General features: G+C 42.8%; 47 protein-coding genes across 94 annotated transcripts in view; 23 read left to right on the top strand and 24 right to left on the bottom strand.

Annotated features, from left to right (window-relative positions):
* The window catches only part of LOC6506248 (adenylate cyclase type 2), a 30,866-nt gene extending 25,135 nt beyond the window's left edge, over window positions 1-5,731 (bottom strand). For all 3 annotated transcript variants that reach the window (XM_014909208.2, XM_001958233.3, XM_014909207.2), the window contains exon 1: window positions 5,485-5,731. The gene's annotated coding sequence lies outside the window, so the exon portion shown is untranslated. The remainder of the gene's footprint in view (window positions 1-5,484) is intronic.
* Window positions 5,732-10,455: 4,724 nt separating this feature from the next.
* On the bottom strand, window positions 10,456-14,355 carry LOC6506247 (rho GDP-dissociation inhibitor 1). Of its 5 annotated transcripts, none has more exons than XM_032453896.1 (6): window positions 14,036-14,355; window positions 12,265-12,464; window positions 12,089-12,198; window positions 11,913-12,027; window positions 11,476-11,481; window positions 10,456-11,402 (listed from the first exon to the last, which is right to left on the bottom strand). In XM_032453896.1, exons 2-6 carry the CDS (start codon window positions 12,446-12,448, stop codon window positions 11,206-11,208), a joined length of 612 nt encoding a protein of 203 aa, XP_032309787.1. In that variant the 5' UTR covers window positions 12,449-12,464; window positions 14,036-14,355; the 3' UTR covers window positions 10,456-11,205. The 5 variants fall into 5 exon arrangements, with proteins under 5 accessions (XP_032309787.1, XP_032309789.1, XP_014764692.1 ...); XM_032453898.1 differs by having other exon boundaries at window positions 12,265-12,458; window positions 14,036-14,244; XM_014909206.2 differs by lacking the exon at window positions 11,476-11,481.
* LOC123257149 lies at window positions 11,488-11,906 on the bottom strand. Its single transcript, XM_044714989.1, has one exon. The coding sequence runs from the start codon at window positions 11,659-11,661 to the stop codon at window positions 11,557-11,559; it is 105 nt and encodes a 34-aa protein (XP_044570924.1). The 5' UTR covers window positions 11,662-11,906; the 3' UTR covers window positions 11,488-11,556.
* An 81-nt stretch (window positions 14,356-14,436) lies between the features above and the next one.
* LOC6493704 (metaxin-2) lies at window positions 14,437-15,455 on the top strand. The gene is made up of 2 exons (XM_001958235.4): window positions 14,437-14,614; window positions 14,674-15,455. The coding sequence occupies exons 1-2, from the start codon at window positions 14,531-14,533 to the stop codon at window positions 15,397-15,399; spliced, it is 810 nt and encodes a 269-aa protein (XP_001958271.1). The 5' UTR covers window positions 14,437-14,530; the 3' UTR covers window positions 15,400-15,455.
* Window positions 15,456-15,836: 381 nt separating this feature from the next.
* LOC116655762 lies at window positions 15,837-18,726 on the top strand. Its single transcript, XM_032453895.2, has 2 exons — window positions 15,837-16,090; window positions 16,159-18,726. The coding sequence occupies exon 2, from the start codon at window positions 16,235-16,237 to the stop codon at window positions 18,434-18,436; it is 2,202 nt and encodes a 733-aa protein (XP_032309786.1). The 5' UTR covers window positions 15,837-16,090; window positions 16,159-16,234; the 3' UTR covers window positions 18,437-18,726.
* Window positions 18,727-18,890: 164 nt separating this feature from the next.
* On the top strand, window positions 18,891-20,032 carry LOC6493705. Its single transcript, XM_001958236.4, has 3 exons — window positions 18,891-19,170; window positions 19,233-19,348; window positions 19,470-20,032. Exons 1-3 carry the CDS (start codon window positions 18,953-18,955, stop codon window positions 19,826-19,828), a joined length of 693 nt encoding a protein of 230 aa, XP_001958272.2. The 5' UTR covers window positions 18,891-18,952; the 3' UTR covers window positions 19,829-20,032.
* On the bottom strand, window positions 20,002-21,945 carry LOC6506246 (Golgi reassembly-stacking protein 2). Its single transcript, XM_001958237.4, has 2 exons — window positions 21,743-21,945; window positions 20,002-21,608 (listed from the first exon to the last, which is right to left on the bottom strand). Exons 1-2 carry the CDS (start codon window positions 21,786-21,788, stop codon window positions 20,170-20,172), a joined length of 1,485 nt encoding a protein of 494 aa, XP_001958273.1. The 5' UTR covers window positions 21,789-21,945; the 3' UTR covers window positions 20,002-20,169.
* A 719-nt stretch (window positions 21,946-22,664) lies between these two features.
* Window positions 22,665-23,543, bottom strand: LOC6506245 (probable prefoldin subunit 6). Its single transcript, XM_001958238.4, has 3 exons — window positions 23,299-23,543; window positions 23,011-23,236; window positions 22,665-22,870 (listed from the first exon to the last, which is right to left on the bottom strand). Exons 1-3 carry the CDS (start codon window positions 23,369-23,371, stop codon window positions 22,792-22,794), a joined length of 378 nt encoding a protein of 125 aa, XP_001958274.1. The 5' UTR covers window positions 23,372-23,543; the 3' UTR covers window positions 22,665-22,791.
* A 12-nt stretch (window positions 23,544-23,555) lies between these two features.
* Window positions 23,556-28,041, top strand: LOC6493706 (polycomb protein Su(z)12). 2 transcript variants are annotated; one of them, XM_014909013.3, is made up of 7 exons: window positions 23,556-24,202; window positions 24,272-24,318; window positions 24,381-24,867; window positions 24,927-25,770; window positions 25,836-26,686; window positions 27,173-27,361; window positions 27,443-27,582. In XM_014909013.3, the coding sequence occupies exons 1-6, from the start codon at window positions 24,007-24,009 to the stop codon at window positions 27,352-27,354; spliced, it is 2,607 nt and encodes an 868-aa protein (XP_014764499.1). In that variant the 5' UTR covers window positions 23,556-24,006; the 3' UTR covers window positions 27,355-27,361; window positions 27,443-27,582. The 2 variants fall into 2 exon arrangements, with proteins under 2 accessions (XP_014764499.1, XP_001958275.2); XM_001958239.4 differs by lacking the exon at window positions 27,173-27,361 and having other exon boundaries at window positions 23,557-24,202; window positions 27,443-28,041.
* A 589-nt stretch (window positions 28,042-28,630) lies between these two features.
* LOC6506242 (26S proteasome non-ATPase regulatory subunit 2) lies at window positions 28,631-31,904 on the bottom strand. The gene is made up of 2 exons (XM_001958241.4): window positions 29,660-31,904; window positions 28,631-29,601 (listed from the first exon to the last, which is right to left on the bottom strand). Exons 1-2 carry the CDS (start codon window positions 31,592-31,594, stop codon window positions 28,765-28,767), a joined length of 2,772 nt encoding a protein of 923 aa, XP_001958277.1. The 5' UTR covers window positions 31,595-31,904; the 3' UTR covers window positions 28,631-28,764.
* Window positions 31,905-32,185: 281 nt separating this feature from the next.
* LOC6493707 (exosome complex component MTR3) lies at window positions 32,186-33,347 on the top strand. Its single transcript, XM_001958242.4, has 2 exons — window positions 32,186-32,424; window positions 32,481-33,347. The coding sequence occupies exons 1-2, from the start codon at window positions 32,274-32,276 to the stop codon at window positions 33,305-33,307; spliced, it is 978 nt and encodes a 325-aa protein (XP_001958278.1). The 5' UTR covers window positions 32,186-32,273; the 3' UTR covers window positions 33,308-33,347.
* LOC6506241 (U4/U6 small nuclear ribonucleoprotein Prp3) lies at window positions 33,334-35,655 on the bottom strand. 2 transcript variants are annotated; one of them, XM_014909205.3, is made up of 3 exons: window positions 35,408-35,655; window positions 34,345-35,338; window positions 33,334-34,283 (listed from the first exon to the last, which is right to left on the bottom strand). In XM_014909205.3, exons 2-3 carry the CDS (start codon window positions 35,177-35,179, stop codon window positions 33,529-33,531), a joined length of 1,590 nt encoding a protein of 529 aa, XP_014764691.1. In that variant the 5' UTR covers window positions 35,180-35,338; window positions 35,408-35,655; the 3' UTR covers window positions 33,334-33,528. The 2 variants fall into 2 exon arrangements, with proteins under 2 accessions (XP_014764691.1, XP_001958279.1); XM_001958243.4 differs by having other exon boundaries at window positions 34,345-35,655.
* A 125-nt stretch (window positions 35,656-35,780) lies between these two features.
* LOC6493709 (chromodomain-helicase-DNA-binding protein Mi-2 homolog) lies at window positions 35,781-64,425 on the top strand. Its single transcript, XM_001958245.4, has 6 exons — window positions 35,781-35,990; window positions 57,796-57,872; window positions 57,988-58,231; window positions 58,294-62,699; window positions 62,758-63,790; window positions 63,855-64,425. Exons 1-6 carry the CDS (start codon window positions 35,954-35,956, stop codon window positions 63,992-63,994), a joined length of 5,937 nt encoding a protein of 1,978 aa, XP_001958281.2. The 5' UTR covers window positions 35,781-35,953; the 3' UTR covers window positions 63,995-64,425.
* LOC6493708 (RNA polymerase II elongation factor Ell) lies at window positions 36,412-56,929 on the top strand. 4 transcript variants are annotated; one of them, XM_032453768.2, is made up of 5 exons: window positions 36,412-36,803; window positions 48,472-48,590; window positions 48,664-49,020; window positions 49,081-49,157; window positions 51,258-56,929. In XM_032453768.2, exon 5 carries the CDS (start codon window positions 51,575-51,577, stop codon window positions 54,905-54,907), a length of 3,333 nt encoding a protein of 1,110 aa, XP_032309659.1. In that variant the 5' UTR covers window positions 36,412-36,803; window positions 48,472-48,590; window positions 48,664-49,020; window positions 49,081-49,157; window positions 51,258-51,574; the 3' UTR covers window positions 54,908-56,929. The 4 variants fall into 4 exon arrangements, with proteins under 4 accessions (XP_032309659.1, XP_014764501.1, XP_014764500.1 ...); XM_014909015.3 differs by having other exon boundaries at window positions 36,412-36,859; XM_014909014.3 differs by having other exon boundaries at window positions 36,412-36,859; window positions 48,650-49,020.
* A 5,836-nt stretch (window positions 64,426-70,261) lies between the features above and the next one.
* Window positions 70,262-81,008, bottom strand: LOC6506240 (ubiquitin carboxyl-terminal hydrolase 32). 2 transcript variants are annotated; one of them, XM_014909204.3, is made up of 14 exons: window positions 80,658-81,008; window positions 78,160-78,394; window positions 77,824-78,100; window positions 77,452-77,680; window positions 76,536-77,395; window positions 75,348-76,479; window positions 74,984-75,289; window positions 74,640-74,926; window positions 72,758-73,401; window positions 72,534-72,700; window positions 72,273-72,460; window positions 72,029-72,214; window positions 71,518-71,973; window positions 70,262-71,440 (listed from the first exon to the last, which is right to left on the bottom strand). In XM_014909204.3, exons 1-14 carry the CDS (start codon window positions 80,713-80,715, stop codon window positions 71,162-71,164), a joined length of 5,304 nt encoding a protein of 1,767 aa, XP_014764690.1. In that variant the 5' UTR covers window positions 80,716-81,008; the 3' UTR covers window positions 70,262-71,161. The 2 variants fall into 2 exon arrangements, with proteins under 2 accessions (XP_014764690.1, XP_001958282.1); XM_001958246.4 differs by having other exon boundaries at window positions 74,697-74,926.
* A 233-nt stretch (window positions 81,009-81,241) lies between these two features.
* LOC6493710 (ras-related protein Rab-8A) lies at window positions 81,242-84,515 on the top strand. The gene is made up of 5 exons (XM_001958247.4): window positions 81,242-81,869; window positions 82,633-82,693; window positions 82,753-82,957; window positions 83,149-83,289; window positions 83,373-84,515. The coding sequence occupies exons 1-5, from the start codon at window positions 81,746-81,748 to the stop codon at window positions 83,463-83,465; spliced, it is 624 nt and encodes a 207-aa protein (XP_001958283.1). The 5' UTR covers window positions 81,242-81,745; the 3' UTR covers window positions 83,466-84,515.
* LOC6506239 (bifunctional 3'-phosphoadenosine 5'-phosphosulfate synthase) lies at window positions 83,894-91,235 on the bottom strand. Of its 3 annotated transcripts, none has more exons than XM_001958248.4 (4): window positions 90,649-91,235; window positions 86,940-87,054; window positions 85,353-86,878; window positions 83,894-85,288 (listed from the first exon to the last, which is right to left on the bottom strand). In XM_001958248.4, the coding sequence occupies exons 1-4, from the start codon at window positions 90,688-90,690 to the stop codon at window positions 85,082-85,084; spliced, it is 1,890 nt and encodes a 629-aa protein (XP_001958284.1). In that variant the 5' UTR covers window positions 90,691-91,235; the 3' UTR covers window positions 83,894-85,081. The 3 variants fall into 3 exon arrangements, with proteins under 3 accessions (XP_001958284.1, XP_014764688.1, XP_014764689.1); XM_014909202.3 differs by lacking the exon at window positions 90,649-91,235 and adding an exon at window positions 88,555-88,912; XM_014909203.3 differs by lacking the exon at window positions 90,649-91,235 and adding an exon at window positions 87,709-87,987.
* Window positions 91,236-91,289: 54 nt separating this feature from the next.
* Window positions 91,290-99,749, bottom strand: LOC6506238 (mediator of RNA polymerase II transcription subunit 12). Of its 3 annotated transcripts, none has more exons than XM_032453879.2 (8): window positions 99,021-99,749; window positions 96,290-98,960; window positions 94,512-96,231; window positions 94,075-94,458; window positions 93,704-94,018; window positions 93,348-93,665; window positions 92,783-93,086; window positions 91,290-92,723 (listed from the first exon to the last, which is right to left on the bottom strand). In XM_032453879.2, the coding sequence occupies exons 1-8, from the start codon at window positions 99,631-99,633 to the stop codon at window positions 91,414-91,416; spliced, it is 7,635 nt and encodes a 2,544-aa protein (XP_032309770.1). In that variant the 5' UTR covers window positions 99,634-99,749; the 3' UTR covers window positions 91,290-91,413. The 3 variants fall into 3 exon arrangements, with proteins under 3 accessions (XP_032309770.1, XP_001958285.1, XP_014764687.1); XM_001958249.4 differs by having other exon boundaries at window positions 93,348-93,647; XM_014909201.3 differs by lacking the exons at window positions 93,348-93,665; window positions 93,704-94,018; window positions 94,075-94,458; ... (1 more) ...; window positions 96,290-98,960; window positions 99,021-99,749 and adding an exon at window positions 93,140-93,248.
* Window positions 99,750-99,910: 161 nt separating this feature from the next.
* Window positions 99,911-101,763, bottom strand: LOC6506237. The gene is made up of 3 exons (XM_001958250.4): window positions 101,151-101,763; window positions 100,401-101,092; window positions 99,911-100,340 (listed from the first exon to the last, which is right to left on the bottom strand). The coding sequence occupies exons 1-3, from the start codon at window positions 101,638-101,640 to the stop codon at window positions 100,224-100,226; spliced, it is 1,299 nt and encodes a 432-aa protein (XP_001958286.1). The 5' UTR covers window positions 101,641-101,763; the 3' UTR covers window positions 99,911-100,223.
* Window positions 101,764-101,952: 189 nt separating this feature from the next.
* LOC6493711 (serine/threonine-protein kinase tricornered) lies at window positions 101,953-105,492 on the top strand. Its single transcript, XM_001958251.4, has 5 exons — window positions 101,953-102,774; window positions 103,245-103,454; window positions 103,518-103,624; window positions 103,686-104,170; window positions 104,235-105,492. The coding sequence occupies exons 1-5, from the start codon at window positions 102,295-102,297 to the stop codon at window positions 104,327-104,329; spliced, it is 1,377 nt and encodes a 458-aa protein (XP_001958287.2). The 5' UTR covers window positions 101,953-102,294; the 3' UTR covers window positions 104,330-105,492.
* A 1,734-nt stretch (window positions 105,493-107,226) lies between these two features.
* On the bottom strand, window positions 107,227-110,303 carry LOC6506236 (deformed epidermal autoregulatory factor 1). Of its 2 annotated transcripts, none has more exons than XM_001958252.4 (4): window positions 109,793-110,303; window positions 108,408-109,227; window positions 107,534-108,159; window positions 107,227-107,464 (listed from the first exon to the last, which is right to left on the bottom strand). In XM_001958252.4, exons 1-4 carry the CDS (start codon window positions 109,925-109,927, stop codon window positions 107,294-107,296), a joined length of 1,752 nt encoding a protein of 583 aa, XP_001958288.1. In that variant the 5' UTR covers window positions 109,928-110,303; the 3' UTR covers window positions 107,227-107,293. The 2 variants fall into 2 exon arrangements, with proteins under 2 accessions (XP_001958288.1, XP_014764686.1); XM_014909200.3 differs by having other exon boundaries at window positions 108,399-109,227; window positions 109,793-110,302.
* LOC6493712 (acidic fibroblast growth factor intracellular-binding protein) lies at window positions 109,309-112,212 on the top strand. Its single transcript, XM_001958253.4, has 10 exons — window positions 109,309-109,365; window positions 110,560-110,565; window positions 110,621-110,699; window positions 110,752-111,070; window positions 111,134-111,241; window positions 111,297-111,429; window positions 111,482-111,582; window positions 111,639-111,707; window positions 111,762-111,947; window positions 112,004-112,212. The coding sequence occupies exons 1-10, from the start codon at window positions 109,324-109,326 to the stop codon at window positions 112,080-112,082; spliced, it is 1,122 nt and encodes a 373-aa protein (XP_001958289.3). The 5' UTR covers window positions 109,309-109,323; the 3' UTR covers window positions 112,083-112,212.
* A 98-nt stretch (window positions 112,213-112,310) lies between these two features.
* Window positions 112,311-115,037, top strand: LOC6493713 (protein cycle). The gene is made up of 5 exons (XM_001958254.4): window positions 112,311-112,469; window positions 112,723-112,797; window positions 113,028-113,482; window positions 113,541-113,967; window positions 114,047-115,037. The coding sequence occupies exons 1-5, from the start codon at window positions 112,450-112,452 to the stop codon at window positions 114,306-114,308; spliced, it is 1,239 nt and encodes a 412-aa protein (XP_001958290.1). The 5' UTR covers window positions 112,311-112,449; the 3' UTR covers window positions 114,309-115,037.
* LOC6493714 (probable cytochrome P450 305a1) lies at window positions 114,969-117,821 on the top strand. Its single transcript, XM_001958255.4, has 3 exons — window positions 114,969-115,121; window positions 116,066-116,103; window positions 116,208-117,821. The coding sequence occupies exons 1-3, from the start codon at window positions 115,028-115,030 to the stop codon at window positions 117,582-117,584; spliced, it is 1,509 nt and encodes a 502-aa protein (XP_001958291.1). The 5' UTR covers window positions 114,969-115,027; the 3' UTR covers window positions 117,585-117,821.
* Window positions 117,629-120,947, bottom strand: LOC6506235 (importin subunit alpha-7). 2 transcript variants are annotated; one of them, XM_014909199.3, is made up of 6 exons: window positions 120,819-120,947; window positions 119,900-120,120; window positions 119,340-119,839; window positions 119,014-119,277; window positions 118,452-118,951; window positions 117,629-118,395 (listed from the first exon to the last, which is right to left on the bottom strand). In XM_014909199.3, the coding sequence occupies exons 2-6, from the start codon at window positions 120,095-120,097 to the stop codon at window positions 118,214-118,216; spliced, it is 1,644 nt and encodes a 547-aa protein (XP_014764685.1). In that variant the 5' UTR covers window positions 120,098-120,120; window positions 120,819-120,947; the 3' UTR covers window positions 117,629-118,213. The 2 variants fall into 2 exon arrangements, with proteins under 2 accessions (XP_014764685.1, XP_001958292.1); XM_001958256.4 differs by having other exon boundaries at window positions 120,814-120,907.
* Window positions 120,948-120,993: 46 nt separating this feature from the next.
* LOC6493715 (DNA repair protein SWI5 homolog) lies at window positions 120,994-121,253 on the top strand. Its single transcript, XM_001958257.4, has one exon. The coding sequence runs from the start codon at window positions 120,994-120,996 to the stop codon at window positions 121,219-121,221; it is 228 nt and encodes a 75-aa protein (XP_001958293.1). The 3' UTR covers window positions 121,222-121,253.
* LOC6506234 (protein MIX23) lies at window positions 121,249-122,338 on the bottom strand. Its single transcript, XM_001958258.4, has 4 exons — window positions 122,189-122,338; window positions 121,983-122,129; window positions 121,793-121,915; window positions 121,249-121,729 (listed from the first exon to the last, which is right to left on the bottom strand). The coding sequence occupies exons 1-4, from the start codon at window positions 122,222-122,224 to the stop codon at window positions 121,625-121,627; spliced, it is 411 nt and encodes a 136-aa protein (XP_001958294.1). The 5' UTR covers window positions 122,225-122,338; the 3' UTR covers window positions 121,249-121,624.
* Window positions 122,339-122,346: 8 nt separating this feature from the next.
* LOC6493716 lies at window positions 122,347-123,251 on the top strand. Its single transcript, XM_001958259.4, has one exon. The coding sequence runs from the start codon at window positions 122,440-122,442 to the stop codon at window positions 123,091-123,093; it is 654 nt and encodes a 217-aa protein (XP_001958295.1). The 5' UTR covers window positions 122,347-122,439; the 3' UTR covers window positions 123,094-123,251.
* A 167-nt stretch (window positions 123,252-123,418) lies between these two features.
* LOC6493717 lies at window positions 123,419-124,658 on the top strand. Its single transcript, XM_001958260.4, has 3 exons — window positions 123,419-124,078; window positions 124,132-124,268; window positions 124,325-124,658. The coding sequence occupies exons 1-3, from the start codon at window positions 123,505-123,507 to the stop codon at window positions 124,556-124,558; spliced, it is 945 nt and encodes a 314-aa protein (XP_001958296.1). The 5' UTR covers window positions 123,419-123,504; the 3' UTR covers window positions 124,559-124,658.
* Window positions 124,655-128,649, bottom strand: LOC6506233. Its single transcript, XM_044715114.1, has 7 exons — window positions 128,281-128,649; window positions 126,445-126,610; window positions 126,116-126,384; window positions 125,936-126,059; window positions 125,771-125,879; window positions 125,208-125,712; window positions 124,655-125,146 (listed from the first exon to the last, which is right to left on the bottom strand). The coding sequence occupies exons 1-7, from the start codon at window positions 128,647-128,649 to the stop codon at window positions 124,655-124,657; spliced, it is 2,034 nt and encodes a 677-aa protein (XP_044571049.1).
* Window positions 126,677-128,289, top strand: LOC6493718. 3 transcript variants are annotated; one of them, XM_001958262.4, is made up of 3 exons: window positions 126,694-127,279; window positions 127,377-128,086; window positions 128,142-128,289. In XM_001958262.4, exons 1-3 carry the CDS (start codon window positions 126,784-126,786, stop codon window positions 128,250-128,252), a joined length of 1,317 nt encoding a protein of 438 aa, XP_001958298.1. In that variant the 5' UTR covers window positions 126,694-126,783; the 3' UTR covers window positions 128,253-128,289. The 3 variants fall into 3 exon arrangements, with proteins under 3 accessions (XP_032310205.1, XP_001958298.1, XP_014764502.1); XM_014909016.3 differs by having other exon boundaries at window positions 127,162-127,283; XM_032454314.2 differs by lacking the exon at window positions 128,142-128,289 and having other exon boundaries at window positions 126,677-127,283; window positions 127,377-127,491.
* A 217-nt stretch (window positions 128,650-128,866) lies between the features above and the next one.
* Window positions 128,867-133,839, bottom strand: LOC6506231 (sterol regulatory element-binding protein 1). The gene is made up of 7 exons (XM_001958263.3): window positions 133,583-133,839; window positions 131,490-132,931; window positions 130,630-131,432; window positions 130,178-130,572; window positions 129,997-130,123; window positions 129,576-129,743; window positions 128,867-129,516 (listed from the first exon to the last, which is right to left on the bottom strand). The coding sequence occupies exons 2-7, from the start codon at window positions 132,922-132,924 to the stop codon at window positions 129,151-129,153; spliced, it is 3,294 nt and encodes a 1,097-aa protein (XP_001958299.2). The 5' UTR covers window positions 132,925-132,931; window positions 133,583-133,839; the 3' UTR covers window positions 128,867-129,150.
* A 1,745-nt stretch (window positions 133,840-135,584) lies between these two features.
* Window positions 135,585-137,888, bottom strand: LOC6506230 (larval serum protein 2). Its single transcript, XM_001958264.4, has one exon. The coding sequence runs from the start codon at window positions 137,866-137,868 to the stop codon at window positions 135,766-135,768; it is 2,103 nt and encodes a 700-aa protein (XP_001958300.1). The 5' UTR covers window positions 137,869-137,888; the 3' UTR covers window positions 135,585-135,765.
* An 851-nt stretch (window positions 137,889-138,739) lies between these two features.
* Window positions 138,740-141,077, bottom strand: LOC6506229. Its single transcript, XM_001958265.4, has one exon. It carries the CDS (start codon window positions 141,038-141,040, stop codon window positions 139,151-139,153), a length of 1,890 nt encoding a protein of 629 aa, XP_001958301.2. The 5' UTR covers window positions 141,041-141,077; the 3' UTR covers window positions 138,740-139,150.
* Window positions 141,078-141,543: 466 nt separating this feature from the next.
* Window positions 141,544-144,527, top strand: LOC6493719 (Y-box factor homolog). The gene is made up of 4 exons (XM_001958266.4): window positions 141,544-142,033; window positions 142,724-143,455; window positions 143,521-143,612; window positions 144,128-144,527. Exons 1-4 carry the CDS (start codon window positions 141,862-141,864, stop codon window positions 144,173-144,175), a joined length of 1,044 nt encoding a protein of 347 aa, XP_001958302.1. The 5' UTR covers window positions 141,544-141,861; the 3' UTR covers window positions 144,176-144,527.
* Window positions 144,528-144,661: 134 nt separating this feature from the next.
* LOC6506228 lies at window positions 144,662-146,091 on the bottom strand. The gene is made up of 2 exons (XM_001958267.4): window positions 145,572-146,091; window positions 144,662-145,516 (listed from the first exon to the last, which is right to left on the bottom strand). The coding sequence occupies exons 1-2, from the start codon at window positions 146,082-146,084 to the stop codon at window positions 145,124-145,126; spliced, it is 906 nt and encodes a 301-aa protein (XP_001958303.2). The 5' UTR covers window positions 146,085-146,091; the 3' UTR covers window positions 144,662-145,123.
* Window positions 146,092-146,188: 97 nt separating this feature from the next.
* Window positions 146,189-147,455, bottom strand: LOC6502773. Its single transcript, XM_001958268.4, has 2 exons — window positions 146,827-147,455; window positions 146,189-146,762 (listed from the first exon to the last, which is right to left on the bottom strand). Exons 1-2 carry the CDS (start codon window positions 147,348-147,350, stop codon window positions 146,270-146,272), a joined length of 1,017 nt encoding a protein of 338 aa, XP_001958304.1. The 5' UTR covers window positions 147,351-147,455; the 3' UTR covers window positions 146,189-146,269.
* A 147-nt stretch (window positions 147,456-147,602) lies between these two features.
* Window positions 147,603-149,254, bottom strand: LOC6506227. Its single transcript, XM_001958269.4, has 4 exons — window positions 148,915-149,254; window positions 148,398-148,855; window positions 148,212-148,339; window positions 147,603-148,146 (listed from the first exon to the last, which is right to left on the bottom strand). Exons 1-4 carry the CDS (start codon window positions 149,128-149,130, stop codon window positions 147,692-147,694), a joined length of 1,257 nt encoding a protein of 418 aa, XP_001958305.1. The 5' UTR covers window positions 149,131-149,254; the 3' UTR covers window positions 147,603-147,691.
* A 274-nt stretch (window positions 149,255-149,528) lies between these two features.
* LOC6493720 (cytochrome c oxidase assembly protein COX18, mitochondrial) lies at window positions 149,529-150,836 on the top strand. The gene is made up of 2 exons (XM_001958270.4): window positions 149,529-150,087; window positions 150,147-150,836. Exons 1-2 carry the CDS (start codon window positions 149,620-149,622, stop codon window positions 150,735-150,737), a joined length of 1,059 nt encoding a protein of 352 aa, XP_001958306.1. The 5' UTR covers window positions 149,529-149,619; the 3' UTR covers window positions 150,738-150,836.
* Window positions 150,837-151,184: 348 nt separating this feature from the next.
* On the top strand, window positions 151,185-161,303 carry LOC6493721. 5 transcript variants are annotated; one of them, XM_001958271.4, is made up of 17 exons: window positions 151,227-151,428; window positions 151,719-152,256; window positions 152,308-152,499; window positions 152,679-152,924; window positions 152,979-153,461; window positions 153,529-154,071; window positions 154,204-154,449; window positions 154,510-154,977; window positions 155,036-156,463; window positions 156,525-156,992; window positions 157,052-159,133; window positions 159,190-159,581; window positions 159,651-159,806; window positions 159,865-160,633; window positions 160,694-160,786; window positions 160,906-160,989; window positions 161,057-161,303. In XM_001958271.4, exons 1-17 carry the CDS (start codon window positions 151,381-151,383, stop codon window positions 161,191-161,193), a joined length of 8,373 nt encoding a protein of 2,790 aa, XP_001958307.1. In that variant the 5' UTR covers window positions 151,227-151,380; the 3' UTR covers window positions 161,194-161,303. The 5 variants fall into 5 exon arrangements, with proteins under 5 accessions (XP_014764503.1, XP_001958307.1, XP_014764506.1 ...); XM_014909020.3 differs by having other exon boundaries at window positions 154,204-154,977; XM_014909021.3 differs by lacking the exons at window positions 152,679-152,924; window positions 152,979-153,461; window positions 153,529-154,071; window positions 154,204-154,449; window positions 154,510-154,977 and having other exon boundaries at window positions 151,229-151,428; window positions 152,308-152,465; window positions 155,086-156,463.
* An 806-nt stretch (window positions 161,304-162,109) lies between these two features.
* LOC6493722 lies at window positions 162,110-163,961 on the top strand. The gene is made up of 4 exons (XM_001958272.4): window positions 162,110-162,389; window positions 162,711-162,821; window positions 162,879-163,304; window positions 163,701-163,961. Exons 1-4 carry the CDS (start codon window positions 162,204-162,206, stop codon window positions 163,857-163,859), a joined length of 882 nt encoding a protein of 293 aa, XP_001958308.1. The 5' UTR covers window positions 162,110-162,203; the 3' UTR covers window positions 163,860-163,961.
* A 1,701-nt stretch (window positions 163,962-165,662) lies between these two features.
* LOC6493723 lies at window positions 165,663-166,588 on the top strand. Its single transcript, XM_001958273.4, has one exon. The coding sequence runs from the start codon at window positions 166,107-166,109 to the stop codon at window positions 166,323-166,325; it is 219 nt and encodes a 72-aa protein (XP_001958309.1). The 5' UTR covers window positions 165,663-166,106; the 3' UTR covers window positions 166,326-166,588.
* Window positions 166,589-170,959: 4,371 nt separating this feature from the next.
* On the bottom strand, window positions 170,960-196,823 carry LOC6506226 (protein boule). Of its 8 annotated transcripts, XM_044714757.1 has the most exons (9): window positions 192,224-192,473; window positions 190,771-190,909; window positions 182,119-182,576; window positions 181,907-182,060; window positions 177,612-177,671; window positions 177,431-177,548; window positions 177,080-177,171; window positions 176,981-177,014; window positions 173,803-176,165 (listed from the first exon to the last, which is right to left on the bottom strand). In XM_044714757.1, exons 3-9 carry the CDS (start codon window positions 182,238-182,240, stop codon window positions 176,149-176,151), a joined length of 597 nt encoding a protein of 198 aa, XP_044570692.1. In that variant the 5' UTR covers window positions 182,241-182,576; window positions 190,771-190,909; window positions 192,224-192,473; the 3' UTR covers window positions 173,803-176,148. The 8 variants fall into 8 exon arrangements, with proteins under 8 accessions (XP_032310696.1, XP_014764684.1, XP_044570692.1 ...); XM_032454805.2 differs by lacking the exons at window positions 173,803-176,165; window positions 190,771-190,909; window positions 192,224-192,473 and adding exons at window positions 170,960-172,382; window positions 196,388-196,818; XM_014909198.3 differs by lacking the exons at window positions 173,803-176,165; window positions 190,771-190,909; window positions 192,224-192,473 and adding exons at window positions 170,960-172,382; window positions 196,388-196,806 and having other exon boundaries at window positions 177,080-177,156.
* A 636-nt stretch (window positions 196,824-197,459) lies between these two features.
* On the top strand, window positions 197,460-198,567 carry LOC6493724 (dihydropteridine reductase). The gene is made up of 2 exons (XM_001958275.4): window positions 197,460-197,755; window positions 197,839-198,567. Exons 1-2 carry the CDS (start codon window positions 197,672-197,674, stop codon window positions 198,460-198,462), a joined length of 708 nt encoding a protein of 235 aa, XP_001958311.1. The 5' UTR covers window positions 197,460-197,671; the 3' UTR covers window positions 198,463-198,567.
* Window positions 198,484-199,860, bottom strand: LOC6506225 (vesicle transport protein USE1). Its single transcript, XM_001958276.4, has 3 exons — window positions 199,421-199,860; window positions 199,017-199,367; window positions 198,484-198,741 (listed from the first exon to the last, which is right to left on the bottom strand). The coding sequence occupies exons 1-3, from the start codon at window positions 199,761-199,763 to the stop codon at window positions 198,698-198,700; spliced, it is 738 nt and encodes a 245-aa protein (XP_001958312.1). The 5' UTR covers window positions 199,764-199,860; the 3' UTR covers window positions 198,484-198,697.
* A 601-nt stretch (window positions 199,861-200,461) lies between these two features.
* LOC6493725 (protein nervous wreck) lies at window positions 200,462-211,698 on the top strand. Of its 16 annotated transcripts, XM_032453874.2 has the most exons (13): window positions 200,462-200,599; window positions 201,138-201,261; window positions 201,335-201,564; window positions 201,626-202,153; window positions 202,532-203,441; window positions 203,497-203,665; window positions 203,735-204,154; window positions 205,126-205,182; window positions 206,695-206,720; window positions 207,013-207,154; window positions 207,230-207,418; window positions 207,485-207,828; window positions 207,939-211,698. In XM_032453874.2, exons 2-13 carry the CDS (start codon window positions 201,241-201,243, stop codon window positions 207,993-207,995), a joined length of 3,093 nt encoding a protein of 1,030 aa, XP_032309765.1. In that variant the 5' UTR covers window positions 200,462-200,599; window positions 201,138-201,240; the 3' UTR covers window positions 207,996-211,698. The 16 variants fall into 16 exon arrangements, 14 of the variants coding, with proteins under 14 accessions (XP_032309765.1, XP_014764516.1, XP_032309764.1 ...); XM_014909030.3 differs by having other exon boundaries at window positions 207,227-207,418; window positions 207,485-211,698; XM_032453873.2 differs by having other exon boundaries at window positions 207,013-207,418.
* A 2,709-nt stretch (window positions 211,699-214,407) lies between these two features.
* On the bottom strand, window positions 214,408-247,889 carry LOC6506224 (gamma-aminobutyric acid receptor subunit beta). 2 transcript variants are annotated; one of them, XM_044714857.1, is made up of 11 exons: window positions 244,780-244,869; window positions 242,537-244,343; window positions 235,914-236,011; window positions 235,567-235,634; window positions 227,756-227,982; window positions 226,273-226,355; window positions 224,393-224,530; window positions 219,562-219,846; window positions 215,648-215,958; window positions 215,318-215,560; window positions 214,408-215,162 (listed from the first exon to the last, which is right to left on the bottom strand). In XM_044714857.1, exons 2-11 carry the CDS (start codon window positions 242,677-242,679, stop codon window positions 215,001-215,003), a joined length of 1,758 nt encoding a protein of 585 aa, XP_044570792.1. In that variant the 5' UTR covers window positions 242,680-244,343; window positions 244,780-244,869; the 3' UTR covers window positions 214,408-215,000. The 2 variants fall into 2 exon arrangements, with proteins under 2 accessions (XP_044570792.1, XP_032309486.2); XM_032453595.2 differs by lacking the exons at window positions 214,408-215,162; window positions 215,318-215,560; window positions 215,648-215,958; window positions 224,393-224,530; window positions 244,780-244,869 and adding exons at window positions 222,443-222,580; window positions 247,750-247,889 and having other exon boundaries at window positions 216,124-219,846.
* Between the last annotated feature and the right edge of the window lie 18,486 nt (window positions 247,890-266,375).

Genomic DNA, 266,375 nt, shown 5'->3' with positions numbered 1-266,375 from the left:
CATCGTCTGTTTGTTAGCCTCAAGCATTTATCTTCAAAAATTCCCCATGTCCCCATCATTCTTGCTCGCAGCTACCACCATATGTTTGGGTTCTTTCTTGGTTTCATTTAATAAAAATTTTTATACAACAATAAGTATTTTCCCAGCGAACCTTGCATTCTTTTAGTGATGAGCTACCAAGCGTTTTGTGTTTGTTGTTTGAAATTGATTAAAGTAGCCCCCAGCCATCCATCCATCCATCTATCCAGTCATCCAGCTTTCCAGCCATCCAGCAATCCGACGCCTGTTCCCCAAACACTCGTACACTTGATTGAATAACCGCGAGTGCAAGTGTTTGTGTATATTTTTATTTCGTATCTGTATCTTTCAGTACGTATAGTACAAATATATATATGTGTGGTTGTGTGTCTGTTTTTTGTATCTTTGACTTTGATCGCGCATGATTAATGATTACGCCCGTGTTTATTGCCTTTGCCACTCCTAGAGGGTGATAAAAGTTTTCTTTTTGGCGCTTCAGGGGATTCTGGTTCCTGGCGTATTTCTCTCATATTTCAGCCTTAGCACCTCCACCCGGAGACTGGGGATTGGGAATGGAATTGCGTATGTAGTTTGTCATCATTCATATATAATTTGACAAACTTTCTGCATAATGTCCATCATATCGGAGATTAAGTTGTTAAGGTTTAATTCCTAAGATAAAGATATAATAGAGACCTATAATTAAAACAAGATATAACCCATTTAATATACATTTGCTATAACAGAGGTATTAATTTTAGCCAAAATCTAAACTGTTTATGCCACAAAATTATGAAAACAAAACTTGAAACAATCCCCCAAAAAACCATTTTATTAAATAGCTTTTCACTAAGCTTCACAAACATTATTTTAATTGCTTAAATAAAACATAAATATGCTTCAAAGAGTTTCAAAAAATTTCTGTGTTTTGTCAAAAGCAGAGAAATAAAATCCTAAAATGAAATAACGTTTAAAAGTCCACAGAAAAATACAGAAAGTGTGAATTAAAACTTGGGCACTTGGGTCAAAACTTTTATAATTGAATAGCCAAAACGAAAGGGTAAGAGATTTTGGTTTCAATGCAATTAGATGGAGTGCAGGCTCTTGCACTTTCCCACTTTTCGGATGCAATCAACGCCCAAGTGCCCTTTCAGAACGGCATTGAGTATACGCAACGTTGGACCGCAACAGGTTCGAGGGCTCTTCAATAGATGGCTAATTTTTGTTTCCTAAGCTCAAATTGCTGGCCAGAACCCCCCTGCCAAAAAACGAGAAAATTAAACCAAATGGGTGGAGGACTCCACTCCGGCTATTATGTATATTTCTGTTGCTCTTGGCAGGCCTCGGGCCCATGAATGCTGATTCATTAGCCAAACCTTCTCGGCCACATAGACATAGAGCCATTTAAATGCGAATTAGGGTAACCGCCCTTACGACTGTGTATGTGTTTGTGTGTGTGTGAAGGGGGCGTGGCTGTTGTGGTTGTGGGTGGGCCGAGGTCTGTGGTCTCGCCTTGGCACGTCCCTGCTCGCCTTGGATCGCAATTGCTCTCCGGATGCGTGACTCTTGTTGTTTCGCCTGATGGTGTTTAATTTGATTTGGCAGAGACTGCATAAACTACTTATGGGGCAAATAGGAATTAGTGTTTGAAATTTAGTTAAGCTAATTAAGAGGCTGTCCGAAGAAAGGGGAATAGGTGTAAGGGGGTACTACACCCTCAAAGTAACTCATTAGCCGCCAAATAAATTGCAAAAATTAATACCAATTTGAACTGGTTTCACCGGTTGATGCAATTCTTGGGAATATTTATTAGTAATTCCCATAAGCAAAAAGACCTTGATGTGACATTTCAATTAAATGTCTCCAGCACCCGCTCATCCAGCATAGGCGGCTGGCTGTCTTCCCCGGGAAGGCATTAAGATTGTTTTAATTGCTCATTTATGGATCCAAGAGAAATGTTTGAAACATGTGCTAAGCGATTTTATTAGCTAACGCCGGCCATAAAAGTCGTCGACATCAAAAGTCTAAAAATAATGTGGCCCAAACGGGGGGGGGAAAAAATTGAATTATCAAGGGAAACGTAACAACAACAAAATAAAAGGCAAAACGGGTGCAAAGCCAAAACAACAGGTAATTAGTAAAATAAATAAACAAATCATGAATTTGTTGAATTTGCAAAATGCGAAGAATCTCTTCCAGAGCTATAGCTACATAGTACTTGAGTGCAATTCTTCATTTTGGCTTAAATAGTTGTGTGTGTCAAAATGAAATATTTGTGCAATGTGCAAGACAAACTTGATTTGCCATAAAATTTAATTTTCGCGCCCATTTGGCGAGGACCGAGTGGACCACTGGCCCAACCCAAAGATTTGTGCAAATTCGCCAAACGTTCGACGTCAGCTGGTCAATATTTTTGTTGAAAAATGCAATTTTTGGCCGCTTAGCAAGGCCTCGTCGAATTGGCCAAAAGGCCTGGGCAAATAAATCAAATCGAAATCCGTTGAGCAAATGTTGCAAGATCGTTTGACATTCGCAAGTCCGACAAGTGTGAAACGAATTGCGTACAAATCTATGTGCAAGTACTTTCGACAAGTATGCTGCACTCTGAAATTAATGGCTATAATTGAAAGCTTAAAGATGAAATATTATTTGGAAGAAATCACTTACAAGTGTTAAAGTCTAAGCTGCCAATGAGGAAAGTCAACAAGGGGCAAGTCAACTTTAAGTACTCACATGAGAACAACTAACTCCATTGTTCTCTAAATAGTTTGAGCTGTAATAGACGCTTTCAAATAGTATTTCTTAAATCCGAACAAAATGGATAAAACCATTTCCTGTTTACTGATAAATGAAGCTCTCTGGAACACAATGTAAAATTTATTTATGTTCAGAAATTTGTTCTTCCCTGAAAACCTTTCAAATTGAAAGACAAACTTGGCAACAAAAAAAATCTTTAAGAGAAGAAAAATAGGTATTTTCCTATCTCCATTCGATGTGAATAATCTTCAACTTTCGTTATTAGTATTTCAACAATTTGCTTCTGTAATTTTGAAAAACTTTCTCACATTATTTTCCACTATTTAACGAGAGGGAGAGTGACTAGAAATTACGTTTATAATTGCATTTAATTAAAGCAAAACTCGTTTCTCGACAAACATTAAAATGGATTATCATGAGACTATTTTCCGCAACACAAGCCCCTGAGAATATTTGCATAAAATTCCCCTAATTCTAATTTTTTGTTGTTAAAGTGCTTTTCTGAACTCGTTCCCTGTCATTACACATGTTTATTATAAATTTTTGTTGCGGGTCTGTTTGCTCTTAGGGTTTGAAATTTGGCTACTGAAGCATTTTACTTTTTTTTCCTATTTTATATTTTGTTGCTGTTTGATTAGGCGTCTAGGTTGACACACACAGGCGAAATAACTAGATATACATACATGCGACGGACTGTCGGACAGATTGACGGACCGACCGACCAACTCACAGAGACGGACACCCATAGTCGCAAGTATTCGAGAGGCACATGTGGTGAAAATTTAACACAAATGTGCAAATTTAATTAAATTCAAACGAGAAATAAATATAAATATACGCTTCGTTCGCATACGTACGGATGATACTATATGGCGTTAGGGGAGATCTAGTGAAAATAAGAAGCAGTATGACCCAAGGAGAAATACAATATAACTTTGTTCATAAATTAGGGAAAATTCTTTATTAAAAGGTCTACAAAATACTTTGCCAAAATATTACAAATCGGCACATGTCAATCATAATATTTTTAAGGGAATGTGGCACTGAAAATTCCCTTTAATAGTGACTCAGACTAGCCCCAAAAATATAATCTCCAGAAATATTACTCATTTTTAGTTGAAATATTTACGCGATAAGTCAATCGTTTTAAAATTTGATCAAATTCGATTGGGAAAGGTAAAATATATTTGGCTGAAATTTGAAAATGCCATTTGTCTCATTGGGCTTACCGGCGGCTTCAATAAAGTATTTTATCGGCGCTATCGCCTTTCGTGATAATGGCACCGAAACCCCCAAAAATAAAATAAAGTCAATGTCCAAGTCGCTTCTTCATTTCGTTATCGGAGCAGCATATGCCGAGTGGCTTTGATTTGGTTTCTACTTTAACTTATTTTTAAATTTTCGTATATAGACAATGGCATAGCATGGCATTATTTTTATATAGAATCCTAACTCGCTGCTTGGCCATAAAGATAAAATTATAACTGGCAAAAAAATGAGGCACTCTGAGCAACGTGGGGGCGTTAATTTATCGTTGGGGAGCCGTGAGCCAAAACAAAATCTGCGACAACACTTTTATAACTTGATTTATTTACATTTTTAAAAACCAACAACAGTTGGCGAAAATTTCTAATTAAAAATATATATTCTGAATGGTGTTTTATAAGGAGGAAGAAGGACACTGGCTAAGGTCGTTTATCCCATTACTTATACATGAAATAGTTTCTGGAGGGTCTCGGATTCTCTCATCAAAGATTATTAATTATTGAGCCAAAAATGTATTAAAAGCTTTGCCACTAAAAATAATAATAATGCCAAAGTCAACACACAGACTCTTTGGTTGATAAATAAATATATATTTAAATATATGTATATTCCAACTCATATATATTTATATATTTTTTGTTGTATCACTTCTTTCATCAGACAGTCACACATCCACAATGATCATCAACTCGTTCTGTCGTTGAAACAAAAAATGGCAAATAAAACAATAACAACCAGAACTGACGCAGAAATCCGCTGCCAGCTGCCGAGTTGAAGGCAGCATTCATTTTCCTCAACCGTTTCATAGAATACATTTAATTTGGGGACACTTGTTGTTGGCCTTATTTAATTAATAATCCAAATCCAAATTCTAATGAAAATAAATATATTTTAAAGGCGAAAAAAAGTAGAAAAAACGAAACTGAAATCAGATACGATTAGCACTATCACTACACCAAACAGGCCACAACGAAAAAAAATCTAATAAAAAGTTAGCTGCGAATTTATTACGATCAGTCTCTACCCATTCTGATTCGTATGGTCGCGTTCTCGATTTTGTATTTTGTATTTTTGTATTTTTAGCTAATTTCCGTTGCTATTGAGCTTGGCAATTAGTTACACTTGATTATATGAAAGCAGGGCGTTAAACATTCTGCCGGTCGTCCCCCCATCGAAGTTCGTCATTCTGTGCGCTTTTTCTCCCATTTTAGATCACTTTTGAGGCACTAATTATTTCAGATAATTTATGAATGCCATAAACACAAAAAACTCAACCCAAATTATGTGAATTTCAAAGTTTATTAAAGCAATTTAAATAAAATCGCTTGATTTGTTCAAACACATTTATTGGTTTCGATCCAAACTGGTTTTAATTAGTATTTCAAGAATGGGTTTGAACACATTTCATGGTTCATGGCTTGAGGGGAAACCCTTGTACAATACCTATTTCAAAGATTTCACTCCTTCGTGTCGCCTATTTTGCAATCATTTATATCAATTTATATTTGTATATATTTGAGACATTGCCCAATGGCACATGTTGTTTAATAATTTCACATTCACACCAGAGCACACACACAGAGCCCGCGTAAGGCCAGGAAAAGCGCGAAAATCGCGTCCGACAATCGACGCCCGAAAACCGCCTGCGAACCGCTACTGAACCGCACCCGAACGCGTTCTAATCAGAACTGCGGAGCAGCCGAATGTCCAACAGGCGGAGGCCCCACTCAACATGTTGCCGACCTTGCCACCGAGCGAGCAAAAACAAATTCTTTTCAAGAGAACGAGAGCCGACGCCAATAGAGAGGGAGCGGTTGGGTCTGTTTGGGTTTTATTTTCTTTTTCTGAATCAAAGTATAATTAAAGATTATTATAAACACTTTTTAATCTTATTTGCCAAAATGAAATACAATTTTATTATTGCATATTTCACCCACACTGTAATAATGGAGACCTTTCTAAAATAGCCATTTCATCATGATTAATACTTAACTTTTAAAAGATATCATTGTTATGGAATAAATAAAAATAAAGATTACAATAAACAAACGAATATCTGTTAGATTAGACTGCACTTGTCACACATGGCGTATAAGTAATATTTTTAACAGTTCTACTTAGTGAATTTTACAGATCCTTGAACCAAATCCTATCTGTCTAATTTTTATGATTTTTTTCCCCCACTTGAAATGAGGACTAATTAATGAATCAATCACAATAAAACTCAAGGAGCCTTTATAACTCTAATCAAAAGTATACAATTTTTTTTTTGCCTCAGTAATCTTAAGATTAACGCCAGAATAAATGCCAGAAGACTAATCTAGTTTTTAATCTAAATGCCAATTAAGTATGAACAAGTATCATTTACAGAATTCCGAACAAGTATGGGATTATCAATTATCCGGAATTAGTTGAATCCAGGTTCCAGAGCTTCCAGGAATTAAAGAAAAATGCAATCGACACCAGCTTCATCGCCACTTCAACCTCAATTTCCTGAAATTAAATTGCTTACAAGCTGCCCGGCTCAGTTAATTTCAACTAAGCAGGATATTGTCGACAGTCGTTTCCATTCCGCCCCTTTGTATGGATGGGGTCAGAGGTATGGCTGGGGAAAATGTTTGAGGTGCACTGTTGACATACAAACACCTAAAGTTCTGCACTCCGGTTGCAGTGTGTTTGCTGACTTGTGCAATTTCCGTCCGACAACACGGGGCATATACGTAACGAGCTTTGACAGAGCCTTGGCAACAGTTGTCCGCAAATTTATCCATTACACTATACACCTGTAATTGAGTGCCCTTTTCTAAGGTTTCATCCATTTCCCACTTGACCATAGCCGTCTTCCATAATTATGTAAATAGAAATCTAATTATTTTGCGAGAAAATTATACGAAAAGCCAGAGGATAATCAATTACTGCTATATACTTTCAAGCCTTTTACTTTTTTACCAATAATGTAGAACATTTTCCGCCAATTCGTTATTGAATTCAATAAATATTTAAAGCCAATGTCCAATGCAAATGAGATTTCAATAAACAATCCTGAAAAATGTAAAGCCTCTTTAAACACCAACAGCCATTAAAATGTCATTTAGAGAGTGTTAGGCCGCCAAGGATCAAGGCAAATTAACTAATTGAAGGCTCAAGTAGGCTTTGCATATATTTCTGCTGAAAACGAAAAAGGTCTCCCGCCTGTCGATAGATTAAAGATGGTAAAACCGTTGGCCCCACAACGGCCAAGGTCATGGCCAGGACTCCATCTGCCCCTGTAGGTGGAATGCATAATATATTGGCCAGATCGAAATCAAAACATGTTTACCTTCGCACGCCGCACGCTGAAAAGTTAGTCCTGGCTTAAGGAAGGCCACTTCAGCAGGCGACAAGTAGCCAGGACGAATTTTTCAATCCTCCAACTGTTGCCGTGGGAGTTGATATACGTGGTATAGAATGTAGTATCTGTTTAGCTAACTTTAAGCTAACTACTAACTACTTTAACAAGTTATTTACTATATTTCGTATTTCCAAACAAGTTCTTTTGCAAGCTTGAACTAACCAAATATAGAAGTGAAAACTTACTATATCCTTCTATTCCTATGGGGTTAACCTTCTTTAGTGCCACAAAAGTAAACAAGTAAATGATACTTTAATGAACGACTATTAAATGTCATTCAAAGCAGAGGTCACAGTCAACGGTAGACAATAACCTTGTTGCATTTTTAATGGACTTGTGCTGAGTTATCCTTGAGGCTTGAGTTATTTTTTACTTACAATAGAATACCATTTAACAAAAATCGTATAATGTGTTTGTTAGTTTCTTGAATAAAAAACAGCAGCCTGGCCAACTGTCGCCAGGACATAAAGCCTTATTACGAAATGTTCTTTAATTAGTCCGCTCGACTTAATTACAAAACTGCAAAGTCAACAAAAGCAGCACCACCATTTCTAAAGCAAATTGTATACAATAACAAACTCTCGACTGCCCCGGGATCTGTGGCCTTTGGCTCACAATTAACCGACTGTGGCTCTGACTCTGGCTTGTATGGGTGTTTTGGTGGCAACAGCTTGTTGACATCCAACTTTAAAGTACTTTGTTCTTTAATAACTACGAGATTCCCTTGCAGGTCTTGGGAGAACTAAAATAATCAGGATTGAAATAAGGGTTAGGTGTTCCTTTCAGTATTCAAACCAAAAAAGTCTTAATTTTATATGAATATCATTACACCTGTAGTTGGGCTATTGCCCCTCGTTTCCTGCCTTACCCATTATCATTATTTCCATAAACAAAGGGAAAGCGAAATGAACAAAAACTTGGACATGGCTAATAGCAAAAATCAATGCCGACTCGCCCCAAAATGCAAATGAGCCACCCTGCTACCACGGCAGGACCATTTGAATAAATATATTCACAAATCATGCAATTTCCTGCCAGCTCTGGACGCCGAATCTTCAGAAAAACCAGAAAGCAACAAACAAAATGTCCAAAGAAAAAAACAAATTCAATATAAACGCAAATTATTTTTGCTGTCCGGTGGTGGCAATAACTGCAAAAATACGAAGAAACCACCCGGGATAGCGCAAAACTTTGGGAAAATGTATGGTGGGGTTTTGGTTTTTATGTCCTGCCGACCTGACATAAATCTGATGGCCAACACCATGGCCGGGTGACTTGTTCGACATGCCCCTTTAAGCTTTGTTTTTATGCCAAAAAAGTATTAAAGTTTTAAGAGATATTTTGGTCAAAATGGTCAATGAATAAGGTAAAAACTGAAAGATATTTGTTTCTCTAAAGATTATTAAGTATGTTATAGTCCCTATTTTGAAGTAGTACAAAATAAAAATGAAAAGAAAAAACAATAGGAGTTTTCCAACCATTAGTTATTTCTCTTCCAGGCCCCTACTCACCGAATGTGCGAAATTAAATTCATCATACGCCACGTAGTCGCTCCTGCCAGGAGATGGGTGGAAACTTTTGCACGTTGTTCCTGTGCTGACCCGCATACAAAATAGAAGACCAGCACAAACCAAAAAGTTTCAGAAATCTTTGGTAGATTTAATTATGTTTAAATAGGCTTAACCAAACTTAACACGGGATGAATAGAAAATCCAATAAAGGTGGGCACATGTGTCCTCCGATGATAAAGTGAAACTAATTGAAATTGTAGCATAGAAAACATATTAAATTTTGGCAGATGGCTTTATGATAAATTCGGCAAACAATAGCACAAGTTTTGTTATTTATTTATCAATATTTTCCATTAATATTTCATTAGTAAACTACCATGTTAAGCCTTTAATAGACAGAGGCGGACTAAAAAAATGGCCAAACCCATTAGCACTGTAAAATATATCCTGATATAGTGCAACAGCTGCCAATAAGCATATGTGGGAGTTAAAAGGTGACTCCCTTTTTCCGCCTGTTGCGCTATTCCCCCCTTGATATCATTCCGTTTCTACTTTATTACATCAATTTTTGTAGCTTTTGTTTCTCCACTCGTGAGGTTTTTTCTGCAATTTCCATCGAACCCTATGACCGGATGCAATGGACCATGAGAGAGGGCGGACAATCGGCAGCATCTGGTTAAAAGGATACAGTGTCACACAACCCGCTGTCAGGAGGAACAATACGACCTGACTTACATCCGACGGACTGTCTGCCAATCATAACCCAGAGATGGACAGAACAGATGGATGCAAAAATATTGGCATTTCGAAAAGCAAAGTTACCTTTATGGATCAGGGTGCAGATTCAAACTGTTAGTCAAATACGACTAAAATGTTAAAGAACCACCACTTCCTGATTAAAAAACCTGTAATTGTTTTTTTCCTAATGAAAACAATCAAGCCTGAAAATGAACAAATATAATATTGTTTCTCAGGACACTTACTTACGTTTTTCGGATAATATATCTCGTGATGTGGCAGGACCCGGATGCCCCAGGCTCTGTTGTTCTCCTGCTGTTGTTTTTCTTACATTACCAAACGCAATTCCCGACCAAGCATCTTATTTATTTATATGGTTATTCGCGTTTTTTAAGAAAAATGAGCTCTGAAATATTAAAGTGAGTTCCAGAACATGTTGATAAGCAATGGGGTGCAACAGGCCGCCATTGAACTTGGCAACATGTTGCGTGTGCCAAATGTAAACAGAGAACGCCAACCTCTTCTCCCACTTTCGGCCCGCTTTCGGCTTCCTCTCTGTGGTACCCCCTGAGAAAATGGTTAGTACTGGCTCACGTGGCGTATGAGTAATTCTTGGTTGGCCTTTTGCCTTCTACCAACAATTTATGACGTTTACCTCTTGGCAACGTCATGTGATAAGCTGTATTAAGTGTGAAATGTGTGAATTATCTGAATTATTTTTTTCCAAAAGGGGCACCTGGGCTGCCTCTGCAGATAAAACAACAATTGTAGATGTAAATATTTTGTATCCTTTATTGCTCTTCGGTTGCATTCAATCGGCATTCGCTTAAATTTTACACAAAAATACACAGAGATAGATCAGTAGTTAGAATAATGTTGACTTCAGTGTAGTTTTTACTTTTAGTTTTAATGCTTTACAGATATATCAAATGCACTTTTAAGTATCAGCTTTAGTTACGTTTAACAGTTTTGGATTGCTTGATTAGATGGCTGCGTACAGTAGAGGGGAAATCATCTTTGGGCGTTTGCCTCCCATTGTTTCGGGGTATTTAATCTTACATTTAACATAAAGTACTCCGTTCAGTAACGTTAAGTAAGTAGCGAAAATGCATACTCGGTATAATTCCGTTTGAAAATGTATGTTAAACATATATATGCAATGGCATTAAGAACGAATCGACTGACTGACTGACTGACTGACCTAGTGACTTGACTTGGTTCCGACTTGACTTGATCTCCTTATGAGGACTCTGGCGAGACTTGCTCTCTTTCTTCATCTTACACACATTCCATTAGCATTGGGTATCAAAAATACTTATCATGGCTTTACATTACACTTTAGTTACAAAAATATTTAAAATTTAATACCATTAACAAAAATACTTGACAATCAATTGGATTTTGGAAACTCTTGCTTACATTTTTGGAACGAAAATAAACTCATTTACAAGACATGGGGAGAAACAATAGGTGTATGTCGTGTGTGTGTGTGTTTATGAGTGTGTGCGGTGTGCCGTGGCGTGCTTAGTTCCAGTCCTTTTTAATCTCAAAGGTCCAGTCCCACTCCAGGTGTATATGCTTGTCGTCATCCGTGAAGACCGAGCTGACCGAGTACGTGCCGCGGGAGAATGTTCCGGAGGGCGCCTCCTCGGCGGGCGTCAAATAGAATTGAATTTCCTTTTTCGGGGGATAGGAGCCAACCATGTGCTTCATTTTATCAACTACAGAACGAAACAGAATGATTCAATCAGTCAATTGTTTACTCTCATTAAAGATTCAGAGATACAGTCTTACCCACAACTAAACCAATTGAAAATTAAATTATCCGAAATTAGGTTTGGCATTGAAGACAATAGGATAGGATACAAGTTATTCTCAGCACATGACTATGGTGAGTATTGCGAAAGTAATAAAAACGATGTAAACCACACTGCAGATTCCGCACAGCAGAGTGGTGCCATCAAAACTACTATTTCCCATTTTTACTTAGTGAGGCAACTGTTTAGGTAGAAAGCCAATAGCAGACTAATGCCTAAAAGCATCAATTTGTGGGCTCTTGGCCCAAAGAAGTCCCAAAAGTGCTACAGCTACATAATACCTCTAAAACCAATTGATAAATTCTGGATTTTAACTCTGCTTTACTAGCTTATAATGGAAGAGTTGGAAAATGTTGTGTTTGCTACTATGAAGCTACTATATCCCTCACAGAAAAGCCAATAAATCACACTCACCGTTCACACCCAACCGAGAAGTCTTTTGCACATACTTAAGGCCATGGACAATTTCGCGTTGCACGATAAAATCGATGCGCACCTTGTACTGAACACCTTCTTTGATCACAAATAGCTGTCGACCAAATGAGATAAGATTAACACTTGCATTTATGGTTTTAAAGAGAACTACTTACCTGCTTTTTAAGCTGACTAAGGTCACCGGTAAGATCCAACTCCATATCGTCGCGTCCCTCCACAACAAGTGCCAGTTTCTTGACAATCACCTTTCGGGGATCATTGGGTTCTAGTTAATAAAATAGAAAATTGCTTTAGTTTGCTTATTCTTACTATTTTTGAATTATTTTCTTACCAACAATGATCTTTTCGGTCTGGGCTGCACCGAGGAGGGCTTCCTTGTAACGTCGCAAGCTCTCGTCCTCCTGGTCAGCGGCCATAATCTCCTCGATTGTCTTCTCCGGCGGTGCCTGGTAGTTGGTGTCGTGCACATCCTCGTCATGGTGATCGGGATGCTGCTGCGTCTGTGTGTCGGCCATGGTTTTTAACCTAGAACTAGACCAAGTGAGTTTGTTTATAAATCAATCAATTACGTTTCAATGGGAAGTCTTTTCCCAATTGTTGTAGATTTTGTTTAGAACTGGGAGCGCTTTCTCTATCGCCAAGCGCTTCTGTTGTGTGGGTCATAGGCATATTTTTAGGGGTGTGATTAACACGCTGTTAGTAATAGTGTTTTTACTTTTTTTTAATATATATTTTATACAACCGAGTGTTTGAAAGCATGACAAATAATTTAAAATTAATATTCCTTCTATAACTGACTTCTATTACTTGTCTAGTCGGATGTTTGATGGGCAGCCCCCTTCCAAAATGGAACAAATGTTAACGCCTAAATTCAATTGAATAGCTGATTACCTTATCTTTTGGAGACTTTATTAATTTTGGCCAAAAAACAAACCACTTTTCTGTGGCAAGCAACTGTTTGCCACTTCATATGCACGTTCAATAATATTGATTAAATTCCAATTATTAACGCATTGATGGACTGCCATGGACGGGGAGGTTGGGAGGCGACTTGCAGCTGGCCCGTATAAAAAAAAAGCCAACCAAATACGGAGCCAAAGAGACAGATAAGGTCGGAGCGAGCATGCGATAGCGGGAGAGAGAAAGAGAGGGAGCGGATATCGGCATTGAATAATATTGACCAGAACCCGCCCCCCACCACTACTACCCTTCCTTTGGGGCGCCCAGCGACGCCTTTATTATTATCTTGCTTTGTTTTCCATTATCTAAATACACGTCGCTCGCTCTATGTCCATTTTCAACGAATGTTGGCCCAATAATAGTTCTCCACTTCCCCGATTTGGCCATATATGTGGGTATGTTCGAGTGTGGACGCTCCACCAGCACAAAATACATGAAATTGAAATGTTATTACTTGACATCGCGCTGCTGCTGTTGCCGCAGCAGCTAGATAATAAAATCGTATTTATATAACTAGGATATCCATATACCCACACATTCAGATACATTTTAGCAGAAATTCGCTGGATGAGTTGCCGAAAAAATAAACATTTCGGCCTTAACGTTTAGGCCATTAGATACAATCGAAACAATTAAGATCGAGTGGGCCAAAAAGGTAGTTTTTGAGAAGAATCTTGACCAAACAAAAATTCAAATTCCAAACAAACGGCGAGAAACCCACTGCCAGGAGAGAGAGAGAATCAGAATGTTAGAGGGAGAGAGTGGAGGAGTGGCGACCCCCCGTCAGAGTTTCCGATTGGTGTGGGGATATTTCAAGGAAATGTAGGAACCATGCCAGTTTTTGATAAAGAAAGAAGAATGTTAAGACCCCAGACGTATGAATCACACACACAAACACATGCACACACACACACACACACTCAACCCGGCACATGAGTCGTCATTGCTTTTTTTTTTATTGCAAGTACACTTTTTTGGGAGGAGCACCCCTAGCCCTAGGAGGAGTACACAAACGCTAGTTGAAAATATCTACTGATCATTACTGAAGTTTAAAATTAAATATATTTTTAATAGCTTGCATTGGAACGCAACACACACACACTCTCGCACCCGCACACAATTTGAAGGCGTCGCGCACTCACCTTTTTAAAGCCAAGTAAATAACTACCAAGTGACGTTTCTTGAAGAGTTCCCCGAAAGTTGCGTGCCCAGCAAGTTAAAATGAATTTTTTTACAATTTTTTTGGCTTTGATAGACAAATTTAGAAACAAAGCAAAATACAACGAAAAACACTCTGCGAAACAAGAAATAAAATCACATCAGATATCGGGCGCCCTCTAGTGGAGACAGTGCTGCCAACTCGGTATTTTCCAGCGCCTGGAATTTTGACTTATTTTGGCTATTTCACTAAATTAATTTTATATTTTTTAAGTCAATTACTAAAAATATTGTTCATGTTAAGTCATGTTCATGCATATCAAATGCGTAAGTCATAATCAATTTCATCTTTTCAACTATATTCGAATATTTTAACGTCTTTCACGCCTGCGTCCTAAAAAATAAATACGGTCTGGTCACACACATAAATATCAGCTGTTTATTACTTCATCGTTGAATTTTGCGTGGAAAATTGGAATATGACATCCCAGTACCTGAATCAGCTCCATACCGCAGATAAATTGGCCGCAGAGCCCTGGCCGGAGGATGCGACGCTCTACCAGGTAAGATATACATCCCTAGAACCAGGACAAAGTTGATAATAAACACAATTTCCATCCAGCCCTATGAGGCGGAGCAGATCTTGCTGCCGGAAAACGCAAGTTGTCTGGCGGTTAAGGCTTACCTGAAGATGTGCAACCTGCCGTTTGGAATTCGGTCATGTGCAAACGCCGAGCACATGTCGCCAGGCGGCCGGATGACAAAGCTGCCATTTATCCGCGCTGGAGCATTTATTTTTGCTGAGTTTGAACCGATCGTAAACTTTGTGGAGCAAAAGGATCTTGCCATTGGAAGTTGGCAAGATGAGGACGAGAAGGCCGACATGCGCACGTATGTGTCGCTTGTGGAGAACATATTTACCATGGCAGAGCTGTATATCAGCTTCCGTAATGAGCGCGTTTATAAGGAGGTCACGGCACCACGTAACGGAATCGTCTTTCCCTGGCCCCTTAGTGTCATGCAAAACTACAGTAAGCGCCGTAATGCCCTCCGCCTGCTAAAGGTATATCAGTGGGATGATCTGGACATAGACGCCGTCATTGACAAGGTGGCCAAGTGCTGCGAGACCCTCGAATACAAGCTCAAGGAGTCTCCCGATACGCCGTATTTCTACGGCGACCAACCCTGCGAGCTGGATGCCATCGCTTTCGGCCACCTCTTTAGTATCCTGACAACCACGCTGCCCAACATGGCGCTGGCCCAGACAGTGAAGAAATTCAAGCACCTAGTCGAGTTCTGTCGCTTCGTCGATGAGAAATACTTTCAGACCAGGTGCCTCCACGATTAGATTTATTGTTAGTTATTGTTTTGCTAAACGTGTCAAATTATAGTCGTTATCATTTATCTGCTGTTTTTCTGCATTGCCAAAAGAAACACCATAAATTATGTTATTGCTTTTATGTGAGCACAGCTTTTATGCATTTATGTTGCTCAACCACAAAACAATTTGCTTAAACTCTTCTTCTTAGCCTTGGTTTTTTTTTATATAAATTAAGGAAGCTTATAAATCTGTTAAAAGAGAATCCACAGAATTATATTAAATATAATTTAACGCAGTTTCGTTTAAATGTTACTTTGCGTACCTTTCTAATTTTAAGCCAAAAGTTGTTTAGTCATTTGTTCTAAGCATTTACTAATTCAATTTCTACTTCTGCAAAATTTATTTTCAGCAAATAAATAATTCAAACTTTCACAAGATCGGTTTTATTTATTACATATCGATATATCGATCGTTATATCACAATAACGATATGAATATTGAATCGATTAATGATTTTACACATATATACGTGTATAGTCCAGCTCTAAGCTTATTAAAGTTATTTCCAATTAGAAAAGTGAAAAAGAAAGAGCCGTTAGCAAATAAGCGCCAACAATATTTCATAAAACTGAAAGAATTACAAGAGTTTTACAACAAAGACAAACAACTTAATCATTATTAAGTTATTTCAATAAAAAAAACTATTTCACCAGTCCATGTAAGTGGGACTCTTTATTCTTCTTATCAGTGCAATATTTACTGGATGACAAACCTTTTATTTTTTAGTTCCGCAATAAAAAAAGTACCGCATTCCAATCTTCAAAAACTTTTTTAAATAAACACAAAAAATATAAATACTAGTATGTCAAACGATACTTTAAAGATCCTTTCATACAATATAAAGGGACTTCCAGGGAAGCACCAGGATGATGATTTTAACAAATATATTCGGAAATTTGATGTCTTCATTTTATTAGAAACTCATACCGATTCCGTAAAGCATTCAGATATATACAAAAAATTCACGGAGCTGCATTCTGACTTCGATTTAAATTTTGAAGATGCCATAAAAACACTGCGAAAAGGCCGTGGTAGCGGTGGCACTATAATAGGCATTCGGAAATCTCTCAAAGAAAACGGCGTCGAATACTCAACTGAAGATTTAGGCTTTTGTAAAATCATAAAATTACGCCTAAATTCAAGAGAAGTTAACATTATTCCACTTTATATTCGTCCGGATTCTTGGAAGAAAGCCAGCTTCTTCGAGAATTTTAAAAATCAAATTGAAGAACTTGAAGAAAATGTCCTGGAGAATTCCGTAATCATAGGAGATGTAAATATCCGTCTGGGAGAAATTACACAGGATGTTGTCGCGTTCCCTTGTATAGCTCCTTGTAATAAAAATGGGAGAAAATCCGAGGATAAAAAACATGACAAAAATGGGATAGCCTTCTGTGGCTTTTGCAACAAGCACAACATGCAAATATTAAACGGGCTGACCCGTGGAGATTGTATTGGTCGCTTCACTTTCATTAATGAAGTGGGTAAGTCAACAAACGATATAGCTGCAGTTAGCCGAAATATAATGGGATTAGTGAAGGACTTCGAAGTTGACAGCCCAGAAAGCGGGGAGACCCGACATGGTTCGGATCATTTGCCCATATGCCTGCAACTGCACCTGAATGATGAACTGGATTTCCAAACGGTTGCAGACCTGCCATTCAATGCAGTTTCGACATTTGATGCAAGCATAGTCCTAACTGAATCTTCATTGGATGCAGATATTACCGACGAGGAAGTGCGTTATGCCTGCAGAAATCGACATGCAGAATGTGCCGATGAAGTTTTTATAGCTGAAAAGAAAGTTCGTTGTAACAAGTTGTTCGGGATGTTCCATACATTTAATAACTATAATTATTATTTAAATATGGGTACAGAGGTGATGTCAGCAATGATGAAAGAGGATGATGCCCAAATTTTGCTCAGAATAATTTTAAAAAGACTTACTAATTGGTGCAATAAAAACAAAATTTTAAATGATTTTCAGCATTGCTTTGTTAATGGTTTATCTAACCTTGACATGATTTACAATTTGCATGCTGCAGTTCATATTAAATTGGGTGAAAAGAGCGGAAAAGTATACGCTTACTTTCTAAAAATTAAATATAACCCATTAAGCGATCATGGAATTCTATTCGAAAAATTGCAAAAGTTAGGGGTGTCTTCAAAGGTGATATTTTTATTGAGTTTCGCGTCGGAGGAACTTTGGAGAAATTCAAATTCACTTTTCATAAAACTGAAAACATTGATTTTTACACTTTTTTTAAATGATTTGCCGGAATACATAAATGGGGGCCTCGTCATTAAGAATCGTAGAGTAGGCCTACTAATGTGCGCTAACCACATTGTAATTCTTTCCGAAAGTATCCCTACTTTAAAGGATATGATAAATGAGTTAGAGGATTACTGTGATGAATGGGTCTTAAGGATCGACCCTGCAGAATCCAAAGTAATGGTTTTTTCCAGAGGTGGTGCGATTTCAGCTTCTGAAAGTTGTTCAATATATGGAAAAAGGATAGAATCTGTATTAAAAGTAGAATTCTTGGGTTTCTTTTTCACTTCAAAACTCTCATCTTTAAGCCATGTCCTGAACATGATTGAGAAGTCCAAAACATCGTTCCAAGACTTAAAAGCACTCAATGATTGGAAACAATTTATGAATCTTTATATGGCAAATGTGTGGGGATTTCGAGAATTTAAGGAAATTGATCAACTTCAAGCATTAATTTCCAAAAAGGGAAACGTACAGATCGCAAAGTCCTTAGCCCAGAAAAGTCTTAAAAGTCTTGCTAAAGATCTCTTTTTAGATTATGTAAAAAAAGTCATTTTTCTTTATGAAAATAACAATCTAAGTCGTTACCTTACTCTCATAGTAATTGAAAAAAATGTTTTTTGGGCTGAAACCTTGAATAATATGTGCAATACTAATACAATTAATTGGGAATATCATATTCAATCCCAAGCGAATTGGGATGAATTAGTTAATATCTTAAACCAAAATTAGGGATCGAGATTAGTCTTCCATTTTTTTATATATCTCTATTTTATTCTTTTTATTTTCATGTTTTAATCAATATTTACATTGTTATCATGTATTATTTTTTTATTATTATATTTTGTTGTTTATATTTTTATGTCTTATACTAATTGTTATATTTTTATTACTATTCATTTATTGTATTCTTTTTTAGTATTTTTTCATAGTTTGTAAACGTTTATTTAAAGTGATATTATTCTTATTATATGACTATATGAATTTTTGTATTTTTATATGTTTTTTAATAAAAAACTCAAAAAAAAATTGTATATAAAGATAACTTTGGGTGGAACGAAACACTTCTTATATCACCTTGCAGTTTAACGAGCTTTGTATATTGTAAGATACATATATACAAATATATACATATGGCAAGTATCGGTTATAGTTGTTCGATCCTTATGGGAATTTTAAATTCGGTAAACTGGTATAATTTGTACCACCATACCTGGTCACACTACCATAAGTATTGTTTTGATAAAAATGTCACGAAGAGGTAGACCCATGAAGAAGAGAAAATTCATGTGGAGCGACGCTGCCACCGATCGCCTGGTGAAAATGTGGGTGGACAAATCCGATCAGATTAAAGGCTATGGAAGACACACACTCATCCACCAGGAAATGGCCAAAGAGCTAAAAGACTATGGCCCAACTCCTACCGAAATAAAGGCCAAGCTTGACTGCATGAAGAAGAGATACCGGTAAGTATTTCTGATTCCCTAGAGATTATTCTCCCAAGATTGATTATAATCTTTATTTTTAGTCGCGAACTCGGCAGGATGGTTTCAATGCAGGACGTCAGCTCCGACTGGAGGTACTTCGACAGCTTGCATCACATTTTCAAACACGAACATGCAAGAGCAGCCTTCAGGAACAATGGTATGTAAAGCCTGGTGTTGTCAGGATTCCAGGATACCTTACCATTCGTTAAGGATATATAAGCGTATACCTTGAAAACAGCAAATTGGCATCACTATTAATTTTATCCGTAATCCTTTAGATTCCGTTCAAATCAAGAAAGAGGAGGACAGTTACGAGGACGAGGCTTCGGAGAATTCAATTGATTTCTTTTATCCTGGCATGGAAGCAGAAGAGGAAGCGGATATGGCAGCTGAAATGAAATCTGAAGCTGATACAGAAACGGGCACTGAACCCGAAATAGAGCATGAGGAGCATGAAGAACCGATCCCAAAACCAAAGTATTATAAACGCAAGAAGTCTTTAATTAGCCTTGAGAGAGAAAGGTTGGCTGTCCAGAAGGAAACCTTAAATGTAATGCGATCCATGGTTAGGGAAATGTCAAACTTTCATGCCTCGTTTTTAATTACATACAAAAAACAAAAAAAACGCTCCACATAATTAAGTTAAAACCTCGAATCCTACATTCAATACCTGATTGAATAAACTGTATACTTAATATTAGATTTAATTCACTTAGCACCTTATTCCTTCAAATGTTCTCAATGAATATTCCTTTTCATAAAAAAAATCCTTTATATTTGTAAAGATGCTATGTAAAGACCCTAAATATATGAAGTTTAATTTGTTTTATTATAAAGTTAATTTAGATTATTATTAATATGCAATGTACATAATTTGCATGCAGTTTGCCAACACTTCCTCATCACTATTGATTTTCATCAAATCATATGACAGGAACAAGCTTAACGACAGTTTGTCCAATCAGCTCAGTTAAAGTCTTAGTTGCTGGGCAGAGTAGCTCCCGCCACTGTTGGATCACCTCCTGCGATGCTGTTGCCGTTACCGCCCGCCGGTGCTGTCGTGGCCGAAGGGGCTGCTGCTGGTACTGGAGACGAAAACACATGTGCCATTTGTGGTGGCAGCGGCGTTGGCTGCGTTGGAAAGAGTCCTCCCATGGAGGGCTGAACCTGTGGATACGAGGGCACCGTCTGGGCGCCAGCGGGGTATGAGAGGGTTGCCGGAGCCGACATGTATGCCTGTTGCGGAGCCGAGAACATTGGCACTGCTGCTGGTGCTGCCGTGGCCTGTGGAAATGGCAGCTGAGCGGCGGGAATTCCTTCGAGTGTCACGTTCTGTTTTGTGCTGGGATCATAGACCCCGGGAATAAAAATGTTGGCTGGCGGCGGCAATGGCTGTGTTGGCGGCTGCAATGGTTGTATCGACTGCGGTAAAAGTGGTGCTGGAGCTGGAACTGAGGCCGGAACTTGTGGAACGGAGGCCACGTCAACAAGTGGCGGCGGTGCCACGGGTGCTACCGCTGCCGCTGGTACCGCAGAAGGTTCGGTAATGTTCGCCTGAGTCTCCAGCGCTGCAGTGAGAGCATCTGTAGCATCATCAGGATTAAAGTAGGTCTTGAATAGGCTCTGTGCTGGCGGATCTATGGTAGGTGGTCTTATCTCTGCATTGGTGGACCCAAAAGTGTTTGCAAGTGGTGGTATATAAGGCAACGTTGGTGAGACGACAGCGGATCCGGCAGCAGCCACAGGGGCAGAAGCCCCAGCTGCAACAGCCCCACCTCCGCTTAATAGCGGAACAGAAGCCTCCGATGCAACAGGAACTGACCCAGCACCTCCGGCAAGCGGTGCTGCTTGCACAGGAATGCGATGTAGGTAGCCGAAGCCAATGCCACATCCCAGTGCACCCTCTCCTCCCCAGGCAGTGTTGGGCTTGATGGTTACCTCGCGGCACGCGTCATCATCCAGATTGTAAACGTACATCTTTAGCGGCTGCTGCTCGTGAGTCTCGATCAAAGTAAAGAGGTCGTCGTTCTCGTGGCGGATAGCATCGGCACCGATCACATAGTCGCTATATGCCCTGAGGCCAGCCAACTCGGCCGGAGAATTAGGATGCACCTCCAGGATGTGCCAAACACTTTCGTTGGCGCCCTCGAACGAGCAGAAGCGGATGCTGACACCCAGCAATCCCTGTCCACCCCAACTATTGCTGGGCGTCAGGGTCAGTTCGCGGACAGTCTGCGTTTTGCTGGAGTAAACAGTGAGGCGCACCGGTTTGTCAACATTCTGACGCAGGAGCTCCTTCAGCATATCGTTGTCTTGATCCAGTCGAGTTCCGGCGATGGCCACAATAAAGTCGAAAAATGCCTCCAGGCCGGCCTTCTGCCCAGGCGAGTTGTCCTGCACCTTGAGGACGTGGTAGCCTGAAAAGTAATTCTGTTTACACTGCCAGTTCTAATGTTACGTGGGTGTGTGTGCGTTTATACTTGCGGTGTCTCTGATTGGACACTGCAAAGTTTACGTGGTCTCTCTGAGGAGAGTGGGTCGATTGGTTTACCTTCGGTGCCGCCTCCGGGGACATGAATGCTGTGACTCGAGCCCATCTTTAGCTAGCGTCAACCTCTGATGTACCAACTTGTGCAGCGTAGAAGTTCCGTCCTAAATTGTGGCAGCAAAAAAATTGTGTTCTTCGTGGCAATTCTAGTTGGAAGCTGGTAGTCAACAATTATCGATATATCGATATGTCGATATATACGTTCGACGTAATTTACAATGTATGTAAGAAACATTAATGTACTTATACTTATTCTTATACATTTCAAAATATAAGTTACCCGGTTCGTACTTGCATTACCAATTGCGAGGAATATATTTATATACAACATTTTGGATATTTTTAATGGTATATATAAACACCACATATTTTTAAAAATTCTTGAGTTCCATAACTTTGGAAATAATTATCGGATTCTAGAGCAGAATATCTTAAATGATTTTTAGATCGATTCTCCATCGTTCTGCATCAAATTCAAAGAACAAAATATTTTTTAGATTTTTTCTCAAATTTCCTGGGGCATCCCCTTTAAAAGTTAAGAAAACCGCTTGGGGGGCAATATGACCCCTGCGATGACTATATCTTGGCCAATTTCCGATTCATGAGCGGAATACCTTTATCGATTTGTGGATCGATTCTCCATTATTCTGCATCAAAATCTAAGAACAAAATATTTTTTAGCTATTTTTTGTGAAATTTCCTGGTGGGCCCCTTTCGAAATCAAGAAAAGTTAATGGAGCCACTATATGGCACCTCGCGATGGCTATATTTTGGCCATCCGATTCTTGAGCGGAATTATTCTAACGATTCGTTATAGATTCTCCCGTTATCTAAACTAAAATCAAATCTTGGACATTATCATGGAATAATAATTTAAGAGTAATAAAAATGGAAACCGCCATATCACTATTAAAGTATGAACCCGTAATTTGAATCAGGCTCCGCCTGAATAGCTTTATTTAATTGTTCTTTTAAGTTACTTTCCCTTTGTTTTGAAGCCGTGCCAAGGTGTTTATGATTTGGAGTTATAAATAAGTTATATCTTAAGAGCTTCACTTCATCGCCGCCGCGACCTGCCACTGCTGCTGGTACTTCGCCACAGCCTCGCGATGTTTCAGCATGTCCTTTTCCCTGTGGTAGAAAAAAAAAAACCATTATAATCATCATATGATTACACCATGAGGATACCAGCGCAGAAACACCGATTCGTGCAAGTGATTTTGCGGCTTTTCAATGTAGAACCACAATCACTGAGCTGCTGGAGTGCTTACATGTTTTCAAGTGTGTCGGTGGAACTCTTGAGCTCCTTTGAGATATATTCAATGCGCTTGCCCACGTTCTGGCGTGAGTCCTCCAGCTCCTGCTTGACCAGCACCGGGCCGAATAGCTTGTAGACCTTATTGTCCGGCCCCAAAAGATTCAGTTCGTCCAGCACGCATTTGTTTTCGTTCAGTTGGCTCTCCAGTAGGGCCCGCTGCTTGACCATCTTCACGCAGGCTGCCCGCAGAGTAAATTATTTAAAATTAAGGGAATTAAAGGAACAGATGGTTTTTTCTTACACTTTTGCAGGTTCTGGTATGACTCAACCTCGGCCTGCATCTTTTTGTACAAGGCAGCGCTGTTTTTATCCATTTTGATTGTTTGGCTCTAGCTAGAATTTGTAAATCTACAATTTTGTTCTTTCAAAACTGCAATTTTCCAAGTTTTTAATAAATGAAACAATATTAGGAGCTGAAAATGTGAGGTTTTGCAGTGTGACCGTGAGTTGAAAACTCACAGGGCTGCCACATGTGTTTATTTTTCCAGTGTTGGTAAATGGTTAATGTCTCCATGCTTGACGTTTGCTTATACACCTCCATATTTTTAGATGCATGATGAATTAACTGTTGTGAAAATGGAAATAAAAAAGTTTTATATAAATGTGCTCACAGATAAACATATTCTTTGCGTTCAAGCTATAGAATAATTCATTCTTTTATCAAACAACCAATATTGTTAATGCATCATGCAATCGTATCGTCTCACATACACCTATAATAACGCTGAGACAAAAGCAAAAGATTTCGCGCCGAAAAGGAAAACGGCAAAAACACACAAAGCGGTGCAAATATAAAAACAAAAAACGAAACTAAATGGTGAAAATGTTCTAAAAGACAGGCGCATTGTTTAGTGCGTGGAAACAGTGCGTGTTTTGGCAAGGCAGCTTGTGTTTGCGATACGTAGACTAATCTCCTCAACCCCGCCCCGCCTCCCCACTAAATCACACAATGGCTCCAGCGAAAAAACGCGAGAAAGACAGTAGCGTAGATGCTCCGGCTAATGGCATCAATGGCATGTCCTCCAACGGAGTGGTGGATGCCGCTAACCCAAGTGCTAGTGGCAGTACGGCAACGGGAAACGATACACATGCGAAACTCAATGGACACCAGCAGGAGCAGGAACTCTTTTTGCAGGCGTTCGAGAGTAAGTACAGCTGGTAATCCGGCACAATAAGCACCTTTGCATCTTTCCTATACCTTGAATCCTCTGCAGAGCCCACGCAGATCTATCGTTACCTACGCAATCGGCACGAGACAAATGTGAGTATGTCCATGACCCAGATGGACTAATACCTAATCTCTTTCCGTCGCTTCGCCCTTAGCCCATATTTTTGAACCGCACCCTGAGCTACATGAAGGAACGAATGTCGCGCAACAATAAAAAACGGGCCAGCTTCAAGGTCAACTCAATACTGGACAGCATTGTGCAAAAGTCGGAAGCCGTAACCCAAAACTACCTGCACGTCATCTACGATTCGCTGCACGAGAAGCTTAAAACAGCGTCCGATGCCACTGGAGAGGATCTGCTGGAAGAACAATTGCTTTGTGAAGCAGGGGAATCGATCTGTGTGGAGACAACGCTCTACAAGATCACTCGAAGCAAGCGCAAGGACAGTACGCTGGACTTTCAGGAGCTGCTGAGCAAGAGTTCGCAAATTGTTTATAATCCAAAGGAGCGCATTGGGGAGCACTCGGCACTGAGCATACCGCTGCAGTCGATGCGGCCGATGGGCGAGCAGCACACGCTTTACAAGCTGCTCTTCCGCATCAAGGTCCTGGCGTTGAGTTCTTGCAACGACGAGAATGCAGGTAAGGATATGAAAGTGGTATAGTTATAGGGCTTCAAATGAAATGCTTTCCATTTCCAGAAACTCCACCCATTAAGAGACCTCGTCGGAACGAGAAGATCTTCGGTTCGGAGCTGATCCTGTACGAGAAGTCGACTGGTTTCATTACCGAGGGCGAATACGAGGCCATGCTCCAGCCGCTCAATTCTTCGAGCATCAAGTCCTTCTCGCCAAAGAAATGCACCTGGGAAACGATGCCCGACAGCTACATTCCGCTCTCGGTGACCTACGACGTCTACCAGCAGAGTCCCATGCTCAAGTTCCATTTGACGCTCTCCAATGAGCCGCTTCCCGAGATTATATCGGCGGCGGAGCTGCAACGCTATGTCCAACATCTGGATGCGGTCGCCGGGTGTGAAATGAATCACAACAACAATAATTACAGCAATAACAACAACTGTAGCGGCTTGAAGAACGGTGGCATTGTTTGTAAATCATCGCCGGAGCACATACAGATCGTGTACAACTTTATGTACAGCAACAATACCCGCCAGCAGACCGAGTACACGCAGGAGTTGATTTGTCCCTGGTGCGGATTGGACTGCCTGCGACTGTACGCGCTGTTGAAGCACCTGAAACTCTGCCATGCCCGTTTCAACTTCACATATCAGCCGGCGGGCAGTGGGGCACGTATCGATGTGACCATCAATGATGCGTACGATGGCTCCTATGCCGGATCACCGTACGATCTGGCCGGGCCGTCTGGCTCGTCCTTTGCCCGGACTTGTGGTCCGGTTCGTCGCACTTCAGTTACCAGCCTGATGGTCTGCCGGCCGCGCCGTCAAAAGACTTGCCTGGACGAGTTCTTGGAGCTGGACGAGGACGACATCAGTAACCAGAGGTCCTACATAACCGGGCACAACAGGTGAGCGGGGTTTAATAGAATATCAAGGGAAAACTGAAGCTCTAATTATGTAACCGTCTTTACAGGCTTTACCATCATACCGAAACCTGCCTTCCTGTGCATCCCAAGGAGCTGGACATCGACTCGGAGGGGGAGAGCGATCCGTTGTGGTTGCGCCAGAAGACCATACAGATGATCGACGAGTTCTCCGACGTCAACGAAGGCGAGAAGGAGCTTATGAAGCTGTGGAACCTCCATGTCATGCGACACGGCTTCGTTGGGGACTGCCAACTGCCGCTGGCCTGCGAGATGTTCCTCGATGCCAAGGGTCATGAGATTGTACGCAAGAATCTCTACCGCAACTTTATTCTGCACATGTGCTCCCTTTTCGATTACGGCCTCATTGCGGCCGAAACTGTGTACAAGACGGTGCAGAAGCTCCAGGGAATGCTGAGCAAATACGGGGCTGGCCAGGAAATGATGCAGCGACAGCGCGAGGCTCAGCTTAAATTCTGGCTCGAGGTGGGAATGCACAAGAAGCAGGAGGATCCCAAGACTCTCAAGTCCCCCCAAAAGCCAGCACTGCCGGCTAATGCTGCCACTAACTCCTCAACCTCCACAAACGGTGCAGCGGCCAATTCCAGCGCCATGCAACCGCCCAAGCGGATGCCGGCCCACTTGAAGCGTTCTAGTGCCGCCTCCTCCTCCGGATCTGCCCAAGAAAACAGTGCTGGAAGTGGAAGCGGCACTGGCTCCAATAACAGCAAGAATGTGGCCAAGAAGAGTGCCGATCAGCCGCCCTCCAACATGGCCAGCACACGGGAGCGCCGTTCCGATCCTGGTCTGAAGCGCAGCAACAGCGGAACACGTCTATCCGCCGGGGCAGGGTCCGAATCTGGCCAGGGCCAAGCTTCTAAGCGAAAACTGAGCGCCAAAGGTATGTTCCGTTTCAGCCATGGATGTCATGGTCGAGCAACTCAGTCTCATACTCATCGTAGTCATATGGCTCACTGTCACGGCTTGGGGGTTTAATGCTGTAATCTGCAATCTGAGAGTAGTGTAATCTGAGGGCTTCCAGGGGAGTTCCATCATCGTATTTAATCGTATTAAATTATATTGTAAGATATTCATATATCCCCCTCATACTTCAAAACACTAAAAATATTCAAACTTGAGGGGCACTCCCAGCTCCTAGTAACCTTCGCCATAAGGATGGTGGACTGCAATTCATGTGTACATATGAACCACATTAACATCTCTCTCTCCATCGTCATAAGTTCACCACAAATGCCACAAACCAAAAAAATCAAATCTCAAAATTTCAATCAAAATTTATATGGCCGGATGTCCAATACTGGATGTTTCTCTTTCTCTTTACATTTTCATTTTGTTTCTTTTGGATTTTCACTGAATTCTTTCTAAGATGTGGATGATGTGGCCGATGTGGCTAATGTGGCGGATGTGGAGCCGTCGACGGCGGATGTGCCCGAGTTGGTGGCCTTCAGCGACAATGCTGTCGATGTTGGTATCGGTGATGACGATGATAGTCCTGTGGGAGTAAATGGAATTGCACTCCCAGTTGACGACAACTGCGTAGGCAATTAATAAAATAGTAAATAGTTTTTTTCCCCCCTCTATCATAACCTTTTCTAATCGCTTTTCTGTCCCCCCTCCATCACGATCCACCATTTAGATAATGCGGCGTTGACGAAGCGACAGCGATACAGCGACGGAAGCCCCAGGGCAGGATCAGGACCAGGAACTGGACAAGCCAACGGAGGCGGAGGGAGCCGCACCAACAAAAGCAATAACCACACACTGCCAGCAAATAGCAACACCAGCAGCAGCAGGAAGCGTCTAATCGCCCGTCGTCGCTCTACCTCGGAGAGGAGCAAGTCCAGCAACGGCAATGGATCGGCGGGAGGAGTCCGCACCAGGCTCTCGGTGCCGGCAAAGTACGAGAGGCGCTGACGCAAGCGACGTCCCTGCTGCTGCTGCTGCTCCTCCTCATCGTCCGCCTCGTTCACCTCCTCGTACTGACCATCGCAGGGCATAATTGTTTAATATTTTTGTCGCCAGGCCAGGCAATGTTTCCAATCCCTATGTTTACGGATCATTTATATTATGTTGTGTTATATTTTAATCGAACCTTGATGTTGGACCTTTTGTAAAGCCTTGTGTCGGATTCGAAATTGACCTCAAAACCAAGTGGGGGGCACTCGCTTTGTTTTTTTGTAATAAAATGCGCGCGGACCACTCCCAGTATAGTTTCAGTTGTACATCCAAATCGAAGCAATCGAAATGGTTTTTATTATAATTTTTATGCCAGTTACTTATTAATAACGATTAAATACAGATACAGGTCTTGGGGGCGGAGGCGGAGGCACCGCCACCGGCAGGATCATTTCAAAACCAATTTGAATGGCCTCGGAAATCGGTTTATTTATTTTGGATCGTGTTGAATAGCTTTTGTGACTAAGAATAAAACAAATTGAATGATTGTAATTAGTGCAGAGTGCAGATGCAAATATATTTACAGCAATAAGCTAACAAATCTATTTTTAAAATTGAAAATTGAAAACTTGACAAGCTAAGCATAATTCCAAAATTACACAGAAACAAAAACACAGCTACATTTAAACATACATATTTACACAAATAAAAACTCACTTCAAATGCAAACAAAAGTATACATACATATATTTAAAGAAAAAGTGCTGAATAAATTATGCATATATATTTTTACAGTGCATTTAAATATTTTTGTATTTTATTTAGGGGCTTGGCTCATATGTTCTTTAAATTTTGGCAAGATTTAAATTGAAATATATTTTTAACATGCTTCCCCCTTCTTCAGCCAAATTAAAACATCTTGTTTATATATTTTTTTATTTTTAAAGTAGTTATATTTTGTATTTAATGACATTTTGCCTTCGAAGCGAACAGACATTTTCTGGGAGTTAGTTACTGAACTTTAATTTCATTCTTAAATATTAGATGGTTGAATGCACTTCTCTATTTAACAAAGTTGGGATTCTTTTTCAATATGACGAATCCCTCCATGACCGGAGTGAGCGCCAAATACTCATCAGTGGCCAGCTCGGCGCGCTCGCCAATGGCCAGCAGGACGGGCGTGGTGTGCGTCTGGAAGCCGGTAATGGTCTTCGGTTTGCCAGCTTGGCCCACAACATCGATGGCGATGCCCACACGGACCGGGACCTGCAGCTGGTTGAGCTCCTCGTCGAAGGTGATCAGCATGCGAGCCTGCATGGCCGGGACAAGGGTGTAGAGCAGATAGTGCGATCGGTTCAGGATGAGGTTCTTCACATCCAGCAGTGAGACGAGGGTGGCCATCAGACCGGCAACGGCCATGGGATTCATGAGCTGGCGATCGCTGTGGTAGGGACTCAACGATAGCGTTCCCTTGCCCAGATGCGTCAAGCTCTGGGCGATGCGCACCATGAACAGATTGCTGGGGTCCTTCGAGTGGTACTGGGCCAGCTGGCGCAGCATCGAGGCTAGGCGGGCGTTGTTAGTGCCGGCGCCCACCAGACCCATGGCGAAGATGGCGTTGTGGGCCACCTCGGCGTCGCTGTCGTGCGAGAACTTGCTCAGCGTATCCAGGATGTTCAGCTTGGGGTTGGACGCGGATATCAGGCCTAGGGCCAAGGGCACAGCCCGACGGATGGCGGGTTCGCAGTAGCGCAGCAAGTTGCCAAAGGACCTGTATGCCATTTCCGCGCCAATATCCTCGCCCATGGCGATCAGGGCGATACCCAGCACTGCAATGGATTGTGTGGCCGAAAGGTCCTTCTCCCGCTCCTTCTCCTTTTCTTTCTCCTTCTCTTTGTCCTAAAAATCAGATATATTTTTGGTTAAAAAGTTAAGAAAAGTATTAATATTTCGGTACCTTCTCCTTGCTCTTGTCCTTTTTGCTCTTGTCCTTCTCGTCGTCGGCATTGGTGGTCTCGTAGTGATCGGAGCAGATGTGGAGCAGCTGCTGGATCTTAAGAACGTTGCCGGTGCCAGCATAGGCGCAAATGTCGACCATGGTGGTGGCCATGCTGCGGTGTGGTTCCTCCAGAACCTCCAGGGTCATCATGACAGCCTCGGTGGACTTCTGGCGACCCAGATAGAGCAGACCCAGGCCCAGAAACAGGAACCTCGTGTAGGTGTCCTTCAGATCAGACTTGGTCAGGCCCATGATGGTCTGCAGCAAGATTTCGGTGATCTCAGCGTTGCAGGAGCCCACACTGATCAGACCCAGGGACAGGGCAGTGATGCCCAGAATCTCCACGCTGGCGGAGCTCTTGTTGTTGCTGCCAAAGGAGAACACAGTCTTCAGAGTGTCGATGACAATGGACCGATTCGACCCGGCGTAGGCTATTCCCAGGCCAAGGATAGCACCCACGCGCATGCAAGTGTTCTGGTTGTCGATGTAGTCGGAGAGCAGGGCGTGGGCCGGATCAACCTCATTCCGAATGCCGCAGTTGACAATGCCACAGGCCAGCAGAGCTCCAGACTTGATGTTATCGTCTGTGGAGTACAGGTATTTATCGATCATGGTCAGACCCCCGTCGACATCCCACAACAGGATTAGGCCCAGAGAAGCGGTGGCCGAGAGCATGCCGTGCTCCTTGTTCTTGTACAGCCACTTGTTACCGTCTTCGGAAAGCAGCTTGTCCACACCAAAGCCGGCGTTGACAAAGCCATTGACGAAGCTGGCCGCCAAGTTCTGCTTTGCCGAATCCACCTGGATGGAAGCAAAGCGCGACCGCGAGTTGTCCAGATGCGACTTGTAGATGTCCTCTGGCGTCTTCGGCTCCATGATGTCCAGCTCACGGGCCAGGTTGAGGAAGTGCTTGTTCAAGTTAGCATTCGACATGATCTCCATCAGGTCGTCATAGTCCGGCACAGACTCGTCCAGCTCCAGACAGATCTGCTGCCGCGCCAGCATGAATGCAAGCTGCTTCTGCATGGCCGGCTCTTTGGGCTCCTTGAATATCTCGCCAATCTTGTCCATGTCGTTCAACATCAGGGCCAGTCGCATGGCCTGCGTGTGCTGGGTGAACTTACGCGACAGCTGCAGCGCCGTCTCCAGAATAATCGTGTTATCTGGTTCGGGGACGTAAGGATAGCACGACTGCAGATACAGGCATACTCTGGGGTAGGCCGACTCGTCCACATAGTCGCTCAACAAGTGCAAGTGATCGATCTCGATGAGCAAATCGCAGGCATCTGCCTCAGCGTTGTGCTCCATGTTGTAGGGAATGATCTGCTTGACCAGTTCGATTAGCTGGGTGCGAAAGTCGCCGGTGGTGTCGTGGTAGTGGGCGGAGATCTCTCCGGACAAGTGACGCACATACTCGTGTCCCCAGTCGCCGATGCGCTGCTTGCGGTCGCAGAGGAAACGATAGGCCAGGCAGTCCTTGCCGCTGCCCATCGTCATGGACAGCACCGAGATAATGTCAGCGCACAACTGGCGGGTCTGCTCGTCGGGCATCTGCTTGTACACTTTCTTCATGGTCTCGTAGTGCGGCCGCATGAACTTCAGCGGCTTCGGCACCGAGGTCATCGACGTGGTGGAGGCTCGTATCAGCTTGGCCATCATCTCCAGGGCCGGCTGGTAGAGCTTCTTGTCCGACTCCTGCAGGCGCTGGACCAGCAGCTCCAGCTCCTCCTGCAGCTGCTGGTCCTCATCGGACAGCTCGGGCTGCTCCTTGTCCTTCTCCTCTTTCTTGCCACCCTTCGCTCCGTCGGATGCTACCTGCTTCGCCTTCAAGTCCTTGGCATCGGTGGGAGCCGGCACCGGTTGCTTCTTCTCCTGCTTGGTCTCGCCAGTCATCTTTACGTTTTTCTGTGGCTTACAGTTCTATTTGAATGGAAAATGTATATTTGTTTCCGCTCTCCGTGGTAAATGGTTAGTTTTTGTTCCTCTTTTTTCGTTGTTTCGGAGCAGAATTACACAGCGATTTTTGGCGGTGTGACCGGATGGCGATGGTGTCAGCAATTTTTTCGAATATACCAAAAATAATTAATATGAATGAGACCATAAACTGTCGTGGCGCCGCTAATGGCGGAACATAGAACTAAATTTTTTACTAAGCTTTTTAAATTAGCTATTTAAATATTCGCTACCCGCTACCCGGCTAGTTAAAATTCTATTTTTACTTGGGCTTTCAAATTTTTCGACACTAATTTTTTGGTTTTTTCATACGAAAGACTTCTAAATCAGAGGGAGTTACATCTTTTGAATTTAAAAACAATTATTTGGTATAAATCAATCTTTCTGAACATCTAAATGGAAAAACAATCTGAATACAATTTAAAAACTATGATATTTAAGTAATTTTCCTAATTAGTTCCTTCTTTATACAATATATATAATTTTGTTATATTTAAATTACATTTTTCTTAAATTTTCTAGTATTTTTAAAATGATGAAGAATGGTCACACCCGGTCCATTTAGCGGCCCATGTTTTTGGCCCACATGTATATTTGATTTGTTTACGGTTAAGAAATTATGTTACGGGTGACACAGACCAAGAACAGCCTGCTCGATGGCGCCACCATTGCTGACAACCTATACACCACACCGCAGGACTGCGAGGAGTTCTTTGAAAGCCTGGAAAAGCCCTCCAAAGACCCCAAAAAGTTCACCCCACGAAAAACCTGTTGGTTCTTATAATTAACCAAAAACTTACAAAAACTCATACAATTTCCCCTTTAGTTATTCGCGCCGGAGTACTAACAACAGTCAGAGGCTCTGCTTACATGGAATATGGCAACACAAAGGTCCTGGCTATTGTCGCACCACCGCACGAGCTGATGCGAGCCAGTGCCCGGCGGATGAACATGGGAGTCATCAACTGCTATGTGAATTTCGCAGCCTTCGCCACCGGCGAGCTGGAATCCGTCCCAGAGCGGGAACGTCACTTGGGTAGCATGCTGACAAAGGCACTCGAGCCGGTCGTCTGCAGAACAGAGTTCCTCAACTTCCAGCTCGACATCCGAGTGCTGATCCTAGACGACGATGGTTGCCTGCTGAGCACGGCCATCAATTGCTGTGGCGTGGCCCTGGTTGAATGTGGCATTTCAACATATGATCTGATTACAGCCTCTACGGCGTGTATCTATCGCAATCACGTATTCCTGAATCCCAGCTCCAAGGTGGAGGAACTACTGTGGAAGCATCGCGGAGTCCAAATTGAAGCTGCGAGTGGGTCTGCTCCCGAGGAACATGGTTTGGTCATCACCGCCAGTATGGACACATTTGATCAGATCGCCCAGTGCCAGCAGTGCGGGTACCTCAGCCCGGAAACCTATGTTAAGCTGCTGGACTACACACTGGCTGTCAATAAGTCTTTGAGGCAGCTAATCCGTCAAGTGCTGACCACCCGGGTCAGGGAGCAGCACGAGCTGGATCTGCGCGAAAAGACAGAGAGCGCCTTGGAGGACAAGAGGCTAAAAGAGATCATTGAACGACTGCAGCAGAAGGGACTGGATGAGTTCATTCAGTCCAATATCAAAGAAGATCCTTATGTGAAGAGAATGTAAATAAACCAATTTCAAATTTGAACTAATTGGAATCCTGAAATTACTTTTATTTATAATTTTGCACTTCAAAAGTCTCCAAATGATTCCGATAAAGATAACAAATGCGTAGCGCTCCAAACGACAATAGAACTCAGACTTGTTTCGCCATCCAAAGTTAAGCTTTTGCTCAGTAAATTTTAGTCTTAAATTTCTAAAATGCTTTCGGTCACAACGGCTCGCCTCTACTGCTGGTCCGTAGAGGCTTCTAGTACGGCTCCGGAATATGCGAGGTCCCAGTAGTGTTCCACTTGATGCTTCTGAAAGAATTCGCGGGCCATCTTCTCCATGGGAAAGACCTTAAACTTGATCTCGCCGAAATGTCGACGCTGACTGGTGCCCTCCCAGACGAGCACGCAAGAGTTGGGCACGTCCTGGCCATCGTTACCCTTGGCTATATCCTCCTCCCACTTGATGCGGTGCAGCATGAGGCGGCGGTACTTTTTCTGCTGCTTGGGGCCGCCCTCCACAACGACAACGCAGCAGTCGCGGAACAGGGCCACACTCCCGGTCATCTGCAGCTGCTTGGCATTCGTCTCCACCTTGAACTTCTTGCTTTGGTTGTCCTGCAAATCGCGAATACGATACACGCTCACATGTACACCGCAGCTGGTGTCTTCGCGTAGCTTTCGTTGTTTCTTTTCGCTCTTCTGCTCGCTGGTCAGCTTCCGGGCATTGTTTGCGTCCTCGTGGGCTTTCTGCCGCTTGGCCATCTGCTCCCTCACATGCTGTTCCATCTTCGTTGGATCTTGAACGGCCTCTGAACCAAGCACTCGCATAAGATTGGATATGCGTAGCTTGGGCTCAGGCGGGGCCACCAGGCCCAATCGAATCTTTTCCTGCTCCTCCTTCCAGGCCTCACGACGGTTCTGGCGACGCAGCTTCTTCCGCTCCTTTTTGGTAAGGAATACCGGCAAGTAGACAGGCTTCAAGGGTTCATCTAGTGAAGAGGAAATGTTTATTTCATTGGAAAGATTTAAGAATCCTGTTTCTATACTCACTTGGCGGCTTCATCTGAGTGGGGTGCTCAATGAGGTTGCTAATGGCCGTCTGCCGTATGCTTATCTTACCGCTCGCATCATCTAGACTCTCAAGGTCCTGGGTTAATATAACCGAGTCCCACCACTCCATGGCGGGCACATCATCCGGCATATCCTGCTTGGGAGCAATTAGCGCCAACTTAGTGGCTGATGAGATTCCTGTCTTCCTGGCTATTTGCGAAATCTCATTCTGTAGCCTTTCCAGCTGGCTTTTCATGCGCATCCGCTCCGCCAGCTGCTGAAACTTGCCGGGCTCATGGAAGCGCAGCGTTCTCTTGGTGCGCACCGTTGGTTTCAGGGCGATCCTATCGTCGAAGTACTTGATTGCTTCATCTTGCGCCGAGCTGGTTGCCTCGCCACCACGCTCCCCAACGCCCGTCTGCCTCTGAAACACCTCCCGTTTCTTGGCTCGGATGTTGGCCTTCAGGGTAGGCGTTACAGTTGGTATATTAATGGCTCGCCCGCTCTTGTCCACCGTCCGACCTTCTTCGTCCAGGATCAGGGGCTTGGGTCGTTCCTGAGCTTGAGCCGCAGCGGCAGCTGCTGCCGCTACTGAGGGCTGGATGAGACTAGCTAGGTTGCCAGTTAGTTTGGCCCGAATCTGCGCCTGTAGTTCGGCTATCTTCCTGGCCTTTTCCGAATCCTCTGGGGTCGGCCTCTTGGCCAAAGCCTGGGTGGCGAGGGCCACGGGCATGCCGATCTGAGGCACGGACGCTAGGAGGGGGTCCTTGTCCCGCAGATTACTCAGTGCCCGCTTGCGCTCCTCGATCTCGCGCTGGGCGTTCACCATCATCATCTTGATCTCCTTCGAACTGAGTGAGGACGTGGCTGCAGTTGTGGTTTCATCGCTGCCATTCTTCTCCTTGACGTCGAAGCGGGATTTCTTGGTCGCTTCGACGACGCCTCCGTCGGCGGCGCGCTTTCTTGCCAATTTTTGGTCGTTGGCGTCGCCATCCTTGCGCGTTATAATAGACGACATAATTCGCAATTAAATGGGTCTGACTAAAAAGTAAGAGTTATTTACCGAAAACTTTGCACATTCCTCAAGCGATTTTATTGTATATTGTCCCGAATTGTCCCACAGGGTTTTGCAAATAAAACAATTCCTCCCCACAACGTTTTCAGTGAAAATTTCTTCCAGACAGGGTTGTCTGCCACAACGTCAGAGGCGCCGACTGATGGGGTTCCGACTGTAATCCCAAGCCATTAATTCTCCTGTAGTGCAAATATTTTCAATCTAAGATTAAATAAACACTCTTAGGATTCTCTACTTGAGCCAATGTGTGGCATTATACTTTGTAAATTGGAGAAAAATAGTTAAAAAGACCCCTTTTCACAAAGCGCCCCTGAAATTGAAGTTCAGTGTTACCAGCTGACTGCCAATTATCGGAGAGCAACCCTGCTCGTTGCTCATTTTCTCGTTTCTCAATATGGCGAACGTATTTGTTGAAGCCGCTTACAACTCGTCTATTTTTTTCTCGTCGTGTCTGTGTGTGCTTAATTATTTGTTGTGAAAATTAGACGATTTTCGTGTGCACAAACAGCGTAAAAGTTGCGTTAAACAGCAAGCATGGCATCAGAGGAAGAGAACGACGATAATTTTCAAGGTAAGTGCATTGTTTTAGTCGGCAAATTGTCGGCCTGAAAAATTCGGCTACCAGAATGCGAAGAACCGTGGTCATGTTCGAGAGAGTCGAGAGCGTCGATGCCGCGCAGCGTGTGCTGCTCGTCCCCCCTCTAGACCTCCGTTTCATTGTTTATTGTGATAAAATAGCCAATTGGAAGGTTCTTAAAAGAGTGACATCCATTTTTTGGGCTTTTATTTCTTATATTGTGAAATTTTTACTTGGTGGCGCGTTTTTCTGGGCTTTCGGTTCTCTTCCATTACACACAAGTTTATTATTGCATTTTGTGTTCTCCTGATTCGCAAATGCACGTCATATATCCGTCCTGCTCTCACACCAAAACATCTGTTTTTACTGTTGTTTTGGTCGCTACTTTTAAAGAGCTGGCCGGTAAATGTCATTTGTTGATAAATATTTTTAAGAATTTTGTAAGTTAATTAAGATTTCTAATTTAAGTAAACGTATTAAAACTGTCTAGGGGTAAAATTAGGAAATAGTTTTCCCCCCAAAATCGCGTAGTGTGGCCGCTCGCGGCAACAAGCAAAATCATCCCCAATGTGACCGGGTAATAAAGACAATGCGTTATGGGGATTGAAGCTAGAAAGCCCCAAGAAAGAAACTATCTGGGCACATTTCATTTTTCGTTTTGTTGCTTGGACGTGGCAGCCATGACGTGATTTCTGAGTTTTTGTTAAACCACTTACATTATTAACACTAGAAAAAACTGTAATTTAGGGGAATACGTGCATTACTCGTCATAGCGGCGGCTCCGTTTAGTGCAAAGAAAGAAATCCAGTGCGTAACCTGTCTGAGAAGTGTGTGCAAAAACCTGAATTTACCACAAATATTGTGTAAGAAAGAAGCAAAAAAAAAAAAGAAGGCTAATAGAAAAAAAGAAAAGAAAAATTGTGCATATGAAACAAAGATGCGTGGAATATGGAAAATCTTGTCGCACTTGCACTGACGCTCACACATATGTGATTTTTTTCCACTCCCCCTTTTTCCCCCGGCCGCGTACGGTGCGCTCTTGATTGATTTCTCCACTGTGTATATGTGTGCACACATGCCTCTGTGTGTGTGCGTGTTATGCACGCGCGTTTCGTCGGTCGCCCGTCTCAGTCGTTCCAATTGCGAACAAGGGAACTAAAAAAAAAAAAAACGACAAAAGCGAAAAAAAAAAAAAATTGGAAAAACTCGACTCGCCGTCGCCGTATTCACAATGCGATTTAATTAAATTTGTAATGAAATGGTAACAGCCCAGTCTCTCGTGTATACAATAATTTCAAAGTGTCTTCAAAAACCCCAAAAACCGACCAAAAAAAAAAAATTGCCTTTAAAGCACTTAACAAAAATATGCCAACACACAAGTAAGAAGAAGAAGCATTTAAGTGGGAGAGTGTAGAGAGAGAGAAAGAGAGAGTGTGCTCAGGATAGTTGAAAGAGTGGGGGCGCTGTGATGGGTGGATATGAAGGAGAAGGAGGGAGCCTGGCCTGGTCTGGTCTGGCCAGGAAATTGCTGGAATGTTGTAGTGGTAGTTGTAGAAAACCGATAAACAATATGCCGTATGCCGCGCGCATTATCAACCCCAATTTCGCGTACAATTTATGTTAATTTACTCGCAGCTGTTCCCGTTGTCTGCCGCTATTGCTCTTCTTCGTCGTCTTCTGTCCCTGCCCCCATTTTAACTTCTCTTTTTTTTTGTTCCGACGCTGTTGCACTGTGGGCGTGCGTCTATGTATGGTACCATGGTGGATGTAAGTGTGGTGGTGAGTGGGATGACAAGAGTGTGCGTGCGTATGTGTGGAAGTTATCCTAGAGAACGAACGTGGGAACGTGGGAACATGGGAACAGAGCACCAGAAACTTTAGGTGTCTAATTTTAACACTCTCGTGTCTCGTGTTTGTTGTCTCATCTGCTTGTTCTAATTGGATTTCTGCCTCTTTCTGCCATTATCCTTGTGCTTCTATTTTGTGACGTCAGCATATTTCATTAAAGAACATGATATTTCTTTTGGAATGCCACCGCCGACCTACCTACCTCTGATTTCACCACGATTAGTGCCAATTCTCACCCAAATACCTTTACCTTTTTTTTTCCTCTTCATGATGAAAATAAAAATAAATATGTTAATCAAATAACGAAAGTGTTTATTTTTGCACCCTTTTTGCCAATAAATGGCAGCTGGAATTTGCTTTTCATAATAATCCGAGTTACTCATAGTAGTTGCAAGTAAACAATCGAGTAATGCGACATTGCATAAATCACAAGAGCGCGAAAGAGACGGGCGGTGGTGTTGCGGTAGATGTAGTGCGACTATTTATGCAGTAATGCACAAATAAGGGAAGGGGGCGAGGGTGGCTAAGTCGGAGAGATAGCGAGAGACAAAGAGAGAGAGCGTCTAAGAACCAAGTTCTGAACTTGTTTTCTTTTTTAACTCAATCAGGTGTATCGAAATGGCTCTGTTGCCGAGGGCCTCCCTCCCGCTTGCATAAATATATGCCTAAAACCCCATATCCAACAACAACAACAACAATAAAGTGACGCTAGTAGAAATAAAAAATAAAATAAAAATTCAATACAAGAAGTGAAAGTATATTGTGTGTGTGTGTGAACTGCATTTGCTGTTGTATTGGTGACGATCTTACCTTGCTTTTGCGAACGCGAGCACGAAACTAATCAGGCCATCCCACTCGCACGCACTGCATTCAATCGAAGCAACAACAAGTGGTGCTTTTTTATATCCGCCATCTATAGTGTATGTGTGTGTGTGAGTGTGCTGGCATTTCGAAAAGTTTACTTGCGCTTAAAATCCACAAACTATGAAACACAAATAAGAAATGTAAATATTATCTTAGCTTTCAATACGTTGTTGTTGTTGTTCATTCGTTTCTGAAAATTGCTCTCCCAACTAGAACAACACTGAAGAGCAATTATTAGTGGGGCGATGGTTGTTGTTTTTGTTGATCTTTTTTCCATTTTGACATTTGACGCGTATCACCACTCTCTCGCTCCCCAACTCTCTGGCTCTCTTTCCGTGGGAGCGTGTGCCGCTCTTTCAAAGCTCCTTGTTTTTTTTTTTTTTGTCTTTCAGTTAGAGTGCCCCCTTCCCCTCCCCAGCCCAATCTACAACAACAGTTCGGCATTTGACATTGATTACCGTAATACCTTTGGCGTGTGTTTCTGTCTGTCTGTGTGTGTGTGTGCGAGGTTTTTAATATTTGTGCAACTGCTGGTTGTCTCTTGTTATTTTACCTATTTACAGTAATTGTGTTGTTGCTCGGAGAGAAGGCCGTGCTTCAGTTCGATTTGCTGCCTTTTTTTCTTGTTGTTGTTATTTGTTTTTTTGCCAGATTATTCGTCGCCCCACCAACACTCTCACGTAAACCACCTTACATACACTGCCACAAAGTTCAGACAGCAATTGATGATTTTTGTTTTGTGGAAGACGACGACGTGTGTACGAGTTAATTTATTTTTAAAGCGTTCCACTCTGTACTTGTATGGGAATTTTGTATAAAAAAAAATTAATCAACGCTTATCATCTATCCTCTCTGATCGATGGTTGCTCTTTGGTTGTTTGCTTGCTCTCTTATTTTGTTTTTTTTTTTTGGTCAGCCGCTCATCGGCTTGTCCCTTTTGCATTTAAATGCTCGGTGGGCACTGGCACTGGCACGGGAGGTGAAAGTGAAGGTCATTAATATTTGCATATGGAAATGTTTACGCAGCGAAAATGCCAAAACATAAATGGTCATATGGCAAATGCCGTTTCGTTTTGTGCCTCTCCGCCGTCTCCCTACCTCCCTGCCTCCCCCTTTGTTTTCGCTGTCAACGGTCGGTCGCCATTGTGGTTTCCGTTTCTGCCTCTCTTCGGCTCTCTTGCCATCAGCAGTGTTGCTAACTATTGATTAAAAATAAAAGCTCATTTAGGTGAAAAAATGGCTCAAAGGCTATATTATGACAGAAAAAATAATAGTTAATAAATAAGCAGATTTAAATTGTTTAAACTGCCATAAAATTAATAAATAGTTAAACTTTAAAACTAAATTATGGCTAAAAAAAACAAATAACAATACCCAACACTGGTGCTTAATAGCCTTAACTTAATTGGTTCAATAGTTTTGTAATTGTGAGCGGCTTCCGCTTCTGGCCTCTATTTGTGCTTCAATTGTCACCGAAAATAGGTTTATAGTAACAATTATGTTTGCTGTTGGCTGGGCGTGTTCGCCGCGTATCTATTTTGTGTGTCATACATCCCCATATCCAAGTTATAGCCAGCCATATGTGTGTCACCGGATTTGTTGTGGTGTTCCTGTCGCGGTTTTTGGTTTTCTGGTTTTTGGTTTTGGGTGGCACATGTAATCGAAATATGTAGCTTATAGTTAGTTGTCTAATTAGCCTAAGTTAGTTATCTAATTAGTTGCAAGCTGACTAGGTCCACCCTACAGTGGTGGACAAAATAATAGTTCACCAATCAGAGGCTTAAGAGAGCCAGCTCCGAACTTGTCTTGACACGTTTAGACATGTTTATTAGTGTAATTCGTCGTTAACTTTGGCACACATTCGTCGTAGATGAGAGAGAGGTCCGAATAACTGTTCGAATACTCGAATAATACAACAACAAACAGGAACAACAAAAAGCAAAAGTAGTTGACAGCCCTAGTAGTTGTTGTTGTTGTTGTTGCCACCCGACTTGTTACATATTACTTGTCTCTGTCTCTGTCTATCTCAGTCTCAGTCTTTGTGGTTGTTGTGGTAGTTATATGTACTTGAGTTTGTTTTTATTTTTTATTTATTTTTTTTTTTTGTTTTTGTGGCCTGCTGCGGTTGCTCAGCACTCACTACAAGCTATAATGTTTATATAATTTTTCGTATCTTATTTTTTTTTTATTTTTCACGCGAGGTTTTTTTATGGCTTGTTTGTGGGTTGGTTTTTGGGGTTTTTCGAGTAGAGACACTTACAAGGGGCGACTCTTGCTCTTGCAACTTAAAAGATAAGAAATAAATGACAACCCTGGCTTGGGATAAGTAGCTTGCTTTCTCACTAATTCTTCCAAGAATTCCATGAATAATAAACTGACTAACTTCGACACACAAATAAATTATTACTTAAAAGTCAATAAATAGATCAGACTTGTGATTCAACCTCGGCCTAATTGTGAAGGGTTATAGCGGCCTTGTGGGCTCTTACACTGTGATTCTTGTATCCGATTTTATTGTTAGGCTGAATAGTGAGTAGAATTGCAACAAAATGCCGGAAACTACTGCGCCACAGACAAGGCAAGGTGATGGCCAATGCTGACGCTCTTTTTTTTTAATTTTTTAAATTAATTTATTTGTGTGTGAGTGGCACAATAGGCTGACTGGCATGGAAGTGGAAGAAGAATTCTCCGGAAGTTCAATTAGCTATAAAGAGGAGGGGGTGTTTTTAGAGAAAGAGAGTTTAAAAGCCAATCCGATAAACTCTAATACTGAACATAAAAAATAAGCTAAAGCAGCCGTAAAATTAAAATTGGTTAATGAAATATTAAAAAGTTGATTGTACGCTCAATTTGAGTGACCTTCAGTAATTTTAAAGATATAGCCTCAGAGATACAATTTCAACGTGTGTGTGTGTGTGTGTGTAGTATATATAAAATGTATATTCATTTTTTTATAATGAAAGACGGACAGAAGCAACAATAACAACAAACATAACAAGCCAGGTCCACTGTGAGGGAAATACCAGTCGTCAGGTCGGAGACTCGCTCCGTTGCTGGTTGCTGTTGTTGTTGTTATTTTGGTTTCTTTCAAGTCCGTTTTTGTTTTTTTTTAGTCCAGTTCCAAATTGCCAACACTGTTGCTACTTGCTTTTGTTTTTGTTTTTTTTTTCTGTTTATCATACACTAACTAACAGTACATCAGCTGGAGGATGACAGAAAGAGAGAGGGAAGTGTATGTGAAGCTTAAGAGAGTCTATCTCTAAGAGAGTCTTTCTCTCTATTTGTATCTAGTATCTAGTATTTGCAGAGATTAATTAGTATTTTTAGAAGAGTATTCAACTATTCAGTATTTAATCTTTTATTTTTTTGAGTTTTTGGAGCTGTTGTCTTGCCGCTGCTCCAATAAGAAGAAGAAATCAAAACTGAATCTGGGAAGACAAGTTTTCGAAGCACCACCACACCGCCACCAAAGCACCACCACTCACTCTCGCCTCGAAACGAATCCAAATCCGAGTCTGTGTATGTCTTTCGCGGCTTCAGTGAAGCCTTCTAGCCAAGAGATCGACCAACCACCACCATCACTCCTCGCCCCACCTGGCCTGGCCGGCCGGATTTCGGTATCGGGTTTTCCATTCGGACTCTGGCTCTGGCTCTGGCTCTGGGTGTTGATTGTTGCTGCTTTCCGTTGATTAGCATGGCCGTGTAGTTGTGCCGAAGATATCGCTACTCACTACACTACTACTGCTGCTGGTGCTGCTGCTGCTGCTGCTTCGTTACGAAACCCCCCTCACATATAAAAAGTTTTTTATTCGAAATTTATTTATATTTTTTGTCTTTGGTTTTTTGTTTCTTTGGTCCGTCGGCTGGTCGGCTCGTCGGATCGGCTCTGTGCCAGTTCCAGAGTGCTTCATTTATTTTTCAAAATCAAAAAACGGCTTGGATTTTATTTAAATTGCAAAGAGTCGAGTGATTTTTAACAAAGACCACTAATTAGACCACTAATTTTGGGGGTTTTTTGATGAAAAAATATATGTGACTAAGGAGAGGAATAATGGGAAGTTTAGGGGATTAATTATTATAGTTTCTTAAAAATTAATCATTTATTTATTAAATTACAAACATCTAGTCTAGTCTAGATAGTCTAGACTTTAATGAGATTTAGCCCTAAATAGATATTGTTTTTGGCGAAAAAAAATACTTAACTAAGTGATAGATATGAAATAGGGTTTGAACGTTAGCGTTTTATGAAATAAAAATGTTGATTTTTATCTACTATTTCGAAATAATTATATATTTATGGAATGTGTAAGTTCATAAGACATGAAAACTATAATCAGTAATTTCCTTAAAAAAACCTAGATTTTCATATGATTAACTCTATAAAGCCTATTGTTTTTATAAAAAAATATAAGTATGGTATGAGATAGGATTAGAACTTAATTACTTTATGGAACTACAATTATATTTTTTATAAAAGTAAAAATTTGTTAATGAAACAAACTTAAAAGTAATGAAATAAATTATCAGAAAATTCCGAAAGTCTCTATAGTCTAGACTTTAATGAGAATAACTCCATATAGCCCTTGTTTTTTGGCAAAAATATATCTTAGATTATGATAAGTATGAGAAAGGATAAGAAACTCAGATCTTTATAGAATAAAAATATTTATAAATAAATAAACTTAAAAGATTTGAAAGCAATCATCAGTAAATTTCAAAAATACCTCAACTTTAAAATGGTTTTTGACAAAAATATATCTAAAGAATGATTGGGCCGAGATATAAAGTTCGAACTTCATTAAATTGTGGAATAATAATTATATTTCCCTGAAAAGCAATAATTATTTTTATAAAATAAGCTTTAAAGAAATAAAAGCAAGTTTAATAATTATTGGTAAAGTGATCAGTTCTGATAGCCCTTGTTTTTAATTAAATTTTAATTATATTTCGACTTATTTTTAAACGAAAAACCTCTTATCGAGAAACGTGTGCCGGTAGTTTGCTTTCCATATCCTATTATTGTATTTTGTTTTTTTTTTTATTTGTGGCTCGTTTTCTGATTAAATTTAAATAGGTTTTTATTGTCGTATTTGTTTTCGTCGTCGGCCGGCTTGCCCCTCGACCCAAAACCAGATTCTTTCAGAGACCGATCTGGGGGCCTGCTGCTTCTCAGAAAACACATTTAAAAGTTGTTTCTAGTTTCTGGATTTTCTTTGCGACTTCGAGACCAAACAGCTGCTGCTTCTGAAAGCTTTCTATATCCATCGATAATGTACCGCCTAGCCCCCTATCCTAGCCCCTAGTTCCTAAAAGAGAACTCGAAAGAGATAACAATGTCAAGTAAATAAGCCCGCACAAGTCCAAGTCCAGCAATCTAATCGGACTCTACTACCAGAATGTGTTGAAATTTCGATTATTTTTTTTTCTTTTCTGCCAATTCACGGTCAATGTTTTTTCCGATTCAGATCGAACTAGCCAGGGTGGCTTTTGGCATTTCCGGTTCGTACTACCAGGAGGTCTCTGGGTGGGAATACCCTATCCGATACCCTATAGAGTCTCCTTGTTGTTTTGTTCTCTCCAGAGTGGGACTTTGAACAGGCTACAAGTTCAATGTACGCACCTTTTTGCCGTTTTCTCCTCACTTTTATACATTTTTTTATTCTCCCCTCGATATAAATTTTTTTTACTCTGGTCGGTTGGGTTCAGTGCCCATTGCTGTTTCAGATAAGCTTAGAACGAAGTAGTTCCCTATTTCTGGGTGGAATTTAATGAAAAAACTGTTTAAAATTCATTATTTGTCACTAAATGGTGTTAAGTCTCATTTTCCTTTCAAATAACTTGATTATTTTGGAGGATTAACCTCCGGCACTGCCGATCTGAACACTTAACACCTTTATTTATACTTTTTATCGAGAAATACTTCCCACTTGACGCCTTCCCAGTGACTCACGACTCACCCGCCCAAGTGACTGCCAGAGAGATCGCATTCGCGGGTAGTGGGTGCCTGGTGCTGGTTCTCTGTCGCTTCTGGACTATAAATAGCTCTCTGGCGAAGATAAAATTTAAAATATTGCCATTTTATTATATAAAATAGATGTCTCTCTCTCTGGCTCTGACTCTTACTCTGACTCTGCCTGAAAATGCAACTAAATGGGGAAAAAACAAAACGAATTGTTTGCCGTACAATGTCCAAGGCGTTTGGGATTCCCGTGTGGGCAATTACCAATAAGGCGTGCGTCGCAATCCCCCTCTCCCTCCCCTTTGCTGCCCCTCTCTCTCTATATATTCGACCCCCAATTCGCAATCCCCAGTCGGCAGTCTACAGTCCCCAGTCCCCAGTCTGCTGCCATCATTATCGGCTTCTCCGTCAATTGATTATTCACTCCAGCACCACACACTCGCCAATACCTATATAGACTCTATAGACTATATAGACTCTACAGACTCTATAGAGTATAGCCCCCCAGTCTCTTGCTCCTCCCTCTTAGACGGAATCAGTTGCACTTGTCGCCTTTCTGTTTCTGTTTGCGTTTAAAAAGTGCAAAGTCTGTTAATTAGTAGGGGCTTTCAGTTAGTTTATGATATGATATGATGGTTCTTTCAAATCACAAGCTCTACAAAACTTTTTACAAAGGAATTCTATAAAAAAAACCAATTTTTTTATCAAAATATCCCTTCTTCAGACTCTTATTTTATTTATTTATATTATTTTTTGTTATTTTTCTTATATTGTGGGCCCTTTTACGCTCTAATTTCATAACAAACTCTGTTATTTACCAAACGATTGCCTGATAAGAGAAAACCACATTTCATTTCTTTCTGATAACGGCTTGCATTTTCTTCCTCTTCTATTTCTCTTTTCTTTTTTAACACACATATTAGACTCTCTTTGATGGTGGCAACTCTGGTGTTCTGCAATGATTTCTGAACACTGACTGACACACGCAACGGTACATATTCTCAAACATTTGATGGCTGAGAAAGAGAAAGAGAGAGAGAGAGAGAGAGAGAGAGAGGCCTGGCCCCATCTGAGGTTGCTGAGTTTCTGCCCCATTTCCTCATTGGACATTATTGCTATCACTGTTGTTGCTCTTGTTTCTTTGTTGTTGTAAAGAAGAAGCAACACAGCACAAAGAAAACTGCTCGTGCACAGCTGACAGCTGCAGCGTTTTAAAACAACAACAACTACAACTACTACAAGCGAGTGTGTCATCTATTTTTCACCCGTGAGATTATACATTTTTACATATGCCATGCACCTAGGGGATTGTACTGACTGTTGTTGGGTGTTGGGTGTAGTGGCGTGTGTTTTTCTTTTCTCTTTCGGCTTCTCGCCATCGGCATTCCATTGCACGCGTTGTTTTTCATCTTTTTTGAAAACGTTTCCATTTATTCCATACCCCGTAGGGAACAACAAGCGAAAGGGTGTGTGCGGTATTTGTGACGAAAAATACTGTGCATTTTATAATAATTGATTGTGATTAAGAAATTGTTGTCAAAATGTGACTTATGGGGAGTATTTAGTAAGTAACTTTACTTTAGTAACTTTACTTGAGGGAATCTGAAAGACAAACGGACAAGTCTAGTACTCTTTGTGACGAAAGAAACCAAGTCATTTTTAACATTAATTGATTATGAATAAGAAATACTTGGCATATAGTGAAAATAAAGCATCTGAAACTACCAGAATCTAACTTATTAGGCTCTAATCCGGTAGAGAACTCAAGGCGAAGGTGTATGTGGTATTTGTGACGAAAGATACTTAGCCTTTTATAACAATTGTTGGCAAAATGTGAGTTTTGGGGAGTAAATAAAATCTGAACTTTACTGAATTCCATTTATTAGAGCCCTAAGGTAATTAAAAGCTTGTCTTATGCTATTTGTGACGAAAGATACTGTGGCGTTTATAAAAATTGATTATGGATTATAGAATAGTTAGCATATAGTAAGAATAAAGCATCTGAAACTATCAGAATCTAACTTATTAGGCTCTAATCCCGTAGAGAACTCAGGGCAAGGGTGTTTGTCTTATTTGTGACGAAAGATACTTTGCCATTTTTAACAATTGATTCTGAATAAGAATGAAATAGACTTAGATATATAGCATCTGAACCTTCCTGAATATTAGTTGTTAGACCCTGTAGGTAACTTAATGGCATTCTTGTAGTATTTGTGACAAAAGATACTATTATTTTTATTCAAAATTGATTATAAATAAGAAGTAGTTTGAAAAAGGGTGCATATTGGAAGTATATAGCTACTAAAGCTATCAGAAACTACCAATCTATAAGACTCCTACTTCAAAAGACCTAAAAGCAGACATTATATAGCCTTTGTGACGAAAGAAACTAAACCATTTCAAACAATTGTTTATAAATAACAAATTATTCGGAAAATCCTGCAAGTTATGAATGTGTAGAATGTCTACCTGAGACTACCTGACTTCCTGTGGCACCTATTTTTTTTGTAAATTCTTAGCCTCTACCAGGTATTTAATAGTCGATCTTCGGAATGATGCTTCCTCCTTGATTTTTTTGGTGGTTGCTTGGCGGTTGACGACTTCTGTTGCCTGGGGCGGCCAGCTGTTGTCGGAATCCTCGCATTTCCTTTCGTCGTCCTTGCCCCTGTCCTGTCCTGCCTGTTCCTCATCCTTTGTTTGTTCTTCCTGTCCCTGTCTTCCCACCACTTGGCCCTGCCACTTTGTTGTATCAGTGCATTGGCCTTTCGGCGTTTGGCTCTCAATGCTATTGAAAACTTGAAATTGTGTTATTGTTGCTAGGTTGGTGGCTGTATTTCTTTGTTGCCTTATATATGCACAGTTGTACATATATTTAATTTTATCTAGCTATTTTTTAGCTATGTTTGAAGGAGATTTTGTTTGCTTCTTGAGGATAAAAAGTTTATTTTTTTCTTGAGAACTTTTTAATTAATTAATTTGCATAATTTGTCAACAAAAAAAAAACTTAATTGATGTGGTGCTTCACCCGTTTTTTATTAGGGCTTTTTTTTATGAAACAGTTTCTGACCAATGGTGTCTCTTTGCCTCTCTCCCTCCCTCCCACGAGCAGGTGTGTGCTCGCCCTTGACTGTCTTACCCACTCTGGCCAGCAGAGAGGTAGTTTTGGGAAAAAGAAGCACAGTTTCATTGTGGAATACTTTCGCACTCACTCACACACATACGATTAGTGTGTGTTTGTGGCTTAAATTCCTAGCAAAAAAACAAAAACAAACAGGGAAAAGATAAGCCAAAAGGCAGTTGTAGAAACTGTAGATAGAAAACAAAAAAAAAGGGATAACGAAAATTCAACACACAAAATCATAGTCTCACAGACGCACACACGCGGCCTCTTAGAAGATTCGCTGCTCTACGGTAAGGTAGATTACCTGAAAGCGGAAAATTTTCATATGCAAAAATGTCAAAAGTGAACAAACCAAAAACAACACATCCGAAATTATGACTGTGAGAGAGAGGCTGTCGCTGTCGCGTGCTCAACGCTCTTTCATCTTTGCGCTTATATTTTGTTTTTAAGAGAGCGTCTCCGTGATTCAGCGAGAAGCGCGATAACGAGTTAACCTACGTAGCCGACCGTCCTCCGCAACGTAAACACAAAACAGCTGTTCGGAATAAAACGTATGATCGCGAACGCGTCGTAATGCAAACAAAAAGATGTGCGGTTGCTAAAAAAAAAAGGGGGAGTGGAAAAAACGACATCAAGTGCAAGGCAAAACAAATGCTAAGTGTTCTCTTTTTATCACAATACAGTGTAGAGTGAAAATAGGATCAATAAGTAACATAACAATTACAAAAACGCAACGAAATTGGAACAAAAAACGGAGCAGCAATCACCGACAAGCAACAATTACCAACATCGCCTGAAACAAGTACGCAAATAACAAAAAAAAATGCATAAAACCAAAACGTGATTTTTGACTAAACATAGTCACACTTTTGTAGACAAATTGGACGCACACAGCAGCAGTGGAACCGCCGCAGCAGCTTACGTCCTAAATAAATATTATTCCACTGTTGCTTCCTCCTCATCGATTTTCCGATAACAAAGTTGGTGCTTTTCAACACTGCATCGCGAGCAGCGAGAGCTAGCTAGCGAGCCCAACAGCTGATTCACACTGTAATTGTGGTGGCGGCTCTAGCGAGACCAAGAGCGCAAAAAGAGAGAGAGAGAGCATCCAAAACTACTACGTGTGACGTGGTGGGGGCATACAGGTGGCAAAACAGCTGTTCCAACAGCAAAAGCAACACACAGGGGAAGCAACAAGAAAATCGTATTTACTAGAAAACTATCCACTATCCGTAAGTACGCCATGCTTCTTTCCTGGCAATTCACAATTAAGCTGAAAAATATTCTTCTAGAAACGGAAGCAGAGATTGAGAGAAAGAGAGAGGGAGAGAGTTAGATTAACAGACACATACAACACAATCAGGCAAAAGTAAGCAAGTTTTTTTTTTTCGTTTTTGTAACAATATTCTCTAAGACGTGCAGACAGTCAGCTTTGCATCCAGGCATATGAAAAATCTTACAACTGAGACACAATAAGAGAAATCTGTAACTAAGAGAGTGGCTAACGGATCGAGGCTGAGACCAGTGCCAAGTGCGCACATTATATTGCAAACTTGTTTTCATTTATTTCTGGCCCGCTTACAAAAACAACAACTAAATCGAGACCAAAAGACAGCAGTGATCCAAGGCACGTACTTGGTGGCAAAGCGGCGAGTCAAGAGGCCGCTTAAGAGAGCGAAGAGAGTGATCTGGTTGAGCGCATTCGCTCGGTGTAACGAACGAGTGCAGAGAGAGAGATCGAAGAGTAGTGGCTCTCAACAACAACTCTCGGGCAACCACTTGAAAGCAACTCGTTTCGATTTCATTTAGCAGATACCTTTTGTACGTTGATTAAGATACCTTGACAAGCGAAGTGCCACACAAAAGAAGATGCAGATAAATTGCAGCTAAAGCTAAACAATAATTAGAATCGATCGAAAGCAACGTGCCAGATCCGCGTAAATCGCAGCCCTAACAATTCCAGTGCCAAATTCCAAAAAAGACGAAAAATGTCTTGAGTAAAAGTGTCTTGAACGCGTTAAGCGTTTATAAGTACGTATTTGTGTGTGAGTTGAGAGTGTGTGTGTGTGTGTGTCAGTTGCACCCATACAACACAAGAGCAGCAGCAACCAAAAGTGGTTTAAAAAGGCATTAAAAATTAACAATATTTCAAGTGCTCTGAAACTGAACTCTGAATGCGAATGCGAATACGAATGTGTGCAAAGAAGCGTTATATGCGATGATGAGTGTGTTTGCTGGCTACCACGAACGCACACACCACAGCAGCAGCAACAGAAGTAGTAGGCGATAGATAGACGTACTTGTGTATCTATGTGCAACTAATATAGCTGTCGACAAAAAAAAATCAAATAAAATAAATATAATAAGCAGCAACAGTAAAATATATAAAAAATCAGTGTACGAACACAGATGATTTTTAGCAAAAAGCGAAAAGAAGAAAAAAAAAGATCGGCCAAGCAACAACAAAAGCAACAGAAAAGGGGGGTGGAGAAGCCAATCAAAACAGCAGTTGTCTCGCTTCAACGCGCTCCCTCTGATCGACGACAGTGTGACAGCAAGGCAAGGAGAGCGAGAGAGCAGCTGCTGTCACGGACGTGTGCGAGCAGCCAGCATTGATTTGATTCGAGCGAGCGCGAGCGCTCGCCTGCTTTTGCTTTGCGTTTGTCTTTGCGCTCTGTCTTTGATTTTGCTTATGGCTGACCTGAGAGCACCTCTTACATACATATACATATACATATTCATCATATGTGCGTGTATGTGAGCAGCTCACCCAACTCACACTCATAACTATTGGCACCTGGCACAGGATTTAACTTGCAACAAAAACAACAACAGCTACCTACCCTTCTACCCTCCTCACCTTCCGCTCAGCCTAAAGAGAAGAGACAACAAAAACAAAAATCTGATAAAAGAGGGACAGAGCCTACATGCCTACCTTAACCCAATTAAAATACCATATTATTTAACAAAAGAAATTGTGTTATTTGCGAGCACCCATTCGCCAAAAGAGGGCAAGCGAGCAAGCGAACGAGCGAGAGAGAGAGAGAGAGAGAAAGACTACAATTGGGAGTGCAAATATGTACCAGAAGACTTTTTGAAAGTAACCATACATATGTACATAAATACATACATATATATATATATATAAAAAAATAAAATATATATATTAAATTGTCTTCCATACGGAAGTGAAATTCTCAGATAAACGCTTCAAATACAAAGAGAGTGTGCGTGCATTTCAAATCCAAAAAAAAAAATTATTTTTTTTTTATCGACAAAACGAAAGCAGAGTTTACAGTCCAGCTTAAAAATTCAAAAAAAAAAAATCAAAAGAGAGCCATTGTAGATGTGTTAGTGTAAGAGAGAGAGAGAGAGGAGAGCAAAGCTGTACATGTGTGTCACGTCTTAGCAACAACGTAAATTTCATTTACGGTTACAACATACTAAACTATAGCATTATATTGTACAGAATCAACAACAACAACATAAATTCAAAAATCCAAAGAGAGCGCTAAAGAGAGAGCAAGAGAGAGAGAGAGAGAGATCCAGGCAGCTTCCTTCCGGACTTGAAACACTTCCAGGCCGTGTGCTTCCCCCCCCGTCCTTTTCCTTCCCAAAAAACCCCTTCCAGGCTATCCATAAACTGGCCACAACTAAAGAAGAAGAAGAAGAAGAAGAACATCCGTATAGATCCTTCCATCCAGATCATCAGTACGCTCCTCCTCCGCGGGTGTATCTATTGCGATCTGATCCTGATTGGCGGGGCTAGGCTGTTGCGAGCACGTTATGACCAATTCGATTGCGTCGACGAAATGCCTGCCCAATGCACTCTCGACCGGCAACTATGGTATGTCCCAGCGACACCGCTACACCGACGATAGCAAGGAGTATATCATTGTCAAGCTCACCGACTCGGCATTTCGTGCCATTGAGGAGTATCAGCGGGATGATCATGCCAAGCGACTACCGCCCGGTCAACGGGCTAAAATCCAATTTACCGGCAATGAAGGTGTCATCCAATTCCCTCGATCGTCATCAGATGCTAATGGCCACCACAACAACCCTAGTACTAATGGCAACGGTAACGGTAACGGCAACGGCAACTCTGGCAACGATCCAGGACGCAAGTTCCTTTTTACCATTAATAACATGGAGGGAACACTCGAATGCGTCCAACAACAACAACAGAATCTTGGTGTCCTTGGGGCAGTTACGTTCAGGATGCGGATACATGCGAACGATGATGTCTATGATACGACAAGGACAAAAATGGCCATTGCCGAGGAGACGGAGAAGAGCAAGTGTATTAGGGAGATTAAGCCGAATCAGTCGGATATTGGGCGTAAGGTGAAGAAGCCGCCATCCATGATGAGTAGTAGCAACAACAACAACAACAACAATAATGCCTCATCCTTTTCGTCCTTTAACTCTTCTTCTGCCAATTCTGGTTCGATGACGACGACGACGGCATTTCATCATCACAACAACAACAACAACAACAGTGGGATCAACAACAACAACAACAGCAGTAGCAATAGTTTTAATAACAACAACAACAACAACAACCATAGTCGTAAGTTAGCTTCATCGCCATTTAATGGTCTAGGCGTAGGAATGGGTGGTGGCTCCAACTCCGCCACCAACTCTGCCTCCTCCTCCATCAACTCCTCCTCGGCGGCGGCGGCGGCGTATTCATCGCGCTCCCCCAATCCCAGCATGCTGGGCGCCAGCGGCACAGTCAACGGCACTACTGGTGGTGGTGGTGGTCGATATCATCATCAATACCATGGTGGAGCTGGAGCAGGAGCAGCCTCTTCGCTGGCTTCCACCTTTGCCAGCGGGATATCCCAGGGATACAACATGAGCGGCAGCTCTCCGAGGGATTCGGCGCAAGGACAAATGAGTGGGGGGGCCAATGGACGCAGCAGGATGGCGAGCGGAGGAGGCAATGCAACCGGAGCATCGTCCAGGAGTGCCAACAACAAGTCCTCGGGCGGCAATAAGATGTCGGAGGTGTCGCGGCGGAACATTAGAGAGCGACTGGTCCATCTGCTGGCTTTGAAGGCCTTCAAGAAGCCGGAACTGTTCGCCCGGCTCAAGAACGAGGGGATACGCGACCGGGAACGCAACCAGATCACCAACATACTCATGGACATCAGTACCATGTCACACAACACGTACAATCTGCGCCGCCAGATGTGGAACGATGTCGACGAGAACTGGCCCTTCTTCAGCGAACAGGAGCTCCAGCAGCTGAAGCGCCGCAAGCCCCAGAACCTGACGCCGCCGATGAGCTCCGATGCCGGCAGCTCCACCTCCGGCCAGAGTCCCACATCGACGCACACGGGCAGTCCACCGCCACCCTCCTCGTCCAGCGGGGGCGGTGGCGTTGGTGGCGGTGGTGGTGGACCGGGTTCCGGCGCCGGCGGAGGAGCGGGAATGAAACGTACCAGTTTGGAGTATGACGAGACCATGTTCAGCACTGTCCAGCCCAAGAAGCAGCGCATCAGTCACTACAAGAAGGACACTCCGCCCTCGAGCACCTTCTACCCCGCCGTCTCATCCGGGCTGGGAGTCTCGAACTCCTCCCGGAATCGGTACACGCCTCCGCAACGGCAGCCAGGTCCGCTGGACGATCACAGTACCGGGGATCTCAGCTACAATGTGCTGGACAACATGGAGGAGTTCATGAGCTCCACGGCGGCAGCGGCCACCCAGGCGACCGAGCAGCACCAGCAGCAGCAGCAGCATCCGCCGCGGAGCAGCAGCAGTAGCGGCAGCAGCCGGCGGAGCAGCTCGTCGCTGGGGGGCAGCAGCAACAACGGGAGTGGGAACAAGGACAAGAGGAACTCCACGGGCAGCAACTCGAGCAGCTCCAGTGGCTATGAGACCCAACAGGAACGGCAAAGGACCACGACCGCCGCCCGGAACAGCAATTCCTCGCCACCGAAGCTGTCGTACAGCTTCGTTCCAGCCGCCGCTGCATCATCCTCCTCCTCCTCTTCCTCCTCCTCTGGCAAGCAGAGATCCTCCCAGGCGACGGGGCAGCACAACGAGCACAGTTCGTACAACAGTAGTAGTGGCAGTCATGTGGCCTCCAGCAGCAAGAAGCGGACGAGTAGCAGCAGTAGTCAGAGCAACGGAGTGAGTGGCCAGCGCCAGAAGAGTTCCAGTTACCAGCAGGTGCCGCCACCCTCCAGATCCGCCTCCCAGCATCAGCTACAACAACAGCAGCAACAACAACATCATCAGCAGCAGCAGCAACAGCAGCAACAACAACAACAACAAACGCATCAACAACCGGGACAACGGGAGCACCACCACTACCATCATCAGCAGCAGGCATCCAACAAGCATCCATCGCCGACACAACAGTTGGCGGCGGCGGCCCACGCCTACTCCCATGCCACATCGGAAGGGGACTCGGCCACGCCCCGGTACGACTTCAGCCAGTACGTGCCCATCCAGACGCTGGAGGTGCGGCGGCGCTACAAGACTGAGTTCGAGAGCGACTACACCGAGTACTGTAAGCTGTTGACGCGGGTGGAGACGGTGCGGAAGCGGTTCCAGGATCTGTCGGAGCGGCTGGAGGGCGCTCGGAGGCATGAGAACGGGTATGGGGACTATGACCACATCAAGCAGCAGATCGTGAGCGAGTACGAGAGGATCAACAGCGACCACACCATCCAAGACGACAAGCAGCGCTTCGACTACCTGCACGCCAAGCTGGCCCACATCAAGCAGCTGGTGATGGACTACGACAAGACTTTGATGAGTGCCACGAGTACCACGACGGGCACAGGAGCAGCGCCTCCAGTGGCAGCTCCAGCTCCAGCTCCAGAGCCGGTTCGGGAGCCAAAACCGATAGTGAAGCACCAGCAGCAGCAGCAGCAGCGGAGGCAGCATCATGCGGTGGAGACGATAGAACCCCAGCAGCGCCAGCATCCAGATCCGCCGCCACACTATCTGCCACAGAAGCAGGAGGAGCAGCAGCAGCAGCAGCAGGAGAGCGACTCGGACGACAGCTCGGATAGTTCGGACTCCAATGAGGAGGACTCCAACGACGAGGACTGCGAGGACTCGCACTCCAATAGCGATGAGGATGAGGAGCGCTACTGAGCTTGGACTGGAACTTGGACGACCCGCTGACACTCCCACGATGTAAAAAAAAAAAGGAAACCGGAAACCGGAAGTACGGAAGCAACAACAACAACAACAAAACTATGCTACAAAAAAGCCAACAAAAAAAAAAAACAACAAAATTGTACTACAAATTGCAAGCAAAATAAGAAAAATCCCTCAAAAAAATGTTGAAATTATGTATAAAAAAAAAACTAAAAAAAAAAAAACACAAAACAAAAACAAAAAATACAAACTTTTTCGCGTAAAAAATAAATAATTTTTTATTAAATTTAAATACGACTGCGGCTAACCGGCGGCTGCTATCAGAACTTCTAAAAAATAAAAAATATATTATACATTATGTATGTAAATATATAAAGATAAAAAATAAAAAATAAAAAACAAAAACTATAAACGAGGAGCCAGAGGAAGAGGAAGAGGAGTCACCAGACGAGGAAGAAAATTAATATTTTAAAAAACAAAAACAACCGAGAGATGGCATGAAAAAAATAAATAAATAAATAAATACAAAAAATAAAATAAAATGCGAAAAGAAAAAAAATTTATATACCAAGTTGTAGACTTAATTTTTTGTTGAGCATAAATAATAATTGTGCAGCTTAAAAAATAAAAAATAAATGAGCGCAGGCATAAGTAACTAAAAAAAAAACAACAAACAAACAAAAAAATTAAAACAAGAAACACATGTTTTTTTTCCTTGCGTTTTGTGTAATAATTATTACTATTATTATATTATTATCAATTTTTAAATATAGCATGTATGTTTTTCGTTTTTAATCTAGACTCTTCTTATTTTTATTCTTTTGATTTTTGTTAAAAAACAAAAATACAAAAAACGGCAAACACTCACACAGACACACACCAAACACACACACACACACACACACACACCACAACACTCATTGATTGCATTTTTGGGCAAAGCTTTTTGTTTTTTACATTTTTCTTTGTGTATAAAAAAATAATAATAATTAAAAACAATTAACAAAAAAAAAACAAAAAGAAATTAAAGAGAATGAGAGAGAGAGAGAGAGAATGAGAGATAGAACTGCACACGTGCCTAGGTCCTGAAGGCCCGTCCTGTGGGTGGCTTGGGAGTGGGTGCGGGGGTGGGTGGTAGTGTTAACTGATAACAGATAACAGATACTGATAACTGATAACTGATATTGAGCCAATGTTTGCCTAGGGCCTGGGCCTACGAAGACCACTGTTTTGAGATCACAACTAACAGAACAGACACAGATACTTGGGGGCTACTTTTTGGAGAGTATCTAGCAGATACTATATCCTAGTAGTCCTTAAATTATAATACTTGGATGGTGTGTTGCATGCGGGCGTGCCTCTAACAATAGACTGAAATTTTAAACGCGGCTTGTCTAGTAGATCCTTTTATTTTTATCCCGTTTTTTATCCACTTATCCATTAACTAGTTAATTTTTGTTGACTTTTAACTCTTGTTTGTCCTTCGTGTACTGTCTTTTTTGTGTGTTAGTCTTTTATTTTTTATTTTTTTGGATAAAAAAACAGATTTATTACAAGCTATATTGCTCAAAATTATATCAGATGGTTGTATCAGAGAGCTATATTGGTTTTTAGGCTTTTCTTATTTTTATTAAAATCAAGTGTTATATAATATAGATAAAAAGCAGCAGCTTCCTTGACAAAAAAATAAAAAAATAAAAACAAATCACAAAAGTCGCTTGAAAAAATTATTAAATAATTTGCTGAAACTCTAGTGTCCAAAAAATAAATAAATAATTACAAAAAAATATTAAAAAAATATAGTTCGAGAATAAGAATTAAACACGAAATTGATGAAGGAAATTAAGAAATTTTAGCTATTTCGTTGCAATATTTTTTATATACGATATTTAAGTAGAGGGGTGGGTGGGGTGAAGAGGGGAGGGGTAACCAAACGAAAGGGAAAATCAAATGGAACAATGAGATCAAGTTGCAAAAAATCAAGCGTTTAAAATCGATTCGTAGCAATTACAACAACAAAAAATAAGGAAAAAAAACAACAACAAATCATATACAATTTATATACAACAACAAAAGGAAAAGAAAACCACTAAAATATACACAAAATATATAAATAAAAACAAAAATATATATATATATATACAAACATTGACATTTGATAAGAAAAAAAAGTGAAAAAACTTGCTAGTTTTTATATAAATGCCACGCCCACACATACACACACACACACTCACAACTAACAACACACACATGAGCCCAGAATACTACTACACGCATACAATTATACACTGAGAGAAAGAGAAAGATGAAACTAACACAGCAATTGAAAGGAACTTATTAACGGTAAAACGCGATAACGGTATGAGTTGTAAGCCGATATGAATTAGAGAGATGGACGATAAAGAAGAAGAAGAAGAAGAAGAGTAAACCAGATCAAGAGACATGAGAAAAATATTATTATTATTATTATTATTATTATTGTAAAATTAAGAGCAAAACCGCTGACACGACCAGCAGAATGAAAAATCTTACAAAAAAAGAGATATTGTTATATACTAGTAATCTTAAGACAACAACAACAACAACAACCAACAACAGAAGGAGAAAAAAAAAAGCAGAGACGAAGAAGAAGAAAAGAAAACTTAACAAAAAAAAAAACAAAAAAAAAATAGAATCAAATAAAATATTGAATCGAAAAAAAAATGCATTTGTTTTTTATTTCACTTTTTTTTTTATTTTTCCCATAAAAATAGAATTAAATATTATGAGACCATCGAACTTCGAACATGACCAGCGGGTAGTACCTTCGCTTTTTAAAAGCGATCCTTTTTGAAGGACCTCCACTAATCCAGAAAATTACATAATTTTTTTTAACCATTTAGAAGAGGAAGAGGCTCAGGAGGACAATGCACAAGTGGCGGAGCTGTCCAATGATTCCGATGCGCCACTGAAACCGAATGTAAGTAGAGATCCTTGCAGAAGGTCCTTGGAAGTCAACTAACTAGACAGGTTCTCCATATTCTCTTATTTCCTGATGCTCCAATAAAATGCTCTAACTCTTGAATCCTCGATAGAATGACGAGGATGACGATTACGATCCCGAGGACAATCGCAAGAAGAAGAAGGGCAAGAAGCGCAAGACCCGCAAGGGCGAGGAGAAGGGCCGCAAGAAAAAGAAGCGCAAGAAGAACGAGAGCGAGGAGGACAGCGACTTTGTCCAGCACGATGAGGAGGTGGAGTACGCCAGCACCTCGAAGCGCGGACGCAAGCGCAAGGAGGAGAAGCAGGCCGCCAAGGAGAAGGAGTCGGCATCATCAGGTAAGCTAGTTACCCAACTACCAGGTGATCCTAACCCATGACACCTTCTATTTCCCCTTAAGGAATGCCATCTGTGGAGGATGTCTGCTCGGCCTTCAGTGTGTGCGACGTGGAGATCGAGTACAGTGAGGAGGAGCTGCAGAGCCTCACCACCTACAAGTCGTTCATGCAGCACGTGCGTCCTATTCTCCAGAAAGAGAATCCCAAGATCGCTGCCCCCAAGCTGATGATGCTGGTGGCGGCCAAGTGGCGCGAGTTCTGCGAGAGCAACCCGCACATCCAGCAAGAGGGAGGTGCTGCTGGATCCGGATCCGCGGGTCAGGCCGATCAGGAAGCGGAAGAGCCACGATCCTCGCGGTCGTCGCGAAACGAGAAGCCGGATGATATCTACGAGGAGGCTGCCGAGGAGGAGGAAGAGGAGGAGGAGGAGGAGAAGAAGCCGCGTCGAAAGCGAAGCAGTCGCGGCAAGAAGGGACGCCGACCCTCGGGCAAGGTGCCCACCCTGAAGATCAAGCTGGGCAAGCGGAAGCGCGATAGCTCCGACGATGAGCAGGATGCCAGCGGCGCCTCCGAACGGGACTCGGATCTGGAGTTTGAACGCATGTTGCAGAAGTCGGACGACAGTGCCGACGAGAAGGAGGCTCCCGCCAAGACGGAGGCCGCCGCTCCGGCTGCTCAGGACGACGGATCCGGGGCTCCGGTGGTGCGCAAGAAGGCCAAGACCAAGATCGGCAACAAGTTCAAGAAGAAGAACAAGCTAAAGAAGACGAAGAACTTCCCGGAGGGCGAGGACGGGGAGCACGAGCACCAGGACTACTGTGAGGTGTGCCAGCAGGGCGGCGAGATCATCTTGTGCGACACCTGTCCGCGGGCCTACCACTTGGTGTGCCTGGAGCCGGAACTGGACGAGCCGCCAGAGGGCAAGTGGTCCTGCCCGCACTGCGAGGCCGATGGCGGAGCTGCCGAGGAGGAGGACGATGACGAGCACCAGGAGTTCTGCCGCGTTTGCAAGGATGGCGGTGAGCTGCTCTGCTGCGACTCCTGCCCCTCGGCTTACCACACCTTCTGTCTCAATCCGCCGCTGGACACCATTCCGGACGGGGACTGGCGCTGCCCGCGCTGCAGCTGCCCGCCGCTGACCGGAAAGGCCGAGAAGATCATAACCTGGCGGTGGGCCGTGCGCACCGATGCCGACGGGCCCAGCACCTCGAAGGGATCCAAGAGCAGCAACACCCGGATCCGCGAATACTTCATCAAATGGCACAACATGTCCTACTGGCACTGCGAGTGGGTGTCCGAAGTCCAGCTGGATGTCCATCATCCGCTAATGATCCGCTCCTTCCAACGCAAGTACGACATGGAGGAGCCGCCCAAGTTCGAGGAGTCCCTCGACGAGGCCGACACTCGCTACAAGCGCATCCAGCGCCACAAGGACAAGGTGGGCATGAAGGCCGATGACGACGCCGACGATCTGGAGGAGCGCTTCTACAAGAACGGCGTCAAGCCGGAGTGGCTCATCGTCCAGCGGGTGATCAACCACCGGACGGCCCGGGATGGCAGCACCATGTATCTGGTGAAGTGGCGAGAGCTGCCCTACGACAAGTCCACTTGGGAAGAGGAGGGCGACGACATTCCCGGTCTGCGCCAGGCCATCGACTACTACCAGGACCTGCGCGCCGTGTGCACCTCGGAGAACACCCGGTCCAGCAGCAAGAAGAGCAAGAAGGGACGCCGCTCCAAGCTCAAGGCCGAGGACGACGAGGACCGGCCGGTGAAGCACTACACTCCGCCGCCGGAGAAGCCCACCACCGATCTGAAGAAGAAGTACGAGGGTCAGCCGGCCTTCCTGGAGGGAACTGGCATGCAGCTGCATCCCTACCAGATCGAGGGCATCAACTGGTTGCGCTACAGCTGGGGCCAGGGCATCGACACCATCCTGGCCGACGAGATGGGTCTGGGCAAGACCATCCAGACGGTCACCTTCCTCTATTCGCTCTACAAGGAGGGCCACTGCCGCGGACCATTCCTCGTGGCCGTGCCCCTGTCCACGCTGGTGAACTGGGAGCGTGAGTTCGAGCTATGGGCACCCGATTTCTACTGCATCACCTACATTGGCGACAAGGACTCCCGGGCGGTGATCCGCGAAAACGAACTGAGCTTCGAGGAGGGCGCCATCCGTGGCAGCAAAGTGTCCCGCCTGCGGACCACCCAGTACAAGTTCAATGTCCTCCTGACCAGCTACGAGCTCATTTCAATGGATGCCGCCTGCCTGGGCAGCATCGACTGGGCCGTGCTGGTGGTGGACGAGGCGCATCGTCTGAAGAGCAACCAGAGCAAGTTCTTCCGCATCCTGAACAGCTATGCCATCGCCTACAAGCTGCTCCTCACCGGCACCCCGCTACAGAACAACCTTGAGGAGTTGTTCCATCTCCTGAACTTCCTCAGTCGGGACAAGTTCAACGACCTTCAGGCCTTCCAGGGCGAGTTTGCGGACGTGTCCAAGGAGGAGCAGGTGAAGCGCCTGCATGAGATGCTCGGCCCTCACATGCTGCGTCGTCTCAAGACCGACGTTCTCAAGAACATGCCCTCCAAGTCGGAGTTCATTGTGCGTGTGGAGCTCTCGGCCATGCAGAAGAAGTTCTACAAGTTCATCCTCACCAAGAACTACGAGGCCCTGAACTCCAAGAGCGGCGGCGGCTCCTGCTCGCTGATCAACATCATGATGGACCTGAAGAAGTGCTGCAACCATCCGTACCTCTTCCCGTCGGCCGCCGAGGAGGCACCCACCTCTGCCGGTGGTCTCTACGAGATCAACTCCCTGACCAAGGCCGCCGGCAAGCTGGTCCTGCTCTCCAAGATGCTGAAGCAACTGAAGTCGCAGAACCACCGAGTGCTGATCTTCTCCCAGATGACCAAGATGCTGGACATCCTCGAGGACTTCCTCGAAGGCGAACAGTACAAGTACGAGCGCATAGATGGTGGCATCACCGGAACAGTGCGTCAGGAGGCTATCGATCGATTCAACGCTCCGGGAGCTCAACAGTTTGTCTTTCTGCTGTCCACCCGAGCCGGTGGTTTGGGCATTAACTTGGCCACCGCCGACACCGTCATCATCTATGACTCTGACTGGAATCCGCACAACGACATCCAGGCCTTCTCCCGCGCCCATCGTATCGGCCAGGCCAACAAGGTGATGATATACCGCTTCGTGACCAGGAACTCGGTGGAGGAGCGTGTCACCCAGGTGGCCAAGCGCAAAATGATGCTTACCCACTTGGTGGTGCGACCGGGAATGGGCGGCAAGGGTGCCAACTTCACCAAGCAGGAACTGGACGACATTCTGCGCTTCGGTACCGAGGATCTCTTCAAGGAGGACGACAAGGAGGAGGCCATTCACTACGACGACAAGGCAGTGGCCGAGCTCCTCGATCGTACCAATCGCGGTATCGAGGAGAAGGAGTCGTGGGCCAACGAGTATCTGTCCTCGTTCAAGGTGGCCTCCTACGCCACCAAGGAGGAGGAGGAGGAAGAGGAGACTGAGATCATAAAACAGGATGCCGAGAACTCGGATCCGGCCTACTGGGTGAAGTTGCTGCGCCACCACTACGAGCAGCACCAGGAGGATGTGGGTCGCAGTCTGGGCAAGGGCAAGCGTGTCCGCAAGCAGGTGAACTACACGGATGGCGGCGTTGTGGCCGCCGACACCACCCGCGATGACTCCAACTGGCAGGACAACGGCAGCGAGTACAACTCTGAGTACTCGGCTGGCTCTGACGAGGATGGCGGCGATGACGACTTCGACGACCAGAACGGTGGCGAACGGAAGGCCAAGCGCCGCTTGGAGCGCCGCGACGACCGCCCCCTTCCTCCCCTGTTGGCTCGCGTGGGTGGTAACATCGAGGTGCTGGGTTTCAATGCCCGCCAGCGCAAGAGCTTCCTCAACGCCATCATGCGGTACGGCATGCCGCCGCAGGATGCCTTCAATTCTCAGTGGCTGGTGCGAGATCTCCGCGGCAAGTCCGAGCGCAACTTCAAGGCCTACGTGTCCCTCTTCATGCGTCATCTGTGCGAACCCGGTGCCGATAATGCCGAGACCTTTGCCGACGGAGTTCCGCGCGAGGGACTGTCGCGCCAGCACGTTCTCACCCGGATTGGCGTCATGTCTCTCATTCGCAAGAAGGTGCAGGAGTTCGAGCACATCAACGGCTACTACAGTATGCCGGAGCTGATCCTAAAGCCCTGCGAGCCCGTGCGGGCCATGGCCAAGCAGGAGGCATCATCTCTGGAAGCAGCTCCGGCTGCGGGCAAGGCTGAAGTGGACAAGAGCGCCACCACTAGCAACAGTGCCACCCCGGCCACCAGCGCGGCACCCAGTCCGGCACCAGCTTCAGACAAGGGCGAGGATAAGGACAAGGACGAGAAGGAGAAGACCTCATCGGAAAAGAGCGATGTGAAGCAGGAGCAAGAGGTAGGAGTCAGTAAGATCCATGTATTGATTAAGTTACTTATTCCCATTCCATTTCTAGCAAGAGGCTGAGGAGGACAAGAAGCCAACGGACGTCAAGCAGGAGCAGTCTGCAGAGGATGCCGCTGTCGATACAAAGCCCAGCGAGGCAGAGGTCAAGGCCGAGGTGGCCAAAACAGAGCCCAAGGAGGAGGCCAAGGACACCGAGCTTAAGGACGAGCCCAAGGCCGAAGAGGACGACAAGGAAAAGGAGAAGGAAAAGCTCGAGGACAAGAAGCCCATACCCATTGACGATGACGATGACGACGTCATGATTGTCAAGGAGGACGGAGAATTGGAGAAGCCCAACGCCAGCTCCCCCAAGGATCACAAGGCTGCTGCCGCTGCCGCCGCCGCTGCTGCTGGTACCACCGGAGCAGCCGGCAAGGGAGTGGAGGACAGTCTCGAGGTGCTGAAGCGCAAGTTCATGTTCAACATCGCCGACGGCGGCTTCACCGAGCTGCACACCTTGTGGCTGAACGAGGAGAAGGCCGCGGTGCCTGGACGCGAATACGAAATCTGGCACCGGCGCCACGACTACTGGCTCTTGGCCGGCATTGTGACCCACGGATACGGGCGCTGGCAGGACATCCAGAACGACATCCGCTTCGCCATCATCAACGAGCCCTTCAAGATGGACGTGGGCAAGGGCAACTTCCTGGAGATAAAGAACAAATTCCTGGCCCGACGCTTCAAGCTCTTGGAGCAGGCCCTGGTCATCGAGGAGCAGCTGCGACGGGCGGCTTACTTGAATCTCGCCCAGGACCCAAGCCACCCGGCTATGTCGCTGAACGCTCGCTTCGCCGAGGTGGAGTGCCTGGCCGAGTCCCATCAACATCTCAGCAAGGAGTCGCTGGCGGGCAACAAGCCAGCCAACGCTGTGCTGCACAAGGTGCTGAACCAGCTGGAGGAGCTGCTGTCGGACATGAAGAGCGACGTCTCCCGGCTGCCTGCCACCCTCGCCCGCATCCCGCCCGTGGCCCAGCGTCTCCAAATGTCGGAGCGATCGATTCTCTCTCGCTTGGCGGCCACCGCCGGCAATGCCTCCAATGCAGGTGAGTTTAAATCTTACTTTTTTCATTTAAATATATATTAATTTTTGTAATTTTTATTTTGCAGCTCAATTAATGGCACAATTTCCGGCTGGATTCCAGGGCACGACACTGCCCGCATTCACCGGCGGACCGGCTGGCAACTTCGCCAGCTTCCGGCCACAGTTCTCGGTGCCCGGCCAGCTATCGAATAACGCCGGCGCCTAGGCACCTCCTCAATATCTATGATAAGCGCATTCGTATTCCATGCAAATATACTTTTACTCAAGTTAAGAATTTAAACTCTCACACGAAGACACCTGCACACCACACCCCCACCCACTCTCTAATATTTATCATAATCATTTGCAATGAAATCCCCTCCAGATAAAGAGAAACCATACCTCCATGGCGACATCGCGTTCACACAAATAACAACTTTCCAACACATATGACGCTTGGCGAACGGCAGGTCCTTGCTTCCCTTCCCGGAATTCTGCTTCTGCTATGGGGCACATCCCGGGGACTGAAGCAAGGAGCTCGCGGCCAACTAACAGACCTAAAATAATTCTTATTTACTTACCTATTTACTTATGTGATTACAAAATCTAGATACAATATATAAATGTATTGAATTCCATTGCAAAAAATGTGTAGAGTATTTAATGGGGCGTTTGGAAAGAGGCCTTCTTGGAAAAAAACTCCGATAAATGGGTCAGATGAGCCATTTTTTTATGTTTAATGGTAGTACTCGAAGTCTCGACTCGGTCTCAATTTTCATCTCGAAAATTGAATAATTGGAACAGCAGTTCCAGTATTTTCTTATTTGGTCAAAAAACAATAGTATAAACAATAATACACTTTTTAGTTTTTGGAGACCGATTTAAAATCTGGATACCATTTATGAATCGGTGATCCTTCTTCAAACTACATCAAAAGAAAAAATCACAAAAAAAAAGTGGCCAAAATCATGATGGTTAAAAAAATATCGAAAAATGGATCAAAATTTAGTTGGCCAGATTTTCGGGAGGTACAACATTCCTGGATCTGTCAAATATTGGCCGCACACTTTTCCATCAAGAAAGTTACAGAATTGAATCAAGATTTTCGATATTGTTTTTTTTGGCCAAACTCTTAGCTTTTGACCCACTTTTTAGTAAATATTGTAACTATCTGGTAACCGATTAAAAATCCAAATACGAACTATGAATCAGAGAACTTTTCCCCGTCGATCTGCATCAAATGATCGGGAAAACCGCACAAAAAAAATTTGTCCCATATTTTGGCCAAAATCATGATCATGACCCTTACAAAAATATCGAAAAATGGGTCAAAATTTAGTTGGGCAGATTTTGATTGAAAATGATGCTACTAGGAGTTCTATGCTCGGGAAGGTATAACATTCCAGGATCTGTCAAATATTGGCCGACTTATGCACACTTTTCCATCAAGGAAGATACAAAATTTGAACCACTTTTTGGTTTTATTTTTTTAGCCAAAATTTCATGTTTTGATAACCTATTCGCGATTTTTGCATTTGTTGCGCAACCGATACAAGAACGAATTACCTTTTATGAATAAAAAAACAAACAAATTTGTACATTTTTGGCCAAATTCATGATGATCTTCAATCGAAAAGGTTATACGTTATAATGTAATACGTTAAACGACAAATAGTCATTTAATATTTGCTAAAATATCCTCAGAATAAAACACATGGATATAAATATGCATTAAGTTTTTTTTTACAGGATTGGAGCAGTCTGCCTTGGCTGTCCTCGGGTTGTAGTTGCAGCCTTATTTCCTGCCACAGAAACAAGACGGCGTTCAATTGCAGACCCTTAAGGAAACGGATCCTTTGTGATGATGGATGCTGTTCTCCAGCAGTTTGAGGCTGAGTACCCGACGATGACCAGAACAACCAGAACGGAGGATCAGGAGGTATAGGACTTGCAAAGAAGCAGCGTACCGCGTGGCGTAGTTGAGATCCTTGGCCCAAGTCCGAGGATTACAGGATGAGTTAAATAAGTCATTACATTTAGGATTTTTTTATGTATTAGTTTAGATTAGATTAGTTAGCTATATTTGAATTTTTAATAAAATAACAAACAAAAAACGTTATGGTGTTTTGAATCGATTAAATTTGAATCTACAGGCGCGGGCGGGAAATTAATTTTTTGAATTTGAATTTAAATTTAACGTGTTGAATATCGATCCACAGGTTTGGGTCTTGGGTTCAATGGGTTCGTGTCTTGGGTCCGCATAGGTTCCACACATGATCCACATAGCCAGTTCCGTGACGTCACAGATATTAATGGCTGAAAATTTTGCAATTTTCGGGCGCTACCAGGCCCGAAGTACTAGGCGAACAGAAATGGCCAGTAGGTGGATTTCGATTTTTGAAAATGTTTTTTGTGTATATCTCGGCCATTTCGCATCCAATCCTGGATTGGATTGACTCAAAAAATGCGCAAAAAGAGTCTCCACCTGCCTGGCTAAAAAGTATTGGTTTTGGCCAAGTTAACACTGTGGGAAAAATGTTTTTGGCCCAATTTCTAATTTATGATTAGCTCCTTTGCTTATATCTCGGGCATTGCATAACCGATTTTGGAAAGAAATGTCTTTTCGGAGTCAGGACTTCAATGTCCTTCGAACTGCATAAAAAGTTTTTGCATCAAAGGACATTTCATCCTTGAAATCAAACAAAATAAAATTAATTTAAAATTGAATAATGTGACAATTTTTGTTCAAGGATACAAAGGATATTTTGGTAGAGGTTGAAGGATATTAATGTCCTGATCTCAGAATGGTACCCCGTTTTGAGATTGGTTGGGAAATGGCCGAGGTATACATAATCGAAAAAACGGGAACTTATTAAAATATTTGTTTTGGGCCAATTTTAACTTCCGCACGGTGTTAACTTGGCTAATACCAGATTGTGTTTTCCACTCGATGCGCCCTTTTTTTGCGCATTTTACGACCCATCGCGATCCTGGATTGGAATCGAAATGGCCGAGATATTCACAAAAAACTGTTTCAGAAAATAGAATCCACCTACTGACCATTTCTGTTCGCCTAGTACTCCGAGTCCGGTGGCGGCCCAAAATTGAAAAATTTTCAGCAACAAAAGTCAGTGACGTCACGGAATAGGCTGCGATCCGTGACGTCACCACTTGGTGGTTTCTTGGCCAGACCGGGTTGTGTCTTGGCTGAACGGATTAACCGCTTAAGTCGCCGGTTTACCGGTTGATATTTAAATTTCGCGGGGGCGGGCAACTATTTTAGAATTTGAAAATTTGAAAAAGCCCGGGTAGGCGCGGGCGGGATCTATTTTTGAATTTCAATTCAAATTTAACGAATCGAAATGTGGATCCTGTGTGGAACATATGTGGATCCTTCAGCCAAGACACCCCCCAGTGTGACGTCACATGTAGAGGTTCAATCCGTGACGTCACGAACTAAAGTGGCTGAAAATTTTGCAATTTTCGGGCGCTACCAGGCCCGAAGTACTAGGCGAACAGAAATGGCCAGTAGGTGGATTTCGATTTTTGAAAATGTTTTTTGTGAATATCTCGGCCATTTCGATTCCAATCCAGGATCGCGATGGGTCGTAAAATGCGCAAAAAAAGGGCGCATCGAGTGGAAAACACAATCTGGTATTAGCCAAGTTAACACCGTGCGGAAGTTAAAATTGGCCCAAAACAAATATTTTAATAAGTTCCCGTTTTTTCGATTATGTATACCTCGGCCATTTCCCAACCAATCTCAAAACGGGGTACCATTCTGAGATCAGGACATTAATATCCTTCAACCTCTACCAAAATATCCTTTGTATCCTTGAACAAAAATTGTCACATTATTCAATTTTAAATTAATTTTATTTTGTTTGATTTCAAGGATGAAATGTCCTTTGATGCAAAAACTTTTTATGCAGTTCGAAGGACATTGAAGTCCTGACTCCGAAAAGACATTTCTTTCCAAAATCGGTTATGCAATGCCCGAGATATAAGCAAAGGAGCTAATCATAAATTAGAAATTGGGCCAAAAACATTTTTCCCACAGTGTTAACTTGGCCAAAACCAATACTTTTTAGCCAGGCAGGTGGAGACTCTTTTTGCGCATTTTTTGAGTCAATCCAATCCAGGATTGGATGCGAAATGGCCGAGATATACACAAAAAACATTTTCAAAAATCGAAATCCACCTACTGGCCATTTCTGTTCGCCTAGTACTTCGGGCCTGGTAGCGCCCGAAAATTGCAAAATTTTCAGCCATTAATATCTGTGACGTCACGGAACTGGCTATGTGGATCATGTGTGGAACCTATGCGGACCCAAGACACGAACCCATTGAACCCAAGACCCAAACCTGTGGATCGATATTCAACACGTTAAATTTAAATTCAAATTCAAAAAATTAATTTCCCGCCCGCGCCTGTAGATTCAAATTTAATCGATTCAAAACACCATAACGTTTTTTGTTTGTTATTTTATTAAAAATTCAAATATAGCTAACTAATCTAATCTAAACTAATACATAAAAAAATCCTAAATGTAATGACTTATTTAACTCATCCTGTAATCCTCGGACTTGGGCCAAGGATCTCAACTACGCCACGCGGTACGCTGCTTCTTTGCAAGTCCTATACCTCCTGATCCTCCGTTCTGGTTGTTCTGGTCATCGTCGGGTACTCAGCCTCAAACTGCTGGAGAACAGCATCCATCATCACAAAGGATCCGTTTCCTTAAGGGTCTGCAATTGAACGCCGTCTTGTTTCTGTGGCAGGAAATAAGGCTGCAACTACAACCCGAGGACAGCCAAGGCAGACTGCTCCAATCCTGTAAAAAAAAACTTAATGCATATTTATATCCATGTGTTTTATTCTGAGGATATTTTAGCAAATATTAAATGACTATTTGTCGTTTAACGTATTACATTATAACGTATAACCTTTTCGATTGAAGATCATCATGAATTTGGCCAAAAATGTACAAATTTGTTTGTTTTTTTATTCATAAAAGGTAATTCGTTCTTGTATCGGTTGCGCAACAAATGCAAAAATCGCGAATAGGTTATCAAAACATGAAATTTTGGCTAAAAAAATAAAACCAAAAAGTGGTTCAAATTTTGTATCTTCCTTGATGGAAAAGTGTGCATAAGTCGGCCAATATTTGACAGATCCTGGAATGTTATACCTTCCCGAGCATAGAACTCCTAGTAGCATCATTTTCAATCAAAATCTGCCCAACTAAATTTTGACCCATTTTTCGATATTTTTGTAAGGGTCATGATCATGATTTTGGCCAAAAAATGGGACAAATTTTTTTGTTTGGTTGTCCCGATCATTTGATGCAGATCGACGGGGAAAAGTTCTCTGATTCATAGTTCGTATTTGGTTTTTTAATCGGTTATCAGATAGTTAAAATATTCCTTAACAAGAAAGGAAAGCTAACTTCGGGCGGAGCCCGGAGATGTCTCCTTCACTGCGTTGCACACATTTGACCAAAATTATAATACCCTCTGCAAGGGTATAAAAAGTGGGTCAAAAGCTTATATTTTGGCCAAAAAAAAAAAAATGTCGAAAACGTTCATACAATTTTTATACCCTTGCAGAGGGTATTATAATTTTGGTCAAAAGTGTGCAACGCAGTGAAGGAGACATCTCCGACCCTATAAAGTATATATATTCTTGATCAGGATCACCTCCTGAGTCGATATGAGCATGTCCGTCTGTCCGTCTGTCCGTCTGTCTGTCGGTTTTTACGCAAACTAGTCTCTCAGTTTTAGAGCTATCGAGTTGAAACTTTGCACACATCCTTCTTTTCCTTGCAGGTAGTATATAAGTCGGAACGGCCGGGATCGGTCACTATATCCTATAGCTGCCATATAACTGATTGATCGGAAATGCCATAACTTTGGTGTTTTTTAAGTTAGAGCGTTGGGACTTTCCACACATGCTATGTTTGACCAAAATATCTTATGTACAAAATTTCATAAGGATCGGCCGACTATATCCTATAGCTGTCATAGAACGATCGAAATCGGCATAGCTTTGGTGTTTTTTAAGTTAGAAAGATGGTATTTGGTACAGATTCTATTTTGGGAAAAACAATCTGATCTGCCAATTTTCATAAGGATCGGCCGACTATATACGATCCGCTATATATCTAATAAAATAAGATGCGTGGCGCCACCTAGCGGACTGCGACTGAACTGCAAGGGGATATCAACTTCGGCTCCGCCCGAAGTTAGCTTTCCTTTCTTGTTTTACTTTCTTGATGGAAAAGTGTGCTTAACTCGGCGAACACATGAATGTTAAACCTCCGCGAGCATAAAACTTCTGAATAAAGCTCTGATTTGTAAATGAAACTCATTTTTAAAATCGGTCTCGATAAGGCGAAAATATTGGCTAAAAAGTACCTGACATGATGCGTTATGGCCTATTCCATAACACTATTTCATTCAAACTTGTTTCTTAAATCAAAAACGACTGGGATTAAGCGATAAAAGTTGTTTTATTCATAGCTTCCGTTTCGAATATATCATCATGTTCATGTATATCAATATAAATTATTTAAGTTCTGTATGTATACATATCTGTGGGTGTATATATATATAATTTGTAAATATCAAATACATAATCATTAGACATATTGAAGTCATATCTGATAAGCGCAATACTAATTTCGAACCGAGTCAGCTCGGCGCGTTACACGAAGCCAATCTATCAATCAATCAATACATTTAAATACGTATGAGTGGAGCAACAATAGTCTGCGAGTTCTTGGGATGTGAAATTCGTAACATCTTGATATTGCTGATCAATGTTTAATATCAAAGTTTCGACAACATTTCGCCGTTTGGGGCTTACTTTCGTTTGCTATTTACATTAGAACCAATTACACATTACAAATTAGACATTACAAAGTAAATGGAATAGCCAAACGTGGTCTGGCATAAATAATTACAATCTGGCACACTGCGCGGGCCTAATACAAATACAAAATTTTAAAATTATATACAACGAGAACGAGCAAAAAAAAAACAAAAACCAACAATAAGAATGGTGAAAGGGATTGTTGAGCTAAACAAACATAACTAATTGGTCATCGACCAGGTAAACGCATAACTTAGAAGGTAAAACTTGAATATGTTACACAAATCTGTAGTATTAGTACACGGATTGAACCCGAAGAGCTCGGGCACAGCATGTAGAGATAGGCTTAGAAACTAACTAGGGCTAAACAACTGCACAAGTATCTGCACAAATCCAAATCAGCTTAAAATAGTAAATAACAAAATATACGACGCGGTTGGAAACAAAACACAAAACACTATTAAAGAACGGGTATAATAATAATAGACTCCCTCATAGCCATGACCAGAAAGACTTCAGTTAGGATATCGTGCACAGCTTCTTCAGCTCTCCCTCGGTCTCATCCACTTCAAGCGGGAGTCCAGTGGCATGTGGTAATACGCGGCCCTCGATATTGGGCAGATAGGGTTCATAGTCCAGGCCTTTGCGCTCGTAGAATAGCAGATAGGCAGCACTCGGATCTATCATTGGCTTCTGGGATATTTCGCGACAGGAACTGTCGTTGTAGCAGTACCAGGAACCACTTGCATTCGATGCGTAGGAAATGTAGTGGCCTCCGTTCAACATGCCAGAGTGGGACTTGAAAAAGAGTGGGAATAAAATAAAAATGTATCATGATATCTCAATTTTGGTTTCTCAACTTTGGAAATACTCACCACCACAGCATAGAGTCTGTACTTTGGGTCAAACTCATCCACCTCCTCCTTGAGCCTATGCTGGTGGTAGTCCTCAAACTCCCCATCTACTATGGGCGTCTTGGTGAGACTTGTGGAAATTAGGCGCTGCCTTCGGACAGTATTGATGCTTCTGTTCTGTCGCATAATGTTGGATGTGGTAACTGGAGATGCAGTAGCCGGCTTTGCCTCCTTTTCGTCGATATCCTGATTGCTGGCTGCATCCATCTCATCCAACTCGCTGACCACTTCGCTGCTGGCCATCGTAAACTCATTGTCTCTCTTTAGTTCCAATAGTTCTTTGTGACGCAGGATCGTCTCCTGGGGAACTGATGCCAAATACGGAGTAGGATCAAAGTCGTCGAAGGGAAAGTGTACCACCTTCTGGGACTTGACCCACTTGCCGTTGACGCAGTTAAATCTCTTCAGGTGAACAATCTAGAATGGAATTATTAATAGCTTTCAATTTGGGCCAATTACTTTATTGACATACTAATATCGGAGGCAACTTCCAGATTTGCAGCTTCTTGGTGGCGGGTTTCTTGCCCTTGCAGTGACTGCAGTGGTACCACTGCTCCAGCTTCTCTTCGGAGGTAAAGGCGCGCAGGCAATGGTTCAGGTCAACGGGCTCCACTTGCTCCCGTCGGCTTATGGCAATGGTTTCATGGTCCACCCACAGCTAAAATATAAATGGTTACTTTTCCATACGAAAGTAGTTTCGAAAAAGAGACTCTTACCCGCTCCAAGGTACTTTGGTAGCGCAAATGCAGGGCGGTCGGATCCCAATCAATGGCAATGGTAAAGTCTTCGAAATATTTCGTTGTCGGTGTATACGATAACGAGGCGGTGTACTCTGGCGTCCTTTTGACCTCCAAGTTTGGTAACGATGGGAATTTAGCATTCATTTTTGGTGTAGTTGTGTTGCCTGGAAAGTGAAAAGTAAGGATATTTTATAGATATAATTGTTTTCTTAAAAGACTCTCATTAAGAATACTTACTGGAAGCAGCATTAATCGGAGGCAGGGCTCCCTGGAGCACAAAGTCGTTGTTGCAACGAATCTCGCAGCCTCGACAGAAACTCGACCAGGGGCAGATGGCACAGGTGAGTCCATCCGCCTTAACGGCTCGCAGCGTGAAAGGAAAATCATAGCCCAGACTGTCATCACTGAAAATCAAAGATAATTATATAATTTAATAAAAAGAAAAGGATCTTAGTACTCACCAATCGGCAGCATGGTTCGCCTGATCCGTTGTCGCCGGCAAAGGACTAAGTAACCTGCTCACTTGCAGCCACACGGCACAATACAGATCCTTGTGCGTGCCACCCTCGCTGTTGGGGATCAGCAGAGGCACTCCAAACAGGCTGGGCCGTGTTTTGTGGTAGGATAGGAAGTAGCTGTCATGGCGGGTGATCTTCCGATGCACGGCTACTAGATACTTGCCGGCCTTGTGCGGCTGCGAGGAGCGACGGGAGTAGACGCCACTGCTGGTTTCCGGCTGCGAGGTGGTTATTTGCTGATCCGGCTCCTCTTCGTTACCCTCTTCCGCCTGCTCGTCCACATCCAGGCTGGCTCCCAGCGTGTGAGCTGTGCTCAGTCCACTGGATTCGTTGGGCGATGTTCGGCAGGAGCTGGCCGAGTCCTCACTGCCACTTCCGCTCACATGCGCTCCTCCCGCCAGCTCTGCCAGAGGGTTGGGCTCCGTCAACGAGCTCTCCATGGAGTTCTCGCCGGAGGGATTCGTGTAGGACATGGAGCTGGTGTTGCTTTCCGTGTGTAGCAGCTTGGCGGAGGAGACACGCTTCTGCTGAGCCGCCGCTCCGTGTATGAAATTGTTCTCGGGACTGGAGCTCAATGTGAGCGACTCCTGCACCAGGATTTCGTATTAGAAAGTAAATTCAGAGTCGGTGTGCGATTGGATGGGTTGTGTTTATGTCTCAATGGGTGTGTGTGCTAAAGCTTTGGGAACTCAATTAACCAAGGATCAATCTACTCGATAATGTACACAATACCTCTAAACGATAAACGCTCAACTTTAATGCTACTTACATAATGTATAAATTATTGCTTGTGATTAAAAATTAGCTTTGTTTTTTAATGGTTATTCTGTGAAATCGGTGGTAAGTGAAATCGTGGAAATTATAAATCATGAATTAAGTTTTCGAAAATCTTTTTAAATTGGAAGCAAGGCTTAGAAGTTTTAATCAAGGTTTTGGATAAAAAATATACACCATTACAATTAAATTTAAATAATTAATGGTTATCTAAACCACAAAATATAAATTTTAATTTGAAATATCTGTTTAACAGCTAATTTGAAACAATTTATCCTAATTTTAAATTCAAAACGAATTTTAAGAAAACGTACTACAAACAATACTATTTAGTTTTTAATATTTCAATCTCAAAATTTTTAAGAATATCTAATTCTAACAAAGCTCTGCAAAGAACAATTACTAAAAACTTAAAGCAAACTGTAAATCTATGTAAAGTTTTCATAAAACTTGCAATCCTCTAACCAACAACACGACATACTAAAGGATCAACAAAGATTCCAGAAAGGATAGCAAAAGGTGATTTGGTTTTTGATTTTTGATTTTTTTAAGCAAAAAATTTACAAAAGTTATATAGACAGAGAGAGTAAGGCCGGCAACAAAGGAAATGTGATTAGTACAGAAGGATATATAAATACGATACAAATAATTTAGATCGATTGGGTAAATCAGTGTGCGAATACGGAGAGTTGGGAGAATATACAGAGTATGCTAGTAGTTGAGTAGAGTTAAGAGGGAAGCCCACAAACCACGCAGCAGACGGCAACTGTTCATTTAACATATTCGGTATTTAATATATCTTTAGATTACACTCAAGACTCATAAGCAGACGGAGGCGGATTCTTGAACGGATTCTGATCATGGGATCTGATTCGCAATTGCGACGACCGAGACGGAGACGGAGATGAGGACACGATCTTTGTTCGCTGTGAGGAACGAGCTCTATCCTATGGCAAAGGAAGTTCTCAATTTAAGAATCGATCGACCCAATGACTGGGCATAAATCTATGATATTAAATACGTGTATGTTAATATAGTATAGAAGCCATACCTTGAAGCAGAATAGGCTGTGGGGCATGCACTCTCTCTTTCCAAAGCACCGGCTTACCTTTCCGGCCTCATCTGGCAGAAGTTCGTGCACCTGGTTGTCGCCGCTACCGTTTCCGCTGAAAATGTTGCCACTGTTGTTGTACCTAGTCACCTCTGACTCTGCCTCAGCCTCCGGCTCTATGTCTAGCCCTGATATATGGCCATTGCAAAGGACTCGAGACGAGGCACGGTGGCTGGAGGTTTGCAGAGTGCTCAAAGAGGAAAGGGAATCTTGGGCTGTAATTAGCGCTGCGGATTGGAATGGCTCATTATTTAAACTTTAATCAATGCAATCCATTAACTTACCTGAACTCCTTTGGATATCCTTGAGTCCCTGTTCTATATGCATGCTAAGCACCGAGTTGGAGCGCGTTCGCACATTGTTTTGTTCGGGCAGTTGGTAGATGTACAGATCCTTGGCACTCTGGGGCCGAAGCTTCTCCTCGTCGGCTAAAACTTGGCGTATTTGGGAGTTCCAAAGCTCGCAGATGAGCATCAGGCTGGGTTGGAGGTTACAAAGCGTGGCCAGTTTGTTCTTCAGATCTGCATACTTGCACTCAGAGTTGAGACGAAGGCCATACTTAATGGGTACACTGCCATCCAGGAGGATAACTAGGGGAATAAACAAATAAATAGTAAATGAAACGCAGAAATACTATATACTACTCACCCAAAACCTCTAGGTAGACATAGTTCTCCACGGGCAGAGGCAAACTGAGCAGACTGAAGGGGTCGAAGCGCACTGATTCGTGTCCGCAGCCCAGGCAACTGACCTTGGACTTCAGTTGTCCATAGAAGAGGTCTATAATGATCGATTGGTTGCGGGCGTGGTGCTGAGACCAAGCTTCGGCAGCGACGATCTTATCGGGCCGACCGTTGGAGTCCTTCAGCTCGCTGTATGGCTTCTCTGTGACACGGTTGAGGTCTTCATGGAGGGCGTCCAGCAGCCACTCGAGCAGCTCCTGGGAATCGTGCTGACCACCGCCTGCGAACTGGGGGGCATGCTTGTTGACGCAGAAGCGCAGCTTCAATGGAGCCACCGAGCGCGTCGTTGCGGTCCAGACTTCCTTAAGCAGCTCCGCATAGCGCATGGCCAACTGGCCTCTCGTTCCAAGCTTATTGGTGGCATTCAGCTCGAAGCGATGCATCTCGCGCTGAAAGTATTGGGCCAGTGGCTGGGTATTGAACAGAACCTGCAGGGCGGCGTTCATGAAACAGGTGTTGCCAAGATTGTGGAGTCCTGTAGCGCCAGGCGCATGCACGGACATAATGGAGCTGCGGGTGAGGCGACGGCGATCGCCCGGTGTTCCGGCTCCTTGACCACTCTGAGCGCTGGCCAAAGAGCCAAGCTCTTCCGGCCAGGTCAGGTCCTTGTTCCGGATCTCTAGCAGGAGCTGGTCATTGTCTCGTATTAACAGCTCCTTTAGGCACATGGCATCCTCCTCCAGCAATATGGCTCCAGTGTCCGGGTACGGCACGTGCCACAGCCGAATATCTTCCGATTTCAGACGCAGTTGTTCGCAGAGAAAATCTCCGACCTGACGAATGGTGGCCAGGCGGCTAAAAGCAGCTGTGTAGGCTAGGTACCGCTTGGGCGGCTGAAGGACACTGCTGGCGGCGATGGCCGCATATCCGCCACCCGAGGCAAGAACTCCATAGCCACCGCTCACCGTGGAGCCCCAACTGCCCAGCTGAGAACCTCCAGCAGCTCCGGTTTGTGAGGGCTGGGCCTGATGCAGCAGGATGCGCAGGTTGAGCGGGTATAGCTCCAGATCCACATCGGAGTTTGGAGGTTGTATGACCTGTAAATAAAGATTAATTACTAAAGTGGCAGCTTCACGCTATTACAACTATTTACCTGCCGGGGTAGTGGCAGATTATCGCCATACCACCGATTTAAAGCTTTCCAAAGCGATTTGGGAATCAACTCAAAGTCGTGATTCTGCGCTAGGGGTGTGTCCCGCTTAAGATGACCTCCTTCGCCCGTAAGAGTGCGCACATTTCTGTACGGATTCGCGGTGATCAGGTTGCTGTTGTCGATGGGTCCGGGCCGTGTTGGTCCACAGTGTCGGCCCGCAGAGATGCCACTGCTGGCTGAATTGGAGCCAGAGGCTGAGCCTGTGCCAGAACCCAGCGAGTAGCTATCATGCTGCTCAAGGCTATTAGTGTTAAAGCTTTCATCGCACACGAGTGCCTCATCCACGGCGGTTCGCTGGCTGGCGGTGCGCTTGCAATAGTCGCAGGTATGGGCCGTGTGCTGGGTATACTGCATCCATCCCAGCCACCAATCGTGGGCAATCAGATACCAGAACTGGCCGACGCGATACGGTCTTTGCTCCTCACGGCGCAGCCATCCCCGGACAATGTCGTTCTCCATGTGCTTGCACTGCGGCCACAAACCAAAGACTATGTGACAGAGCTCGAAGATCAGGTCAAGGAGGGGCTGCATCAGCCGCATATCGCACTGTACATTCCAGAGCATAAAGTCCTCGGCGGTAAGTGACACATTATCCCGAGTTAGTTTGCTGGGCGTGCCGTCTGGACTCCGGCGTTGTGCAAATTCCAGCAGATCACTGATTACATGCTGCATGGTGAGCTCCCGATAGTGTTCGGCATCACGGTTCTCCTTGGCCACCAGCAGCAAAACGTTTACCATTTGTAGTGTCTCCTCGTGGCACAAAACTCCGTCCCGATCCACATCAAAGATCTTGAAACAAACTAAAACAGGCAACGTTTAATAAAAATATTTCTAAGAATAGAATGGAGAAACTTACAGCGCGTCCTTTCCACTCCAGGTCCTCGGCAAGCCGCACTTACGCCGCAACACAGCTCCTTGAAATCGATGTGTCCATCACGGTTTTCATCGAATGCATTGAACAGTCCTGCCAGTGCATTTTTTGGTATTGGTGGGCTGATTAGGGGACCGAGGAACTGCAGATCGATTTGGCCATTTTGCGAGGTGTTTTTGAGGCGCCAAAACTCCTTCTCCAGATCACCAATGTCCTGTAATAAAGTGAGAGGTGTTAGCTCCTTATTGTTGCCTGTTCATCGACTAACTAAAGTAAGATCTTATGAAAACATAATACTATCTGGTTCTAAGTAGCATGTGACTGGAAAACAGTTGTATGATAGGCAGCCAGCTTTACCTTCTCCTCCAGATGAGTAACGCCAGCCAAGCTCTGATAAAACGTGGGGGTCTCCAGCTCCGAAGTGAGACTGACACAGTTGTCCGCCAGCAGCCATTTGGAAAGAACCGTGGCATTGCGATGCTTGACGATCCAGTCCTGGAACTGCTCGAAATTGACACGTTCGCTCTGGGCGAATAGGGAGACGCTCTCGAACGGAGCCAGGTTCACATTGCGCACGTAGTCCGTCTTGATGATGTAGGTGCCGGCATCATTACAGTAGAGGTTCCACAGAAATCTATAAAGAGATACCGATTAGATTTGTATTTATTTGCTTGGTTTCTATTAAAAACTCACTTTGTTTTCTCCTCCTGAGTGCCTCTGGTGATGAGGACTAAGCCGCAGAGCAGGTCCTTAAAGGAAATTCCACGCTGCGATCCACCGCAGGCTGCATACAGCATGTCCGTGATCTTCGGCGGCACTCCCTCGCACAGCACATCCTGCTGAAAAGCATTCCGGCTAAGGAACTGTCGTCCCACTCCCGCTGACTTCTTGAAGGCATCTTTCAGGCGCCGCAGCTCCGCGTCGCTGACTAGAAACATAAATTCAGAGGAGAAGTGGGTGAGTAATGGTCAGGCTGACGGGTTAATCCCAAGCACAAAAAGATTTATAAATAGCTGGTAAGTCTGTGGGATCCCCCGCATCATTTTCACACCAATCCTCAGTGAAACGTCACTTCGAAGTGAAGTTTAAGAAATATTAAATAAAAAGAATCATGATAACATTTATGACAACCATAAAAAACGAGTTCTGTAATTATTTATCTATCTGTTCAATTTTGAGATTAACTCTCCGAGTTACCTAATTGTCCCTTATCAGCGATTGAGTATTTTCCAAATGCTTGTGAATCATTCAATCGCCCCGGAATCACAAGTGCACATGCATATGTTTATAGCCACAAACACATCCATTCGGCGATAATTAAAAATCGTAGCACATTTCAGTTATAAAACTGGGCGCTGGGGAGAAAGGCAGAAGACTGCATTTCAAAAATAGTATTCTTTTGGAGATTAGAGATAAGAGATTACCAAAAACTGTCGAAAAAAGTGTTAAAGGTTTATCCTAAAATTTATTTAATATTTTTTATTCAAATAGCAAGGAATTAAAAAGACTCAATCTCTTTTTAAGAGTATCTTTAGATCAGAATGCTATCTTCAAATCTGGTATCTCTAATTTACATCAAAGGTATAATATCTTTTCTAACCACATTTATTACTTTTATGATTTATGAGTCTAAAAAGCTGTCACTAAACAAGCAATCAATAAAGCATTTAAATTTCAGTGATCAGGTTAAGTACTCCCGCGACTGATAAGCGCTAATTGGGCATAAGAATGCAGAGTAAATTGTGTCGCTAGCGACGTCACGGAAACGGAATTTTTGTGCTTAAATGCCAGTGCAGTGGCAGTGCTGGGCTAGCATGCAAGCACTCCGAGTATTTCCCCCATTCGCTGTTTCCTCGTCGGAGTTTATTGGAACCGGTCGTGGCGGCTAATAAGAGACTCACGCACCTGACCGCCGCCCCCCAGTCGAGGGAGTTGGGGGTGAGGCCTGGGCCTTATCAGCGACATTCGTTTTCTTTGCTCTCACTACTGCTTGGCCACAAATCAGCGGCCGCAGCCCCGGTCTCCGGATGATGATGATGAATGCCCGACCAAAATGAGGTTGGAATAAACGGCGCCAAAGCGATTTCAGCACAAAACGTCACCGGGAACAGGTGGGAACAGGTAGGGCTTCAATTGCTGAATTGGATAGTGGCGGTGGTTTTTATTTTGTATTTTTACCAAATGGCCAAAAGAATAATCTTAACTTTGCTAGATTACCAATTCATATGGAAAGTTCTTTCGATGAACCTTGAATACAGTAAACTGTCGGTAACTGAGAAACTAGAATTTATTGAAATAAAATATATCTATTAAATACTATTTGTTTATGGCTTAATCATTCTTTGTTTTAATAGAAAATCTCATTGGAAATGTTTTAAAAAGTGTATCTTTTTAGGATTGATTGGAAATAATCCAAATAATTATCATATTAATAATATATATAGAGTTACACCTGTAGATTGCCCAGTAAGTTCTCTATTAGTCCAAAAAAGATTGCACAGCTATCTGAAAAATGTACTTAAATGTGATTTTGATACTTTAATACATTTCACACCGTCCCAGGCACATACATAAATTAGAAGTGCAGTTGGGGGGATTCGGATGGGGGTAGCATGACATGCAGAACTCGAAGTTATCCGCAGTTGCGTTCACAATCGCCTTCGCATCCGCGCTTTTCATCAACCCTAAGCTTGCACTGCACTCGGCTGGCCATTAAACTGTTTAGTCGCTGCTTTGTTGTCTCCCAACCAGCCAGCCAGCCACCCATCTCCCACCCTACCACCCACTGTCCACATCCACCCTCTGCCTTCCTCCACCACCCCGTCGGATGAGCTTTTCTATTGTGACGTCACTGGCGGCGGAGACGCAAATACCTATGCACACAGTTGCACGCACACACTGACACACGGATGGGCCTTTAGAATCGGAAATTAAATGCAAAAAGACTGCCAAAATCCCGGAGGAAACAACGGCAGGGGTTTGGGAGTAGTTGGAACGAGTGGTGGCCACTGGTGTCAATTAGAATTTGTGGAAGCACAACAATGGAATCGATAAAGCGCAATCACACCTGTGTTGGTGTTCTGTGAGCATTGTTGTTGTTTTTATTGGTCAAGTTGCGTTGATTAGCAGTGACCCATTTCCACGGTCATTTTCACTTCCATCGACACTTGGTCTCCGTCCGGAGAGCTCACCTCGCTTAACGGCATCCTCGTAGCTGATGCAAGCGTGCTTGGACTCCTTGGTGCCCATGCTTTTGTGGGGGTACAAGTGCAAAATGCGTCGGATTCTTAGAATCCGATCCTGCTTCTGCTGCGTCTGCTACTCCTTCCCGTCGTCTGCTGCTGCTGATGCTGCTGCGTCCTCCTGCACTGACACTCTTCACATTTGTTTACGTTCGCTGTGCCGTCGCGGATAGGATCAAATTGGATGTTAAACGGATTAGGAGCAGCGGAAAGCGGGCCTGGAATAATAATATACAGTGTCGAACATGGACCTTGCCATTCTCACCGCTACGCCCGTACGCCCAGCTGATGTACGGCCAGAGTTGTCAAGCTCTTGGAGTTGTTAGCTCATGTAATTTCAAGTTTTTCAATCATCCAGAAGTATAATAAGCTGGATGTCACAAAAGTTAAATTAGGTTAGGTTATAATAAATAGCATTTTATGTTTCTTTGCATTCTTCATAAAGTTTTCTACGATTTAAAGATAATTGAACCCTGTTACCCCTTAACTGTGTTGATAAATCCAAAAAAAAATCGATAGGAAGTCGATAGACACACACCTTCAACCCTGGGCCAAATATATTCGTTAGCCAACACTAAAACCATATTTTTTTGTACGGGCGTAATTAGAAAGCAGCTAATAAACTTAATTTCCACGTCCTATCCACCACAACACTTAACACACTCGCCCGGTACCAAGCGCGGCCAATAAGTTTCCCACCGGAAAAGCCGCGCGCAATCCTCCCGACAAGCCCAGAAACTTATAAAACTACGTCGCCATTTAAACACGAAATCGAAAACACAAACACACACCCAAAAGTACCCCGAGAGCTGAGAAAAACGCCAAAGAGCGAGCGAACCGTAGTGTGGTGTGGTTACGTCTAGGAATAGTATATTATTAGCGTTATTAGTGGCCAATAAAGCGGAGCCGAGAACCCTTGATTTTCCACTGCACGCAGGAGACGACAACGACGACGTGTCCACCATTTCGTTACTTTATTATACGGAGTAGTGACGAACAACTGTGATCTCCATATCCCCCCTCCATTAAGCAGAACCATGGCCAAGACCTACGACTACCTGTTCAAGCTGCTGCTGATAGGCGACTCTGGTGTGGGCAAGACCTGCATCCTATTCCGCTTCTCCGAGGACGCCTTCAACACGACGTTTATATCCACGATAGGTGAGAAGCTAGGATGGCTAGGATGGCAGATGATACTATCAATCGGGATCAGTCATCATCTTCTGGTGGCTGGTCGAACTTCTGCTCGATTCCAGTCTGATTGAATTGATTCTGATGCCGCCGGGCTTTCTTGAACTTCGCTCAGTTGTGACTCATTGACACCGCTCCTCTTTTTAATAGTCCCTGTATTCGTCATAATTATTATTGTTGGTCAGGGTACGGGGATGCTATGATAGCAGACACCCTCTTAGTCTGACAAAGGTTTCCAAAAAACCAAAAAATATATATATGTATATGTTTGGCTGTATCTATTTTTAAACCCACATAATAATAATAACAACGGAAACAAATGGCTTTACGCCAAGATGTGGCAAGAGTCATTGTACTTTTTAAGCTCTTATCTCCTTGATACGATTTTCTTTGCCAGTCCGGCAAGAGCCCGGATTGGAAATCCGAGTTTCCGAGTCTCCCTCCCGACTCGTAGCTAATTGTTTATTTTTGTATTTGGCACGCGTTCACTTGCGCCAATTCCCCGTTTTGGGCTATTTACTTAACGACATTGTTTCAATCAATTGCGTGGTTTGTCGAATTCTGTGCGCTTCGCTCTTTGTCTCGGCGGCCGCCGCCTCTCTTCCGAGTGCTCTGCTACGTCACGAGTTCCGAGCAAACAGGTTCATTCGACTGCCAAATTATTCAAATTAATTACGTATGTTTGGCCTGGCCGACTCTCATCAGTTTTTTCCCCTCTTTTCTTTGGTCACAGGTATCGATTTTAAAATTAGAACAATTGAATTAGATAACAAAAAAATAAAGCTGCAAATATGGTAAGTAATTGCTCAGCTCTTTGGATTTCATATATTTTTAAAAAAATTGTACATTTTAGGGACACTGCCGGCCAGGAGCGTTTTCGCACAATCACCACGGCCTACTACAGAGGTGCCATGGGCATCATGCTGGTCTATGACATAACTCAGGAGAAGTCCTTCGAAAATATCAAGAACTGGATCAGGAACATTGAGGAGAACGCCTCCGCCGATGTCGAGAAAATGCTGCTGGGAAACAAGTGTGAACTGACCGATAAGCGACAGGTGAGAGAGCTTAGATGACCAATTGGCTTTATCAGTTTGAGGTTAATACATTCATAACCCTGCTGTGTTGATTATTAAGCCTAAAGGTTGAATCACTTGCTTCGATTAATTTATTTGAAGATTAAACACACCAGGACAATGAATTAAATGACTGTTAAACGACCACTTTAACACTTTAATTTTCATAATAGGTTTCAAAGGAGCGAGGCGAACAATTGGCTATCGAGTATGGCATCAAGTTTATGGAGACCTCCGCGAAAGCCAGCATCAACGTGGAAGAAGCCTTCCTCACCCTCGCCAGTGATATCAAAGCGAAAACGGAAAAGCGAATGGTGAGTGTGGGGGTGCAAACTTGAATGGGAAACAAAGAATCTTTTTCTACAATAATGTCTATATGTGTGTGTGTACTTTACAGGAGGCTAACAACCCACCCAAGGGCGGCCATCAGCTGAAACCCATGGACAGTCGGACGAAGGACAGTTGGCTGTCCAGATGCAGTCTGCTTTGACGTGGCAACGTGCGCTCGGCACTGATGCGGCATGGTGGAAACAACGATAGTGTATGTGGTAGTAGTTTTCTTAATTCCTGTTAGGTTCGGAAACCCTCCACACCGAGATCGAACACAGTGTGGACATCAAAGTCAACACGAACATCAACAGCCAGCTGCCCCCCCTCATAATGGAACAATAACACGTAAATGCATTATGAAAGAGTTATTAAATAAAAGTATATGACGGCAGTGCGTACGAAATATGAATAGGTATAAAATAATATATTGATATAAATATATACGTATATAACTCAAGTTTAAATGATCCAGCAAGAAAAGAAAAACAAAAGATAAAAGTGTGAAATGCAGCCAATCCAACCCGCCCGCGTCTTTCTCGAAGAGGTTTTTTAGTATTTACGGAGTTATGATTTTCTCTAGCAGCCATGGTTGTTGTCGATTTGTAAATTATTAATTGTAAAAGGAAAATATATATGTATATGTACGCATATGATTAGTTCCACCCATCCTTGTTTGCTCATTGCTCATTGCATATGTGTAATTTTTTGATCAATTTACGTTTAACGAGACCCTCCACCCTTTGCCATTTTGTTAGGAATAACGAGGATGTCCAGACGCACAATTACCCAACACATATGTACGCCTCGAATTCTGTGTCCCCCTCCCCCCAAGATCCATACAGCCGAAAATCTTATTAAAACTATATCATATATGTATGTGGTAGTTTCGCACTGCTGAGGGTGCTTATTATATTCTTAATCTTCACACACATTTCATTTTATAAGTTTGTACTGTATTTATTATGTTTTTTTGTCGCACACCTAACGACTATGTCCAATAATCATAATCGATCATTATCGAAGATTTGCGAACGAAACGAAATTGAAATTAAATTAAAAAGATATAAAAAAAAACACATACACAGCGCAGTAAAGTACATAGTGTGAAATTAAATGATAACTAATTGCATATTTGATATTAATTAATTACTTGTAATATTAATGATTAAACGTATACAATTTTATAAAAATAAATCATGTGCAAAACAAAGCTGGTTTTTAATAAAAGAGCATGAAGAAATTGGGTCTAAGATCATGTTTTAGGTGGAAAAATATTCATAGTTAAGATCTCTATATAGATATATATTTATTAAGTAGGGGAAACTGTTATATGCCTTTTTTCTTGATCCCCAAAAGTAGGCAATAATTACTTCGATCATGAATATCGTATTCTACGGACACTATTGATTTATTGGCCCATTAAAATAGCTTGAAATTTGTATATTAATTTGTATATTTTAAAAACTGTCCATGAAACGACTGGACGATCTTTAGCTTAAGATAAACAGAGGGTTGTCAAAAACTTAATTATAAATACAAGTAGATTGTACGATACGAGCACTTCGATAGCTGGAGAAGGGCCAGGAGTTTAAAACACACACATACACACACAGGGAAACAGGCTCGGATTGGGGGAAACGAAGTACACGAAAACATTGCGACACGAGGGACAGAAAGGGTAGCGGTGCGTGGCGGTAATCACATAGGAATATGATAAGCCCACAAGCTATAACTAGGAGGAATTGCACGTGGATGAATGACGGCGCCGGTGGCGGGTTACGCCTGCGGCAGGTTCTGGTAGTAGGTGGCCAGGATGCTCCAGGCCTCCGGCTCCATGAAACCGTCTGGCGGACTGGCGCCAGTCTTGGCCAGGGTGCGCATCTTGGTCCCCGAGATGAACTCGAACTCGTCCTTGCGCTTCGGCTCGAAGAAGGCCATCTTGCTGGCGCTTTTGTCGTAGGCAGCCACCCGGAACGGGAGGATCTGGTAGAAAATAATTCATTTATTATTATTCTATAATAATTAAGATTATAATATTCGAACTCACCTCCATGCTATCCAACCCTTGGGCCATTTTAAGCACCCTTGCTCCGTGCGTTGCATCGTAGAGGTTGCCGTCTGGATAGGCCTGCTTGTCGGGATGAGGCATACCGGCCGGATCACGGCCTACAATATAGAAGTTGGCGCCGGCGTTCATGCGCGCCTTAGCATGCCACTGTACCTCTGTGGGCCCGGCGTACATCATTGGCGAGGGAAAGATGGCCAAAACAGTGTCCTCCCGTCGCAGGACACCGGCATCGAGGACCGCTTGATGCTGTCGCATGCGCACATCGAGCGGAACGTCGTCGTCCTTGGTCCAGCCGCCCAAAGGATGAAGTAAGAGAACCGGCTGCTTGAAGCCCCGTTCAAGGAGTTGCCGCCGCGTGTCCTGCATGAGCAGAGCGTGTCCGTTATGAATGGGGTTGCGCAGCTGGAAGGCGAAGATGGCGTCGGCATTCAGTTCCTTGAACCTCTTTCGCAACTCATTGGGCGTCAGTCGGTACTGATCCAGGCCATCGTCCCAGCGGATGCGCTCGATGACGGCCAAGTCCCCACCGACCAAATACTCGCCGGACTCGTACACCTGTTTGCTGTACGGATGTTCCGGATTGCTAGTGCCAAACTGCCGGGCCAGGCGTTCCTCCTTGCGCTGGTAGTAGAACTCGGGGCGGCGAAGAATAGCCACTGCCTTGCCCTGGTACTTCAGGGTTAGTGAGGAGCTACCATCCAGCCGTTCCTTATCCGCAGCACTGGCACTGAGCACAATGGGCACCGAGTGGTTTTCCCGATAGGATCCGTCCATTCCACTCTGCAGCGTGTTGAAGTGCAGCGTCTGCAGGTACTCGTCCTCGCGCATAAATCCGCGCAGTGGATAGGCCCAACCCTCGGCCAGGACCTGCACCCACTGCAGCTCCACCGTGCTGATCTCCAGGGCCTGCAGCGACTCCGCCTCATGACGCAGTGCCTCCGTGGCAATGGCATCGCTGGGATACAGTTCCGGCAGTAGATCGACGTCGCGCAGCGAGCGCGGAATGATCCCTTCTTGCTCCAGTAGGGTAACTAGCTCCTGAGTGGACTCGCGCACCGTGTAGCCATGGGTATTGACCACCAGCTCCGGCTTCTGAGGACGCTCGTACTCCTGGGTGATGCCGGTGAAGCCTTTGATGACTCCTTCGCGCGCCTTTTTGTACAGACCCTTCACATCCCGCGTCTCGCACACATCCAGGGGGGTGTCCACGAAAATCTCGTAGAACTTGAGTCCCGCATCCTTGTGGATCTTGCGTGCCATCTCGCGGTCATCGGCGAACGGAGACACAAAGCTGCAGATGGCCACCACGCCGCTATCGGCGAATAGCTTAGCCACCTCGCCCACCCGCCGGATGTTCTCCTCGCGGTCGGCGGGCGTGAAGCCGAGGTTCTTGTTCAGTCCAGTCCGGATGTTGTCTCCATCGAGGCCGTAGGCGGGGATGCCCCTGGACACCAGGTAGGCTTCCAGTTCAAAGGCAATGGACGTCTTGCCAGCACCGCTAAGTCCTGCAGTGGAATAAAATAATAATTATCCGATCTCTTAGCTCTTAGGGTAGAGTGTCCTTACCAGTTAGCCAAACTGTGCATCCTCGGAATCCTCGGCACAGGCCGAGATTCTTGCCGCGCGTCTCCCTGGTGACATGGTGCTTCTGTTCGGTCACATTCGTCGCCACTTGAAGGCACTGCAAAAGAGCCAGAAGCGGAACATCAATAAATCGGGTTTAGCTTTCGAAATTATCATAAATTAATATTCATGCCGAGATGGGATGGCGAAGGTGCCTGAGGCCCATTGGCGGGTCGCTTTTTTGTCTTTCTGGCCACAAAGCCCGAGTAGAGGTTGAAGCCGGAGCCATGGCCGGAGCCAAAGGCAAAAGTCATCATCGAAATAGTTCGCTCTGACCCCGCGGCTATTGGTGCTGTAATTCTGCGTTCAGTTTGTTGACCTTCCGCCGAAGCTCGTGTTTGCAAAATCGAGTCGAGAATTATGCGATATTCCTACGTACATACATATATATGTATAACCCAGATGGTTCTCAATCTCTGAGTGCGGATTTTGCATGGTTGGGAAAAGGGGTTAAGGCTCTATGGAGTTCTCTATCAATAAAAAATCTATACTAAAGAAAAATATACAAATTTTTGAAGGAGGAGTATAGTAACGTAATCACTTCTGTGTACTACGTATGCTCGACTTTAAAGTGGGTCAGGGTTTCCTATTCCTTTCCACTTCCCCTTCAGATTTCATCCATTTCACGCCAATTGAACAACTTGATCATCATATTTAATTGTTTTGGATGACAAAGTTTCAGTTACGACTAGTTTATACCCAGAAGCCTTACCCTTCTCTTGATATGAGGATAAAATCCGATTGGGGGGTTCGGCATAGTTCTTTTGGAGATTACTGGATACTTGGGGGTACTATGATTTTTTCACTGTGTTTCTTGTATTATTTCTGATTCACATTGAACACTGATAACAGTGCAGATTCGATTCGGATTCAATGGCTATGAAATCGAAGTCGGATGCTGAATAACTTCCGTCATAGACACGCGGCGAGAGTCGAAAGCAGACTGAAAGTTTTCAATAATATTTACGGTATTATATGGCGTGCTCTGGCGTCCAGAGCTACGGAGAATGGTCTATAGATGGGAAGAGCGGGAAAGAGAGGCCGCTTTGAAGTCTTTCTCAGGCCCCTAGCTCATTTCCATTCTTCTACTCCATATGGAGAAAATGTTTGCACAGTCGGTATGGTCGGGTCGGGTCTGGTCTTTCTTCTGTTTGGTTCTGAGTCCCCTCTATGATTGCTTAATAATCTCTCGACCCTATGGGTCTTGGCTCAAAATTTGGCCAAAGTTCGGCTCTGAGTCTTAGAACCAACCTGAACCTGTTTCTAAAACTATTCAAAAAGTGTCTAAAGAAATTGCCAATTTATTGAAAGCCTAAGGCAACAAAACTTTAAATAGGAATGGGTTTAAAATACTTGACCTACACAGATCTAACAACATGATGTACAAATATTCTGCGGCTCTAATCTTATCTTCAATAGAGTATTAAGTAGTAAGGAATTAGAAGCTCACTTGAATGATTAATTTTTCAATTTTATTTTAACTGAGATCTCTTCCACTTTGTTAAATGGTTCGTATTCTTTTAAAATCCATGCTGATTTCAATGGAAATAAAACTTACCGCATCGCTTGATTTTCCATCATTTGGAAAGCAGCATTTCGGAGAAGCCTCAGCATAGAGGCTGTTATTGTTATTGTTATTGTTATGGTTGGGATAGTGGCCAAGCGAATTGGCACATCGGGTAAACATTTTTCCACAAACGCAAAGAAACAAAACTGTTGACAGGTGAAAAGAAAGCGGCAGACTGACAAAGTACTCTTTGATAATTAAACGAGCGAGAGTTTATGTATTTTCTTCCGAACAAGGTCCGAACCACACCACAGTTGAAACCGAAACTCAGCAACCGCCAAAAAAAAGCAACAAAACCCGTGAACTTTCTCGTCGAAGCTCAAAACTGCAACTGAAATTCCACAGGCTGCAGCAGAGACTATAATACAGTAGCGGCCACGTCGGCAGAGATCCACTATAGACGGTGCCAGGGGAGGCTGGTCCACATAAGAACTTGTTTATGACGCCATTTGGCCAATATACTTCTTCTAGTGAGAGTATAGTTTGCTCTCCTTGTTTTGTTTTGGTGTAAAGATAAACAATTTATAAAAAAAACAGCTAAGCACATAGCACTTATAACTGGATAATAAAGATATCTTTTTTTAATGAAAGAGTTAGTTAAAAATATCTCTAGGGGTTCTAGGCTCTAGGCCCTAAGATACTTAAGCTTTTAAAATATTATTAGTTAGATTGGCACTGCCATAAACATTTTTAAGACTTTGTTTATTAAAAGTTTTCAAGTTTTTGAATAAATTATTACTGAAAAATAATTTTAAAATATTTCTAGTTGCCAATGCCCTAAAAAATAATAATTAATTTACAATAGAAAGTTAGACAAAAATGGAATAAGCTTAATTTAAATAGTAATTACTTACAAACTACTGAAAAAGTGAATAAAACAACTTGAAGATACTGCGACAAGTTAACACCTCTGGTCATTCAACTTGACAACTGTGCCGGCCCGGCCTGTTGACCAAGTTTCAACTACTTGTGACCAGCCCCAAAAACATTGCCAAGTCGGGGGTTCATGTTCATCTTCGAGCACAAGTTGTTTACTTTTCGTAAAGCCGTCTCGTCTCGGAAGACTTTCTTTCTAATTTGAACCTGTTTTAGCCAAAGTAATAACACTCGGTGTGGTAACCAGTTGTTTGTAAGGAAATAGTGTTGCATGTTGCATAAGTTCCATTACATTTTAATGTCCCCTTACTTGCGATTGTCAATGACGGCGCCTTTCTCTGTGAGGGACTGTAAAATAACTTTAGCGTGATAAGCAATTTGAATTAAAATACTCTTTGGCTAAATATTGGTTATCGCCCATACATATATGTATATGCACATGCCATGTACATATGTGGTTTCTGTTAATGCCAGGCTATAACTTAAAATAAATGATTCAATGTGCTATTTAATCACATTTTCAAACACAGAAACATATGACGTCTGCAGTTAGTAGACTTAATCGAACTTTTTGCTGACTTGACATTTTAATAAAGAAAAGGCTTCATCGCTTAAACTCTATGATTATATAAAGCTTAATAGTTTAAGATTCTCTAAAACTGTAAAATCTAAATAAAAGTCTTCAAAGGCATATAAGTTTCAGACCAAGGCTACCCTATTAGAGTCTTTTTTAATTTTTTATTTGTATCTCATACTTTGTAAAGATGCTACTTATTAGAACCAAACCTAGGTACCAAACCAAAGTAGGTACTTTTCCTTCCTTATCAACTACGTGCATGTTTGATGCTATTTTGCAGTACATTTCAAGCAAAATTAGGTTATTCCTCCAAATAGATTAGATTAGGAATAGACAGCAGCGGTTTTTCGGGCTGTATTACGTGTCGGCCCTAACCATATGGGGGAGTTAGTCAGAAAGTACATAGAAAGCAAAGGTGAGGCCGAAGCAATGAATGGAAGATCTGGCCAGGTAGCGGCTGTGTAAACAAAGCTATTAATTCTTTTAACTTTTCTTTTATTCCACAGGCGACACCTGAGCAAGTGCTCCAAACTTTTTATAGACAATTGTTCAAACAAACCCACAACAGATACTCTGTGTAGCTTAGTAGGTTCCACGAATTTTTGGAGCCACGGCCACGTCTTCGAACTCACCGTCTTCTGACGCTTTTTGCTGCTCTCGGGCGCTTCACTCATTTCTGAACTGGAACTATTTGACCCACTAACACACGTCCTCTTGCCAAGAAACTGCAAGCGATACTGCGAAAAGTAGCACCTTTAGTGGGCTGAGCTCGATTTAGGTCGAATTTTGGCCGAATCGATGAATGAAGTTTGACACGGACGCGATTTGGGGGTAGTGAGTCGGTTTCTAGACAAACATCTGCCGCGGGTCAGGGGGACTATTGCACAAAATCACTTTCAACTTATTTACAAATGAATCAAACGGACAAACAAATTCACGAAAAATGTATAATTTCTAATTCACAAGCACACTAACACATACACACAACATAAATACACACGCCCACACATACCAGCGCAGCCATGGAAGACCAGCTGATTAGAGATGGGGCGAAAGGCGATAGTTCTACGATACAGAAAATGCAAGGGGTTAAATTTTTAAAAATAAAAATTATTTTATATTGAAAATTAATATATATTTTCACTTGTTGAATATTTAAATATATCTAAATATTTTAAACTTAAATTTTATTCAACCTGAAGCCCAAAACTTTTCACTTTTTGTTAGATTAAAAAATTTTTAGATTTTATCTTAGTTTAAATACATTTTTGAATATTTTTTAAAACACCGTATATTTTACGGCGTTCTAATCTGTTTTCTGTGTACTTTTATTGCAAATATGTACGTCTGATAAATAAATTATAAAATTAGATTTAAAAATATGGAGTGTCTAGAATCTAATAGGGCGGTGGCTGGTACTGCTGCTGCTGGCCCATCATGTTCTGCCTCTGCAGCTGGGCCACCAGATTGGGGGTCTGCTGCTGGTTCATGCTCTGCTGCTGCGGCACCATGCCACCCACACCAACGCCAACGCCTCCTCCGCCGCCACCAACGCCACCAGCGCCGCCTGCCTGCTGGGGGCCGGCTCCCATGCCCCCGCCGCCGCCACCACCCATGCCCTGCATCTGCATCATTTGCTGGTGGCGCAACTGCTGCTGTTGCTGCTGCTGGAACTGCTGCTGAGTATTAAGCACTCCTGGCTTGCCGCCGCCGGCCGCCTGCTGCCTGGCGTAGGGCGGCACCTGGCCTGGTCCCGGACCCATCATATTGGACATCGTTACATTCGGCGCTTGGTTCATGTACTGACCTCGATTGCCGGCCATCATACCGCCGGGGACGCCCCTCTGTTGCTGTTGTTGCTGCTGCTGGGCAACTGCCGCCGCAGTCATGAAGTCGGGATTGTTGCGGTTTGCCTGCTGCATCTGAGGATTGAAGTTGCCCATCATGTTGCCTTGCTGCTGCTGATTGGGCGCCATGCCCACGCCAACGCCAACACCGACTCCTGCGCCGCCTTGCTGCTGCATTCCCTGCTGCTGCTGCTGTTGCTGGTACTGGTTTTGGAAGTTCTGGAACTGCACTTGTTGCTGGGGCTGCTGCTGGGGTTGTTGCTGCATCATTCCCTGCTGCGACATGCCGCCCATGCCCATGTTGGGGTTGTTGCCACCAGCTCCCACGCCAACGCCGACTCCAACTCCGACTCCCACTCCAACGCCATTGCCTCCCTGGCCGCCACCCGTCTGCATCATCTGATTGCCGTTGGGATTGACCATACCAACCATGCCCTGCTGCATTTGCTGCTGCATCATCGGGTTTTGGGGCATGCCTTGGCCGCCCATGTTCATTTGGTTCATCTGGTTGGGCGTCATGCCGGGTCGCATGTTGCCACGCATGAACTGCTGCTGTTGTTGCTGGTTGGGGTTCATCTGTTGCTGCTGGGCGTTCTGCTGCTGCAGGGCATTGAAGGCGGCCAAGGCCTGTGGATTTTGTTGTGTGTTCATCTGTTGCTGGCGCATCTGGTTGGGATTCATCTGCTGCTGGGGACCAGGCTGTTGTTGCTGCGCTTGTGGTTGTTGCTGCATGGGATTGAAGCCGCCGGCCGGGCCCTGTTGCTGTTGCTGCTGCTGTTGGAAGGGATGACGCTGGCGCAGCATCTGGGATAGGGCCTGCTTGGAGTTGGCATTCAAAGGCGGTCGTTCAATGCGGTTGGCTAAAAAGAAGGATAATAAGTTTAAGTCACTATTCGTAAATCATTCGATGCCAACTTACATTGCATGTTCTGCTGGTGTGGTGCATACTGATTGTGGTATTGCTGCGGCGGCTGCTGCTGTTGCGGGTTATTGTGCCACTGCTGCGGCTGCTGTTGGCCCGGCATGCCTTGTGGAGCTCCACCACCGCCTCCAGGGCCCTGTTGCATGAAGTTCATCTGGGGATTCTGCTGCCCGTTGCCACCGCCCACGTTCAGTTGCTGCTGCAACGGGTTGCCACCCATCTGCTGCATCTGCTGTTGCTGCATCATCGCGTTCTGCTGCATCATGTTGTTAGCATTAGGCGCAAACTGTTGCATGTTCATCTGAAAATATATCAAATGAATGAAAAGTATTAATCCACAGCATCACTCTCTACCTAAATCAGGTCGAAAATATTTGGTCTGCAATTTAAAATTTTTTGACTTTTCGAACTATTATCGACAAAATTTGTTATTCAACTTTTTTTCGGTTGCTATGTTTTTTTAAATGACATATTTTATAAGGAGGGATCTCATTATTAGACCATACTTTTAAATAAAATAAACAACTTTTACCAATATTTAGCCTTTAAACAATTTACTTACCGGCATATTCATCGGCATTTGTCCCATCTGGTTCGGCTGCATCTGTTGCTGTTGCATGTGCTGCTGTTGTTGCTGCTGCTGCTGTTGCATCTGCTGCTGCTGCTGAACGTTTGGTGGCTGCTGGGGCTGTGGCGCCAGCTGAGGCTGTTGCGTTTGGTTGTTGACGGGCGGAGTCTTCGGGTTCTTGGGCTTGCGCTTCCGCGTCGTGGTTCCTTTTCCGCGACCACGTCCAGTGCCACCCACTGGGGCGCTGGGCGATTGGTCCACCGAAGAAGGTGTGTCGGCCTTCATCTCGTCCTTCTGCAGAGGGAATTGATTCTAATAAAGGCATATAGTGGGGAACCATCCAAACTTACTATCGAAATCTTTTCCTGCACCGGCTCAATGTCCTCAGGGGGCAGCGGCAATGGCTCATAATAGTAGCTGCTGGGCTTCACCAGGCTGTGCGTATGGTATTTGAGATTGCGATGGGCCTCCTCGTAAGTTAGGGGCTTCCTCTCGAACTTTACGGCCCCGAACCAGACCCACGAGAGTGGCGCTGGGTTCTTGTGGCCTTCCAGAATGTCCCACACGCTGATGCGCTGTTTATCTGAGATTCGCAGCTGCTTCTTGTCCATGTCGCAGATCTTGTTGCCCTTGGTGTCCACTCCGGCATGCTCACAGGCAATGACCTGTGAAGGAATTTTATTAGTTATGGGATCATGAAGTAACAATCCAAACGACTTACTTCCGTGGGCTGCTTGTACAGAGGCAGCAGCTGCCGGATGACTCTGATCGAAGCATTATTCTTCTCGCCGATTTCTTTCTTCAGCTTCTTCATCAGATTCAGGTAGTTCTTCTTGTCGTCCCGATCCGATTGGCTGTCTAACAGAGTCGAATGCACGAGGGTGGCCAGCATGTCCACTACGGTGGTGAAGAGTTCGCGGTTGCAGCTCAAGTCGACAACTCCCTGACACACCAGTTGGGCCAAGAGGATCGCCCAGTCGGTGGTGGGTGTGCTGTTCTTCTGGATTGCCTCAAACATCCCGCCCACCAGTGAGAAACGCAGCTGCAGGGCGTCCAGGATTTCTTCGCGGGCTTGTGGCTCGTCAATGCCTCCGATGGTGTCCAACTGAAAGTAAAGTTTTCAGTATATTTTTCAAGTCAAGAATGATATTAACTAACCTCAGAAAAGGACTGCAGGCACTGGGAGAGCTGGGCATAGAGACTGACCAGCAGATTCTCCTTATACTCGTCCTGGCCTTTCAGGCAGGTTAGGATAAGGCCCAGGAATGGTTGGTAGTTCAGCGGCATCTTTTTGTTGCGAGGAGCTGCCCCACCCAGTCCATAGCTGTTGCTGCTGTGGCAACTATTGCTCTTCTCCCTCTCGTCGCCGCTCCCAGAGCTATTGCAGTCTGACTTGGACACCTTGGAGAAGTAGTTCATGCTCTCTAGCACTTGACCCGCCACTCGCAAGATCCTCCCCTGCACCGCCGGCGTCAGTTTCGCGATTAAAGGCGCCACTAGCCAGGTGGAGGGTTTGGGTTTATGAGTTGCCTTCAAAGCTCCTGGAAGCACTACTTCCTCCATATGGAAAACGTCTATTGCCGCACGGGCCACCGTGTCCAGCCACACGTTGAGTTCCGCGTTGTTGCTAAGCGACTGGCGGTACATAAGCTGCAGGTCCAGCCATGAGATACGCAACGTCCACTGACCCAGGTTCTCGAGGATGCGAACAATCATTGCCTTTTGGTCCAACTCGGATATGATGTTGAATTCCGCCTCCGGGTAACAGATCATGTGCAGCACGCGCTGCGCCTGCTTAGCAGTCAGCATCTCGTCCATGATCATGTCGCACAATTGCTCCGCGTTCTTAAGGCACCTTTCCAGGACGTGCTCCTGGGCACAGATCTGCTTAAGCACCGCCTGCGCGAACTCCAACAGGGATATCTGTTCCAGTCCGCCGCCACTGGATGGTTGCTGCATTGTCTCCGGCTCACTGGTTAAGCTGCTGCCCATCTGGAGGTCACTGGTGCCCAGAATCTGGCTGAGATCAGCCGGCCTCTGCTCATTGCTCTTGGGCGTGCTGCCGGGGTGGACAGGCGTACTAAAGCCACTCCGACGGCCGCTTCCGAAGGCGCCGCCTAGACCACCCGAAGATGATCCTCCTGCCGTCAGTGGGGTTTTCAGTGCCGCGTTGTCCACAACTATAAGAATAGCTTTAAGCACCGCCAGCACTGCAGCAATGGGAATGGTCTTGTGGGCGCCTACTAGCAAGTGTCTGTCACAGCTTAGCCGGATACTGAAGTCGTTTCCCACAGCGTGCAGCGGGTTGGGGGAGGTGCTCACAGAGTACATTCCCGGCTGGGGAATCTCCAAGGTCTTGAATAGCTTTAGCACTAAGTGGCAAGTGAGCCGAGCTCCTGCCTCCGCATCTACGCTCAATTCGGCGCCCCCGGAGCTTACGGATCGCGCCAAGGTGGGCAGGGCAAACTTGCTGACGAAGTCCGCCAGGGAGAAACAGTGTCGGGCTACCAAAATGCACACAAACACGGCCAGGGCGTTATGCGTCTTGGTCTGCCCGATGTCCACCTGACCGCCCTGGCCGAGATGCGGGTACCGGGGACTCTTACTGCCGCTGCACAGGCTCTGCAAGGCGGCGATCCACTCCTCCGACAGCACGTTGCAGCTAGCAGTTAGTTCGGCGCAGGCCAAAGCCACATCGTTCAGCCGCTCGTTGTCCGTTTCCCGACAAACGGTGATGACAGCATTGGAAACAAAGCTGTACACGTTGGCCGGCGACTCGTGGAGAGTGCGCAGCCAATGGGGCTCCAGCTTGCCGCCCCGACGAGGCGCCACAAAAAGTTCCTGCAGCAGCTGCGGGTTGTAGCCTTGCGGAGGAAGACTAAAATGGAGAAATAAATTAATAGTTTATCCATTGATTCATCCATGAATGGACTTACCTTAGCTGTTCTGGTGTATTGAAGATGTCCTTGAAGCGCTTGATGCACTGCAATTGCTGATAGTATTCCGCCGACTGTTCCTTTCCTTGCAGCAACACACAGGACTCGTGCAGATCGCTCAAGTACGCCAGGATGCAACGTTCCGCCGAGGAGCACTCGCTCGGATTACTAACATGGCGGATGGTGCGACAAACGCCCTCAAACACGGACAGCGTTTGCTCCGGGGAGAGGAGCAGGCAACTGTGGTACCGTCGCAGGATGCTTATTATGTAGAGCGCTAACGAAGTGGTGTAACTGCGCACCAAGTTCGACTTCTTTAGCTGCAACTGATGCTCGACTTCGGGCAACTCCTTCAGCAGGCTGTCGCATAGTTCCAGGAGACTGTAGATGTTTAACGCCAGCTCCATGAGGTCGAATAGAAACGCCACATGCTCCTGCACCGGCAGATAGTTGTTGTTGCCCAGCGCGAATCCGTTGAGCTGCTCCAGCACATTCGCAGCACACTGCGCGGTGACCACATGCTGGTCGAAGTAGGCCATCTGCTGGCACTTCGCAGTGGTGGCCTCGAAGTTGAACTCGTTCCTCGAATGCTTCTTGACGTGCCCGGCAGCAGCAACATCGATGCTGAACTTCTTGGTAAAGAGCTTGCCAATCTCCTTGGCCATCTTCTTGACGGCATGCTTCTTCTCATCCCTCTCCTTGCCGACGCCAAACAGAAGAATATACCGCTGGTTGCTCTCACTGCTGTAGCTACTCATGCTGGGGTCATCCTGCGGAATGGGAAAGTGTTTGGTGTACACGTAGTGACGCGAGATAGTGCCAGTGCCTCCCGTACTGGTATCATTATCGCCTGGTGGTCCTATTTTCGGGCTATCGGGCGCCTCGTGCTGCTGGCCCTTCTCCTTGATATTCTGCACCAACTTGTCCAGGTCCTCATCCACGTTAGAGTCGTCGAATTCGTTGTGCTTGAAATCAATGCCTCCACCAAATCCATCGTCGTCGAAGCCGTGCGTCGTCGTTGGCGGCGGAGCCGGCGGTGGTGGCGATGTTTTCGTAGCTGTAGTCCCGGATTTGTTGACCAGGACGGACTCCAGTAAAAGATCCCCACGGGAGATGAGTGTGTGCATGTAGGCGTTGTGGGAGAACACGTCGTGCCTTATTAAAGCGCTGAACAGCTGAACGAGGTTGGTGAACTCTGTACGTTGCTGGGAGCTGCCCGAATGCTCATCCAACACTGGGGCGTCGTGGTCGAGGAAGTGCATCAGTACGTGCTGGAATACGGGCAGACCATCGATTAGACCGGCCCCAGAGGCCAGTGAGTCCTTGTCGTCTTTGTCGCTGGACTGTTGATCTGCTGGCGTACTGGTCACATCGATTTGACGTTTGTCCAGCAAACTGGCCACCACCATGGCCCGGTGCTCGCCCCATCGCTGCCCGGAAACGGCCCACTCGCAAAGGATTCTCACAGTGTCCTTGTCCTGTTTCGGCTCGTAAGCAGGACGAGGCTGTTGCTGCTGTTCCTGCTGATCTTCGTCGCGCCGCCGACTTGTGCTCGGGAAGATGTGTGCGTACAGTGTGTCTATGCTGTTTCCCTGATCCAGGCGGTCGAAGCAATGCGTGTCCAGGTGGTCCAACGTAGCTAATACTCCGGTGTACTGATTTTTTCCAGCGTTGAGCCACTTGGATGCGAACCAACGCTGCTCTGCGTGTTGCGTTCGGAGGACAATGTCCGCCTCAGCGGCTCTCAGTTGACGTCTGATTTCCAGATTGGTCCGCGGACACCGAGTGGGCATTGGCAGCACGGAGGGTGCTAGCGGCAGGTGGTCCAGCGGGCTACCCACTAGCACAGAGGTGGCCCGGTGGGCGGGGATGCCACTCCAGACCAGCGCCGTGGGGCATTCAATAGTAATTATCTGCAGAATACTGCTGAGATAAAGCACTACATCGCGGTGATGCGGGCAACTCATCTGTTCCTGCAGCGCCAGCTCATAGGGATCCTGCTGCATTCGGTGATCGTCCAGCTCCTTGATTCCCTGCTGCTCCACGGCCGTGTTCAGCAACTGGGCCAACTTTTTGGCCACTATGTAGGCCATCTTTCGGCACAAACGTTCCGACTGCACAAAGTCGTGCATATATTGCAGCGCGAAACTAAGAACCAACTTCTTAAGCGGCTCATCAAAGCTCGCCTGGGTGCGCATCTTGTCGAGGAGATCAAGGATCCAGTTGAGGAACTCTTGTCGGTCCAACAGAGACTCTTCGTACATGTACTTGCTCAGCTGGTGGCAGTACTTCCAATATTTTAACGCGTTTCGGCTATCCTCAAACTGGCTCCCGATGCCCGAGATACTGGAGCCAGGCGGCACAGCAGCACCAACACCAGCAGCTCCTCCAACCACTGAGGACCCGGGTGCAGATCCTCCCAGGCCAACGGTAGGCGGAAGTCCACTGCCGGACCCTACTCCCGGTCCTACCGAGCCCTGTTGCCCATTCGCCGGGCTGTGTATCGGTGGCAGCGGACTGGCCATGCTGGGTACGGGGATCACATTAGATGGAGCACTGGAGCTCGTGGTGGATCCTGGGCCACTGGAAGAGGTTCCGTTCGTTCCACCGACAGATCCTGGGGCAGTTATGCTGGGTTGATTGGAGCTATTTGAGTTATTCTTATCGTGGGCTACATGAAAATAGAAATGAATTAAAAAAAAGAATATGAGGAGTCACAGGAATTACTCACACTGTTGGTAATACTCCTGGAGTTTGGGCAATAGCTCCTTCATAAACTTGATCATGTTGCCTGTCCACTCTGCCGCTGGATCGTAGATGCTGCGCTTCTTATTTTTAGACTCGGTGAAACTGAGTGTGTAGGCGGCGCTCAGCTTGATGAACCAGGTGGCGCGCTGCATGTTCACCTGGTTCTCGCACAGTGTTATGAAGATCTCCTCCTTCTTGTTGAATGACGGCGCCCGTTTGGCCAGACTCAAAAGTGGTTTGTTGCCAGCCAGATCCTTGAACCAGGCGTCGACGGTGCATTTGCGCCGCGGGGAGACGGGCCAAAAGTTGTCCTTGCAGTTGATCTGCTGCTTCTTTCGACCAGTGTCCGGCAGGGTCATCAGCTCCTCCTTTTTGGCCAGAACGCCACTGAAGAAGGCGCTCACCTTTCCGGCGTTAACGTTCGAGTTGTGGGCTGTGCCAAACTCATCGGACAAAGGAGGGGTCGTGGTGAAGCCGTGTTTTACATTCGTGGGCGTCAGTTCGTCCTCGCGCTGTTTCGCGTCCTGCGGGTAGATGTCCGGTGGTCCTAAGCGAGTCCGCTTCAGCGGCCGCTTCTCCTGCAGCATGGACAGCATGTCGGCGGCCCTCTATTACGATTTCCTAAATATTTATTATGAATTTTCGCTGTTCGCTGCCAACAAACAAGACTGTAAATATTAGTGGTGGTGCGAAAAGAACGCGATAGGCGAATGCACCGATAGGTCGACGGCAGCCGCGGCTGAAGATTACCCATCACTAATGGCTTGGTCTGAAGGGGTATTCTGGTCTAAAAATTAAAAAAATAATAATATTATAATTTGAAAATCGCAAAATCTTTCCTTGGTGTTGAAGCTTTAAATAAAACTAACAAAATTTATATTTTGGTTCTTTTATATATTTCAGATTTGAATCAATTGTAATAAATTGAAAAATTGTTATAAAATTGATACAGTTTCTAGGAGACTATATTATATGTATAATATATATATTATTTAATCAGTATTTTTGTCACGAGTATTTAAAATATTTAAATAATTTTTTAAAGGAAAAAACAGCGCTGTGCAATAACAAAATAATACCACATATTGTGATAAAATCACGAATAAAGCTTTATAGTATTAGAAATAATTTGTTGGGATTTTTGGTAATGAATGAAGGAAATGTTTGTTTTATACTGAGGAAAGCCTCAAACAGCTTGACGATCGAACTCAGGTTCGTCGGCATAAAAGTGATCGTTGCTAGTTATTCCCTCGCTGCACTCAAAATTCAAACATAGCATTTTTAAGGGAAAATCTGCCGGTAGCTGAAAAACGAAATGAACTTTAAAAACCATAGACTAGAGAAGACTTTGTAATTTACTTACTCTTTCCATGATGTCGTGCCTGATGTCCGTAGCTGCGGCGTAAAGTTCCAACGGCTGCCAGGTTGGGCGCCTACTCAGACTCCCCAGGGAATCAAGGACAAAGGAGTCAGTGATTCCCAGACAGTAGCATATATTTAGATAACGCAGTCCAACGTTATTGGCCACCAGGCGTGTAAGCTCCGTCTCACCTATTTCTCTAGAAGCCTGAATGGAAAGGCACTCCAGCTGGTTTAGATCAGCAAGGTGGTTAACGCAACGATCGTCCCGTGGCTTGCACACAAGCCACTTTAACGACTTTAAGGCACTGATATACTGCGCCTGCTCCTCATTAATCCACCGCTTTCGGTGGAGGATGAGATATTCCAGCTGTTCACAGCAATGACTTTTCGCCAGTGTTTTAAAGAAGCGCGTCTTCAGCTCCTCCGGGCAGTGTATTTGAAGAAACCTCAGGTTCGAGAATTGCGGCAGTACTAGGAGATCGGCGTCGGCTTCGTTGAACGATAACTTCTCAAGTTGATGGCAACTAGAGACCAGGCTTTTGAGTGTACTGGTGGTCAGAAAACGCTTAGCGTTTCGCAGCTGTAAGCATCGTAGGTTTCTCATGGACCTAACAATTGTGACAAACTCGGAAGCTGTGACCTCGTCGTACAAGCCCAGTTCCTCCAACTCGTTGAAGCTCCTCACCTCTTGCACTGCAATAGGAATAAATTAGAATGGGTTCTATGAATCGTTTAGAAACAGAAATCTTACACTCCTTTCTATCAAAACTCTCCAGACTCAAGCTGGTGATGTGCGGCAGATGCCGACGTATTGCTTTTATAAGGTCCTTGCTGGTGCTCTTGTAGTTTCGTACGTGCACCTTGCGCAGCGAGGTGATCTTCAAGAGATAGGACTGCGTTTTAGCCACAGTCGCGTTGTTGATGGATATGCTTTCCAGTCGATAGCAGTGCCTGCTGATTAGTGGCCACAGTTGCAGCGGGTGGTCGTCGTCAAAGTATGACTCCAGACATCGAATTTTTCCGCCGCACAACCACAGGAACGTGTGCCAGTCCTCCAGGGTGCGTAGGTTCGTGTCCCTGTCGACTACCTTCCTGAAATGGTGGCGGTGCAGATGCAGGAAGGCGTCCCGGAATAGGCGGCAGCATCGGGCCAGATGCAATTGGTCCTCTAGTCCAAGACAATTGAATATTAGCAGTATGCACTTGGGATCCAGATCCAGAATGTTAGTGATGCGAGCCATTATCTTATGTCGTTGGTCCTCATAGCCCTGATCCTTAACTAAGTGATTAAGGCTCCAACTCTCCCCACCCGTTGTTTACAAATTAACTGTTAGTGGTGGTGGAGCTTCGATGGAAACTCCAAGACATCGATAAAATTTGGCCAATCCAGTTAGCAGCGCCATCAGTGGGAAAAATTTGAACTTGTCAATGCAAAACAAACAATTTCTAATTGAAAAGTAATAAGAAAACTATGGCCAAAAGATTGTTTTTATGATACAATAAATAAGTTATTATTACTTATTAACAATTAACAAAAGATTATGCTTCTTTAGGTCTCCCTAACATGGTAATAGTTTTGATTTACATCACTTGGCAACTCTGACCAAAATGCGAATGGCACTTGAAGAAGAAGCTGCGTCAGAGGGAGGAATTTCAACAAATTACCGAGGAAAAAGGCTAGCAACGGGAGAAAAAAGCAGTGTGTGTGCTCGGGCTAGTGCATAACTCCTCACCACACAGTGACACACAGCCGGGCAGGGAAGCGGGACAACGGAGAAATCACAAACAACTGGCCAGAGGAGCCCACAATACAGCTATAGAGCACAGCACAGGCACAGCGCAAAACAAACACAACGCAACACACACAACTCGAGGAGAGACCACAAGCAGCTTAGATGATGAGCAGCAGAACGGACACGGACGGGGCCTCGATCAGATTCAGTGACCACACTCTGGACAAGGCCACCAAGGCGAAGGTGACGCTGGAAAACTACTACAGCAACCTGGTGACGCAGTACGGTGAACGAAAGCAGCGCCTGGCCAAGCTAGAGGCCCAGTTGAAGGACGAAAGCCTGACAGAGTCGCAGCGCCAGGAGAAGCGGCTTCAGCATGCGCAAAAAGAGACGGAATACCTGCGCCTTAAGCGCCTCCGGCTGGGTGTCGAGGATTTCGAGGCGCTGAAAGTGATCGGACGAGGTGCCTTCGGTGAGGTGCGTCTTGTCCAAAAGAAGGACACAGGTCATGTTTATGCCATGAAGGTGCTACGCAAGGCCGACATGCTTGAAAAAGAGCAGGTGGCCCACGTTCGGGCAGAGCGCGATGTTTTGGTCGAGGCAGATCACCAATGGGTGGTCAAGATGTACTACAGTTTCCAGGTGAGTGACTCGTCAGCTGCACCACCAATATTACCACCAAAACCACAACATTAAGGGAAAATAAGTGTGAAAGGTTGACTCGAGGGGGCGGTGGGAGGGAAGGTGCAAAGCAGCGCGCATAACAAAAGAATTGTGTTAAACACGGAAAAAAATCAATAAACCAATACAAGTGCAAATGCCAAAAGCGCCTTGCCAATCATATGGTCACCTCTCTCCCTCTTTCTCTCGCTGTCTCTTTGCCTTTGTTGTTGCAGTTCCCTCGCTTCTTCTTCTTCTTGGTGAAAGTTCTTGCTACAGGCATACGTGCCTATAACGCACTAAAGGGTTGTTTTCAAGGCTTCCCGTCAGTTGACTATCATTTTGCGTATATTTAATATTTTTTGGTTCGGAGATAAATCTTCGCACTTAAATTAATAATTTCATTTGAAAATAATAAATAATAAATAAAATTTTATTTTAATCTCCCCCAGGACCAAGTCAATTTGTATTTGATAATGGAATTTTTGCCCGGTGGTGATATGATGACCCTACTCATGAAGAAGGACACTCTGTCCGAGGAGTGCACACAGTTCTATATCAGCGAGACGGCTTTGGCGATCGACTCGATACACAAGCTCGGTTTCATACACAGGGACATAAAGCCAGACAACTTGCTGCTCGATGCGCGGGGGCATTTAAAGGTGTGCTTTAATATCTATCACTCCAAAAATATAGATTAATGTAAGTTATTCTTGGAATTTTAGCTCTCAGATTTCGGACTATGCACCGGATTAAAGAAATCGCATAGAACAGACTTCTACCGAGACTTGTCGCAGGCGAAACCATCAGATTTCATTGGCACTTGTGCCAGGTGAGTGGCTTAGAAGTCTAATTAGAAAGTCACAAAACTTATCATTTTATTTTATTCACAGTCCCATGGATTCAAAGCGACGAGCTGAGTCGTGGAAAAGGAACCGACGTGCCCTCGCTTACAGTACGGTGGGTACGCCGGACTATATTGCGCCTGAAGTTTTCCTGCAGACTGGCTACGGACCCGCTTGCGACTGGTGGTCCCTTGGCGTCATTATGTATGAAATGCTAATGGGTTATCCGCCATTCTGTTCGGACAATCCGCAAGATACCTACCGCAAGGTAATGAATTGGCGCGAGACGCTGATTTTTCCCCCGGAAATCCCCATATCGGAGGAGGCCAAGGAGACGATCGTAAACTTTTGTTGCGAGGCAGACAGGCGGCTGGGATCGCAGCGCGGTCTCGAGGACCTTAAGTCGGTGCCTTTCTTCCGGGGCGTCGACTGGGAGCATATACGTGAGCGACCCGCGGCCATACCCGTCGAGGTGCGCTCCATTGATGATACTTCCAACTTCGACGAGTTTCCCGATGTGTCGCTGGAAATACGTAAGTCACTGGGATGTAATATAATGAATTATTGCAAATACATTATTTTTATTGAAAATTACAGCATCGGCGCCCATACCGCAGGGCGGTGAAATCGCAAAGGACTGGGTCTTTATTAACTATACGTACAAGCGGTTCGAGGTGCGAAATCTGGAGTGAAGCAGTAGCTGGAGCTTGGGCAGAGCTTGATTGGAGCAGAAGCAGCATGAAGTTTGCCGCACTTTGCCAACCATTTTATCACCACCACAGCCGTCGCAATCGTCTCTCTAACACCATCTCACCACCAAGAGCATTCTCCACGCTAAACGAAAACCCAATTTTCCTTTTTGAATGTCTTACCTACATGTGTATTTAAATACTAGCTAACATTTGTGATTCCAAACAAAAAGATGAAGAATACGAGTATGATAACGAGAACAAACGATGTATTGTATGTAAAAAGAAAACATTTTGCTTAAAGCGTCATCCGCGCCTCGAGTTAGGTTAAACGCTATATACTAATCCCCGCCCATGTCCCACGTCTCATGTCCTTCCACATTGGCTTTGTTTAACCCGTAATCTTAACCGTTTAAACGTTGTGTTTGTAAACCTAAATCCTGAACTAAGGACCCATTTGGCAATTTTTTATATATATAATATTGTTTACTTCATTGGGCAGCAGCAAATTACCCATAAATTTATTATTTAGCCAATTGAGAAATGTTATAAATTTTAGGCACGTTTATTGTACGGATATGTTTGTATCGATTAATTATAAAAAAAAAAAAAACATTATACATAATGAAATCCCTCAAGGTCTATCTCAAAACACGGATACAGATCGAAAATCTATCACACAAATTAGTTACTAACGCCAAACAGCAACAAACGCAATCTAAGACAGCGAAATAAACAAAACTATGTTTAAATATCGGTTTCGTTCTATGTACACCTACACCCCCCACCCACTCTCACGGATCTATATAAATATATAGTATATATATTTAATGCATTCTACTGTAGCTCTTCCCCCTGGAGTTTTGAGTTCCGAGTAATTGTAGTTTGAGCAAAAAAAAAAAAAGGAGAATTATTGAACAAGTTACCGAGTTACCGCTGGCAAGTATAAATCGAATTATATAGAAGACACTATCCCGAGCAGTTGCAAAATGCAAACTTAATTGATAACATACCTATAACTAAATTAAACGAGTAAACAAGTTTTAAGAAATTATTTTTGGTAATAGAATACAATAATAGTAAGCATACTGATAATTCGATAATAATGCAACACAGCAACATAAAATGCAATAATAAATGAAACATGTGCATAATAACTAACAAAAGTTTAAAAATGTCTTTTATTTTCTTGGGGTTTGAGTTAAGGACCTTGAGTAACTAGTCCTTGGGAAGGACCAAACCTATAAAAATCGATGAAGACCTCCCCACTTTTGGAAATTTCAAAACCACAATTTTTTTAAAAATCAAGTTCCTTGGATGATTTATTATATTTCAAATACCAAAAACAGATTCGTGTCATGTTTTAAGAAACGTAAACTGGCAATACTTCCCTTCTTTTCTACGCCTTGGTAGAAAATATGCATTTCCAAATAAAATTGAAAAATAATAAGTTTAAGGATACCAAAAAGGAACACCACATAACGTAGACTTTGTACATTTAAATGTATGTATATATTTCGTATCTTTTCATCTGAACTTCGCTCTGTATCTGCATTCCGTACTAGCGTGTTTTGATTTATGATCTGAATGCAATTGATATTTTGTGGCGGTGTAGTTGAACAGCGTTGTTTGGTTTTGAATTGAATGCAGCATCCGAAACCATTACAGACATTAAAATAAAGATTTCAAATTGTTGAACTTAGACGGGCGCCGGAAATTCAAATTCGAATTCGAAATTCAAATTTCAAATTTCGCATTTCAATTGCTCTGCATCAGGCGGTGTGTGTGTGTGTGTGTGTTGTGTGTGCGTGAACCGGAATATATAGCTAGTTGTTTAAAGATATCATTTTATATATATTCTACATAAATGAATGCATGTATTAGCATATGGGGGACTAAGACTATTAGAATTGTTACACCAACGGGACGACTCAGACGGTACGCAGAAGGCAAAAATCTTTACAAACTGGGACTGAAAGGGTTAAAAACCCTACGAGACACATATACACACAGCTAAATAATTGCAAATTGCTCTCCTTTTGCTATTTTTTCTCTTTGATTTAATGTTCTTTTATCATTTGTTTGTTTACATTTCGGTTCGATTACGGATATTTTCCCGTATCGGGGAGGTTGGAGGTTTTTTTGAGTGAATTGTGGTTTCAGTTTATCGCATACTGAAGTATATTTGTGGGTTTTGTTTTTGAAATCTTTATTGGATGCTTGTAACGGGCAGTAGAATCCGTAAAATTATAATGGTAAAATGTTAAAAGTTTAACTATGCGCTTAGAGTCTAATGAAAAATGTATACATAGACAAATATGTATGGTAATTTCAGAATTTTAAGTTTTCCTTTCGTTTCCATTACTGTGTGTTGTGTTGTGTTGTGTTTTGTTGGTTAGTGTAGGTTTTGGGTTCGTTTCGTGTGATGGAGTGCGGGGAAGAGGATGGGTGGAGGGTCTCTTGTCTTGTTAGTTATGCTATGCGCTTTGCAACTATTATTAATTTAATTTAATTTAATTTAAATTGAATTACAAGTAATCGCTTTAGGTTCTTTTACTTTCAAATCGTAGCTTAATTAATTATCTACGCCTTTGCACTTGCTTTGATTTTCGATTGCTACGTTTTACTCTTTTTTTTCTCTTCTCCTCAATTCGCTTATTTTTTGTATCTTTTTTTATTATTTTTTTTTTTTTTTGCTGGCTTGACCTACGTTCAATAGTAAAATGTATATATATTTATATAGTTATATGTAAGTTAAGAGTTACATTAATATAGAACATAATTCTAAGAGGATGCAGACTGCTCATGGGTATCTAAGGAGTGGAAGTGGGCTCAAGGCAGGGGTATTGGGTATTTAGGGATTCGGGGATTCGGGGTTGGCCTGGATCGTACAGTAAGGATTGAGGGGAACTTTATATAATCGTATTATTTAGTAGTAAAATTTGTATGTACAATTCGTTACGTTCCTTAGGACTGATCATCGATCAACAGCATAACCTGTTGCGTTGTCGTTTGTGGATTTCTTGTGCACTCCACCTGATGAGCATTCCAATCCTTGCGCTGGCAGAATTCTGAACAATACGGCGTCTTCCGGCACAGGGAGCATTCTGCCAGAGCTTCTCGATTACAGTTGGCGCACTATCGCAAAGAAATAATTGAAAACCATCTTAGAACGTTACTATTTCAGTTAAATATGATTAAACTCACCTTCTTTGCGGATATGATCTCGTTGCCATGCAGGGAGCCAGATATATTGGGATCGTCGATATCGGCGTGCACCTGGACACGCATCGCACTCACCGCTGCGTCGCGCTCCTTTTGCAGGACCTCTATGCGGCGCTCGTAGGTCTGTTTCATGTCGTTCAGCAGGCGCTTGAAGTCGTTGGTCGCCTTCACCATTGTGCAGTAGACGTGCTCAATGTTTTTCAACGATTGGCTAGTGTCCAGGACGGCGATGGAGGACCCGTCGTTAATGTTCACCACATACGTTTCGCGCTCGTAGGTATTCCCCATCTGCGACTGGTCGACCAGTTCGGTGGAGGTGCCCAGGCTGTCGTTCAATTCCGCCCACGGTTCGTCCTTTGACGTGATGTTCTCCTCCAGGAACATGTTATTCTCGTCCACAACATTGGCAGTTGCCGCTGCTACAGCAGCAGAAACGTCGACACTGTTGTTGGCGCCGCTTCCGCTCGTATTGTTGTTGTTAGTGTTGCTATTGTTGTTGTTGCTGTGATGGGTATTCCTCTTGCGTTTTGGTCCAGGCTCCATGTCGAGATCGGTTTGATTTCGCTTCCGTCGCTTGTAGGGCGTGAAGAGACGCACTGGACCGGATGCTAGAAAGGATTTTGGGGAATGGAAGTTAGGAAAGTAACTTATAAAAAGTGGCCGTACACAGTGAACTCAGCATAACCGGCATCAAAGAATTACAATAAGTGGAATTAGGGAACTGAAACTCTTATTTCATTTTCGGAAATCACTTATTGGCCATTTAAAGTTCACCAACAATATTCGGTTGTGCTCGAGTTCACTGTATTGTGTGGTCAGGTGTGAATAGTTGTTGATGTCGTCTCACCTGACTCACCTGCTTCGTCGTCACAGCAGACCGTGCAGCTGCAGTTGGTCGCGTGCGGCGTGAGCGTTCCCTCGTCTATGAGGGACTGAAGCGACTTCCCTCCGTACTTAATGGATCTCTTCCAATCCTTGCTAGAGCCCCGGCCGCATATATGCTCGAATTCACTGGGCGTGTGCCATTTATCCTTGTATTTAACGCACCGTCCACGACCGCCGGATCCCAGCTTGCTGCGGTAGAGCTCGGCGCAGGTGGTTTTGCATCGGATCTGGAAGACCTCCATGTGCTGGGTGGACGAGTTCTCTTGCCAGCCGGTGGAGCCTGTATTGCCGCCGCCGCCGCCTCCACCGGCCCCGCCATTACCTGCCCCAGTGTGCGTGTGCTCCAGTGTGGCAAGGCTGTCGTGGCTGTTGTTGCTCCCGGAGCCATCGTGATTGAGACCGATGGTATTGGTGGCGGTTGTGTTGGTGCCTGCACTGTTGGCGCCGCCGTTCCCGCCGCCACCAGCTCCACCACCGCCGGCACCGGGCTGCGTCTGCTGCTGGATAACGATCGTCTTGAGGTCGTTGCCCATACTGACTGTGCTGCCAGACAGGTAGCCATTGTTATCGACGCACAGCATCGGCTTAAAGTGGGGCAGCTGGTCGGGCGTGATCACATTAAAGGTGGTGCCGGTTATCATTGATCCGATGGGCAGTGAGACTGGAACAGATACAACGCCTCCGCCGCCTCCCGCAGTACCAGGACCGCCTGCTCCGCCGCCAGAAGCACCGCCGCCGCTGCCGCTGTTGTCGTTCGAGGAGGATGTGACCATGCGAACCTTTGAGTCCAACTGCATTACCATTGCGCACATATTCCCACGGTCGTCACATGTATTCGAAATAGTTTCCAGCGCCAATTGATTTTGTTTCCGATTTAATTTGACGCGATGCGTTGTGATTTATCAGGAGTCGATGAGGAAAATTCGAATGTAAGTAAACAACACAGCATGGGAAAAATGAAAATCGGTATACACAACAATTTGCGCCACAAAAGCAATGGGGTGAGGGTGGTGGGTGGCGTGTGGCGAGCGAGTGGCGGGCGAGTGGCGGGCTTCAGTGGGGGTTGGGCTAGCGATGGCCTAGTGGGTCGCATGGCATGGAGCTATGAAGAAGCAGTCAGTTCGTAGGGCGCAAGCACCGCGCGCATTTTTGTTGCGCCACCCACTCCGCCCCGATGATGCCCCCCCATCGCCATCGCCATCACCCCAACCACCCACTTTCCACAACTGCGCAGAGCAAAGCGGAGCACACTCCGATCCAGATCCAGCTCCAGCTCCATTACCGAAGCCTGGAACCAGAACCGCACTCGCATTCGTTCGCACAGTCACCCCGCCAATGCCAATGTTGTTTCCTTACCTGATGGTGATTGTGGTGATGGCCCGGACTCTCTAGTATCACCTCTTCCTTCACAACGTCGCGCACGTCGTCGGTCAGCGCGGCTAGATCTTTCCTATTCAGGTGCAGCTCGGTTGAGGAGTCGACCTGTTCCATATTATATCGCTGTGCCAGGCGCGCACTCTTTATCACTTTCACTTGTTTGGCTAACTAGTATTTGGGTTTTATGCTATAAGATGCATCTAGTTGCGAATGCAACTTGCAATTGGATACGATTTAACTGTGTTGTTGTTGTTGTTATTTCTGATGTTGCCGTTGCGGCGCGATCCGCTTTTTCCCGCGCACCCCGTTCACATGCGCAGTGCGTGTTGTGTACGTTTACGTTGCATTGCACTATTTACAGAGCTTAGTTCATTGCAATTTACATTTTTTAAGCTAAACTTTACAAAATTTCGTCTCCAAAAGTTGATATCCTCCTCTTCTTCCTCATGATAACTAGAGTTGCCGTGCGCGTTGCAGTTATCGATAGTGTGAATTATATAATCGATAGTTTAGTTTCGTATAATTCAGCTTTTGACTGTGTTCCATGGAACACAATTATTAACTATTTTAAAAAATTAAATGGTTTTCTAAGATTTTAAGATCATAAAATGTGATATTTTGAACAATTAACTGTATATGCAACAACATTTTAATTAATAACTATTTTTTTTCTTAATTTCATTCAATACTCCATGTCACATCTCTAATATTATCGTCCGTCTACTTACTATTGATGTAAACAACAGAAAATGGTAATCCACTTTAGTGTTTTCTCAAGGGTTTTTCATAAAACTATTAAACTTTCAGGCTGATGTGGATGTTTTTATTAGCAACTACACTCTTGTGGATCCAGAGATTTATCAGCTATGGATCGAGGGCTTCTCCTGTAAGTCATGCATGCAGTAATCTTTAACAATTTAACAAAAGTTCCCTATCAGCCAGCGAAGCAGTAACCTACCTGAAACAGAAGGGATTTGGACACTCTATGGGTGCACCAAGCGATCTCATTGCCTCCGATGTACTGGACCACTATCGCACCTACTCACTCATTGAGCTTTACTTAAACGCACCCACAAAATTAATGGAGCAGTCATGTTTCCAATTGGAGCCACATGTCCGTGATTTGATAACCGAAAAGTATTACTCCATTGACGATGTGGTGGCCCGCGAGATTCTTGGAAAGAAACTATCGTCTCGATACCGCAAGGATCTGGACGAGGTAGCTGAGAAGACGTGCGTGAAGCTGAAGTCAGTCCGGTAAGTGAATTTGTCAAGCGTTTTATTGTACATGGATTTACAATGAGTTTTTATTCTCGACAGGAGACAGTTCGATAATGTGAAGCGCATATTCAAGGCCGTTGAGGAGATGCCTGGCACATTGACTAACAACATAAAGCAGCACTTCTTCATATCCAACGATCTAGCCAAGTAGGTGTTGCCTAATTCCAAGCACCGTCATTTTATAATATCCTTTTTATTTTAGAAAGTACGCCTGCATTGTGTTCCTTGCCTGTTTGCGCTTTGAAACGACAAAAAAGAAACTGCAGTACTTAAGTTTCAGTGATCTCTTGACCTGTTCCCACGCTATAATGATATACTGGACATATACGTACCAGGTAAGAACTAATTTTTTTGAAAATATCTGTATAGCTTATCCTTTTCTTGCAGCACACAGGTCCGGAATATTATGACACAGAAATGGACAAGGAATTCCTTTTAGATTTACGTGAACTGCGCTGCCTCCTGGACAAGGAAAAGGAAATCAAACAGTAAGGGAAATGTTCTTAATTTAAAAAAGCTAATTAAACTTAATGATCTATTTTAGTCTCGTTTGCTTACGTCTTAAGCCAGTACTTCTAGAAAGAGCCTTTCACGAACTGGACACAAACTTTCGGTGGGTATATAATTTTCCCATTCAACTATTTGATGTTGATTGTTTTTTCTCAAGTTCATATTGGCGCGCATTAATCACAATTGCCTGCAACTTGCATCGAAACCGCGAGCTACGAGATTTGTTTGTCGATCTGTGCGAAAAGTTAATTGATCCTTGGCGTCAGAATGGCTGGAATCGTGAGCAGGTGAATAAGTTCTTGGCGTCCATTACTCAGAGCGTGTTGGATTTGGAGATATCTAGGCAAGCGGACACACATTTTTAATTTGGATATGGCAATAATCTATTTTTAATTGCAGGGATCAAGAGACTCGATGCCTTTGGGACCGGTACATGCAGGTTATTACGATATGCTTGGATAAAATGTATCACATTTAAGCTGTGATTAAGTTAAGTTTAAAGATTTATTTTTTATGTATTTATTGTTTGTTCGTTTTTATTCGTGTTGTGCTATCTTGTATATGATATGTGTAGAACATAAAAAATAAACATGGAAACAATTAACCGAGTTTTAAATGGGTTTTAAAAAAAATTAAAATAATAACACCATACCTTAAAAAGTTATCAATTTTTAGAACAATAGTTCTCAAAGTTCTAAAGGTATCGATGTATCGATTCTAAAAGCTACTTTGCTTCCAGCTCTACTGCAGTTTCTTCCCGTTTGCTAGATATTGTTAGTAAACAAATTCAAATCTGCTGCAACCGATAAGAAAAAAGTAACACCTTACTTCGTTTAAATTTGGCAATGGAAATGTCAGAGTTTTGGTAAGTACCAGAAAAGTGCATTGCCAATTACATAAAGCTGTGCGTTTTGAGTCGAGCACTCACACCACAGCACATCCGCAGGCACATAGATACGCACACCCACGGGATGTGTGCTAGTGTGCGCCCAGGTGGGTGCAAAAGGAAAAGCGAGCAACAGTTGACTCCCGTTACATTGGCAATCACTTCCAGACACTCAATGGGGTGGTTTTTTCTTAGCCCTCCTTATTTACAATAGCTTAAATTATAATTTCAGCGAAAATCTGGACGAGATTGAGGATGAAACGTTCGACGAGGAGAAATCTGCGAGGACTTCGGATGAAAATCGAAAGTAAGAATGGCTCTAGCGGCACAAAAATTTCCGCAATTAAAAAACACAATTCATGTTTATAATACAATTAAAAATAATTAAAAAAATTAGAAATAATTATTTAATTTTTCTAAATTTGAAAAAATTTAAATTAGTAGTAGATAGTTTTAATAGATTAGATTAATTAAGTAATTTACCTAATAATTTTTAGTGTAATAATATAACTAAATCTCATCATTAACTTGTGGCAGACAAAATCACAGTGAGATCGAGAAACGGCGTCGGGATAAGATGAATACTTACATCAATGAGCTCTCCTCCATGATCCCCATGTGCTATGCCATGCAGCGGAAGCTGGACAAGCTTACAGTTCTCCGAATGGCGGTACAGCACCTGCGTGGGATACGCGGAAGCGGCAGCCTTCATCCCTTCAATGTTTCCGACTACCGGCCCAGTTTTCTCTCCGACCAGGAGCTTAAGATGATCATCCTGCAGGCCTCGGAAGGGTTTCTTTTCGTGGTGGGTTGTGATAGGGGTCGCATCCTTTATGTCTCCGAATCAGTGTCCAATGTGCTCAACTGCACTCAGGCGGAGCTGCTGGGACAGAGCTGGTTCGATGTCCTACACCCCAAGGACATTGGAAAGGTGAAGGAGCAGCTTTCATCGCTGGACCAGTGTCCTAGGGAGCGACTCATCGATGCAAAGAGTAAGTGAATATTTTGAATCCAAAATTTCCTTAAAGCTAAAGGATTTTCTCCGTGAAGCCATGTTGCCCGTAAAAACAGACGTGCCGCAAAGTCTGTGCCGATTGTGTCCTGGCGCCCGGCGTTCCTTCTTCTGTCGCATGAAACTGCGGGCCACCAACAACCAGATCAAGGAGGAATCGGACACCTCATCCAGTTCGCGCAGTTCTACGAAGCGAAAGTCCAAGTTGAGTACGGGCCATAAATATCGTGTTATCCAATGTACGGGCTACCTCAAGTCCTGGACACCCATCAAAGACGAGGATCAGGATGGTGACAGTGATGAGCAAACGACTAATCTGTCGTGCCTGGTGGCCATTGGTCGCATCCCACCGAACGTTCATAACTCCACAGTTCCTGCCTCGCTGGACAATCATCCCAACATTCGACACGTGCTCTTCATATCCCGGCACTCTGGGGAGGGCAAATTCCTTTTCATCGACCAGCGGTATGTTGAATTGGAATTAATCTTATATTAGTAATATATTATTTTGGGAGTAACTGCAATATTGCTTCTTTTCCAACAGTGCCACCCTCGTGATAGGATTCCTTCCCCAAGAGATCCTAGGCACCAGCTTTTACGAGTACTTTCATAACGAAGACATCGCCGCCTTGATGGAGTCTCACAAAATGGTTATGCAGGTTCCAGAGAAGGTTACCACGCAGGTCTATCGATTCCGTTGCAAGGATAATAGTTTCATCCAACTTCAGAGCGAATGGCGGGCTTTCAAAAATCCCTGGACAAACGAAATTGACTACATAATTGCCAAAAACTCGGTGTTTCTATAGAGCTATTAGAAAATGAAACGAACTATGCATTCGATTACATTCCCAAAGATCATCGCCCGGAGTTGAGTAATATTTCATATGATGTACAAACTCTTATTCTGATAAGCCATTCCTTTTGTACCAAAATAATTTAATTAAAGTAAAACCAAATTGTAATTTCTCTCGAATGGCGTTCTCCGTTCAATCACGTTTTCGTTATTGTTCTCTGATACTCCATGATACCCCATAATTGTAGAAGAGAACGCTGGTAGCGAATAAACAAAAGAAAAAATAGTTCTTAGCCAAGCACGTTTTGGACGTGATCGTTGCTCGAATTTCTTTGGGCACATAACTACTTACTTATATGTGTAGTTATATGTACCTGGGCCGACATGTGTGTCGGTTTATTTGGTTTATCAAGTGAGACGGGCTTTTTCGCCTGATTTTTGTTATTTTATTTATTTCTTTTTTGCCTGCACTATCAATAGACCCCCATAAAGAGGCGGCGGACCAGGCGCGTGGGATTGGCCTGGGTCTGGGTCTGGGTCTGTTGCTTTTGCTGTCTCAATCGCCGGATTCGAAATTAGTTGGCATAGAGCTGGCGTCGTGTTCGGACGCTCTGGCATTGTGGCTCTCCACCCTCCCCTATTAAATCATTATTTACGCGGATAAAGGCATCGTTTCGGGTTTCGGGTTTCGGTATCGTTTTAGTTTTCGCCGTCCAATCAAGTTTTATTGAAATGAGTGCCCTCATATTTCTGAGTACGATCCTAGTGGGATTCGTGATCTATTCACTCTTCAAGTCCATGCGGCGGCCCAAGAACTTTCCCCCAGGTAAGGCTCTTATGAAATTTAACATGAACCCTTATTCTACCGGAAGGGATATAAAAGAATTTCATTGTGTGTTCGTCGGAGAATTCCCATAGATAAGAAATAAAGTTTTAGTGAAGAAAATATGCTACTGGTTAAAGATTGAAGTTCCTATAAAATTTATTGCACTTAAACTCTGAAAATTAGCTAAATAGGTAGAGGATAGACCCACAGACATACGACCTGCCCCACTCTCAAATGGGTAGCTAATTAGCAACTTGTAATGGACAGCGGACAATTGTACAGGTGGCAAGACTCGCGTCTGGCATGCAAATAGATCTCATTGATAGCATCGTCACACATTTCTGACACCCTGCCTAACTGGTCTGAATTGTTTTCCATTAACAAGGGCCTAGCTGATTTATAAATCGCATTCCCGATTATTCATTAGACAAGTAATTGCGCTTGAAATGGCCTGAAATTGCCAAACCAAGATTACAATCAAAAATCTATTTTTTAGTTCCTTAATTGGAAAAGAAAAAAGTTACTAATCATGACTATATTGCATAATAAAATAAAAGGTTTTATAAGCATTTTTTGGTTAGTCATAAAATTCAAAAATATTAGATGTTCCCTAAACTTTAACAGTTTAATTATGCTAGTTATTAATTAAAAAAATGCATAAAAAAATACACATGTTCCTTCCAGATAACTTATATTAAAGAAAAAGCCTACAACTAAGTGGCCTAACTAACAGATTTAAAGATTGAAATGACAAATTTTAGTGGAACCGATAAGATTAGAAGCATTTCACTCTTAACTCTGTGATTGCCGAGTTAAGCTTTATCAACAAATCAATGGGTTGTTAATAAATTAACTTGATAATACTTCAACTATTTAAAATTAATGTTGACTAATCCTATGCTATGTTTGCATTTTTTAAATCATTATATTTCTTATCTTCACAGGACCCCGATTCCTTCCGTGGCTTGGTAACACCTTACAGGTATGTTTTAAAGAGCCATTTTTACCAAAAATATTAAAAATATTTCAATGGATTAAGGCTTATAGAATTTTTAGAATAATCTAGTTCAAACTATTACCTTTCAGTTTCGCAAAGAGGCCCGAGCCCTCGGTGGTCAGCATATCCTCTTCGAGCGCTGGTCAGAGAAGTATAAGAGCAACCTGCTCGGCTTGAAGCTGGGCCAAGAGTATGTGGTGGTGGCTCTGGGCCATGAGATGGTACGCGAGGTGCAGCTGCAGGAGGTGTATGAAGGCCGGCCGGATAACTTCTTCCTCCGCTTACGGACGATGGGCACCCGGAAAGGTATTACTTGCACGGACGGAAAGCTGTGGTACGAACACCGTAACTTTGCGATGAAACAGATGCGCCATGTGGGATACGGACGGAGCCAAATGGAGCAGCACATTGAGCGGGAGGCGGAGGAGCTGATGTCACAGTTGAATCGCACCCAAGAGGAACCCATCGAGCCTGTAACCTGGCTGGCCCAGAGCGTGCTCAACGTGTTATGGTGTCTCATTGCCGGCAAGAGGATCGTCAGCGAAGAGGACAGCACATTGTACAGGCTACTTGACCTCATGAACCGGCGCTCCAAGCTCTTCGACATCTGCGGTGGGCTGCTGGCTCAGTTCCCCTGGCTGCGACACGTAGCTCCCGATCGTACCGGCTACAATCTCATCCGTCAGCTTAACACCGAACTCTACGGCTTCTTCATGGGCACCATCGAGGAGCACCGTCGTCAGCTCGAAAAAGACCAGACTCCCAGGGATGAGGATCTCATCTATGCATATTTGCAGGAGATGCAAAGCAATGGGGACGAAACCAGCAGCTTCAATGAAACGCAGCTCGTCATGACCATTTTGGACTTCTTCATTGCTGGCTCCCAAACCACCAGCAACACTATTAACTTGGCTCTTATGGTTCTGGCCATGCGGAAGGATGTGCAAGATAAGCTTTTTGCCGAGGTCTCCGCGAACATGGAAAAGACCAGTACAGATGCCTTTCCGCATCTTAGCCGACGCGAGTCCTTCGACTATATGGATGCCTTCATAATGGAAGTACAGCGATTCTTCCACATTACCCCGATCACAGGACCCCGCCGGGCTTTGTGGCCTACCCAACTTGGTGGCTACGACATCCCGAAGAACGCCACTATCCTAATTGGCCTGCGATCCGTGCATCTCGATGCTAAGCACTGGGGCGATCCTCTCGAGTTCCGTCCTGAACGATTCCTAAATGCAGATGGCAAGTGTTTCAAGGATGAGTTTTTCATGCCCTTTGGAATGGGAAGACGTCGTTGTCTAGGAGACGCCCTCGCCCGCGCCTGCATATTCTCCTTTCTGGTGAAGATCGCTCAAAATTTCCACATTATCCTGCCAGCGGGCGAAACCCCGTCTATGGTACTACTTCCAGGAATCACACTTACTCCAAAGCCCTACAAAGTGCAGTTCGTAAAGCGCACCTAAATATTATCATAGTTTATAGATGTAGATACGATATACACGTATAATTCTGGTCTGGTTGTTGTTCTTTATTCAATTTTCGTTTGAATTAAATTAAACATTTAAAAGTTCATAGATTTCTGTTCATGGATTATTCGTAACAAAATAATGTAAAATTACGCGTGTTTATATGAATGTATAACAACACCAAGTCAGGCTCTCAACGAAATTGGGCTTAATAAAATATAAAATATTTACAAACTCAAAATGAAAGTAAATACATATACATAAGATCGTATAACACATTTAATTAGTACATATAAACTAAGTAGAAGCGATTCCGCCAGCTGGAGAAATGCTTGAGTAATGGTCATGACTGGTCCAGGACAAAAAAAAACGAAAAATATAATCGCAGATACAATGTGCAGCCGAGTATATAAAAAAAAACTAATGAAATAATAACGGGCCCCACCAACTTCTTAAATGCTATTAGTGACTGCCCTTCCTGGGCGCATTTCGTTTTATCCCTTGAATTTTCATTTGTCCTGCATTTCTGTCAAGGCGTGGCAGGCGGTATGGTTCGCCATAATTTTCTGTTGTGTGCTATGTGTTCGTGATTAAAGAATTTGCACATGAAACTTGTCGGTAATGTGCTAAAAGTTATAACCGCTACTGGGCATATTATCCGGTTTAAACTCAAATTGCTGACTACCAGCCTCTGGGGCCACGCGAGGGTCTTCTTCTTCGTTTCCGAAGTACTGCTCAATGATGTAAAAGGATTTGTGATAGATGTCACGGTTTTCATGCGCCTGCAGATACTCGATCTTGTCCAGACCTAGAAAATAAAATCAATTAAAGCCAGGTTCAGGTACAAATTAAAATACTACTTACCACCACACTCCTCGATGGCCATGGCGTATGGATTTGGTCGCACCTGGAACTTTTCACCTGCTTTTAATATATTCTCTAACGCGTTCAGCGCCACTTGAACTATATCAGAGTCGACAACGGTGAGGAAATCACACATGGGTGGCACACAGCCCACTTCGACAAGATAGTGAATTTGCTCGGAGGTACCACTACTTGTTGCATTGGTAATGGCCCAAGCGGCCTCTTTGCGGGTCTTGAAGTCTGCTGTCTGCATAATGACCATGAGCAGGGGGAATATGTTGGCGTTGATTATGGCTTGGATCTGCTCCCTGTTTCCGGCGGCGATGTTAGAGATAGTCCAGCAAGATTCCTTCTTAATTGTCTCCGTTTGGGAAAGCAGCAGGTGACTTATGCAGGGCAGAACGTTATAGTTCAAAACAACCTGGGTCTGCTGGTCATCACCAGTGACGATGTTTCCCACTGCTCTTAGTGCGGCTGTGCTAACATTTTGCTGCGGATGTCTGTAAAAAAACAAACGAATTACTTTTTTGAAAAATACGCATCGAGTCAAACGAGTACATACAGAAGTAGCTCAACCAGGCGTCGGCAAACGCCCGCATCAATAACAGCCTGAATTTTTTCGTTCGGTCCATCGGATAGGTAGCTTATGGCCCAGCATGTATCGCTGAGTACGTCCACATCGGTGTAGTTTAAAAGGCGTGCCAGAATGGGCAGACCGTGGATTATTTTTGAAAAGTCTGCCGGCGGGTTTTTGCCACGGCACAAATTCGATAAGGTCCATACCGCATTGCGTATCATTGTAATGCGTTCAGAATTAGTTAGCACACTAAAAAACAACGAAATTAGTTTTTAACAAGAAATTATGTTAGGGGAGAACACTGCACTTACTGCAGGAGTGGCGTTAATATGCCGGAATTGAGAAGATGGTCACGGCACAGGGGTGAGTCGCCGGCTATATTGCCAAGAGCCCACACGGCCTGCTCTTGGACATCGTCGTGGGGACTGGCTAACAAATCTATGAATATAGGCACAGCCCCGGCTTCGATGACGACCTTGGTTTGCTGCGATGTGCCGGAAGCGATGTTGGTCAGCGTCCAAGCGGCCTCGAACTGCAATGTCGCGTTGGTGCTGTTTCGTAGAAAGGTCACAAACTGCGGCACAATCCCCTTCTGAATAACCTCCTCGATGGGCGGGTTGGGGTCGCGGGAGAGCAGCTTACGGAATCTCTGTGTTGACTCCAGCTGGTCGGTTTCCTTGCCGGTATAAAGCATTGCAATCATCTCATCGCTGATCGCCGAGACCTGAGCTCCGCTTCCGCCGGCCACATCCAAATGTCCTACGAATGGAGTTTGTCCGGTGCTACTGTCCGCCATGTTCATGTCCGCGACCTATACACAAGGATAAGGTAACTCAATGGGTTGCACGACGTCTGCCTACTGTCGACTTACCTGCTCTTGGCTAGTGCTGCTATCCATTCCGGTAGACATCGACGATGTGGCTGGCTCCAAGACCACATTACGGCGCTTGAAAAGGTGCTGCTCCCGCTTAGTCTTTCGAAGCTGAATTCCGACCTCCTCGCGACGCCGGCGCATCTCAGTGGAGTCCAGGGCGGCATTTTTGTAGCGCTGCTTGTGGGTGGTGGACATTTTGTCGTCTGGCAATTTCGAGGCTAGAATATAATATTACACCAAAACTTTAATAACGTTTTAAAACATGGAACAGTATACCAGGTTCCAAGTAGATTTCGTGGCAGATACTGAGAACTGGGATAACCTACTGTTGGCATATACCCAAATCTAATTTCAATGCTATATATGTACATAGATTGAAAAGTTTCATGTCATAAAGAGGATTCTAAGTTTCCTTATTTCAGAAATTTAAAACAATAACTTCTGCGTTTCTTCTTTATTTAGAAAGGCTTAGATAATCTGGCGAGATCAGGAAAGAAAACTGTGCCAGATCAGAAGATAAATTATCTGTATAAGGATATACTATAAGAACTCTGGCGAAAATATACTTCCCGTTTTCAAAAATGTATAGTAAGATAACGTTTTTAAAGAAAAAAACAGGGTACTATGCCAACTGGGCATACAAAAATTAAAAGCTGTCTCAAGGATTTATTTTGGCAATTTTCTGGTTCATTTTCATTGTGCATAGAATGGCATTTAATGAACTTTTCAGATTTCCTAGCAATATGAACAATCATAACACTTTCACATTTTAATATGTGTGCCCGTGTGCGTGTGAGTGTGCGGGCTTAGGTCAGCACTGAGGAATTTAATCTGAAGCGGACACACACCTGCAGTTTGAAAATACATTTTTCGGGAGCAGAAATACACTTATATGGTTGATGCATCCACACCTTACCTGTGCTGAGTAATCCTTTCCTTTTCTGTGTTTTTAATCATCCAAAGAGCAGCAGGAAATTTTACACGTTTTGACGAACAGCGTTGCCGTACTGTTGGACACTGAGTGCATCACAGCTGATGCATTCGATAGCGATAGCCCGGAATTCAAGTTTTAATTTTATTCCAGCGTAATTATGAAAAATTCTAAAAAGAAGCCCCGTAAAAACAATGCAAGCAAGCGCAAGGAAACCACACCCGTCGACGAGAACGCCGTTTCCCGACAAAAAGAAACCATTGAGTTGCTTCACGAATACAACGACCTCAAGGATGCGACACAAATTGTCCTGGGTGCTTTGGCCACTATGAAAGGGGTTCCTGTCCGATCTCTTTACGCCTCGTACAACCTTCCAATCGTCGAATGAAATATGCTCGAATAAACAATATTAAGCTTCCATATTATGCAGTTTTTCGTTTATAAAAGCATAAGAAAATGACGTTGAAATTTCGAAAACTAAACGATCGATGATATACAAGCTATAAGTGTTCCTTCTTGATTACCGTCGAGGATTGGAAATTATGAATTTATTCCCCAATTTTATTTTTTTGCAAAAAGTAGCAATAAATAAAATTTAGAAGCGGTTAAGTTAAGAATACAAAGTATATAGTTTTTTTTTTATATAGTCTTCATGTACTCTCTTTTTCAAAATAAAAACCACAGGTTCTAGTAAATGCCTTCTGGCTGGGCAGTTCCTTTTGCTAACCACTAAAAATTCCACTTAAAACTAGACTGTGATCATTGCACCAGACAGTACTCAAAAGAAGTACCTATTGTCCTGCATGGAAGTATGTCCTGCAGCGCTCGTTGAACGCCTTATAGGTGCGCTCTTTAATGATATCCTCCACGTTGAGCTCGGCTTGGAGAACCCGCAACTGTAAGGGAAGGATCATTAGTTCCTCAGTTTATTATTAGTTTGTTAGTGGCTTTTTTATTACTTTCCGCTGTTCAGCCTTAAATTTGCTGTCCGTGTCTATGTCATCCGGATTGGCTTGCCTTTGCTCGCGGAGCTGCTTCAGATTGTTTGCCGACAGGGTTATGCAACTGCGTATGTTATCTTGCTGAATGGATGGATTTACATACATAGCTTTAGAAGATCTGCAGGCGAAAGCATAAGGGAGGAGTTACCCGGGAGAGGTGAGACTTCTGAAGCTTGGAGTATAGATCCCGGCACGTGCTCTCGCTGTTCACCTGACCCTTGAACGACTCTGTTGGCAAGGCATTTAGAGCATAAATAATTTTGTCGTCAACATCTCGCATTTTCTTCAGGGCCTCCTGTTGACATATGTTCCAATGTAGAAGCAAACAAATTTGATATTTCCCAATAACCTCACCTGAAAGCCGAGGAAGTCTAAGCATGATACGGCCATTGGTAACAACTGAGTATTGGCGAAAAACGGTTTAAAATAATAATAACAAATCGCTGTTCTATATGTAAAAATAGCCGGCGCAATGTGCCAGGAGCTCGTGTTGCCACCTGGGGTAAATATCGAAACGGTTCGATTCATTTTCCCACCACCAGCGGATTCTGGCATCAGAAATCATAACAAATAAATAATCATAACAAATAAAGCAACCTAGCATAATGTCGTGTAAGTTCGAGGATATTCAGGAGAAAATAGAGAGTGGCGTTTACAAACTAGCCACTAATTGCAAGAGTACACGCAGCACCGTTTGGCAAGTGTACCGGAAGATTGAGAAGGACGATGGGACAATTCTGGAGCAAGTCTTGTACTGCATTGGTTGTAAAAGCATAATGTCCTTTATCCACAAGTCCACGACGAACCTACGGCGTCACAAATGTCACCTTCAGTACCTTAAGAAGCAGGCAATTTGCAATCTGGACACGAGCGAGCAATCTAAAATGGATGAAGATGGTGGAGACACAACTGAGGAGGACCGACAATCCCTCTCGGACGACATCGAGATCAAACCCACTGCTGTAGATGTGGCTGCGTATGTTTCTGGAATCGTCCCCGCAGATTCCTCAGCAATTCCAACGCTTACCCACCCTCCTAATCGCCTTCATCAACGGCAGCTGTCTGACGCTCGGGATATTTCATTAACCCACGATGTCAGCGGGGTTGAAGAGTCTAATATTTACGCGCAGACATGGTCCCTGGAGTTTCGCAAACTTAGCGAAGATCAAAAATTCTACGCCAAAAGAGCCATAGATGAAATCTTTGTCTTGGGAAGGTTGAGACGCTTAACTCTAAATACAGTAACTCCGGCGGAGTAAATTTGTAAGGGCCTTTGCATTAAGGTTCAATATAAGACCGATCTTTTTATGTTGTATATACAGTATTTTAACTGCTGTGCTGCAGCAATATTTTGTTTTTTGATGTAAAGTTTTGCTGATTTATTTATAAAACTCTGGGAAACCCCATCCAATATGTATTTGGACTGGGTTGGTTTTCTCTGGGAAGTCAAATAATTTTAAGAATTAGATGTTTTTACAATAAAATGTCTAATTATATGGGATATCAGTTTTTGGATCCGCTTAACATTGTTTTTTATTTCATTGGTGCAATGGAAATAAATTTAAATTCATTTCAATAATTTGAAAGTATCGATAAACATTTTTAACTTCATATCGATTATTTATCATTGGTTTGTTTGGTTGGGTTTTTACTTCTGCGATTCTCCAATTATGCAGCGAAAACCCATACATGAAGGCAGCCCAAGGGCTTTTAACCAAATTGGGAAACCAAACATCGACGGAGATGCCCATAGTTACGAAGAAGGTTCTTCTTCGGCTAGCGAGCCAGAGACCAACAAGGAGGAGGACCAGCCGGTGGCTCCAGAGACGCCGGCGACACCCAAAATTCGAGGAAGAAGTCCACGAACACCCAGAACGGGCGAATCTTTTCAGCGCAATAGGAGTGGAAGCAGGCCGAGTGTAGACCTAACGATCAATGAGGAAAATCAAACGCCAAAGGCATGGCTAGGCGTTGTCTTCGTCATAGTCATAGCTATTATTTCGGTTTACTTTAATAAGAGTGTTAATAAGAATGATAAGGTTTCGCGTAAAACTTGTGCTTTCGAAGGACTTCGTAGAAAGCTGCCTACTCAACCGGAAATTGTGTGGAGAGCCTTGCAAAATGGTATCGAAGGACTCGTCAACAAGGAAGCTAACCGTCCCAGTGTGTTTTTATTCCTACATGACGACCAGCGGCAGCAGAAACTAATCGGCGACATTGCCAACGAAGCATCCAGCTGCTTTGGTAAGTGGAATCGTAGAAAATGGAAGGCATTAGTAATGATAACTGTGTAACAGGTGGCCCCAGTCAACTGATTCATATGAGCAAGGAAGATTTCGGTCTGGAAAATGGTGACTACGGCTTAGCCATAGAACGCTTCAAGGCAAAGGTCAACAAAGGAAGTAAAGTATTCCTTATCGTCAATCTCAACGAAGTGAGTTACATGCTATTATCCGGTCCATCGTTGCTTTAAAAACATTCACCTTCTAGCTTCCCCCCAATGGAGCTCGAGCATTGCACACGATCTGTGATGTCTACTCTCCCCTCGTAGAGGATGCGGTTATATTTCTAACATTGCGCGCGGCCCGAACCAGGAGTGCTAAGAACTCCGTGACGCTAGCCATGGACACTTTGTACAAATTGTGGGAGAAGGAGTTACGAGACAATGAGCTAGATCCTCTTCTAGCGCGAGTGACTGATCAAGTTTTGCATTTGAATAGTTAGGCGTTTTTTTTCATTTTTACATTAAATTTATTTTATATTTTTCGGGTCTTTTATACACGAATAAAATCATAGCTTCAAGCTAATAAAATTCAAAACTTAATATATGGGAATTTCGCGTCTGAGCCATATTTCCCCCACAAAAGTAAGCAGACTGCAGATCATGCCAAAGCACCAAAGTAAAATGAGGCCAATGAAGTTATCAATGCCCAGCTTTTTGGGACCAATATCCAATGTCAGTTTCTGCGAGGCGACAATGCGATTTTGTCGTTGGGCGCTCATGTAATCAGCGGCGATCTTCCACTCCCAGAACTTATCCATCCCAGAGGAGTGCCAGGCCAGGATGAAGTCGTTATAAGCCTCTAAGTGAGCCCACAAACGTGGCACAAACGCCACTGTAAAGGCAAAATAAATGTCATCCTCCATCAGCTTCAAGCGCTCCAAGGCCCTATTTGGTATAAGCTCAGTGTTGCCAAGATGTCCGAATTGCATACGCTCCACCACAAAGCCCATTTGTTCGGATTGAGAAAAATCTGAAATCTGTTCGGCATCGAAAACGCGATAGTGCTCCATTAAGCCCAATAAGACTGGCTAAAAAGGCATTTAAAATGTTTATTCGATATGATGAGAGAATATAATCTTGAGTACTTACGTCAGCTGATCCCTCGTCGATGGTGGTGATCCAGACTTGTGACGTCCCAGTCCATATTAGTTTGTGATCGAAGAGCCTTTGCCGGGAGTCTGCCGCTTCCTCCATGGTGGGCAGTGTCAAAATAGCTGCCAGTCCGCCGCTGTAAACTGTGGTCAGGATAATGTCAATCATATAACTAGCCACCAAAACGGTTCTAAGGGAGTAAGAACTAGTCACATAGCTCGTGCTCTGATTAACAAAAAGCTTTAGGGTGCTAATGCACCCAAACATTAGACTTCCGAACCAAGTGTGGGAACCGGGCACCGAGGAGGATTCCCACCGCCTAGTTACACAAAGAGCCAGGCACTCAAGCAAAAGACACAGCATTACGCCTAGCCATAGGGCGGATTGGAATGGACGAAGTAAGAGTGTCCAGCTTATAAGGCGATTGGGAGAAGGCACCAGACATGTTACCCCAGAGCGTCCCAGAAAGTGGGTTATATCCATAAACTGATAAGCCTCATACCTGATAGAAAAGAATGGAAATTTAGAAAAAATCGCTTGTGTGGTTTATATAGTCTTACCATAAATACATTCCGCCAATTCCGTAATCGTTTCGTCTATCCAGAATCATTCCAACTAGGCCTATTCCTGTAGCATTTGTGTATATGTCGCCCCAGTCTGAAGGCTCGGCTGTGAAAATAGAATATAATAAATTTAATATCACAATGGATATTTTAAATACTTACACGTGTCCACCTGTACGGTGCAGTTGTGGAGTTCACAAAATATCATCATAAGTCTTACATCGGTACCGTCAATAAAGACATCTGCCTTGCTCCTGGCGCGATCAAAAACTGTTGGCTGCTTCTCCTAAAAAAAGATGTTTTAATCCTGTTGGAAAAACAAAAAAATTATGCCCGCCTTACTCGATCCAACACCATAAACGGCTTGTAATCGAAAATGCCAATGATTATCTCACGTCCTTGTAGGTTTCGCAGTTTCTGGGGAACATCATTGTTTCTACCATTTTCCCACGTAATCTCCTGGACTTGGGCGTCGTAAATCTGGATTAAATCGAATTCTACTGGTGGCGGAATCACTTCAAAGCTTCGTTTGCCAACAAATCGGTTAATTTTAATATCAAAGGTGCTTGAATTAAGGTATGCTGATGTGACAAGAATAATATTTGGTTGATCTAATAAAAAATCAAATTAAAAACATGTTTATTTTAATGTTTAATATACATAAGTCGTACCGTGAAATATATATTGGCTCAGAAAATGGTCTTGTTGTTGCGCCAATAGGTCTTCGGTGCACACAAATATAAACCGATTCCGCTGTGAACGCCAAATGGAATATATGCTTGAATGGTAAAAATATCTGGCGAATTCCCGAATCTGCTCTTCAAAAGCTATAAAAGTCTAAAATATAATTTTAAATTTATCATTTTCGGTGGTTTTTCTTGAACAGTGTGGTGTAACGTGCAATAAAAAACAGAAACAGCTGATAGTTTATCGATACTTATAACTAAAATAAACAAAAAAGGAAATTCGCCCAATTCCAGAGATAAAGAAAATATTCTTATAGTAGGGCCATGGAGAAACTAGGCTTGGCCTGCCCATTTTCCTTTCTGGCTGGTAAACCGCAAGGATCGAGTTGCGGCATCCTTCAGCTCAATTATGACTGCTACCTGAAAATATTTTCCTACTTAACCACGCTGGAGGATCTGCTGAATCTTGGCCGAGCTCATCCACTGCTCTGTGATGCGGTTGATCACCTGCTTCGAATGCGCTGCCAAAAGATCAATGTACGGATGCTGAAAACCATTTCAGATTGGGAGTTTTTATTGGGACTGTGTGGCTCCGAAGTGATCAGATGCGAGATTCCCCATGGCCACTGGGACGACGGTATCACTTATCCATTTCTGAACCTTTTGGGACGGCTCTGCCCTAATCTGCGCCAGGTGGTGGTAATATTCATGCACACAGTGACGCCAACAACCGAAGATATTCCATCCAGTGTTATGCCGTTGCTCTTGGAGCTTCCCGGATTGACGAACCTCACCCTTATAGATGCCAAAGCAAATCATCGTAGGTACAGTAAAAGCCCCTTTCTGGGAAAAGGATTTTATTAAATTTGTATGGATTAGTCCTTAAACAGATTAAAAAAATGTTCTAACTTTTTCAGTGGAACAACTGCAGTACTTTAGTAAACTTGAAGCTTTGGACTTGGATGGAATCGATCATAGTCTTAGTGTTTCTGCCTTTGAAACGATTTTCCATAACAAGGACCAATTGAGAAGTCTGATGCTGAACTTTGGACGGGGATTCAGGCAAACAGTTCAGTTACTCCAGGTGGCAAAAAATTGTCCCCGATTAAACCACATTACCCTGGAGAACTTTGACGCCAGAATTAGAGATCTTGGTACCTTCAGGAACCTCCAATCGCTCCATTTAATTTTCTCCAGGATCGCGGAAATAAACACGGACTTTTACAGGTCGCTGGTAAAGCAATACTCGGCCAGCCTGCAAAGACTGCATCTTACATCTGTCCGTGTTAGAGTGGATCAAGTCCATAATTTCCGATCTTTTTGCGGCCTAAAATCTTTTGACTGCAATCCTTATCCAGTTCAGTCATTGGATGAGTTGTGTCATCTGACTAGTCTTGAGTGCTTGGCCTTAGATTGCGTCGAGCCATTTCCAAACGGCAGTCGTCAACTGTTGGATATTTTAAAAGAGTGTTCTAATCTTAAACACCTTAAACTGGGCAGCCGGTGGCAAATGGCCAGTGAAGATTGTGAAAGATTGGTTGGCTCCTATGTGAACCAGAGTGAGGACCCCAGTCGAACACTCCTAATGAGTCTTGTCTTTGTTGAAAATCCGGATATTCGAGCAAAGGTTGGCCATATAATACCATTATTAATACCTATTTAATAATTGTTACAAATTTCAGTTGATGAATCTTGTATCGGATCCCAATATACTACGGCTGTCTTTTGGGGAAACAACTTGTGACCATTGTCAAGCAGATACTTATTCCAAGTGCGATACCATTTTTACATAAATTGTCTATTTTTATCAATTGACTTTACCTCGCATTGGGAATGTTCGATGGCGACAGTCAGCCTGAGAGTCCAATCGTTGTAGGATATCCCATTTGCCTCGAACTCTCTCCTTTTTTGATTCCAATCGTAAATATCGTAGCCATCCGAATAATTTTCCCAATTCTGAGAGTTCATAATAATTACAGGTATCGGTTCCACGGCTTTGAGTTGAAAATCGAAATCGGAGTGCCATAAAATGCATGTGGCATGCGAATTCGTAAAGTGTTGTCCCGCTAAACAGGCAACGTCAAATATATGTATCTCTTGTTGGCATTTAAAAGAAATCTTACCAAGAAAACTTAGAACAGCACTCCAATAATTCGCCTCTATCAATAGACTTGACATTGCGGGATGCATCTTTATCGAAATCTAGTTGAAATTAATTTAAATTGCAATAGTAGCTTTCTTATTTATTTTTATTCCAATTTAATATTTAAAGATTAGCTGTTTTCACTAAGATTCCCAAGTCATGGACACAAACTGTGCCTGTTTAATTCGCAAGTTTGGTATTGCCCAGTTTTGTATAAGAAGCGTGCATTTTAATCAGAAATAAGCTTATGCATAAGACTCAAACTGAAGGTCAAACTGTTTAAATATTTATTGATATAAATATGTTCAACCATTACGGTAAATATTAAACAAATACGATTTCCATATTAAATTACTTGCGAATTACAATCTAAGCATAAACGGGCGGGGAAACGAGGTGAAATGTAAATAAAAAGGCCTAAAGGGAGCCCCTTCCTGGGGGTGAGGAAAATGTGAAATGGGCTGGAAACCAAGGCTCATATTCTGGCCTTTTAACCCGACTCCTTGTCAAATTACACACATAGACACTTATATTAATCAAATCCGTGATCAGGCTTTGACGCTGCCAATACCACTTCCCAGGGACTTCATTAACTGGTAGCACTCCTTCAACTTGCGTTTGTCGCCCACCTTCTCCAGAGTTTTGGCCGCCTCGGCCAGCATGCCAGCACGCTCACCCGGAGAGCTGAGCAGGGCGGGAGGTAGGTACTTGCAGGCTACATACATGGCAGCAGCCCGTTCCCGTTCGCCGCCTTCGAAGTTTTGCTGTCGCCGGTCCTTGCTTCCACAAAAGATGGACGAGTGGGCGTATCGCGAGCGTAGGCTTCTGTCCAATAGCTGCTGCGTGGGACAGGGCGAGGCTCCAGCCATTAGGCGACAGACAGCTTCGTACAAGTATATCCTTGATTGAGCGTTCTGAAAAATCAAGATGTTATTTATTCAACCCAGATGTATATTATGTAAGTCATACTAACCGGAATATTTTCAACAATGCTGCGCAACGAATTTAAATCGGTTTGGAATTTCTCTAGCTCGTCGCCAGGGACCTGATAAAAGCCATCGTCATCCATATTCATGTGTTCCAGTTCCCACATAGCCGTTCGTGTCTCGAGTAGCCAATCGCAGGTGAGCAATTGGAAAAGCTGCATATGGAGAATCGTAAATAGTCGATTAGATACGGATTAGTATTCACAGTTCCGGCACCGTATGCCAGTGTCAGTGAAAGTTGGCGTTGTTTGTGAAATGCACAGAGCTTGCACTGCAGTTGTATTGCCTGGAGCAAGTGGGACAGACAATGCGACTACAATGCACCTGCGTGACATCTCCGAGGGCGGGTGTATAGTGTCTGCTGGTATTCGGCCACCTCACTGTACGCTAATCAGCAGAATCTCTTACCAACTTGATGGTTTTGGCGTTCAGGATCCGGTTAACAGTCAAACATTCCTGCAACTGAGCACTCGATTCGTCGCAGAGGCTGTTGATCGACTGCTTCAGTCGTTTGTCCAGATTGTTACCATTGTTCCTGCGAATAGAATCGATTATAGCGTACAATAAAGTTTGTGAAACATATTCTTACATCAGCAAAACCATTTTGGCTCGAAGGACCGCGTGGAGGGCCTTGGGAAGGTGATCTGATTCGCTGTTCTGCTGAAACTTGACTGGCACTTGCTTAATGCCATCGTACAGCTTCTCCGCCAGTGTGTCCTCGCCCAGTAGCCAGTGAACTGCTATCTCCAGGACGTTAGCCCACCATACCACATTCGTATCGAGTTCGTCCTCATCAGCCCAAAGTGTGTCACGAAGTAGGGAGGTGTATTTCAGCACATTGCTCACTATGGTACCACTGTGCTGTTGCTGCTGCTGCAATTGCTCCGCTTCTCCGCCCACAGAGGATGCCGGAATTCCACCTGACTTATGCCCGGCTCCAACCAGACACTGAATGGCCTTAAAAAGCAAGTGCTCTCGGTATTGCTGAAATGGTAAAGAATAAGTAAGCGTTTTAAGTGAAACGGGGAGAGTAAATCTTACCTTTAGAACGTGGGCTGTTGGGTCGCACGGGTTGCGTAACCTGGTGAAGAAGTCATCCTGTTCGCTGGCTTCACTCAGATCGTAGTTGAAGATGTGGGTGCTGCAGTAACGGTAGCCGTAAGTAGTAAAGGCCCAGCGCAGCTCCTGTGTCTGTTCAGTGGCTCGCGTACGCCCGCATTCCTGTCGCGCTCGGCTCATGTAGTAGCGCGCAAAAAGCTGTTGCAGCCACTTGGGAGCACTTCGTTTCATCCGCAGGGCCGTCATCACATGAATGCATATGGTCTCTCGTGGCGTTAGGAGATTTTGAGCCACTTCCGCCATGTTGCTGGCGTATAAAGCCATCATTATACCATTTCCGCTTCCGTTTCCAGTACCTGTCAGCTGCAGTTGGTTGAGCCGATTGAAGAGCAGAGCCAGCTCACGGGCTGAGGCCAGAGCTTGCTTCCTGTTGGCCGCGTTCGTGAAGAATCCCCCTGTCCGACGAGATAACACCCGACCCAACCAAAGACGGTGAAAGGCAAAGCGTATGAACTGCCAGGTGGTCTGAAGGTAGCATTCCAAGCGGGTGGCCGGCAAACTGAGTCCAAACATATGCAGACAGTTCAAATAGCCAGCATGGGCCTGAGCCGCCTGTCCTTGGGCAAAGTGAGCTTCCGCGCGTTGTTTATGCTGCCAGTAGATGTCCGATTGAGTGTCCAGCTGAGGGTCACCGTATACCAGTAGTTTGATCAAGCAGCCAAGCATTAGAGTCAAGTTCAAAAGCCAAATAAAGGAGCTGTGTTGCCAAGCCGCAAAGCCATCGCCTAGAATTATGAGAGATACTTTAGTCAGAGCCAGTAAGCTAATAATTTAAATCTCACCGCCATCCACATCGTAAGAGAGAATGCTTCGTCGCTGACCACTCAGCTCTCCGCCTAAGTCGTCGTCGCCAAATCTGCCGTATTGACGGCCCTGAAGGAAAGTCTTGAACGGGTTGATGGCCAGAATGGCGAACATAAACATGCAGAGTCCGAGCCGCGACTGGGTGGCCATGCCGCGCATTGAGCTCGGAACTACCAGTTCGTCCTTGCTGCTGCTGCCGCTACTGCAGCTAGCCGTAGAGCCGCTGTATGGCGATGGTGGCAAAGAGATGTCCGAGTGCAGCGGTGACAGGGATGGATCGGAAACATCGCTACGCGGAGGCGTTAGACCGGCGTCCGTAGAAGAGGTCAGTGAGCTTTCTCGGCGCTTCTTGGAGCCACGGCCAGGGCGAGTGCCCAATTGAAGAAGATCCTTGACCTTGGAGCCGTCTCGAGCCATCAGTTCCCGCTGCAGACGTTGCAATTCCGCCTTCAGCTCGTGCGTCTGGCGCTGCAAGTCCCTGATTTTGTCTATGGACTTCCGCAACACCGCAGATTTGTTCAACTTGGCTTGTTCGCCGACCACCAGATTTTTAAGTTCCGTGATCTTATCATTGATGGAGGTGCGGTATCGTCGTTCGATAGCGTTGTGCGCCGAGCGCTTCACCTCCTTCACCTTCGGTTGGGCCCGACTGATGGCCACTTTTCCGTTGGTTATTTCGCCCGCGGCGGCGGCTGGTGACGGAGCCAGCTGGGCCACTCGTCCTTTGCTGCTTCTAGGTGGCGGGGCGACCGAAGGAGAGGTCTTGGGACTGGCCACCATCGGGATATTGGGGGATTTCAGCAGTACAGGCATGGTGGGTAATGGAGTTAGGGGTTGCGCGCACATAATGTAGGTTGGTGTCGGTGCTACATGTGGCAGGGCCTTCTGCTCCGCCATGGCTGGCATAGGTTGGACATTTCCGTTGTTGTGGGGAGATGAGTCACCTGGCGGCGTGGGCGGGGAAACGGTCTGATACACAAATCCGTTGCCGAGTGGGGGTGAGTAGAGCGGGGCGTTCGGAGGCATCCTTTGGGCGTCCATGTGATGGATGGTCGCCGTGGGTTGCATGACCACATGCTGCGGTGGCGGCTGAGGCTGTTGTTGTGGGGGGAGTTTGTAGTTCGAGCCCATCACGGGATCCGAGTTGTAGATGGGCAGGGAGGCCTGTTGCATTAGCTCCTCCTTGACGTGAACTGGAGAGTAGTGCTCGGTTTTTACATGCGGCTCCACGGGCTTCAACATTGGGTCCTCCGTCTGCAAAATGAGGGGCATATCGTCCAGAATGCTGTCCAGCATATCCAAATGCAGGACCTCGTTGATCATATCGAACGCGTCCTCATCCTTGAATAGTTCCATGTCCATGGATTCATCCATGGGACCGGTTGACATGATGTCGATGGAATTCGTGTCCATGTTTTCCCTGTTGATGAAAACAACAACAGAATTGTGTAATTTAGTACGGAACACACACGTAAGCGGTTTGTTTATTAAACTTTCAGGCGGCGCAATTACTATCATAAACAACAGTGGGCGTGGAAAGAGTTTTTCGCGTTAAATATTGTTTACCCTTAAAATGGCATAAATGACACACCCATAATATCGAAACAAAAATATTATCTTAGCAACAGAACAGGTATTAATTTTTAAGATGAAATAACAACTCAAAAAGGTCCTAGGTTGTTGGTATCTATGCTTTTAATGGTAATATATATTTTGATGTTGCATTTAAAGGATATTTTCATTGAAATTAAGAAAGAAATTATGTATGGAAAAGTTGCACAAATATGTAGAGATTTATATTATAGATTAATATTCCACTATAATCCTTTTTATTGACGCGGGTAGTCGTTTTGACCACTGTGCACACATACACGTGCGAGCTTGAAAGCAAGCGAAAGCGATTCAACCAATCAGAGGGCTTGACCGGATCATACGATGTTTTGGCGACGCCACCTCAGCCTTTGGAACACTTCCATGGGTTAGAACGTTATTTGAATGGGTTTCCACGATAAATATATCCTCTTGTTTACTATAACTTAACAAAATACAGATATTATCACATCCTTATCACCTTTTTATCTGTTTATCAGTTCAATTCACTTTTATATTATCCATAATTATTGTTAAATTGGGCTATCCGTTTTGTATTTGCTAAGCAATGGTTTGGTTTAATATTTGCTGTCCATTGTTGCGTTGTTTTTCTATTCAATGTTATTCCAGAAATTCATAAACAACGTTCGGCCCGACGACAGAAATATGGACTTTAAGCTAATCAGCTGGGTATAGCGTTGCCGGATCACTAATCGATGCAGCTGCCGGACCTTCTTGGTGTATGCTATCGGTTTGATATCGATAGGCGAAACGGCCATTCTTTAAGCTTTTTCCCCAGTCTGGTCGAAAATAAAACTTACATGCGATATAAATTTGAAATTTGAAATTCCCTTCCTCACTTTTTCTTAAAGCGAACGGACGTGTTTTTTTTTTTGTGCGCACTGCGTTTTGAAAAAAAAAAAATTAACAATGCTTTTAGGGTATTTCGCTGAAGGATTAGATTAAAATGGAATTAAGATTATTAATTGTTTAGATCAAAGAAAAATCGATCTAAGAATCGATTCAGGTAAGCCGCGCTGGAATCAAATTTTTGTGGTCACAGATATAGAATTGTTTAAGATCTGCAGGATCTGGGATTTGTTGTCCTTGAACGCGTTCAGTTCCGCTCTTCACATGTTGAGGGAGTTCGAGGTGGCCGTGCCGAACTTGTTGGAGGCGAAGCACTGGTAGTGGCTGCGATCCTTTTCCCTGGGCGAGGTGATTACCAGCAATCCGCGGCTGGGCTGCTTCAGCATCCGGTTGTCGTAGGCCTCCTAATTGAACTTCTTGCCGTTCTTGATCCAGCTGTATCTGCAATGAGGAAGCAAAACAGGACGATGGTTAATAAAAGTCTAAAGGACTTAGTCTAGATCATAAGCTAATCTTCCTTACCTTGGATTATGGCAATCAGCGATTAGGACACAGGTCTAAATATACAACTTAAATTAACTTAATTATGAATTTCGACGGAACTTAAGTGCCCCCTATAGAAGCGAGGAGGATGGCGGTGTTTTTATTAAGTTTTTAATTAATTTTAATATTTAACTTAAATAAAATATTTGATCTAAAAATATTGATTTTTCTTGATTGCTTAAGTGCCCCCTATGAGAAGCGAGGAGGAGGGCGCTGTTTTAATTTAGTATTTTTAGTATTTAATTATTATAAAAAATTCAAATATTTTCATAAAAATAAATTTTTTCCCCATTTTATTTGATCGCTTAAGTGCAACTTATGAGAATCGAGGAGGAGGGCGCTTTTTTTAAATTAATATTTTATGCGTTTAATGAAGAGTAAATTTTATGATTTTTGTTATCCGAAGTTGTTGTTGATTTTTTATTCGTTTGGTGATGTCCCCCTCCCCGCCCCTCTCTGGGAAAACGAGAAGGAGAAAGTTGTTATTTTCATAAATCTTTTTTTTCTATTAGGATGAAAGTTGGAAGTAATCTTGAATTGGTTTGTGGTCATACACAAAGTAGAAGGATACAAGGACATGTACAAGGATACAAAGATGCATCTCCGAAAATGTAAAAAAAAATCAATAATATATTCCATAGAATTGGAAGAAAACGAAAAAAGATATTGCAAGGAAAGCCCACACAATATGCATAATATGTTCTTAGATTTTGATGCAGATTCATGCAGAATCGATCTACGAATCGTTTAAGATATTCCGCTCAAGAATCAGATGATTATTGCCAAAGATATAGTCTTCGAAGGAGGCCATATAGTGGCTCCTAGCGTTTTTTACATGTTTGAAGGGGGTCGGTCCACCAGAAAATTTAACAAAAAATCTAAAAAATATGATGTTCTTAGATTTTGATGCAGATTCATGCAGAATCTATCTACGTATCGTTTAAGGTATTCCGCTCAAGAATCTGATGTTTATTGACCAAGATCTAGCACTCACAGGTGAATTTTGTCCTTGGCGTGAACTCATTCAAATTTGTATAATTCCTCCAAAATATTTATAAACAAAATGAAACTATGGTGGCATTCGGATTCGTTTATTATTTAATGGCACAAGGAAGACTCACAAGTTAAAGGGTAAACTGAATTAAATTATGGCAGCTATGGGGGGAACTGGGTGTGGACAAAAAGAAAACATTAATGGATCCGATTCCGTTCGTTCGTTTGTTGTTGGAGTTTTCGTAGTGGGATTTGGACTTAGACCACATTGGTGTGCTCGTCGCGGTGGAAGATCTTCACGTCCACGAACTTGAAGTTGTGCACGTCGAAGTAGTAGTCGTGCTTCACCGGTCGGTTGAAGGGGAAGCCGAATGGCAGGGTGTCCACGTAGCGGGAGCCATGGCCGACGCCGCAGCTGACCACCGGATCGTAGCCGGTGAACTGGGCCACTGAGGGCTGGTGGTAGGAGTACACCATGTAGAAGAACTGGAAGGCCTGGCCGCCCTTCTTGCCGCGGGGCAGCATCATGCGGTTGGGCACTCCACAGTGGGCCTCGGACTGGTCCAGCTTGAATTTGTAGTCGCTGTTGGTGGCGTCCATCAGTTTCTGGTAGAGTTCCAGGTAGGTGGTGCGATCGTTCACCCAGAAGCTGAAATCGCCGCTGGCACGCTTGATGTGGTTGACACCGGCCTCCAGGTGCACCTTGAAGTGCTCCAGCTCGAAGAAGTTCTGGTAGTTGTGCTCCAGCGGAATGGGGTGTCCGTGCTCATCGTACTTGGGTCCAATGAAGACCTTCACAACAGCATCCTGAGCCTTGTCGGAGGTAACGTCCAGGGTGAACTCGAATGGCTTGTGGTTGAGGCGGTGCTGGCGGGCCTTGATCACGTAGCTGTTGCCCTTGTAGTGGGAGTTCCGTCCGAAGTTGTACAGGGCATCGGTGGAACCCTCCACCACTGGCTCAACGTTGACGGCATTGCTGATGTCGGAGTCGAAGTACTCGAAATAGGTGGTCAGGCTTTCGGGCATGTGAACGGCATCGATTTGAACGCCCTCGAAGGCGTAGTCAGTCTTCTTGTACTCGGGGAAGGTCTCCATCAGATGCCAGTAGTGGCCGACCAGCTTCTTGTAGATCTCGTAGAAGATGGGGTCGCGCAGGGAGGTTTCGTAGTGCATCAACAGACCGGGGAAGCTCTCATCGTGGTTGCCGTAGTGGTGGCCCTCGTTGACAATGAAACGGTACAGCTTGTCCAAGCTGCCGTAGAAGTGCTTATCGACACTGTCGGCGTTACCCTGGATGATGTTGCCCAGCTGGTTGACCACCTCCATGTCGAACTTCTCGTTCTTGTGGATCCAGTTCATGACACGCTGGGTGTACATCTCGACGAACTCGATGTACTCGAAGTTGTGGCCGTGGTAGAAGCTGTGGTGGTTGTCGCGGTGCCATTGGGGCACTCCGTGGTAGTTGCGCAGGTTGCTGGCGTAGCCGGATTCGGTCGGCACGTACATGTTGAATGCGGGCACCTCGCCGAGATCGTGGGACAGACGCTCCATGTACCAACGGGCCAACAGCTGCCAGTGGACGTACAGGTACAGCTCACCACGACGATCCTTGTTCAGGACATGCTCCTCACCGCCCTTGGTCCAGAAGGGGTAGTCCAGGTTGAAGTAGTAGTAGAAGGCATTGAAGCCGACATCCTCCAGGTAGTAGGCCAGATCGTGGTCGTAGTTCAACGAGCCGTGGGCATTCGAGTAGTTGGCCCGGATCACCACATTGTAGATGTTGTCCATCTGCTTGACGTGGTGGAAGCCGTGCATCTTGTAGTGCTCAGCCCATTCGAGGGCCTGGCTGTCGAAGAAGCTCCATGGGTGGATCTCGTAGTGAGCGGGCAGGACAACTCCCTCCATGTCGTCACGGAAGATGGTGGCGATGGTGAAGGCGTAGACGAACATCTGTTTGTTGACGTGCTGGCGAGCCCAGTAGACCACATGCTGGAAGGTCTCCCAGTTCTTGGCAAAGTAGAAAAGACGCACCAGACCCACAACATACTCCTCGTGGCGTTCGTACATCACCGACCAGACCTGGTCGTCGCCGAAGGGATGGTGCTGCCACAGCTCGAAGAAGTGCTCCAGCATCTCCGGATGGTTGAAGTCACTCTTATGCTCCCATGGCTTGTACTCCACATAGGTAGGGCCATAAGCACTCACAAAAACATCGTCCTGGTAGACGTGCTGTCCCATATCGAAGACGAACTTCTGTTTGGCCAGGAAGTCCTTGTCAGCCACCTTGGACTCGAGGTGCTTGGCATGGCTGCCGAGGAGCAGAGCCACCGTAAGAACTGCGATCGCCGTGAACGACTTCATCTCGCCGAATCATACTGCTGCACCGTTGCCGGCCCGTATTTATACAGGGCCCGGTGTCTCAGGGCGCAGTTCGCAGATTGCAGATTGCAGATTGCGGATTGCCGGCTGCAGTGCGGCAGTGCGGCAGTCCGGGCAACGTCTCATCATTCGTAGCCTTGACACTTCGCCGGATCCGCTCAACCTCTGGTCACTGACTCAGCTTAACGTTGATGGGCCCACTGCAGCAGCCGGAGCTGCAGGTGATAAGGCCCCTATTTGGTAAAATGGTGCACATGGGAAAATATTTCCAAAGACAAAGAATTACATTCTTAATGGAATCTTTCACAAACTGATGGATTTTTCCATAAGTTTTCAAAATAATTGATTAATCGTTAAATACTATAAGGAAAAAGGTGATATTCTCTACGTTAGTTCACATTTCTTTCCATTGCAATGAGAGCTGTGTATCCTCGGAATGTTAATCCTTATGAAATTTATAATTTTTATATTTTCCAGTGTAAGATCCAGCTCCAAACCTACATCTATTAATTCTATAGATTCAACTCATTATGTAAGCGTATACTGAAAACTCAGCACCTTGCATTTCAGAAGTTTCCAGGCAGAATGTGATAAGGATTTCCCGGCCGGTAAATGGCAGGCCCCTTTCTTCAATCCGAGTATAGTGTTTGGAATTACATTGACGATTGATTCACCTGGCGATTGATACGCAAAGGTCATTCGGTTCACAGCCTGATAAGCTTGCAGTTCTCTTTGTTTTGAATGTTGATGGGTCGCCAAGGGAACAGGCGCATCATTATCAACCTGTGCTAAAAATATTTTCAATTGCAAAACATTAAACATTAAATGCTGCGACAACATGTCGAGACAACAAAGAGCAATGATCCATCGAAAGACATAGTCCAATCTGACTTACGATGATTAATTCAACTGCGAAATATATAATTTTAGGATGGTTTATTCAATATCTAAGATATGTATCTTTAAATCACTAAAAATATAAATATATTCCACTAAGTTATATATTAGTTGTATTTTGTAGAAATTGCACTGATTTCATCAATAACGTCAGGTGTTTTTTTTAGAGGTGATTACCTGATTTACATATATTTAAATATTAAAAGATTAAGACGCTTTGAAGAAATAATCACAAACAAATAAACATCATTATACAGTGTTTAGTTGCTAAGCTAATGGGATTTAAATAATTGATTAAGAATATAATATTCAATATTATTATAAGTATATATTTATTTAGAAAGCCATCAATTTAAAAATGTATATTTTAATGCCGTCTCCTCCAAAAGTAATGCCCTTGCTCCAGGACAAATCCCAAGCAGCTTAAGCCAATGCCCACTGACCAAAGATAGAAGGCTCCTTGGAGGATGTCAAGGGTGAGAACCACTCGTTTCTTGCGCCGTATAGTGGCATCGCTGGCTGTGGCATCGATGTCCGTCTGGTCGCCCAAGTCCTCGTAGAACTCCTCGCCATTGGGCGTAGTGCCCTCCCGCCTTAACATGTCCATTTGGCGCCAGTGCTCGAAGAATCCGTGCTCGTGGAATCCGGTGAAGAGGGTTTGAAACCGATGTAAAAAGGGCGAACCCCGCGGGAGTACGTAGGTGCAGAGCATGGAGCGCAGGTACTCCTTGACGATGTGGTAGCTGGGACGTTCCAGCTCGGAGTTGTAGTTACGAGCCAGAAAGTCACGGGCGTGAAAGTCGCGCATAATAAACGCAGAACGCCTATCGCGCCGGACCACCAACAATTGGTAATAGGAGGTGGTCAGTCCCAAGGGCAATTGACGGCTCCTGTTCGCCAGCAGGCCGTAATGGTAATCGGAGAGTGAGGCTCGAACTGCATCGTACATGGTGGTCACCGCATAGACGTGAACATCCATTTGGGAGAGGCCGTCCAGCTGGTCTAGTTGCGGCTCATAGTAGGGACGTACAAAGCCACTCTCCAGCTTGGCAAAGTAGATGGTGGTCAGGACGTAGCTGAAGAGGATCCAGCCCATGAGGAAGGTCCGCATGGAACTAAACGAGGACGCCCGCAATACTGGCTCACCCACATGTGTTCTGCCAAACATCTCTATGATCTCGTACCACTTGGCCTGAAAGTGGATGATACCTCCATGTCGCGGAACTCGGTCCTGGAACCGCTGCATTAGCCAAAAGATTAAAACCACCGCCAGGAGCGTGACAAGAAGGAGGTGCCACACCGAGCGACGGAAGACACGTACAAAAATGAGATACTCCGGCTGAATTCCGGACGCCGGGACAACCAAGTACAAGATACGACGGGTGTGCGGATATAATACTTCAACGTGTGGCCAAATGCAATCCAGGACGAAACGGGAGTTGGGTCCAAAGTGAGTGTGCCCTCCCACCAGGTCTCGCACCACACCTGTGAAATTGCCATCCGGCAGGCAGCGTCCGTAGGATTCGTTGTCCGCCGGTAGGACATATGTAATTGAGGCGTTTAGCATATGGGCAGCTACCCGTGCAGCCACTCCATCCACGGCTTTGTAGCCCTTACTTTCCACCGGATCCCGTGGTATCGCCATCAGCGGATCAGCAAACATGGAGAAGCGAAGTGGATAGCCTCTTAAGTCACTCATTTTGTCACGGAAATTCTCGCCACTTTGCACAACTTTTAGGCCTCCAATGAAAAAAGGATCAAAGTCAAAGATGCCCCTATTCCGGTGGGTAATACATAAAGCGTAAAGGACCTGCTTGGCCCAGCAGCCACTAAATAGCTCAAGAAGTTGATCCTGGCTGGCACCGGGCCACAGGAAGATGTACTTGTGCATGTGCTTGCGCGGCTGTCGGGGATTCAACATTCCCAAGATTCGACGCACCAGAGAGTCACCTTTTTCGGCTACTGGTATATGAAAGATACTCAAGCTATCTGTCTGACGCAGTGGCTCCAGCTCGAAAGCCTCGATTTTTCGCGACACTACTGGAACATGACTTCCCACACAACGCTGTAGTTCAAGCTCCAGAGCAGAGTGCTCCGGGTCTAAGGATGCAGCACAGCTGGCGCAGCGATAGACATAAGTAATCTGGAGATTTTGCTTAACGGCCATTCGACAGGCAATCCTGGCCAGGAGCAAATCCACTTCAGCTGAAGTGGTAGTTAAGATAAGGAAGAGTGAGAAAACAACCGAATACTTCATCCTGTAGGAGAAAACTGACCAGGTGAATCGGATTAAGGTAGTCATAACACCTGTGGACATTCTCCCAAGGGAAATTAAACTTGCGTGAGCAGTTCATTAAGAACAATAAGTTGGGTAAAAGTAAAACAAACATTAAAAGTATGTACTCCTAAAGGATACTTTAAGTTTTCGGGGAAGTTTTATTTTTCAGAATATTTTAGGTTAACAGAACTTAAAACTATAACAAAAACGTAAAAAAATAAAAGTTTTTTACTAGAAATGGAACTTTGGATTAGATTTTTGAATTAAAATAAAAAATCTTACTACTAGAACTGACACAAAATGTATTTGCAATAGTATTATTTTAGATAAAACATATGAAATAAAAGCAATCTTTCCCAAATCCAGTTTACTTCCATTTGAATTATTGTAACAGTCATTTGAACTGCCTTCGCCGTCTAGTGGTGGTAGATCAGACTACTTGATGAACTTATCGATGTGCGGCATCTATCGATAGGCGGCGCTGAGCAGCCCTGGTCCTGGCTGTCATGTTTTACTTCCGGAGCTTGCGAACAAAATAGAATCGCTAAGGCAAAGAAAACCCTGCGAGTGGCGAGTGTTTTAAGATCACACTCAAAAACAACATCGAAAGTGGTAGTGGTAGTTGAAGAGTGCCACCAACTGCGACCCCATCAACGCCCGACCGCATAACACCAGCAGCAGCAGCCGCGGACCGACCACGAGAAGCAGAAAAACTAGAACAGTTGCGGCACTCGCACCACCAGCAACAACAACAACCGCCGCCAAAAGCAACCCAGGAGTCGCTCGCTACCCGCTTCGCGATGGCCGACGCTGAGAACAAGCCGCTGGCTGCCGAGCAGCAACAGCAATCCCTTCCCGCTGAACAGCAGCAGCAACCGCCGCAGGATCTGGATCAGGAGCAGCAAGACGATCAGGGCCAGCAGCTGCAGGGACAGCAGGGCAAGCCAGCTCCGCCGCCAAAGGAAATCATCGGTGAGCAGTTAAATCCCAATCCTCAATCCCCAATCCCAATCCCCTCCACAAATCGTACTCCATTTCATTCATACGCGAACACATGGCTGCAGCTTGTGCTACCAAAATAGCAATGAAAGGAACGAAAAAAAAAAAAGAAGAACGAAACGTAGCTGGTGTGCGTGTGTGTGTGTTTAGGTCTTAAAATATACGCGCGTCGGCCATTTTGTGAGGCATTGCGCATACATATAAATACATATACTGTCGCGTTCGCCGGCTAACGAAATGAAAATTCTGCCTTTGCCGGTCGGTCTGGTCTGTCCACCCACCCCCTTGGTGTTTTTTTTTTTCTTCACACCACCCCACCCCACCTCCCGGCACACGCACAATACAAAGGCAGAGGCAACCCAATTTTTTGGTCCGCCGCCGACTGCGCGCGCAGCGTGGGTGGAAGCGGGATAGCGGCAGCCAGTGTCGTTGTGTATGTTCATTGTTTTGGTAAATTTATTTGTACACACCTTTACTCACGATTTCCCCGGTAACATGTGCTTACCGGGGCTTTCAAGTCTAAACCGATTCCGAAGGTGCGAGAGACTATAGGCCACCAATCTGATCTGCATGCCAAGCTTCTTTATTTCATATATGTAATAAATTGAATAAAATATCTTTAAACTTTTATTGTAACTCTTTAAAAACCTATTTATTTTGCAGCCACCAAAGTCACCGGCACCGTCAAGTGGTTCAATGTAAAGAGCGGCTATGGCTTCATCAACCGGAACGACACCAAAGAGGATGTCTTCGTGCACCAGAGCGCTATTGCGCGCAACAACCCGAAAAAGGCTGTTCGCTCGGTGGGCGATGGAGAGGTCGTGGAATTTGATGTGGTCATCGGTGAGAAGGGCAATGAGGCTGCCAACGTGACAGGACCCTCTGGTGAACCTGTTCGGGGTAGCCAGTTCGCGGCAGACAAGCGTCGCAACTTCCGCCCCTGGATGAAGAAGAACCGCCGAAAGGATGGTCAGGGCGAAATTGAGGGCGAGGAACTGGCGTCGCCAGGTCAGCAGCAGCAGCAGCCGCCGTCCGTAGACGGACAGCCGCCGCAGCAACTGCAGTCCGGACCACGTCAGCCCCGCCAAAACTTCCGTCGTGGCCCACCCGGCGGACCCCCAGGCGGTCCACGCGGCGGTCCCCGTGTCCCCGGCGGACCACCTGGCGGTCCCCGTCGCTACAACAACTATTATCCGCGCCAGCCACGTCGCGGTCTAGGCGGCGGTGACGGCAGCAGTGCTGATCCCGGCGTCCACATTCAGAACGTTGATGGACTGCCGAGGGGTGAGGGACAGGGTCCACGCCGAGGTGGCGGCCCGCCTGGGGGACCCCAGAGGCGCTTTTTCCGACGCAACTACAACAACGGACCACCACCACCACGCCACGGCGAAGACAGTTAGTAATCTGGGCTTCTCTATTCCTTGGCAAAAATTAAACCATTATTTTTGTTACAATTAAAGGTCAGGGTCAGGCTCGCCCTCAACAAATACGTCCGCGTCGCCAGAATCGGAAACCAAATGGCCCTGGTGGTTTGGAACAGCAGCCACAGCAGGTAATGAATTAATCACACCAGAAACTACAACAGAAACATCATCGCTAAAGCAAAACTACGATAACATCTGATTAGTTTAACAAGAAAAATAAACATGCATTACCCCAGCGCGACAAAAAGAGCAGCATCAATAGTAACAACGTCTACGATTGCATCTTGGTGGCGGCCAATTAAAAGAACTAACTAACCCAAATGCGTTGCAGATGCATTCACGATTAACCAACCAACAAACCAACCACTAACAACAACCACTCGCACCTCCACAACAAGACACTTTTATAAAACAACAGATGCCGAATGAACAATAATATTGCGACGGAGAAGAATATTAAAAACTTAACACCTAACCTAAGAGGCTTTTGGGACTAACATTCTTTTATTTTATTAGCTACTTGTAACTAATTGGCTAACACAGTTGACATACATTACATTCAAACCCTTCTCATATGATTTCTTTTATGTTTTATTTTACTATTCGATTTGATTTATATCCAAATCCCACACACAATCCCCAGAACGGAGCTCAAGAGCTGCAAAATACGACTACAGAGAGCACTGCTTAAAGAAGGGGGTCATCGATTCTCCAACTGCAATGAAATCAAGACCAGCAAAACCATCAGCAACAGATGCAACATCAGTAACCCCTGCGAATTAAATCAACATCAGCAAATGCAACATTTTGCTAGCTGGGCCTCCGCGTTTTTTTGGTTTGTTTGCTCTTTGTTTTGTTCCGTAGGGCAAACGCAAACTACAGCGAAACAAACTGTAAAATTAATACATCAATACATACATGAAAATTTATATCAAATTCAAAACCAATTTCAACCCTGCCTGGCCGCCAATAATTTTATGAATGTCGAATTGTATTATATGAACCACAGCATCAACAACAATAAATTCAAATTCGCCCAGCAATTTTGGATTGTTAGCAATCTGAAGTATAATAATAGTAACAACCAACCCAATCCCCTTTATACAATTTAACTAACATAACGATTATTTAAAAACATTTTATTTATTTTTGAAATCCCTTTCTCAAAACGTTGTTATGTTGTGCGTTAAGCGAACTTTTATTCTAAGTTTCTCGTATTAAAGATCAACATAAAACCTTAAAATTGAACATGAATTTTTGTCCAAAACATACACAATTTTGAAACAAACACGACAGCAAAAGGCCCAACTTAATGTAACCAAAAAGTAAAGCAGAAACAAACTGGCATGTTGAGAAAAAACATCTAATTCACAGCAAATAAACTAAACAAACAAAAAAAAAATGTAAAAGCAAAGCAAAAAAATATACAACAAACGCATGATGGCAAAGAAGAAAAAGTAAAAAAAAAAAACTTTAAAAACGTATTGGAAAAAATAAAAAAATTGAAAAATAATCTGGTCTTTTTAATGTTTACGTCGGATCTATAACACTCATAAAATGGAGTTCATTGTAAAGAAAGTGGGATTATTTATAATTAGTTATATTTATTTTACACCTACAACAACCGCCAAAAAAAACATCAGAAGTTTGTGGACAAGGAAGTGACTGTTGAAATGCTAAGCTTTTCCAATCGTCCAAGAACCAGCAGCTCATCTATGGAACGTTTGGCGTAGAACTTTTGCTCCTCGTTCAGACGCAGGAAGGCGTGCGTCCAGGCTTTGGCGTAGGACTCTGCTTCGGCAATGGCACTGGCCTCAAATTGGTTGCTTCTGGATTGGACAACATCTTGCCTAGAATCCGTAGCTGGCTGTTGCATGTGGTTGTGGTCCAATTCAATGGTTCGCTGCTCTTCAAAGCCAATCTCAGTGGAGTGATCCTCATCTGGCTCCTGTTTGTCCGAACTGGAGTCCTCCGAGAATAGCTTTAGCAGGGGCCGGGACTTCGGTGAGGCTAGATTTCTTGCTAGCTCCGACTGTAGGAGATATGCTTATTTAGAAAATGTATCGATATTGTTAAAGTATGCTCACATCTTCCTCAGTAATATTATCTTCCTCCAGGCATGTTTCTTCTGTGTCCTCGATGAGGTCGTCGCACTCCGATATGGCATCCGCTTGGATCTGATAGAAGTCGCCGCGCTGGGAGCCTGAATCTCGTCTCCGGGAACTAAAGTTTCGATGACCAGAAGATGGGGCATTTCCATGGCCGTTCTGTTTCAGATACCGGACGTGGCATTTGTGGATCCTTAGGTTGGAGGTTGTGCCTCCAGTGGACTGCATAACGCGCTTGCACCCAAGACAGTAGTAGCGCCACTTGAGCTTGGTACCATCCGCGCGGGCAATCTCTCGGTAAACATTCCAAACTGAGCTGCGCTTGTTTTTTTTAACCAACCTATATTCGCCGGTGTTGATCTTCAACAAGATGTCCAGCTGGGCCTCGGTGCACTTTTCCTGCTCTCCAGATACGTTTAAAAAAAACATTCCGTTTAATCTTGAAAACAACAAATCTGAGTAGAAGTGTGACCAATCAAACAAAAAGCTCATTGTCTAAAAAACCCCAAAACGGCCATACTAAGCATTCTTTTTAAAATGTAAACAAAAAGGATGTTTTAAGGTTTCTATTGCATAAAACATATGAATATAAAAAATCGAATCAATACGCATTTATTATAATTTAACAACTCATACTTAATTATCAATGGCATCGTAATAATTTAGATCGATTGTCGTTATTTGGACAGAAATATTTTGCTTAGATCATTATGAAACGAAGAAATCTCTTTCAAGAGGTTCTTTAAAACCTGCAACTTTTCTTTTTCTAACACCAGTTTCTCGCTTTCTATGGCAAGCCTTTTCTCTTTAATTTCCAAAAGTCTATCTTCCCTATTAAGCCGAGCTCTTTTGTTAGGATTTTCTGTGGACGTCTGACTGTCGAGTTCTTCTTCGTAATTTTCCAAAGATGCTTCTATATCCTTTATAATATTGTCCTTAAGCCTTGCCAGCTCGTCCACCAGATCATCTGCATCATTAACAACTCCTTCATCCTGCTGCTCTGATTCATTTTCAAGTGGCGTCTCGTTAAAACTATGTTTCCGTTTCAAGGACGGTATGTCATTGAAATTTTCAGTCTTGTTTTCCTTTTCGGAGAGAAGTTTCTGTACACTTTTGTAACTGGTCCATTTAGACGGTTTACCTGTCAGTTTCTCCTTATTTTCTTCTTGCCTAAAATTTTCAAATGGTTAATAAAAATTGGAAATTAATGGCCTTATAGAAAAGCGGTATTCACCGATATTTTTCGACTGTTTCATCCATTTTATCTTTAATATCCATGGACGTCACGCCCAAATAGCTCATATTATCAGCCATCTTTTTAAGAATATCCAATGATTGGCGTCCTTCCAGCAAATCGTTAATATTGTCGGACCACAGGTGGAACAATAACCTGGTTGCCTTTGGTGACCACCTAAAATGACCATTAGTCCTGCCATTGACACGGAGCGGTTTTTTGATGTTTTCCTGCACTGTCTCCTCGGGACTGATAGTCTTAGTCTGTTCTTTGGCTTCCTTTTGCATACGCGCAATGTATTTGACATGGCACATGTGGGTACGAAAATTTGATGAGCTATATCCACGCATGACGCGCTTGCATCCGGTACAAAAATGGAAGTTCTTCAACTTCGTTCCATCGGGGCGGGCAATTTCCTGGAACACCTTCCAAACGGTGCTGCGTTGTGGCTTGGGGAATAATTTGTATTCCCCTTGGAGGACTTTAAGTCCCACTTCGCGGCTTGACTCCTTTAGGTTTTTCATCTCGGTGTTGTTATTGAATCACTTAAAGTCCAGCAGCTGGAGATGCACCGGTCCTTCCACAAATAAGTACTAGTATAAATAAGTACTAGCAAATAAAATACTAGTATTTTCCCTTAAAAACTCTATGGTCACCCTAATCCTTAATCAGCTGTTCGATCCTATTGGAACACCCTATACTTTATAAGTAGCTGGGATATATTATTTAAAATTAATGTTGTTTCCTTCGGTTGTTTTTAAAAAAAGTGTTAAGAATATGTATAATTAGGAAGTTTATTTCACATAATTAGTCAAGTAGAAACATTTCTAATAAAAAACAAGGTTTTTAAAAATAAATTTTAGGATTACGTCCTTTTTTGTTTGAATAACCCCATTAGATCTTTGTGGAATGAAGCGAGTTCTTTAAGCGCATCCTTCATAACTTGTAGCTTTTCTCGTTCGATCGCCAATTTCTCCTCTTCTATTTGTAACAGCCGGTTCGAACGATACTTCATTGCATGCGAGCGCGCAAAGTCTTTTTCCGGACGACGTTCTGGGAGATCGTCTTCATACTGATCTTCCAGATCGAGCGCTGCCTCTTGCTCCTGCTCCTCCTCTTCCTCTTCATCTTCATCAGCGGGCTCTTGGAGTTCAGGGGATGGCTCAGGTGAATTCTGAAGACTTCTTTCTAAGCTGCTTTCATGCGCATCGTTGAAATTGTGGGCCTCATTAACGGACTGATCTACATCTACTTCTTCTTTTATAGAATCCAAATCCATTTCATCATCCGATTCTAGTTCAGGCGATAAATTGGTTGGCACTGAAAGCAAAATAAATAATATAGTTCAAAATCGCTCCAAAATCACATTAATTACGCAAAATCACCTTTGTTTTCGAACATTATTTCCTCAAAAACATCTACGGATTTAGTTCCAATCAACAGGGATTGTATTCTATGGAAATATTCCCAATTTGATGGCTGGCCAGTTTCTCTTACTTTCTCTGCTTCTAGCCTGAGATTACAGAAGTACATTTAACGAACAATTATTGCCTGATAATCTTCAGACTTACCGATATTTTCGGGACATATTGTCCATTTTAGTTTTAATTTCAAAGTGGCTTGGTCCAAACTCGGTCATCTGCTTCTCCATTTCTCGGTAGACAACGCAGTTTTTCGTCGTACCCCGAAGGTCCTTTATATGCTGCGCCCACAGCTGAAGGAACATTTGAATGGCCTCCTTTTTCCAAACGTGCCTTTCAGTCTTTGTATAAAGCTGATGCCCTAATGTATCAGTCCTACAACGTGCATAAGTAGTGGCTTGGTGGACGAACTCGCGTTTGACCGGTAATGGATCTCCGTTGATCTGCCGGATGCACGCGTCCTTTGGCTGTTCTGGATAGGGTTCCACGAGGGTGGGAATCTTACGAGGGCGACCGACTTTCGGCCGAGAAGCCTCGTCGCTTGCCACTGTGTGAAACGGCCGCTTCCTTGATGGCCCCGACTGCTGAGAGTTTGACGTTTCATGACTCTGTAAAAAAGAAATGTTTGTAATGACACCGGTGAGCTTCAAACTCCTCCCTTTCCAACCTCCGGATCACTCTCGTCGCCAAGAAAAACATTTTCATAGAACTTCTCGTAGTCGTTTTTTGGCGGAAAGGTTCGTTGCCGCACGCCTCCTTCCTTGGGTGGTGCACTGGCGCCAGAATTGCGGCTTTGTGCGGCAGAGAGGCGCGTTGGAGCTTTGCTACCAATGTGCGAAGCTGCCTGTGAGCCGGCGGAGCCTCCTGTCGTTCTGGATCGCATTTTCCTTGTTCTGTTATTATCTTTCCTATAAATTCTGGTCAGAGCGGCACGTCCTTTGGAGGCAATTTTTTTTGTTTATTGTTTGACAGTGTGAGTGGCAAACATAGCACAGCGCCACCAGCGGAAGAAACTGGAAACTAGAGACGCAAATCATCGGATGTCAGTGGTTGAATATGGTCACATTGAATATGCCCTTTTTTTAATTATGAATTAGCTTAGGTCTGATTGACCATAAAGGGCCACTTTTTTACTTTCTTTTTTAATAGAATTTTAATAGATCTTTCAATTGGAAATTTATATTTTTTAAATAGTTAACTGTTTGTTACAAAAACCAATCTCTGCTCTGGCTACGGTAACTATCGTTAATATTTACAGTGCAAACAGCTGTGCTGCTTTCAATAACATCACTGTAAATATGCTGTTAGGCCAGCTGTTCTGTTAAAAAAGACTAATTTCGGTTGTTTACAAATTTACACAAATTTCCTTTTAATGGCAGCTTTGCTGTTTTTGCGGGCCCTAAGAAGGCATAATCTAACTGAAGTTAACAAGTTAACTCACATAGGTTCACAATTCCCGAATGCATGGCTCAATCATCGCCTATCATCAACAGAAGCAGCGGCAGCGGCGGCCGTTCAATTTGGAAATGCCGGTGGATTGACGGGCTTCTGGCAGACGTTGTCCAATAGTCAGCCCGTGGGAGTAATGCAAGATACCCTCATAACGATTCATGACTACACCGGGCTACCTTGGTGGGGTTCCATTGTCTTATCCACTTTCCTGTTCCGGAGTGTAGTCACTCTGCCACTGACGGTTTACCAGCACAAGATCACAGCCAGGATCGAGAAGATTGCCCTTGAGATGCCTGCCATAGTGGAGGAGCTGAAGAAGGAGGCTGCGATGGCTAAGCAGAAATTCAAGTGGAGCGATAAACAAACCCAGATTGTCTACAGGAGATCGGTTTGCATTATTAAATCCTTAAGCTTAGCCCATAATTAATTATTTCGATCCTTTTTCAGATAAAAAAACAGTGGCAAAAACTAATCGTTCGCGACAACTGCCATCCCATGAAGACACTCATAGTATTGTGGGGACAGGTTCCCCTGTGGATATTCCAATCGGTGGCCTTGCGTAACCTTGTTTACATGCTACCCGATCCCATGACCATTCAAGCTCAAATCGTGGCCACGGAACTGACAATTGGTGGCTTTGGGTGGATACCCAATCTTACGGTAGTGGATAGTTCCTACATCCTGCCAGTGACCCTGGGAATCATCAACTTGGCCATTATCGAGGTTCAGTCAATGACCAGAACGCGACCGCCCACGCGCCTGCAAAACATAGCCAACAATGTCTTCCGGGGACTGAGTGTTGTGATGGTTCCGGTGGCCTGTACTGTTCCTTCGGCCCTCTGTGTCTATTGGGTGGCCTCTAGTAGCTTCGGCCTGGCCCAGAATTTATTGCTGCTCTCGCCGGATGTGCGTCGCACGGTGGGAATTCCCAAGACTCAAACGGAACTTGACCAACCATACGATCAGCTCTGGCTGAAGATTCAGCAACGGATCGGGCTCGTGGCGCATTCGGCTACTGATAAGCCTGAGTCAAAATGATTAGGTACCGTAGTCAAAATTCTAGTCTAAATATAGGTAAGATGTTGAGTTTGTTTAAGGGGGTCACTCCCAATAAAAGATTTATATATATTTGTAAAAGAAATGCTGTTAAGTTTTATGAAGAGCTTATGTATAAGATATATTGTTTAAATGTTAAAAACAGTAGACTTTTAACCGATATAGATAGAAGTGGTCCTCTTGCAAAGCAATGCCCTTAATGTAAATATTGACAATCCCTAAATACGACTGTGCCACTGTAAATCATCACCACTGCCATCAGGAGAGAATCATCTCGATTTCCACTAAATAAATAAAACAGTGAAACCCCCCCAAAGAAAATACAAACAAAACAATGCGATAAGCCGGCGGGAAAGGTCTTGAGATTATGGGCCAGATAGTGGTCCATTTCAATTGGTCCAGCGACATCCGAGCACAACATTCAGCGGGAGCACAGATAGAGATTCGTTCCGAGCTCAATTAAGTGAAATGCGATTCGTGGTTGAGTCAGTCGAGTCTGGAACCTGGACGGGACAACAACGGAAATCTTAAATTCGAGCGCGATTCGGAAGCACAGTGACTATCAGCATCGGGGGCTTATATTATATATATTCGAATAAAAAGTAATCTAAATCGGAAAAGGAATATGGCCAAGTGGCTCCTGAGCCTCTGGCTGGCGGTTCTGCTGGTGGATGTTAGTATTTTTGTGTTTGTGACTTTATTTGCATGAAAAAAACATAATATTTTAAGATAAAAAGGATAGATTTTGTAACTTAATCTTACCAATTATCAAATCCTTTTTGCAAAGGATCCTGCAACGATCAGTCTTAGAGAAAAGATCTTACTTAAGGAATAACATGCATGTTTCTTAAAATAATCTAAATTAAAAACGGAAGACAAATGCCCGCCAATAATACCTAATTAAAAGCTATTGGCTGCTGCTTGTAGTTGTTCAATAATATTTCCTAATTACGCTTTTGACAGCGACCCGGGGCCTCAGCTTATCAATCAAACAGCAACTACCAAAGTGCCGGGCAGCAGTCCGGGTTATCAGCCGGGCAGGGCCAGCAGCCCATTTACCAGCGCGATTCCGCCTGTCCACCTCAATATACAGGAGTGGTGGCTTATCCCCACGACTGCCACCGCTACATCAACTGCTTCAATGGCAGCCCCACCATCCAGACATGCGCTCCAGGAACTCTTTTCAATGCCAAGATCCTGGAGTGTGATCATCCGAACAAAGTAGAGTGTTTTGCATCGGCAGGAGGAGCAGGAAAAACGGAATCCACCCGTTTGGGGCGACTTCAGCAGTTGAATGGGGAGGCTAAATGTCCGCCGGGTATCAATGGATTACATCCCCATCCCACGGACTGCACCAAGTTTCTGAACTGCGCCAACGGACAAACCTTTGTTCAGGACTGTGGACCGGGAACGGCCTTTGATCCGAAACTGTTGCTCTGTGCCCACAAGGGCTCGGTTGACTGTGGATCTGGAGGAGCACAGCCGTATTCCAATGCCAACGGTACGTATGTGCGATAAGTATCTCTAGTACCTCTACTAACACGCAGCGCAGGCTACTCTGTGGCCTCGGCGGACCTGGGCTGTCCAACCGGCTATCGTGGCCTCCATTCGCATCCCCACGATCCCCACAAGTATTTGCGCTGCGGTATCGGTGTTCAACCCCAAGTAGAGCAGTGTCCTCAGGGCCAGATCTTCGATGGCTACAGATTGGTATGTGTTTTTTCAGCCTCCTCCCAGATCTCCTGTAAGTTTGATTTTATTTTCCCTACTGCTTTGCTTTGCCTGGTCTCCATTTCATCTGCTTCTCCATCTGGGTACTATTATCCTTTTCGATTGCGGTTCATGCTTGCTTGCTTTCTGCTTTATTCCTGCATTATGTTTAAGCCTTTGATCCTATTAACCTAATCCTTTTCTTTGCACCAGCTAATGCCCTGACCTCAGCCGAAGTTCAGGTCAACAGTCTGTTGTGTCCTGTTGGGGCTGTTGGGTTGTTCGCTTACCCCTTCGATCACACCAAGTTCCTTAATTGCAAGGACGGCAAGGTGGCCATTCAAAGCTGCCAGCCCAACTTCGTGTTCAGTATATCGAGAGGGTACTGTCACTTAAAGACGCAATTACTTCAAAGCGATTATGTGACTTTGATTATAACGCTGATTGGCTACGACTACTGTAAGTTACTTGATCATCTTCGATGCATGGCTGATTCTAATTGAGTTTTCATAGCCCTGAGCCTAAACACTTGTCCTGCCGGCATCTATGGCTTGCACTTGTATCCCTACGATGCTGGGAAGTACGTTAAATGCTCAGATGGTGGCATAATGTCCATTCTCAGCTGTGCTCCCCAAACTGCCTTCAGCCTGTCTCAGAAATCTTGTATCCCGCGCCTTCAAATAAACGGAGGCGATCGTGTCAAGTTCTGGGAAGAAATTCAAGTCGAAACCACTTATTTCAATGAAGGCCGCCAGAATCAAAATCAACTATCAAGTCAGTTGTTTGCCCTTAAGTCTTGTCCGGCCAAACTCCAGGGCAACTTCCCGTATCCCTTCCATGCGGGTCACTTCATAAAATGCCTGAATGGAGTCCTGGAGATTGTATGTTGTCCTTCCGGAACGCTTTATAGTCTTTCCCACCGCCAGTGCGTAGCTCGGCAACTTCTTGCTGCCCATGATTACTTGGACTACTCCTACATCAGTGCACAATTTTCGAGTAAGCATCCTGAAGAATCCTGATCCGTAAATGTTTCGAAATGAAAACAAAAACGTTTAATTTGCAGCTGAGTTTATGGTGGATGTGTCGACCGTGACTTGTCCTCCTGACAGTAAGGGATTGTACCTACATCCCTTCGATTGCACCCGGTATGTCAGGTGCTCCAACCAGCAGACATATATCGAAGAGTGCCCCCAAGGAGAGGTCTTCAGAATATCCCAGCAACGGTGTGAGCCCAAGGAACAAGTAATAGAACCCTATGACCGTGTTTCTTATTACATCGAGATGTCAATTGTCCAGAGTGTAGCGGTGGAAGGGCACCGAGGACACGGCAAAAGCCTAGATGGCGAAGGAGATATTAAGTGTCCTGCAGCCGCTACGGGACTCCATGCTCATCCATTCGATTGCACCAAGTTTTTGGAGTGTTCAAATGGACAAACCTTCATTAAAAATTGTGGACCGGGCACTGCTTTCAGCCCGGCTATCGGTAGCTGTGATTTTGCCAACAAAGTTGATTGCACAGGAAGGAGTTCTTCTTCAGGTTCCACTCCAGCCTCATATCCTTCGGTTCAGCAAAGTCCTCCAACAGATCCCAATTATGGGACATTAAGTAAGTCGGATTTGAAGTGGATTAGCTATTTAGATCATTCTGCTTTCTCATCTTGGCCTTGAAGCTCCATTTTGCTATCCATACGTTGGCTATTAGATACGGTTAAGAATCAACTCCTACATCCCTTCCCAGATAACCCATCCCCAGCCGCCCAGCAGCACTCGTCAGATCTTCTGTGCCCTGTGGGAGTTGATGGTCATTTTATTCATCCCTTCGATCAGACTAGTTTCCTCAATTGTAAGGCTGCTAAACTGGCTGTTCAAAGGTGCAATCCCGGCTATGTATTCAGCATATCGAGGGGATCCTGTCAGCCTAAGAATCAATTGGTATACTCCGACTACGTTACGTACATAGTCTCCCAAATTAGCATCGAACAGAGTAAGTTTTCTGCCTTGAAGTCAGTAAAGTCCCTCGATTTCACGACAATTGATTCATCAGCAATGATCCTTTCTGCCTGCCCGGATGGTACGGATGGCCTCCATTTGTATCCCTACGATGCTGGCAAATATGTCAAGTGTTCCGCTGGGAAACTCTCTGTTCTGCCCTGTGATTCCCAGATGGCCTTCAGTTTGAGCCAAAAGGGATGTCGTCCGGCTCGCCAAGTGGCTGCCGGAGATCGAGTCAAGTTTTGGGCGGAGCTGCAAACCACGACGACCACAACGTACACGTACAAGGACACCCAAGACCATCAGTCAGCGATCAGGGGCTGTCCAGCCAACCTGCAGGGAAACTATCCATATCCCTTCCATGCCGGCCACTACTTAAATTGCCAGAATGGACTCCTGCAGGTCGTGTGCTGTCCCGCATCCGAACTGTACAGTTTGTCCAAACGCCAGTGTGTGGCCCGGCATCTCCTCTCCGCCCATGACTACTTGGATCATGCCTATATCAGTGTTCAGTTCTCGAGTAAGCTTCTCCACGATCATCTTATGTGCGGGTAGTAGGTTATCCTTTTCTTTCGCAGCTGACTTTATGCAGGATCTTACCACATTAACTTGTCCTCCAAACGCCCAGGGCTACTATCTTCATCCCTTCGATTGCACCAAGTATCTGATTTGCTGGGACGGACAAACACAAACTGGTAGCTGCGATCAGGGCCAGGTTTTCAGCATTTCCCAACAGAAGTGCGTGCCCAGGGATCAGGTTACACAGTCCTACGATCGCGTGGAGTATCTGAGTGGAACGCAGCACGAGTTGAGCCACGAAGCAGATGAGAATGAAGAATATGCCCAAGGCAGAGCTTTGTCATTCGACGATCAACATGGAGGATATCAGCCCACGGGGCAGCCAGCTGGAGCTTTACAGTCCAAAGGAGGATACCCCGCACAAAGTTATCCCACCTCCCAAGGAGGCTACAACTCTCCTGGTTCTCAATTCCCTACTCCCATCAAAGGTGGCTATTCTCAATATCCGGGATCTTATCCAGGCGGTACCTCCGCATATCCAGGTGCCTACACAGGAAGTAGTCCTTCAACTTTGAGCGGCTATCAAGGTGGCAACTCGCCATATACAGGCGGTCCTTCGGGAGCTCCACAAGGCGGACCTTCTCAATATCCTGGAGACAGCCATGGAGGTAATTCTCAAACTTTCCAACATACTGCAGCCTACCATGGAGGGTCTCTACCTGGTGAAGGCTATCCAGGCCCTTCGGGAGCTCATCAAGGCGGACCTTCTCAATATCCTGGAGACAGCCAAGGAGGAAAATCGCAAACTTTCCAACATACGGCAGCTTACCATGGAGGGGTTCTACCTGGTCAAGGTTATCCAGGAAGTTCTTCGCAACATTTGGGAGGCTACCAAGGAGGTTCTTCGCAATCTTCAGGCGGTTACCATAGCGGGGATTCGCACTATTCTGGACCTCACTATGGGAGCAACTCTCAAACTCCGGGGGGCTATCCAGGAAGTGCCTCGCAATCAACCGGAGGCTACCAAGGAAGCAGCTCTCAATCATCAGGAGGTTACCACGGAAGTAACTCTCAAACAACTGCAGGCTACCAAGGAAGTAACTCCCAAACTCGTGAAGGATATCAGGGAAACTACCAATCCTATGGCGGTTATCAAGGAGGTGAAATTTATCAGCCACCGTATCAAGGCCAGGGGGTAGGATACCAACAGAATTCTCAATCCGCTGGAGGATCTTATAGTCAAAATGGGCCCTACTATTATGGCGCCCCGCCTACACCCTTGATGTGCCCGGAACGTGTGAGCGGACTGTTTCCGAATCCCTTCGATGCCCAGAGCTATCTAACATGCATCGAGGGCCACACTCTGGTTAGAAAATGTGATGCCCTGGATGTGTTTAGTGTCTCGAAAGGATATTGCCTGCCGGAGCAGCATGTTGCCACCACTGATCGCATTCCGTTCGTGAAGAAAGAAAATGAGCAGGAGACAAGTGAGTTGGCAGTTGCCAGGAAAAGCAGCGCTATCTAAACCCGATCCCTTAAATCTTTCAGTTGTGAGCTGTCCCAAAGGTGTCGTCGGTTTATTCGTTTACCCCTTCGACTGCTCCCAGTTTCTTAGCTGCGGTACTACTGGAATGACTCTGAAGCGTTGCCCTCCGGAGGAGCACTTCAGTCTTTCACAGGGTAGCTGCCGGCCCAGTAGTCAGGTGCAGCGCACAGATCGCCTCTATACGCTTGAGGAGCTCTATATCGTCTACGACTGGACCCAGAAGATGAAGCTCGAGGGCGCTGTACCCGCTTGCCCCGAAGGAATCACTGGAACGTTGCCGCATCCTCGCACTCCCAGCAAATACCTTCACTGCGAGCCTGGTCGGGCGGAGATCTTCGACTGTCCCAGCCAGCAGGTGTTCAGTGTTTCGCGGAGGTTGTGCGTGCTGGACGATAAACTGGCCAGCTACGATCGCTCCGACTATCTGGTCTGGGGGGAGGAGGCTATCGGTTGGACAGATCCCACATATGGTTACTAACACACGGTAGATATTGTGCTATTTTTTAATTTTGTTACTTTCTGTTTTCAGGCGATCGCCAGTCCAAGTCGTACGAGACGTCTGGCCGGGATCAGTTTGGAAATCTTTACACGACCCGTACTACTACCAGAACTAGAATTATCGGGGAGGGCGATCGCTGGAAGGACATGAACATGCAGCGACCCTCTGGCATTGGTCTGGAACAGAATCCACATTACCAGAACCCGCAGGAAGTTGGATGGTCGGGCCAGGAGACCTCCTATTCGCGCCGTGATCCGTCCCAGAACGTCCTCTATGTTGAGGGCTCTTTGCAGCCGAATCGTAATTATCCTACCTATAAGACTCCACTAGCTCCAATGGCACCCGTCGATCCCGGAAAAGTCTACTACGCCCAGCCTGTGGCAAAGAACGAACCGGAGCACCCTCCGCTTCCGTCACGTCAGAACTTTAGTCGCAGAATCGATTACGGATCGCCAGGAAACGGCTGGCAGCCGATGCCGCCACTTGCTCCTCTCGGTGGCCAAAAACCATTAAACCTTGACTACAATCCCGATACTCCTGGGGCTAGGGAACCACACAATCAAACTCCCCCGATCGGACAGAAACCTCTTGACTGGGACTACGATGAACCGCAGAGGCCACAAGATCCTTTTGACGAAAAACCGGCATATCCGGGCCAGGCTCCTGCTCCTCCTCCTGGATCACCCCCGCGATACTATCCAGATCAGTCGCCTAGTGGCTCCCAACCACAATCTAAATGGCAGCCTTACAACCCTAACCCTATTCCCGATCAGCAGAAACCCTTAGATTCCCCCAGTAACCCTGCGGGTTCGAAAAATCCCAGCCTGCCTGTAGAGGAATCGAATCTTTATGGTGGTCTGCTGCCTCCCACAGGTCCCCCATCACTACCAACTTCTACCAGCACCACCACTCCCTTGCCAAAGTTAGGTAATAGATTATACACGTACCCCATTTATCCGGCAGTGGATAAGAACGCTCCTCAATCTCCCAGCCATCCTCACTATAGTCCTTCGTACGCAGGAATTGCTCATTCCAGAAACGCTTCCTGGGCCAAAGTTCCCACAACAAGCACCACTCCAACTCCGCCGCTAGATCCTTTTAATCCCGAATATGATGTCATATATGACGATGATGATTTCACAACCACAACCACGGAGCGACAGAGTCCTCCGCCAAATCATCAATTCTACAGTCCTCCAACCCCTCCGAAATCAAATCCATCTGTTTATGGAACTGATCCCAGTTCCCAATTGGCGATGAAGGAGGCTCTGAAGCTAATGCTTCGTCCCTATTTTAATCACAGCGGTAATGCTGAAGATCAGTTAGCCAAGCAGGCCGAATCAGCACTAGTTTCTGCCATCAGCAGGCCACCAACTGACACCACTTCCTCCACCACAACTACGACAAAACGACCTACAACCACACCTAAGACAGATCCGGACGATGACGTTGAACTCATTAAAGCCGGGGAGCAGGAGAGCCTGGACTCCACTGAAGATGACTATGTTTTTCCAGATGTCAGGGAGACGGCCCGCACCGAGCAGACCATTAAACCCAGTTCAACCTACTCCTCGGTAAACTATCACCGGAGCACCCGCAAGGCGGAGGTTGAACAGATTCCGACCACTCCCAAACCGACAACAACGACAACCACAATGAAAAACAATTGGCATGCGTCCGGGCACAATCGTGACTATCACCGGCGCCATCCAAATCTTCCCGATCCGTTCTCCAAGCCCCACCATAATCCTCTTACCCAAAACCACCACCATCCCCATCACCATCAGCACAGTGCCGATTTCCATCGTCGCCACCCAGAGCTTCCAAATCCTTTTCCCGTAAAGGATGAAACCCCTGCCCAGGAGGAGGACTGGGAGTTGTATCAGAATCCTAATGCCGAGGATGTTACTCCAAAGATTGGTTCGCGCTCGAATGTGATTGACGATTGCGAGTTCGATTGCGGAAACGGAAAGTGCCTGAGGAAGGAGCAGATCTGCAACGGGCAGAAAGAGTGCTCCAATGGCAGGGACGAATATAATTGTCCCCCGAAGGATTACGAGGTTAGACTGAGTGGTGGAGAGGGTCCGCATATGGGCCGCATTGAAGTCAAGGGTGAGTTGGAAGTCCTATTTGCATTTTCGGATAAAACTATTCCACTTTTCTTCCAGCCAACGGCCAGTGGGGCCTTGTTTGCGATGACAAGTTTGGTCTAAAGGATGCGGATGTTGTCTGCCGGGAACTGGGCTTCAAAATGGGTGCCCTGGAAGTTCGTGGGAACTCATTCTACGCCCCCAGCAGCCAGGACTTCAACTATCTGATGGATGAGATCGAATGCCGTGGGAACGAAACCAGCCTCAAGGATTGCAGCTTCAAGGGATGGGGAGTTCACAATTGTGGCGTCGACGAGGTGGCCGGTGTCATCTGCAAGGTACCGGTAATGAAGTGTCCAAACAACTACTGGCTCTGCCACGCCTCCAAGGAGTGCATCCCGCCCGCCTTTGTTTGCGATAATACCGTGGACTGTGCCGACAAGTCTGATGAGTGCGATGCTGTTTGTAAGGTTTGTATTTATTTTAAGTTACGTTTTTAGTTTATAAAGTTTAATTAAATATTATTATTTATCTTATAGTCCCCCATTCAATACCGTTTGGAAGGCGGACGCACTTCCAATGAAGGCCGCCTGGAGGTCAAGTACCATGGCGTTTGGGGCAGTGTGTGCGATGATGATTTCAATCTGAAGAATGCCCAGGTGGCTTGCAACTCCATGGGCTACTACGGTCCAGCGGTAAGTAGGATGCAATATATTATCTAAGAAAAACACCTAACCCTCTTGGCTCTTCCAGAAAATTGAGAAAAACATATTTGGCAATGGTAATGGACCCATTTGGCTGGACCAGGTGATGTGCTTCGGCAACGAAACCTCCATCGACAAGTGCAACCACTGGAACTGGGGTGAACACAATTGCAACCACACCGAAGACGTGGCCTTGCACTGCACCGCTGGACCTCCGCCACGATCACAGAAGCTTTTCCAAAACCCCATCAAGGGTGGGAAACAGGATTTGAGTTCATTCGCCCAGATTGGACTTTGGGAGAGATCCAGCAAGGCGCTGCACACACCCCGACGATGTGGAATCTTCAAGGACGACTTGGTTGATGAGTACGCCCATCATGAGGAGGAGCGTGTGGTGAAGGGGAACACGGCTCAAAGGGGTCGTCACCCCTGGCAGGCCACCATCAGGGCTCGCGGACGAGGTCGCGTCTCCAGCCACTGGTGCGGAGCTGTGGTGATCTCCAAGCGCCACCTCCTGACCGCTGCCCACTGCCTCTACGGAAATAAGAAGGGCGCCTACTTTGTGCGCGTGGGCGATCATTACGCCAACATTGCAGAGTCCTCCGAGGTGGACTCGTTCATCGAGCACTGGTACATCCATGAGAAGTTCCGGGACGGCTCTCGCATGAACAACGACATAGCTCTGGTGGTGCTGAAGACTCCCCTGAAATTCAGTGACTACGTCCAGCCCATCTGCCTGCCCGATAAGAACGAAGAGCTAGTCGAGAATCGCATGTGCACGATTTCTGGTTGGGGCTCCATTAAATCTGGTATCTCTAGTAAGTTCACTTAGATGTAGTACAATTTTAATAAAAATCTAATAATGTTATTTCTTATAGCTCCTTCCCAAGTTCTGAGCTCCGCGGACCTGCCCATTCTGAACGATCGGGTGTGCAAACAATCGAATGTCTACGGCTCGGCCATGACAGAAGGTGTGTGAAAATGGATCTATTATGATTACTGAACCGTTTAACAATGGAACTCAGTGGAAATGTACTTTGAATCCAGCTTTAACAGGAAATAACCCGCATCTACTTTTTACACTTTTCAGGCATGTTCTGTGCCGGTTCCATGGACGAGAGTGCGGATGCCTGTGAGGGTGATTCAGGTGGTCCCCTGGTTTGTGCCAATAATGGTAAATATATTTACTAAACAAGGTATTCGGTGCCTCTATAATAATGTCTAAATATTGACACTTTCAGATGGGGAGACCCTTTATGGCATCATATCGTGGGGCCATCATTGCGGCTATAAGAACCGACCAGGTGTCTATGTTCGGGTTAACCACTACATCGACTGGATCTACGAGAAAATCAATGAAAGCCTGCAGCGTCTCTAAAGGATTTTAGATCCTTATCGAACATGACCTACTTAACAGAGAGTTTCTATTAGAAAGATATAATTTTTAAGAACTATTTGCAGAATAAAGTAAAGTACATTCTTTTCCAACTTTTGATCTATTTCTTTGCATTTACGAAAAACTTAATTAAATCCATAATCAATGCTAATAAAACGCACAAAAACAAACTCAGTCCTAATCCGGAGCAACAACAAATAGCACTCACAACAAACAAGATCCGCGACAATGATTTAATTCACAAGTCAGAAGTGCTTTATTTTTCGACTCATCCCCCCATTTGGGAGAACTCGGATCGAAACGCTCCACATTTTCCTCCTGATTGCTTTTTGGGCCACTCGCCGGCTATGTCGGAGCTAGAGAGCCGGAGCACACTCAATTGACACCAAGCCGGAATGGTCAAAGGGGACCAATTTGTGGCTGGTGGCCGGGGTGGGGCTGCCAGGGGTTAAGAGGAGGGGTTAAATGGGGACGGAGAGCTGGACGGCTGGGAAGCATTGTGCGGGCGTTGCATGCGCGATTGGATGATCGGCATGGAAAGCGCTACAATTAACTTAATTAATACAACAATTTGCCAGAGTGCACAGTAAGAAATATATTAAATTTTAATTAATTATTTAAAATTATAAATAATAAACAATTTAATAGAGAATCTGGCAAAAAATTGCTATTAAAAATATGTATTTTAAATTTTGAAAACCTAATCTCAATAAAGCACTATAAATTTATTTCTGTGTAGGATTCTCTGTTGTTTTTCAATTTGGTGTGTTAGTGTGTTGTGTGTGTCTGTGAGTGAAAGAGTGAACACGGGCGGTTCCTATTTAGTTCGAGTATCTCTCACTGTTCCCCCGTATCATCTCCGTATCTCTCTGAGTCCGATCTGAGTTTAACTCAGCCCGTGGAGCTTCTCTGTTATTCAGTCGTGGGATTTCATCTGGAACAGATCGCCACTTAGTAGAGCTTACCGAAAGTTTTATTTAAATTATCTCGCAATGATTGGAAGCAAATCCTTTACTTGCTGGACCATCCTCAGCCTCTGTGTTGGCCTGATCTCAGGCACGGCAGTGGACCAGTATGGCAGATATGGCACTGGAGTGTCCTCCTCCACCACCCAGAGAAGCAACTCGGAACTCCGCTGCATGGACATTAATCCCCAGAACTCGGTGGACTTGGAACAGGTGAAATATAATAATAATCAGATATATCTGTCATCTCAATCAAGGGCAAAAAAGTGAATTATTTAAGGCGCAGCTTGTTTAAATGATTATTTAAATGCCAAGATGCCACTGATGGCTAATGCAATTATGGTTTATTTATGCTAATTAACCCTTTGCGCCCAATGTCAATGATGTGCAAGCACCCCAGTCATCCTAAATATTTTTTTTTCAATTTTATTTAATTGAACGCACAGCGAGTGGCATGCAAATCCCACAAATTACCCCCATACTGTTTGTATAGATGTGTAATAATGACCGCTCTGTATCTCTTTACGTATTCAGATGATGGGCCTCTGGTACGGCAGTGAGATTATTGTACACACCCAAGATTTTCCGGGAGTCTACGAGTACGATTCTTGTGTAATCATCCACCTGGCCGACGTCACTGACCAAGTAAGTTCTCTTAATATTTATTTAAAAGATATATTTCAATTATTTCTTTTGTTAAAGGTTCTTTTGTCTCAGCAAAATCGTCGCTTTGGCATTGATGGTTACAGTGGCTACGATGCTCAAAATTACAACCGCAATCAGAACAACTATGGAAGGACTACGACTCCACCCTCGTATCTGGCCAGCGATGAGTATCCGCGTTATAACCAGGGCGTGCAGAAGTTCCTCCGCCTGGTCTGGAGCGAGCGGGACAATAACCTGGAGTACACATTCAACTACAGCACAAGTTCACCCGGCAAATGGTCCAATATCGGTGATCAGCGGGGCTCCCTGGTGTCCCTGAACTCATACACCCAGTTCACCGGCACTGTCCAGGTCGTAAAAGCTGTCAACGACCACCTGGTACTCACTTTCTGCGGCAATGATGTCAAAAGTTCCATTTACACGGTGGTTCTGACCCGGAACCGCTTGGGTCTCAGCTCAGATGTGAGTATGATATGGGTTTTTTATTAATTTACTATTCTATTAAGTCTATTAACTTAAAAGATTAAGGTTAGAGTAGCATAATAAACCTTATTTCAGTAACATAATAACATATTTAATTGTATGATTTTCGAATACTAGGAACTATAAAATACTAGGAATTTCTTGGAATATTTTGTTAAGTGCTTATTAGTAGTATCATTAGCTAAATTATAACAGATTCAAAATAATCTCTTACGTGAGCAATTTATTAAAATCTGGAATCTAAAATATGTAAAGTCAAAGGTGAAATAATATTTGCATATATTTCGAAATAACGTGCGCATGCATCTGGTCCTAGATAACCCCGAGGTGTTTGATTACTAATTTAAATAAAACTGTTTTATTATTTGTTTACAGGAACTGAGGAGCATTCGCAGTCTTCTTTCCCGCCGAGGACTCTACACGGAGACCATCCGCAAGGTGTGCAATGGATGTGGCCAGCTGACTGGCAGCTTCCTGGCTTTAATAACACTCTTTCTGGGCATCCGCCTGGCGGGATGGGGGTGGGGCCAGTGATCCCATCGGCCTGCAATCAGCTTATTAATGAGTCCAGCCATATTATGTTAATTCATGTAAAGACTACTTAAAATATACAGAGAGGGCACTACCCATAACTAACCAAATGGAGAAGCACTTTCATCGCTTTAATTGCCCGTCTTGTCAATTAAAGCCAATTAGACCAAAGACAGGGGGATTACTTAAGTCAGCTAGTTGTAGGCGTTAAATGTTTGCTTAATTCAATTAGCTGGGATCTCTACCCGATCGGGGGGTAAATAGAACTTGGTTGCTACCCTGTTAGGGCTTAGAATGCTCTCTGAGAAAATCTTTTCGGTGATGTGAGAAATCCCCAAAAGTAGGCAACGCCAAGGAGCTGCCAAAAATGTTTATTACAAAAATTAATCATACGCACCGTTGACACAATCACACACATACGAAAGCCAATGCCAATGCCACTTGAAGGCGATTACGTTATTAACATTTCATTTATTTACACAATCAGCCCTAGCCGAAAAATCTCGATGACTCTTATCAGTGCTAGGCAACTGGAGTCTGCTAATCAGAGGGATTCAGGGGGTTTTTCGTGTTATTAGAAAAACGGGTTAGGGATAGACCCCCCGCAATCAGAGCCATAAAATCCAGGTGATAGCCCCACTTAACTTCGATCGAGGTCGAAATTCACGCGATTTCAACACTCAAAGTGCGAAAGTTTGGCGATGGCCTTATTTATATACGTTTTTTTTGGCAACCTATTATCTTTATATTGTTTGTTGTTTCTTTGTCGGCGATAAGCCTAGAAAGTGGCTGGCCTGTTATCGGATGGAAAGAAACAAACTTAAAAGGCACTTGTTCCCGAAATAAAATGTCTAGCCTCTGCTGGACATTCCCTCAACAAAAAATAAACAATACGGTGGTGGAAAAGTTTAGGTTCCAAAATATTCCCAATGATCCCGATGATTAATTCTCAGTGCCATGACGAAACAAAGTGCATTGGGGTTTTGGAGCACTACCAGACAACGTGCCTGTTATAGATAAGGGCCTCCCGATTGTTCCCGAGATTGGTCAGCCCCCGCTGAGTCTGAATCGCACTTGAACTTGGAGTGCGATCATCAGGTGCACTTTATATTTTTGTTATTATTTTTTTTTTTCGCCAATGTTATTGTTTATTTAACGACTTTGCGATCGCACACTTTCTGCCGGATTTTACAACAATGCCTGATTGCAGTCGGAGACCGCGCAGGCTTGACGTTTTGTTTTCAGAATAATAAGTCATAGGCAAGCGCCCCTGATAAGAGGCACACGTAGGGAGCTCATGCTAGTATTATAAAATAAATAAACAGTTGAAGCATATCTAAGACCGACTGCATAATCAGCGGTCCGAATAGGATGTGTCTAAATAGGTTAATGCGACCTCTGGAGCTGTCATGAGCCAGCAAATTATATATTTTCGTAAATGTGTCAAATACAGGGGAACATCTTTATAAAGAAACCCATGACCTGCATTAATCATATTTTACTTGCTAACTGATAATGTCGTATAATATTAGATAATCTTAACAAATTAATACTTATCTAAGAAAGTGATTAAGTATGGATCATATATCCCATATATATCCCATTTTAATCCCAATATACCAATAAATATAGCTTAATAATTTCAATTAAGTGGGTTTGAGTGACAGATGCCCGACTGTAGAAACATTTAATGAGGATTTACGTCATTGTCTGATGAGTATTTATATAATTGTGCAATATTCGCACACCAGTCTGGATTTTAGTCTTTGGACTTTGAGATCGAAGCTGAAAAGTGTCAGGAAGTACAAGGAAGTGATCATTTTGGTTTCACACAGCCCACTAGACCAAGGCTATCTTGCCAAAAAGTAAACATTAGTTGAGAGGTGAAACTTCGACATTAAATGCGTCGCAGCGTGCAGGTTGCAGTATTATAACCTGGCCATAAGCCAATCAATGAACAACCCTTTGGGCACCGCCATCATCCGAACGGGCCTGATAAGCAGAAACTACTTGGAAGATAATGTACCAGTATAAACCGCTGATAAGAAATCGCCCCGACATGTGCCGCGGGCTATAAATACCGGATCCGGAGCGAAGTGCGGACACACAAACGAATCGTGCGCGCAAATGAGCTGAACAACCAGAGTTTGGAACGAAAAATCCAAAAAAATATAGAGCATACTCTATATTGAAAGCAACCCAACTGTGATAATAAAACCAAATACGACGTACAACCTGCAAAAATCAAACATGTCTGCTGCCAATAAGGTCAATCACTTGGTGGGAGCCACCAGTCGCTTCATTGCCGGACGTAATGCCGTCCAGACGGTCTACTGGCGCACCTCGGCCGGACCCAATCCCCGGATGGTGAAGACGAACAAGTTCTGCGAATTCGATCGCTCCCAGAAGGCTCCCCAGAGCGTGAGGCTGCAGAAGTACAATCGCAGCTTCATCGGCAAGGAGGCCTAGTTCCGGAATTCCAGGATGTCTTCAGTTCCGGCCTTGAGATGTTCCTAATCTTCATTTTTTTTTTTCAAAGAGCACTATGCATATATTTCTGAAAGTGCGTAATACGAGTATTTTCTGAGGCGATAAATGTCGAGCTAAGTGCCTCAAGCAAATCGAATCTAAATGGAGCCAGCGCTACGATTTTTCATGTACCTTGGCATAGAAAACATATAACAAAGATTAAATAAATGCATTCTAGAGCGTAGATAATAGAAATACTAAAATTTCTCATGTTTTTACTTTATAAGGAGGGTATTGAAAAAAATAAATGTATTATACTATACTATAAATGGGGAAAAATGCGTCATCCCATGACACGACCAATGACATGATTCCCTCAAAAACAAATAATATTCATTCATTGATTCGGTTTATTCCATTTTTAATATTTTATTTATTTAGTTTTATATTTATTACATACATTGAGTTCTCGTATATATATAATTTTTTTGTTTTTATATTTATGCTTTACTTTCTTTTTTTGTTGTATGTATTTATTTTATATAATTTTCATTTAGGTTTTAAATTTGTTTTTAGATATCATTCTTACTTATGTTTTATAGTATATTTTTCGCGATTTACGTTCGTTTTTAATTAATTTAATTTGTTTTGTGGGTGAAATATGTTGATGTTGAATTTGGTTTTAATTTTTAATTTTTAATCGATCGTTTTTATCGGGATTTTTACTTACAATTACAGCCTTTATAAATAATTATTTTTTATGCTATCCTTGTTTTTTTTTTTTACCATTTCTCGAATTGTTTTTTATTTTTTGTGTGTTTTCTCTTATATGTTTTGCTTTATACTTTTTATTTCGCTTGCCGTTGTACTACGTATTCATTTTTCTTTCGTTATAATTTTACTAAATATATATATAGAGACTTTTTCCGTTTTTCCGCATCGTATTTTGATGGATCTGAATAATTTGCACACATGTATGTATATAATATATATGTATATAATATAATTGTTATCTAAATATATACTCATATAGACTTTATATATATTTTTACTCATATTTGACAATTTCAGTTGGGCTTAGTGTCTGGCTTTGCTTTTGTAGTGTAGTGTAGTTTTGGTTTCTTGTATTTTTTTTTGCATTTCATTATTTTTTATTGCACACGGAAGATTTACACACATATACCGAATAAAAAACCGAAAAAATACACACAAAACTTTGTGCATTTCCTTAGCTAGCTTTGGTTTCAGTTTTTTTTGATACTTTCTTTTGGAATATGTTATGTTATTTTAGCTTCGTTTATTTGTTTGCCTAACTCAATTCTCGTCAAAACAGTTTCGTTCGGTTTATCTCAAAAGAGAAAAATATATATTAATTATTATCTTTGTATTTTTCGTTATGTTTATCTGGTTTTTTGATTAAAAAATATTGCAGCTCAAAATGGTAATACTTGGGTTTTGTAATTATTCAATTATTTACCTATGTCCTTTCTAAAGCATAGAACACAGTAGAGATCAGTTGGGTTCTTCTCTAGCTTCGCCTACTATCTTCTACCGCTACTGCTACTCCTTATCCTGCTATATCCTTTTCGCTATGCCCTCCAAACCCTACCATCTCTGTAATCTCCATGCTGATATCTTTATTCGTTAGTGGGCTGCATTTTCATGATTTCTGTAATACCTCGTATTGTTTTTCTGTAGGTGTCTGTAGGTGTTGTGTGTCATCTGATTTACGTATTTTCCTTCCGTATACTACTTTTATGCTGCACAGTATAGTTTATACATATGTATGAATGTATATATAGACTCTTATGTATGGTAAATTGTTTGCTAGAAATGTGGTTTTTCATTTACGGAAGAATTTGGATACATTTTCTTAATTTTCGTATTTTATTCCATTTTTTGTTTTGTTTAGCTAAAGGTATAATTTGTCTAGTATTTTCGTTACTCTTCAGCTAATCATTGCTATGTATTTACTTCGGTATTCCTATCCCTCGGTTAGCAGCACATTCATTGGGCTTCATCGCTTTAATTGGCTTAACATACATAGGTGTATCGGTATCTAAATCGCGGCATCGGTAGCTGTATCTTTACTCTACATGTGTATCTTGTGTCTTGTATCTTTCGTGGCTCGCACACAATTACAATTAATTCTGGAGCAGCTTCAGCACAGATTCTCACAATGTGCAATTTGCACCAATATATTTTTTTTATTTCTTAATTTAATTTTTTTTTTTATTTTTACACACATACATGTGTGTATGCATGTCTGTATATTTTGCAACAGAATTTCGGCTTTTTTTTTAGGGAGGGAGGGGTAGGAGGAATGGGTAATTTTTGGGGAAAAACTAAACAAGTTTCACGGACTTAATGGACTTTGTTGTCAGCAGAAGGCAATAAACGAAATTCTGTGCAAATACTTGACAAATAAAAAATTGCGACAAAAAGGAAACCCTAGAGAATTGCATAATTTTTAAAAATTTGTATAAATTCATGTTCTTTTATGTGGTTTTTTGTGTGTGTGTATTGTGATGTGACGTTTAATTCGATTCTCTCATGACTAAAAATACTCAACAATTTCGTTTACTTGAAACCATTTTAGCTACAATTTATATTTGTTGTATATATGGTTAAATATTTCCTACACACTCGCTTTCAACATTGATAGAAAAACCATTTTGTTTGGGTTGTTAATTTGCTTTTCACCATTTGCCATGTTTTTTGCCTCTAAATCGAGATCTCGCTCTAGAAATTGCTTTGTATATCGTATGTATATTTTGGAAATAGTAATTCGAAAAGATACTTTTGCTGACAATGATCCAAAACAAGGTTGGGGGTAGTGGTGGTGGTGGTGGCGGGTATCTTATTTAGGAACTAAAGATCCAACGAATTACCAAATATAACAATAATCCAAACAATTCTGGGCGCAGATCGTAGAATACCATATGTCATATGATATATCTATAAGGTTCAGCTGGCTACGTAATGCACCTTTGTGTGGTTAAGGTTATTCCTCGATTAATCTAGAAATAGAGTTCGTTGCACGTTTATTGTATCCTTAGGCTTGACTTCCTAACACTTCTATTACACGTCAAAATAATGCTGATTCCCAAAAACTAATTTCTCGCGTCTCTTCGGATAATGGGATATTTTATAATTCGCTTTATACAATATTCATCACATTTTCTTGTGGGGTTCTCTTTCTGCCTAGTTCTGGTTGCTAATTAATTTATTAATTATTGCTGCGCCATTTCTTTTTTAGTTACTAATTTAAGTACAATATCATAAAAATAAAAATAACACTGTATATTTTGTTATTTACCATTAATTTTTTGCATCATTTAATTGTTTATAAATTATGACCGTTTTCTTACAATTGTTTTTATTTTGTTTTTTGTTTTATTGTAAATATAAATATATATAATATATATCTCAGGTTTTTCATTTATTAAGTACAATATAATATAACCATATACAAAGCGGCGCCCCATCCTCTCGTCCTTTCGAGCAAATCATCTCCAATCCACCGTCCAAACTTGAATTCGGCCATTCACCTGCAAAGGCTCCGTGTGCGGCATTTGAAAAATTCGTAAACGGTTAGTACACTTTTAATATTTTTTAGTTATTTTTAGCGTCAGTCTTGTGTAAATTAAATTTTACTTCAAAAAACGTTTAAACGCGCGCACACGGAGCTAAGCGGATCTTTTCACCGCTTTTTGAGGCGTCGACATTCCAGGATACTTCTCCATCGGCTGACTTTTCCATCTTTTCGTCTCCATATCCGTCTCTATGACTTCACCATCGGGCCGCTTATTGTTATAAAAAATTGCTGCTCGATTTTACATATACATATACATATACATATATATATATATATATATATTTAATAAAATGTATATAATATATGCGTGTATACACATACAAGGTTTATTCAATTCACACGTAGACGTTTGTTAAAAAATGCATTTTCTTATCTAAAAATGTTTTGCTTTTCTCGTCCCTTCTAGAAATATTTTAACTTGGTATCTGATTACTAATTTATCGTTATCATTTTGTGTTTAAGACGCCATCGAGATATTGTTCTTGTACATTTTTCATTATATATGTATAATTTTTTTGTTTTTTTGTTTCGCACATACGACGCATCATCTAAGTGTATGATTTGTATGCTTCATATATATATATATATATAGTTTATAATTACGTTTCTTGATCGCATTCGGGAAGATTAAAGTTTACACACGGTAGTGAGAGATAGGAGTTAAAGACGAGCGAGCTTAGCAAACCAATTTTAATTGAACTACATTTAGAGTTTAGACAAGTTTTGTTTTTGTTTAGTTTAGGCCTAATAAATTGCCGTCTTCCTCCGATTGGATATTTGAGATTAGAGCTAATTTGACACAACCGTTTAATTCAACTATTTTATATCATTTGCTTAACGATTTTTGCTTTTCGACTGCCATGCTACTGAAAGATTCGTTGCTTTTGCTCTTGTGTTTGCTACTTTTCGCGCAGCACCTGAAAAGTATGCTACATTTTTGGAACAAAAAAAAAAATCAAAATCAAAATGGCTACCAAAATATCTGAAATAAAAATATAATAAAAAATAGAAATAAAATAAGAAATAAAACCAGTCATTTTCGCTTCGGGCTCTCTTTTTTATTAGCTTTAAGACATGACATTCTCTGAATCTGAACATTATTAATTTGGAATCAATTCTATACACACACTAATTAAACTAAACTGAATTTAGACAATATTTGGTCCGAAAAAAACTGGGCAAAAACTAACAAATTGATAGAATAGGGAAGATGGAAAATTTTGCAAGGTTTAACGATCGAAAATAACGATCGAAGTGATCGAAAATATTATGAATCGGAACACCCCAAGGAATAGATTGAACCCGAAACGTTTTGCAATGCTAATATAACATATATCCGGGCGATGTAATAGCGGTTCGGCAGGCTCCCATATCCAAGGGGGGGGCTCCAAGAGTTCAGATCGGGCGACAGCAAGCTTGTATATATTCCGGTTGAAGATGGTGGTTCTTATATAATATCATTATTATCTTTTTTTCATTACTGATCAATTTTGAAGAAGTATTGGATATGCTAGGGTTATAGTAACTTTTCGGATCAATTCAGATATGGGGGGGCGTATTTTGTGTGATAATTTGGTCCCCATAATGTATTATGGGGAAACGACGTTGGTTATTGTTGATTATATTTTGATGATCTCTATATGGCTTGCTGATCAGGGTCCCTCTCGTTCCTCCCGCTGTCCGCTCACTCGCTCACACACCCTTCTGCCCAAAAACGTAACTTGTGACAAACGAAACGTTAACGAAAAACGAATAAACAATTTCATAACTCAGGAAAAATAAACGTGATACCCGTTAGGGTGGTAAGCGTGAAGGTTTGGGAGAAAATGGTTCGTTAATAACAAAAAACGGATCAACTAATTAAACCATTTTGCTTTTTTGAGTTTGAGTTTGAGTTTGCTTTGTTGTTTTTGGTGCGGCCATCGCCATCGTCATGTCCTATCATTGTGGTTTAAGATGGATATTGATGATATTAATATACTTTCTTCGTGTTCAGTTCTCGCTTTCATATTGTTTCACATCCTATATAGCCAAGGACATCATCCGATTCACCAGTCGAGCCCTTACATTTTCATATAAAAAATTGTCTTGCGATATTTTGGGGTTTATCTTGTCTGGTTCTGGTACTGGTACTGGTACTGGTACTGGAACTGGTAATGTGCCTCATCCTATACGCCTATGTCCTATATATATTATCGTATTCATGCCATATAGCCAGCCCCGCCATACAGCCACTACTCTCTACCTGCCTATCGCCCAGGAATCGGATGAAGGGCTCATAGTCTGGGCAGACTACACCCATTCAGGTTGATGTTTCTATGGAGATGATGGTCGTCGTAATCCGGCCAGGCATTCGATGGCTGTGGTTGCTGTTGTTGTGGGTTCGTCGATGGCGAGTGCAGCAGTGGTGAATGGTTTTCTGTATAAAATATATATTGGGCTTGGTGTGATTTACATATCTGAGAGAGGGAAGAAGGAGAAGGAATAGGTGTAATCGAGGTACGATTAACTGAAATTAAAAGCTAGAATACCAAAATTAAAAAAGCTTAAACTGAATAAATATTCCAACGATAAGAAATAAAGAAAAAAACCAAATAGTTTTTGCAATTTGTTTTTTTTTCGTTCATATAGTTTTTTTTTTTTTTGCATTTTTGTGTTTTGCATTTTGCTAAAATTATTAAGTAGCTGTTGCTTTATTGTTATTGCTATTTATGCGTTCTTTTCTCATCGGATTTCTATATATATATATATAGTATATGCGTGTGTGGGGTGTGGGTGTGTGATTAAATATGTTCGTTTTCAATTACTTTGTTGTGATGATCATGGGGGGGCGCATTATCATAACATGCTTGTATATATAATTATACAAATTAGACTCAATAGAAGTAGAAACTCTCTACCTTCCTTACAAACTTCTTCTGCATCCGTGTCTCATTGCATTGTATATTATGTAATTGCTGAATTCATTTAGGTAGGTAGGTACTTAGTCTAAAAACATTTTTTGTGCTCGTACTTGAGCTGCACTTAATCAGTTGATGTTTCTTCATTAAAATATATATATATGTATATATATATTTTTTGCGCTATGATATATATTGTATTGTATATATATATAATTTTTCTTCACTTCCGTCTAATTGCTATTTCTGCATTTTTGTTGGTTTCTTTGTTTGTTACTTGCCATTTGTTCATTTTAATATATGTATATATAATATAAATATTTACTATATATAAACTAAATAGATTTTTACGATGGGACAATCTGCTCTCTGCTCTTTGCTGTTCAGTAAAAACTTAAGAACCTCTCCTCTTCTCCTACTCAAGTCGTACAATAAATTGAGTTTACAAACATTTTACTCGATATCTTTCATTTTTTTGTTCATTTTGTTTTTCGTTTTTTGTCAGCAAAAATGTTCATTCATTCTTTAATTAATCATTATGGTTTAAGTTATGCCTTGGCATTATATTTATAATGTATATATGTATATATCCGTATAATATATATTTAATATTGTTTTAAACCTAAACAATTTATGAATTTTCGCTTTTTCAAAATATCACGTATATACTTAAGTTATGCCTTGGATTTATTAGTTTATGATCTGATCTTTAAGTGTTTTGAGTTTTGAGTCTGCGGAAGATAAAATTGCTGGGAACGTGGGATGGTTGGCCTGACTAAAAGGTAGTGAGAGTGAATCAAACTGATATCAAAAATTAGACCCCTGCCTGCTTTTCTCCATTCTCACCATTACTACTAACCAATATTCCCAGCAATTTGGATTCTATCTCTGTCCTCTCTGTCTTCAAACTGTCTTCAAGAACCCTGGCTCTCTCTTAATTGAATATACATACATACACATCCTTTAACTTCAAACTAAATGAAATCCCTATTGACTGACATAAATGTAAGTACTCTCGGTTGGTGGTTTCTATGTTGCTTCATCGACTTGACTTCAGTATTAGTTTTTAACTAGAGCACGCCTTATTGAATTATTGCTTTCCATTCCATTTATATTTTGTTTTTGTTCGTTTCAACAAAGACTGATTTCTAATTATTGTTACAATTCGATTTAAAAAGGTTTTGTATTTAACTATTTAACAATTTAGTAAAAATTTGTCAACAAGTTTCGCTTCGAAATGCCATTTGCGGCGGCAGCATGTCGACTATTTTTGGTTTTTGGGCTGGCGACCTCGACGATATCGGTTATCGGTTCAGTTTTTTTTTTGTTCGTCTTTTTAGCAGGTATTTTTGAAACCTCTGGGTTGGTTTATTATTTTCAATTACAATACGATAACAGTATTTGTGGGCAAATAATTTAGTTTCATTCAATAAGGCATATACGTATATATAAATATTTTTATTTTGAATTTTCCGCTAAGGTATTCTTCATATTCAGCCAAATGATGCACCAATTTTGAATGGAATTCGATCGATGGTCGCCGGCCGGTCGTGGTCTGCCCCCGCAAATGTATATCTCGGCATTTGTATTTCATTAAATAATTTTGGTTAACACATCTCGCTTTCGTTCTCGTTCTCGTGTTTTTGATTAGTTTGATGCCATCATCATCATAACAATATAGATACAACAAAAGTTTTTGAATTACAATGGGTGTGTGTGTGTGTTTTGTTGAAAAACAGAAATAATAAATCAACATTTTTGCAGAGTACGATTTTCCTAATTTTTATCTTTTGAAGTATTTTTTTTTTCTCATTTTCTTTTTGGTTGTACATTAGTTTATTAAATTGTTATTTTATTTTAACTATATATTGTTGTGTAACACACACCTATGAGTGTCTATGTATTGCTTGAGTTTTATCTATTTTCCATTCGCTAGAGCTTTGAGTTTAGCTTTCCTTTAATAGTCTCTCTAATATATGCCTCCCCTTTACATTTTAATTGGGAGTTGTTGTGTGTTTTGCATTTTTTTTGTTTGTTTAGCTAGCATATTTTGAATATCTTTATTGTAGTTGATTTTTTTTTTGTTTTTGTTTAATTTTAGTTCACTTTTTGCTTGACTTAAGTAACTAGGGTTTATCAATTTTACGTTTTTTCCTTTAGTATTCTTGCATTTTAGACTAAAATTTAGTTCAGTTTTCTTTTGCTTGGCTTACAAGTTAGTTTTCTAGTGTTTTCTACCGCCTTCCGATCGGAGAGTTAAGGACATATGTTTTATCCTTGACTCTCTGACCAGAAATCGCTAGTGTGCGTGTGTTTAGTGTGTTGTGTAGTGTAGTAGTGTGCGTGTAGTTTGACTTTGTCGTCTCCTTTTTTGCTTATATCCTCATCTTTTTGCTTTGTATCGCTGTATGTGGCTGTGTATAACAGTATACCAGTTTACAGTTACGAGTTATAGTAATTTTACGCTTTATATGTACTGTATATATGTATATAAATTAATTTATGCATAATATTATGTCTTTAATCTTCGATCGCTGCCCCGCTAACCCGCTGCCCATCTTCAATCTTAGCTACCATTATAGTATGTGTGTGTATGCAATTTACTCAGTTATTCTCTATAGTATGTAATATTTATATATAAGTATGCTTGTTCAGTGTGTGTGTGTGTGTGTGTGTTTGCAGCTGCCTCCTCTCTGTTTAATCCAGTTATGTATTTGTATATAATATAGTTTTAATATTCTTTCAAGTGTTCTCTTATGCGATTTATTCTCTGTCTTTCGCTTGCTGACTTTCCACACTCACTGCAGTTTGTCAAAACTGTCCTTATGGTCCTTGTGGACCGGACCACCCTCCTCCCCCCACTCGATCCTCTCCGCTAATTGCACATCATAAATGTTTCCAGCCTCCCCCCACCATTCCCCCTACTCCCCTACTGCCACACACACACACCCACACTCCCACACAGCAGTGCTACCTTTTAATAACATAAGCAGCTTACTTTACAGCATTTTGCAATGGTTTCCTTGTCACTGCACATGTGTGTGAGTGTGAGTGCCTGCATGTGTGTGTGTGAGAGTGTGAGAGTGTCCTTCCTATAAGATTTACCTCCTTTGACTAAACATTTCCGAAATTGCAGCTGGGATGTGTACTTTTGTCTGTAAGCTTGTGCTTCTGGTGTTGGTGTGTGTGTTTATATAAATTCTATACTGTTTTTGTTGTAGTTTACTTGTTGTTGTTGTTGTTGTGGCTGTTTGTTGCTGTTGTTGTAGTAGTAGTAGTTGTAGCATCACTATATATTGTTGCTGTTGCTGTTGCATCCTCAAAGTTAACATGGATAAATTCCTACAAAATAATCCAAAAATTTCCATTTCATATATAGAGAGAGATACAATATCCATGGATATTTTTTATAATATTTTTTTGTGGTATTATAGTATTCCAAGCAGGTGTGCCGAGACTCTACTACTATTTACAAATCATTCTCTGCTATATATATGTATGTACAGCAAGCAATACCGAAATGGAAAATTAAAAATAAAAACTGAATAAAAAACTGAATTTTTGAAGAATTTTCTCCCTTTTTTTGCTACTAGCACGTGGACATGGCATTCAACTAATTTAAAATACATGTACATATCCTTTACATATTAGGCGGTGTGTGTCTAACAAAAAATAGGAGTATAAACTAAAGCTCCAACTTAGCATAAATTAAAATTAAAATCATAGGCATTAACTTAAATTTTAATGAAACTAAAATTATATAAACTAGGAGAGTGCGGCTGCTGCTGCAGTTCGATCAGAGTTTGGGGGGTTGGGGGATTTATGGTATTTGTTGTTGTTCTTCATGTAGTTGTTGTTGTCGCATCTGCATCTGTCAGATTGTTGTTCTTGTAGTTGTTGTAGTTAATTATTCAGGGCAGCTCTCAACGAAAAATTGGCGACTACGAAAATTTGTTTATTTTTATGTATCTTTTTTTTTAACCTATTTTTTATGGTGATGGTGGTTGTTGTTGATGTTGTTGTTGTTGTTGTTGTAGGTGGTGCGCCAAGTAAAAAATGAAAGAAAAGAAAGCAAATACCGATATGTGTAGGCGGCTACGACAAAAATACGACCACAAAAGGGCTCTATATATTCTACAAAATAATCTTCAACTCACCTTGATAATTCTGAGGCCAAATGGTGGGTACATTCTGAAATTATTAATTTTATATTTTAAATTATATATTCTTGATTGAAAATTAGTTAAAATAATTACCATTGGCACACTGTAGTACTGATAGAATGGCTGATATTGCATGGCTGAAGGTGGGTAGATGGCTGGCACTCCAGCGGCTGTAAAGTCAGTAACTATGTTGGTTAATTTATTCCCAAATGATGATGGTTGGTTGTTTTTTTTGGTGGTTGTGGTGGTGTTGTACATATATAGTTGTTCAAGTTGTGAAGATGAAGTAGTGTGGTGTTCAAATAGAAGTTGAAATATTTATGAAATTACAAAGAAAGAAAGAAACACAAATGTCAATAAATAAAAGCAAAGTGAAGCTCACATGATGACTATCATTGGGGATAGGGGTTACTACTATCATATACTAGTAAGTTCCGTACTAACCTGGCGGATATACAGCGGCTGCGAACTGATCCATGGGGATGTTGCTGATGGGTGCCGGCGGCGTGGTGGTATAATAAACAGCTCCGTTTGTGGCCACAATCGACTGCAGAGGATTGGGCTTTAAAAAAAGGGATTATCAATTTATTTTAGCCAAGTTAGTAGAGAAGTATAGCCTGCTTACCTGCTTTTTAATGGCCGGTGCAATGTTCAGTTTGCGATCGCGCAGTACCACACACTCTCCCTGTTCCATAAAAAAAAAAAATACAAAAAAGAAAGCATAAATAGTGGAGCATTAGAATCGAAATATTGCATTTCTGAACACACAAGCCGAACGAAGAAATTCAAATTCAAATCGAACGCAGCAGCATCAAAAAATTCTCAAAAATAGTTAAAAATTAATTCGCAACGCTTTTTATTGTCTTTTTTTTTATATATATTATTTTTTTTTTTGGGTTTTTTGTTCAGTTCTTTTTTTATGGCACGGCCATGGCTAAGAGAGAGAGAAACACGTGCCAAGGCAAAATTATTACCATTACCAAAGTTGTTTATAAAATATATAAATTATATGCTGTAATTATATAGTGGTGTGGTATAGTGGTGTGTGTTTATTTAAAAAAAAAATTAAATATTATTACAAAAATGTCGTGTACATATGTTGCATAAATAGTTTGGCTGTGTTTTTTATTTCGCTGTTTTATTTTATTCAATTGGCTTTAAAAGCAAAAATTCTATAGCCACTTTGTTTCAACGAAGACGGGGTGGCACAAAAATCAACATGTTTATTTTAATCAACAAACAAAAACACAAAAATTCATTAACCAGAATAATGAACTCATTTAAAAATTAAAAACAGTAATAATGGCACAAAAGCATTAAAGAACAAATTCAATTTCGTGAAATAAAGCTTTGCTTTTGGGTTTCGTATTGTTTCTTCTCTCGTCTCGTGTTTAATATTAAATATTGAAATAACTATTGAAATAATTTTTAAACAAAAAAGAAACAATTGTAAAAGAAATAAAAAATTAAAAAACATCAAAAACCAAGTTAAATAAATTGTAAAAAAAATAAAAATATATGGGATCTCTACCGGAAAACTTCCTCTACCGGAAATCGCATTTCCTTTCAAGTCGGATTACCTAAGGAGTCCTTTTTCAAGGGAGCATCCTTGGTAATCCTCTTTCCCATTAAAATTGCATTTAGAAACTCCTCGACCCAATAAATCAGCCAATTTACATAGATTTAATACCAACTACTAACGCACACGCTTCTTTCAGCTTCTGTGAAGGCTCCAGGACCAGGACCAGTTCATCTTTAATTGGCAATTAGTCCCCGGCTGATACCCTTGTGATTTGCGCATGAAATGCATGAAAAGGACACCCAGATAAGCACCGACGACTCCTTGAGAGGACAGGACAGGACGAGTCCTGCCAGCGGTAATAACCATTAACCTAAGCAAATGTTTGCGGGCCAAGGAGATCCGGCTACTTTCCCCGTAGAAAAAAAAAACAAAACAAAAAAAACTAAGAAGAAAATTGTGGAAAATGAAATGGACTCATGGTGGGGGGGAGAGGTGGTGTCACGGAAAACCTGAGCATCGCGCGGCCTACCCTTTTTCTGACCGCCGGCGGGCAAACATTCTTTTCATTTATGTTCGAGTCGGCCGCCCTCGAGCGTCCTCGTCCTCGGCTGGGCTGGGCTCGGCTCGGCGACATAAGGATAAGGGCCATAACAAAGGGCCAACAGTTGAGAAAGTAAACTAAAGATGAAACGTATGGCAAGGAGGAGCAGGTCCCTCCAAGCCTCCAAGCTGTCCTCTTTCTCTTAACCACTTCTTTTCTTGACTGAATTTAATTAAGAATCCTTTTGGTTGCTGGCTTTTACGGTGGCCCGGCCCTTTGTTTTAGCCACGATTCCTTGTAAAGCACACACCCAAACACCCAAACACACACACACACAGAGCCATAAAAAGGACAACAAAACAGGCGGCGGCTGCTCCCTTCTGTTGGTCCACTCTAAAATGATTTAAAATCATTTTAAGAGTCTACCTGCCTACTTGAGTAATGCACTTGGCAGAAAATTTGTCCCAAAACACTAATGGGGGATATTTGGTCTCCTTAGTGTAGAAAGGACACTCTAATCCTTGCAGATGGCTCCTATTTGTGTTGCGCTTATTATGCATGTATGAGGCAGGACGATGGGCTGTTAGGATTAGTTGTTTTGGCCTTTTTCATAAAACATATTCACACAAATTAGTAAACGCCAGGGGGGAGAGGAGCAGAGATTTATTTGGAATATAGTACTATATAGTATGTGATTTAGAGAGCGGGGGAGGGCGGCCAGATACCTTTTTGGGAATTAACACTACGCTTATTTGATGTTTGTGGCTTTTGATGAGTTCGTGTGGTCGGAACTGAAACTCGAAACTAAATGCTAAAACTTTTCTAAATGAAATTTAATTAGTGTAATGTGTGTGTCTCTTTGTTGTTTCATTTTCAAAGGATGTGTTGTGTGTGCTGCTATTCTTTGTTGTATTTATTGTTGATGTTGTGCCCGTTTCAGCTTTTTCATAGAAAGTGTGTATGTGTGGTCGTTGTTATCCTTGTTCTGCCGGCGGGCATTATACTTGATATAGTTCTGTAGTTTTTCCTCTCTTCTGCATTTCACAAGGACACTCGTGTCCCAGACTCTCCACTAACAAGAACAAACACAGTAGAAACCCAGTACATCCAGTACCCAGAACGACAACAATGCATATTAATGACGGGGCGGCAAAAGTTTTCAACTTAATATGCCACTGAGGTGCCTCAGTACTGAATAGAGGCTAAAAATTAAATGAGAACTTGCTCTGAAAATGGGTAAAAGTTGCATCAGTTCACCTACAGAGAGGTAAAAGGTGGTTCCACCACTAGTTATGTAATAATTATAATCAATTAGTATGCCCAAACAAAATATGGCCTCGGCAAGTTCATTTTATAATGAGAGAGAGATGCAACTTTTTATGGCCCGAAGGCCTGGGCCCAGCCCATCCCAGATCTAGAGTCTATATAGAGGAAAGTTGCAACCGCAGAGCAGTAGCTGGTAGCTGGAGCGCGTGGGCTAACTACTATGAGGAGGAGGAGGGGCTCTGGGGAGCAGGTGATTGGACTACCAACTTTGAACTACTATTCCCTAGGAACTTTTTACGGCGCACTTACTTGCCTCAGCCTCTGTCTCAGCCTCGTTAATTATTAATTCGATTCAAGTCCGCAATTGGCAACAAAAAAAAGGTGCAATACACAATCGCAATTCGATTCGTAATCAACAAATTAGACAAAAAAAACGTAAAAGATGTGCCAACAATGCAACTTTACACGTTTAAACGGAAACGGAAACGGGAGAACTTAAAACGGAAATGGAAATGGAAACTGGAATGGAAACTGGAACGGAAACTGGAAACTCAAGGCAACAAGGCAACGCACTAAGGTACTCTCTATATTGTATCTCTATTGTTCTAAAATATTGTCTATATTTCGAGAACTGTTATATTCGACAAAAACTGAGCCAAAAACTGAGCAATTTGCTATAATTTTGTTTAATTAATTTATTGCATAAAAATGAGCATTTAAAAAAACAGTGCAACGAACTCAACATTGTTTGCATTTTAATTTTAATTTTTCTTTTTTTTCAGCTTAACGGGCAAACTTTATACGATTTATGTGTGTGTGTGTGAGAGGGTGTAGGTGTGTGAGTAGGTGGGATCAAAGAAATATATGTATTATATATATAGGTTGAAAGAGTGAAAAAAAATGCTGCCTACGCTTGGGAGAGAGAGTATTAATGTGGGTTATATAACTGTAACTGGGTGAGTGAGTGTGGGTGTGAGTAAGAGTGAGTTTTCTTTGTGTGTTTTTTGTTGTTGTTGTTGTTTCTGGCAATGAAACGTAATAAGGAACGCAACGGAATCGAATGTAACGTAACGTAATGGCAACGCAACGGAAATGTAACGTAACTCGGAAACGTAAACTCAACAAAAACGCAATAAGAAGAAAATTTATAAAAGAACAAAGTGCCGTCCGTACCTAAGGCGGTACATCTGATCATCCTATATATTATATCTCTCTATATAAGATATCGTTAGATCTTATGTGAGGGTAGAGTAGTATCAATATCGGTTATCGGTATCGGTATCGGTTGTAATCGGTTGTATCGGTAGTAGTTACAGTAGAAGGAACCGGAACCGACGTCTCATGGAAGTAGTAGTAGTAGTAGTAGTAGTAGAGTAGAAGTAGTACTTGTGTGTGATGGGTCAGGTAATGCCCTAAAAGATTCGGAGTAGTATCAATTTTTTTTTTTTTAAGTGTTCTTCTCTACAAAAAATAGTCCGTCCTTCCATTCTTGTTTTTTGTTTTTTTTTTTTTGAAATCATAATCGACTCTTAACGTTTCAACAGGCGAGATATATATTAGCGGAACGGAAGGCCAATGGAGTGGTACTTACATCCGCTTGCAGTCTTTGTGCCTCCTGCTCCGTCTCGAATGTGACGAACCCATAGCCCTTGCTGACCCCAGCGCGGTCCACGATGATCTTTGTGCTCTTCACGGTGCCGTAGGCGCTGAAGACGCGGGTCAAGTCGGCCTCGGTGGTATCGCCACTGAAATGGAGGACCTTATTAGCTATGTGTTGGAGGAAGTTGGAAGAGGTGATCCCACCTGATTCCTCCCACAAAGATACGATTGGGGATGAGTGTGCCGTATTTGGGACCCGCCAGTGGTGCCTCGAGCGCTCCGGCTGGCGCTGCGGCCGGCGGCGGTGCGGCTGCTATCTTGTGCATCTCTGGTGGTGTCGTCTCCAGACGAAAGTTGGCGGCTCCGAAGGGAAGAATCTTGAGGCTGTTACTGGGTAGTGGGGTGCGCGCTGGCCAAATTCTATTTTATCACTCGATGCCGGTTCGTCTTCGGCTTCGCACTTATCGAGATAAGTTTTCTGGGGATTCTTCTTAGATTTCTTAAAGGGTCGAGGTCGAGAATCGGATCGGATTAGATCGGATTGGATGGCGGTATTAGGCGGCTGCTGATATAGCTATCGAAGTTGCATTCACTGACTTTACGGTTTTAGCACGCATGTATACAGTTGGCTGTATTCCTTGGGATTGAAATCGTTTTGAAATCTGCAAGAGAAACAAATAATAATAATATGGGGAATTAGTTGTGCTCATTAATAAGTCATTAAAATAATCAGCCACATGGCTGGGAGGAGAGTAAGAGTGGGGAGAGTGAGCAGAAGATTTGAATCTCTGAAAGAAATGCCCCCTACATTTCGAAAAAGAATCTATTTCTGGCACAGCCGACATATGTCACACGAGGAGGTAGGCAGGCACACAGATACAGATACAGATACAGATACAAGATACAGAGGAAACTAGCAGAGGTAGTCGCTCGAACACCATGTGTGCACCATAAATTCACCTTCAGAAGCGGCAACAGCCACCAGACAACTAAATAGCACATAGAGTTTAATTTTAACAACGGCAGGCAGGCCAGACCAGGCCAGGCCAGGCCAGTCAGGCAGCAACGGATTGCAGCAACATCGCAACTTGCCTTGTCAACAAAAAAAACAACATCCAACACATTGAGAAAAGAATAAAAATTATAATACTAGAACCATTTTATTGGCAAATATTCTATTGGAAAATGCAACTAACAAACTAAATATAAACTCTCTTTGTTTTGTTCTCTGTGTAGAATAAAGTATCTACAGAGCTGCCCCCCTTCGTCAAACATTTGTGATGTGTGTAGTAGATGGATGTTTGCATGTTTCTAGCGTCGCATGTTTGTTGGCCTAGCAGTGCCACTTAACGCTCCACATTTGTATCTTTATCTATATACCAGTATCTGTATCTGTATCTCAGGGCTCATCGATGATTGGGCCGACTCTGCTGGTTGCTTATCGTCCAGAAAACGACGTGAATCAGTCTGTCCGCCTGTCCGCTTGGCAATGATAGCAATGAAAGCATAATTAAATTTTCATTAACAATGAAAATGTCAAAATTGCTGTTCGCGTTGAAGTTGTCTCTGCTATGCCAGGCATTTTAATCGATTCAGAGATACTATTCAACATGAGCTATCTGTTTAATAGACAGAGTGTGTGTTTTTTGGGAAACTTTTCAGCCAACAGCCAACACGTGATAATGGCCTTAGTTTCGACCCATTTTCCACTATCTCGGCCAATAAATTATCAAACCTATCAGTACATACGCTACGGGCTATAAATTCTGAAAGAAAACAAATCCAAAATCCAAAATATATCCACATAAAGAAAGATATATCTTCCGCTCATTAAAACGCGTCACAAAAAATGAGCAAATATATATATTTTTTTTTTGAATATTTTTAGATATTGGAGAAGAAAGAAAAACAAAATCGTTTTCTTCATTTTATCCGGGAATGACGTTGTCGGAATATATCCCCGGATGATATAGATATTGCGGGCAGTCTCTCTGTTGGAATACAAAAATATAATATTTTGGCATCAGAAAATTGTGAAAAACTAAAAGCTTTGCGGAATGGATTTAGACTCTTGGGCGGATGTTGTGGCCAACATAAAGTGACCCAGTGAGCCTCGAAAGCCAAAAAGAATACAGAAGCTGAAGCTGATTTTCCGATGCCGATGGCTAAGTGCCCCTGACATGATTCATGATGAGGGAGAGATGGCTAGCTGCTGCTCTGGCTCATGATTTATGTGCGGCTCTTAATTATTTACAATATTATGAAATTATTTTTGAGAACTTTATACCAGGGCATTAGCAAAATTGATGACAAAAATTGCGAGGAGCAGGAGCAGGACCAGGAGATGGGCTAGTAAAAGCGGCAAACCAAAAAGAGAATACAGAGTAGAGCGCTCTTGGCTGAATTATTAAAATGTTCATTACCGGAGCCCCTGACATCGGCCATGGCAACTGATGTGGCAGCAACACAGAGCAACAACAACAGAGGTCAGCCGGAAAATCACAGAGTCAGCAAGGGAGATATTGCTCGCATCATGACAACGCCAGCGCTATCAATGGAATTTAATCAACAGCACTAGTACCAGTACACCAGTAGCTGGCAACTCAAAACTCCCACACCCACTATACCCCGGCCTCACTCAGACTGTCAGTCAGTCAGTCAGTCAGTCACTCTGTCGGCTGTGGAGGAGGCACCTCCACTCGTGCCCAACTATATTGCTAAATTCCACGTGCGAAAATTGCGCGAGTAATGCCAATGGAAACGAAACGAAAACCGCCAAAAGAATTTTATTTTACACCGAAAGAGGAAAAAGAGTTTACGGCTGCAAATTGTGGAAGGTGGAAAGTGGAAAGAGGAGGGCTGAATTAGTGGGCTTTTGGGAGAAAGGTAAAAAAAAATGGAAGTAAGGAGGGATTTAGTTGGGTTTTTAGACTGAAAGATACCCGGTACTCCACTCTACACTCATTCTATAGGGAAATTGATATTAATTTTGACTAATATTCATTAAAATAAAATTGTGTTGCATACTTTTAGGTGCTAAAGAACAAGCCATTGCATTAAGAAAGCTTACAACTCCTCCAAAAATAGCCCGATTTAGCTGAATTTTGGTTAATAGATATAAATAGCCCTTTGGAATAGTTTGGCATTAAAATATTATCAAAAAAAAGTATTTATTTTACAGAGACAGCCTAACTGAGATCTCCCACGAATACAGCATACCCTTATACCCATTATAAAAAGCACAACAGCTGAGGAGAAACCTTCAGAACATAACATCCCTATGGGGATGAATACGAGAATAATCACAAAAATATGCAAGGCACCAGGTACTTCCTCCGTGAATATGATACACAGCCTTTGGGTAATAGGGCTTTGGCTTCTCACTCGCCAGGAATTGGTTTTAAATCCCTTTTTCCGCGAAAATGTGTAACCGCGCGCCAAATAAATCATTTTCCAATAAAGAAAATGAAAAATTAATTCCCAATTCGTTGGCCATTTGTTGTTCAATATTTGATAGCGTTTGGATATATTTTTTTTTGTGTTTGGCATATTTTTTGGCGCATTTGGAGCGTAGTAGCTCGGGCCGGACTAGAAGGGCAATGCAATTAGCGGAGTGCCAAAACTATTGAATAACCAGACTGCGTGGGTGGGCAAAGGGTCGGAAGGAAAATGGGTCGGAAAAGTGGGCGTGCACTGAAGAGAGTGCAAGTTTGACCTACAAAACGGTGCTGGCTGGCAGCGTGGGTGCGGGCTTCACTTGGCACAGATACAGAGATGGGAAGCACAAAAAAAAGGGGGGAAAAAATAATAGGAAATGAAGGAAAACCCAGCAACCCAACCAACCAACCCAGCTGTGGCCAAGGAAACAGGAAGGATGCGGAGGTGGACGGCGGCAAGGACGAGGCCCAGAAGCGTAAGCACTATTTTAAAACTAAACTGGCCGACACGGATACACACAGGCCACAGTCAAGATACAAGATTCAGGCGAGTCCTGGCGATAAGAAGGAGCAGGATACACCTGCACATCCTTGCTCGTGTGTCCTTGCCGAAAAACAATGTAGTGCAGACCGCAGTCGAGCGATAAAAGCTGACAGAGAAAAAAACAAGAGAAGAAGGAGCAAAAGGACGAAAGGATATTGAATCATATTTAATATTCCTCGAGGCTACAGGACTCTCTCTTTAAAGGCCCTGGCCCAGCAGGTGCTTCTGTATCCTCGCTGGGTCAGAGATAACCGCATCCAAGTCACATAAGGACAATTAGCTCGCCCAGGCTCAAAGAGTTTAAGAGGACATAACGACCAGGGGGTGGGCCCACAGGGGGGGTGGCTGGGTGGAAATTAGTAGCAAGGAGGCGAGGCCAGGGCATGTCGCACGGGCAGTGGCAGGGACTGGAGGAAATCATGTTGATGGCTGAGGCATGACGATGACGCTAAAGCGTACGTGTTGGTGAATAACTTAAAAGGAAAGAAAGTCAGTGGAGGAGTGGGTGGCAGGACGGCAGCAGGATAACTGGCAAGGAAAGCAAAGGTCAATTGAAGTTGCGGTCCTAAAACTTTGCCACTGAATGGGGCAAGTCAAGTGTGAAGCGAGAAAGCGCAAAAATGGCACACTCACAGAGGCATGGATGCACTGACTGACAGTGCGCCGGAAGTGGAAGTACACCCCACCACCCAGCCCCTCTCCTCATCACCCCTCACCTGAGCGGGGAAAAAAAAAAAAAACCAACGCCAACATGTTATACAATCCTTGAGAGCGGCGAGCGAGGACGAAGTCCTTTTGGATGTCAGTCAAGTGAAAGGAAATTGTGGCACACATGGGTAGAGAAGGGGCAGAGCAAGAGTGGAGGGAGAGGGGGAGCTGCCCCAGACAAACCAACAGACAAACATCATCATCATCGTCGTCATGATGATGGGAGCTGAGGCCTCCGCAGCTAAATTGATGGCCTGCCATCGGGGCATCCATTTTGCCTGCCACTGGAGGGCGCAGGGCGGAGGGCGAGCACCCCCCATCCTGTGTGTGTGTGTCATGAAAAAAAAAAAATCCATAATCCTCGGCAGAAGCTGAAGGAGCTGGCAGCCCAAAAGCTGAAAGGCAGCAAAAGGGAAACGCCAAACTACCAAAGCGCGAGCACAAATTGCCACACACACACTAGCACACACATCAAAACACACACTAGCACACTCATACTACCACATACTAGCACTCACATATATCCTTGCATATCCTGTAAGTCGAAAAACTTGTGTGAAACAATGAAACTTTTCGACAAGTTGTATTTGTTCCCTCTCCTGACCCTCGTCCAATATTTGTCCAAACTTTCCAGAAGTCTTTTCGAATTCGGTTTTCGGAATTAATTTCGAAGCAAATATATAGTAGGTCCCCCCCTCCCCCTACTATAAAAAAAAATAGCATATGTATGTGTGTGTTTGAAGCACATTTCGGTCTGATGATTTATTGCCACTTTAGATGGGAGGACACCGACAACACTGCGTATGAGCGATGACTGTCCTGCCTGCCGCTGCTCCTTTCGCCCGCAGGATTATTGTCTATGCTGACAAAGGATTTAAGCGGAATTTGATACAGAGCCGAGGCTAGGAGCTAGGACGAAAGCCATCCATTAAACTGTTACGCCAAATTAAGTCATTAAAAAACAATTTCTGAGGCAGCCTAGGCCACCAGACCATCGGGGCGTATACGCAATACCCACTAGAGCTCAGCTCTCTCTGCTCTGAAGAGCAGGTGGAACTGCCAAAAAAGAAAAATAAATATGCAAATTCAAGGAGGTTCTCCTTCTCCTCCTCCGACAGCCATAAAAATGCAATCACACAAAAAGCCAAAACGAGAACTCAAAGGAAACGCAAAAGCCAAAGGCGGCCAACAATTAAGAAAAAAGTGAAAAGAAAATGACGTAAAAGTGTGACTCAAAAGGGGGGTGGGGGTTGAGGAGGTTAAGAGGGTGGTGGGGGTAAGGTGGCAACTATTTCTGTAGACGCAGCTGGCTCTGCCACAGCCTCTGCCTCTGCCTGGCAGCCTTTGTTGCCATCTTCCTAGCAGGCCGGGCCAAAGGCATAAAATTAAAATGCAAAAATGCAGACAATGGGTCGACCGAAAGGGTGTGAGTGTGTGTGTGTGAGTATCTATGTGAGGTTATTGTGTTAGTGGTAGTGTGTAGTAGTGGTAGTGGTGTAGTGTTTGTCTTAAAAGTGAAAAAGCGCAGCTGAGCAACGCCTCTCTAGTTCTCACTTCAATCATCTAACCAACAGCCCTTCCATATGCATACGATTCTTTGTATCTGTATCTATGTATCTTTGTATCTAAGTATCTTTGTATCTAAGTATCTTTGTATCTGGTTGTGCAGCTGTCGCTTTTGTTTCAGAGCTTCTTTAATTTTTGGCAACACTTCTTGGCCCAAAATGCGCCTTAAATTCGTTTCTGGCGACCTAGTCTCTGGGTGGGCCACTTATCTATGAGATTTCCGCACAAAACTGCAGATATCTGAGAGATGCAGGCAAGTTAATGAAAATATCTTTGAGATATTTTTGGCCCAAGTGCCTGGCCTGCTGAGATTCTAAGATATTAACTCGATTACCAGCTGCCGAATATCATCAAAATTGTAAACAAAATAAACGAAATACTCGATTAGGAACATGATCTTAGGCCTAAATAAACAAAATAGCACTTGAAACAGGCATAAATGGCTTGTAGTTCTCACATTTAGTATCTCTCAGATACAGATACAGAGACATGTGTATGGATATCCGCTGGTGGGCAGCGAGAACCGTGAAAATATGCAGATAACTAATATTATCTTTTTGTTCGAATGCATGAATGAAGCGTGGAAACGGAATAGTTGTAAAAAAAAACTAAAAAAAAAAAAAAAAAAAAATACAAAAAGCCAAGCCTCGTTAGATGAATGAATGAAATGAATGGCTCTCGGGGCTCTGCGACTCGCTTCAATGCAGTTCCAACTTCTATAGATACTTTATGCAAAAAAGCTATATAATTGCTGCCACAAGGGAGGGGGGGGGTCTAGGGGTCTAGGAGGGTGGGAGAGTTGCTACCAAAATTGGGAACAGTGCGTGCAGCAGTCCGGTTCTATTTATGGCCACACTTTTTCGAAACAAATCCCAAAGTTGGTGACCCTCTCCTCATGCCACCATAGATACATTATTCAGGTGGGTGTGTCTCTGTCACTGTGTGTATCTGCAGCTGTTTTGTATCTGTATCTGTAGTATCTGTTAGCTGTATCTGTAGCTGTTTCTCGGACGGCCTGGCCTGCGTTGCGGTCCAAATGGTCGAGAAGAGCGTACCTCCACGGTAGAGTGCAAGTTTGATTACCGTTTTTGTGACCATTTTGCATATATTTTGGTCTAAATAGTTGGTCTAAATGGTGGTAGGGGAGAAATGGGTGAAAGTGTTAACATGGCCAAGAGAAAGAAAGCGAACTAGACCCCCTGGGGTGGCCTCGGATTAGTTTCTTGATTCTTGAAGTCAAAGCTTAAAGGCATTTCCTTTTGACACAGATTTTCTTTATGGCCTTAACCCACCATGGCCCCCACCCCTCCATCCTACTTGAACTTTGGCTTGGTTTACGAGTTCTCTGCCTCGATAACAGATCCTGGCGGGCATTATATATCTTTTTATTGCCAGCGACAGCCGTCGTCGTCGTCGTCGCCTCATAGAGGCGTGGCAAGCTCTCCTCCCCTCCACCCCCCCACCCTTTTAGAACAGCTGTCGCCATTTTTGTATCTTTAGCGAGAAAATTAAATGAAAACATATAAGCAAAGTACTTTAGCTCTTTTGGCATGCGTGCCATGTCGCTTATAAAGAAGAAATCTCTCGAGTAACGAGCAGGAGCCAGAGGAGGGTGTAGCCTAGGCGACATTCGGGGAGGAAAAAAAATGTAAAAAAAAAATAAAATATACTCTTAGTAGAACAAAAACAGCAACTAGGATGGTGTCGCGGCGGCGGAGGCGGAGGAGGCCGAGAAATGAATATTGAAGAGCGGTGCGCATTATAATTTTAGATTTATGTACAGGGTGTCTCGGCTGGCGCGGCTGTCTCTGGGAGGGAGGATGCTTCCACTGCTCCTCTTAGCTCTTGGACGCCTCGGGGAATACTTATTTTTATTTATGTAAGCCGAAAAGGCGGCAGGGCCTCTGCCTTGTTGCCAAAACAAGAAGGGAATTACGGAATTGAAAGCTTTAAGCCAGGCCAGAAGGGCTTCAGGGCAGGGAAGTCCGGAGTCTCTAACTCCAGAGAGCTTCCTTTTCCTCTACCCCCCATGACCTTTGAGGGAAAAAGTATCTACACAGGAAATAATTTTATTAGAAAACTATATATATATACTATTCCTAATCTATTACTTTATAATCTATTACTTAAAATTGAATTGAAAGCCAGGCTAGAAGGGCTTCAGGGCAGGGAAGTCAGCGTCTCGCTCCAGAGAGACTCCTTTTCCTCTACCCCCCCATGACCTTTGAAGAGCAAATCTTTATAAAAATATCTACACAGGAATTAATTATACTATTACTAATCTATTACTATATAATAAATCACTTAAATCGTTTAAGAATCACCCTCTATGAGAAGAAAAAGTCTCTATCCCCAGGCGACAGATCCCATTGGTTCGGATTCAGATACAGATAGCAATTCTTTCCCCAATTCTTCCCTGCTCTCTCGACAGCTTATTAGATTCTTGTAGATTCTTCTTGTCTAGAAGACAAGAAGACCGCTCCGCGTGGGTTATTTCGAAAACTGTTGGCGTTTTCTTTCCACAGCTTCTCCACATTTCATCACAGAATGCAACTAAAAATACACTGCATATAGTATCTGACAGATCTCCAACTAAATTACCTTTTTTTTAGTAGTAAAGTATCAAAGTTAAAACTTTCCACTCGTCGTATTATTTCCCAAAAATATCTCACTTTATTTTTCTGTCAACAATTGATGTTAAAACTTTCAACATATATTAGCACCGTGTTTCTCTCTCTCTCTATTGATTTTGAATAATTATTATTATTATTATTATAATTATTTTATATTTTTTTTTTTAACTTTTCAATTAGAGCTGACCACTTATCCACTCATCAGAGATGGCAGTTTGGGGGGAAAAAAAGGCCAACTAGGAAAAATTTGAATAAACAAATTTTCCAGCTTTCTCTTCCGCACATGTGAGCACAAAAGGGGGAGGGGTATAGAGGGTATAGGGTATAGGGGGGGTGGCGAAGGGTTGTAACTATACGAGGTCTTCTTCTGCCAGTTCTAGTGCGCGCTACGTTGTTGTTGTTGTTGTTTACGGACATTACGTATACGCAACGTGTGCGAAAAAGGCTACGAGCGAGAGGGGGGGGTGCTGGAGTGGGAGAGCGATGACGACTGTGGTGAAAGAGCATAGGAGAGAGAGAGGGGGAGGATGTTGGGGGAGAGAGAGCAGGAGAGAAAGAGATTCCTCGTTGATATAACTGTGACTATTTTCTAAAGGCAAAGGAGGAGGGAAGAGGTGGAAGGTGGGAGGTGGGAGGAGGAAGGAGAGCGGAAATGGGAGGAAGGTATGCCAGGAGAGAGGGGGGCTTGTTGTGGGCGGAATACTTGCCACTGCCACTGCCACCGCTACAGCCACTGCTACTGCTACTGCTTCGGTATACACAAAAATGCCGTTACAACATAAAACAACCATCCAATAACAACAACAACAATAACAATAACAATAAGAACTAGTCCATGTCACGCATAAAAAACAAAAAAAACAACAAAAATCTATTCTCCCCATTTTCGACCAACTTCCTTCTTGGCCATAATTCTGGCCATGTTATTTTGGCCGCCTGTGAGCCCAAAATCAAGTACGTTCTCACACACGGACCTCTCCATACCTAGTATCTCAAAGATACTTGTATATTTTTCGTACTTTTACGTATGTCCGAGTTGGAGAATATCTTTTATTGTGTCTTGTTTTTGGGGCCAGAATAGTTGTTGTTCGTTGACTTTTGTCCGCTGGCCTGGCCAGCACTTAAAAGTGTATTAATTTTTTGTTAATGTTTGTTGTTGTTGTTGTTGTGTTTTGGTTTTATGGCTTTTTGGCGAAAAAAACGCAGTTTAAAAATAATATAAACGGGCTAACGAGTGAGGGAGAGAGAGGCGAGAGAGAGATGTGGTAACTGTTTGTTGTCGTTATTGTTGTTGTTAATTGTTGTTGCAGCAGCAGCAGTAGCAGTAGCAGCGACGGCAGCGGTAGCAGCAGCAGAGCCACAGAACGCATGAAAAACTGGCACACACACACACAGAGAGACACACATACACTAACACATACTTTTACAAACTCGAGCGTTATAATAAAATGTAGAACTTTTTGGTTTTCTTCTATTTCTTCTATTTCCTTTTTAACGTGAAAAACGCGACGAGAGAGTTGATGATTTTTTTTGTTGGCCGAAAAGCGTAGCGGAGAATCGTGAGTTCTTAAATCCGAATATCCGAATCCGAATCCGAAATCAAAATGTGTTGCAATCACAACGACGGTAGAACAACGACTCACGGAGCCCCAACTGACGAACAGCCGACGATTTGGGGGCCCCCAACAGCGCAGTCGACGTCGACAGTGACAGCAGCTGAAGCAGCAGCGTCAGAAAAATCAGGCAGAGCGCGAGAGAGCGTTTGTACTACTACTACTACTGCTGCTCTCTTTTTGGGGCCGCGCTTGCTCTTTGGGTCGGATTCGAGGGATGCACTGATGCACGTGCGTTGCTCCACCATGCCTGTGTGTGTGTGTGTGTTCGCGAGAAAAGAAATATTACAATATAAACACATTTTAGCAATATTACATATTTGGCCTATTTATTAAACAGCTCCTTAGGGCCACCCACCCACCCACCGCTCACTTACATAGTCCCCCCTCTCTCCCCTGGCGATTACATTTGTTGTGGCTGAGAAAGAGACGGCGGAAGAGAGGAGCAGCTGTACTTTAGTGATCTAATAACGGTTAAGGTTGCCATTATCTGATTTAGTAACGGGGACTGTCCAAGAGAGGGAGAGAGAATAAGGTCAATTCAATAGGTGACGAGAAAACTACAGGCTACACATGTTTTTAGAATAGTTATTTAATCTTATATTATATTAATTATATTATAATCATTTAGTCCCCCATTTACGAGCCATCACTGTATGCTAATCCCGCTTTCTGGCCAACTTCCCGCTCGAACGAGGCGTGGCAACTGGCCTACCAGCAACACCTCGTTTTTCGGCCCTAGACTAATTAACCGATTTTGGTTGGCTTCTAAACTAAATAACCAACTATTGTTATTCATATGAGCCGAAAGTGTGCAGCGCTGTCGGCTCCAGCTGCGACGCTGGCAGCAGCCTCTCTGCCGGCGTAAACGGTTGGCCAAGCAAACACAGTTATGTTTTCCCCCAGCCCGTTTCGGGCTTTTTTGATTCTTTACTTATTGTGCAATGATCCGTGGCAACTTAATTGCTTTTCGTTTGGCTTTTTGGCTACAGAAGCAACAAACATTTTATTTTTTTATAGCGAGGCGGCTCTCTCTCTCTCCGCTAGACTGCACTTCAAATGCCCAATTTTTTACTATTTTTTTTTGTTAGTACTTTTTTTTTGTTTTTTTGTCATTGTGGGAGAACGCATAAATAACGCCACTGATAAAAAAAACAAAAAAAAAAGCGAAGGGCGAGCGAATCTAAAGCTCGTAATTATGGACAGTCGGTGCTTTTATTTTTTATCAGCTCGCGCTACGTTTCACTTACATAAGTTGCAAGCAGAATCGGAGGGAAATCAGAGGGGAGGGGGAGGGGGAGAAAAAGCACGTCGGAAAATTGAGCGTCTGTTTGTGAAGTTGGAAAATCTGAATTTCATCAGCAGCCAGCGAGAAAAGCAAAGACAGCGAGCGAAACAATCATGATAATTAAATTGGGTTCACTGATGCGTATACTTAACATTAAATTCAAAGCCAAAAGCAAAGCAAAGGCAGCATCACTGCCAGAGAGAGCAAAAAAATCAAAAAAAAAATGCTTTAAAATGTAAAGCAAAACAGTAAAAAAGTGAAAAAAAAAAGGCAGAAGAACCTTCAACTGCCAAAACACCACCAGAGGTTCCGTTGTGGGTGGTTGGGTGGTATGCTACTCTTGTTCCCCCACCCCCCCGTCCCGGGCAAGGAGGATGTGCTTGTTGTTAGAAACGAAACAAAAAATTATATAGGTTACCGTTAGCTAGCCTTCGCATCCCTATCCCAATTCGGGCTATATACTGGGGGATACAGAGAGCGGGCCAGTCCAAAGAGAGAGACATCGAGAGAGAGAGAGAGAGCGGGAGAACCGGAGAGAGTGTGCTTGTGGGGCATGCAAATGTGGGGCGACTGCCCACGCAACCACCCACACACTCCCACCAACCCACCAACCCACTACCCACTGCCAAGAAAAGGAAATACTTTCGAGTGGGAAACAAAATTATGCACTTTGCAAATTAAAGAGATTTTTTAATCACCTAATCATTTATGTAATATATAAGAGAATTAAGTAAACCGCTCTCCCGAGACCACCAAACCTAATGGCCAACACTTACTGTTATCAATTCCACGAGACACGCTTGGGGCCTTGGACACCCTCTGGGGGGGTGGTGGTGTCGAATCGTCTGCCAAAATTGTCATACCCCGAGTCCCCTGAGCAAGGGAGGGGGGGTCCCCTGAGCAGCACGCCGACGAAAATCAAAGCCACTTTTTTCGCTCTTAACTGCAAAAATCAAACACACCCCCCAAAGCGGCAGCGCTGCCTAGCTCTCTGTCTCTCTCATTTTCCCCAATCTCTCCCGCAATCTCTCATCGGCTGCTCTTCGCGTGCATTATTTATAGCTCTTATACAGGCCGAGTGACGATGACGAAGGTGCTCCACTGTTCAGTGTCACCACCCCCCACCCACCTCCCACTCTGATTCGCTCTCTCTCAATCCCCCACACTCTTGCCTCTCTTTCGCTCTGTTTGGGCCCAGTTAACTAGTAAACCAGCAACCTATAATGGAGCCTCTTCCGCGTTGTTATCCCAATCCCCTACCCCACCCCCTCGTTGCCATTTTCCTATTTTCCTATCCCTTTTTTCGCATCCTGGAAAATGAGCACCAGCTGGCTGTCACTTTTATCCTTTCCCCCTCTCTTATCAGGGTCGCGCCTCAGGGGGTGGGGTGGGAGGAGAGACTGCTGCTTCACTTCACTTACTAATTCATGTTCAAGCATGTCCTTGCTTACTATTTAAGGATATTTTCTAGCAAACCCCTTATGATGGAGACCCCCTTCTTATACGCCCATGTCTGTTCTCTTGTTTACTTTCTCTCGCGCCTCATTGTATAATAAATAACGGTGAAATAAATCAAATCAGATCCTGGACCCAAAACGGGCGCACGTTAAATGGCCCGAAAAATGTGAACGAGAGCATCTTTTTTTTTCTTTTTTTTTTATTGGGTCAAAATCAAAATCAAAATCAACAGTGGCGGCGGCGACCTTAAAACGCATTAGCAGTCGGCCAAGTCGTAATAATTTTATTGGCAAACATCAAAAATATTAAAAAAGCCGCTGAGCAGAGAGCTCGAGCTGAAGAAACATAAATAAAAGCCACTACAAATTTCGAAAGGTGTTGGCTGGCGGAAGGGGGAGGGCCAGGTGGCAAGGGTGGGGTGGAGGTAGGCTGCGACAAGTGCAGGCGTGCTCAAGGTAAAAGCGCCTCAGTCGACTTCGCAGTCGCAGTCGCTGTCGCTGTCAACTGCAACCGAGTGCAAGATCAAGTGAAGTGAGTGGCCGAAAAAAAAAATACATGTGAGAGGTAGTAGCTAGACCAAAGAGAGAGAGAGAGGTAGGCAGAGAAGTTTTCATGATCGACTCGACAATACTGAGGGTGACATAATAAGAAAAGTAATTCTGACAGAAAAGGGAATTCAAAAATTAATATTAAAAAGTAATAATGATCACCTTTTCTTCGATCTACCTGTCACTATTTAGTATCTAAGTTAATCGCGCGGGTGACACTATCTTTCCCTCCCACTCACACCTATGCAGCTAGTTTTTAGGCATTCTGGAGGCGATGCTGTTTAGGCCTACAGAGAGCGGCGGAGCAGCGACTGAGGCTGAGGCTGAGGCAGTGGCAGAGGCAGAAACAGCGGCGCAGCTGCGACTAGATGAGACCAAAAAGAACAGACCGACTTAGCCATGAAACACGTTTTAGCCCGTCTTTTAGCCAGACTTGGAGTTGGAGCGTTTGACACACTGACCCAATTCCGGGTTTCGATTTTCTGGTTTTTCTTAAGAATACACGTTTTCCGCTGCACTCGCACTCGCACACACACACACGCCAGAAAGAGAGGTAATAAAACACACACTTACACAAGAGCGGGTTAAAAAAACGAGTTGCATGGCCAAGAATTTTCGCCTGGCATTTTTTTGATTTTCCCTGAAATGTCCCCCCAGTGGCGCTCCAAAAAAACTCACCGTTATATAGTCCTCTTGGATTAGTCCTTACGTTATGCTGCGTTACGTTATCCTTGTGGCGTACGTTGTCGCTCGCGTTGAAATTCACAGTTATAATTGCAGTTGCGTGATGCCAGATACTAAATATTATTCAATCTCGATGCGTTTTTTATTTTTATTTCTTTTTTTTTTTGAAACGGATGAACACAAGAAGACCAAAAACGATGGCGACGAGTAGTAGATACTTTTTTTTTTCGTTTTTTTTTAAAGGAATTTTTTTTTCGGATATTTGGTGGTGTTTGCTTGTATTTATTGTTGTGTTCCGATTTATTTTGATGGAATTATACTATTTTATTTGAATATTTTGCACTAGAGAACTTACTTCCTACGAATCACAATTAGAAATGAGTGTGAGGCGGCAAACGTAAGGAAAACTCACGACAGTGTGAAAAACTACGCGCCGTCTACTTTGCTCAATCTAAAATAAAACACAGAAAACGCATGTGTGTTTTTCCGGCCAAAGGAAATTCCAACTGGGCACTCTGCTCTGCTGGTGCGGGGTGGGGGGTGGTTATCGTATTCTCCAACTTGCAACTCTCGCGGAAAACTCCCTCCAATATTTACCGTTTAGCTGTGGCTGACTGTCGTGACGTAACTGAGGAAAACTCGACCAAACAGCCACGGCGCGTAAGCCTTCTCGTGGTTCTCTTTTGGTATTTGCGGCAAAACAACTAACGATTCTCACGCATTTCCCCCCTCTGAAGATATCTTAAGCGATGATTTCTTTGAATCGTGAGCCTCAAATAAATTACAATTTATTTTGGTCTTTTAATGGGAATTTGGTGGTACGTTTTTTGTGGTATAGGCCATCTAGTGAGGTTCGTGTTGGCTGGTTTTATCCGTTATCCATTTACCCGGTTCGTAAATGCATAACCGGTTCGCTCTCGGAGAGGAAAATAGCAAGAAAAACTAACGCATTTTCCTTTTCAAAAATAAGCGACCAACAAGAGATGGCAGCCATCAGCTGTGAAATACCAAATTGCCAACAAAAAAATACCAAAACATCGCGGTTTTCAGTGTGGCCGTATTGACTCCTATCTGGCTATTGATTTTCCACTTGTTGCTGCCGTTTTCTTTTGAGAGCCAAAAGCTTATTCAAGTTTGCAAATTGATTCTCCTGCACTTTCCGGTAGAACTGGTTTCAAAAAACCCCAGCTGTGCTCCAAGCTCTTTGAGTCACTTTGGAATTTTTTCGAATTTCTTGAGATCAAATCGACTTTAGCTTTCAAACTGGCAGCACGAATCATGTCCGCGGGTCGAGTCTTCATTTACGGCGGCAAGGGAGCCTTGGGATCAGCCTGCGTCGATCACTTCAAAGCCAACAATTATGTGAGTTTCCCTTTCACCTGCTAATTGTGCCTCATTAACCATTGTTTTCCACCAACCTTCACCTGGAAACTCCATCGCTCCAGTGGGTGGGCAGCATTGATTTGTCGGAGAACGAGAAGGCCGATGTGAGCATTGTGGTGCCACGCGACGCCGCATGGGCGGACCAGGAGGCTGAGGTGGTCTCCAAGGTCGGGGAATCCCTCAGTGGCCAGAAGTTAGATGCTGTGATCTGCGTGGCCGGCGGATGGGCCGGTGGGAATGCCAAGAAGGATCTGGCCAAGAACGCCGACCTCATGTGGAAGCAGAGTGTATGGACTTCGGCCATATCCGCTGCTGTGGCTGCCCAGTATCTGAAGGAGGGCGGTCTGCTGGCACTCACTGGCGCCAAGCCCGCTTTGGAGGGCACTCCCGGTATGATTGGCTACGGAATGGCCAAGGCAGCTGTCCACCAGCTCACCCGCTCCCTGGGCGGCGATAAGTCTGGCCTTCCAGCCAACTCCCTGGCCGTGTCCATCCTCCCCGTCACTTTGGACACCCCCATGAACCGCAAGTGGATGCCGGAGGCGGACTTTGGCACCTGGACGCCCCTCACGGAGGTGGCTGGACTCTTTCAGAAGTGGACCCAAAACCAGGACCGACCCAAAACCGGATCTCTGCTGCAGCTCATTACCAAAAACGGAGTCACCGAGCTAATAGCTGCCGAATAGGCTACAGATAAAGACCCAACATGCTCAACACCACAATTTAATCGCTTTCGCTTGTACATAAACTATTATTCATAAATAAATCGCTGGGCGGCTTTCGATCGTTTATATGGGGGTCTGTTTCGATTTCTGGGGGCTCTGGCTGGATAACCTCTTGAACTCGGTAGTAGAACGATCTCAATAAAGCTTGCTTAGGAATATAATCTTGAGTTTTTGGTTTGAAGTAGGGAGTGCCTTCCTACGTTTTCTTCTTTTTCATAATCTTCATAAAGAGAACCATACCTGTAATACAGAAAGGAGGTTAATAAACCCATTGGAAGTGCAATAAATCGAACTAATTAATTCTGAGTCAGTGGAAACTTGTTTTTGGTTAGCAAGACTTTAAAAATAATGTAAATGATTATAAATTCTTGAAATAATTAAGGGAGGAACTCGTTTAGAGAGCAAACAAGATCAATAATGGATTGTTTTTCGTTAAAGAAGTGAAGAAATAATTTAATTAAATTAGGGAGGAAGTGACTGCCAGATATTCCACTTACTTCTCCACCATGACTCACCTATAAACGTGACAATTACAAAGACAATCATCAGCCAGAGCCAGCATTTGTAGGCCTTCTTCGAGTGCTGCTCCAGCTTGTCAGCCTCCTTAGAGAGCGAGTTAATATTGCGTTCGGCCATCCCGGAAGAGCGAGACACCACCTCCGTGTCCCTGCGGATGATGCGATTCGCCGTCTCGGTCTGCTCCTTCAGATTCCGCGTCAGCGACAGCATGTGCTCCGTGATCTTCTCCTGGGCGGTCGTGTAATACTTGGCGGCTTCGGTCATGTCGTTGGAAGAGTTGGGAATGCTGGTGTTTGCGGGACTTGAGCCCTCCTCTTGGGCCCGGCGTCGTCGTAGGGCATCGCCCTCTGAAAAGAACACTTTGTTATCCTTCTATGCAGAAATCGGCGAGAATCCTTACCCTGTAGTAGTTCCTTCCGCAATTCATTGTGATGTTTCGTGTTCTGTAGCTGGCGGACTTCCTTTAGCGCATTTTCTCCAAATTCCCTTTGGGAGGAGGAGTTTGTGTGGACTGCGCCGGCTGGCTCCGTGTATCCTGTGGCCGCCTTTAAGGCCTGCAACCGTTCCAAGTAGCCCGGTATCCGCTGAGCACTCTGCGGGTCGTCCATGGCCTCCAGTTCGTCGAGCATCGTGTCCAGGGACTTGATGAACTTCTGCAGCCGCCAGAAGTTCTGCTCGCTCTTGGCCAGGTCCTCGCAGTTGGCCAGCAAAGTGCGGATGTTTACATTTAGCTTCGTGGCCATTTCCTGGGCTGAGGTTTATTTGTAAAAAAAACAACAAATCATACTGATAGTGGGCCGCACCGTCGATTTTGGTATTTCTGTTAAAAGCTGAAACGGTACTACAAATTTTACCGGTACAATTTTGGGCTGGCAATGCTTATTTAATTTCAAATTAAAATGATTAAAAACTATATTTTACTGTGTTTTGTAAAATATTTAGCTTAAAAATATCTATTTTTTGTCCCTAAATGTGTTTTTTGGCTTACCCGGTAACTAAGAAGTGGCAACTCTAAAAATACTAAACATCATTACCTGATATACCAAAAGATTGCTCATTATTGTTGCCTACTTTTTCGCGCGAGTGGAAAAATCTTATCATTTCAAACTTCTTGGCCAATTATCAAACTTCTTGGCCAAGTTATCAATTAAACCACTTCGATAGGGCAGCATATGCGTATTACCATGCCAGCGCATACATTTTTTCGGCGGCAGTCGACGATCGCCAGGTGTCAATATATGATACTGTTTCGGTTTGAAGGCAATTTCAGTTTCCTGATAGCTAATTGAAGTGCCGTTACGGTTCAAGAGTCTGTGTTATCAAGCAGCTGACGGCCGAAAAACAAAAATACCCACCCTCGGGGGCGCATGTGCTTGTTACCGTTTTTTTTTCCCCATTTTTTTTTTCACGGCACTTGACTCTATGAATGAAAGTAGAAAACTCTCTCTCTCTCTCTGTCTGTCTCTCTGGAGGGCAGCTCTCTTGGCGCTCTCACTCCTGCGCAGCAGCAGCGCAGCAGCAGTTAACGGTTCATGTGAAAATTCCCCACACAAAACGACGTGAAAATCGAAATCGATAAGTAAGCAACGGTCTTGAGACTCTGAGAAAATTGTCCAAAATCCAAAGAAAAAGTTGCAGATAAGAGCCAGAAAAAGTATAGATTAAACCGAAAATTGAACAAACCTGGCGATGGCCAAGAAAAGTGTTAGCCAAGTGATTAAAATACCGTTATTTCTGACCAAAACTAAAACCTAAGCTAGTCTGGGGCGCCAGAGAAATCGATACCCAGAAGAAAAAAAAATTAGGGGGCTGCTGCGTGGGCTTTGGCCAGGAAAATTTTTCAGCTAAATAGAGTTTAAAAATAGCTTCAAGTATTTTCATGATTTTCATAGATTTTCCATAATTTTCATTCGCAAACATGAATGGTTTTCCTTTTTGTTACATAAGTTTCCCTGGGCCGCAGAGAACCGTTAATGCCCACCCACCCACTCGCACCTCCACCCACACACCCACCCACAAAATGTCCTCTAAAAATAGGCTCTTCTTATTAAAACTGGCTTAAGAAACCTCATTTATTTCGCATTTAAGTTGAAACTCATGGCTTGGAATATTTTTAGCTTCTAGAGGTAATGTAAGGCTATCTAATCGGAGCTTGAATTAAACGGATTTGAAGAATATTAGAGACCCGGTAGCCAGTAAAGAGTATATATAGATTCCAAGATGCAGCCACCGCCGCGTAAGGTAAGCTTTTAGACCACATCTCTTTTTAAATTACTATATTTTATTTATTAATTATATTTTTGCGATATTACAGGGTAACTATGTGAAATTCCTGAAGAACCTGCACACGGAGCAGGTGGCCAAGTTGCAGTTGAAGAACCAGCATGAGTGCGACCTGCTGGAGGACATCCGCCAGTTCACCATCAAGCGCTCGGCGGTGGAGAAGTCGTACAGTGAAGCCTTGCTAAAGATCTCATCCCAGTATCTGAACAAGAAAATACCCAACATACCAGACATTAAAATGGACGGCATGGAGGAGCGCTGGTAGGTTCTCAAGGATATTTATTTCTTTTATATTTTTTTTACTATATATTTTTTGTTGCAGGAACATGTGGAGTGTTTGGCGCACAGTCCTTGAGGAAAATGAAAAACTGGCCCGTGCTCGTCTGGCTGCCATCGAGGTGTTCCAGCAGCAGATCGCCGACGAAGCCAAGGTCCTTCGGGACTACAAGCTGGCCATCGCCAAGCGCTCTCTATCCGGAATCGTAAACGTTCAGAAGGAACTCCACTTGAGTGTGGGTGATGTGGACAAAACCAAGAAGTCGTACTTCGACGAGGAGCACTGTGCCCACGATGTTCGCGACAAGGCCAGGGACATTGAGGAGAAGCTGAAGAAAAAGAAGGGCTCGTTCTTCCAGTCGATCACCTCGCTGCAGAAGAACAGTGCCCGGGTCACCTCCCGCAAGGAGTTGCTGGAGGAGAAGTCCTCTGGTGCCAGGAATGATTACATCCTCAGTCTGGCCGCCGCCAATGCCCATCAGAATCGTTACTTTACCGTCGATCTGCAGACCACGATGACCACCATGGAGAACTATGTGTTCGAGAGGGTGGCCGAGTACCTGATGTTGATGGGGTAAGTTAGTTACTAACTAATTGGGAACTATCTTTGAGATACTTTGTTATGAATTCCATAATTTAAAACAGTAGGCTTTGTATAGAGTGGCTTTTTATTTCCAAAAAGTCAACAAACTCCTCAAAAAAAAGTAGTTTCATTATCATATTTTCTTAAATCCCTCAAAAGTAATGAGTTTCGAAAGCGTAAATGTGATTACTAATTAAAAATTCTTTCGGGGATTATGCTTTTGTTTGTTTCCAAAATTCCGCGATAAGATAAACCATAAGTCTTATCTTTCAGGGCCTTCAAAATACTATACTTCATTGACTAAAAAGAAAATATTACTTAAAATAATTATAACATTTAAATAATTTATTTTTAACTCCCTTGTTTCAGACGCACAGAGCTGCTGACCTGCTCGGCCACGCAGAACAGCTTCGGAAAGATCAGAGATCAGGCCCAGCAGCTGACCCGGGAGTACAACCTGCAGTGCTGCTACCTCTTCTACCCGGTTCTCAAGCAGCACATCCAGTACGACTTCGAGGCATGCGACAACGATCCGGTCCGCAAGGTGACCACCGAGCACGACTCCGCTGCCGAGACGCTGACCAAGGAGGCCAAGAACCTGGCCGGCAGGGTGGTGAAGGAGAACGCCTCCATACGGGAGAATGCCAAGAAGCTGGCCCTGTGCCAGTCGCTGAGGGATTCCGGACAACGCACCGATCCAAATGATCCCAATGGACCCGATCTGGACACCAAGATCGAGGAGTTCCGAGACCAGATCCGACGCTCCGAGACGGAGAAGGCCAAGGCAGAGGCCTGTCTGCAGTGTCTGCGGGATGGTGGCATCAATGTGGACGAGTGGGTCCAGGAGGCGGAGATCATGGGCGTGCAGGAGCTGACTCGCTCGGCCAGCTCCATTTCGATGCGTACCGATGCCTCCGGGCAGGGTGAGAATCCCAGCTCGGACTCCTTCTACGACAGCGACAAGGAGGACACTCAGACCCAAAACCAGGCCCAGTCACAGGCTCAGGCCAAGCCGAAGGCGGAGCAGCAGTTGTCCAGGGATCGCACCTTCAGCGACAGCGATGATGAGCCCGAGGAGCGCCCCGCCGCTGCGGCAACATCCTCCAGTTCAGCCGCCGCCGCTGCTGCTGCCTCCTCCTCATCCATGATGGGGGGTGGGGGCTGGGACGACCCAACCGAGGTCAATTGGGGGGCCGAAGAGGAGGAGGACAAGGACGAGCCCATTGTACCCGAGCCCAAGGAGGCCATCTTTAAGTGCACTGCACTCTACAGTTATACGGTAATGGTCTGGCAATATCCTTGTGGAAAAAATACTAATTATGTTCCTCCTGCAGGCCCAGAATCCCGACGAGCTCACCATCGTCGAGAATGAGCAGCTTGAGGTGGTCGGCGAGGGTGACGGCGACGGGTGGCTGCGGGCCAGGAACTACCGGGGCGAGGAGGGCTATGTGCCCCACAACTATCTGGACATCGACCAGGAGACGGCCGGCAGCGCCTTTAATGGTACTTCAGGCAATCAATTGCGCTCTCAAATCTCATTCTCATCTGTCGATTATACTGTTGACAATGAAGATCAGACGGTGGACTCGATGCAATCGCCCGACCAGGTCTCGGTCATCATGGCGCCCCAGAAGCGCCCCAAATCGGACGTGGAATGGTGCATCGCGCTCTACGACTACGACGCCACCGCCGAGGACGAGCTGACCTTCGAGGAGGGCGACAAGATCAAGATAATCACCAAGACCGCCCACGGCGTCGACGACGGGTGGTGGGAGGGCGAGCTGGACGGGCGGTTCGGCAACTTCCCCTCGCTGGTCGTCGAGGAGTGCGACGAGATGGGCGAGCCGCTCAGCGAGGGCGGCGACGAGTCACCTCCGCCCACTGCGGCGCCGACCTTTGCCCTGCCCCCCGCCCCGGCACTGCCGCCAGAGTACGCCCATGAGTTGGAGCTGGAGCTTACCGAGGACATGTTTGGCTCCCAGGACACGGCAGGTGAGTGAAATTAAAATTTTTAAATTTGTTTTATTAAGTTTTTTTTTTGAATTTTACCTAAGTTAAGTAATCTTTGGCAATACTCATCTGATTCTTGAGCGGAATACCTTAATCGATTTGTAGATTGATTCTCCACAAATCTGCATCAAAATCTAAGAACATAATTTTTTTAAGGTTTTTTGTCAACTTTTCTGGAAGGCTCCCTTCAAAAATCTTAAAATCGCATGGAGCCACTATGTGGCCCACCGCGAAGGCCATTTTTTTGGCAATATTCATTCGATTCTTGAGGGGAATACCTTAATCGATTCGTAGATCTCCAGATTCTCCATAAATCTGCACCATAATCTACAAACGTATTTTTTTTATGTTTTTTGTTAAATTTTCTGGGCTGCCCCTTTCAAAAATCTTAAAATCGCATGGAGCCACAATAATGCCCACCGTGAAGGCCATATCGTTGGCAATACTCATCCGATTCTTGAGCGGAATACCTTAATCGATTTGTAGATCGATTCTCCCTAAATCTGCATCAAAATCTAAGAACATAATTTTTTTCCATTTTTTGTCAACTTTTCTGGAGGGCCCCCTTCAAAAATATTAAAATCGCATGGAGCCACTACATGGCCCATCGCGAAGGCCATATATTTGACCATATTTATCCGAATCTTGAGTGGAATACCTTAATCGATTCATAGATCGATTCTCCACTAATCTGCATCATTATAGATTATAAGTATATATTTTTTTTTATTTTTTGTGCAATTTTCTGGGGATTTTATTCAAGAAGTATGAAAACATGGCCGATTAAATAGACCTCTTCTAGGGTTATAATCCTTCGACTTATTTTATTATATTATTTGGTTATTGTTGTGTTTTCTGTCTTGTTTATTTTTCGTAAATATATTTAGTTAACTTCTAAATAAACCATGAAGTAGTTTATTAAAGTAATAACCATAATTTCTATTCCTTGACAGATGAGGATAGCGGTGTGTATCCAAACGGTGCGGCTGCCCCGAGCATGCCTCCGCCAGGTAAATTTTTAGTCCTTTCAAGGCCGCTTACACCTGGTCCTTTGTTTCCCCTTTCAATATCTCTTTATATTATACAATCTATCACTCAATATAAATTCCTCTAGTACCAAACATTTGTATACTTTTTCAAACTTTCACTGTCAAAAAAAAAAAAAAAAAAAAGAAAAGCAAAAAAAAAAAAGAAAATTTGAATCAAAAGTACTGTTATACCTGCTTCTATATTCTCTAGAGGTAAACCTATTCTCCAAAGTGCAGCTCGTGTAACTACTAACCACTTGTACCACTACTACCACCACTTAACCACTAACCACCAAAAAAATGTTACCACCAAAAAACCACCATCACTGTAACTATTCTCCTCTGCTCTCCGTTAATGTGCTAATTTGTCTCTCGCCTCCAAAAGACTTCGCAATTCTCCGAAAGCAAAAAAAAAAAACAAAAACAAAAAAACCGCAACCAAAGAAATGTCCTACGTTTTTTTACAGTGTTCTCTACTATCTTTAGGATGATTGTTAACCAAGTGTCGTGTCGTGTTACTGTTATTTGCTCATCTTCGATATCTTCCTTTTTGCAGCTTAATTGTTTCTATATAATTATAAAGTTTCAAGAATATCTCTGTGTGTGTCGCACTGAATTTTCTATTTAATTGCATTCAAATGCTTTAATTGGTTATTAGTTTTGTCTAAATATCACGTATTTATTTCATTGCTGTTTTGCATTGGCTACTTTTTCTCTTTTCTCTCCGTGTAATTGTGTCTCTGTGTCATTTAAGGCAACAATCCAAGCCAAACAACTGCCAAAAAGGGTAATTTACTAAATTATCTAAAAAATCTCTTATCTAAAATCTATATCTTTTCCCCCCCGAACTTTTTCACCTTCTTGATTCAGTATCTCTAGTTTAGGGAAATATTTTCAATTTCCAAAGTTTGGAGCATGACTAAAAATCCTCTTAATCACTGTTCAATGTTTAAACTTTAAACTGAGCCTTTCTTCTTGGTATTTAGATTTCTATAAATTATACTCAATAATATTTATAATCCTTTTGAGGTTTCTCTTCTTAAAAATAAAAATATTAAAATATATACCATAAATAAATCACAAGGCCCCCTCTCTTTGTATATAAATACCATATATCAGGTTTCCATTTATAGACCTGTAGTTACCAGACTGGAAACCGAATAAAACTTATGAAATCCCCTAGTTTTCATCCTATATTCCCGCATGTTTGTGCCCCGAAAACCAATTCTGATTAATTGTATCCTTAGTTATGCAAATTATGTGTTTCTTCTATACTTTTTAGTTTTTGTTTGATTTTCTTCTTAATCTCTATCGTGTACCTAGATAGTTCTCGTTCCAAGGCTGCCTTGACTTGATCCTATACTTTTTGGTTTCCAACTCACCGCTCTATAACTATTTGATCAATGAATTGTACTTATATAAGAAATATTTAACTTATATACGATTGTTGACTAAGAAAACGAATACTTTCTCATTTTTTTAACGCATACTCAGTACTCATCCAAGAGCCTGGCATGGAGGTAAAATATTTAATTAAAAATAAAATAGTTAGGTTAGGAATTTTAAATACAAGTGCTTTCGCATTTTTAAAAAGATTTTTGAAAAATGTAAAGGATAAATCAAAGAATACTTCCTGAAAATTGTATAAAAATGTACATATTTTAATTATTTATTTTAAAAAACAAATTTAAGCCTTTTTACACTTTTTAAAAAATCAAAGTCACTTATTTTTATAACTAATGGTATAAAATTTAATTTAAAATGACTAAAATGAATGATGATATGCTAATAGAGATTATTACCAATTTCCAGGACGATCTAAGTGACGACGGTCAGCCGCCACCGTCTCTGCCGCCGCCCCAGTTGCCGCCGGCGGGAGGCCCGAAGCCTGGTCCGGGGATTAGTAAGGGGGAGAAGGGGGCGGCGGCTAGCACCGCTAACACCCTGAACTTAGGTATGGCACAAATAATAGTTACCGCTGCAACCCCCATGGTTGAAGACGGTGCCGATAAATCTTTCCCACCAGTAGGAGAGAGCGATTCCCAGTCCGATAAGGACACGGATACGGATAAGGCCAAGGAGGAGAAGAAGCCCGAGAAGCCGTCCAAGCAGGCGGAGGCGGAGGCGTCGGCCAAAAAGCCAGATGTGGCGCCCAAGCCGCTGGCCAAGGTATCGCCATCGCCCCAGACCGCTCCGGCACCGGCCGCGGCCAAAGAAGGTAAACCGGGTGGGCCGAGGCCCGTGGTGAGCATAACACTGACCGAGTATCCATCCTGTGATGCAGAGGACCAACAGTCCTTCTCCGAGGGCACCGATTCGGAGACCGTTCCAGCCTTCCAGGAAGCCGACGATCCGTTCAACGAGAAGACCAAGGACGAGTCCAGCGGCGGAGGCGGCGGATCATCAGGATTTGAGGCCAACTTTGAGGCCAATTTCGATGCCAACTTCGATGATGCGTTTGCGGGAGCAGGATCGGGATCGGGAGGGGGCGGTGGGGGTGGAGGCGAGCAGTCCCATGACTTGGACGTGAATGGAGGTCCTGCAGCTGACGAGGAGGATATTGAGGCGCCCAAGCAGGTGGTCGGTGGGCGAGCTAGCATACCCGAGGAATTGGACTCAAATCAATTGGCACGTTTGCAAAATCTGAAGGAGTCGAACGCTTAAACTCGAGTCGAACTCCTGACAGTCTCTTCCTCCTGGTCGGCTACTTCAATGTTGTTTCTTTTTTGTTCTTTTAGGCACACGACCATGAGCAAGATATATACTATATAGACTATAGCCACGGACAGTTATAGAGCGGATCAGCGGAACACCACAGCCACAGCCACCAACACCACCACCACCACCACCACTATCCAACCACAGTAGCAACCACAACACTTGAAATCCACAAAAAAAAAAAAAGTATTAGGCTCACACAATCCTGAATCCTATCCAAAAAAAAAAATCCAAACACTTTTAGGTTAAATAACACTGCGATCTCGAGTACTTTGATCTCTCTTCTCAGGGCCCCAAAAAGTATGCTATGAAATATTTCGTTTGCTAAAGTGTTTCAAGGATTCTTTTGCGAGCCCACCTCAAGGATGTCAAACTCTAGAGATGTCTCTTTTAAACCGACTCAGACGGACTCTACAAATCAGGAAGGGAATAAAAATAGTTTATTTTGACTGCCCGACTAATATGCATACAACGACACAATAGCAGGACTATCTATAGAAACTATATACGCCACATGTACTAATAGCAGGTCGAGGACCCTCTCTCCTTTTCACGTACAGCGCTCAAATTGTGTACATTCATTGGAATACTTTTTCTTGACTGCCTCTGGGGTTATAGTTAGACATCAACTGGGCCTTCATAACAAAAACCACCATACGATATATAAATATAAATATAAACTATTTAAATATATACATAATTATGTTAGTTTGTAATGTGTTATACCCTCAGACACGTATGGAATACATCGGATATATATATATTATAAATGCAATATTGTATTGTAAACGTTTTGAAAGACAAATACTTATGTAGCACTCAGACACGGGTCTTCGAATATCAGCATCCACAACTAATCGAGCAATAATATGTATATATATCTAAGTAAACTAGAGGAGCCGTTAAGTTAGCCATTCGCTTGATCTACTAGCCGCATTATAGCCAAGTTGCCAATCAACTTTATTGTCAATTCATTTTGGTTTTTCGTTCTCGGTATTTCGTTTCGATTCACACCTAGTTTTAGGACCTCTGCACATTATAGTGAACTAATAATGGAATGTAATCAAAGCCTAAGAGCGAATCCTGCGGAATTAATATTATATATTGTTGTAATTGAATGCCAGCACTAGTCTAATTAGTTAAATGTTTTCCGTGTCTAGTTAAATGGTCTAAGTTAATGTTGGATGCCAGAAAGAAGATATTTGACTTTGAATTAGTGAAAAGCCTTCTCAATACGAGACTATGTTTGCAATACTCGAATATTCCAGTTCATAACTCACCAATCGGATAACTTCATAATCATATAATCACAAAGGATAATCATACATAGATTACAAAAAAAGACAGAAAATCATAAATCATAATTAAGCAGAAAATTGTATTGTATGTAATTTTTGAAACCTGCCCAGTGAGTTAATCAAACCTTCTGTTCAACAAAAAAAAAAAACCAACAAAAACTTAAAAATAAAATCTCCACTTTGAAGCAAGAAATTGAGACTTTCAATAAAACACTTGGTGGTTTGTAATTTTTTTACATATCTTTATTTATATTCACTTCATTGCAATATTATAATATTTTTCTTCTTGGTTTGCATTTTTTCCTTCTGGATGTTTTTTAGTTTTAGTATTTAACTTAATAATATAGGTTCCTTCTTGGGTGTTTATTTTCATTTACTTTCTTGTAACATTCATTTCATATTATTTTCAATTTTTAATTATTTTTTTTTATGTGTGTGTTTATTCTTTATATGCTATAGATAATTATTCTCATTTCAGTTTTTTTCTTCATTTTTTTTTTTTTGGTTTTTGTTTTTAATTTTTTTGGTATTTTCAATTTTGGTTTTTCATTTTATATAACGAAATTAACACAGTCAAAATTTGTGATCAGTGATCAATCATTACATACGCATTACGTTTTAAATTATTTTCTCTGGGGTTTCCGCCCCATTTCCCAGGGGGACCTTCAAACATATTCTTGCTTATATACTTATTTTTTGTCGGGAGGGGTTCTTATTGGATGTGTCCCTTTATTTGCATTCCAAGACTGAGGCTGATGGATGGTTGAGCAACCGAAAAATAAACAAATAATTATCTGAGGGTTATCTGTGGAACCAATAATTGACAGCAGACCAACTTTTGAACTAGGGGCGGGGGATTATATCGGATCGTAAGTGGCGAACGGATGGCGGGATGGCTCTGACTGGCTGGTAATCATAAAAAATGTTCATTTATTGCATTTAGGAACTCTTTTTGATGGACGGATAAAACCAAAAATTATACAGATACACTCCACATCGAATATATAGTTTTTGCTTGACATTATTGCTTGATGATGGTATGAGACTTGAAATTGGTTAATTTTTTTCTTTGACTGAAAAATCAAACACACTTGGTGGTTAGTAATCGTGGTAGCCAGAGCCCGCGGGGAAGTGGATCATACTTTGGATCAATGGGTGCCTAATCTTAAAATGTAATAACAAATTTTCGCATTTTTACTTTGCTTGAGCAAACGGTTCGCCTGTCAACGGACAATGATTCTGTGGCCTCTAAAATGAATGCTCCATTTTCCTTCTTTTTTTTTTTAATAATAATTAATAATGATGCAACAAACTAAAAGTATGCAACGTACAACCATAAGTGTGTGTCTGTGTGAGTGTGTGTGTGTCCTTTGAATAGTGTATTTAACTTTCGGCACTAATGCCGCTAACAATTCATGGCTCAATCAATATCTCGTCTTGCTGCCTAGGGTTATAGACTATTTCTCAATAATAATATTCACTTGCATTAACTTTGAATCATTTTAAAAATGTTTTTATTTTTGTTTTTCGTTTTTGTTTGGTATTTGGTAATTCGGTGCGATCTGCTGGAATTGGGATCTGGTTTTTTTTTTAGTAAGTATTACTGGATCTGTATCTGTGTCTGGTGTGGTTAAACTTAGTAGCTAGGGGTTCCCAAACTGTTGGTTTGCTTATCTAAATACTTTAGAATTTCATGTTTTTGGTTTTGCTTTGTTTTTGAGACCACCATACATATATAATATATATAATTAAATATACATCATGTCACGCACATATGTATATATCGCTCCTCCTCCTCATCATATATATATATGTATATAATTATTTTTTATTTCTCCATTTCGGTTGCTTTATAAAACGTTGGTGTTGGTGTTGCCGTCTAAACAGCAACACCAAAAATGCTTCAAACATTTCATTGTGTGTATATTTTAACATTTTACATATTTGCATCATTTTTTTTTTGTTGCTTATCATTTTTTTTATATTTTTCTTGTTGTTGTCCTAAATGCTCTTGCATAAATACTTTCGTATAATATGCATTTTCATCGTCTCGCCTCAATAATTTGTTTATAAAAAATGTTCTCGCTATGGCCAACTAAATTATTTTGGTTTTCCATCTTCGATCTCGACAAATAATATCATAAACTAGGTTGTAGAGTAAAAAATCCCATATGAAAAATTAAACGCACAATTCGTCATTCATATTTTAAAAATGTTACTCCCTTTTCGTCAACTATGTCGCCTCTGCGTTGTTTACAAATAAAATGTTACTTTTGTTTCTTTAATTTACGTTCTTTGGAAATACGCTCCGAAACCGTTGAGCAGCTATTTGTTGTTCATCATAATTTTATTTGAGTTTAATTTTTAAGGGGATATTCATTATATAATATAGCATGTTGTGTGTGTGTCTGTTTCTTTTTTTTACAAATTAATATCATCCGCAATTTTTGTCTCTAAACTTTTACAAACATTTTGATTTGTGTCTTCGGTAACATAATTGATTGACCTGACCTTTGTATAGCTACAAAATATATCTTGTGTCTGTGTTAAATATATAAGCAGATATATATATTATTATGTTGTTTTATCACCGATTTTACTTTTACTCTTGGGCTGTAACTATTTTCTTTGGGAATGTTCTCTGTGTCCTTTGTAGATCAATTGCAGTTTGCTTCAAATCCGTTTCACTTGGCTCAGGCTCAGTAAATTAGTAAATTAGAAAATGGCTAATAAAATTAATTTTGGTTAAATCTCATATTGCTTTCCTTTTGCTCAGATTCCTAGTTAAAAATATGCGGATACTCTTTAGCCGTTGAAGAAACACCAGATTGAATTTTTAGGTTCGAAAGCAGACAGACAAATCAAGATACTTTCCTGGCTAAAGGGTATTAAAAGTCGAGTACTCGACCTTGTCTTACATTTCTTTTTTATTCTCTTTAATCTCTGGCATGTGTAAAATGTATTATCGTGTCTGTTCTAGATCGTTAATAAAGTAATTCTCCTTGGGGCCTCTCCGGTAGTCGTTTTGCAGAATTGGTTAGGTTGTCCTTAAGATGGGGAGGGGGGATTAAAGGTTCATCTTATTCATATGTATATCTAGGCTTCCATAGCTGTCATCATTCATCATCATCCATCGATTACACTGCCAGTGTTCCATGTTCCATTCATAAGTACTTTTCGTATATACAGTTAATTGTTTTTTTCGATTTCTATCGATCGATTGGTTTGGGTATTTGGATTAGGACAATTTCTTCCTTGGTTTACATATAAAAAACTCGTGCTACATATACGTAGGTGCCTAAATACGTTATATGAATATACCTCATATACTGGTTGTGTGAGTGTCTCTTAAGCCAAACTTTATATTTATATACATGTGTGTGTGTATAGAGTGTGTGGTAGTGTATTGACCATATTGTATGGCATATAACTAGATCCTAGCTTTAACTTTAGCTAACTGTACAAAATTCTTTAGCCTTACGATCTGATCTGCACTTGCACTAATCATAAACACTAAATTAAAATTCATTGATGATATTTTGGTATGGTTTTGCTTAATTATCTCCATTGTGCTAAATTGTATATTATTTTAATTATTTTTATGTTTAAAGTTAAACTCACTTGCCTTTAATTATGTGTTAATTAACTTAACTTTTGTTTCTTTCTCATTTGTGTCTGTGATTCATCGAGGAACTTGAGCGAAAATTCAAATTGTATATATATAATGTATATATTGTGTTATGTCCAGTATCCTGTATCCTGTATCTGTATCTGTCCGGTTGTTTAGTATGTGTAGAGTGTGTCGTGTATCTGTATCTGTGTGTGTGTATTCATTAGGCTAACTTAGGTGCATCGTAAGTATCTGTTGTATGTTTTGCGGCTTTATTGACTGCTTGAACGTATCTGAGTTAATCGCTTAACTAGATTCAATTACATTAACTAAGTTTAATTCAATTGCGAAGTTTTGCTCCTACTTTGCTTTGAGAATGTTCCGAGTTCGAGTTTCGAGTGTGTCCTGTATATACAAATTGAAAATCAATTATCATCCTTTGCTTGATCTTAACTCATTTTTTTTAACTATTTGTTAGCAACTATTTGTTAGACTTATACGCTATTTTCTTAGGCAGTTTCATTTATACTTGTGTACATATTTCTATGTCTATTTTTCTATTTTTATATTCGTTTTAATGTTTACTGTTTAGGTATTCTTTAATCATTACTGGGGCTTACTTGCTTGCATTTTGAAAATTTTCACTTAGACTTTAGATTGATTTCTTACGGTGCCGCAAAGTTTGTCTTCGAAAAGTTATTTTTCTTTCTTTGAGAGTTTGATTCTTGTGGTGTTTATCGAGTTATGTTATCGAGTGAGTGATTGAGTGATCGATTGATTGAGAGAGAGAGTGACTGAGTGCAGTTTGAATAATTTGTTTGTTAGTTTTAAAGTTGATATAAAAATTTGGTGTAACTAAAATGAATCGTTATCGTTCATATTATTATTTCTCTATGTCAATTGCACTAACTATTTGTATGACTTATCTCCGATGTTTTTTGCTTATAAAAGGTGCCGTTCATTCAAAGTATCTCATAATATTCATCTCGTATTTATTGTGAGTGCAAATGATTAAAGACCCAACCCATTTCTTCGTTCCTCCTGTCCTCGTCCTCGTCCTCGTCCTCAATTTACATTTAAAGTTAACTTAATGAAACGTATAATGATTCGCTAAACTGATTCTCAATTGTCGAAATTTGTTCATTGCACTACGTTTTTTTGATTTCTAATAAATTTGGCCATTTCTCTTGGAAGCGCTAAGTCAGTTCTGAATAAACAAATCAACCAACTAAATGGGCAATCAATGGATCAACGTAGTGACTAGTAGTACTTTCTCAAGATTCTCTATAAATTTTGGTTCTGTTTTTTTGTTTTTTTGGTTGAGAGCGTGCGGCTAAAGGATTTCAAAATGGGGCATGGAGGGGGCGGCTAGAACGCACTTATAAATTAGAGGAAGACTCTTTGGGTGTTTTGCTTTTGAAGTGGGGAAGCAAAGGTCATTCGTTTCTTAAACTTAAACACAAAACGCCTCAAAGATAATCGAAACTGTGTAGCTTTGAAATAAAAGTCCTAGCATGTCCTTTTCAACATTCTGTTCAATCTCTGTTCAATATCCTATTATTTGGTGTGTGTGTTTTTGACTTTTGACTGCGCTATTTCGGTATCGAGGGTATCCCCTAGTCGTTCAATCATCATCCATTATCTTCTCATTATTAATCTCAATTAATGCCTATGTTGCGTATGATTTTGATCGTTATATTTGTGGTTTTATGGTTTCGTTATATAATTTTCACTACAATTTGCTAATCTGTTGCTTTTGATTATTCTTCATTCATTTATACTCATTTGGTTGTTTAATTCTAATGTTTTTCATCATTTTTTTATACCTGTGTAAATCTATTTAACAATATTCTTTGCTTTCGACCTTGTAATATGTGTGTGTCCTTTTTCCTTCTGTTTTTTTTTGTTTGTTTCTTTTTTTTTAGTAATAAACAATAATTTCTTGCTTTTTTAATATATCGCTAGTTAAAATTAGTTTTGTTGCCTCTATTTCTTTTGGTTTTTGTGTTTTTTAATGTTTTTTTTTTTTTAATTTTAGAGTTGTGTGTGTTTGTGTGTGTGGTTTTTCAGCGCCCTGCACAGTTTGACTCTCTCTGGTGCGCTGTTCACTCCTGGCGAGTCCTGGCGACCCTTTTTGGGGGGGTCCATACTCCTGGCTCCTTGGTGCTCCCACCTTACTCCTCGCCCAGGAGCACCAGATCATCGGCGACCACGTCGCTCACATGCAGGTAGATGATCCAGTACATCAGGTTGAAGCAGACGAAGCACACGGGGAATACGATGCGCGAGTACTTGTCGATATCCGATGGCGTGATGCCCAGGAGCTTGTTGATGTCCTGATGGGTGATTGGTGATTACAGGAAAAGGATAAAGGATATTCGGCAATCAGAGGAACGGACGGGGGCGGGGAAATGAAAGAAAAAGTATTTGTTAGTATGCATTGGAAAAGTGTTGAATACTTTTTTGTCGCCGCATCATGTACGATCTTTACCTTTACCTTTTTTACTTTTCCCGGATGCAGAAGGTGGGCTGGCACCGCTGCCTCCGGATCACCGCCTCCCTCTGGCGGTCCGCCACCGCCGCCGCCTCCACCGCCACCGCCTCCGCCAGGGCCGCCGCCGCCCTGCGCCTGACCCGGCCCATGGGATTGCGGTCCGCCACGGCCACCGTTCACGGTGTTCTCCAGCGTTCCGCCCTTGGAGTGGGCCTTCGGGTCGTGGACCTTGAATCTCACCTCCTGGAACAAGGGTCCCACTATCGAGCAACCGCGCGTACCAACGTTTTGTTGGATATTGGAAAAGCCGATTGGGCGGTTACTCACTGTTTGCTTTGGCGCATGTGGATGCCCGCCGTGGCTGTGGGCGTGGTGTCCATGCCCGTGGCCATGCTCCGGTCCCATGCCCATGCCCACGCCCACATTGGGTCCGCCTCCCATTCCGGGTCCCATACCAGGGCCCATGCCAACGCCACCGCCTCCTCCGCCTCCGCCGGAAGCGTTAGGATTCGGATTGGCCTGCTGCTGGTTGGCGCCGTCGAGCTGTTGCTTTTTCTGCTCGGCTATCTTTTGGATCGCCATAAATCTTTGTTTTCGCATTTGAATTCGTTTTGCCATGTAGCCGACGGTGGCGTATTCTATTGATAGCGATAAACGGATGCGATACGAAACGATAACGATTTTGGATCAGATCAATTCAATTCAATCAGATTGCAGTTCGAATTTCAGATCGTTTTTGAATTTTGGGCGATTGGTTTTCGAAATTGGATCATTGATGTTTGGAATTTAGGCGATAGATTTTGTATTTTTTTTTCAAAATAATTTCAAATTTTAATCGATTGTTGATGGGCGTAGGTGGCGTTTGGAATTTGGTTGATAGATTGCGATAAATTTCGATTAATTTCGATAGATTTAGATACATTGTTGATGGACGGTTTGGCATACGGTTTGGTGGTGGGTGGGGATTTAGTCGGTAGGTTCAGATGCAGATGCAGATGCAGTTCAAGAATTTAGAGTCGAGTTCGAGTTCGAGTTCCACATGAAGTACGGATGATATATTTTTTGTAGTTGGTTGGTTGTAGTTGTCAGATATAGTTGGATTGTTGCAGTTGTTGTAGTTTACATTGTTTTTTTTTGGTAGGGTGGGTTTCGATTTATTTTTTTTGGCATTTTTTTTTTTTCAGTCGGATACAAAGAAAGACAAATAGAAAAACAAAAGAAATTTAATTTTCATGAAGAATTTAGCAATCAATTTCTGTTCATTTTGCGCACAACGTCTAAAGAGGTAAAATGTTTGGAAGGATGTTTTTGGGGGGTAAGTGGGTTAAGGATGGGCGGGAGGATGTTTCGGAGGGGCAGGACTCAAGCTATGTAACATTCAGAGTCGTTTGGAACGAATATTGTAGATTGGTTGTTCAGTGTTTGGTTTTGGGGCAAGTGAAATCAAAAATTAAAGTGAATTTATTTTCGTATTTCCATTTTAGCCAGGCAAAGGAAAATTCGAATAAAGCACAAGTCTTGTGTCTGGTTGTGTGTGTGTGTGTGAGTGGGTGTTTTGGGTGTTGTGGGTGTGTGTGAGAGAGAGTTAGCAATATTCTAGAGAGACAGAGAAGGAGAGACAGAGCAATTGAAGTGTGTCTGTATGCGAGTGAGTGTGTCAGTGAGTGTTCGTGTTTACGGTTTTCTGCCGTAGTTGGTTTTGTTTTTGTGAAATGAGTGGAAAAAGTCATTTGTAAGCCAAACGATTTATGTACACATTTATTTCTGCAGTTGAGACCATCATTCAAGGAAAATGTTCATGTGCGTGCCTTAAATGCAAATTCATTGAACAGAGTCGCCCGTTATAAAGGACACGAAAATTTCCAGCATTTGTTCGTATTTGTTATGCTCCTCGTAATGCTTCTTCAGCTTCTTCAGATGTTCTTGTTATCCTTTGGAATGTTACAGATTCAGATTTCAGATTTTGATTTGAGTGTTTTGGATGGGGGGTTTCTTTGAGTTTTTTAGGCTATTTGGGAGGATTTTATTCAAAAAAAGTCCAACAGATTCGATTACTCGCCGATGAATATGATGGATAGAAAATGGCGGACAGGAAGTAACGAGTAACGATTAACTAGTAACGAGTACTTACCCCATCGCATTTCCGCAACCATTTTGCTGCAAAAGGCAATAAAACAAAACAGAAAGCAGGCTACGAATCATATCTTACCTAACTTGGGATTATCTACTATCTGGTGCGATTTTATATATATTTTCTTATTAATAATTTTGCAATTTGGCAGCCATCATGTCTGGGACACGCGTTAAAGTGACCCAAACTTGAGGGCTCCAAATCGCCGATACTCGTATCTCTCAGATACTTTTCGACTTTGACTTTACTGGGCGCAGTTTTTGGATTGAATTTATTTATGATTTCTTTTTGCGGGGCTCTGTTGTCTGAAGAGTCTTCGGGTGGCTGCGTCTTCTGGCTGTTGATCGACGACTTGTTGAACCATATTTACAGTGTATTGTGTCTGTTCTCTATTTTTGTATTGTTTTTTTGATTCAATTCAATCGCGAGTCAAGCCAGGTGTGGCGCAGGGCATGCTGGTTTCGTATTTATTTTTATTTTTGCGCTCCCTTTCAACGATTGTTAGCTTTGGTTTTAGGTTTTAATTGATTTAATCGATCTACTCGTACCCTGGGCTCTAAATTCTTTTATTTTATTTTGTTATTTTTTTTTTCTCTTTTGTTTGTGCGTAGTTTTTGTTTGTACAGATTTCTTTTTTTTTTTTGAAGTTGTTGGTTAGCGATTTGCATTTTGCTGTTTGCAGTTTGCAGTTTGCAGTTTGCATTTGGCGGAAGCTGGGCGTATATTGATATCTGGGTACCATTTCAGGTTGAAGTGTGTTCGCTCAAGTGTGTGAGATTTGCTCGTCTGGGTGCTTGAACACAAACTCAACCTGAGAGTCGGCTTCTATATAAGTAAGTATATAGTACTGGCATATATACGGATTGTATATATGGAGAGGCTAATGTGACTGGTGAATTGGATATTGGTTTTTGCTTTGCATTGTCTTTTTTGGCTGAAGCATGCTTCGATTCTAGGTGCGATGTGAAAAACAGGAGGGGGACAGGTGATAGACGGTGGGTGGAACGTGGGTGTTTTTGTGGGAAATTTTCGTGCCTTTACGGCATACTTTTTTTTGTAGTATAGTCTCAGGCGCGTATCTATGAATTTGCATACATTTTCTTTGGATGATAGTTTTTCTTTGTATTGAAAAATTAACAAGAACATACAAATACGAAAAAAGAGATTTCTTTCTATTGAGTTTCTTTTCTCATTTTTTTTTTTTGAGTTTTAGATATTTTTTTTTATCTTGCTGTTGTTGTTGCTGTTTGTTGGAGTTGTTGTTGTAGTTGTGGGTGTAAGTTGTTTTGCTTGAGAATTGAGTTTTAGTTGTAAGATAGTTAGAGAGAAAGTTAAAAGAAAGTTAGCATTTTGGACAGGACCAGCACCGAAGCACAAGATACAAGAAATTTGGAAATGTATCTCTTGAGAGATGCGTATCTTACGAATGCGAAAGTATCTTTGGCTTGAGTCGGGCGGCTGTGCCTCAAGTGCAGTGCATTTCAGCGTCCTTATGGATGGACCAGTTTGCAGTCTGTTGGCTCCATAAGAAAAGTGAAATAGTTCAAGTTTAGATAAAAAATCAAACTACTGTTTACTGTGTGGAAGAACAAAACTTCACTGCGCTTTTTTCCTGTTTTTTTTTTTTCGACCAATAAATTGCATTTAATTTAATTTGAATTTCTCAAGACGCAGATCGTTTTGGTGGGAAATATCTGGTGTGTTTGTGTGTTTCTGGATGTATCTGCAACTGTTGTTTATTCTAGATTGCACAACGCTAAGCGTGGCACGGAAAGCTGGCATAAAGTGTTTGTAAATCGTAAAGGAAACTCAAGGCTGGCACGCGACTTTGTCGGCTTGTCTGCGCCAGGATTATTCAAATCATACGGAAACGGAAACAAAACACGAAATAATAAATTCGGAGTTCACAGAGCAGATCCCTGTGTGATCCTGTTATAGTGTGTGTTGTGATTTATTTTTTTTTTTTTGGCTGTATTGGTGTGTATAGATATGGGGGTAAAATCGTATTGCTACTGTTTAATGGTGTTTGTTTTTTTTGGGGCGGTTGCTTTTTTTGGAATTGGTTGTTCGGGGTAGTAGTTTTTTTTTTGGTAGTTTTTAGTTTGTTTACCCAGTAGACTGGCAAAGACCATAACGAAGCATGTTCCCAGATAGACGTCAATCGACTTGACGTACGAAATCTTTGGCAGCGCTGCGTTTGTTGACGACATCAAAGTGGTCATTGTCAACACGGTTGTCACACCGAGCGCCACACGCGCCGGCGTTGCATTGCGATTGAGCCAAAATGATACCCATGATATAATAACGATCAGTCCAGAGGGTATATAGATTTGTATAAGGTAGTAGCCCATCGAACGCACGAACTGAATTTCGCAGGCTAATCGCGAATAGTTGCCTGCCCTCGCCAATTATTAATCGTCGAATTAGTTGTTAAGATTTAATTAATTATAATTTCATTTATTTTGTATCATTCATTGTTAAGCGTTTTTTAATTTTTTTTTTTTGCGGAAAGAGGAGAGAGTGAGAGAGAGAAAGAGATAAAAATATATTATTAGTATTATTTTCGCTAAGATTTATTTTCGTTTGCAAATATTTACAAATAATATTAGTAGGTATTCTTTCACCAATCAAAAATAAACACAAATAATACTCTTAATTAAAAGAAAATTAAACTGAAATATAAAACTCAAAGAGTAAAAATCAAGTATGAGCGCATTTTATATGAAATCATGATCGGCTGGCACTTTTCCTGAAAATATTGTTAGTTTCGATCTAGACGGGGCTTCGTTATCAGGCAGGCAATATATGTACGTCAATAAACAGATATTTAGGTACTTAAGTGTGGGCTAAAAACGAAATGGTAAATGGTCAAGTCAAAGCTAAGGTCAATAACTAAACTTGAAAAATATTCTAAGCATTCCACACGAATCCTTGCAGAACGTTCCACTTCACTCATATTTAAATAATTCATTTTAGACATCATTCTGCAAGAACCTCAGTTCTTTAGTTTGACGAAAAATAGGATTATAGGAGTAAGGTTAGTCAAAAGTACTTGAGAAATAAAATAGTGGCTTGCATTAGAGTAGGTTAACTGAAACTGGCCAAAAATCTCACCAAAGGAGTAAAACGGAAATAATACAAAGAAATATGAATAGAGGCAGCTAGTCTAAGACCTAATTAGGAGCATTTGAATTGCCTGCAATGCTGTTGCTGTTTGGTCTATATAGTTATATATTTATTTTGTTAAAGATTTTGTAAAAGAAACTTTATAAGATGAGAGCATGCTTGGGAGGGCGTTTTGTATTTTCGATATATATATATATTTTTTGAAGATATTTTTAGCTTGATTTAGGTTGGTAAATATATATATATTCATAAAGTATGTATAAAATGGTTTTGAACTTCTCATTGTTTCTCGTTCGATAATTTTGAACGTTTGAATGCTTTTTGCGTATTAGGATTTGAGTAAAATTTTTAATATATGTTGCATAACTTTTTGGTTGTTCGATTTTTTTTTTTTTGTTTTATTTAAATATTAATGCTGTTGTTGTGGTTGTTTGTTGTTGATTTACAATACAGAATGTTTGGTGTTGATTGTTGTCGTTGTTTGTAGTTGTTTGATTATGCTAATGAGTTTTGATAGCGTTTTAAATTACTGGTAAATACTTTTTAGATAGCTGTTGCTGTTATTGGTAGTAAAAACTAATTTCTGTGACTAGTTAATAAAATTATGTGTATGTGTGTGTATGAGAGTATGAGTGTGGGCATTTGGCAGCTTAAAAAATTGAATTGATTATAAGTATTGTAATAATGTGTCAGGCATAAATCAAAAGCATGATTTACTAAGGAAAAGCCATATTCAGTTAAGCTTTGCTATTTCCATTACTTTCTTAATAATTTGCATACGATTATCATTTTTTTTTTTCTCATTGCTTTTTAGTTCGGTTCTATGATACAAAGGTCGCTAGGTGATTTGGTTTTCAATTTCATATTGATTTCTCATTTGATTCGGTTTGATTTTTGCATTTCTTTTGGCATTACCAATGATACGATTGGGTTTTATTCTATTTTTCGATTGTTTTTCTGTTCTTGTCATGGTTTGCTGTAATTTATGAACTTATGAGCGTTTCAAAATAAAGTTGGAACCAACTCAGAGATCGGAAAGTAAAAGTAAGCCGAAAGGAAAACAATTCGATGAACAAACTAAAGTTGGAAAATTGTTGCTAGCTTGTAACATGCGTTGATTTTGCGTTAAAGGATATATGAACAGTAGTATCCTGTAGGTACGAGTTAAAGTGGGAAAGCTCTAGGACGCGAAGAGTCTATCAGGCTAGAGTCTAGTATCTAGACTATGAAAGTGGACTAGTTTTAAATGTTAAATGCACTTTGTAATATTATTATTATTATTTTAGTTGTTAACTTTATTGCTTGGTATTTTGTATGCTATGGATTAGATAAGTTGATGAAACAAACTCTAGCTAAATGGAAATAGAAATTATGTAAAAATCTTAGGATGCTTAACATGCATTTTCATATTTTCTGTTCACTTTTCTTCGGGTCGGGTTTCAGTTAAATATCTCAGAACCCAGCTTGAAGCTCCCGGGGTGGTGGGTGCTTGAACCAGGGTTCGAGTTCCAACTCTTCTCGATTTGGTAAGCCTGTTCCATAACATGATTGAATTTTGGGGATAACTTTTTACAAATGCTGCTTGAGAAAATTATTTCGAATCGATAAATGAATCATAAACTCATAAGCAAAACTTATCGAAATAAAGAGCCTCAAGTTGTAGAATTGAATCAAAAACGCAAAACTGAAAAAAAACGCAAAATCATAACGAGATATATTTATATATAGTATGTTATATATAGATATATGTTTATATATAGATAAGTCATCATCGGTATTGTATATATATATGTATATATAAATATATATAGGTAGGTAAAAGTAAAGTTTGAGTTAAAAGAAAATCGGTAACCGTCTACAGGTACCTGTGGTAAGACTGATTTCCATAGCTCTTTGACGATGACCCAAGACCTTAAATTGGGGCAGCGAAACCTCACTCGAGACACCGACCGAGTTGGGGCCTTCGTTCCATTTATAGCGTATGTCACGCATCGTGTAGCCGACTATATAGTTGTGTATATAGTTTAGTTTTAATTGTAGTTGTTGTTGTTTTGGTTGTTTCGTTGTTGTTGTTGTTGTTGTGGTTTAAGTTGTTATGTTTTTGAAATTGCATATTGTACAGTTTTGGTGTTTTGGTTTTGGGGTTTTTCAGTTTTTGTATTAGTTTTGGTGTCGTATTTGTTGTTGTTGTAATTGTTGGACGAGTTTATTTTACAGTTGTTTTGGTAGTAGTAGTAGTTGTTGTTGTTGGCACAGTTCGGTGGTGAGGTTGTCGTTGTAGTTGTTGTTGTTGTTGAAAAATATGCATAAAACAAAAAATACATTTCGTGAGACTATTAATAAGTTCTATTCTATTATAGAAAATTTTATAACAATTCAATTAAATCAGTTTTTTTTTTTTTGCAGTATATTTGAATTTTTTTGGTTTGTGGTTTCGTTCTTTTTTTTTCCATAAGGCTTTGGTTGAACATTTTTCAATTTTTTGTATATATTGGTTGTTTTTTTTTTTTGTTGATTAATAGTCTCATTCAGAACTTGTCGCTTTGAGTGTTGTTCAAAAATATATTTTTTGATTTATTTAATCGAGAAGAAATTCTAAAATTCTTAATTGTTCGTATATTACAATTGCGCTAAAAATGCATTATAATTGTTGAATTTTCATTGGCAAAGCATAACTAATTGTAAGTTGTTAAATATTGAGGAGCATTTAGTAGGCACGCTCTGGTTGACTTACAGCTACTGTTTGTTCTTATTGGCAGTAGTATTTTGGCTTAAAGCTAATAAAACTTAACTAGATGTTTGGTGTCAGAAATGGGTGCTCTTGTGTCATCTGTTTTTATTTGTTTATTTTAGTCATTGGCTTTTACAAATTTCTTATTTTCGTTTTTTTTTGGCATTTACTTAGGTCGATTACTTAGTATTCATTAGCGTTTTAGTTGCTTTTAGTTGCCTACCCAAGCAAACGAAACTAGACTCTCTTGCGACACGAAATAATGAAACAAAAATCTGAAACTGAAACTGATACTGATACTGAGAAACTGAAATCGAAACGGATACGGAAACGGAAATGTAAACGATAACGGAAATGAAAATCATAATGGCTGCTCCTAGCTATCGCTCAACTACGCCACTAACTGCTGCTTTACTGATCGATTTAACGGTAAATTGGTAAACAGTAAAGAGTAATCGGTAATCGGTTAATCGTAGAAATCGGTTGAAACTAAACGAAAGGATAATCAAAGAAATGGAAGAGAGAATAAAGAAGAGATGAAATCAACGAGTAGTCACAACAGAGGTTAGTAGAGGACACTTCAAAACACAATATATATATGTATATATAGGTAGCAAGTAGATGGGGGAAAGTGGGTTCGATTGTTCTGGTTAGTAGCACAAGTTACGGTTAGCACTCGATAAAGATATATTCGATAAATATATATATTGGTGAAGAAGAAGTAGTAGTAGTATTAGAAGTAGACGAGAAAATAACACAAAACTTTTGGTTGGTTGGTTGGTTGGTTAAAATGTGCGTGTTTCGTTACTCTCGGATATGCGCTAACCCTTTTTTTTCAGAAACACAAAATCAAAATACGATTACGAAATCCATTACGACAAAACGGAAAACGGAAAATGGAAAACTGGTTAAAAGTTCAAGTTGAAAAATGCTTGTTTTAAAAAAACAAAGGAAATGGTAATGTGATTATATTGATGTTGTTATTATTATTATATTGTTTTTTTTTTTTTTGCATATAGATATAGATATATATATGGTTTTTTTTTTATTGGTTTGTTATGATTTTTTTAATGTATGGGGGTACCTGTGGTTAGGTTTATTTCGGTCGCCCTCTGCCTGTGTCCCAAAACTCGGAACTGCGGTAGTTCGACCTCACTGCTCATGCCAACACTACTCAGTCCATCTCTCCAGAAATATCGGATATCTCGCATCGTGTAACCGACTTCATTGTTGTTGATTTTGAAGATTGTTGTTGTAGGTAGATGTGGTTGTAGTTGTTGTTGCAAAAAGGGGGGCAGTAGTTAATTAATTGATGTTTATTGTTTTCATGTTCTGTATTTTTAGTTTTTTTTTTTTCGTTTTAGTGGTGTTTTGGTTGATTAGCGGGGACTTATAAACAGAATACTTAGCTCACACACTCTTCATGATGTTTTTGGAATAGATACAGTCTTAAGGCTAATGTTTTTCGGGTGTGTGTTTGGCGAGTTTTGACAAAGGAGGTCGTATACGTAAATGGTATGCATATTGGAACGTATATACAATAATAGATCTTAAGCAAAAGCGTGCTGTGTATGGGGTATTTTGACTTATAATTATTCAACTTAATCCAACAGGGACGCATATGAGTGGACGTGGTTAGTAAGAAAAAAACCATCGAACTATAGGCAGAGGCATATATTATCATATTTCGGTATCATGGTTCCTGAAATTTAGAAGGCGACCGAAAACCAACCAATTTTTCATCATGAATACACGGCGCCATGAAATTGTGAACTGCACTTGCGATGATATATAAGTGATATATACTTTATATAGATAGATACTGATACTGGTTGATTGCTGTTGTTGGGTAAATCATTCGGGTAGATGCGGATAAAGATGCTGTGACACTTTGCAACTTCGTGGAAGTTTCAAAAAACAAATACGTAAATGACCAAAAATATCTGAGGTGGGAGTTGAACTCTTTAGATGAGTTTGGTATTGATTTGATTATTTTCTTTTGCTTGGGCGAGGGGACAATTTTGATTTTGATTGAACAAAATATGCACAACGAAACTAAAAACACATATATATATATATATATTGACAAATAAAAAGAGTACTTGAATCTATTGAGAGCCTGTGCTTATCCTCATAACCGAAAATTCAATTTCACACAACCTAAGCTCCACCTAAAGACAATTAAATTTTATTCAATTCGATTTCCTGCTATTTGTTGCAACATAATTGCTCTGTTCACAATTGACATCAAAGGCATCTTAATTGCTTTTTGAGGCTCTGTGTGTGTGTTTTTTTTTTTTTATTTATTTGAACGTGATTGTTTCTGTAGCTGTATCTGTATCTGTATCTGTATCTTTTGTCTGTGTCTGTGTCGAGGCACTTAAAATTTACTTGCTTGCATTTTAATTGTTTTGGTTTCGGTTTGGTTTGGTTCTGGCTTGATTCTGGTTTGGTTTGGTTTGGTTGGATATTTTCACATATGATTTCAGTTTAAATTGTCTGCCCACACCGAACAAACAGCGCACGGCCTTTGCTTGAGAGAATTGAGAGTTGAATTCATTTCAGTTCAGTTTCTGTTCTGTTCTGTTGAATTGAATTTAACTCGGCTAACTGGAGTGGCCAAGACTCGGGTGCAGCTGGGGCTCCGGCACCGGGGTATTGGTTACTGGTTACTGGTTACTGGCTAATAGGTGCAGGCTACAATACAATTTGGTTAAAAGGCGAAACGACTAAGCACTTGACAAAACGGCAATTTTTGGCCCAAACTGGACACCTCATTTTGGCCACTCCCCTGCCGAGTTGGCTGCTTCACATTCTGAATGAGTTGGTTTCTTGTTCACATATTGCTTTGTTTCGTAATTGTTAACATTTCTCGACATAATAGTTACTTGGATTTCACTTAGCATTATAATTGCGTTAGTTACTTGGCTAGAGTTCAGTGGTAATTGAGATCATAGTACTTACAGCTTTCGATTTCAATGTGGCACAGCTGGCGATCCATTGGGAAATATTGTAGATTCATCGGACACGATGCGGTAATTGTCAATCTAAAGGAGATATTTTGTATTTTTTTTTTTGGGCAGGAGTTATTGGGGGAAAGAAAGCACTCGATTAGTAACAGATTCAAAGGCAGCTGGGAGGACATCAACAAACAAACGAGCAGAGATACTTTAAAAATCAGACTCTAGTACTATATACATGGGGGGGAATCTTGGGGGATTCAAGTTCAAGTCATTACATACAGAGCGAGTTCAATTGGATATGAGCTATAATATTTATATATATTTTGCTGCTGTTTTATTTATTTTTGGTAAGTGAGAGATACTTTGAGTGGCAGTTTAGTTGTAAATAGTGAGGCGATTGGCTCTTACGCAGGGCTTATATCATAGGGTAGGCTTTAGTAGGCTTACATAGATTGTTAGGTTGTTAAGTCGTTGTTTAAGTTTGCTTACAGCTACAAAAAATTAAACGCTACTCATACTTAGTTTGTTGCTTTTGGCTATTATGGTATGACATTGTTGCGATTGCAGTTCTGGTTTTGATTTTGGTGGCTGCTGGGGATGCTATTTGGTTGCTATTTTGGACAGATTCTTGTTTAAAGGTAGTAGAAAATAGTGCGCCCAGTAGCCCTGCTACTGCGGCCAGTCAAACCTTTTTGCGGTGTCAGATACACATGAGACAGGTACCCACGAGTCCTGGTAGTCGATGCTGAACAATTTTCGATTTCTGGGAGAGGTAATATGCTTGTTGTTTACACTACATGAGCCACATACATTTGTTTTTTTATCGAGAGGGGGCTTTGTCGAAGTGATGCGAGAGTCTTACTATCCCATGGATGATATGAAATGAGTCAGGATATCCCCAGCCAATCGATTATTAAAATTGGCCGCGCTTCGGTCACTAATTTCTTTCTGGACTGGTTAAAATAAAAGATAGTCTATGTACAAATACGGCTTGTCATTTCGAAAAGCTGCCAACTTTCTTTCACTTTCACTTGCCAATTGAACTCACTTGAATAATCGTTAAATCGTAAAATCGTTTGGAAGAAAACTGTTTTTCGTTCTGTAGAATTTTTCCATTTTCGTATAGATTTAAAAAATTACAACATCGATTTATACACACACAGAAAAAAAGTTAGTTGCAAAAAGGGCCAAAAATGATAATTTGTTCAAACGAAATCGTTAGTAGAATGCTGAAGTATTTTTTGATTTAAATAGTTGGAGGTTGGAGGTTTTTTTTTGGTTGGTTATTGGTATTGGGTTAGTTTTTGTTTTTGGTTGGTTGGTTGGTTGGTAGGGTGAATTGTTGTTTAATATTGAAATACACATACACATATACAGACAATTAATTAATGTTAATGTTAATGTATTTTTTTTTTGCTTTCATTAAGAGCTTAGAGTTTTGGGAGTAGTTGCAGTAGTTGCGGTAGTTGAGAGTTTGTTTTTACCTAATACTTCTTGTTATCGATCCAGAATGATGCACACGTATGAATTCATTACTGGTTGTTGCAATGTGAAAATATGATTGTTTTTCATTTACAAAAAAGGTGTCAGGTACCCAAATATTCTTAATGAACTCTGATCCAACCGACAGTGTTTCTACACCAGGTCGTTTTCTATACGCTAAACGAGGATCGGTCCAAAATTGACGAAAGTAAAAATCCAATGTGAAGTCCTATTTAATTCACAATTCGGTTTTGTTTCGATTTTTTTCGTATTTTGGTTTAAAAATAGGGGAAGGTAGCAAAAAGAGATTGAGAGGTTATTCATATTAGTAAAAATTGGCAGTGAGCACTTAATAGTTAAACTAAACCACTAATAACTAAAGTATTGTGTGTTTATTTATTAAAAATTTTAACAAATTATAGGAAAGTTTTAGAGATGGAAACAAGATTAGAGTTGAATTTGTAGAAACTAGGCGGAAAGTTTTTTGGGCACAACAGATACACTTAACAAACGCACAAAGAAAATGTCTTGCGGCAAATTGAAATCAAGTTGAATCATAACGTGCAACAATTTCAAATTTTAATCTTTCTTTTTGTAATTATACAGGAAGACAGGATGGGTGGCTAGATGGCATGCAAAAACTTCGAATTAAAACTTTTTGTACAGACTTATTGGGACTCGTCAATAAGGAAACTAAAGTTGAAATCAAAACAAACAGGTAATGGAAAAAATAGTTCAGTTTCAAGTTAAAGGCTTATATACAGTAGCAATAAAGGACTTTAATTGGGATCGGGTAAGCATATAAGTAGTACAGAAACCTCTCACAAATATTCGTATGGATTCATTGCTGTGATGTGAAGTAGCTTTGGCTTTTTTTTCTGGCTACTAGAGGGGATATTTTTGGGTTTTTTTTTTGGTAACTACTACTTTGGCATCTATGGCAACAGGCTGGCTTTATACAGGAGTATCGGTAGTTTGGCTTAACTCATTGTTTTATTTGAGTTTTCGGTTTGAGTTTCTGCTGTTCGGCTTGTCCTGCTGCAGTGGCTCGAAGCTAAGCGTTTTCTAGGCTACGGATTGGATTGGTTTGGATTCGATTGGGGATTCGATTGTAAAACGACAAACAATTCGGCTGTGTGGCTCTGTTTGTATTTGTATCTGTGTGTTTGAGTGAGGTGGTAGTGGTTGGTGGGTGGTGGGTGGATTAGGTGGATTTCCAGTGTGTGTGTGTGTGGATTCTTTTTATTCGGTTAGAGAGAGGTTAGGGTTTAGGGACGGTATAAAGACAACTACTCGAGTTGTTTCTCTCAGTCTTGCATATCATTATATTCAAGCGCGTCACGACAACGAACCAAAAATTAAACGTAAAAGCATGTAAATGCAAATGTAAATGCTAAAGATAAATGTAAATGTAAATGCAAATGCTATAATAATAGAAGTAGTTGTAGTAGTTACAGCAGGTAATAACATTTGTAAGTAGTTATAAATATTTATAGAGCGCACACTGCTTGCTTTTTGGGTACTTTGGCAGTACTTTAACGCACGCTGAGTTGTACGAGCTGCTCGTTTAGCTGTGTCTGTCTACAGAGCGTATACGTAATTTTCTTTTTTCTCTTTTTTTTTTTTATTATGTATATGTATAAAGGCAATATAATATTTATGATGCGAAAATTGCACACGGTTCGTGGTCGTGGGTTGCCTGCAATCTTCTTCGCATTCGCATCAACGTTTTGAAGTTTAACTGGCAGATTTGGTTTCCACTCGGCTTCTGGCACGCCCAACTCACAAAACAAAAGCTCAAACATAATTTGTTTTTAAACCAATTGTAATACGAACTAAGGACTAAAAACTGAAGTGGTAGGGTAACTTAAAGCGCAATCGATAATGGAATTTAATTTAAGTGTGGATTAAATGCAATTTCCATAACTCTGTTCGGGTTTGAATTTTTTATATATATATTTTTTTTCTGGTTTGTTTTTATTTTCTTGCAAAAAAGGGGTCTCTGGGGATCTGGGGTCAACCTGGTATTTTATTTTTGTATTTTTTATTCTTGGCACATACACAAAATCAACTCTAAATACGAATACTTATGTGCATGTCAGTTAACGAGTATATATAAATGGAAATGTGCCTACAATGGCATCACAATTAACCCCAAACGTGAGAGGGTCTATCGAGTTGTTTGTTTTATTTTTATATATCTTTTTATACCATTTACAATTTACATATGTATAGATATATATTGGCATGTGGCATGGTTGTATGGTGTATCTTTGGTCCTTGTTACCCATTTTTTTGTTGTTTGTTGTTCGTTGTTTTGTAACCTCATGTTGTTGTTTGTTTTCTGTGACTGTGTCATGTTGATTTTAACTGCCTCGCTGCTCGGCTGAATTTGGATTGGATTGGATGGGTTGCCTTATGTAAATTTTGTCTGCGATGTCATTGTGTATCTGTATCTGTATGCCCTGTATCTGTATCCTGTATCTGAGTTGTGCTGTGTGTATATATCTGTGTGTATGCGTGTTGTTGTTCTTGTTTCGGTTTGGCATTGGCTCAGTTTATTTTTGAATTATTTTCATTAGCAGCGTAGCAATTCTGTTCTGTTCTGTTCTGTTCCGAGCAAAACACAAAATGTGGAAATGAAAAATTGTCATGTAAGAAATGATCGGACTGGAAATGAACATGTTGTTGTTCCTGTAAGTTTGTTGTAAGTTGTAAGTTACTTTGCTGGATTGTGTATACGAGAGTGTGTTCATGTTTACTTTCGTGTTGGGCATGTTATTTTCGCATAAATTGATTGCCAAAGCCAAACGGTGCAGTTGTGTCATACGAACATTTCTTAAAATGTGAGAGAGTGTTTTGATATATTTGTATTTTTTGTGATTTTATGCAGCAAAAGTGCAGCGAAGTCTAATTGCTTTTTCAAGAAATCATCTTCTGCCAATTAGTTCTGTTGGTTGCTCTCTATTTTTCACCCTCAATCCTGGCAAATTCGATGAAAAAGATAGAATTTGTGACAGTGTAAAACGATTCAATGTGTTGCGGAGAATAAATAAAATAAATGTCTCCCTTGGGGCCTAATTCTATCCCCCCTTATGATATATGTTTAGTAATTAAATAATTTGGAAAATATTTTTTAGAAGCTGTAAGAAACAAAATACATAACAAATAAGAACGTGCGGCGTACAGAATAATTATTGTTATTTAATTTAAGAATCCAATATCATATAGAGTATTTTTGATTAGAAGGAAAAAGAACTAAATCTTGCCATCGTCCCTGTCTCAATGTCCCCGCGAAAGGATTAAATGAAAAGAAACTAAAAAAAAAACACAGAAACAGGCATTCAAGTCCCTTGTATATTTATTCCATATATCGTTTGACGAACACATCGACACCGAGCTGATTATATATGCTAGAGTATATGCTGTGTGGATTACTTTGATATTCATTCATATTCATTTATATTCCACTTGACTTTTTATTTAACAAATACGCATGCGCGCAGCCCTCGTCAATGGGACTGCTGTGGTTATTTTGATTTTTTTTGCACTTTGCATACCAGAGATCACAACAAGTACAATTGGGTAGCAGAATGACGGTTATATGAGAGTATAGATCAGGGGTGCCCAAGCACTGCTTATGACAGAGCAAATTCCAATACCTATGCACAAAAGCACAAATACATATGAGCGATAGTTTTTTTTTTTTTTTCTATCGTATCACTGAAAAAAATTTTTGTAACATTTTCAACAGAAAAAAAAAAAAAAAATTTTTTCGGATAATTGAGAATTAATTTTAGGATTATAATTATTTTCAATATGCTCAATTATTTTTCGAATTTTTTTTACTGCGCTTCCATATCGGCTTGTGACGCAGATACTTTAGCATAGCATTTAATAAAATGCCTTTCCAAATTAATTTTTTTGTTTCCGCTTATTATTATATTACATATAATACATTGCTGCTCGCAAAGAAAATTTTCGACAAAGAAAAAATGCATCGTTCCACAGTCAACCATTCTGTCCAAAACCACAACAAGAAGTGATTTTTTGCAGTGAAAAGTTTTCGGCAATCCAACAACAAAATGCCAGAAAAGTGTTGAAACTGTTTAAGTGTTATTAAACTACGAAAAATTGTTATTGTAATTTGCCTTGCCTATACTGGGAGCAGCACACGTATATGATTTTGCTCTACCCATATGACAGAGCAATCCAACAACAAAGGAGGAACGAGAGCAATGGGACTGGGCATCCCTGGTATAGATATAAAGATATATGAATATGGCATAAATATCTCTCGTTTCTCGACTTTTGGAGGCCCAGCATTGTGTCAGTGTGCGGGTGGTGTGGCGGCGATAATGATAATGGTGATGGGATGGAACTTTCAGCCATGTACTCGATGAGGCGATAAATAAAGATTTATACAGCAATTAGATTGATTGACTTTTCGCAATTTTCCATGGAAAATGGGAATGGAAATGGTGGGTGGATGGTATGGGTAGGTGGTTTGGGGCGCGATGGAGACAAGGAGCAATATGAAACTTAATGGAACGCAAAAGGCAACAAACGAATAGAAATGGCATTTCAAAGCGACAGTATACGCAGCATAGTAGTTCAGTTGGAGTAAGAGAAAGAGATAAACAGAGTGGCGAAGAAAGAGAGAGCAGCACATTCTGATCTCAAAGATTAACATCAAAATTTTGTAAAAAAAATTTGTTCGGTTTTTAAAAGTAATTTCTGATGTGATTTTCAGCTTGTGTATCTCGTTTATTTTATTTTTGTAGTAGTATTGTTTGAGTTGAGAAGAAGCTTTTTGGCGTAAACTGCTTGGAGCATAAATGAAATGGAACAACAAACAATTGCGAACAATCATTGCCTATGTATTAACATTGAATGAAACAATAAACACAAAACGAATATGCAACACTGGAATTTGATATATTTTTGTTTGGCAATTGCATTGCAATAACAATTCGTTTCACACAACATTTAATTTTGTAATTTAGAAATTTTGGATATATTTATAATGGTATTATGTATATAGATATATATTTATACTGTAAATCGGGTGGATTGCAGTTGGCTTTGAATGGTCGTAACGAACCAAAAGTGAATCAACGTAATCGTAAAGAATTTTTATGTCTCTGGCCAATTATCGAAATGAAAAATAAATAGAGTTTTTAATAAAATATACTAAGACACAAAATGAGCTTTTAAGCAACAGAGACAGACATTGAGATATAAACATATAGTTTAAAGATATGGGAGTTATATATAGAGAGAGGTAGAAAGTCAGGAGAGAGATAGATATATAGAGAGAGAGAGAGCGAGAGATAGTTACAGGTAAGAGGTATAGAGAGACTGAGAGAAATTAAGAAGTATACGAGTAGGTTTATGAATTAATTTTTGATTTTCTTTCTTTGAGAGTTGAATTTAAGAGAAAAAAAAAATAAGGAAGAATGAAACACAACACAAAGAAAAATGTTTATTTTTCTCTTGTTTGTATCTGTTGTAAATTGTAGTTTGTAGTTTGTTTTATTTTTATTTAGTTTTTGGTATATATTAACGTATGTACCATGAGAACTTCCGAAACCGAACTGATACTGAGGACATACATTGTGACGCCAACCTCCACAGGGGGACCTGCAACATATACACACACACGGATTGATGGAATTTTCATTTTGCTCGTTATTTGGTTTTGGTTTTTAGTTCGTTGTGAATTGTTGTCGTTGTTGTTGTAGTTGTTCTATATCTGTATTTGTAGTTGTTCATGTTAGACTAGATGTGACTAAAAACCCAAAAAGTATTTCTATATAAGTATGTATGTTATATATGAGGAACAGAAACACACACACAGCGGTACAGGAAACAATGGACGCATTACGCAGGACGCTCATTGTACATTAGTTTTCGCTGCCTACTTTTAGGAAATCGTCTGGCTTTCCTTTAGCTCGTCTCGGGTGCTCTTTAATTTCCATTAGCAAAATTAAATATATAATGTACGGTTGAAACAGTTAAATTGGCAAGCGGTGCGCTCTGTTATTGTTGTATTTTATATTTTAATATTTCATTTTTAAATGTGTTTAGGCTTTTGCTTTGTTTTTAATGCACGCGCCGAATGAAAACCAAATCAGTCTACTACTCTGATTTTTTGTATATTTTATTTTTTGCTCAGCTATACGAAAAAGTTGCAGTTGCTCAAAAACATTATTGACGAAAAAAATACATATGGCACCTAGCAAATAAACATCTATTTAAATTTTATACTAATTTTAAGTGAATTAGAATAGCGGATTTCACACACCATTTGTTTGTAGTTTTAGTTTTTATTTTTATTTTGCTTTAAGATAAAAATAGATATGTTTTATTTTTATTTGGGAATGGCGATTTGGCAGCAGTAAGGCTATAAAATGTATCTTGAAGCTTTGAATTATTTGAGTTTATAGGTGGGCCTATAAAAAGAAGAAGACAGAAACAATACGCATGAGGTGAGAGGCAAGAGTATTGCTTAGTTTAAGATACTTTTGGAGTGGTTCTTGTGGGGAATACGTATGCTATGCTTCGATTTTATACATAGAAATGGAAGGAAGAATGCTCCGGAAAGGGTTGAAATGTTTTTGATGGTTTTCTATTTTTTTTTTTTTTTTTTGGTTGCTGTTTTTAGTTTTTAGGGTGGTACATATATGTGGGTGAGTTTGAGTGGGCGTGGACGGATGTTTGTGTGTGTATGTGTGTTGTGGGTAATTTTGGAGTTGTGCTTGGCCAATTAGACATACACAAACACACACAGAGGTAAAAAGTAAACGGTGAGCACATAGGAAGTCATTTTGTCGAGCTTAAGGAACATAAAAAGCTTTTGCCAATCGTTGATTTCATAAAAATATATATAGAGGGTTTATATAGAGAGACAGAGACAGAGAGTTAGAGTTGACATTTAGTTTACAATGTGTTGACGATGCTGAAGGAGGGAGGGGGTGTTCTTGCACTATAAAGTTGAGAAAAACAATCGAGCGGCAAGTGGCTTGCCGTTTTAGCCAAAAACGGGACGGGGGGACGAGAGTGCCTATAAATTTTGTATGGGTATGGCCTAAATCGAGTCAGCTCCTAGCAAAACAGACCTTGGCTAAGTATTCATTTCGGAAGTGAAAACAAATTCAACTGTGGAGAAGTTGTTGGAGAAAAACACTAAAAAACACAGCGGCTATAAAAATGGAACTAAACATTCGGAAGAGTTACAGCTTGAGAGATTTAGTACCAAAAAGGAGAGAACTGAATGGGAAATCCGGAAATCTGAAAATCAGGAAATATACAAACACAAATCACAAAACACTAAAAAACAAAAATAGAAGGAAGAACAGTATACAGGTATACAGGTATACAGGTATAGGTGTGTGGATAGGGGTGTGTGGATAAAATCGCAAATAACACTTTCAACTGGTGTACTTTTGTTAACGGGTTGGAAACAATAGATCGGTCTAATCTATCGATTATATATGGATGAGAGAGTGTTACAAAGATACAAAGCAAAACAGTTGAAAACAGGTTGTTGGTTTCCAAATCAAGATAAGTGTGTGTTAGGGGGGTGTGTGTGTGTGTGTGTTATAGAGCGTGTGTTAACTAATGCGTTAAGTGGTACAGGAACTGAATTCAAAACTTAAACAAAAAAGGATAACTAGAAAGTAAAGTCCAACAACAAAGACCAAAAGACAGAGAGATAGAGTTAGGAGTAGTTAGATAATTAGAGATAGTATGCGAGAGAGCGCTTAACGGTAACAATAATAGAAAGGTACAAAGTTCAATTAGTTTGTACCATTTTCACTTCTGAGAGCGAGCTGATCGATAGCACATACATGGTGACTCCGACTTCGACAGGAGGTCCTGCAAACACGTATTTTATAGTAGGTGTTATAAAGCTATTTGTAAAAATTATGGTTGTTAGTCTCATTAGTGATTCTCAATGGTTTATATATTATTTAAATCGCTGCGCCTCAACCACCCCTGCGCCTAAACATTTTCGATTCATTTCATTAAACCGGGCTGTGCCCCCATTTGCGTTTCGTTCAAAGTCGCGTTGCGTTTTGGGTTTGCAGTTTTGCATTCAACTGGGTAAGTGTGACTAGATTTCTACATTCAGTGTCCGCAGATTGGTCTACTTACCACCATAATTGGGTCTTACTCTTTTGTCGTAACTAACACTAAAGGAGTCGAGGATAGCGGATATGTTTACGTCCCCCAGCATGCTCCCACCGCCGGTTCTGCAAAGAAAGAAAGAGTTTTCATTTCATTAGTGAGCTCCTCAAACCAGTTCAATTCAATTCAATTCAAGAGTCAACAATGCAACCCATTTGTCAGGCAACGCAAATGGAATGAGAATCACTGATGTTGGTAAATACAGTGGAGCTTCTTGAATAGGGACTATAATGAGATAACATTTTGCTTCAGCTGTAGCCTATAGAAACTCTATTCTAAATTCTACTTTCTCTCTGAAAATTTACCACGAAAATTTCTGTTGATCTTAACTATGCTTTACTGTACTGGTTGAAACCTTAATGTTTGCTCAAGCATTTGTTGCTGTGCATCATTTTCAAGCGTGTGTGAGATTTCTTTTTTTTTTCTGCGTGTGTGCGCGTGGTTGTGTGTGGCAGGACTTTCAGCGTTTCCTGGAAAAAGCGACTGACAGTCAACACAGACATTGCGCTTGGCAGTCGTTGCAGGTTAAGTGCCACTGTGTGGGTGCAGAGTGTAGGCCCAGAGCGTGTGTGTGGGTGTGTGTTTGGGCTTGTGCTACTTTCGCTTTATGCGGCATCAAGTGCGCCCCAACACGAGCGTTTGTATGTAATATTTATTGCATGAGCCTGGCAATGAAGGCACAGGCATACGTCGCCAGTTGACTGCCAGGCGAAGGCACTTCAATGCCTGTTTATTTGCGTCTATTCTACGCTAAACTGTGCTATTAAAGCGCGTTTGTTGTTATTCCAACTCTGCCAGAAGCCAGAAATCCATTGGATACACAGCTCAGACTCGGCTCTGCAGGGTCTTTGGATGGTGGAGTGGGTGGTTGAGTGGGTGGTGGGAGGAGAGGTAGCGCTCACCCTGCGATGTGGTGAGCAAAATCACAATTTAATAAAAGTTGCGCCTGCAAATAAACAGAAACAACAGCAACGGCAACGGCAACGGCAAAGGAAAAGGCACAATTTTGTCTCTTAAGCGCGCGTGCGCGTTTTTCGGGAGTTCTGTGTCTCATTTCGCTGGCATGTGTCTTGTTTGCTTTTCATTTGGCACATCGGGTATATATTTATAGATTCTATAAATATATATACATACCTACATGTATAAATAAATATATGTATATGCGTGTGTATATATATTTTGCCTAATTTGCACATTCACCAGTCAATTGTTGTGGCTGATTTGATATGATTTTAATTTTGCAGCCCACAAAAGTCGGCTATAATTTTTGTAATCAAGCCTGGGCGTGCCACGACCCATACTCTCTTCGCTCGTCCGCTCTCTCTTCCTTCGCCCCTAGCCACCAGCCCCCTTTCTCCTACTTTCACTTGAGCTTTAACCCAAGTCGATTGCGGGCCATTGTGTATACGCAGCGTGGGCATCAAAGCAAAAGCCGACGGCAAAAATGGCAGCGTGTTTATAAATATACTCGTACATGAAAATACTCTGTTGCTATTGTTGTTGGGTTCTTTGCGGTTTTTATTTTTTGGTCCTGGTCCTGTGCCTGGTTCTCTGCCTGGGCCTCTTGTCTGATGTTGATAATGAAAAAGTTTTGATTGCTATTTGATTTGAGTTTTTGATTGGGTGTTTGCTTGCGTACAATGCTGCGTATGCGCAATTTTTGCCGCTGCTGTGGGTTACGATTTTTGGTCGTAACCAACCTCTTTCTGCCACACGCTCTACACTCTACGCTCTACGGTCTACACTCTAGCCATTAAAGTTTAATTTATGCACTGCTGCTACTTTGGCTGGCAGGTGCTGTCAATAAGTTTTTGACAGCCTGCAATAAAAATTACTTGAAGGACGCGCCAAAAACTTTTCGCCAACTTCGCTTATGCCGCTCTATTCCCAGGGCAGTGGAACGTGGCGTATACGTAATATGCAAATGTGTTCCTTCCACGGCTAAGTGAAACTAATATTATGCCCAACGTATTGTCAAATAATTTATGCAGCCCCACACTCACACACTCACATGCGTGTATAGTAGTAGTGTGTGTTTGGGGCATGCTTGTCGTTAAGTGCACTAGAAAATGTCAATAGGTCGTACTTGAGGCGTCAAATATTTGCCTATTGATCGAAGGCAGCTAAAGAGCACAAAAATACGATAAGAGCCCGGGCTCTAGTTGCCAATCGCCAGAAGTGTTGCCTCTTATAGGATTATGCAGTGGAAGAAAAATCCTTTGCCATCCGTTTATCAAAGTCATCAGGATCTTAGGTCCTTAATGCCCCAAGAAGTGCATTAGCTTATCATGCAGTAAACTATACTTTAAATTTCTTTATTGGTGCAATATTAATGGCCCACCTCACTCGCCCAAAACTCCCAATTGGCCAGTAAATTACTGCCACATATTTGTCGTTGTGTAGGTGCATTTGTGCTGCATCTGGCATGCAATTAGCTGCGCGCACGTAAGTGGGAAACAATTTCTGTTTTTCCAGCTAGCACTTTGGGCCAACAACAAAACGGAAAACAGCCATAAAAGAAGCAACAACTGAAGCAGAAGGGAAGCTAGGACCAGAGCAAAAAAAAAAAGAAAAAATATATATGGCAACAAAAAAAGTAAGTAAAAAAGTAAGAAATATACGGTAACAGAACCGTAACTGTAACAAAACCAAAATGCAAAGTCATGCGCACGACAGCCAAGCCCAAAACGTGTCGCCTCAAGTGCCACGCCATCTTATCGCTGCCCACAGTTTGTTGCCTTATCTTGAGGCGCTGCACGTTTGTAGTGTGCCATTGTATGAGTAAGTCACTGTGTGTGTGTGTGTGTGGGTGGGTGTGGCTGGTCAGTAAGTGTATGGGTATATGTATGTGTTGTGTTGTGTCCTGTGAGAAATATTGTCGTTATTGTTTGTTGTCGTTCTCGCTGTCGCTGTCGTTTTTAGTGGCACTTTGAGTGCCAGCCATTACGTATACGCTGCGTTGGACACGCGCCATTGCATAAATTCAAGTGAAACGTTAAAACAAAGCGGAAATGCGAAAACTACTAGCAAATATTATCTTTCTTTTAGCGTTTTCTTTGTCTTCATTTCTGCCACTGCCACAGCAGCCGCCTGCTGTCTCCGTTTCCCCTCATTTCCCATTTCTTGGCAGCTGAGAAGCTGGAAAAACTGAACCAAACTGAAGCAAACTGAGGAAAACTGGAGAAACTGGAGGAAACTGAAGCAAACGCCAACGCAGAGATAAGCAAAAGTTGGTTTAGGCCTTTCTGCTGCGCAGTAAAGCAGTGTCGGTGGGTGTCTGTGGGTGCGTCCAGCCTCCCAATTCCCTATTCCGGCCCTACAGCCGCCCCGGGGCGAGTGTGAGTAAGCGATTTTTAATAAAGTGATAACATGATGCCTGACAGCCGCCTGACAGTCGCTAAAAATAAACATATCCGCTTAATAAGCCAGCAGCTAGCAGCCAACAGCTCCCAGGATACACAGGATGGCCGCCTGGACATGAAAACATTAACTATTATGAGCTATCCGAGCCAGTTGGGCAAGTTCAGCCACGCCCCAGTTTACGGCCATGTTGGCTACACTGGGCCGTTATTTTTGGGGTTTGTGCTTAAATAAAACTTTTAATAATGGGTTGAATGGGCATCTCAAGTAATATACTAACAGATATACCTGTAGAATCCTTTAATAATCATTTTAAAGTCTTTACTATAACTTCCAATATGATTTGAAAATATGTAAATATTTTGTCGTTTCCCATTCTGATTTTTTGACCACAAAGGTGACTCTGAAATTGGTTTTCCTTTTGCCATTTCCCATTGGTTTCCAATCAATTATTTTAGAAATTTGCACGCTGCCTTGCCGGAAATATCGTTTGGCCTTTTGATTAAATTAAACCCAAAACCCAATCCCAATCCCAATTCCATACCCATTCCCATTTCGTATTCGAGGTGAGGTAAATGCATAAAAAATTGAATTGCATTGGCAAGTCCTTGACATTTTGCAAAATGAACAGCAGGACTGTTGGCTGGCAGAAGGACCAGAATCAGGCGATGCCGATGGCGATGGCGATGGCGATGGCGATGGCGTTGGGCTAAGGCGCGGATATCTCTCGCCTCCAGGCGGGCCAATAAAAATAGTTGTGCCTCGGCCCCTCGCCGGGATTGTGTTAGCGGGGCAAATGTGAAAAAAATTAGACCTGCCTTGTCGGGGGCTTTATTAAATATTTGAAAAGCAGATGGAAGCATGTGGAATGGCGATTGGCAAGAGAACAAAAAAAAAAAAAGTGAAAAGAAAAGAGGTAGAAGGCAGAATGGTAACGGCTGGGAAAACACAAGCATCCGAGGAGGCTGCCGTTTGTAGATATTTTCAATCATACTCAAAATGTGAAGGAACAACAATTTACGCTCAATGACACTCGACGGCGAGCTGTTGATGCAGCTGCCCCACAAAAATACAAACACACACACACACACACGGACACACACATATACAAGTATATGGGGGCAAACTCAAATAGTGAGCCCGAACGACAGGCGGTCTTTGCTTTTGTCGCTGCCACTTTGGCATTATCTGCTATCAATAAATTCCAAGTGAAGTGGGCACTTGTGTGGCAAGTGGAGCACAACGGGACACCCAGCAGGGCGTGGCGTGGCCTGGCCTGGTAGAAAGCAGAAACAGGCAGGCTAGGCAACGGGGCAGCCAGGCAGCAGGCAGCCAGGCAGCTAGGCAGCGAGGAAGCCCAGCAGCCCGCCGCACAGGAAGTGGCAGCGTGTAAAGTGAGCAAACTGTGTCGCTCTGGCCTTTAACCTTTTTGTGCTTGAGGGGAGCCAGAAAGGGAGGGAGGCAGGGGCAGTGGCAGGACTTGGCTGGCAGAATGGGATTGGGGCTGGAGGGTCCTGGGGACTTTGACTCGGCAAGGCTGTCATTTTGTGTTGCATACTTTGTGGCGGCGCCTGTGCAATGTTGCATGAAAAAGTAGCGTAAACTTTTGCTCCATCTTTGGAGGCCTTTGCCTTCTACACTGGCTTTGCTTTTTTGCCACTGCCACTGCCTCTGTCCCTGCCTCTGATTCTGATTCTGACTTTGTCGTTGCCAGTGGCTGCGGCTGTGGCAGTGCCTTTGCCTTTGCCTTTGCCCCAAATAAACGGCCTTAGAGTCGCTTGACTTTTGCCACGACATTTTCGATTTTGGACTTCTTGTTACGCTACAACTGTGCTCCAGCCGAGCCACATATAAGCCACATCATGCCACGTCGCGTGTATCTCCGTGTCCTCGTCTGCGTTCCCAGCACGCGATCTTGTAATCCTATAAACGTGCATTTGTACCCCAATCGTTGCTGCTGCCGCATTCGAATTCGTACTCCGAACTCGTACTCGGAATCAGATTCGGATTCGGATACAGAGTCTAGAAGCCAACTAGAGGAGGTCCTGCCACGTCCTTCCACCTACATTGGATTTGCCTAATTTGCCAGGTTGCCATGTTATGCAAATGTTTGTGCCTAAATATTTACTAATGAGCGCTAACCCAAAAAAGAACAGAAAACGGAAAAAATAGGAGAACCAGAGCAACGGCTCTGCATAATTTGTGTGATTAAGTTGACAGAACGCCACAGTAGCTGACAACTAATGCCACAATTGCGGCAATTTCTTTGCGTTGTCCGAATGTGTTGTCCGCTTTTGCGGTTATTGCGGCGGTGGTGGGAGGTCCTTTGGGCCACCATGGCAAAAGGACCTCCCTAGAGGGTAACAGCGGGCGTATTGGTTCAGTGGCTATCGCGTTGACAGCTGACAACTGTCAATCGTTGAGGACCATAACTATGGCACCATGCCGCATGCCACCATGCCACGCCATGCTTTCCAAAAACAGTGTTACTGTGACTGTGTGAGTAATTACAAGACCATCGAATGGCAGTTGTCATTTTTCAGTCGCTGGTGCTGGCGTTAGTGCTGCTGCCACATTTTAATGACTGCCACATGCAAATGTGACAATGACGATGTAGATATGGCCAGAAACTCCAGCTAGTGGCCTAATAAATGGCCTGCACTTATTCAAGCTGTCGAGTGGAGCAGTTTTCCGTTTATTCACTGCCAGCCACGCCAAAATGGCTAACTGGCCAACTGGCCAACTGGCTGACTGTCATTCTGGCTAATTAGCGAGGCCGACAAACTTTTGAGCGCATTTTGCAGCAAAATGATTTGAATAATCATAAATTACCATGAATTATGGCCCCAAACAAACACCTATGTGGCACGCACCTGTCGCTTTGGGGGTCTGCCTGCCACACCAGGCTGGCCCACTGCACCAAAGTGTCAGCCCCGAAACAAATTTATTGTTATTATAACTGCCCAACTATACTTTTTCTTTGTCCGGCAAAAGTTTTTCGGGGCTGTAACTTTTTGGGGCGGGTGAGTAGCCATGGCTAACCATTATTTGGCCATAATTTAATGCGAATTAGAGCCGTGGTCGCCCCTCTATGATGTTATTAGCCTAATTGATAGTTCTAAATGTCACTAATTGAGTAAATGCCGTCGAACACCCAGAGTGCTCACACTCTCAGTTCTGAATAAGGATTCTGAATAATTATGAGTATGGATTAGAATTGGAATACTTACGCCGCTTGTACTGTGTGGATCCTGTTTTTGTGGCCCGTTTCCTGGGCGATCAGGGCCATGTTAATCGCCAGCCAGATGGTCAGCAGCGGGGTGCGGGGCAGGTTAGCCATCCTGGCCAATTTCTCGGTTCTTGAATCACTCATGGTGGTGCTGTGATGGAAGTTTGAAATTTCGGGACTTTTTTTTTTTTGGTTTTTTTTTTCTTCTGTTTTTTATTGGGGAGCGTGCAAAAGTTTTCTTATTTAAAATTGATGCCGTGGCTCTTTGTAGTTTTGCATTAAAAATTGATGTTTTTTTTTTTTGGTTTTGTTTCTTTTAGTTGCGTATAAAGTAAAGTTGTAGTTGTTTGTTTGTTGGTTGTTGTTGTTTTTTGTTATTAGTCAAGGTTACTCCTTTAGTTGTTGCTCCGCTACTTGTCTCAGGGCACAGGCTCCTTATCCTTCCTTCCTTCCGTCTCCGTCTCCGGCGCTTTTTTGAAGTCTCTCAGTCAGTGAGTTAGTTGGTTGTTTTTTTTTTAGGCAGCGAGGCATTCAGTCAGTACTTCAGTGCATGTGTGTGTGTGAGTGGTGGTGCTCAGAGTGGTGTGTGAGTGTGAGTGGTTCCTTCGACAGTCTCCAAATATCTCCAGATCGCCGACAGTCGATCCTGGTGCTCTCCCGTTCTCTTCTCTTCTGTATCCTTTTTTAGCTCCTGCTCCTTGCCGCATTAATTGCTTCACTCTGCTTTTCTCGTAATCAGGTTACTTCCTGTCTTTCCAGCGAATCTTTCCTTTTTTTTTTCTTTCGCTTCCCTTGCCTCCTTTATTTACTTTTAATTACTTCTATCCTGACGAGATGCCCGCTCGTGTGCCAGTGTTAGTGTGTCAGTGTTAGTGTGCTTGTGTGTGTGTTTTATTTAGTTAGTGTGTGTGTGTTTGTGTTTTTGTTGGTGTTGGTGTTTGGGAAATGGGAGTGTGAGCGCTTTTGCAAATTCCTTGAAATTGAGCCTTTCGTTTGCTGCTTTCCTCGTTCTTCCTGCCTGGGATGCTGCTTCTGCTTCTCCTTTCTACTTATGTCCTGTGGGGAATCCTGGTGTTGTTGTTGTTGGTTCTTGGTTTCGGGGTGAGTGCGGGCTTGTGTGGGCTTCTGAGTCAGTGTGTGCTAGTCGAGCTCCAGCAGAGTGTACATGGTGATATCCCGCTACGAATCGCTCTGTTCACCGCTTTCTACGCTCTTCACCCCGCTCACTCATTAATAATTACAAAATATCCGCACTGTTCATGGCTGCCTCTACTGCTTTTCTCTTGTTACTTTTCGGTTTGCGGGTCCAGGGGTCCTCTTCAGATTCAGATTCAGATTCAGATTCAGATTTCCTATTCCGAGTTCCCAGTTCCGCTGTGGTTTTCAGTTACAGTTTCGGTTTCTGTTGCAGATACCCCCCCTGGTATGGTTCTGTTCTTTTTTTTTTTTTTGTTGGGTTCTGTCGGTTTCTGAGTTCGTCATCCAATCGGACGCTCCATCTCATCGCTCGTTCAATAATTCTGTGTCGATTTTTGTTGATTTTCGTCCAGCATTCGATGTTGTTTGGTTTATTGTTTCGGTTTCTGTTGTTATTATTGTTTCCCGTGGGCCTGCAACCTGGTCGCTGTTGTTGTTGCCGATTCTGCCGAAGTTGGTGATGTTGCAGGCGACTTGGCTCATTTTATTGGTTTCGCCTTAACTTTTGGCATTGTTTTTGACTAAAATGTTAATGCGGCTTCTACGCTTTCCGGGGAACTATGGGGCATACTTTCTAGCTTAAGTCTTATCTTAGTTCTTTGTCATTAACACTAAAAATTTGTGGAATAAATAATAAAATTAGTTTTAGAAGATTTTACTTTAGTTTCTCTTGATGTTTTAATTGCTTTGTGATTTATTATCCAATTTTATATTCACTTTTTTGTCAAGTTTTTCTTTTTATGATTTTTTTTTTGTAGTTACGAACAAAGAACTCGAATCAGGGCGCGTCGCGTTTTGCTTGAAAATTTCACGCTACTTCTAAAGAACATCCTCGCACACCCATACACGTACACGCAAACTAATTTATACACACGCATACACCGACATACACGCACATACACACACGGACACAGACACAGACACAAACACAGACAGAAGCAGAGAAGCGGACACGGACACAGACACGGACACTTTTGTATAGATTTTGTCGAGCTGCCGTTTCTTGTGAAGTTTTCTCCTTTTCTGGTTTTCTGGGTTCTCTTGTACCGTCTCTGTATGCCAGTGAGTTTTTCGCCAGCCGCTTGCGTCCGTTACATTTTCTCAGCTGAGCGTTTGAAAACCGTTTGGCAGGACATCCACTGGGCTAGCAGTCAGTTGGCCAGCTAGGAGCCGAGCCGAGCAGAGTCGTCTTTGCAGACAGAGAGAGAGAGTCGGCCAAAAATAGCCCGAGCCCGAGACCGCGACCGAGCCAGAGCCAGAGCCAGAAAGTGTGCTACATTTTCTGCAAGCAACCAGCCAAAAAGAGAGTGAGAGCGAGAGAGAGGGAGAGTGCTCTCACAGGACCTTTTGTGGCACCTTGTGTTATTATCCTTTCTGGCTTTTTGCAGAAATGTCACCGTGCACTCTCAGCTCTGGCAGGCAAGGCAACCCCGGCAGTTACACTCTGTTTAGCATAAACGTTTGCTACTTGGCTCCAAAGTCCTTTCTAGCCAGTGCCTCCTTGCCCTCCCCCGCCCCTCTTTTCGGGGCCCCTCCTGGCCCATATGTATCATCTAGAAGTGTGTGTGCGAGTGAGTGTTAGTGTTCCTTTGTATTGGTTTCTGTTTTTATAAATATTTCGCATGTGTTTTTCCCCCACAGCACATTTGATTTGTATGCCACTTTTTGTCGGTCTTCTGGGTTTTTGTCCTTTTGCTAAATTTCTCGCGTTTTCCTGCACATTCGCACATATCTCGTTAATTGGTAAGCATGCGTTTTCTTGTGCCTTTGCTTTGATTGCTTTTTGCGGCAAATCCAACAAAAAAAAAAGAAAAAAAACAGGACAAAAAAAAAAAGAAAAACAGAAAGGATTTGTCAAGGCAACGGGTGAGCGGGAATGAGCATTGTTTCCTTCTGCCTGTTCAACTTGACAAAGAAAAGCGAGCTAAGGCTCGGGCCTGGGTATGTAAATTCCATATGCATATAGTCGCTTTCCCCCCAGTATTGTCCTTTAGTCCTTTCACTCTCTCTCCTCTCTCGCTCCCCTCGTGGGGGATATGTGCATATTTTATATTCAATGATAAGAGTTTGACATTAATTAAAATGGCAAGAGTTGCGTGTGTACGCTCACATTCGACATTTTACATTTCACTTGCAGCTCGAAAGTCAGAGGGAAATTTATGCCAGAGCCTGGAGACTGAAGACCGGAGGAGCAGAGGACCGGGAGACCGGAGGACCGACCCGCTTTTATAAACCGCCATTGTTTGGCTTGCATAAATACTTTCATATTGTATGCGAAACGACGACAGTTATTAATGAGTTTTGGCCTCGCCATGCCCTCCGATCTCCTCCGGCGCCCAACCTCCTCTACATATTTGATGGCCCACAACAAGGCCTTTAAATATGCAGTCCTTAACTTGAACTTGCATACTTAATGCGCCTCCGGCAACTTTCTAATTACTTAATACGATTTTACAGGCAAACCCTTTTTCAGGGTTTCAGGCTCCCAGGCCCCGAATACTCGTAATATATATGTATGTGCTTTTGGCCAAAAACTGATTAAGTATCCGCCAATAAAACTAGAGGAGTTCGTTCAGTTCAGTTCGTTAACCCAAACGGCTCAATAAATGTAAAATTTTAGCTTTGCTCACAAATGGAAATTATGGATCCTTGAGTGCCGGGCCCAGAACTGTGCTCAGCTATTCATTAAACGGAAGCCAATTGAGGGGAAACTACACAGAAAGAAATAATTAAATAATATGTGAATAATAATAGGAACAAATAGGAAAGAGAGTATAAATTCTTTTATTTAAATCATGGCTTATCTTAAAGAAATATTAAAAATAAATGGGAATTAAAATAAAAGTTAATAAATATTAAAAAATAATACAACATAATTTGTTTCTGTGCCTGGCTAGAGACAAGGCCAGATTTCATAGTCAACTGGCATTCAAATATTCATGTGCAGGGCTGAAATCGGATAAGACTTTAAGCCATTAACCTCGTGGCCGCTGTCATCCTCAGGATCTCTCGCTCGCGCCCTCTCTTTCTCTATGGTCATCTCGCTCGGTCTTGGTCCTGGTCCTGGTCCGGGTTCTGGTGCTGGTCCCTCTCTAGTGCCCTGTTGATGTGTGGCTGGGCACGTTTTTGGCAATTAAAAGCATATGCGGGCTAGGCCGCCTCCTCACTTCCCACTACCCACTCCCCTACTTCTCTCGGCTCTCCTCGGGGCTAATCAACGAGGCCGCCCCACCAATTTGCTTCAAAATTAAACAAAAGCAAAGGGCGTGCAAAAAACGGGTGGCCCAGGGCGGGCTAGGAGGTGGGCGGGGCAGGAGCAGCTGCCAAGACGATGAAACTCACGAAGACGTAGCGACGCTGCCTACCACAAGCAAACAAACGAATACACACGCAGACGTCTGCGAATTCGCTCACCCACACATGCTCACACCCATACACACACACACACACACATACATACCGCACACTGCAGCAGCAGCAGCAGCAGCAGAAGGAACAGACTCCTTTTTGCCGTTGCCTTTTGTATTTATTTACTGCTTTTTTCTTTGACTTTGCGTGTGCCAGGACATGTGTGTGTGTCTTTGTGTGTGTGTGTGTGTTGGATCTTATTCGATTCATTCTTTCTGTTTCTCTGGCATCACTTTACTTAATTATAATTTTCATAATTTATCCCTGCACTAATCGCATAGTATCGGTATTTAAACATATATCCAGCGTTTCTCTCGCTTCTCCGGGCTTTGACTTTCCACCACGCACACTCACACTCACACTCGCAATCGCACTCGTAGTCACTCACACACTCGCGTTCTCTACACCCACAAATGTTACGCCTTTTCCCGAGACGCGTTTGCCAAAAATTCTCTTTGATTTTGTGTATTTTTTTGTTCGGGCTTCGCTAATTTATTGGGGTCAGCTGTCGATTGCACGGGTTTTTTTTTTTAATTTTTGTTTGAAATTCTTTTAATCGGTTTTTGGAGATTTTTGTTTTGATTTTTTTTTAATCGCCATTTGCCATACCAAAAAGATTGGGTGGAAAATGTATCTATGCCTGGGCTTGTGGCAAAAAATTTTTCCGATCCGCTCGGCGTTAACGACTCGACTCGACTCAACTCGCTCACGGACTCAGCTCGGGCGTGTTTGATTTTTTTGCGGAGACCGAGACCGGAGACCGACTGGCACAGTGGCACTTACATCACGAAGCCGCGAAAATTCAGGGTGCGACCGTTGCCGACAGGACACGACGAGCATTGCCACTCAAACACAGGAACAGGACATTCTCTCGGTCTCTGGCTGGGAGTTCGGTTTTTTGGAATTTCGGGATTTTGGCATCGAGAGGCGACGGAGAGCTTTTCGGTATCGCACTGCTGGCACAGTTGTTGTAGGTCTCAGTTGGTTGCCCTGCTCCAGAAGTCCTGCAAAAGGACTATCTGTATATGTGTGTATATATGGATTTGGTTATAAGCACACGCAACTGTTTCGCTGGGACGCTGGTGCGTGTGTGCGCTTTTGTGTACAACCGGGAATCGTTTTGCCTCCCACTGCTCCTCCAACTTTCTCGCACACAAATCAACATAAATCAGCTAAATCGTCAGGATACAACACACTTACACACACAGGACAGGCCAGGAGGATAGGGTAGGTGGATAGGCGGTTGAGGGGCGGTGAAACCGAAGCACTGTATTAGTAGTAACACACGAGGGCTGAGCTGCAAGCACAGGGCTGGCGTGCATAGAGTGCACTACTGACTACTGACTGGATCTCATGGCGTATGCGTAATGCAGTTGATGGTCAAATCTGTTTACCCATGACTGAGCAAATTTTGACTGGGCAAACTTCATTTTATCCAGCTGCCTCATCACTGAAATTGAACTTGATGTTTGGCATATGTAATCCACACACACACCCAACACCCAGATGGCGGCCCTATCACAAATATTACATCATAATCTCGGTGCGCTCAGCTGTAATTAAATTGGGATCAGCATATAATTACTAATAATAAATACACCTGTACATGTGGTCGGAATTGATGGCACTGCGAGTGAATAATATTTTTGAATCATTCTGACAGCATAAATATTATTAATGAAAGGCTGTAATCAGGAGGAGATGGGAGAGTTAAGTACTTTGTGGATTGGCTATCCTAAGGATAGGATCAAATAAACTGTTAGAAGTATCTGCTAGAAGCCCATAGCTTTAGCTTAAACTGGTTCATCCCCGAAGACCTCTATTATTCGAACCTCAGGTGTTCGATCGACATTTATTCCATTTTATTGCATTATTTTCGAGGCAAGCCAATTAATGATTAAAGCCAGCTTAAAACGATGAATCGAATAAGATTTAAATGACGCGATATCTCGGCAATCCCAATGTATCTCCTGCTGTCATATGCAGTAATGGCTTTTAAAATATATATCGCAAGCCATTAAATACATTTCCGTTCGGGGACCGGCCTCAGACACACACATGTCCTCGCTGGTCCTCGCTATACACGGAGAGTTAGCACACAAAACCAGTTGGCAAATGGACATCCAGGCGGCCATTTTGTGGCCACAGGACAATGATGTGGAAGGCAGAGTCCTGCGAGAAGTGAACTGCGAGCGTAGGGCCAGGACCAGTCCTTTGCCAGGACGATGTCAACCAAGTTGACTTTTCGATGCGCACTGCTGATTTTTTTTAATAAGCATAAATTTTGGCACGTAAAGCAATATGGGTAAGCCGCAGACACACACATACACACAGTCAGACTAACACCCACACACGCCCAGTTATGGCCACCAGCCACTTGCCTCTTGCCACTTGCCCCATGTCCCTTGAAGGGCGCAAATTGATTGAGTCTGCCGTTGTCATTTGTCGCTGTGGCGGTCCCAAAATTTATGAAAATGAAATGCCACGCAGCGCTTTTCCGCTCTTCCGCTTTTCCGCTTTCAGCTTTCAGCTTTCGGCTTTCGGCACGTGTGTGTATGTGTGGAATCCTGGCTCTTTTTAAGGCTCTGTCTGAAGCCTCACTCCCTGAGAGCTGGCTGCCTGGCTGCGTCAAATTAATGAAACACATGCAGAGTCGCGTAATTTGTCATTTCGGCAAATTTTTGAATTATTTAAACGGAAATCTTAACGTCAGGCAGCCAAACAAAATGTTCGTCGCGATTTATGCGATTCTTTTCGTCGGTGAATGTGATTTCAAATGTGAATGTGAATGCGGATGAGGATGCGGATGGCGCATGGTGGGTGGAGGATTGCGGGTGGCGGATGAGGATGTAGCCTGCGAATTCTATACTGTGACTGTGACAGCAATATATGGCGTTTTAAAGACGCCGCATGAAATTGCCAACCGAAAAATGCCAGCCAAAGCACACAATTTCCATTTACGCCCGCCTTTAGTCGGTGTGGCTTGCGAGCGCTGCTTTTTCATTCGCAGTTTGGTGCGAATTGTCTAGACTATCCATACCCTGTAGTTCCTAAATAGATATTTTATTTAAATGAACTTAGGGTTAGCTGTTGTAACATATTTAATTTATACAAAACTTAGTTTAAATATTTGAATAATAAAGTGTAGAATGCAGCATACTTCTCAGCTGTGGAAGGCATATCCCGAGTCACTGGATATCCCGCTGGTTTGGCATTTCAACAGCTCTGGCTCTGGAGCATTGTTGCTTGTTTCCATTTGCTTTTATGCGCCCGAAAAATGTTGGCTTTGGACAAGGACGAGAATGAGAGCTCAGAGGCAGGAGTTAGGAGGTAGGACGGCAGGATGGCAGTATGGCAGGATGGTGGGAAGCTGAAGGCGGGATGTGAATGTTGCTTGGCTTAATAGAAACGTAACTGCGTACAATTGCTGGCTGCCGTCTAATGGGGCACGCACACCCCAAAGCTAAAGCCCACACACACACACACTGACTAACACACACTCCCACACATGAACTCATGCATGCGGCTGCTGCCAAAAAATGCTGCCTTATCTCATTTGAATGCGCCTTGAATACTGCGCGTTAGTTGCTCTGCTTTCTTTTCTTTACATTTTTTTTCTTTGGTCCTTTGGCTCCTTTGGCTGCTGTGCGATTTCGTTTTGGCATTTGTTTTCATTCGCAACGATATTTGGTGCTGTTTTGCATATTTTTGCCATAATCTGTATTATCGACGACTGCTAAGGCAGCAGCAGCAGTAGCAGCAGCAGTAGCATCTTCAACTTGAAGCTAAATTATGGGGAAATTGTTTCCTTCTGCCTTCCGAGATATTGTTTATGCAAGAGGGTCTGCCGGAAGCCCCCATATGGCATACTAATTGGTCTGAAAGCAGACAACGAGGGCAACAGAGGCTGCCACATTGAAGGAGATAGACTGATGGAGGGGGAGACCTATTGCCGCTAACAAATATTAAATATTTCCTTAGCCGCCTGAAAATGTCACTCTTAATTGGGTAACTTTACATATACTTGTGTATATCTTTGGGAATACTTTTGCGAGGCCAGAGGAAAATTCATTCCGCCAGCTACTTTCATTTTATTTATTTATTTTCCTTTATTTTTATATATATATATGTATACATATATATTTTATTTGACTTTCTTCTCTTTCAGGGCAGTGCGGATTCTCTTATTTCGTTTCCTTTTTTGGTCTTGTTTCATTTCGTTTCTGTTCTTTTCGGTTCTGCTCTTTTTTCGGGTCACTTATGCAAACAAAGTTATTAATTACACTTGCCGCTAGTTGGGGCGGCTGCTGCTACAGCTTCTGCTTCTGCCTCTGCCACTGCCACAGCCACTGCGGCGGCCCAAGGACAAATTAAGTGGTCACCAGTGCAGAGTGGCAGTGGAAAGTTGAAAAGCGTTGAATAAAAAAAATGGCTACGGCCGAAAAATGACCGCGACCGTAGCCATTGGCCATCGACAAATAAAACGTAATGCCAGCTACAAATTTGACCTAAAAAGATAAATACTTTTGCAAAAGTTTCGGCCAGGGCTTTGCCGCTAGCCGCCTGCCGCCTGCTGCCTGCCGCTTGCCACTTGCCGCTGTTCATTTTACGTGTCGTGGAGCACACGTTGCGTATACGTCATGGCCGATTGCCTGCGTTCACGTTACGTATACGCCACCTAGTTCAGTTTTTGTTTTTCATCCGCTTTGCTGTTGCTGTTGTTGTTGTTTCTTTTGTTACTTCGCTCCTGGTGTTGTTTTAAATTTATGTATCTAAATTGCTATGGAACTATGGAACAGAGCCGGGAGCCGACCATTTTGCATGGCCATAAATCGCAGGGCGGGCCAGGAAAAAGCAGTTACAGCACAGTAGAGTAGAGTGCGCTAAAAATAAAATGCGAGTAAATAATTTGCACTGCGTCATGTCAGAAATTTTAAACACATAATTAACCGCTTATTTAACCCTTCTGTTTGGCCCGGTTTATTCCCTTGTCGACCGTCGCCCCGTCTCCTGCCGCCACTGCGCCAGATTACTCTGCCTCTGGTAGCATCCAAGGCTGAGGTGCGGGCTGGTATGGAGGGCTGGGGCTGGGGCCACATGAGAAGCGCTGGAAATTCATTAAAGTTGTCTATGCTCGGGGCGTTCGCAGAACGACAATCGGGGCCAGCCCCGCAACAATGCCTTTTTCTGGGACTGGGCCAGTAGGGGCAATGACGACAACGACAACGACAATGTTCGAAACAAAAGCGAAACAAAAACACCAACAGTACCAGCAATAGCAACAGCAACAGCAACAGCAACAGTGTTGGTGTTGGTAATGGTTGGGAAGGCGGCACAAGGGGCGTGCCCTGCCATATTTCCATTTGTAAAACAGCAGGAGCAGGAGCATGAGCAGGAGCAGGAGCAGGAGCCGGAGCAGAGCTGCGACAGGACACAGTTAGCCCCGAAGACAGTGGACCTCTGATCGGAATACAAATTTCCCCGCCACTATACCATAATGGAGATAATTTATTTAACTCAAAATGAAGCGAGTTGATTAGGAGAATATTTGGCAAGTGTTTCGGCGGGGATTTAATTTACATTTCAATGAATTGCAAGACTTAACTACAGAAATCTTTGGAGAATTAAAAAAAATGGATAGGCTCTTCAAAGACCATGACAAATAGTTGTTTTATTTGAAAAAATTAATTGAAATATAAAAGGACTCTCTTCTATCCACTGTGCAGCATAAGCAATAAATGTGTCTCTATGTCCATGTGAGTGCCAACTCTCTGCAAGGGATAGGAAGGCGTTGAGAGGATGTTTTCCCATTTTCCTTTTGCCGTTTCCATTGCCTTTTGCCTATTCCCACGACCCACCTAGAGAGAGATACCCAGCATGTGTTGGCTGCCGGTTCTGGGCCATCTTTTAATGTGCCATACACCTAACTCCGACATGGCCCGTTTCATATACCAATTTCATGATGATCATAGCACTGGCAGCAGCACGGGATTGCCAGTGCCAGCTGCCGGCTCTTGATGGGTGGGCGTGGCAAGGACATGAACGCCTTGGCGCGCACTTAGCAGCTGGACATGGTGAAAAATGCATGTGCACAGCACAAAAACACACACAGCCATGACAAAAAATGGAGAATAGCACACGAAATGTAGGCGACAACAACATTTTTTTTTGTTAGTCCTGTCAATGAAGCTAAAGATGGCCAACAAAAAAAAAAAACTGGCTAAAAACAGAAACACAAGCGAAAAGAGCAAAACAAAACAGGGAAAAAATATCATTTTAGTTGGCACATTTTTCGACGTTTTTTTCTGTTGTTCCTGCTGTTACTGCTACTGACCGACCCGCCCATAAGTATGCTATGCTATGGGGAGCAAAAAAAAGTCCTGTTCAAAAGAGCAGGAAGTGCAAATGTTTCTTTCGCTTTTCGCATGTTTCGTCCTTTGGCCTGTTACTGAATTATTAGTGTGACCCAAGCACACAGACACAGACACACAAACCAAATGGCGCCAGAACTTTTCGCTAGTTTCGCTTTCTGCCATTTTGCATTTTTAAAGTGGCGGCGACAAAGAGCCAGGATTCCCAGAGCTGTGAGCCCCGAACCCCAAAAAAAAAAAACAAATTTTTTTCATATCCCAAGTGTCAGTTCTGGGTTTTTGGCGAGTCCTCGGCACCCCCTCCCCCCCTCAAATCGCGTAATGGGCGCGGTCCTTGGTCCTGACTGTTGCTTACTTTGTTGTTGGCCAGCAGCTGACGAGCCATTAGCGTGGAAATTGGCTCCTCTGGCCCTGCCGCGGCAAACTTTCAAACCGTACAACAACTAAAACTGAAACTGAAACAGAAACAGCAATGGCGGGCCGGCGGGCGGGGGGGTCGGACGTTGGACGTTGGACGGACGGGGCAAGGGGTCGTATGCATAATTTCGCCAGTGCTGCATGAATTTTTAAACCAGCAAGTTGCGAAGCGCCCAAAAGGGCAGGTAGCGCACCCAAAAATAAAGAAAAGTGAGAAAAAAGTAAGCAGAGTAAAGTAAAAATCCAAGAGCCAAGTAAAACAGAAATGGCAACACTTATTAATGTTTGAGCAGGCAAAGGCAAAGCCAAAAGCAACAAGAAAAACATTGAGAGCTTACAGCGCAAGCGTTTGCCCGGGAATTTCCTGAAAAGCCAAGCGACACCGCGAAACAGAGAGAGCGTAAGAGTGAGAGTGAGAGTAAGAGTGAGCGCGGTGCTGATGCTGTCAGGATGCTGCAGACTTTTCTTCGTCTCTCTCCGCTGGTACGCTCTCTCTCTCTCTCTTGCTCCCCATCTCTCTTTGTTGTGCGTTTGGCGCTTTTGTGTCTGCCCCAAAAAATCGTCACCCCACCTCCCCCCTTGTTTGCTTTGTAGATTTCAATCTTGTTGTTGTTCTTGTTGCTGGCCATGTGTGTTGGTGTGTGTGTGTGACTGTTTGTTTGTTTGTCTGTGTGCACTTTCCTTACACCTTACGACCAAACAATTTCCCACGCACCACGCACTCAACTTAATTTTTGTTGCAACATTATATTTTGGTAGCAACCACCCCTCGCCACCTCTCGCCATACGCCATATTGCGTATGCCTTGCGCTTAATATGAGGTTAAATACATGTGTTAGTTTGGATGAAAGCAGCCACCTTGGTTGGTGGGATGGGGCTTTTTGTTTCGGCTGTTGTTGTTGCGGTTGCCATTTTTATTTTTACTGTTATTGTACGAGTATGCGTGTCTCTGGCTCACTGACTGTATGTTAGTGTGTGTGTCTGCGCCATTTTCATTTTATATGCTGCTTAGCTTTCAGTGCGTGACCTTTTCTTTCATTTTTACATTCACTTGCCATCAGCATTGTTATTGTTGTTGTTGTTGTTTCTGCTGCTGCTCCCTTGTTTCGTATTTCTTATTTTTTTTTTTTACTTTTTTATATTTTTTGGCTCCTTGTGTTTCCCTGTGCGAGTGTGTGTTTTTGCGCCTCATTGCAGGCGAACCACAAAATCTGCTTTTGTATATCTGGCGTCTTTGAAGAAGCAGCAGCAGCAGCAGCAGCAGTGGCAAAGATCTTATACAAATTAGCATAATGGATTTTTTTTGTCAAAGTGGCGTCGTCTTCTCCGTCGTCGTCGCCTTGGCTTTTGTAAAATCAACACACCGGCCCACCCAACCGACAGACCGACCATCCGCTCGGCATCCGCTCCTCTCCCATGTAATTTGCGGTTTTGCGTCCCTAATCACGATATGTATTCACATTTGCCTAATCATTCGGCTTAATTAATTGGCCAGGTGAGCTGGGGCCGCCAGCAGGAAGCTCCACCGCAAACGGTTTTATTTTCCTTTTTTCCGGCCCCATCTCCAAGTTGGGAGGGGGGCGTGGGCCGGGTAACATTTTAATTTATTAAAATCAAAATGTTTGAGCTCCGATTTGCGATTGAGTCGACCGCAGTTCAATTAGTCTAATGCGGTCTCTTTTGGTTCGATGCTCTTTGAGGAATGCTTATCATTGCTTTCCGAAATTAAAAAGTGAAATTGAAAGGGAATGCCTCGAATTGTTTGCTAAGGTTGGCTTATTAACAGATTTTCTTATTTGCTTATTTGCTTTTTGTTCAGGGATCATCCATAATATTTTAAAATAAGCTCCCTCACTCTTGATGGTGGTGGACAGATCTCGATTGCCTTTAAGCTTTTATCGATAAGTCGCACTTAATTCGATATTGAAAAAGTAAATTGTTTTCTAAGCTTATTAACAGATTTTCTTAGTTGATTTTTGTTCAGGGATTATCCTTAATATTTTATTATAAGCTTTATTACTTTTGATGGTGATGGACAGATCTCGATTGCCTTCAAGCTTTTTGTTCAGGGATCGTTCATAATATTTTAGAATAAGCTCTCTCATTCTTGACGGTGATAGACAGATCTCGATTGCCGTTAAGCTTTTATCGATAAGTCGTACTTAATTCAATAATGAAAATGCTATTTGTTTTCTAAGGTTGGCTTATTAACAGATTTTTTAGTTGCTTTTTGTTCAGAGATCATCTATAATATTATATTTTTGAATAAACTCTCTCATTCTTGATGGTGATGGACAGATCTCGATTTCCGTTAAGCTTTTATCGATGAATCCGGCTTATTTTAATATTGAAACAAAGCTCATCGATAAATTTAGTTATGGTATTAATATTATAATTATGTCTCAGGTCTTATTATGAATATTATTGTATTTATTATAAATATTATCTATATACGCATAAATTAACTTTTCTTTAAATTAAACCTCAAGAATTTCAAAATGATAACCTTTTTAATAAACTCCTTCATATACTTCTATAAATTCAATTTGCAACATTCTCCCATAAATATGGGAAACCTTTCGGATTAGCATTATAAATCAGCATTCACATTTATCTTGTCCGCCGTGAAACTATAACTACATGTTAGCCAGACTAGAGCCTGTGGGCTGGTGAAGGAGGGTTACAGTATCATAATTCTTTGGCCCCGAAATTCATACTATAAATATGCAAAGGCATTGCTTTCATTAGATGCATCCGACCTTTTTCCCGCCTGTCGGCTATAAATTCTCATTAATAAATCAAGTGAAAAATCAAAAGTGTCTCATAATAAAAACTAATATATGGCTGCGTAAACAAACACACGTAAGGCGCACATCTACACCCGCACCCACTCCCACAGTGGAGATATAAAGCATACGCATTGTTGTACAGGTGTGAAAAGTGTGAGCGGGAGAGAGAGCCTGAGACAGAGAGAGAGAGAGCTACAGTCGGGAGAGAGGAGAGTCTGCACAGCATTCGCGTCTGCCGACTGAGATAATCAGATGGAGCTTTGTTAAAATGATAGCTGCAAAGTGAGAGACTCCGTTCGCCCGCCCGCTCTCTGTTGGCCAGGTTAGCGGCCCTTGCACGCGATGTTGTATTTGAGTTATGACGTCATTAAAGCGCACAGCCTCACCTTGTTCAAATATGGAATAGCCCAGCTCCCCTTGAATTCTCCATCGCCCTTTAGGTCCCCCCTCCCCGCCTATTCTATTCGTGGCATCTGTGAGATGTCGCCGCTGGTTGCCATGTTTTGTTTGTTTGGCCGCCCTATAGCATATATACCTATAAAACCCATATATCCACATACCTGTACCTGTACCTGTGTGTGTGTGTGTGCGTTTGAATTATTTGCGCGTTTTTACTCATATTTCCTGGCATTTTATCACTTTGGTAGCAAAACCCCTAAGCATACTTTTTTGGGCTATGCGTGCTTGGGACCGTTTGTCATGCATTTTTCATATTCAGCAGCAGCAGCAGCAGCAGAAGCAATAGTAGTACCAGAGCCAGAACCATCACATAGCATATAGGACTGAGAAGGACTCGGGACATAGCACACAAAATGTCAACGTCGCCACTTGAACAACAATAACAGCTCCACCACCATTCAAATATGTCCCAGCCAGTCATTCCCGCTCACACTTTGCGCCATCTCATTTACACTCCCATCCTCATCGCCAGCCTCCACTTCTATCCTGTGGCCGTGTCGTCCTGACATTTGTTTACATATTTATGTCAGTCAGTTGGTCGCTAGGTTGCCTAGCTCCTGGCTCCATCTCCTATTTCCCAGCTGCCCGTGCCTGTATCTCTCCAGTGTGGCTTTGGCTTTGGCTTCAGTTCACTTCATTTCACATCTCGCAGTCGCCGCTTTTCCTTTTCTGTGTTTGCCTGCCATTCACTCTCGCCCGTTGGCTGTCTTAACTGGGTCCTGGCGTCGGTCCTGGGTCCTTCATCCCCCCTTCTGTCGCTCCAGCTGGCTCTGCTGCCTCCTTCTACTTTTCCAGCTCGTGGTCTCTTGTCCTACGGCTGGTGTTGGTCCTGGTCCTGTGTCCTTTGTGTGTTTGCTTTGCCTCACTTTAGAGGGCCTGCACTTGGAGAAAGTTATTAAGGTTAGGTTTTAGACCATATTTACAGCAAAATTGATCCTGTAGGCATATAATTTTATAAAAATATTGGACAAAAAAAAAAGGTAAACTCTTTATATTTAGAAATTAAATGTTTATGACTCCTTTTCTCACTGTGTACTTACCACCTCCACGTCTGGCAGCTTTATTCTGCAGCCTGCAGTTTAGCCTTCAGTCAGGCAGCGTTAGGTGTGGGCGTTGTCTGATCTTTCATCATCGTCAGCGTCAGATTCAGCGCCAGGACAACGCTGCCAGGATACTGGCAGGACAGGCCCATGCTTAGTCCCAGTCCCTGGTCCAGCTTCAGCTACTGGTATAGCATCAGCCTGAGCAGTTCCTGTGCCTCTGGTTTAGGGTCCGAGCATTGGACAGTTTTATGGTCGGCTCATTCACAGACACGTGGGCAGACATATATGTATGAGGATATATGTACATATATCCATTAAGGATATGCATTATATAGGCCCGCATGTGCGCTCTTAAAACTTTATTATGTACCTGAAGCCTGATGCCGCCCCTGCCTGCCCGCCCATCCGTCTGACTTCTGACTTTGTCTCTAATAAAACTGATTTCTGCTGCTCGTCCTTTGCTTTATTATACACGAGCGTCACTTCCGGCTTCATTACGCCACACGGAGCAGTTGCCAGTTGTCAGAACTCATTTCCAGCTGCCAGCCATCCCGCCATTCCGCCAGCCAGGCAGTCAGCGAGTGAAAACCCCAAAAATAGTTTTAGCATGCAAAGCTGAAAGGAGGAAGGGGTTGGGCGGGGGCGTAGAGGGATCTAGGGAGCAGAATAGCTCAACAACCAGCAGCTATTAATAAACCTGTGTCAAACTTTTATGAACTCAACTCAAAAACGCAACTTTTGTGGGCTCTCCCCTGAGCTGGTAAGCGTTCTTTCACTTTGCATTAAAAATCAAGTAGCCGCCCTGTGGTCCGCCTCCCGCCGCCACATAGTCCTGTTCGGCCCCCCATTATACCGCCTGTAGAGATGCCAGGATGTGGTCAAATTAAAATGTTACGACCAGTATCACCAATTCAGGATGGCAATAGCCTAAAAAAAGTTAACATTTTTGTGGGTTTCGCCCCAAAAAATAATTTTTGCAAATATTTTATTTTTCATTTCGGTGGACATAAATATTCCCATGGCTGTGATGGGTTAATTTAGAGAGTGCCAGAGAGTGTCCCCTAGCCCCGGTCGCTGGGCTCTGACTTTGATTAACCCTTTTCCCAAAGCTGCTTAAAACTGCAACAAAAGCAACAGAAACAGCAACAGGAACAGCAACCAATCCCCAAAGCAAGAGCAGTAACAAGATTGTACTTCACAAAGCCGAGCAAAGTTATGTGCTTAAAATAAATAAAATTCATAAACGCCAGGCTTCGAGTGATGGGGTCGCTGGGCGGTTAAGGAGGCCAGTGAAGGGGGGCGTGGCATGGCATGGAATGGTGTGGCATGGCATGGCGTGGCGTGGCGTGGCGTGGCGTGGCGCGGCAGGTTAGAAGGGCAACGAGTCGTGGGCCGCATGCGTTAACCTTTGGCATTTTTAATTAAACGAACAGGGCATAAAATATCGACACTTAATTTGCAAAAAAAAAAATATGGCAGGCAGAAAATGAAGCAGCCAGCAGCAAAAACAAGACAGAGGCGTAGATAAGGGGTATTTGGGAGTAGTTTAGATACAGACTTCTTTGAAAATAATGATTTTTTAAGGAAAAGATAAACAATTTAAGGCAAATCACTGAAAAGTATTTATTTTTCCATTGAATATATCCTTTATTTTTGAAAGACCCCCTGGGTTAAGCCCTTCGGCGGACTACGCCTTTGTTTTGTCCATAAAGCTACTACCAGCAACAACAACAACAACAACAACAACCACAACAACTACAGGAACAACAACAACATGAAGAACAACAACAAGAACATCAGCCGAGGCGATTTAACGAACCGCACCGAGCGCAGCCGAGTGTGTTGTATTGCATTAAAGGTGAGGCAGTTTTGTCCAAAAGGACGATGAGGAACTGAGACAGGAGTTGGGCGGCGGCAAATGAACGAGCCTATTAACGGCAACAAGGACGACAGCAAATGATTACAGCAACAGCAACAACCACAACAACAACATCAACAGCAGAAGCAAGAGCAGGAGGAGCAGCAGAAGCCGCAACAGCAGCAGCAGAACCGGAGGCTGAAACACCAGGTAATAGAGGAGTATGGGGGGAAAGCTGCGTCGAGCTCTTAATTAAGAACTCATGTTAATTGTAATTATTTGGCACATGAAATTTTTATTAATTTATGCCGCTCGCAACGAAGGCAACAAAGGTGTAAGTATAAGCTCCAGCTCCGGTGGATGAATCTCCATTTCCATCAGCAGTTTCAGCAGCTCCTGCTCCTGGTATATAGTTGGCCGATGTCGCTGGTGTAGTGTTAATGATGATGCGGCTGCTTAGTATGCCGGTGGAGGCGTGTGTGTAACGCTGTAATGCCGTAATGGGCCTGGCCCAGGAAAACTCGGAAAAGGACCCGGCGCGTTGAAATATAAAACGAGCGAATGATGAGGCTGCCACAGCCATCCCATCAGGATGGTGTTCTGTAGGATAGTGAGTGTGTAGTGAGTGTGTGTGTGTGTGTGTGTATGTGGCACACGTAGATCTCTGCAGATTATAGGCGTTGACAGCGCTACCAGATGCGGGTCCAGAAAAAGATACCCTTGGGGAGAAACTAAATCATTATTAACTAAATATACATGTATTCTGAAAGTCAACTATGACCTAAGCTTAGAACAAGAATTTATAAATATTTTATAAGTGATTTTAATAATAAAACTATTTAAAAGTATGATAAACTATTAGACTTTAAAGACTTCTAAGCTTACTTAATAGTTATTTCAAGGATAATGGAGTACATATTAAGAGCTTCAAATCCCCTTCTTTGTAGAACTATTTTAATGAGATTTTCTGAAACCTGTAGAGTAAAAACATGTTATTTATAAAAGCCGGTCTCAATGGACCAAGACTACCAATTAAAACTTCTAATAGAACATCCTGCCAGCTGTCCAGGAGGAGAAGTGCCGGTAAAAGCATTTTCAAATCACTCAGATAAGTAAAATGTTGATATTTTAGAATGATTCGCCCTAATGCACAGAGCAGCTCTAATGTATCCATTTGCATTTAATCACTTTCAATTAAGCCGAGACTAACGTTCCTGCCCTGGTGCCCTGCAACCTGACACATTGCTGGAATATTAAAAATAGACGAGGACCGACACCCGATATCAGCAGACACCTAAGCGCCCCCCTATCCTTGCCCCATGGACAGAGCAAAAAAAAAAAAAGAAAAACATAAAGAAGCCTTGGTCAGGTTGGCCTTACCCCAATGTTGCTGCTGGCCCGGAGCCCAAACAAAAACCAGAAACAAAAGGCGCTCAAAAAAAAAAAAATAAAAGCGAAAAAAAAGGAAACCGGGCAAAGTGCAAAAGAGGAAAAGCGAAAAAGAGGACCCACAATCCTGGCTGAAAAGAACCCGATGCTGAACCCGACTCAACCCCTAGTGAGTTGTTATATCGTGGGCTACGTTTGAAGAATTTATAAATATTTTATTAAACTGTGCGCGCTGCTTTGGCAAGTTTTTGTGAGCGTGCGGGGATTTGCCTATGCTGGATGATGATGAGACTTGAGTCTCATCCGCCCAGGCAGCTCCCTTAGCCGCCCCAATGGCAACCCGTGGCTCCTAACCCCAGCACAGTTCCTGCCCAGCTCCCGCCCAACTGCTCCCGCTGACTGATAATAAAAGCAAGCTGCAAACGAGAAGGCGAAAAGGGAGCAAGGCGCGCTTTGATTGATTGATGGCTGAATGAGTTTCTGGTTGGCCTCATTTCATTGCGTAGTCATCATAAACTCACGAGGCGGCATCGGCATCGGCATCGGCCTCATCCTCGACATATCCTCCATATCCCAGCCACATTCTATCCTATACTATACGTATATTTGCGATTGTTATTGTTATTTTTTAGCGCAGCTTAGCTTTGTTAATTGCGGGAATGAGATGGGAATGGGTGTATGAGGTCAGGAGGGGAAAAACGAGGCGAAAGCGAAAGAGGTTTCTCTATGTGACACCGGAAATGGAATTTTGCAGTCACACGCACACGTTTCCGCTGGCTGTCTCTACTCATTTCCACTGATTAAACCAGGCGGCAGTGGGAGTCGTGGTGGAGCAGCTCCAATGCCCCTAACTGGATTAGTATTTCACAAGCAAATTGAGTGACAAAGGTTGACAGTTGCTGCAAACACATTCAAGCTCACACACACACACACACTCTTGGCTAGAAGACAAGCAGCCACCAGATGCCTTTTTCCATTTGCCGGCGTTGTATTTAAATTTCATGCTCTTTGCATTTTCACAGGATATTGCTCAAGCATATACAAATATTTGACGATTATAATGATAGCAAACGACAAGCACAAACACCCAACCACGGATAGAGTCCCTATATACGGGACTGGATGGAGTGTGAGTACGAGTGGTTGTCGCCAGTGATAATGATGATGTGTAATGCTGATGTCAGATAATTTATGACATTTTTCGCAAGAGCTAAAAATAAAATAAAATTTATTTGCCCAGACAAACAGAGCCACACACTCACAATCCGCACTTCTAACATCAATATCTCTTATTAAAATGGAAATGAAATGGAAATTCGTCCGCCCGCGCTCTGCATGGCATTGCAATTTATGAACTGCATTCGATTTGAGGCTGGTACTATCCATATCCATATGCATGTGGGACAAATCAAGGCTGAAACCGAAACTTGGATATAAACAGTGTATCCCCCATATATCCATCAATTTTAGCCTTTCACTCGCTTCAATTTTAGATGACATTTCTAAGCGAACCCTCTCATCCATTCACACATTCATCCATTATTACTCTTGTTTTGAGTTGTCGTCGCTTTTGCCATTGCCGTTGCTGTTGCAGTTTCGAATTTCATTACAATTTTTCTTTTGTCTCCGTGTTGCAGGAGGAAATTGCAAAAGCACCCCTCGGTGCTCTCCCACAAAAAAAAATATAGAAAACAAATAGTAAATGAAACTACTAACTGCTAAACGACGAGGGCCTTTCAGGGGGAAGTTGCTTTTTGAGCGACTGGCGGCTGACTGGCAGTTGCTGCAGACTGCGCTCCTGCATTCTGCGGCTTTGGCTGTGGCTGTGGCTGTGGCATCAATGGCAGCTTGATAAATGAAGCATTTCAATTAGTGGCAAAAACACCAAACGCCAGGCGAAAAAAAGACGCCGGATGGCAGCCGCTTCTAATGATTTTCCAGTGCTTCTCGCTGCATTGCAAGTTTCGCCTTGAGCGACTAGTAATTTTTGGCATGATACTGTAAGTAGTAAGTTTTTTTTATTTTATTAAATTTTCAATAAACCTGTATTTCAGAGATCAGCACTGTATACAATAGTGACAATGTATATGGGAAATAATAGCTGAAGCTTCTAAGAACTCTAAACTACTTCTCTCGAAATCTCTTTAAAGTTACTTCAAAAATCTAAAAAATGATTTTCTTAAATATTTTTTCTTGAATATTAAATAGAGAAATTTGAATTGTATTTTTGAAGCTTTTCAAATCATGACTAAAATATAGTTTCTGTATTCCATTTCTTTAAAATTTTGAATATTTTTTAACATCCTATGAATGAAACATACATATTTGGCTTATATTCCTCAGTAGCGGTATATTTTGAGGAAATTATTTGTGGAAAGGATATTTAAGCTTTTTGCTGATATAGTCAAGTCACATACCATAAAATAGGTATAAAAGCTATCCTCCAACTTCACATTTTCAGATAAAAGTCAAACTAAAAGCACTCATTTTCGGATAAAAGTTTAGAAAGCTTTCCTGTGGTTTATGTACGAAATGTCACAGGATTTTGAGCTTTGGGAGTTTGAAAGGAGTCTTAAGTTTTTAGGAGATAAGCCAATACTTTGGATCTTGTAAGGGGTTTCTTTTTTTTGGTTTGGAAATAAAGTAAGTTGAAGGTGAACAAAAAGGATAACCATCTTATTAACTATAAAAATTTTAAACAATTTAAAGTTTATACTAAAAAGTATACTTTAAAAAGTTTTACTAAAAACAAAAATTTTAAGTCAAATACTATTTCCGTTTTTGGTAAAGCAACTTAGGCAAAAAAGTCAAGTACTTTTTTAGTTGCATAGAAAACTATTTAATTTCCTTAAAGTTAATTTTCCTTAAAGTTATACCTCCTAGCCTTAAAATTAGTTGGAATCTATTTACTCTTTATAAAATTGAAACTTTTTGATTGTTGATTTGACCCCGAGCCCGCACTCCACATCTGCGAGGAGCCCGTCCTCCTCCGCTTCCTAGGTTCTTGGCCCTAAAACTTTTTGGCATAGACTGAGAGTGACCCCGAGTCCGGGGGAGAACCATGGGAGACAGCCCGCCTGCCAAAGACAATTTACGGCTACGACGACAGTCTTCTACAAATTATCGTGTGACAAAAAAGCAAAGAAATTGCAAATGGATGGGGAGACTCGGCAGACCGACTGGGCGGACTGGACGAAAAACTTTTGCGGCTAGTTCGGTTTGATAAGAAATAATTTATTTGCGGTCAGTTCTCACCTGGAGCATCGGATTTAAAAACTGATCGGCATGCCAGAAAATTGAATGCTGCCAAAAAGGTTGACATAAATTAAGTCTGTTCTGGTCCGGTCCAGCTCTGTCCGGAAGTTGGCCCATTAAATGGACTCGTGGCACTTGCTTAATTAAGGAAACGATTGAGCGTTGAGGCGATTGACAGTTTAAGCGGGGTATTTCATTTAAAAATTTGTTTCATATCAGGCTTCTTTTTCCCGCCCTTTGAACAGAGTTTATTTTTTTGTTGTTCAATGAACCCGCTCAAAGGCGGCCGGCAGTCCTTTAAACAAAAAATAATTAAGCAAATGTTTAATGGGAAATTAAATAAGCCAGGAGACCGGTTTAAAGCGATGCACAAGTTCAACCGCAACGCGATTTATTTATTTTATTTTTATCAGCGCTTCATGCTGCCCGGCAGCAAGTTTAAATTACATTTCTGTTTAAAAAAACTGTAAAGAGCATTTGCATGGCATGTTGGTCATCACAGGGCAGTAGTTGGAGGAGGAGGAGGAGGAGTAGGATGTCGGCCTGGACAAAATAGACTAAGGGCAAGCACATTTCGCATTTCAACTTTTTCATTTATCAGCCTTTTGGCTTTTAAATGTCCCCAGCGCTGCTGTCACTAGCTGACTTTTGACTGTCCAGTTTTCGTTTTCGGCTTGGCTTTATTTCTTTTCTATATAGTATGTGTATAAATTCCTCCTTTTTTTTCTGCTGCGTCGGATTTGGGGCAGGGACCGGTTTGGACAGTGGAAAGTATATTCCGCCCCCTCCCCGATGTACTTAGCTAAAGGAGGGCCGAAGGAGCAACAGGCAGGACTCGGTTTTGGAGATTTGAAGCTGCACTTTCTTTCTTTCTTCATGCCGCTTTCCCTGGCCCGGTGTGTGTGCCATGTCATATGAAAGCCACAAGGTTGTACGCCAGTCGACAGACGACAGTCGCCATGACATTTCAAATTTACGGACTATGACAAAGTGAGTTAAATGCATTTTGATAAGTACTCCCAGCCCATGGACTACTACTACACACACTAGCACAGAATATCCTGGAAGCTGAAAAGAAAATCCTCAACAAAAAACAAAAAATAAAGGAAGAGGGCTGGAGAATCTTGGCTGCATCAGAAGCAGAAGCAATCTGCCCTTTCGATGTTGCCGCAGGACCAAGTTCCTGCCCTACTCTCTCTCCCTCTCTCTCTTGCCTCTCTCTCTTTCTACATATATTTAAAGATCATGTACTTACTAAAATTACAACGCACACACACACACTAATACCCCGCACACACATACAAGTGTTTATGCACTTCGATTGCATGTCTTTGGGCACGATGCAGCTCCAATAACCGAGTTTCCATGCACCCAACCACCCATATCCTGCTCCAGCTCCGGCTTCTGCCACTATGGCAAGTCCTGACACTCCCGCCGACGCTTCTGCTGTTGTTATTTGCAAAAGTTATTCATACGCCACGTTGACAATAGTAGAAAATGCAATTTATGTTGGAAAAACATTGCGTAAGTGCATCTGAGGCGAAATTCAAGTAGCTGCTGCTAGCACCCCCAGTAGAGCACTGAAGACAACGGCAGATACACTGGAATACAGGGGCAGTCCCAAGGGGGTCACTAACCCTTTTTTTTATAGAAT

The sequence above is a fragment of the Drosophila ananassae genome, chromosome 2R, assembly GCF_017639315.1.
Source record: "Drosophila ananassae strain 14024-0371.13 chromosome 2R, ASM1763931v2, whole genome shotgun sequence".
Lineage (NCBI taxonomy): Eukaryota > Metazoa > Arthropoda > Insecta > Diptera > Drosophilidae > Drosophila > Drosophila ananassae.
Note: the sequence above shows the minus strand (reverse complement) of the source record. Positions and strands in the feature narration are given on the sequence as shown.

Excerpts from the sequence above, each read along its gene's own strand:
- LOC123257149 (XM_044714989.1), bottom strand. The coding sequence starts at position 11,661 with ATGGGAAATAGTAGTTTTGATGGCACCACTCTGCTGTGCGGAATCTGC.
- LOC6506247 (XM_032453896.1), bottom strand. The coding sequence starts at position 12,448 with ATGGCCGACACACAGACGCAGCAGCATCCCGATCACCATGACGAGGAT. Across the intron at positions 12,199-12,264 it reads GACCGAAAAGATCATTGTTG|AACCCAATGATCCCCGAAAG; the intron begins GTAAGAAAATAA and ends TTTATTAACTAG. Across the intron at positions 12,028-12,088 it reads TTAGTCAGCTTAAAAAGCAG|CTATTTGTGATCAAAGAAGG; the intron begins GTAAGTAGTTCT and ends TTTGGTCGACAG.
- LOC6493704 (XM_001958235.4), top strand. The coding sequence starts at position 14,531 with ATGACATCCCAGTACCTGAATCAGCTCCATACCGCAGATAAATTGGCC. Across the intron at positions 14,615-14,673 it reads AGGATGCGACGCTCTACCAG|CCCTATGAGGCGGAGCAGAT; the intron begins GTAAGATATACA and ends ATTTCCATCCAG.
- LOC116655762 (XM_032453895.2), top strand. The coding sequence starts at position 16,235 with ATGTCAAACGATACTTTAAAGATCCTTTCATACAATATAAAGGGACTT.
- LOC6493705 (XM_001958236.4), top strand. The coding sequence starts at position 18,953 with ATGTCACGAAGAGGTAGACCCATGAAGAAGAGAAAATTCATGTGGAGC. Across the intron at positions 19,171-19,232 it reads TGCATGAAGAAGAGATACCG|TCGCGAACTCGGCAGGATGG; the intron begins GTAAGTATTTCT and ends CTTTATTTTTAG. Across the intron at positions 19,349-19,469 it reads AGCAGCCTTCAGGAACAATG|ATTCCGTTCAAATCAAGAAA; the intron begins GTATGTAAAGCC and ends GTAATCCTTTAG.
- LOC6506246 (XM_001958237.4), bottom strand. The coding sequence starts at position 21,788 with ATGGGCTCGAGTCACAGCATTCATGTCCCCGGAGGCGGCACCGAAG. Across the intron at positions 21,609-21,742 it reads CCCCGGAGGCGGCACCGAAG|GCTACCACGTCCTCAAGGTG; the intron begins GTAAACCAATCG and ends ATTACTTTTCAG.
- LOC6506245 (XM_001958238.4), bottom strand. The coding sequence starts at position 23,371 with ATGGATAAAAACAGCGCTGCCTTGTACAAAAAGATGCAGGCCGAGGTT. Across the intron at positions 23,237-23,298 it reads ATACCAGAACCTGCAAAAGT|CCTGCGTGAAGATGGTCAAG; the intron begins GTAAGAAAAAAC and ends CTCTGCGGGCAG. Across the intron at positions 22,871-23,010 it reads ACCGACACACTTGAAAACAT|GGAAAAGGACATGCTGAAAC; the intron begins GTAAGCACTCCA and ends TTTCTACCACAG.
- LOC6493706 (XM_001958239.4), top strand. The coding sequence starts at position 24,007 with ATGGCTCCAGCGAAAAAACGCGAGAAAGACAGTAGCGTAGATGCTCCG. Across the intron at positions 24,868-24,926 it reads TTGCAACGACGAGAATGCAG|AAACTCCACCCATTAAGAGA; the intron begins GTAAGGATATGA and ends TTCCATTTCCAG. Across the intron at positions 26,687-27,442 it reads GCGAAAACTGAGCGCCAAAG|ATAATGCGGCGTTGACGAAG; the intron begins GTATGTTCCGTT and ends TCCACCATTTAG.
- LOC6506242 (XM_001958241.4), bottom strand. The coding sequence starts at position 31,594 with ATGACTGGCGAGACCAAGCAGGAGAAGAAGCAACCGGTGCCGGCTCCC. Across the intron at positions 29,602-29,659 it reads AGGACAAGAGCAAGGAGAAG|GACAAAGAGAAGGAGAAAGA; the intron begins GTACCGAAATAT and ends TCTGATTTTTAG.
- LOC6493707 (XM_001958242.4), top strand. The coding sequence starts at position 32,274 with ATGTTACGGGTGACACAGACCAAGAACAGCCTGCTCGATGGCGCCACC. Across the intron at positions 32,425-32,480 it reads GTTCACCCCACGAAAAACCT|TTATTCGCGCCGGAGTACTA; the intron begins GTTGGTTCTTAT and ends TTTCCCCTTTAG.
- LOC6506241 (XM_001958243.4), bottom strand. The coding sequence starts at position 35,362 with ATGTCGTCTATTATAACGCGCAAGGATGGCGACGCCAACGACCAAAAA. Across the intron at positions 34,284-34,344 it reads CACTCAGATGAAGCCGCCAA|ATGAACCCTTGAAGCCTGTC; the intron begins GTGAGTATAGAA and ends CCTCTTCACTAG.
- LOC6493709 (XM_001958245.4), top strand. The coding sequence starts at position 35,954 with ATGGCATCAGAGGAAGAGAACGACGATAATTTTCAAG. Across the intron at positions 35,991-57,795 it reads GAACGACGATAATTTTCAAG|AAGAGGAAGAGGCTCAGGAG; the intron begins GTAAGTGCATTG and ends TTAACCATTTAG. Across the intron at positions 57,873-57,987 it reads ATGCGCCACTGAAACCGAAT|AATGACGAGGATGACGATTA; the intron begins GTAAGTAGAGAT and ends AATCCTCGATAG.
- LOC6493708 (XM_032453768.2), top strand. The coding sequence starts at position 51,575 with ATGACCAATTCGATTGCGTCGACGAAATGCCTGCCCAATGCACTCTCG.
- LOC6506240 (XM_014909204.3), bottom strand. The coding sequence starts at position 80,715 with ATGGGCACCAAGGAGTCCAAGCACGCTTGCATCAGCTACGAGGATGCC. Across the intron at positions 78,101-78,159 it reads ACTCAGGAGGAGAAAACAAA|ATTTCTGTGGAACCTCTACT; the intron begins GTGAGTTTTTAA and ends ATCTCTTTATAG. Across the intron at positions 74,927-74,983 it reads GGATATCCAAAGGAGTTCAG|CGCTAATTACAGCCCAAGAT; the intron begins GTAAGTTAATGG and ends TCCAATCCGCAG.
- LOC6493710 (XM_001958247.4), top strand. The coding sequence starts at position 81,746 with ATGGCCAAGACCTACGACTACCTGTTCAAGCTGCTGCTGATAGGCGAC. Across the intron at positions 81,870-82,632 it reads GACGTTTATATCCACGATAG|GTATCGATTTTAAAATTAGA; the intron begins GTGAGAAGCTAG and ends CTTTGGTCACAG. Across the intron at positions 82,694-82,752 it reads AAAATAAAGCTGCAAATATG|GGACACTGCCGGCCAGGAGC; the intron begins GTAAGTAATTGC and ends TGTACATTTTAG.
- LOC6506239 (XM_014909202.3), bottom strand. The coding sequence starts at position 88,683 with ATGTTTACCCGATGTGCCAATTCGCTTGGCCACTATCCCAACCATAAC. Across the intron at positions 87,055-88,554 it reads ATGGAAAATCAAGCGATGCG|TGCCTTCAAGTGGCGACGAA; the intron begins GTAAGTTTTATT and ends GCTCTTTTGCAG. Across the intron at positions 85,289-85,352 it reads AAGGGTTGGATAGCATGGAG|ATCCTCCCGTTCCGGGTGGC; the intron begins GTGAGTTCGAAT and ends ATTTTCTACCAG.
- LOC6506238 (XM_032453879.2), bottom strand. The coding sequence starts at position 99,633 with ATGCTGTCCATGCTGCAGGAGAAGCGGCCGCTGAAGCGGACTCGCTTA. Across the intron at positions 93,666-93,703 it reads TGCAGGAAAAGATTTCGATA|AATCAATTCCCTCTGCAGAA; the intron begins GTAAGTTTGGAT and ends TGCCTTTATTAG. Across the intron at positions 93,087-93,347 it reads AAATGCCGATGAATATGCCG|ATGAACATGCAACAGTTTGC; the intron begins GTAAGTAAATTG and ends ATATATTTTCAG.
- LOC6506237 (XM_001958250.4), bottom strand. The coding sequence starts at position 101,640 with ATGGCTCGCATCACTAACATTCTGGATCTGGATCCCAAGTGCATACTG. Across the intron at positions 101,093-101,150 it reads GAGTTTTGATAGAAAGGAGT|TGCAAGAGGTGAGGAGCTTC; the intron begins GTAAGATTTCTG and ends TTCCTATTGCAG. Across the intron at positions 100,341-100,400 it reads GGCACGACATCATGGAAAGA|CTACCGGCAGATTTTCCCTT; the intron begins GTAAGTAAATTA and ends TTCGTTTTTCAG.
- LOC6493711 (XM_001958251.4), top strand. The coding sequence starts at position 102,295 with ATGATGAGCAGCAGAACGGACACGGACGGGGCCTCGATCAGATTCAGT. Across the intron at positions 102,775-103,244 it reads AGATGTACTACAGTTTCCAG|GACCAAGTCAATTTGTATTT; the intron begins GTGAGTGACTCG and ends AATCTCCCCCAG. Across the intron at positions 103,625-103,685 it reads TTCATTGGCACTTGTGCCAG|TCCCATGGATTCAAAGCGAC; the intron begins GTGAGTGGCTTA and ends TTTTATTCACAG.
- LOC6493712 (XM_001958253.4), top strand. The coding sequence starts at position 109,324 with ATGCGTTGTGATTTATCAGGAGTCGATGAGGAAAATTCGAAT. Across the intron at positions 111,071-111,133 it reads GTGAAGCTGAAGTCAGTCCG|GAGACAGTTCGATAATGTGA; the intron begins GTAAGTGAATTT and ends TATTCTCGACAG. Across the intron at positions 111,708-111,761 it reads GAACTGGACACAAACTTTCG|TTCATATTGGCGCGCATTAA; the intron begins GTGGGTATATAA and ends TTTTTTCTCAAG.
- LOC6506236 (XM_014909200.3), bottom strand. The coding sequence starts at position 109,927 with ATGGAACAGGTCGACTCCTCAACCGAGCTGCACCTGAATAGGAAAGAT. Across the intron at positions 108,160-108,398 it reads CGACGAAGCAGGTGAGTCAG|CATCCGGTCCAGTGCGTCTC; the intron begins GTGAGACGACAT and ends AATCCTTTCTAG. Across the intron at positions 107,465-107,533 it reads AGATCATATCCGCAAAGAAG|TGCGCCAACTGTAATCGAGA; the intron begins GTGAGTTTAATC and ends TCTTTGCGATAG.
- LOC6493713 (XM_001958254.4), top strand. The coding sequence starts at position 112,450 with ATGGAAATGTCAGAGTTTTG. Across the intron at positions 113,483-113,540 it reads GCGACTCATCGATGCAAAGA|CCATGTTGCCCGTAAAAACA; the intron begins GTAAGTGAATAT and ends TTCTCCGTGAAG. Across the intron at positions 113,968-114,046 it reads TTCCTTTTCATCGACCAGCG|TGCCACCCTCGTGATAGGAT; the intron begins GTATGTTGAATT and ends CTTTTCCAACAG.
- LOC6493714 (XM_001958255.4), top strand. The coding sequence starts at position 115,028 with ATGAGTGCCCTCATATTTCTGAGTACGATCCTAGTGGGATTCGTGATC. Across the intron at positions 115,122-116,065 it reads GCCCAAGAACTTTCCCCCAG|GACCCCGATTCCTTCCGTGG; the intron begins GTAAGGCTCTTA and ends TTATCTTCACAG. Across the intron at positions 116,104-116,207 it reads GGCTTGGTAACACCTTACAG|TTTCGCAAAGAGGCCCGAGC; the intron begins GTATGTTTTAAA and ends ATTACCTTTCAG.
- LOC6506235 (XM_014909199.3), bottom strand. The coding sequence starts at position 120,097 with ATGTCCACCACCCACAAGCAGCGCTACAAAAATGCCGCCCTGGACTCC. Across the intron at positions 119,840-119,899 it reads GCAGCACTAGCCAAGAGCAG|GTCGCGGACATGAACATGGC; the intron begins GTAAGTCGACAG and ends CCTTGTGTATAG. Across the intron at positions 118,396-118,451 it reads GGCCATCGAGGAGTGTGGTG|GTCTGGACAAGATCGAGTAT; the intron begins GTAAGTAGTATT and ends TTTATTTTCTAG.
- LOC6493715 (XM_001958257.4), top strand. The coding sequence starts at position 120,994 with ATGAAAAATTCTAAAAAGAAGCCCCGTAAAAACAATGCAAGCAAGCGC.
- LOC6506234 (XM_001958258.4), bottom strand. The coding sequence starts at position 122,224 with ATGGCCGTATCATGCTTAGACTTCCTCGGCTTTCAG. Across the intron at positions 121,916-121,982 it reads AGAAGTCTCACCTCTCCCGG|CAAGATAACATACGCAGTTG; the intron begins GTAACTCCTCCC and ends CCATCCATTCAG. Across the intron at positions 121,730-121,792 it reads TTAAGGCTGAACAGCGGAAA|TTGCGGGTTCTCCAAGCCGA; the intron begins GTAATAAAAAAG and ends CTTCCCTTACAG.
- LOC6493716 (XM_001958259.4), top strand. The coding sequence starts at position 122,440 with ATGTCGTGTAAGTTCGAGGATATTCAGGAGAAAATAGAGAGTGGCGTT.
- LOC6493717 (XM_001958260.4), top strand. The coding sequence starts at position 123,505 with ATGCAGCGAAAACCCATACATGAAGGCAGCCCAAGGGCTTTTAACCAA. Across the intron at positions 124,079-124,131 it reads CGAAGCATCCAGCTGCTTTG|GTGGCCCCAGTCAACTGATT; the intron begins GTAAGTGGAATC and ends ACTGTGTAACAG. Across the intron at positions 124,269-124,324 it reads TTATCGTCAATCTCAACGAA|CTTCCCCCCAATGGAGCTCG; the intron begins GTGAGTTACATG and ends TTCACCTTCTAG.
- LOC6493718 (XM_001958262.4), top strand. The coding sequence starts at position 126,784 with ATGGAGAAACTAGGCTTGGCCTGCCCATTTTCCTTTCTGGCTGGTAAA. Across the intron at positions 127,280-127,376 it reads AGATGCCAAAGCAAATCATC|TGGAACAACTGCAGTACTTT; the intron begins GTAGGTACAGTA and ends TAACTTTTTCAG. Across the intron at positions 128,087-128,141 it reads ATCCGGATATTCGAGCAAAG|TTGATGAATCTTGTATCGGA; the intron begins GTTGGCCATATA and ends TACAAATTTCAG.
- LOC6506233 (XM_044715114.1), bottom strand. The coding sequence starts at position 128,649 with ATGCATCCCGCAATGTCAAGTCTATTGATAGAGGCGAATTATTGGAGT. Across the intron at positions 125,880-125,935 it reads CACCGTACAGGTGGACACGT|CCGAGCCTTCAGACTGGGGC; the intron begins GTAAGTATTTAA and ends CTATTTTCACAG. Across the intron at positions 125,713-125,770 it reads ATTGGCGGAATGTATTTATG|GTATGAGGCTTATCAGTTTA; the intron begins GTAAGACTATAT and ends CTTTTCTATCAG.
- LOC6506231 (XM_001958263.3), bottom strand. The coding sequence starts at position 132,924 with ATGGACACGAATTCCATCGACATCATGTCAACCGGTCCCATGGATGAA. Across the intron at positions 130,573-130,629 it reads CAACAGCCCACGTTCTAAAG|CAATACCGAGAGCACTTGCT; the intron begins GTAAGATTTACT and ends TTACCATTTCAG. Across the intron at positions 130,124-130,177 it reads GCCAAAATGGTTTTGCTGAT|GAACAATGGTAACAATCTGG; the intron begins GTAAGAATATGT and ends TTCTATTCGCAG.
- LOC6506230 (XM_001958264.4), bottom strand. The coding sequence starts at position 137,868 with ATGAAGTCGTTCACGGCGATCGCAGTTCTTACGGTGGCTCTGCTCCTC.
- LOC6506229 (XM_001958265.4), bottom strand. The coding sequence starts at position 141,040 with ATGAAGTATTCGGTTGTTTTCTCACTCTTCCTTATCTTAACTACCACT.
- LOC6493719 (XM_001958266.4), top strand. The coding sequence starts at position 141,862 with ATGGCCGACGCTGAGAACAAGCCGCTGGCTGCCGAGCAGCAACAGCAA. Across the intron at positions 142,034-142,723 it reads GCCGCCAAAGGAAATCATCG|CCACCAAAGTCACCGGCACC; the intron begins GTGAGCAGTTAA and ends TTTATTTTGCAG. Across the intron at positions 143,456-143,520 it reads ACCACGCCACGGCGAAGACA|GTCAGGGTCAGGCTCGCCCT; the intron begins GTTAGTAATCTG and ends TTACAATTAAAG.
- LOC6506228 (XM_001958267.4), bottom strand. The coding sequence starts at position 146,084 with ATGAGCTTTTTGTTTGATTGGTCACACTTCTACTCAGATTTGTTGTTT. Across the intron at positions 145,517-145,571 it reads ATAATATTACTGAGGAAGAT|TCGGAGCTAGCAAGAAATCT; the intron begins GTGAGCATACTT and ends TATCTCCTACAG.
- LOC6502773 (XM_001958268.4), bottom strand. The coding sequence starts at position 147,350 with ATGAAAAACCTAAAGGAGTCAAGCCGCGAAGTGGGACTTAAAGTCCTC. Across the intron at positions 146,763-146,826 it reads GAAACAGTCGAAAAATATCG|GCAAGAAGAAAATAAGGAGA; the intron begins GTGAATACCGCT and ends TGAAAATTTTAG.
- LOC6506227 (XM_001958269.4), bottom strand. The coding sequence starts at position 149,130 with ATGCGATCCAGAACGACAGGAGGCTCCGCCGGCTCACAGGCAGCTTCG. Across the intron at positions 148,856-148,914 it reads GCGACGAGAGTGATCCGGAG|AGTCATGAAACGTCAAACTC; the intron begins GTTGGAAAGGGA and ends TCTTTTTTACAG. Across the intron at positions 148,340-148,397 it reads AATATGTCCCGAAAATATCG|GCTAGAAGCAGAGAAAGTAA; the intron begins GTAAGTCTGAAG and ends CTGTAATCTCAG.
- LOC6493720 (XM_001958270.4), top strand. The coding sequence starts at position 149,620 with ATGGCAGCTTTGCTGTTTTTGCGGGCCCTAAGAAGGCATAATCTAACT. Across the intron at positions 150,088-150,146 it reads AGATTGTCTACAGGAGATCG|ATAAAAAAACAGTGGCAAAA; the intron begins GTTTGCATTATT and ends ATCCTTTTTCAG.
- LOC6493721 (XM_014909020.3), top strand. The coding sequence starts at position 151,381 with ATGGCCAAGTGGCTCCTGAGCCTCTGGCTGGCGGTTCTGCTGGTGGAT. Across the intron at positions 152,500-152,678 it reads AGCCTCCTCCCAGATCTCCT|CTAATGCCCTGACCTCAGCC; the intron begins GTAAGTTTGATT and ends TCTTTGCACCAG. Across the intron at positions 153,462-153,528 it reads CATCAGTGCACAATTTTCGA|CTGAGTTTATGGTGGATGTG; the intron begins GTAAGCATCCTG and ends TTTAATTTGCAG.
- LOC6493722 (XM_001958272.4), top strand. The coding sequence starts at position 162,204 with ATGATTGGAAGCAAATCCTTTACTTGCTGGACCATCCTCAGCCTCTGT. Across the intron at positions 162,390-162,710 it reads ACTCGGTGGACTTGGAACAG|ATGATGGGCCTCTGGTACGG; the intron begins GTGAAATATAAT and ends TTACGTATTCAG. Across the intron at positions 162,822-162,878 it reads TGGCCGACGTCACTGACCAA|GTTCTTTTGTCTCAGCAAAA; the intron begins GTAAGTTCTCTT and ends CTTTTGTTAAAG.
- LOC6493723 (XM_001958273.4), top strand. The coding sequence starts at position 166,107 with ATGTCTGCTGCCAATAAGGTCAATCACTTGGTGGGAGCCACCAGTCGC.
- LOC6506226 (XM_032454804.2), bottom strand. The coding sequence starts at position 182,240 with ATGCACAAGATAGCAGCCGCACCGCCGCCGGCCGCAGCGCCAGCCGGA. Across the intron at positions 177,672-181,906 it reads CACAAAGACTGCAAGCGGAT|GGAGAGTGTGTGGTACTGCG; the intron begins GTAAGTACCACT and ends TTTATGGAACAG. Across the intron at positions 177,549-177,611 it reads CACCGGCCATTAAAAAGCAG|CCCAATCCTCTGCAGTCGAT; the intron begins GTAAGCAGGCTA and ends CTTTTTTTAAAG.
- LOC6493724 (XM_001958275.4), top strand. The coding sequence starts at position 197,672 with ATGTCCGCGGGTCGAGTCTTCATTTACGGCGGCAAGGGAGCCTTGGGA. Across the intron at positions 197,756-197,838 it reads ACTTCAAAGCCAACAATTAT|TGGGTGGGCAGCATTGATTT; the intron begins GTGAGTTTCCCT and ends CCATCGCTCCAG.
- LOC6506225 (XM_001958276.4), bottom strand. The coding sequence starts at position 199,763 with ATGGCCACGAAGCTAAATGTAAACATCCGCACTTTGCTGGCCAACTGC. Across the intron at positions 199,368-199,420 it reads GCGGAAGGAACTACTACAGG|AGGGCGATGCCCTACGACGA; the intron begins GTAAGGATTCTC and ends TGTTCTTTTCAG. Across the intron at positions 198,742-199,016 it reads TGTAATTGTCACGTTTATAG|GTATGGTTCTCTTTATGAAG; the intron begins GTGAGTCATGGT and ends TCTGTATTACAG.
- LOC6493725 (XM_014909026.3), top strand. The coding sequence starts at position 201,241 with ATGCAGCCACCGCCGCGTAAG. Across the intron at positions 202,154-202,531 it reads GAGTACCTGATGTTGATGGG|ACGCACAGAGCTGCTGACCT; the intron begins GTAAGTTAGTTA and ends CCCTTGTTTCAG. Across the intron at positions 206,721-207,012 it reads TCCAAGAGCCTGGCATGGAG|GACGATCTAAGTGACGACGG; the intron begins GTAAAATATTTA and ends ACCAATTTCCAG.
- LOC6506224 (XM_044714857.1), bottom strand. The coding sequence starts at position 242,679 with ATGAGTGATTCAAGAACCGAGAAATTGGCCAGGATGGCTAACCTGCCC. Across the intron at positions 227,983-235,566 it reads CGCTCTCAGAAGTGAAAATG|GACTTCACATTGGATTTTTA; the intron begins GTACAAACTAAT and ends TGAATTAAATAG. Across the intron at positions 226,356-227,755 it reads TCGATAACAAGAAGTATTAG|ATTGACAATTACCGCATCGT; the intron begins GTAAAAACAAAC and ends TATCTCCTTTAG.